Genomic DNA, 288,358 nt, shown 5'->3' with positions numbered 1-288,358 from the left:
AAAGTGAAAACACAACTAATGTCTATCAATGATCAATGGATAAAAAATGATATGTTTATATGCTGTTATATTATTCAGCTATAAAAAGGAATGAAATATTGGTACATGCTGTGACATGGACAAACCTTGAAAACATGCTGAGTGAAAGAAGCCAGACACCAAAGCCCACATATTGTATGATTCCATTTGTTTGAAATGTACAGAATAAGCAATTCCATAGTGACAGAAAGCTGATAAATTGTTACCTGGTGATAGAGTAAGGAGGAATTGGAATTGAGGTTGTCTGCTAGTAGGTATGAGATACTCGGGGAAGAGAGGAGTAGAAAAGATTTAGAATTAGTTGATTGGATGGTTATACAACACAGTGAATTCACTGAAAACCACTGGATCATAGACCTTAAAATGTTGAAGTTAATGTTTATGTGAATTACACCTCAATAATAAAATAAAGATTGTTTTTGTTTTTGTTTTTCTTTTTGAGATGAAGTCTTGCTCTATCACCCAGGCTGGAATGCAATGGCGTGATCTCAGCTCACTGCAACCTCCACCTCCCTGGTTAAAGCAATTCTCCAACCTCAGCCTCCAGAGTAGCTGGGACCACAGGGGCGCACCACCATGCCAGGCTAATTTTTTGTATTTTTAGTAGAGACAGGGTTTCACCATGTTGGCCAGGCTGGTCTTGAACTCTTGACCTCAGGTGATCTGCTTACCTCGGCCTCCCAAAGTGCTGGGATTACAGGCGTGAGCTATCACCCCTGGCCAAAAAAAGATATTTTTACAAAGAAGCTACAGAGCCCACTTCTGGATTCTGGTCCTCTGACCTCAGGCATCAGAGGCCAATCTAGAATCTCTCCTCACTACCCACTGAGTGTGGAGGCAGAAGGAAGTCAGTATCTAATTAGTTTAAGAGAAATGAAATTAAATCACAACATGAAATGAATTGATGAAATGCCTCCCCACTCAGAGGGAATATATCAACTGTAAAAATGAAACTCTTTTCTTCTCTAGGGATAGGAGGAAATTCTGCTTTTCTCAATTACTGTGTCAGCTGGTCCCTTCCTAAGGAAAGAAATTCAATCATCTACTTGTTTGGTCTCCAATTCAGTTGACAGAAAATTTTTTCTCTCCCCACTGAATGGACTGTTTTCAAACTTCTGCTGGTGATTAATTATTTCACTGCCATCTGAAAAAAGCCTAAAACTTGGTGGGGTAAATAAAATGTACTCTGAGACATCCTCAACAGACATTCTGCCAAGTAAGCTGCAATGGCAGAAGGAGGGATTTGAGGATTTTCTTTTTCTTTCTCACGAATACGGTAAGTCTCAGCTTTTCTAAAAAGCATTTTGTGATATCTCAAATCAGAATGAGCCTTTCTCTCTCTTTTTCACCTCTAGCCCTTTGTGCAAGTTAGCCTCTATTTCTGAAATATTTATATTCTTCTTTGCATAGATAGCTGTTTCTGATATTTATGCCTCAGCTTTTTACATCGCTTTCTCTAGGCAGCTAGGCAGAACACCTAGAACAGGAGGGAGACTTGGAGGGAGTTGCTATGGTTTGGATGTTTGTCCTCTCCAAAATTCACATGGAAATTTAATTGCCATTGTAACAGTAGTAAGAGCAGGGACATTTTAAATTTTAAGATGATGTCTCATTCTGTTGCTCAGGCTTAAGTGCAGTGGTGCAATTATAGCTCACTGCAGCCTTGAATTTGGGGGCTCCAATGGTTCTCCCACCTCAGCCTCTTAAGTAGCTTGAACTACAGGACTACAGGCATGTGCCACCAAGTCTGGCGAAGAGCTGGGACTTCTGAGAGGTGATTAGGCCATGTGGTGTCCTCCCTCATGGGTGGAATTAATGCTATTATAAAAGGACAAGTCAGCTCCCTTTTGTTCCCTCTTCACCCTTCCACCATGTGATGCCTTCTACCCTGTGATGATGCAGCAAGAAGGTCCTCACAAGATGCTGGCATCTTAATATCGGACTTCCCAGTCTCTAGAACTGTGAGGAAATACATTTCTCTTTTTTATACATTATCCAGTCTTAAGTATTCCATTATAGCAGCACTAAATGGAGTAAGACAAAGGTGGCTGATATTTTACCCTGCCCCAAACAAGATAATGACCTTGCATTAGTTTTCCATTTTGTATAACAAATTACCACACACTTAATGGCTTAAAACAACACTGATTTTTTACCTTACAGTTTCTATGCATCAGTAGTCTGGGAACAGCTACACTGCATCCTCAATTCAGGGTTTTCTAAGGTTGCAATCATGTATGTCAGCTGAGCTATGTGCTAATCTGGAGGTGGGGATCTGCTTCCAGCCTCATTTAAATTGTCAGTAGAGTTCAGGTCCTTGCTGCTGTAGGACTGAGGATCTCAGATCCTAATGGCTTCCCCTTTTCACAGGCAGTTCACAACACGGTTGTTTGTTTATTCAAGGCCAGCAAAAGGGTATCTTTGCTGCTTTGAGACTATGACTTTAGAGAAGGCTTAGTCCCTTTTTAAAAGGGCTCACTTGATTAGGTCAGGCACAGCCAGTATACTATCCTTTTGATTGACTCATAATCAACGGATTAGGGAATTTATATCTGAAAAGTCTTTTCACCTTTGCCATATAACCTATTCACAGGTCCTGCCCAAACTCAAGAGGAGAGGATTATACAGGGTATATACACCACGGCAACAACTTGGAGGCCATCTTAGAATTCTGTATTACAGACCCCTTGATTTACTTGGGGGACCACACATTCCCTCTCAGTCCATGAGATCTGAGTAGGGTTGATCCTAATCTCTGCCATTCCCTAACATATTTTCATAGAAAATCCAATAATTAGCTATTCTTTTTCAAGTATAAGGCAGATCATATCTGCCTACCCTAGAGCGAGCCCCAGAGACCACGTGGTACAGGCTAAAATGCACTTATTTTTGTGTCAGACAAGCCTGTGTTGAAGTCCCTTGATTCACCACTTATTTACTCTGTGACCTTATGCAAGTCATTTAATCTCTTTTTTCCCAAGTTCCATATGTACAAAAGTGTTGTTATGAATATTAAGCATACTGACTAAGTAAATGTTGAGCAACAACATCACAGCCCTTCTTATATTTGTAAAAAAACTAAAGTAAAAAAAGTTGTAATTTTAATTTCCATTTCTGCATATAAGGAGCTTGGAAGTCACTGCTCCATCCTAACAACAAGTAAAAAGATGAACAATCCAAAAAATCAACAACTTTTTTCAGATACATAACATAATTGAGTTCAAGGCAAATGACTGCCCTGAAAATTGAAAAGACAGACAAGCAGGTATAGAGAGTCACAACATACCAGAGCAGAAGCCTTCACAGGAACCAGTCCTGGAGTAAGAAAACTTGAACTCTAATCAGCAAAATTCTGGAGGCTAAGTGTGCATAAGTTTCACAGTTAAAAATTCCAGGGTACCCAGTATTAGAAGGGGCTCCCACACTTTTGTGAGTTTTACCTCCAGGAGTTCTTGCACTAAATATCAGAAAAATGCCCTCATGCTTCCAGCAGGGGAATAGGAAAAAGAAATCATTTTGAAATATGCCAGAACACTGTTCTTCTTAACAAAATATGTCCTCAGGAAAAACTAGTTAACCAAAGCTTCACCTGCTAGGACTTTATCAGAGTCTAACTGACCTCGGAGAAGGGAAATTTTCAGCTCTAACTCACTCTAGAATTTAATACAAGAGAAAGGAAATATCCAACTCTAGTCTAAGCTAGCAATCCTATCCATCCTAGGGACTTTGGGGACTCAGGGGGAAGGGTGGGAGGGGGGTGAAGGACAAATTTCAAAAATCACCACTAAAGAACTTTCACATACAACCAAACACCTCCTGTTCCCCCAAAACTATTGAAATAAAAAAAGAAAAACATAGCATATTAGTTGGTCAACCATGTACACTTTTTAGTGATTGTGAATGTAACCAAAAATTGTGGCGTTATGATGTTGAAAGGACAGGAGAAAGGATGTAAGTGAACCTCCTTTTTCACAACAGGAAGGTCGAGAGATGGCATCTAACTTGGACCTCTCAGGAGATATCGATAATAGTAATAAATGCTTTATTTAGGAAGTAAAAACCAGAAGAAACCATTGAATGAGTTGAAATGGTTGCTTTTGGCAAGCAGTTTGGTGTGGAGTAAGAAGCATGTTACTTTTGTTACAATTCTTTAGCATATTACAAGTCTGTAAACACTCTTCCCACATCACTTTGGGGAATGAAAACTGACATGAAGACCAAATTTAATTAATTAATTAATTAAAGATATGGCCTATAAAAAATAACATTGATTTTTCTCATAGCAATTCCAAACAATAAAATAGTTTCAAGGGGGAGCAGAAATGAAAGTAGCAAATCATATATGCAAAGGGCATTTAGTAATCATACATTTTCTTGCATGTTTTTGTAAGCAAATGCCACAAACTGTACTATGTTCAGCTGCATAATCACTAACTTGATTCTACCCATTTCTTTGTCAAGTACTAAGGATACTACGGTGAGCTTCTGGCTGTAAATTGTGTTTCCCTTGTGATTCTAAAGGTTTTCTTTTGGCTGCTATATTATTGAGCTTCAAGGGCACTACAGCAACTTTTTTCTCCTTCCTTTTATATATTTCCTTTCAGATTTTCTAGACTCTTACATAACCAAGACTGGGCAGTAGTTTATTTAAGCGCATGCATGTATACACACACAGGCATGCATTTAACTTTACATAATGCATTCTGGAGGGTGAGCTTTCATAGAAATATAGTCATCCCTCGGTATGGGTTCCAGGATGCTCGGGGATATCAAAATTCGCTGAGGTTCAAGTTCCATAGTCCACCCCAAAGAAACCGTGGTTATGATCAATTGACCCTTAGAAACAGGGGGTTCTGCATTCCTTGAATACTGTTTTCAATCCACTATTGGTTGAATCTGTGGATGCAGAACCTATGGAGGAGGTTCAACTGTATTTTATCTTATTTTCTTAGTCTACAGCAAAATGTGCTAGATGTTAAAAGAAGTAGAAGAAAATTAAGATGACTCAGTATGAAAAAAACAAATAAAAAAACTTAACTTCCTAGTCTAGAGGCAAGAGGCTCTAAAATAGGACCACAGAACACTTCCTCTCCCCCATCCACCTTACCACCACATTACTAGAAACCTATCTGCAGCAGTTTCTTATACTTAATTCACCTTGTCCAGCTATCAAGAAATTATAAGTTATACTAAAAGGCAAAAGGCAGTTTGAAGAGACAGAGAAAGCATCAGAACCAGATATTGCAGGAATGTTGGAACTATCAGTAAGTGAATTTAAACAACCATAATTCATATGATACGAGCTGTAATAGATAAAGTAGACAGCATGTAAGAACAGATGCTCAATACAAGCAGAGAGCTGGAAATTCTAAGGAAGGAACAAAAAGAAATGCTAGAGATAAACACTGTAATAGAAATGAAGAATGCCTTTGATGGGTGATATAGTTTGGATATGTGTCCCCTCCAAGTCTCATGAAGTGATCCCCAATGTTGGAGGCGGGGCCTAGTTGGAGGTGTTTGGTTCACAGAGTCTGATCTCTCATGAAGGATTTGGTGCCATCTTGATGGTGATGAGTGTGATCTCAATCTATTAGTTTATGCAAGAGCTGGTTGATTAAAAGAGCCTGGCATCTCTCTTGCTCCCTCTCTTACTGTGTAACACATCAGCTCCCCTTCTCTTCCACCGTGAGTGAAAGCTTCCTGAGGTTTCACCAGAGGCAGGTGCTGGCGCCGTGCTTCTTGTAGAGCTGGTAGAACCATGAGCCAAATAAGCCTTTTTTTTCCCTTATAGATTACCCAGTCTCAGGTATTCCTTTAAAGCAAAGCAGAATGGACTAACACAAGGGGATTTTTCGTAGACTCCACACGGTTAAGGAAAAATCTCTGAGCTTCAAGGTATCTCAAAAGAAACCTCAAAAACTGAAATGCATAAAGAACGAAGACTGAAAAATGAAGAACAGAATATCCAAGAATTGTGGGACAACTACAAAAGGTGTAACATGTGATGTATATTGGGAATACCAGAGGGGAAGAAAAAAAGCAAGAAGCAGAAGAAATATTTGAAAAAATAATGACTAAGAATTTCCCCAAATTAATGTCAGGCACCAAACCACAGATCCAGGAATCTCACAGAACTCCATGCAGTCCAACTGTTTTATATTGTTGTTTTACAAACAAACAAAAAATAAAACAAAAACAAAACAAAAAACTACACTTGGGCATATTATTTTCAAACTACAGAAAATCAAAGATAAAGGAAAAAAAATTCTGAAAGAACCCAGAAGGGAAAAGAAGTCTTACCTAAAGGGAAGAAAAGACAAGAATTACATGCCACTTCTTTGCAGAAGCATGCAAGCAAGAAGAGAGTAGAATGAAATAACGAAAGTGTTTAGAGAGAAAAAGACAATAACTTAAGTTTTACGAACTGCAAAATTGTCCTTTAAAAGTGAAGGAGAAATAAAGACTTCTCCAACAAACAAAAATTGAAGGAATTTTTTTTCCAGTAGACTTGCCTTACAAAAAACATTTAAAAAAAATTTTAGAGAGAAGGAAAGTAATATAGGCCAGAAACGCAGAGCTACATAAAGTAAGAAAGAACATCCAAGAAGAAATAAGTTAATATGAAATAAAAACTTTTATTTTTCTCTCATTCTTAATTGACAAATAGATGTTTGTTCAAAATAATAAGAGCAATAACATATTAAATTTTGTATGCTTATATTTATATCTTGTATGGCATATTCTTATGTAAGTATGTATATAATAAAACGAACAACAGTGGGGATATGAAGGACAGGAAAAGGGAATTAGTATTATTTTGTTATTATCATCTTATTCAAAAGTGGGTTGCATTACTCGTAAATGTATATTGCAAACTCTAGGGCAACCATGGGGAAAAAAAACCTAAGAAAGGAAATAAAACAGTTTTTAAGGAAAAAGAACAAGCAAAATTATATAAAGTGCTCAATTAAAACAACAACAGGCAGAAAAAAGGGTATAAGACAAAAATAGAAACAAAAAGCCAGAGCAACAAATAAACAGTAACAAATATGGTATATATTAATCCAAGTATATCAATAATCACTTTGAATGTCAATAGTCTAAATATGCCAATTAAAAGACAGAGATTGTCGAAGTAGATCAAAACATGCATCTCATATATATATATATGTAAGTATATATATAAGTATATATATATATGTAAGTATATATACATATATATATATATATATACTTACAAGAAACCCCCAGTGTCTATTTCTCCACTCTGCCCATATGTTCTTATCCTTTAGCTCCCATTTGTAAGTGAGAACATGCAGTACTCGGTTTTCTGTTTCAGCATTAGTTTGCTAAGGATAATGGCCTCCATCTCCATCCACGTTCCTGAAAAGGACATAATCTCATTCTTTTTTTATTGCTGCATAGTTCTCCATGGTGTAAATGTACCAGATTTTCTTTTTTAATTATTATACTTTAAGTTCTAGGGTATATGTGCACAATGTGCAGGTTTGTTACATAGGTATACATGTGCCATGTTGGTTTGCTGCACCCATCAACTCATCATTTACATCAGGTATTTCTCCTAATGCTATCCTTCCCCCAGCCCACCACACCCCAGCAGGCCCCAGTGTGTGATGTTCCCCACCCTGTGTCCAAGTGCTCTCATTGTTCAGTTTCCACCTATGAGTGAAAACATGCGGTGTGGCTGGTTTTCTGTCCTTGTGATAGTTTTCTGAGAATGATGGTTTCCAGCTTCATCTAGATCCCTGCAAAGGACATGAACTCATCCTTTTTTATGGCTGCATAGTATTCCATGGTGTATATGTGCCACATTTTCTTAATCCAGTCTATCATTGATGGACATTTGGGTTGGTTCCAAGTCTTTGCTATTGTGAATAGCGCCACCTTAAACATACACGTGCATGTATCTTTACAGTAGCATGATTTATAATCCTTGGGGTATATAACCAGCAATGGGATGGCTGGGTCAAATGGTATTTCTAGTTCTAGATCCTTGAGGAATTGCCACACTGTCTTCCACAATGGTTGAACTAATTTACACTCCCACCAACAGTGTAAAAGTGTTCCTACTTCTCCACATCCTCTCCAGCATCTGTTGTTTCCTGACTTTTTAATGATCACCATTCTAACTGGCGTGAGATGGTATCTCACTGTGGTTTTGATTTGCATTTCTCTGATGGCCAGGGATGATGAGCATTTTTTCATGTGTCTGTTGGCTGCATAAATGTCTTCTTTTGAGAAGTGTCTGTTCATATCCTTTGCCGACTTTTTGATGGGGTTGTTTTTTTCTTGTAAATTTGTTTAAGTTCTTTGTAGATTCTGGATATTAGCCCTTTGTCAGATGGGTAGATTGCAAAAATTTTCTCCCATTCTTTAGGTTGCCTGTTCACTTTGATGGTAGTTTCTTTTGCTGTGCAGAAGCTCTTTAGTTTAATTAGATCCCATTTGTCAATTTTGGCTTTTGTTGCCATTGCTTTGGTGTTTTAGTCATGAAGTCCTTCCCCATGCCTATGTCCTGAATGGTATTGCCTGGGTTTTCTTCTAGGGTTTTTATGGTTTTGGGTCTAACATGTAAGTCTTTAATCCATCTTGAATTAATTTTTGTATAAGGTGTAAGGAAGGGATCCAGTTTCAGCTTTCTACATATGACTAGCCAGTTATTCCTACACCATTTATTAAATACGGAATCCTTTCCCCATTTCTTGTTTTTGTCAGATTTGTCAAAGATCAGATGGTTGTAGATACATGGTGTTATCTCTGAGGGCTCTGTTCTGTTCCATTAGTCTATATCTCTGTTTTGGTACCAGTACCATGCTGTTTTGGTTACTGTAGCCTTGTAGTATAGTTTGAAGTCAGGTAGTGTGATGCCTCCAGCTTTGTTCTTTTGGCTTAGGATTGTCTTGGCAATGTGGGCTCTTTTTTGGTTCCATATGAACTTTAAAGTAGTTTTTTCCAATTCTGTGAAGAAAGTCATTGGTAGCTTGATGGGGATGGCATTAAATCTATAAATTACCTTGGGCAGTATGGCCATTTTCGCGATATTGATTCTTCCTATGCATGAGCATGGAATGTTCTTCCATTTGTTTGTGTCCTCTTTTATTTCATTGAGCAACGGTTTGTAGTTCTCCTTGAAGACATCCTTCACATCCCTTGTAAGATGGAGTCCTAGGTATTTTATTCTCTTTGTAGCAATTGTGAATGGGAGTCCACTCATGATTTGGCTCTCTGTTTGTCTGTTATTGGTGTATAGGAACGCTTTTGATTTGGGGGCACGTTGATTTTGTATCCTGAGACTTTCCTGAAGTTGCTTATCAGCTGAAGGAGATTTTGGGCTGAGAAAATGGGGTTTGGGGTCATCTGCAAACAGGGACAATTTGACTTCCTCTTTTGCTAATTGTATACCCTTTATTTCTTTCTCTTGCCTGATTGCCCTGGCCAGAACTTCCAACCCTATGTTAAATAGGAATGGTAAGAGAGGGCATCCTTGTCTTGTGACAGTTGTCAAAGGGAATGCTTCCAGTTTTTGCCCATTCAGTATGATACTGGCTGTGGGTTTGTCATAAATAGCTCTGATTATTTTGAGATACATTCCATCAATATCTAGTTTATTGAGAGTTTTTAGCATGAAGGGCTGTTGAATTTTGTCAAAGGCTCTGCATCTATTGAGATAATCATGTGGTTTTTGTCGCTGGTTTTGTTTATGTCATGGGTTACATTTATTGATTTGCATATGTTGAACCAGCCTTGCATCCCAGGGATGAAGCCAACTTGATCTTGGTGGATAAGCTTTTTGATGTGCTGCTGGATTCAGTTTGCCAGTATTTTAATGAGGAATTTCACATTGATGTTCATCAGGGATATTGGTCTAAAATTCTCTTTTTTTGTTGTGTCTCTGCAAGGTTTTGGTATCAGGATGATGCTGGCCTCATAAAATGAGTCAGGGAGGATTCCCTCTTTTTCTATTGATTGGAATAGTTTCAGAAGGAATGGTACCAGCTCCTCTTTGTACCTCTGATAGAATTTGGCTGTGAATCCATCTGGTCCTGGACTTTTTTTTGTTGGTAGGCTATTAATTATTGCCTCAATTTCAGAGCCTATTATTGGTCTATTCAGAGATTCAACTTCTTCCCAGTTTACTCTTGGGAGAATGTATGTGTCCGGGAATTTATCCATTTCGTCTAGATTTTCTAGTTTATTTGCATTGAGGTGTTTATAATATTCTCTGATGGTAGTTTGTATTTCTGTGGGATTGGTGGTGATATCCCCTTTATCATTTTTTATTGCATCTATTTGATTCTTCTCTCTTTTCTTCTTTATTAGCCTTGCTAGTGGTCTATCAACTTTGTTGATCTTTTCAAAATCCAGCTCCTGGATTCATTGATTTTTCAAAGGATTTTTTGTGTCTCTATCTCCTTCAGTTCTGCTCTGATCTTAGTTATTTCTTGCCTTCTGCTAGCTTTTGAATGTGTTTGCTCTTGCTTTTCTAGTTCTTTTCATTGCGATGTTAGGATGTTGATTTTAGATCTTTCTTGCTCTCTCTTGTGGGCATTTAGTGCTATAAATTTCCCTGTACACACTGCTTTAAATGTGTCCCAGATATTCTGGTACGTTGTGTCTTTGTTCTCATTGGTTTCAAAGAACATCTTTATTTCTGCCTTCATTTCATTATTTACCCAGTAGTCATTCAGGAGCAGGTTGCTCAATTTCCATTTAGTGTTGCGGTTTTGAGTGAGTTTCTTAATCCTGGGTTCTAATTTGATTGCACTGTGGTCTGAGAGACAGTTTGTTGTGATTTATGTTCTTTTACATTTGCTAAGGAGTGCTTTACTTCCAATTATATGGCCAATTTTAGAATAACAGCGATGTGGTGCTGAGAAGAATGTATATTCTGTTGATTTGGGGTGGAGAGTTCTGTAGATGTCTATTAGGTCCACTTAGTGCAGAGCTGAGTTCAAGTCCTGGGTATTCTTGTTAACCTTCTGTCCCCTTGATCTGTCTAATATTGACACTAGGGTGTTAACGTCTCCCATTATTATTGTGTGGGAGTCTAAGTCTCTTTGTAGGTCTCTAAGGACTTGCTTTATGAATCTGGGTACTCCTGTTTTGGGTGCATATATATTTAGGATAGTTAACTCTTCTTGTTGAATTCATCCCTTTACCATTATGTAATGGCCTTCTTTGTCTCTTTTGATCTTTGTTGGTTTAAAGTCTGTTTTATCAGAGACTAGGATTGCAACCCCTGCTTTTTTTTTTGCTTTCCATTTGCTTGGTAGATCTTCCTCCATCCCTTTATTTTGAGCCTATGTGTGTCTCTGCACGTGAGATGGGTCTCCTGAATACAGCACACTGATGGGTCTTGACTCTTTATCCAATTTGTCAGTCTGTGACTTTTAATTGGGGCATTTAGGCCACTTACATTTAAGGTTAATATTGTTATGTGTGAATTTGATCCCGTCATTATGATGTTAGCTGGTTATTTTGCCATTAATTGATGCAGTTTCTTCATGGCATTGATGGTATTTACAATTTGGCATGTTTTTGCAGTGGCTGGTACCAGTTGTTCCTTTCCATGTTCAGTGCTTCCTTCAGGAGCTCTTGTAAGGCAGGCCTGCTGGTGACAAAATCTCTCACAATTTGCTTGTCTGTGTAGGATTTTATTTCTCCTTCATTTATGAAGCTTAGTTTGGCTGGATATTAAATTCCGGGCTGAAAATTCTTTTCTTTAAGAATGTTGAATATTGGCCCCCACTCTCTTCTGGCTCATAGGGTTTCTGCTGAGAGATCCGCTGTTAGTCTGATGGGCTTTGCTTTGTGGGTAACCCGACCTTTCTCTCTGGCTGCCCTTAACATTTTTTCCTTCATTTCCACCTTGGTGAATCTGACAGTTATGTGTCTTGGGGTTGCTCTTCTCGAGGAGTATCTTTGTGGTGTTCTCTGTATTTCCTGAATTTGAATGTTGGCCTGTCTTGCTATATTGGGGAAGTTCTCCTGCATAATATCCTGAAGAGTGTTTTCCAACTTGGTTCCATTCTCCCCATCATTTTCAGGTACACCAATCAAACATAAATTTAGTCTTTTCACATAGTCCCATATTTCTTGGAGTCTGTGTTCGTTTCTTTTTACTCTTTTTTTCTCCAAACTTGTCTTCTCACTTTATTTCATTAATATGATCTTCAATCACTGATACCATTTCTCCCACTTGATCAAATCGGCTATTGAAGTTTGTGAATGTGTCACGAAGTTCTCATGCCATGGTTTTCAGCTCCATCAGGTCATTTAAGATCTTCTCTATGCTGTTTATTCTAGTTAGCCATTCGTCTTACCTTTTTTCAAGGTTTTTAGCTTCTTTGTGATGGTTAGAACATGCTCCATTAGCTCGGAGAAGTTTGTTACTCCCGACCTTCTGAAGCCTGCTTCTGTCAACTCATCAAAGTCATTCTCCATCCAGCTTTGTTCCATTGTTGGCGAGGAGCTGCGATGCTTTGGAGGAGAAGAGGCACTCTGGTTTTTAGAATTTCAGCTTTTCTTCTCTGGTTTCTCCCCATCTTTGTGTTTTTATCTACCTTTGGTCTTTGATGTTGGTGACCTACAGATGGGGTTTTGTTGTAGATGTCCTTTTTGTTGATGTTGATGCTATTCCTTTCTGTTTGCTAGTTTTCCCTCTAACAGTCAGGTCCCTTAGCTGCAGGTCTGTTGGAGTTTTCTCGAGGTCCACTCCAGACCCTGTTTGCCTGGGTATTACCAGCAGACACCACAGAACCACAAATATTGCAGAACAGTAAATATTGCTGCCTGATCCTTTCTCTGGAAGCTTCATCCAAGAGGGACACCCGTCTGTATGAGGTGTCTGTCGGCCCCTACTGGGAGGTGTCTCCTAGTTTAGCTACATGGGGGTGAAGGACCCACTTGAGGAGGCAGTCTGTCCGTGCTCAGAGCTCAGATGTCATGCTGAGAGAACCACTGCTCTCTTCAGAGCTGTCAGACAGGGACGTTTAAGTCTGCAGAAGTTTCTGCTGCCTTTTGTTCAGCTATGCACTGCCCACAGAGGTGGAGTCTATAGAGGCAGTAGGCCTTGCTGAGCTGTGGTGGACTCTGCCCAGTTTGAGCTTCCTGGCCACTTTGTTTACCTACTCAAGCCTCACCAATGGTGGACGCCCCTCCCCTGCCAGACTGCAGCCTCACAGGTCAATTTCAGACTGCTGCACTAGCAGTGAGCCAGGCTCAGTGGGCATGGGACCTGTCAAGGAGGCAGGGGAGAGAATCTCCTGGTCTGCCAGTTGCTAAGACCATGGGAAAAGTGCAGTATTTGGGTGGAAGTGTCCCATTTTTCCAGGTACAGTCTGTCCCAGGTTCCCTTGACTAGGAAAGGGAAATCCCCTGACCCCTTGCGCTTCCCAGGTGAGGTGATGCCCCACCCTGCTTCAGCTCACCCTCCATGGGCTGCACCCACTGTCCAACCAGTCCCAGTGAGATGAACCAGGTAGGTACCTCAGTTGCAAATTCAGAAATCACCCATCTTCTGCATCGATCACGCTGGGAGCTGCAGACCAGAGCTATTCCTATTTGGGCATCTTGGAATGGAAACCACTAGATTTTCTTTATCCAAACTGCCACTGATGGACACTTAGTTTGATCCAATGTTTTTGCTATTGTGAATAGTGTTGTAATATTCACAATATTACAACATTATTACAATGTTATAATATTCACTCTTCACTATTGTGAATAGTGTGAATAGTATTGTGAATGTTGCTATAAACATATGCATTTATGTGTCTTTATGGTAGAATGGCTTATATTCTTTTGGGTAAATTCCTTGTAATGGGGTTGCTGGGTTGAAGGATAGTTCCTTTTTTTAGGTCTTTGAGAAATTGCCACCCTGTTTTCCATAATGTTTGAACTAATTTCGACTCCTAACAACAGTGTATAATTGCTCCCTTTTCTCCACACTCACATCAGCATCTGTTATTTTATACTTTTAATAATAGTCATTCTGACTGATGTGAGATGGTATCTCATTGTGGTTTTTATTTGTTTTTCTCTAATGATCAGTGATATTAAGCTTTTCTTCATATGCTTGTTGGTCACATGTATATCTTCTTTTGAAAAGTGTCTGTTCATGTCCTTTGCCCACTTTTTACTGGAATTGTATGTCTTTTCTTATAAATGTGTTTAAGTTACTTATGGATGGTATATATTAAACCTTTGTCAGGTGCATAGTTTACAAATATTTTCTCCCATTCTGTAGGTTGTAAGCTTACTCTTTTGATAGTTTTTTTCTCTGCAGAAGCTCTTTAGTTTAATTAGATTCAACTTATCATTTTTTTGCTGTTGTGATTGCTTTTGACAACTTTGTCATGAAATCTTGGCTCATTCCTAAGTCCAGAATGGTATCGCTTAGGTTGTCTTCCAGGGTTTCTATAGGTTTGGGTTTTACATTTAAGTCTTTAATCCATCTTGAATTTATTTTTGCATATGGTATAAGGAAAGGATCCTGTTTCAATCTTCTATGTATGGCTAGCCAGTTATCCCAGCACCATTTATGGAATAGGGTGTCTTTGTTTGTGTCAGCTTTGTCAAAGATCAGACAGTTGTAGGTTTGTGGCTTTATTTCTGAGCTCTCTATTCTGTTGCATTGATCTATGTATCTGTTTCTGTGCCGGTACCATACTTTTTTTGGTTACTGTAGTCCTGTAGTATAGTTTGAAGTTGGATAGTGTGATGCCTTCAGCCTTTTCTTTTTTTTTTTTTTTCTTTTCTGCTTAGAATTGCTTTGGCTAAGTTGAGCTCTTTGTTGCTTTGGTTTTCAGTCATAAATTTTAAAATAGTTTTTATTTTAGTTCTGTGAAGAATGTCATTGGTAGTTTGATAGGAATAGCATTACACCTATAAATTGCTTTGGGCAGTATTACCATTTTAATTATATTGATTCTTCCAATCTATGAGCATGAAATGTTTTTCCATTTATTTGTGACATCTCTGATTTCTTTGTGCAGTGTTTTGTAATTCTCAATGTAAAGCTCTCTCACCTCCTTGGTTAGCTGTATTCTAATTTTTTTTCTTCTGTGGCAATTCTGAATGGGATTGTGTTTCTTTTTGACTCTCAGCTTTGCTGTTGTTGGTGTATAGGAAAGCTAGTGATTTTTCTACATTTATTTTGTATCCTGAATGTTTGCTGAAGTTGATTTTCTGCTAAAGGAAGTTTTGGCCTGAGACTATAAAGTTTTCTAGATGCAGAATCATGTTGTCTGCCAACTGGGATAGTTTGATTTCCTCTCTTCCTATTTTTATGCCCTTTATCTTTCTCTTTCCTATAAATTAATAATTTATAGCCTTCCAAAAAGAAAACTAGGCCAAGATAGGTTGACTGATGAATTCTAACAAACACTAAAGGAAGAAATTATACCAATTCTTTAGAAGCTCTTTCATAAGACAGAAGCAGAGGGAATTCTTTCTAACTAATTCTATGAGCCTAGCACCATCCTAATACCAAAACAAAAGAAATATATTTTACCAGAAAAAAAACTATAGACGATTAAGTTTCATAAGCATAGATGCAAAATTCCTAAACAAAATATTAGCATATTGAAACTCACAATGTATGAAAAGAGTTGAACACCACGAACAGGTGTGCAAGGCTGGTTCAACATTAGAAAATCAATGTAAGCCATCACATTAGTAAGCTAAAGAAGAAAAATCACGATTATATGTATAGATGCACAAAATGTACTTGATAAAATCCAAACCCGTTCATAATGAAAACATTCAGCAAACTAGGAATAAAAGGGAACTTCCTAACTTGGTAAAGAATATCTACAAAAAACCTAGAGCTAACATCATTATTAACAGGAAGAAATTAGAAGCTTTTTCCCTAAGGTTAGGAACAAGCAAAGGACATCCCCTCTCACTACTTGTTGTCAAGATTATACTGGAAGTCTTAGCTAACACAATGACAAGAAAAGGAAGTAAAAGGTATACTGATTGGGAAGAAATAAAACTGTCTTTGTTTGCAGGCGACATTATCATCTATGGAAAAATCTAAAAGAATCCACAACAACAAAAACTAAAACTAATAAGCAATTATAACAAGGTTTCAGGGTAAGGTTAATATGCAAAAGCAAATACCAGCAATGAAAAAGTGGAATTTGAAATTTAAAACATAAAAACATTTACATTTGCACAAAATATAAAATACTGCTGAGTGTGGTGGCCTATACCTGTAGTCTTAGCTACTTGGGAGGCTGAGATGGGAGGATCTCTTGGAGACGGAAGTTCAGGGTCACATTGCATTATAATGGCATCTGTGAATAACCCCTGCACTCCAACCTGGGCAACACAGTGAGATATCAACTCTCAAAAAACAACTAAATGCAAACAATGAAATACTTAGGTATAAATCTAGCAAGATAAGTACAAGAGCTATCTGAAAGAAATAAAAAAGAACTCAGTAATTGGAGATATATTTTATGTTAATAGAAAGTGTTACTGGAAAAAGGGTCTTGATCTAGATCCCAGGAGAATGTTCTTGGCTCTTGCACAGAAAAGCATTAACGATGAATCACAGAGCGCAGTAAAAGAAGCAAGTTTATTAGTAACTACTCCATTATAGAGTAGGGTATCCTTAGGAAGCAAGGAGAGGAACATGCCATTGTTAAGTTGTTCTTATATAGGGGTCTTGTCTATGTAAAGACTAAATTATGCTGTCCTTACGTGCAGGTGGGCTGACAGCATGACAAAACTTCTTATTCTATTGATTTAAATAAAATTACTTCTGATATTGTAGTGTGTGAGTACTTCAAATCATAACTATAATTATCTTGAAAACATATATTGTTCTGGGTATTGGGACATCTGGACTTTCTGTTGTTGTAAGAGTTTGTCCTTGGAGTTATTACCAAGCAGCTTCCTTAGCTGTAAACATCTTAACACCATGAGTTCTGACTGGCAAGCAATATGCCTTGTTAGTTTCAAGATGAAGTGAATTTTAAAGTGATGTCACTCTGGTTCTTCTAGGTTCATGCCTCCCTAACAAAAGGAAAATTAAATACACTCTAATTGTTAGTTCTTCCCAAACTGATCTATAGGTTTAGTAAAATCCTAGTCAAAATCCCGGAAGTTATTTTGTGGATATTGACTCTAAAGTTCAGATGTAGAGACAAAAGACACAGAATTATTAGCAAAATATTGAAGGAGAAGAACGAAATTTGAAGACTGACAGTATCTGTCTTCAAGATTCATTATAAAGCTAGAGTAAGCAAAACAGTGTGGTACTGGTGAAAGTATAGACACATAGATGAATAGAACAGAATAGAGATCCCAGAAACGGACCCACATAAATATAGTCAATCTATCTTTGAAAAAGAAGCAAAGGCAATACAATGTAGCTAATATAGTCTTTTCAACAGATGATGCTGTAACAACTGGACATCCACGTGCAAAACCATGACTCTACATATAGATGTTACACCATTCACATGAACTAACTCTGATGGATCACAAGCCTAAATGTAAAATGCAAAACTATAAAATTGCTAGAAAACAGAAGAAAATATTGATGATTTTGAGATTTATGATGACTTTTTGGATACAATATGAAAGGCATAAACCCTGAAAGAATTATTAAGCTGGTCTTCATTAAAAATAAAAATCTAAAGATGGCTGACTAGACTCATTTGGCACTTATTTTATCCAAAAGAAGAACCAAAATAGTAAATAGATAGTCACACTTCACATAGAGCATCTGAGAGAGAACACTGGAATTCAGCAGAGAAGTGACAGGAAACACCTAAGGCAAGGAAGGAGAAGGACATAAGGCAGCTGGCCTGGCTGGAATTGGCTGGCAGCCCAGAGAGAGCCCCTAGTGCAGGGAAAAGGTAAGTGACAGATTTCCAGTGGTCCACATTTTCACTATAAACTCTTGAAATCCTGCCATAAGAGGGTACCTCGACCCTTGCAGGCCCTGAGACTAATATAGGTATCTTCCTGAAATATTTATGATGATATTGCTCCAAGGAAGGAGATCACACTTGGTCCCAGATATACCCCAAGACCCAAGTATCCGGAGTACATTGGCATTTTCAGAGCCCCACCCCACCAGGATACATCCTGCCTTGGGGTCCAACAGCCCCTGCCTCACTACATCCCTGGAGCCCCCACTGACTTTCCCCCATGTTTGCCTAGAGGGCTGCAGCAGCATGATGCTGACTGGACTCAGTAGTTTGGCTGTTTCCCAACACTTTAGACCACACGATGTCAGAAACCCCAAACAACTGGCAGTGCAGTGGACTGGAAAGGCTGCACTCAGGACAAAAGGAGTTAAAGTACAGGCTCCCCAGAGCCTGAAAGCTACTTCTCTGGGGTGCTGAGACAGGCAATCCCACCCCCACCAGAAACAGGGCCACAGTACACTGGCATGTGCCCTAAGGGTGGGCTCTCCCTGCCCACCTCCATTGCTACCACCACTTCTGCCATCTAAGCATGTAGCCAGGTGGCCTGGAGATTGCTCTGTCCAGTACACCACCACCTGACTTGTGCACACCACTGGGGGACCTGAGAATACGACCACTTGGGCTGGCACCTCGCCACCTCAGTACCCAAGCACGCCACCCGGGAACCTGGGAATCACCACACACTGTCCATCACCTCAGGCACATGTGTTCACCACCAGAAGGCCAAAGAATAGGCCAAAAACATCTGCTACCAATGGAAAAGCTGAATTCTACCAAACTTATAAAGAAGAACTAACACCAATTATCCTGAAATTATTTCAAAAAAAATGAAGAGGAAAGAATTCTCCTTACATCTTTTTATGAGTCTAGTATTACCCTAACACCAAAACCAGACATGCATGCAACAAAAAAGGAAAACTATGGATCGATATCCCTGAAAAACCTAAATGTAAAAATCCTCAACATTAGTAAACCAAATTCAACTTCGCATAAAAAGATAACATACCATGATAAAGTGGTATTTATTTCAGAGATGCAAGGATGGTTCACGGTAAACAAATCAATAAATATGTTACATCGAATTAACAGAACAAAAATCAGTATTATATGATCATCTCCACCACTGCAGTAAAATCATTTGATAAAATTCAGTATCATTTCACAATAAAAACTCTGAACATAGCTCAACATAATAAAGACCATATATGATAAAACCACAGCTAACATCACAGTGAATGAGGAAAAGCTGAAAACTTGTTCTCTAAATACTGGAAGAACGTAAGGATGCCTACTTTCAGTACTCCTATTCAACAATGAAATGGAAGTCTTAGCCAGAGCAATCAGGCAAGAGAAGGAAATAAAGAGCATCCAAATTGGAAAATGGGGATGTCAAATCGTCTCTCTTTGCAGATGACATGATCTTATATTTAGAAAAACCTAAAGACATAACCACAAAACTCAGATCAGATAAGCAAATTCAGGATAGTTGCAGGATACATGATCAACATACAAAAATCAATAGTGTTTCTACATACAAATAATGATCTAGCTGAGATGGAAAACAAGGAGGAAATCCCATTTACACTAGCTACAAGAATAAAACACCTAGGACTAAATTTAACCAAGGAAGTGAAAGATCCCTATAAGAAAAACTACAAAACACTGATCAAAGAAACTGAAGAGATCACAGGCAAACAGAAAGACATCCCATGCTCATGAATAAGAAGACTTAATATTGTTAAAATTACCGTTCAATTCAAAGAAATCTACATATTCAGTGCCTTCCCTATCAAAATATCAGTGATGTTTTTCATAGAAATAGAAAAAGAACCAAGCTTGTTATTTGTATAAAACCAAAAAAGAGCCCAAATAGCCAAAGCAATCCTGAGCAAAAAGAACAATGCTAGAGGAATCACATTACCTGATTTCAAAATATATTATAAGACTATAGTAACCAAAATAGCATGGCGTTGGTATAGAAACAGACATGTAGTCCAATGTAACAGGATAGAGAATCCAGAAATAAATTCACAAATTCACAGCTATCTGTTTACCAAGATGCCAAGAACATACACTGAAAAAAGGATACCCTCTTCAATAAATGGTGCTGGGAAAACTAGATATCCATAGGCAGAAGAATGAAACTAGACCCCTATCTCTCACCATATGACAAAATCAATTCAAACTAAATTAAACACTTTAACACGAGATTCCAAACTATAAAACCACTTGAAAAAAAAAAACATAAGGGGGCCAGGCGTGGTGGCTCACACCTATAATCCCAGCACTTTGGGAGGCTGAGGTGGGTGGGTCACGAGGTCAGGAGATAGAGACCATCCTGGCTAACATGGTGAAACCCCATCTCTACCAAAAATACAAAAAATTAGCCAGGCATGGTGGCAGGCGCCTGTAGTCCCAGCTACTAGGGAGGCTGAGGCAGGAGAATGGGGTGAACCCGGGAGGCGGAGCTTGCAGTGAGCCGAGATCACGCCACTGCACTCCAGCCTCCTGGGCGACAGAGCAAGACTCCGTCTCAAAAAAAAAAAAAAAAACATAAGGGAAACACTCCAGGACACTGATCTAGGAAAAGATTTTATAGCTAAGACCTCAAAAGCACAGGCAACAAAACCAAAAATAGACAAACGGAAATATATTAAACTAAAAGGCTTCTGCACAATTAACAGAGTGCAGAAACCACCTGTTGAATGGGAGACAATATTTGCAAACTATTCATCTGACAAGGGACTAAATATGCAGAAAATATAAGGAATTCAAACAACAGCCAAAATACCCCATAAATTAGTTCATTATAAAGTGGGCAAATGGGCCAGGCATGGTGGTCCATGACTGTAACTCCAGCACTTTGGGAGGCCCAGGCAGATGGATTGCTTGAGCTCAGGAATTCAAGACCATCGTGGCCACCATGGCGAAACCCTGTCTCTACAAAAAAAAAAAAAAAAGCCAGGTGTGGTGGTATGAAACTGTAGTCTCACCTACTTGGGAGGCTGAGGTGAGAGCCTAGGAAATTGAAGCTGCACTGAGCCAAGATAGCATGACCACACTCTAGCCTGGGCAACAGAGTGAGACTCTGTCTAACAAAAAAAGTAGGCAAATGATCTGAATAGAAACCTCTCAAAGGAAAACATGCAAACGTCCAACAGGCACATGAAAAAAAATGCTTGACATCTCTAAACACTAGAAAATGTAAATCAAAACTGCAATGAAATATTATCTTACACCACTTAGAATGGCTAGTATCAAAAATACAAAAAAAAATTAGATGCTGGTGAGGATGTGGAGATTTGTTTGTAGAAATGTAAATTAATACAGCTATTATGGAAAACAATATGGAGATTTATAAAAAAAAAAAAACTAAAAATGGAACTACCAATAAGATTCAGCATTCCCACTACTGGGTATTTACCGAAGAAAATATCAGCATATCAAAAGCACACCTGTAACCCCATTTAATTGTAGCACTATTCACAATAGCAAAGAAATGGAATCAACCTGTTTCCATCAACAGGTGAATGGATAATGAAAATGTGACATATGTACACAATGGAATACTATTCAGCCATGCAAATAATAAAATCCTGTCATTTGCAGAAACATGGAGGAAACTGCAGATGATTATATTAAGTGAAATAAGCCAGGTACAAAAAGACAAATATTGCATATTCTCATTCATATGTGGGAGCTAAAACAGTTAATCTCATGGAGGTAGAGAGTAGAATGATTGTTCCCAGAGACTGGTAAGGGTGCGTGGCAGGAGGGGGCAAAAGAGAGGTTTGTTAATGTGTGCAAACATACAGTTAGATAGAAAGAATAATTTCTATTGGTTGATAGAGAGTAATGTGACTATAGTTAACAACGTGTTGTATATTTCAAAATAGCTAGAAGAGAGGTCTTGAAATGTTCCCAACACATAGAAACGATAAATGCTCAAGGTGATGGTTATCCTAAATATCTTGACTTGAGCATTATACATCTATGCATGTAACGAAATATCAAAAATACCCCAAACATATGTACAAATATTATGTATCAATTGAAAAATATGATGATGGAATTCAGATGATTTGTCTGATAAGGTAAGTCATTCATCTTTTTCTCCAAAATTGTCTTAACTACTATTTGCCCCTTTGCTTTGCTAAAAATATTTTTAAACCAGGTGAATTTACAGATTAATTTTGGGAGGCTTAAGAACCTAAAACTGTTCTAAAAAAATAAAGTGTTAAAAAAAAACTTAAATAAATGAAACATCTTACTAAAGCTTTGGTCTCGAAGGTTTTTAAGTGGGATTTTGGCACAGCGCCCCTGTGCACTATGCTATTCAACACGTTTACCAATGACTTTTATAAGATCCAGAAGGCTCTTCAAAAAAAAGTCTGAATTTATAAAGCTTTGAAACAGAGGAAACCCATTTGCCCTGGACATCCCAGAATATCCACGTCCCCAGACAATACAAGATGGCTATGTTCCTTACTGAAGTTATAAGTCAGCTTCTGTTTCTGTCTGGGTTTAGCCCCCTATACCAAAGACTCTGGCATCTTCAGTCATATCTGACAGATCTCAATGACCAGCACTCTGGTACAGAGATCTGCTACATTTCCAGAAGTGGCACTTACACACTACTCTGGGCTCAATGCAAATCTAATGATTGTGAACTGTGTGTTCACAATCTGTGTGCGTACCACACACATACACACGCACACCTCTTAGGGAAATGAGAGCAGTCTCTTAACCTTACAGGCAACTCTACTAGTCTCAACATGCAGCTTCAGTCACCTGAGCTATGTCAATTAAGGTCGCATAGATAGTAAGTTGTGGAACAAGAGATTTTTACCTTTTTTCACGCAGAGTAACATAATCACAGGAGTGATCTCCCTTAATGTTCACAGTCTCTGCCTACACTTCAGGGGTCTAAGTCCCACAGGAATCACTCGTCACCCATCCTGAGCTTGCTTACTTGCTAAATACTAATAAAAGGAAGAGAAGGCAGAACCAGAGATGAGTGGAAAACAGTGACTTCTGCACAACTGTTTTTCACACACAGGCAAACACACACACACATGCACACGCACACAAATTTCAACACCGCTGTGAAATAGTTGCCACTGTCATTACTTGTGTTAATAATACAAGTTCATTGTTATTGACAAGGCCACAGTAGATTTCTCCCAGGGGAGGCAGTGAAAGAGTGAGAAAATGCCTCTGCTATTTCTACTCCTCCCTATCTTAGTAAATTATACTACCTAGGTACCTGGTATCATGTACCCAATACTTGGGGATTACCATTGCCATCTACTTTATTCTTGCCTCCATATCCAATGCATTACCAAGTCCTATTTGCTCTACCTCTAAAATATATATCCCAAATCCATCCACTTCTCTTTATCTCTGCAGCTATAAGTCCAGTCTAAGTCATCATCATCTTTTGTCTAAATAATTGTAACGGTCTTCTAATTGCTCCTTGATATGCTTTGGCCGTGTCCCCACCCAAATCTCATCTTGCACTGTAGCTCCCATAATGCCCACGTGTTGCGGGAGGACCCCGTGAAAGATAATTGAATCACAGGGGCAGTTTCACTTATACTGTTCTTGTGGTAGCGAATAAGTCTCAGGAGATCTGATGATTTTATAAGGGGTTTCCCCTTTCGCTGGCTTTCGTTCTCTTTTGTCTGCTGTCATATAAGATGTGACTTCAGCCTTCCACCATGATTGGAAGGCCTCCCCAGCCGTGTGGAAATGTGAGTCCATTAAACCTCATTTTCTGTATAAATTACCCAGTGTTAGGTATGGCTTTATCAGCAGCATAAAAACAAACTAATACAGTAAATTTGTACTGGTAGAGTGTGACACTGCTGTAAACATACCTGAAAATGTGGAAGTGACTTCGGAACTGGGTAAAAGGGGGAGGTTGGAACAGTTTGGAGGGCTCAGAGGAAGACAGGAAAATGTGAGAAAGTTTGGACCTTCCTACAGACTTGTTGAATGGCTTTGACCAAAATGCTGATAATGATATAAATAATAAAATATATGCTAAGGTGGTCTCACATGAAGATGAGGAACTTGTTGGGAACTGGAGTAAAGGTGACTCTTGCTGTTCTAGCAAAGAATCTGGTAGCATTTTGCCCTTGCCTAGAGATTTGTGGAACTTCGAACTTGAGGGAGATGATTTAGGGTATCTATCTGGCAGAAGAAATTTCTAAGCAGCAAAGCATTCAAGAGGTGACTTGGGTGTTGTAAAAAGCGTTCAGTTTTAAAAGCAAAACAGTATAAACGTTCAGAAAATTTACAGCTGATGATACAATAGAAAAGAAAAACACATTTTCTGAGGAGAAATTCAAGCCGGCTGCAGAAATTTGCATAAGTAACGAGGAACCAAATGTTAATAGCCAAGACCATGGGGAAAATGTCTCCAGGGCATGTCAGAGACCTTTGTGGCAGCCCCTCTGATCACAGGCCTGGAGGCCTAAGTGGAAAACATGATTTCCTGGGCTGCGCCCAAGGCCCCCCTGCTGTGTGCAGCCTACGGACTTGGTGCCCTGCGTACCAGCTGCTCTGCCATGACTAAAAAAGGCCAAGGTACAGCTCGGGCTGTGGCTTCAGAGGGTACAAGCCCCAAGCCCTGGCAGCTTCCCAGTGGTGTTGAGCCTGTGGGTACACAGAAGTCAAGAATTGAGGTTTGGGAACTTCTGCCTAGCTTTTTGAGGATGTATGGAAATGCCTGGATGTCCAGGCATAAATTTGTTGTAGGGGTGGGGCCTACATGGAGAACTTTTGCTAGAGCAGTGTGGAAGGGAAATGTGGGGTTGAAGCCCCCACACAGAGTCCCCACTGGGGAACTCCTAGTGAAACTGTTAAAAGAGGGCCATCGTCCACCAGACCCCAGAATGGTAGATCCACCGACAGCTTGCACTTGCACCTAGAAAAGCCACAAACACTCAACACCAGCCCATGAAAGCAGCTGGGAGGGAGGCTGTACCCTGCAAAGCCAGAGGGATGAAGCTGCCCAAGGCTGTGGGAACCCACTTCTCGCATCAGCGTGACCTGGATGTGAGACATGGAGTCAAAGGAGATCACCTGGAACTTTACGATTTGACTGCCCCGCTGGATTTTAGATTTGCATGGGGCCTTCACCCCCTTCATTTTGGCCAATTTCTCCCATTTGCAATGGGTGTATTTATTCAGTGCCTGTACCCCCGTTGTATCTCAGAAGTAACTAATTTGCTTTTGATTTTAGAGGCTCATAGGCAGAAGGAACTTGCCTTGTCTCAGATGAGACTTTGGACTGTGGACTTACAAGCGAATGCTGAAATGAGTTAAGAGTTTGAGGGACTGTTGGGAAGGCATGATTGGTTTTCAAATGTGAGGACATGAGATTTGAGAGTGCCCAGGGGTGGAATGATATCGTTTGGCTGAGTCCCCACTCAAATCTCATCTTGAGTTGTAGCCGCCATAATGGCCACATGTTGTGGGAGGGACGCAGTGGAACATAATTGAATCATGGGGCAGTTTCCCCCATACTGTTCTCGTGGTAGGGAATAAGTCTCATGAGATCTGATGATTTTATAAGGGGTTTCCTCCTTTGGTTGGCCTTCATTCTCTCTTGCCTGCCGCCACAAAAGGCATGCCTTCTGCCTTCCGCCATGATTGTGAGGCCTCCCCAGCCATGTGGAAATGTGAGTCCATTAAACATTTTTTTTTAATAAATTATCCAGTCTCGGGTATTTCTTTTTCAGCAGTGTGAAAATAAACAAATACACTCCTTTGAGTTGCACTCCTGCTGGCTGCTCTACAGTCCAATTTCCACAGAGCGGCCAACGTTATCTTTCTAATGTTTAATCATATAATGTCTCTCTCTAGCTTAAAATCTTAAGCTGTATTACAGCTAAATTCAAAATTCTTGATGTTCCAGAAAGTCTCACCTCGATCTTGCCCCTGCCTGAATCTCCAAACTCATCTTGTCCTCTCTCCGCCTCATTCACCAACCATTCTAGGTACACTGGCCTATGTGAGCACGCTACATTTATTTCATCTTCAAAGCCTGTGCCCTGGTCGTTCCCTCTGCCTGAGGCATTTGTCCTCTTGATGTTTGCACACAAGCCTGATTCCTTTATGCCATTCAGGTCTTAGCTCAAATTCCACCTGCTCAGTAACAACTTTTCAAGTCATCTGATCTAAATTACTTCTACCCCTCTCCCAGTCCCCCACTAAGTCACCCTGTTTACATTCTTCATATCAATTTTTTTCTTTAATTATTTGTTTTTATGTTTATAATCTCTATGTGTATGAGAATATAAGCACCATCAAAGCAGGAACATTATTGATCTTGTTCAATTTCTTGTGCTCTTAATGTGGATGATTCTTTGGTATATATTAGATGTGCAACAAACATTTGTTAAATGGGCTATCCCGTTTTCAGATGAGGAAAGCAGCCTGGAGGGTAGAAATGTCCTTAGGCTATAAAGCTAGTAAACATCTTAGAAGCTGAGAAAATCTCCTCCAAACAAAGAATGATAATAGTAACCACTTCTCTAACAGTATGTGTCAGGCACTCTTATCATTTCATCTTCAAAATGATTCTAAGTGGTAGAGTATTGGGGGGGCAGGGGAAGTGTTAAAAAATTAGGATTGGTTTATTTCTTAGTTAATTGCAATCAGTCAGGTACGTCTCATCATGTAGCTCTGCCAGCTTCTTGGACCTCAGGATCTGGATTCTTTGCATCTGAATTGCATGCAAGGGAAGAGAAAAAGTCAAATAGCATCTTGTGACCTTTTGCAATCAGGCCACGCTCTTAAAGCTCAACAACGCAAAGAGAATGTGTACAGCATGTTCCTAATTTTTAAACGAAGTAGGCCCTCTCATATCATGGAAATAGAAGGGGAGGTGATCCACACATAAGTGGTTCATACTCCTCCACATTTCATTAGCCAGAACTCAGTTACTTGATCCTATATAAAGGCAAAAAAGGGCAGGGATATTTACTGCTTCCTGTGAAGCCAGGAGGAAGAGAAGATGCCCGTTGGTTCTTCTGATGAGACCCTTTGTCCCCTTGAGATGGCTATAGGTCCTCCTGACAGGATCATTGGTCCTCTTTAAGTTACTGTTGGTCCTCCTGATGAGATTCTTTTTCCTGGATGAGACTGTTGATTCTGGCATGCTCAATCAGTCATGACCACATGATGTATGGGAAGAAGTTTGTCTCAGGTAAGTAAAAAAAAAAAAAAAAATGAGGAGGAAAGAAGCTTGTTTCTTCATAAGCTTGCTTATTTAACAAACAAATGCTATTCTTTTTGTCTTTGGGTGTTTTCGGTTGTTTCCTGAACTCTTATGTGTCCTTCGAAACAGAGCTCTACAACTCTAGAGTTCTGTATCTGATTTCCCTATAAACCTTATCTGGTTTTTTTTTTTTTTTCCTGTACTCTTTCCTCTGCTTCCACCTCAAAAGTAAGCTCTTCAAGGAATTGGGCTTTACTATTTGAAGTGTGAAACCATGTAATTTTCAAATTTCGAAGATCTCATTAAAATACATATTTTAAATTTTGCATATTTTGGAATATTAACTTAAATAATAAAAGCTTAATCTCAGAAAATGGAGAATTTGAAAGGAAAGGAACAATTTTTAAATATTTAGAAAAGATCTAAAAACAGGCATTTTAACAATGTATGTGACATTGCAAGGGGAGAAAACAAACAAACAAACAAACACCAAAAACACATCCAGAGAAGGTTCAAGTAAATTGAACTATATAAAACTAAACTGGCCGGGTGCACTGGCTCACTCCTGTAATCCAGAACTTTGGGAGGCCGAGGCGGGTGGATCACCTGAGACCAGGAGTTCAAGACCAGCCTGGTCAATATGGTGAAACCCTGTCTCTACCAAAAATACAAAAATTAGCTGGGCATGGTGGTGGGCACCTGTAATCCCAGCTACTAGGAAGGCTGAGGCAGGAGAATCACTTGAACCTAGGAGGCGGAGGTTGCAGTGAGCCAAGATTAGGCCACTGCACTCCAGCCTGGGCAACAGAGCGAGACTCAGTCTCAGAAAAAAAATAAAATAAAATAAAAATAAAATAAAAAATAAAAAATACAAAGCTAAACTGTGAAAAATTGAATATCTTGACATATTTTCTTTTGAATATTAAAAAGATATTAATTTTTAAGGAGGTAATGTTTCTCTGTAGAGATTTCTTTTTATTTTTAAATTTTTCTTTGAAACTATTTCAAACTTACAAAAAGTTGCAAGACCAGGAAAGTATAAGCAAAACCATATTCCCTTTGTCCAGATTCACTTGTTTTTCTTTATTTTTATTTTTGGAGACAAGGTCTCACTCTGTCGCACAGGCTGGAGTGCAGTGGCATGCTCTCAGCTCACTGTAGCCTCAACCTCCTGGGCTTAAGTGATCCTCCCACCTCAGCCACCAAATAGCTGGGACCACAGGCATCACGCCCGACTAATTTTTTTTTTCTTTCAATTTTTTTTCTAGAGACAAGGTTTCAACATGTTTCCCAGGCTGGTCTTGAACTCCTGAACTCAAGTGATCTTCTCAGCTCGGCCTCACAAAGTGCTAGGATTACAGGCGTGAGCCACCACCCCTGACCCGGATTCACTTTTGTATTTTACATTTGACTGCATTTCCTTTAGCTCTTTATCTTTCTGAACCACTTGAAAGTCAGATGTATGTATCATTGCCCCTTTATGCTAAATATGTGTCTATTTCCGAAAAATAGGAACATGCCTATAGTGATTATATCTACATAGTACCATGGTATAGTAAAGAGCAAGAAACCAGAGTTTCATCATCTGCGGTAATACCTACTCTTACAAGCCTCATTGTATGTTAATTGTCTGTCTGTTTATTTTTCTTCTGCTAGACTTACTGCTCCTGAGGGCAAGGACCAAATCTGATACTTGTTGAAACCCTATGCCTAGCACATGGTAGGTGCCTGTGATTTTTTCCCCAAATATTGGCTAATTATGAAAACGTTGCAATTATCAATTGACAAAAATAAATATTTTGTTTTTATTAGCAATTTCTAGTTTAACTGCTTCACGATCAAAGATGGTTGTTTGTGATAGTTCTCCTTTTTGAAATTTATTGATGTTTTCTTATGACTAAATATATGTTTAATTTTTGCGAATGTGCCACGTGCAGTTTAAAAGAATACATATTCTCTATAGTCAGAGTTTAGAATGTGACATATATTAATAAATTCTACCTTGTTGATTATATTATATTGTTTAGATCTTCTCTCTCCTTGCTTATGTTTTGTCCACTTGATCTGTCTCCTATTGAGGGTGGAGTATTAAACTTTCCTTTTCTCACTGTCTTTCTGTTTCTGTCTCCCTGTGTCTTTTGTAGTTTTTACTCCATAAAGGTTATTATTTGGCAATAAAAATTCTTAAATGTTATGGTATCATTCTGCATTACAGACTTTAACATTAAGAATGTCCTTTTTGGCTGGGAGCAGTGGCTCACACCTGTAATCCCAGCACTTTGGGAGTCCAAGCCAGGTGGATCACCTGAAGTCAGGAGTTCGAGGCCAGTGTGGCCAATGTGGCGAAACCCCGTCTCTACTAAAAATACAAAAAATTAGCCAGGCGTGGTGGTGGGTGCCTATAATCCCAGCTACTCAGGAGGCTGAGGCAGGAGAATTGCTTGAACCCAGGAGGGGGAGGTTCCAGTGAGCCAAGATCATGCCACTGCACTCCTGCCTGGGTGACAGAGTGGGACTCTGTCTTGGAAAGAAAAAAAAAAAGAATGTCTTGTTGTCATATCCCTGCTTTGGGGCTTGAATTTCATTTTACTGATTCCAGGATACCCTGCTTTCTGTTTTCATTTTGTTAATTTCCATTCTTCCTGTTTTCATTGGCCTCGTATACCTTTCTCCCTCCTTTTATATTTAGCCTTTTGAATCAGTTTGCAGTGTAACTCTTGTATATACAAGCGTTGGGGTTTGTTCTCTGAGTGAAATTGAAAATTTTTTTTTTAAAAAAGCAGGTCATGAGGCCGGGCGCTGTGGCTCACACCTGTAATCCCAGCCCTCTGGGAGGCTGAGGCAGGTGGATCACCAGAGGTCAGGGGTTCGAGACCAGCCTGGCCAACATGGTGAAACCCCGTCTCTACTAAAAATACAAAAATTAGCCGGTCATGATGTGGCATGCCTGTAATCCCAGCTACTCGGGAGGCTGAGGCAGGAGAATCATTTGAACCTGGGAGGCAGAGTTTGCAGTGAGCCAAGATCACACCATGGCACTCCAGCCTGGGCGACAAGAGCGAAACTGCATCTCAAAAAAAAAAAAAAGAAAAAGACAGTTTTCTTGGATTATACTTTTCAGTAGTACTTTTGTTCTATTGATTATCTTTTTATAGGGACTGAAGTAATATGAATGGCATTGCTTTTTTATTTATCTCTTATTTCCATTGCTTTGTTATCCTTTTTGTTTTCCTAATCTCATTTTCATTTTATTTACTGTTTTCCTGCCTCTTAATATTCCCCAATGCCCCCTATTACATTTTACTAGGGATTGTTCTCATGTAGGAATTCTGTAATTTATTTTTCATTTCTAAAATAAGTTTGTATTTTTCTTCCATTTCTTTCCTGAGTTAAATCAAGTCTATTCCTTTCTTTGTTTACTTTTTACTGTCTTTAACTTTGGAGTTTCTGACTTGGAGTTTTTAAAAATATTACCAATTGTGTCTGCTTAATACTGTTTGGAGTATTATATTACATTAAAAGTTTTGGTTTGCTTCATGGTTGTTTTTCTGTGCTTGGGTCTACCTCAATTGATAAGTATTGAATTTAGTTTTCTAGTTTTTTCAAAACTCTATATAGATCTGCTAATCTTGTCATCATTCATTTTTGTGGTACTGGGATGTTTTACAAGATTCCTAGTTTACTGAGACACACTTCTGTCAGTAGAGAAAAGTCCACATACTTTGGTGGATTAGTTTGTTTTTGCCAGTGGGGCATGGTTGTTTGTCCTCTGATTTTATGGGTCTCTTATCATACATGATCCTAATTTTATCTCTCTTGCCTCTTTTCCACTTCACAGACTAATTCCAACAGGTGCTTCTGTCTTCCTATTTTAACCATTGTTCACTCCTAGATGCCATGAGTTTTATAAACTCCTCCTTTAAATTACATGGACTTTTTAGTCCTTTTCTTGTCATGTGAATTCTGATGTACCCAGACACTTTTTTTTTTTTTTTTTTCAGATGGAGTCTTGCTCTGCCTCCCAGGCTGGAGTGCAGTGGCCTGCTCTCAGCTGACTGCAACCTCTGCCTCCTGGGTTCAAGCGATTCTCCTGTCTCAGCCTCCCAAATAGCTGGGATTACAGGCGCACGCCACAACACTCAGCTACTTTTTTTATATATTTGGTAGAGAAGGAGTTTCACTATGTTGGCCAGGCTGGTCTCAAACTCCTGACCTCAAGTGATCCGCCTGCCTCGGCCTCCCAAAGTGCTGAGATTACAGGAGTGAACCACTGTGCCCAGCCTCCCAGACACTTTTTAAAAAGTATTTCCAGCTGGGCAAGGTGGCCTATGCCTATAATCCCAGCTGCGCCTGTAATCTCAGCAACACAGGAAACTGAGGTGGGAGGATCGCTTGAGGCCAAAAGTTTGAGACCAGCCTAGGCAACATAGCAAGACCCTGACTCTCAAAAATAATTAAAAATAGCTGGGCATGGTGGAGCACTCCTATAGTCTGAGCTACTCAAGAGGCTGAAGCAGGAGGATTGCTTGATCCCAGAAGTTCAAGGCTGCAATGAGCTATGATTGTACCATTACACTCCAGCCTGAGTGATAGAGCGAGACTCTGTCTCTTAAAAAAAAAAAAAGTATTTTTTAGACTAAGGTTAACCTCAATGACTTAGGACTTGTTGCTGTTTCTCCTTTTCTTTCTGCTTGAATTTTGAATAGGCTTGCTTTTTTCCTCCTTGTTGTTCTTTTGTGGTTTTGGAGGAAACATTGGGAGATGGAGACCTAGGTGGCCCTGGTTGTCCTAGAAGTCCCTAAAAGTGAATACCCTTTGAAGGTAAGGCTTCTTTTGTGCTATGGGACAGTTACACCTGTGAAAAGACAAGTTGTACTTTTATGGAGACCACCACTAAAATGTTTCAAAGGTCAAACAGACATTAATTATTTCAATTTATGGTAGGTCACACCACCATATGTAAGAAACTTTGAGAAACCTTTAGTATTTGACAATGTCATCCAGTTTTTTAAAACTCTAGCTATTTGTCCAAATTTGCCTCAGTCTTTTGGATACTTCCAGAAGCTTTACTTTGGGGTAATGACAGTATGAGTAATCCATGCTGCTGAGTCACATTCAATTAATGTAATTGTACAACTTAGGCTAAGTTTGCTGTTTTGTTTTGTTTTTAACTCCTGGTAATGTCAAATGATAAACAATTCACCTTAATTGTCAATTATTTGAGAAAAGATCCTTCAATCATATTAGTCATACTTGAAATATTACAGAATTTAAAATGCCTGCATTCTTTATAGGTGGAGCAGAATATTAATGAAAATGTTTGCTTTTCTTTTATGTAGCAAATAGCATGTTACTATCATCAAATATCAAACTAAATACATATAATTCTCTAATAACTGTGACTTTGATGGTCCAATGATGATGCGTATTATATGATCTGTTTGAAATCTTGTAGGTCACTGGGAGCAGATTAACCCCTCCCAAAATCAGTCAGATTAGAAATTCAAAGAAGAAGTACTATGTCTAATTTACATGTGATTATATTTTAAATGAATATTTTGAGCTCGAAGGTAAGACATAACTGACAATTGTATGTCTTTGAAAGTTCTGTATTTGATAGATCCCTAAAACAGGAACAAAGTAAATTAATTCAAGTTTCCCTCACTGTGAAAATTATGAAGAATTGGCCCTTTGGGAAATCACATTAACTTTTTCTCACCTAATTGATTATTCACTAAAGCCTCTTGCCTTTTAAAACTTGTTCAATGCAGTCAAATTTACAACATCTTTGACCCTAATGCTTGATTTCTACTAACTTTATACTTTCTAACGCATTATTTCTACTTGATGTAGTTATGCATAAGCAATCTCACACATTAAATCTCATTATCACTTTGAAACGACCCGTCATCAAGTTCTCAAACTCTAAAATACAAACCTCCTGTTTTCTCAGATCTCCTGCCCTCCTGCTTCTACTGAGTACCCTTTGATTCCCAGTCCCTTTACTATTCTCTCAGACCATCACCTTAGACTTCATTTGCCACCTCAAGCAGCCTGGACCCTTGAATTGGCTGTTACAGTAGTGCACCTGCTACTATCCCAAGATCCCTTGCCTCTTTGAACTGTAATTGTTGCATGCCATTTTCCACTGTGGTTAACCCCAGAGGGATTCTATTCTGACACCCAGACTTCCAAACTGGCTTCACTGTTAACTGGGACTGCCTAGCATCAGTTGAGCTGTCTTTTGTGTCTTTCTATGTTGTCTTCCTCCCACTTTCCACATCTTCTTTTCTATACCTTAGTTTTTTTCAAGCCTCCTAACCTAACTTTTACAACCTCACATATCACTATTCTCCTGAACTTCTGCTTCAATCCAATTGGGCTGTTTACTGATTCTAAAACGAACCCTGCGCTTTTCCATCCCTTTGCTTTGCTTCTTGCTATACCCTCAGCCAGCATTAGCCACTCCCATTGTCCTGTCAAAAGGCTGTACAGGCATACATCATTTTATTGCACTTTGTTTGATTGTACTTCACAGAAACTACATTTTTTTTTTTTTTTCACAAATTGAAGGTTCTGTGTCAGGCAAGTCTCTGGGAAGCATTTTTCAAACAGCATGTGCTCACTACATCCTATGTTACATTTTGGCAATTCTCACAATATTTCAAACTTGTTCATTATTATTATATCTGTGATGGTGATCTATGATTGGTGTTTTTGTTTGTTTGTTTTTTGCAACAGAGTCTCACTCTGTCGTCCAGGCTGGAGTGCATGGTGCGTTCTTAGCTCACCGCAACCTCTGCCTCCCGTGTTCAAGCGATTCTCTTGTCTCAGCCTCCCGAGTAGCTGGGATTACAAGCACACACTGCCACACCCGGCTAATTTTTTGTATTTTAGTAGAGACGGGGTTTTGCCGTGTTGCCCAGGCTGGTCTCAAACTCCTGAGCTCAGGCGATCCACCAGCCTCGACCTCCCAAAGTGCTGGGATTACAGGCGTGAGCCACCGCACTTGGCCTATAATTGGTGATCTTTGATGTGACTACTGTGATTGTTTTGCAGCAGGGCACCAACCACACCTATATAAAAGGATACAATGCATTGATAAATGTGTGTTCTAACTGCTCTACCAACCAGCATTTGTCCCTTCTCTCTCCCTCTCCTTGAGCCTATCTATTCTTGGAGACACAAAACTATTGAAGTGAAGCCATTTAGCAACCCTACAATGTCCTGTAAGTTTTCAAGTGAAAACAAGAGTCAAACATTTTTCACTTTATTTTTTTTCCTTCTAACTTTTATTTTAGGTTCGGGAGGATACATGTGCCGGTTTGTTACCTGGGTAAATTTTGTTTTGCTAGCGTTTGGTGCACAATTTCATCACCCAGGTAGCGAGCATAGTATCTGACGGTTAGTTTTTTGGTCCTCACCCTCTTCTAACCTTCCACCCTCAAGTAGGCCCGGTGACTGTGGTTCTCTTCTCTGTGTCCCCCTCTTTATGTTCCCTTCTTTGTGTCTACATGTACTCAATGTTTAGCCCCAACATGTACTCAGTGTTTACCATTGTGGTACTTGGTTTTTAGTTTCTGCATTAATTCACTTAGGATAGTGGCCTCCACCTCCATCCATGTTGCTACAAAGGATATGATTTTATTCTTTTTTTATGGCTATGCAGTATTCCATGAGGCATAATTTTCACATCTTCTTTATGCCATTGATGGGCACCTAGGTTGATTCCATGTCTTTGCTATTGTGAATAGTGCTGCAATGAACATATATGTGCATATGTCTTTATGGTAGAATGATTTCTATGTCTTTGGGTATATATCCAGTAATGAGATGGCTGGGTCTAATGGTAGTTCTGTTAAGTTTCTTGAGAAATCTCCAAAATGTTTTCCATAGTGGCTGAACTAATTTACATTCCCACCAGCAGTGTATAAGCATTCCCTTTTCTCTGCAGCCCTGCCAGCATCTGTTAGTATTTGACTGTTTTATAATAGCTATACTGACTGAGGTGATCAAAGCCATATCTCTCACTTTAAATGAAAAGCTAGAAATGATTAGGCTTAGTGAGGGAGATATATCAAAAGCCAAGACAGGCTGAAAGCTAGGCCTCTTCTACCAAATGGCAAGCTAAGTTGTCAATACAAAGGAAAGTTCTTGAAGGAAATTAAAAGAAATGTGATATAGTTTTAATACATGTCACTGCCAAATCTCATGTTGAATTGCAATCCCAGTGTTGGAGGTAGGGCCTGGTGGTAGGTGTTTGGGTCATGGGGGTGGATTCCTCATGGGTTGATGCTATGCTTCTCACCGTGAATGAGTTCTTGTGAGATCTGGTCATTTCGAAGTGTATGGGAACTCCCCACTCTTGCTCCTGCACTCACCGTGTGACATATGAGCTCCTGCTTCCCATTTTGCCATGAGTATAATCTCCCTGAGGCCTCTCCAGAAGACAAGCAAGTGCCAGTGCCATGCTTGTACAGCCTGCCAAACCACAAGACAATCAAATCTCTTTTCTTCGTAAATTACCTAATCTCAAGTATTTCCTTAGAGCAGTGCAAGAATGGCCTAATACAGAAAATTAGTACCAAGAGTGGGGCATTTTATAAAGATACCTGAAGATGTGGAAGCAGCTTTGGAACTGGGTAATAGGCAGAGGTTGGAAGAGTTTGGAGGGCTCAGAAGAGGACAGAAAGATGAAGGAAAGTTTGCAACTTCTTAGAGACTGCTTAAATGGTTTTGACTAAAATGGTAATAGTTATATGGATAGTGAAGTTCACACTGATGAGGCCTCAGATGGAAATGAAGAGCTTATTGGGAACTGAAGCAAAGGTCATGCATGTTAGGCCTCAGCAAAGAACTTGGCTGCATTCTATTAATGCCCTAGGGATCTGTGAAATTTTGAACTTCAGAGTCATGACTTAGGGGATATAGTGGAAGAAATTTCAAAGCAGCAAAGCATTCAAATGTGGCCTGGCTGCTTCCTACACTCAGATCCAAGAGCAAAGAAATGACATAGCGTTGGAATTTATGTTTAAACAGGAAGCAGATGTAAAAGTTTGGAAAATGTTCAGCCTATCCTTGCTACAAAGAAAGAAAAAACTTTTTGGGAGAGGTATTCAAGCAGGTTGTGGAGCAACTACTTGCTAAAGGTATTTGCATAACTGAAAGGAAGCCAAGTACTAATATCCAAGACAATGGGAAAAAGACCTCAGAGGTCTGTTTCAGATTTCAGAGATTTTCACAGCAGCCCCTCTTATCACAGGCTTAGAGGCCTAGTGGGGAAGAATGGATTTGTGGGCCAGGCCCGGTGTCCTGATGCCTTGCACAGCCTCAGGTCACTGTTTTCCACATCCAGGCCACTCCACCCCCAGCTGTGACTCAAAGGGGCCTAGGTACAGCTTGGACTGCCACTTTGGAGAATGCAAGCCTTTGTGGCTTCCAAGTAAGCTTAAGCCTGTGGGCATACAGAACACAAGAATGAAGGATGAGTGGCAGCCTCCACCTGGATTTCAGCAGCTGTATGAGAAAGCCTGAGTACCTAGGCAAAAGTCTGTTGCAGGGGTGGAGCCCCTACAGAGAACCTCTACTAGGGCAGTGCAGAGGGGAAATGTGGGGTCTGAGGCCCCACACAGAGTCCCCATGAGGGCACTGCCTCGTGAAGCTGTGAGAAGGGGACCACCATCCTTCAGACCCCAAAATGGTAGATCTGCCAGCAGCTTGCTCCCTGTGCCTAGAAAAGCTGCAGGCCCTCAACAACCTGTGATAACAGCCCTAGGGGCTGCTGAACTCTGCAAAGCCACAGGGGTGGAGCTAACTGAGGCCTTGGGAGCCCACCACTTGCAGCAACGTGCCCTGTATGTGAGACACGGAGTCAAAGGAGATCAGTTTGGAGCTTTAAGATTTAATGACTGCCCTGCTTGGTTTCAGAATGGCATGGGACCTGTAGACCCCTTCTTTTGGCTGATTTATCTATTTTGGAATGGGAATGTTTACCCAATGCCTATACTCTCATCATATCTCAGAAGTAAATAACTTGGTTTTTATTTTACAGGCCAATAGGTGGAAGGTACTTCCCTTGTCTCAGATGAGACTTTGGATTTTGGAATTCATGCTGGAATGAGTTAAGACTTTAGGAGACTATTGGCAGGGGATGACTGCATTTTGCATTGTGAGAAGGACGTGAGATTTGGGGGTGTAGGGGTTGAATATTACAGTTTGAATATATGTCCTGGCCAAATCTCATGTTGAATTGTAATCCCCAGTGTTGACTGTGGGGCCTGGTGGGAGGTTTTTGGGTCATGGAGGGGTAGATCCCTCCTGGTTTGATGCTGTCCTGATGATAGTGGGTGAGTTCTTGCAAGGTGTAGTCATTTAAAAGTGTGTGGCACTTTCCCTCCTCTCTCTCCTGCACTCACTATGTGATGTGCAGGCTCCCACTTTACCTTCCACTACAAGCTCCATTAGGATTCCCCAGAAGCTGAGCTGATGCCAGAGTCATACGTGTACAACCTACAAAACTATGAGCCAATTAAACCGCTTTTTAAATAAGTTACACAGTCTTAAATATTTTCTTATAGCAGTGTAAGAAGAGCCCAATACAAAAGCGAAACAGTTTTATTGTTAATGTGGAGAAACTTTTAGTAGTCCACGTAGATCAACCCAACATTTCCTTAAGTCAAAGCCTAATGTAGAGCAAAGCCCTAACTCTCTTCAATTCTATGAAGGCTGAGAAAAGTTAGAAGCTGCAAAAGAATAAATTGAAGCTAGCAGAGGTTGTTTTGTGAGATGTAAGGAAAGGTGTATTCATAACACAAAAGTGCAAGATGAAGAAGCAAATGCTGATGTAGAATCTACAGCAAGTTATCCAGGAGATTCAGCCAAAGTAACTGACGAAAGTGGCTAACCAACAGATTTTCAATGTAGATGAAACTGCCTTCAATTGGAAAAAGACTCCATCTGGAACTTTCATAGCCAGAGAGTAGAAGTCAGTGCCCAGCTTCAAAACTTCAAAAGCAGGCTGATTCTCTTGTTACGGGTTAATGCAGCTGGTGACTTTGACTTGAAGCCAATGCTCATTTACTATTCTGAAAATCCTAGATTCCTTAAGAATTATGCTTACTCTTTCTGTGTTCTAAAATTGAACAAAGCCAGGATGACAGCACATCTGTTTGTAACATCGTTTACTGAATATTTTAAGCCTACTCTTGAGACCAACTGCTCAGGGAAAAAGATTCCTTTGAAAATATTACTGCTCATTGGCAATGTACCTGTTTACTCAAAAGCTCTGATGGAGTTGTAAAAGAAGATTAAGGTTGTTTTCATGCTTGCTAATACAATATCAATTCTGTAGCCCAAGGATCAAGGAGTAATTTTGTCCTTTAAGTCTTACTATTTAAGTAATTCATTTTGTAAGGCTACAGCTGCCATGGATAGTGACTGCTCCGATCGATCTGGGCAAAGTTGGTTGAGAACCTTCTGGAAAGGATCCATCATACTTGATACTATTAAGAACACTCATGACACATGAGAGAATGCCAAAATATCAACATTAATAGGGGTTTGGAAAATGTTGATTCCAACCAGCATGGATGATTTTGTGGGGTTCAAGACTTAAATGGAGGAAGTAACTGAAGATGTGGTAGAAATAGCAAGAAATTTAGAAATAGGAATGGATCCTGAAGATGTGACTGAATTACTACAATCTCATGATCAAACTTGAATGGATGAGGTGTTGCTTCTCATGGATGAACAAAGAAAGTGGTTTTTTGAGATGGAATCTACTTTTAGTTTAGATGATGTGAACATTTTTGAAATGACAACTGAATTGGTCTGTTCTCACATTGCTATAAAGAAATACTGGAGACTGGGTAATTTATATGAAAAAGGTTTAATTGGCTTATGGTTCTGAAGGCTGTACGGGAAGCATAACAAAGGCATCTGCTTCTGGGGAGACCTCAGGAAGCTTACCATCATGGTGAAAGGTGAATGGGGAGCAGGCATCTCACATGGCAGGAGCAGGAGCCAGAGTAGAGGGAGGTACCATACACTTTTAACCAACCAGATCTCATAAGAACTCACTCACCATTTAAGACAGCTAAACCATTTATATGGAGAATCCACCCCCAAGACACAATCACCTCCCACCAGGCCTCACTTCCAACATTGGGCATTACAACTCCACATGAGATTTAGGTGACAACACATACCCAAACTGTATCATTCTGCCCCTGGCCACTCCTCACAAATCTCATGTTCTTCTCACATTTTAAAATCCCTTCCTAACAGTCCCCCCAAATCTTAACTCATTTTAGCATTAACTCAAAAGTCCAAAGTCTGATGTCTCATCAGAGACAAGGCAAATCTTTTCCACCTATGAGCCTGTAAAATAAATAAATAAATAAATAAATAAATAAGTGAGTTACTTCCAAGATACAATGGGGTTATGGGCATTGGGTAAACATTCCTGTTCCACAAGGAAGAAATCAGCCAAAAGAAATACGCTATAGGCCCCACACAAGTTCAAAACCCAGCAGGGCAGTCATTTAATGGTAAAGTTCAAAATTGATCTCCTTTGATGCCATGTCCAACATCCAGGGCACACTGCTGTGAGGGTTGGGCTCCCAAGGTCTTGGGCAGCTCCACCCATGTGGCTTTGCAGGGTTCAGCCCCTGCACTACTTTCATGAGCTGTCATTGAGTCCCTGTGGCTTTTCCAGGTACAGGGTACAAGCTGCCAGTGATTGTACCATTCTGAGGTCCAGAGGATGGTGGCCCTATTCTCAAAGCCCCACTAGGCAGTGACCCAGTGGGTACTCTGTGTGGGGCTTCCAACCTCACATTTCCCCTTTGCACTGCCATAGTAGAGGTTCTCTGTGAGGGCTCCGCCCCTGCAGCAGGTTTCTGCTTGGGCACCCAGGCTTTTTCACACATCCTCTGAAATCTAGGTGGAGGCTCCCAAGCTTCAACTCTTGTACTCTGTGCACCCACAGGCTTAACACCACATGGACGTCACCAAGGCTTATGGCTTACACCCTCTGGAGCTGTGACCTGAAGTGTACCTGGGCCCCTTTGAGTGGAGGCTAGAGCCCCAGTGGCTAGGATGCAGGTAGCAGTGTCTCCAGGCTGCACCCCTGGGCCTGGCCCACAAAACCATTCTTCCCTCCTAGACTTCTAGGCCTGTGATGGGAGGAGCTACTGTGACGGTTTCTGAAATACCTTTCAAGTATTTTCCCCATTGTCTTGGCTATCAGCACTTGGCTTCTTTTTAGTTACCCAAATCTTTCTAGCAAATGGTTGCTCTGCAGCTTGCTTGGATTCCTCTCCCCAAAAAAGCTTTTTTTTCTCTGCCATGTGGCCAGGCTTCACATTTTCCAAACTGTCAGGCTCTGCTTCTCTTTTAACGATAAACTTGAACTTCAAGTCATTTCTTTGCTCCTTTATCAGATTTAGGCTGTTAGAAGTAGCCAGAACACCTCTTGAGCACTTTCTGCTTAGAAATTTCTTCCACCAGATACCCTAAGTCATCACTCTGAAATTCATACTTCCACAGATCCCCAGGGCATGTACATAATGCAGCCAAGTTCTTAGCTAAGGCATAACAAATGTGATCTTTACTCCAGTTCCCAATAAGTTCATTTCCATCTGAAACCTTGGCAGCCTGAACTTCACTGTCCATATCACTATCAACATTTTAGTCACAAGCATTTAGCCAGTCTCTAAGAAGTTCCAAACTTTCCCTCATCTTCCTGTCTTCTTACGCACCCTCCAAACTATTCCAACCTCTGTCTGTTACCCAGTTCCAAAGCTGGTTCCACATTTTCTATTTTCTTTGTAGCAATGCCTCACTATTCAGTACCAATTTTTCTGTATTAGTCCATTCCCTCATTGCTCTAAAGAAATGCCTGAGACTGGGCAATTTATAAAGAAAGGTTTAGTTGGCTTAGGGTTCTGAAGGCTGTGGAGGAAGCATAACATAGGCATCTGCTTCTGTGGAGGTGGCATCTCACATGGTGGGAGCAGGAGCAAGGCAGAGGGGGGTGCCACATACTTTTAAACAACCAGATCTCATGAGAACTCACTATTGGCCAAGTGTGGTGGCTCACGCCTGTAATCCCAGCAATTTAGGAGGCCGAGGCAGGTGGACCACAAGGTCAGGAGTTTGAGATCAGCCTGGCCAATATGGTGAAACCCCATCTCTACTAAAAATACAAAAACTAGCCTGGCGTGGTGGTGGGTGCCTGAAGTCCCAGCTACTTGGGAGGCTGAGGCAGGAGAATTGCTTGAACACAGGAGGTGGAGGTTACAGTGAGTTGAGATCATGCCATTGCACTCCAGCCTGGGCTACAGAGCGAGACTCCATCTCAAAAAAAAAAAAAAAGAAAAAAAAAAGAACTCACTATTGCGAGGACAGCACCAAGAGGATGGTGCTAAACCATTCATGAGAAATTCACTCCCTTGATTGAGTCACCTTCTACCAGGCCCCACCTCCAACACTGGGCATTAAAACTCAATATGAGATTCGGGTGGAGACATATATCCAAACTATACCAACAATAAAGGATTTAGAATATTACAGTAACTTAGTTGATAAAGTGGCAACATGATTTAAGAGGATCTACTCCAATTTTGAAATTTCTATATGGGTATAATGCTATCAAAGAGCACTGCATACTACAGGTAAATCTGTCATAAAAGGGAGAGAATCTATGTGGGAAAGTTCATTGTTACTTTATTTTAAGACATTTCCACAGCCATCGCAACCTTCAGCAACCACCACCATGATCAGTCAGCAGCCATCATCACTGAGGCAAGACCTTCCACCAGCGAAAAGACCACAACTCACTGAGAGCTCAGATGGTCATCAGCATTTTTGGCAAGAAAGTATTTTTAATTAAGATATGCACATTTTTTGACATAATACTATTGCACACTTAACAGACTAGTGTGTAATGTTAACAAAACCTTCATATGTACTGAGAAACCAGAAAATTCATGGGACTCACTTTACATTACTGCTGTGTTTACTTTACTGCTGTGGTTTAGAATTGAACCTGCAGTAACTTCAAGGTATGCATTTAAGGTTCAGCTGAAATGCTCCCTTCTTCATTAAGCCTTACAGTCACTCCTCATTAAAAAAAAAACTTTGCATTTGTATAACACTTCATTTATCCTTCTTATACTTTTCATGTGGTATTTTGGTTATTGGATCTTATAGCTGATAATTATGCTTGTGTAGGGGAGTGAAAATGACTTCCCTCCACCCTTCTAGGTTCTTTAGGTGGGCTATGAATGAAATTGACCAGAAACAGATTAACATGAGAAAAATATATTTAGTTATGTATTTATGCATGGAGTCCACAAGATATGGGACTCCCAGAAGGGTCAGAAGATTGGCACTTATTAGCACCCTGAGCTACCTAAAAGAATAAGTGCTTGAGACTTCTGAGGGGTGCTGGCAATACAAGTTATGAGAGGGTAACAGGAGGAATCATATGGAAAATAAAGATGGTCTTATTATGCAGAGAAAACATCTCTCAAGTAATAAAAGTTGTCTAGGAGCATCCTTCAGAAGAAAAAGTGATGGTCTGTCTGGGGGTAGTGTCAAAGAGTTAACCTTTCAGGGTTGATAAAATTACCAGGGAGATGATTTATGATAATACAGATCCATTTTTAGGCAGATAAGGAAGTTCAAAGAAAGCCCCTCCCCGCATTAACTAAATATTCCTCAAGTGCCTTTGATCTAAAGTAATCAGCATACCAAAGTTGCATATTTTGGGGTGGCATTTCCTGAACTCCTTCATTTGCCGCAGTTACATTATCTTTCAACACTACTGAGAGCCCCTTGAGGGCAAGGATGATAATCCGATTTTTCTTTGTATCCTTAGCACCTAATTTAAGGTCTCACATGTTAGGTGTTTATTAATGAACAGAAAAATAGGAAATCATGATCATGTTAAAGGCTCCAAAGACTCTGACACTTAAACATGACCCATGAAAATCCCACTTATTCGCTTTTCACAGAAGAAGATACTGAGACTCAGATAAGTTGGATTTTCATGGGTCATGCTTAAGTGTCAGAGTGTTTGGTGCCAGTCTGTCTGATCCAGTCCTCTGTGACTTTTCTATGGCAGCACTGGTCTATGATTTCATTGTCTTCCCTTGAAGTCAAAGTCAAATTCCTCTTGCATTTGTCTATATTCCTCCTGTAGTTCTTTTCACCTTCCTTTTCAATTATTTAATTCCATAAGTAATACATACATTCTCCTCGTAAATATATATTTTATACATGTATGTGTATGTATATGTGTGTGTGTGTATATACATATATATACCCACCACCCTCAATGCCATTCTCAAAGGGGTAACAATTGCTACAGATTTGCTTTGGCATTAATCTTTCTAGAACATTTGTTATGTACTGAGATACTCAGAAAATGTGGTATTATGTGGGGCTTGGATTAACTTCTTTTACCAGACTGCATGCCTCTTGGTAACAGCAGCCATTTTTGTATAACTGGAGCCTAGCACAAAACCTGGGACAAGTGCCCACTAGACTGAGATGAATGAAAGAAATGTCCTCGAATCATAGAATTCCAATCAGCCTCTCTGCAAACTTTCTTTTATTAGCCTTCCTTATAAACACATGGATCTACTTACAACTTTGTGCAAACCAGAAACTGGAGCCCTCCTCTCTACCACTAGTTTCTTTACCTATTTATCTCTTTTAACTTTCTTCCTTTTTCTCTCTCTTTTTCATTCTCCTATACCTAATCCTTAGCTCTGCTAACCCACCTCTGCATACTCCACTTACTTTTAGGGGTGGGAGCTAGGAGTTGCTGCAAGGAATCAACTGACCCTTAACCAAAATATCCATGCATTTGACAGATATCCAGAAACTTGCCTGATATCGCAACAATACATGTGGTCCTATATTTGTATTACCCTAACATTTCGAGACACATTTGGATAATTTTTATTCCACATGCTAAGTTGTCCCACCTCTACTCACATTCTACAAGAGTCATTTATCCATTTATTGTCTCAATCACAGGGATATGATTTATAAAAACAATGAGACACATGATTAGATAACACTATATTAGTAAAAATAGTGGCAATAATTACACTCCAGGTGAGACAAATCTAAGAAAGAATTTTCCCTTCCCATATATGTTGTTTATAGAATAAGGAGTTTACCTGACTGAGTAACAAGGAAAATAGACAACTAAAATTACAGAGATGTACTTTCCATTCAAGTTGTCCAAGAGCTTCATAAATCTGGAGTTACCCAATACCCTAGAGCTGAGCAAGGCAAACTACAGCCCACAGGCCAAATCCACCACACTGCCTAGTTTTGTAAATAAAATTGTGTTGGAAGATCAAACACCCATTTCTTTCCACTATTGTCTATGGTTGCTTTCTTGCTCCAATTGGAGGCAGGGTTGCATAGAAGATGCAGAGATGGACTTATGGCTTGTAAAGCTTAAACTATTTGCTCTCTGGCCTTTTACAGATACTGTTTGCTGACCCCTGCCCTATAGATAGAGCAGCATGCAATGATAGTCAAGTAACGTTTCAAGAATGCAGATCAGAGGACTCCCTTCTGCCTAGCATAACTGAGCGATACCAGGTGCTTCATCTAGCTGGTTTCCTTATCTCTTTCTTCTAATTCATCATCCATGTCACTGTCAGAATAATCTTAGAAAAATAGTGGATAGGATTATTTCTTCTTGCCAAAACTCCTCTGATGACTTTCAAGACCTTTTATTATCACATTTCTATCCAAACTGATCCCTCTGATTCCCCAACACAATTTCCCTGATTCAGGAAAGTTAGTAATCCAAACATATCTTACATTTGCTCAAGCTGCTTTTCCTCTCAGAATGTCCATCTTGCACTCTATATGATATACCTAAATCTTACCCATTCTCTAAGATTCAGCTCCAGGATCCCACTTCTGTATGCCTCCACTTGGCAGCCCAGCCTACAGAAATCTCTCGATCCTGAAGATCATTCCTACAACATGTGGCTTCTATCAGCCTTACAGATTTCAATCAGTAGTTTTTCGTAGGTTGTTTCTCCCATTCTCCTTTACATTTATTTATTTATTTATTTATTTATTTATTTATTTATTTATTTATTTATTGTTGAGACGGAGTCTCGCTCTGTCGCCCAGGCTGAAGTGCAGTGGCCACCATCTCGGCTCACTGCAAGCTCCGCCTCCTGGGTTCACGCCATTCTCCTGCCTCAGCCTCCCGAGTAACTGGGACTACAGGTGCCCACCACAGTGCTCGGCTAATTTTTGTATTTTTAGTATAGACGGGGTTTCACCGTGTTAGTCAGGATGGTCTTGATCTCCTGACCTCGTGATCCACCCGCCTTGGCCTCCCAAAGTGCTGGGATTACAGGCGTGAGCCACCGCGCCCGGCCGACATTTATGTTTTAACTTGATACAAAATGTATCATACTATCTACTCTGCTATCATTGTTCTAGAGAAATGAAAGAAAGTGTCTATTTTCACTTAGATATATTTTAGTAAACAATAACTAGGTAGTATTTTTCTAGAAGATAACACATTGTGAGGAAAAGAGTCTTTCTTGTCAGCTTAGCCACTTCCTCCTGCCACTAAAAAAATTGACTTCCCCAGTGCATACTTAAGTCAGATTTGCTAAGAAGAAAAATCTCACTTTAATAAGAAGGAGATAGAATGAAGCATGAGCATTAACATTTCCAGAACTAAATTTACAGTAAGGAACATCAAACCAGTTGAGTACATTTTAAGGAAATAATGATTTTCTAGGTCTAAATATGACCAGAATATCTTGAAAAACAAATTGCTACCTAAATGTGCTGTCAGTACGATTCTATTTTTTCCTGACTTCCACAGTACTGTTTCTTAAGCCCAAGTTGAATATTTCACTATGGCAACATGAAGTCAATTGCCCATTATCAGATTGAAATGGAAAAACTTAACATATATATGGTACAGTAAGCAAAGTTATCACTGTAAGTGCTCAACAGCAAGATCTTTTGTTGACTCTTTGCTGATTCTAGTGCCTATGAAAAAATAACTTCTCAACTCAAGGCTAGTCCTGCCTTTCCATCACCTCTGCTATCTCATTAACTATAGGCCATCTTAACTCTGACCTTCCTTTAGCACATATCCCATGTATTGTATGCTAAAAATGTATTTGTTGTTTATCTGAAATTTAAATTTAACTGGAGGATCCTTATTTTACCTGACAAACATACCCTAAACTGATCACCTTGGCCAGGTCCCCATTGCTGAAAGTGGGAAACATGGTGAGTGGCTCTTTCCCTTTAGCCACGTCCCTAGCCAGAAATCTGGAAGACATACTAGGGACTTGAAGACATTCTGCCCATCACTAAGTCACCTCCATTCCATGTACTTGATATGACTAAACCATTAGCCCCTCTCTGTTTTCAATGCCACCACCCTAGGTTCAGCCCTTATCAACTTCTGCCTGGATCTTGCAGTAGCTTCCTGAGTGGTCTTCATGCTTCTCGTCTTGTCTCCTTTGCACTCATCTCTGTTTCCTGCCTGACTCTCCAGGCTTTTCTCTCACCATGCCTTCTCCACCTCCCTTGCGAATTGTTTTCTAGCCATTTCTAGTCTGAGCATGCCATCTTATTTATTATCTCTGCCTTGATTCCAGTGGCATAAAATAAACATCCCCTTCACACCTGCCTGAAACTACACTCCCATTTGGCTTCACCGGATCCCTTACCTTTTAAAATTCAACTTAAGGGTCTCTACCAGTAAAATCTGTTTCTTGTTACTCTCCACTCCTTCAGCCAATGGATGAGGCTTCAACATGCATCTTTTCTTATACACTGACATTTCTAAGAACACATTGAGTTGGCTTAGTGTTAATTTGTCAGAAGAAACCACAGTGCTAGAAGGCTTTACATCAGCACATGCTGTTTTGTCCATGTAACAAAGTTATCACTGCCAAAGTCAGAGTGTCCTTGGTATGGTTTGGCTCTGTGTGGGGACCCAAATCTCATCCCTAACTGTAATCCCCACGTTTCAAGGGAGGGAGGTGATTGGATCACGGGGGCAGTTCTCGTGATAGTGAGTGAGTTCTCAGGAGACCTAATGGTTTTATAAGTGAGAGTTGCTCCTTCACATGCTCACACTCTTTCCTGTCTTGCTGTGTAGAAGGTTCTTTCTTCCCCTTCTGCCATGATTGTAAGATTCCTGAGGCTTCCCCAGCCATGTGGAACTGTGAGTCAATTAAACCTCCTTCATTTATACGTTACCCAGTCTCAGATATTATTTATAGCAGTGTGAAAATGGACTAGTACAGTCCTTTTGCAAGAACTTGGTTCAGGAGCCAGGAAATAGCTTTGGGACAAAGGGCCAGACTAATTCAGCAGGAGAGATGGGATGGGAAATTAGGGGAAAGTTTCTATCACTGACATTTACTTTGGTTTTTGTTTTGTTTTATAGTTCTTTGCTAATGAATTAATGACTGTATATGTGTTTATTTACATTTGGGAACTCAGAACACCATTTGCGGAAAACTGATAAATCATGAAATTTGAGGTAGATACCAAACTCGTGTTAATAAATTAGCTGCTGGATGAAGAGTGTGGAAGATAAATCCATCTTCTTTTAGGGTATATGGTTATAAAAATTCTATAGACAGTTATATAAGGAAGAAGTAGGCCAATTTACAGAAGTCAAAGGAAAGTCAGCCCTAAGAATTTAAAAGCAGCTGCCTTTAGTTGGAAGCATGGCTTGCTTAAAAAAAAAAAAAAAAAAAAAAAGTCCTTGATGAAAACCGATTTATTTTGTATGTCCTGGACTAAGCACCTTTAAATGCTGGCTTCCCAAGACAACCTTTTAAGAATTAGGTTATAGGTGTATCCTCTATTCCCCATAATAAGGCTTGAGAAACATCTAAAAAGGTGGTTCTCCACCCAGGCTGCACATTAAAATCACAAAGGGAACGTTTGAAAAATATTGATTTCCTGGAAACCACCCCAGATATTCTAATTTAATTGGTCTGGGTGAGACCATAGGAATTGGCGTTTTTCATCCCACCCCCTACCCCTGGTGACACTTATGAGCAGTCAGGTGGCGATCTACTGATAGAATCCCTTAATTGACCTCTCCTATTGAGGCTTCACTGTTTACTTTATAAAGTGTACCCATTCCAATAAAAATCAAACTGGGATCCAAATGCTGAGCTGGACTGGTTGGATGTAGGAGCAACATGTGCTTCCGCTGCTGCTCCGCTTCAGTCAAGTCCCCAGGTACTGAGATCCTATAGCCCATGACCCAGATAGCTGATTGTTCTATGCTACACAGATATAGAACACACTGCTAATTCAATGTCAGTCTTGTAAGGGGAACTCAGAGAGAATGGTTTCCTGTAAGATGTGACCTTACACTTAATACTAAAGGTGTTGGCTCTTTTTAATCCTGAGAAGGATGCTTTTAGGAACAAATAGATTTGGAATCCAACCATACTGCTCTTATTCAAAAATTTAATACATTTCCAAAGGATAAATGGATTCCAGAGTATTAAATAATTACACTTGTATTTATTCCATTTCTAACCATGACTATGGGATTTACAGTAATATTAATTGCTGCCAACAAAATCATATCTATGTACATGTTTTCCCCTTCACCTTTTGTCAGCGGTGATAAGAACAAGTTCAAGTGAATGATTCTCTCAGCGTATCATTTGACATTACAAAGTGGCAGTCTGAGACATGAATCTGATCTCTTGGGATTTAACACCCAGTAAACTGAAAGCCCCGGGCCATGTAATATAGGAATATAGTGGAAAAAATGTCTCCATTTTTAGTGAAAATTATGAAGGAATTATGAGAGTTACTACTGATATTAAAACATTGCATGTGGGATGTAGTACATTTTATGATTTATAAATTGACCTATAAACAGCAGTAGGAAAAACAGTATTACAGAAGACATAAAACTGATAAATAAAAGCATCGGTATTTCCCAAACATAGGAGCTTCTTTATAGTTGCAGGAGATGATTCTTTCATTAACATTCCAATTCTTGTTGATTTTTTGCATAGTTTGGCATATCCAGGCCCTATGTCCTACTGCATTTTCCTGAAAATATGCTTCCTAAGAGTGGGAAAGAGTGAGCACACATTCAGTTGGCTCTTTCCCTTACTCTTGGGTCTCTAGATAAACAACAGAAATCTTCCACCCAAATGATAATTCTGTGGGCATCCCTTTAAATTCTGAAGCTCTTACCTAGTCCCATAATGGCTCCTTTCTTGCAACATGTGTGTATAGGGAGCTCAGGTGTTTAGAACATTTTTACTCTGGGGCCAACATCAGAAATTCCCTGTTACTCCCCCTCCTGTTGATAAATGGGCTTATCTCTGTGGACAGCAATTCAGGGCATCAGCATCCTATGGAATTGCTATAGGAAGCTACATTGGAGTGTGGAGGGAGGAGTTGGATGTCTGGGTAGAAAGACTTTCTTTACTTAAAGGTGGTCCCAGTAGGCATTTAAGGTTATTGCTAGTTACAGAACTAGCAATAGGTTATGGCTAGTAACAAAAATATATATTTGCGTATGTGTGTATATCTTGGTTTCTTTTATGTCTTTGTACTGTATATTTTTGTGTATACACACATACATACATATATATATGTTTGTGGATACACACACACACACACACACATATATATATATACATGGAGTGAGGATCCCTTCATTACACACCATAGGGTAGAGTTTTGTACGTATGCTGTTGCTTTAATTGCAGAGAAGAAATACTGCTAATGTCAGCCTGCATGATCTGCACCTAGGTGTTTTCCGGTAGGCAGGGAGCAGAATTGACGCACTGGGGTGGAAGCCTTTTCCTCATTTTTAGCATCTTAAGTGTGGTGACCACATTCAGAAGGGTAGTACTTGGCACTGCCAGGAGAGGAAAATTAGGATTCATCTGCTTCTCTTACCAGCCACTGTGAGAATGTTGAATTTTACATTTGGTCAATTAGACTTGTTAATATAATTCTGTCTGAAGTACTCAAAAGATATGTGCTCAAGGTAAAATCACCATCTGGGTTAGCATAATAGGTATTCCTAAATATCACGCCTACTAAACAGAGCATGATCTGGTCTTTCTGAGGGAGAACCAGAAACAGGAATTTCTCATGAGATGATGGTGGTTGTTTCTATATAATTTCTTGAAAATAATCTAACCTTCAAACACCACATAAACACACCTACAAATGCTTACAAATGTATAGGTTCTTTCACCATAGGTCCGTGGAATTACTACTTAATTCATCAGGCTCCGCAGATTTTCCCTTCAAGATATGTTAAGTCCTATTTTTTTTTCCATTTCATGCTTTGTACTACTACAATAACCTTTCATTTTATTAAAATGTAATTTAACATAATTATAACTTTATAGGACAAGTTGTTAGGACTAGTTACAGAAGAAGAATCAAACATGAATTTTTAAAATACAAGAATGCTTGGCTCATTTTGGATTAAAAACTGCATCTCCTGAGCTTGTTGACATTGCTGTAAAATTTCCTCTTTCATTCATTAGCATAACTCTCTGAGACGAATTTCTGTACTTTTTTTTGATATGTTTACTTTTGAATTGTGTTAAAATATACATAACTTAAAATTTACCATTGTAACCATTTTGAAGTGTACACTTCAGTGCTATTACTGCTGTGCAGCCATTACCACAATCTATCTTCACAACTTATTTTATCTTGTAAAACTGAAATTTTGTATTCATTAAACAATAGCTATGCGTTCCTCCCTCTCCCAGACCCTGGCTGCTATCACTCTACTTTCTGTCTCTCATGAATTTGACTACTCTAAGTGCCTTATATAAGTGGAATCTTAGGGTATTTATCCCATTGTGACCATCTTATTTCATTTAACATAACATCTTCACAGTTCATCTATGTTGTAACATGTCACAATTCTCTTGTCTTAATAACAATCCACTGTATGTATATCTCACATTTTATTTATTCATTTATCTATTGATGGGCATTTGGGTTGCTTCTACCTTTTGGTTAATGTGAATAATCCTGCTATGAGCATGGGTACCTACATATTTGTTCAAGTTCGTGTTTTCATTTCTTTTGGGGCTATACCCAAAAGTAGAATTGCTGGATCCTATAGTAATTCTATATTCAATTTTTTGAGGAACTATCATACTGTTTTACACAACAGTTGCACAGTTTTACATTCCCACCAGCAGCGCATAAGGGTTCTATTCTCTTCAATCTTAATACTTGTTATGTTCTGTTTTTCTTATGGTAGCCGTTCTAATGGGTATGAAGTGGTGCCTTATTGTGGTTTTGACTTGTATTTTCCTGAAAATGAGAGATGTTGGACAGCTTTTCATGTGCTTATTGGCCATTTGTATATCTCCATTAAAGAAATGTCTATTCGAGTCCTTTGCCTATTTTTGAAATGAATTGTATTTTGTTTGCTTACAGGAGTTCTCCATATATTCTTGATATTAACCTATTAATATATAATTTGCAAATATTTCCTCCATTTCACGCACTGTCTTTTCATTCCGTTGATAGTATCTTTTGGTGAACAACTACAATAGCCTTTTAATGTGTCCTACTAAACCCAGTCGTTGCTGCTCTCCCTTCTTTCCCCCTTTCCCCACTCTGCCTTGCGGTACTCCCCACTCCCTACCCCTATTCTCTCCCTACCCACTCCCTACCACCTTCTTTCTCCTTTCTCTACCCACCCTCCCTACCCCCTTGTGTCCCTCCTCTCTACCCACCCCACTTCCCCAAATGTGTAGAGTCATCCTCTACAAATTCCTTCTCTTCTCTTAAGGCTTGCTTCCTCCGTAGTCTTTCCTCTTGATTTGAAGGCTTGAAGTAGCCATAATAATAGGTGTTGGTATCAATCCACGAGCTTTAGTAGTTTACACAAGTACCATATTTGTATAGCTGTCAACTTTTTTTTTTTTTTTTTTCTGGGAAGAGGCATAAGCCCTGTTGGGCTGCTGGGTAAATCCATTGAGTAAAACAAGGCTATAATAGTTTGGCTCCCAACACTGCATGTACTCCAGGTCTTTATGCAGTACTTCCCTAGTGTAATACTTATTTTGCTACCACAGAGGATCTAAGAAGGTGGTGCAAGGAAACCTGAAGGCTCTCCATACTCTGGCTGTTGTGGAACTGTCTTTGAGTACAATATAATGGAAGAAACCTTGAAAGTGTAGTATGCCCGGGAGCTCCACTGAATTTTCCCCAGAGACAAATACGTAGAGAAGTGTGCTGAGTTATTACTTCTCATACAAATTGGCTAATTTAGACCACATGCCATGTAAGAAAACTGAAGTGGAAATTGTTCTCACTATGAAATTATGTGAGTGTTAATACAAGAGGCAGGAGAACTACTTTGGGGACACAATACATATAAGGAGAATGTTAAGGATCTCCCAGAAAGCACAGCAACCAATAAACATATGTATCATTCATTCTGATAGTACTTTTTTATTTTTTAGACAGAGTTTTTTGCTCTTGTTGCCCAGGCGAGAGTGCAGTGGCACAATCTAGACTCACTACAACCTCTGCTTCCCAGGTTCAAGCGATTCTCCCACCTCAGCCCCCTAAGTAGCTGGCATTACAGGGGCTTGCCACCATGCCTGGCTAATTTTTTTTTTTTTTTTTTTTTTTTTTTTTTTTTGTAGAGATGGGGTTTCATCATGTTGGCCAGGCTGGTCTTGAACTCCTGACCTCAGGTGACCCACCCGCCTTAGCCTCCCAAAGTGCTGGTATTATAGGCATGAGCCACCGCACCCGACCAGTAACTTTCTTATAAAATACACACACACACACACACACACACACACACACACACACACTCTTTTAATAAAAGGGCAAATAGAAAAGCACACAGAGGTGCCTTATGAATAAATTATTATCCACTTGTCCAGGTCTTTTGCTGTCACATTTATCGTGCACAGATTTTATAAAGTGGACAGTTTTTCACTCCAGAATGAGTTTTATTTTATTTTCCTGAATTATTAATTATACACTTTATTAGCCATATGTCAACTTCACGGACACATTTTTCACTAAAAGGAGAGTGGCTCTGGTGTGAAAGGAAAGCAGCTGTGGTCTCCCGGCAACAATTCCATTCCTCCCCTTTTGCCTCGGGAAGGTGCTCCATTTTCCTGCCATGATTTCTCACAAAGGGGACTGAATTTCTCCCACTTCCTTTTCAACAGAAATTGAGAAAACTCCTGCACTCAACAAAATGAGGCTGGGCATCCAGGGATTTGAAATACTGACTTTCCAGCAGGTGCTCATTTACCAGCAAGTGCTAGGCCTTGGCCTATGAGCCAGAGCATGCCTACTTTTGTATTCACTAACATTGTTTTCTTAGCACCTCTGGGAAAATCTCTTTCTGAAAATAACTTTTTGTATAACATGAAATATTTCCAGAAAGGCAAAATGTGTAAAGATTTGTTCTTTTATTCCCTCAAAAATGCTTTGCTTTTCCCGTGTTTTCCATCTTTTTTTCTTAACGACTTCATCTTGCTTGCTCTTTAATGAACGGATCATGCCATCATCAGGGATGGGAGTTTTATTTCACATGATCTGAGGTATGTACTCTTCCAAATGATCCTCATGTCATTGTAGTCATGGGAGTTGCAACTGCATTTTAGAATTAGTTTTTGGCAAGTGTTCCTGTAGGGTCTCAGTTGTATTTTCAAAAGCAAGGAAAAGTACCAAAAATCACGTTTAGGACACTATGTTCAATGCTCCAGGAAAGGCCTTTTACTATCCTCTTACCAAGTTGGTTTCCATTTTGTTTTGTTTTGAGACAGAGTTTCCCTCTTGTCGCCCAGGCTGGAGTACAACGGCGTGATCTCGGCTCACTGCAACCTCTGCCTCCCGGGTTCAAGCAATTCTCCTGCCTCAGCTTCCCGAGTAGCTGGGATTACAGGCATGCACCACCACGCCTGGCTAATTTTGTATTTTTAGTAGAGATAGGGTTTCTCCATGTTGGTCAGGCTGGTCTTGAACTCCTGACCTCAGGTGATCCACCCGCCTCGGCCTCCCAAAGTGCTGGGATTACAGGCGTGAGCCGCTGCACCCACCCCTTACCAAGTTCTTAAAACTAACTTATGGAACAGATGTAATAACTAGTGGGTACTTCTCTCCTAATGACCAAAGAAATCTAGACCTGTTAGATAAAAAATAATTTGCCTGAATTGTAAATGTAAAAACGTCCCTTTCAGATCCTTTTTGCTCAGGAGTGCTGAACATACTTCATCTGTAGGCCGTGAAAAGAAATCAAGCATGGAATTTCATGTTACTCACCAAGACAGGCACTACAGAGTCAAAATTAGAGTCAAAATCAGGGAGTCAAAACTGGTGGGTTATTGTGCAGATCCATGAGGGGCTCATAAAGAGTCTGAACTCAAATATTAATGAAGATTGCTTCCGGGTACGTGATTATGGATTTCTTTTCCTTTCACTTTTCTATCTTTCCTAAATTGTCCAAAATGAGCAAGTATTGTTTTCAGAGTTCTCTTAATCTGAGTTTCCGTCAGAATTCAGCGCCTGAGGCAAAGACTCACAGGAAGTGTTATTTTGGGAAGTGTGTGAGAGAATAGAAATGGAGGACTCGTGATAAGTTAAGGAAAGAAGAAAAGCCAATTCAATGATGCTTTCTTGATTTGGTTACCACTGTGGTCAAACAGGGACTCAGTCCCTGTGGACCCTCTGAGGAGACAATAGTGCACCACAGAGTTCTCTTCTAGAAAGATGGATGAAGGGAGCATTTACCTACCAGCTCCCACTGCCCCATTGGTTGCTGGTGCCTTATGTGGCTCTAGCTCCGTAGAAATTCTGTTTGAGCACATGCAAGTGCCAAGCCAGTTTCCACAGATGCTCCTACTGTGACAGAATCTACAAGCCCTAGGGCCAATCCCACAGATAGAAACAGGGTACTGAAAAGAGGAGCTGTATGGTCACCCCAAACAAATCTGTTTGTCATGGCAAAGGTTGAGATAAAATGTAGGCTTACAAAATGTGAGGCATAGGAGGATCCAGTAAAACAATGCAAAGATGATAAAGATTATTTTGTCCCAAAAATTTAAAATAGCATATTTTAGAGATATTTGATACATAAAGTGAAAACAACTTTTTTTTGTTTGAGAAGTATACACCTGTATAATGTTTTTACTATTACTATAACAAATCAGCAACAATAATTTAGGTTGTTTTAGTGTCTTAATAGAAGCACCCATTTAACCTTGAAGACATTATGCTAAGTGAAATAAGCCAGACACTAAAGGACAAAGACTGTAGGATTCCATTTTTATGAGGTATCTAGAGTAGTGAAATATGTAGACAGAAAGACACCATGGTTTAAGGGAGGGAAGAATGAGATGTTTTTGTTTAATAGTGATATGGTTTGGCTGTGATAGCACACAAAATCTCATCTTGAATGGAATCCCCATCATCCCTAAGTGCCAAGGGTGGGACCAAGTGGAGATAATTGCATCATGGGGGCCTTTTCCTCCATGCTGTTCTCATGATAGTGCAATAGTGAGTGAGTTCTCATGAGATTTGATGGTTTTATAAGCATCTGCCATTTCCCTTGCTTGCACTTACTCCATCCTACTGCCCTGTGAAGAAGGTGCCTGCTTCCCTTTTGCCTGCGACCATGATTGTATAAGTTTCCTGAGGCCTCACCAGCAATGCAGAACTGTGAGTCAATTAAACATCTTTCCTTTATAAACTACCCAGTGATATGGTTTGGCTGTGTCCCCACACAAATCTCATCTTGAATTGTAGCTCCCATAATTCCCACATGTTGTGGGAGGGACAGGTAATTGAATCATGGGGGCAGGTATTTCCTGTGCTATTCTCATGATATTGAATAAGTCTCTTGAGATCTGATAGTTTTATAAAGGGGAGATGCCCTGCACATACTCTTGCCTGCCACCATGTAAAATGTGCCTTTGCTTCTCCTTTGCCTTTCGCCATGATTGTGAGGCCTCCCCAGCCATGTGGAACTGTGAGTCCATTAAACTTCTTTCCTTTATAAATTACCCAGTCTTAGGTATATCTTTATTAGCAAGCGGGGTGAGAACAGACTAATACACCCACCCAATCTTGGGTATTGTTTCATAGCAGTGTGAGAACAGACTAATACAAATGGGTACAGAGTTTCAGTTTGGGATGATGAGAAAGTTCTGGAGATAAATGGTGGTGATGGTTGCACAATATAAATGTACTTAGTGCCACTGAACTGTACTCTTACAAATGGTTAAATGGTAAATATTATGTATATTTTACCACAATAAAAAAATAGCACCCATTTATGATGTCACAGGTCTTTCCATGAGAAGTCAGGGTACAACTTGGCTCAATTAGGTCCTCTGATTAGACTCTCATAAGGCCAAAATCAAGGTGTCAGCAGGCTCGTATTCCTTCCTGGGGACTCCAGGGATGAATCTGCTTCCAAGCTCATTTAGTTTGTTGGCTGAAATGAATTATTTGTGTTTGTAGGACTGTGGCCCTTTTTCATAGCTGGTTGTTAGCCAGTTGCTCCTAGAGATTATCTGTATCCCTTCACATGCATCCTATATGGGCCCCTCCATTAAAGGCAAGACTAGTTACGTTCTTCCCATGCTTTGGATCTCCCCAAGTCCTTCTGCTAGTGCATTTCCGACTTAAGCCGGAGAACGTTCTCTTTTTATTGGCTCATATTATTATATTGGGCCCTAGATAATCTCCCTAAGACTTCATGATTGTAATTATACCAGATAAGTCTCTTTTGCCAGCTGTATTAATTTCATAGGGCAATCATAACAAAGTACTAAAAGCTAGGCAGCTTAAAACAACAAAAATATATTCTCTCTCATGATTCTGGAGGTCAGAAGTATGACATCAAGTTGGTATCGGGCCATGTCCTCTCTGTTAGCTCTAGGATGGAGTCCTTTCTTGCCTTTTCTAGGTTCTGGTGTTTGCTGGCAATCCTTGGCATTCTTTGTCGTTTACTTGCATCACTCTGGTCATATGCCCATCTCCTCCCCTTGTGTCTGTCTCTGTGTCCAAGTTTCACTTTTTTTAAGGGTACCAGTCATCTTGGATTAGGGGTCACCTTGTTTTTACTTAATTACCTCTGTAAAGATCCAATTTCCAAATAAGGTCACATTTCTGAGGTACTGGCAGTAAGGGCTTCAAAATATCTTTTTGGGGAACATGATTCAACTCATAACACCAGGTAACAAAACACTTCTAGCATTTAGGGATAATGATGTGGACATCTTTTGTGGGGAAGGATACATTCTGCCTATCACACCTCTAAACTTTCTTTTGTGAACATCTGTTAGAATGATGGTCAGGCTCAGAGTGGTCACACTATTCTTGAAGTTTGTTAGCACTTTCTAAATATTTACTTTTTAATCCAGAATGAATTCATAAGAGGGATCAACATTATCCTTGTATAGCTGAGTAACCCAAGACTCATAATTGTAAAAGAAGTTTAAAATTACATATAATTATTTAGGAAATTATTGGAGACAAGAGTTAACATTTTCTGATTATGGTTATCAGTGATTACCCTGCAGAACCTCTTGGTTATGGGCTATATTACATATATGCATACTGTAAAAACTCCACCTAAAGGGCCTTATTTAGTGCTGTATTTGAAATATGGGGGTAAATGGCAACCTGTTTTCTCACTTTCAGAACTCTCTTCTTTTCACATAAGGATCTCTTTGAATTAAGAATCAAATTTTCCTCCAGGCCTTCAACATCCATTCTTATTTTTTTCCTTTTTATTCTTTTTCATATATCCCTTCATTTTTTATATGCTTATTTTACAAACATTTACTGGCCTTCTCTCTGCCAGATATATTCTAGATATTAGGGAATACAAAGACAAATCAGGCCTGGTCTCTGGTCTCAAGTGGCTCACGGTATAGTTATCCCTCTCCAACCCATTCTCCATACTGTTTTCCCAACTAGACCATCACCAATGAAAACTTGTTGTCTCCATCTTCCACCTTCTCCCAACCCTCAGTATAGTGCTAGGCCTAGTATGAGCTTGGATTTTTCCCATCCCATTGAATTTAATAATTTCAGTTGCTAAATCTTTAGGGCGGTTCTATTTTGGGAACCTTTAAATCCATAGACACCTTACACTTGGCCCATTTTTTCAGTGCTAGTTGCTGCTTTGGCAACCAGCTGAAGGCCTCATAACAACTCACTTTAGCCATAGCATATACCTCTGCTTTCTGGCAAGGGACTTGCCACTGCTTCAGGAACCTGCTTAGCTATTCAGTTATATTGCAAATGGGATTACTAGATAAATATAGGGTACCCAGTTAGATTTGTATTTCAGATAAGAAACAATTTTTTTAGTATATCTATTTTCCGAATATAGTATGAGACAAATTTATACTAAATAAATTTGTGGTTTATCTGAAATTCAAATTTAATTGAGTGTCTTCTATTTGTATTCTACAAATCTGGCAACCTTAATTGCAAAGCGGGAGATGTGAGTGACTTAACTAACACCCAATAGGTGCAACTTTTGAGCAATGGAGGAAGGAATCCAGTGAATATACTCACCTCTGTTGTCCTTTAGGGACCCAATTCTGAGACACATTGTTCATGGCTTCTAAGATCTTCCACAGAATTGAGTCTTGGTTTCCCGCAGCTATGATTAGCTATTAACAAAGTCCTGATTTGTTTTATCAGCTTTCCGAGTTTAACTCTTCCCAGTCCCCCACTCCAGTCCCTTGGGATCTCTATCTCCATGCCAACCCTTACCTCCACCTCTGCTTCTGAAGGATACCCAAACTAAGCACCCTTTCTTCCATTATTACACTGAAGTTCCAGATACTATGTCTGGTTTCATTGCAGAGATAGATTGAAGTTCTAATTTTGATAGAGTAGCAGACTCATTTGAATAATCACCTTGCATGGTTCTTTTCTGGCATTTAAGCATGTCTAGGCATGTTTGGTGAGCTGAAGGGATAGGCCTAAGAGAAGTCAATGGGAAAAGTAATTCCAGGAATATTGACATCTACGGTTCAGATATGCTAGATAAAATGTTTTGGAAGAAGTTGATGATGGGTTTAATATAGCATATTGCATATACATTTTTACCTTTCCTTTCTCTAAAATTACATTAAAATGCCAGATATAAAATTTATAATTCACTATTTTTAAATAATCCAGAATAGCACTGAAAATAAGAATGACAGCTTTTAGGAGATCATATATTTGAAGTAACTTATAAAATATAGAAAAACAGAAGGTGTCATATTGATTAATGAACTGGAGCAAGGGAAAACTCAAAGCAGCCACAGGAAAGGGGTTCCATAAGGAAGCAGATATTTCTTCTCACTCCCACACTTGAAATCAATAGAGTAGATGCTGCAGTAGTAATACTAGTAATACAGGCTTCTTGAGAAACAGGTGGACTAGTGGGACACCTACCTTTCTGCCATCTATCTACCTATTAGGCCGGCTATGAGATGTTTTCCCCAATAAATACTATTGATACAGTTGTCTATCAAGTACCTATTTAGGGGTGAGAAGGAAAGCTCTGGTATGACACCATCTAAAAACACAAAAATAATTGCAATTGGTTTGAAGAGCAAATCATTTTGTAAAGTATGCAATAACAGAGAAGAATCTATAACAGACCAACTGTATGATATTTGAGGTTGCTACGGTATTCCCCAGAAACATCTGAGGCCCAGAAGATACGAAGGGAAGAAGGAAGGGAAAAAGAAAGAGTAATCTGATATATTTACTGACATCCAAATCTAAATTTCTGCATAAAAAATACCATAATTTATTGTAAGCAAAATTAAAAGACAACTGCAAGGTTGGAGAAAGCATGAAACACAGGAAACACAGGGTTAACATTGCTAATCTGCATATTGCCCCAATAAATGTTATAAAATGACAATACAACAGGAAAAAGCAGGCAAATGATATTATAGTAGAATTTTCACCACATCTGTTTTTCTTCCCTGTAAGAGAAAAATGCTTTACCATCCTGGTGAGCTCAGACATGGCCATATGATTTGGTTGGGTCAATGAAGTATGTCACAAGCAGACACTTTAAGATTTATGTTTTGATTTGTTGTGTTCTGTTTACCTTCTTCTGCAGCAACCAGTGATATTCTGAATAGTATCTGCTCCCAACCAACCCAGGATTAAAATACAATGTGAGAATTAAACTTCTGTTTTAAACCACTGAAGTGTGGGTGTTGTTGATACTGTCTAAGTCCATTTGGGCTGCTGTAACAAAAATACTATAGATTGGGTAATTTATAAACAGCAGAAATTTATTGCTCAATAATCTGGAGGCTGAGAAATCCAAGATCAAAACACAGATTTGGTGTCTGGTCAGGGCTCTGTTCCTCATAGACAGCACCTTTATGTGTCCTCACATGGCAGAAGGAACAAACAGGCTCTCTTGGGCCTCTTTTATAAGGGCACTAATCCTGTTCATGAGAGCTTCTGCCCTCATGACCTAATGACCTCACAGATACCCCACCTCCCAACACCACTGGACTGGGAATTAAGTTTCAATGCATGACTTTTTGGGGAACACAAACATTCAGACCATAGCAGATACCATGGCTTAGCCTAACCTATCCTGACTCATACTGAAATCCACAGTAGACTATGGGTGTGGTTGCACCAAAATCTACAAATATTTGGCATTGATTTAAAGGTTGTGCTCTGGGAAATGAGAGCTGTCAGAAGCTAGAAAGTTGGTGAGACATAGCAAGTAATAGAGAACATTTCAGTATAAAACTGTGATCTACAATAGCCTGAAAGGCGGATCATGCACGTAATGAACATGTTGTTTTAGGGTAAGAGGCTTAGAAACGGAATGTTAGTTCCAGGTATTGGCAACTCTATATCTAAATTTCTCAGATTATTACAAAAAGATATGAGCTTGATAAGATAATCAGCTGATTTTTAAACATGAGTAGAAAAAATTAGAGTCTTAGAAATTGTGTACTTACAGGGCTGAAAGTTGAATTCAACCTTCTAACAGTGCGACATAAAATTGAGGAAGTTTTTGAACAATACAAGCAGATTTGATCTCAGACTTGCCTTTACCAAGGAAAAGAGGAACAATATGGTCTTGTTACCTATTGATAACATTGTTAAAATCTTTTAACCTATTATCTCAGTGCAAGTATCAAATTAAGGGTATAATTCTTACATGCATTATTGAAAATTATTGATAGATTAAAATGGAGTAGAGGTTAAATTAAGTGTATGACACTCTTCATTTGGGCAAAATGGCTCAGGAAAAAGAGATTGAAAGTATGGCTCTCCCAAACTGATGGACTCGAGTTACTGAAACTTTATTTGGCAGGGGGAAGGATCTAGAAAACAGGTGTAGATATTGTTAATAGCATATAGAGTTGATTGGAACGCAGTTGCTAAGAAACTGACTTAAGTTTTTGAAAAAAAAAAATATATGTACTGCCAAAGAGGCCATGAGCCTGGACTAAATAGTTTGTGACTGAAGCTTAACATTATACTTAGGAAAACAACCTCTCTTGGATGAGAAGCCGTACACAAAACTACTAGATTTCCATGGAAGGCAGTTTTACTGTACTAGCTTTATATATGACTTACAGCCTAATTGAAAAGGAAGAACATCCTGGATAGTGGAGACAAGAGCCACAGGCAAACAATGGACAAAGAAGCCACTTAAAGGAAAAGCAATCAGGGACGATTCCCAGGAAAGTTCTCTAAGCCTAAGGCAGGGGCCTCTCCAAACATCTGCCCCATGGGATTTCATTGTTGCTGTGGCCTGGTGGCTGCTATATGTCTCTTCTTCTGTTTTTGAAGAACAGAATTTAATGCAGTTTATCCTATGCCTATGTTACCTTGTACATTGGGAATGTTGATTTCTTATGTAGAAACTGCCAGGTATCACCCTGAGCATTCATAAATTTGACTTTGAGCGTGAAGCAATGATTGGATAGTAGTTGTTTCCTTTGGAGAAGGGGGTCAAGTGTCCAACATGGGGAGGGGAGAGAACTGTATTTGTTAACCAGATGGTTCAACTGTATTAGACCTGTATTATTGTTCCCTGGGATACAGTTCCCCTTCTTTCCAGAGGATCATATTCCCCAGCCAGTTTGAACTAGATGTGAACACATGGCCTGTTTTGGCCAATTAAATGTGAGCAAAAGTCACATACATCACTTCTAGGGAAAAGAATTATGAGTCAGTACATGCCTCATCAAATTCGATATTCCACCTGCTATGAGAATCATCAATGTTGTGGCTACCAAATAGTGGCAGCTCCATTAGCGGGAGCCCTGAAGTGAGGATAAGGAGGCTCTGAAACACAGCCCCTAGTTGACTTGTGGTGAACAGGTAGTGTGAGTGAGAAACCACCATTTGTTCTTAAAGACTACTGGGATTTGGGGAAAGGGGGTGTTTGTGTAGCATAACCTATTAGTCTGTTTTAACTGGAAGGTATAAATAATTAGAAGATTAAAGTATAAATGACTAGTGAACATATAAAAAAAGATAACTGATTAGAAATGTTCAGAAAAGCAGCACATATAACTTGGAAATTGTTCCTGACTACATTTAAGATATTCATAAAATATAATTTTGGAATTGGGGACTTGTCAGGAGACTGGAGTTTCTGCTTGACAAGATGGCAGCTACTACAGGGTTACATTAGGAAATAAATGTATAATTGTACCTAGGTCTCACATGTGCCACTGTGACAAGAATGGCTGAATGATTAGGTGAATCATATTCACTCCGACACGGAGCATTCTCTCTGCTAGCATCTTCCTTTTAGTCCTCAAACTGTTTCATCTCTTTACTCACAGAAGACATTGCCCTACTCCCTAAGGGATACAGCCCTAAATATAATCTACTCACGGTCTCTAGCTCAAAGTTAAAACTCTCAGGATAGTATGTAGTTGTCTTTATCTGGCCCAGATGTGGTCTCATTTTGTCTGACAACCTATGGTTAAAAGACAGGTTATCAACCCACACTCACACATGCCTAATATACAATGGTTGAATGAGGACCAAATAACTGCAATAAGTATCGTGGTGGTAGATTGTAATATCTGTTGACAATATTCCCTTTCACCCCTATTATTCAAAATGGTTAAAATGGTTAACTATGGACAGAGATATTTCTCCAACGTGCTGATTTTGGTTTTCAGCCATGTGCCTTGCTTTGGCTAATGACATGTGAGCAGATATAACTTATGCCATACAAGACTAGAGGCATTAAATGTGTTTGTATGACTTAGCCTTCACTCTAGGCCTCGTCTTGCATTTTGATAAGAGCATACTCCTGGTAGTTGCTGCTGTTTTACCCTGGGTCCCAGAAATAGACACGTGGAGCTGACCAAAATGCACCCCACAGCCTGAAACTGAACCCCACTGAGTCACAGCTGACTCACAAAACTATGAGAAATAAACACTTATTCTTATAAGCTACTGATGTGTGCAAGTTTTTAACCACAGTAAAAGTGAATACCATTCCCATTTAGAAAGAGGAAGAATGGGAGACACAGAATAGCCACTGACTGGGTTGTGATCATTTTGAAATCTCCCCGGGAAGCTGCTATGCAGGTGCTCTCTCTTTGGTGGAGGGAAATTCCTTGATTAAACTCTGATTCTGTCCTCTGAAGGAACTCCTTTGTTTATGATCGCCATGGCCCGTGGATCTACCCTCTGGGGAGCTGTACCTTGTTCATATTATTGTCTTTGGCCACTTCTGAAATGCATGTTGAAGAGCAAGCTCTCTTTAGATGCTACAGAGCCTTTGAAGTCAGCTTCCTAATCATGGGAGGTTGGAGGACCCAGGTTTATTTATGTCTAGAATAGTCCAAGGCACTTGAGTTTAGGCTTATGGTTCCTTTCACAGCACAGTTACCTCTAAATTTAGTCATCTGCTTGCATCCAGTTAGTTTTGTGAGCCAGTAACTAGAAGAAAAAATTTTTCTAGACATAATTCTCAAATGTTCCTTATTTCTTTGCCTCTTTACTCCCATACTTCTCAATTTGTGGTCAAAACTACTTAGAAGAAAACATGGCAAGGCCATCCCCTTAATTTGATATTTGCCTAGAGTCACTTTGAGTTTTATTGGGCATTTGAATCTTTAGTCCTGTTCTATACTGTCTCGTATCATTCATGTTACACAAGCAAATGGCTTTTCCAAATCTGCAAGGCCCCTGATTTCTGGATCATCTTTTGTCCTTTCATTTCTTCTCAGAAACTAACCACTTACTTCTTTGGTCATATTTCTCATATAATATCTTGCCAAACAGAGTCAATAGAACCTAACACATGCTACTAATACTTAATTTTCTACCCTCTTCCATTATAACACTACGTAGCCTTTCCATCTGCAATTAAGTTAATGCACTGATACTGTTACCAAGCGTTTTGCTATTGAATCAAATAGATCTCTAGCCATTTCACCTGTTCATTTCTCCTTGCCATAAAGCTTCCTGACCAGAAGTGATGCCACATATTTTTGTTCCTTTTGTCGCAGGATCACTCCATTTCTGTTACCATTGTTTGCATTAGGCAAAGTTAGGCTTTATAAAGAACCCCTTTTCAGCCGTGAGTATTAATTACAGTGTCTGAAGAGACAGGAGTGTGAAGAACCATTTAAGACAGTAATGCTCTGTATTAGTCAGGATTCTCTAGAGGGACAGAACTAATAGTATATATGTATATATGAAAGGGAGTTCATTATGGAGAATTAACTTACATGATCGTAAGGTGAAGTCCCACAATAGGCCGTCTGCAAGCTGAGGAGCAAGGAAGCCAGTAGTGGCTCAGTCCGAATCCCAAAGTCTCAAAAGTAGAGAAGCCAACAGTACAGCCTTCAGTCTGCGGCCGAAGGCCCAAGAGCACCTGGCAAACCACTGGTGTAAGTCCAAGAGTCCAGAAGCCAAAGGACTTGGAGTGTGATGTTTGAGGGCAGGAAGCATCCAGCACCACAAGAGAAAGATGAAGGCCAGAAGACTTAGCAAGTGTGCTCATTCCACCTCCTTCTGCCTGCTTTGTTCTAGCCGCGCTGGCAGCCCACCCAGATGGAGGACGAGTCTGCCTCTCCCAGTCTGCTGACTCAAATGTTAATCTCCTCTGGCAACACCCTCACAGACACACCCAGAAACGATGCTTTGCATCCTTCAATTAAGCTGAGACTTAATATACCAGCGCATGCTGTTATCCAGGTGAAAGTTATTTGGGTCTTCCCTATGGAGTGGATACTATGTTGAAAAAAGTAGATGAAACAGATTTCCTAATCAATTATTTTTATTCTCTTTTTTTTTTTTTTTTTTGAGACAGGGTCTCACTCTGTCACCCAGGCTGGAGTGCGGTGGTGCAATCTTGGCTTCTTGCGGCCTCAAACTCCTCAGCTCAAGCAATCCTCCTACCTCAGCCTCCCAAGTAGCTGAGACTACATGGCGGGGAGGGGGGTGGTGGTTTCCACAACCAGCTAATTTTATTTTTTGTAGAGAGAAGGTCTCACTCTGTTGCCCAGGCTGGCCCTGAACTCCTGTACTCATGCAATCCTCCTGCCTCGGCCTCCCAAAGTGCTGTGATTACAGGCGTGAGCCACTGTGCCTGTTCATTGTTTTTAGTTATTGTAATTAATAAAATAGGCTCTGATTTCATCTGATACCTAAAATGATCAAAGAACTGGGTAATGAATCACTGTTTGGACAGCCCGTTACTGTTACGAATAGATTGCTTATGATTGACCAGAATAACAGCTGAAAATTTAATGAATCTACTGCAATCTTGTCACTTCAGTCAGGCAGCATAAAGGCAGCCAGTGGAAATATCATCCTTGCTTTGTTCCAGTCTAAAGAATTCAGCAGTCAGCATGAGCTCCGCTGGTTAGAAATGCAGACACAGGACCCTTGGGGTAGAGACTTGCTCACTTGCTGCCAGAATGCCCCTCTGGATTAATTTCAGGCCCAGTGAAGTATATGATTTACTGATTAATAGAAAATATATCTTAACAAACACTCAGATCAAGGAGACCTGTTAAATGCTGCTTAGTTTTGAGAGTAGGAACTTACAGCACAAATGCATTATGAAAAATGAATGGTTTTAATGACAAGGACTTTTTCTCAGTATACATAGAGCTTAGTAGGGGGAACATTTTTCCAAATAGTAGAATACCGGCTCTCAGGATTAGGACTCTAATTTAGGGTATTCAGTTGCAAATGAGGAATTCATCATGTACCCAAAGAGAGAAACCACTCCAGATCTGTGTCATGTGGCTTTGATTTCAGGCAGTACTGTTTGGAGCAAGTTAATTCTACTAAAATAATTTAGGGAACATTGATATCCTTTGAGCACAAAGAAATGTGTCCACCTATGTGTGTTTACTATATGTTATTTTACTTAAAGGTGATAACTACAAAAAATGAAGAAAAGCAGAAGAAAAAAGGAAAGAAATGCCCCAGTTTCAACAAAAAGGTCTATAGTTTTTGTCACAGTTTGGATTCTCTGAGAAGGAAACTGAGGTGGAGAATCGTATGCAGGAAGTTTATTGGGGACTGGCCTCAGGATCAACGCCTGTGGGGTTATGAAGGAAGCAGGATTGAGCAAAATAAGTTATACTTGGTACATTCGTAGTGGAGTCCTCAGCCAACCCCACAAACAATTGTGGAGCTGAAATATCCCTTCAGGGTGGTCTCAAATTGAGGTAAAGATCTGGACCTTTATTACCCCTCCCACAACTACCCCCACTATCACTGGATACAGGCTGTCCCAGAGAAGGAGTTGTGATTTTGGGTAAGGCATCTTTCTCCAGCTGTGAACAATCCCTGGAAATGGACTTAGCTGACAGGAGTCAATCACCAACAGTCTCAACAGCTGAGGAAATGAGTGCTTCAGGCCTGGAACTGGGTAAGCCGGGTGGTGTATCATGGTGTCCACTACAGTTCTCTGCTACTAATAGCTATATGATTTATTGAGAATGTGTGTGTTGGTGGTGGGGGAATAGGAGAGGTGATAATGGAGGGGGAAGTTTATAGGGAAGGACTGGAGCCAGATATGAGACTTTTTCTCCTGTGACTCAAACGTCAGTTTCCTTATTGTTCAGCTTCTTTAACAGTAGATAAGGCCATACATGTCATCTGTTTAAAATAACTAACAGGATTCCCTGGACTTCAAAGCTGGGAGGAACCTTGAAGATGATCCAGTAAAAAAGGCCCAGAGATGTTAAATGCTTCATGTTAGTAGTGAGACCAAGGCTTTATATGCATGCTTGATGGGTGAGACATGACTGATGTCAAGAGTGGCTGACATTTAAATATTGTCATTTCAGAAGCCATCTACTCCTTATTTTATCCTAAAATAACTCCTAATTTTTTACAAGTGCTAGGAGGATACAGTGTGCTGAGCAGGGCTGGGATGGCAGGTGAGGACCACACTTAAGATTGTACAGGTGCACACAATTTCAGGAGGCGCCCAAAGGGTTGTTGGAAGCGCATGACCCTGAGATTAAGTGCCTCCTAAAGTTTTTACCTAGATTTCTAAAATGCTGTACCTTATTCCAGGCTCTGGTGCTCAGAAAATGGGCCTTTCCTCAGAAGAGATGAAATTCATTCTCGTTCAGCAGAGACTGGCTTAAAGTAAACCATGTAACCCAGTCTGTCTGTCTTAGTCTGTATATGCTGCTATAATAAAATACTTAAGACTGGGTAATTTACAAAGAACAGAAATGTATTTCTCACAGTTCTGGAGTCTGGGAATTCCAAAATCAAGGTGGTGGCAGGTTTGGTTATTCCATGAGGGCCGCCTTCTGCTCCCAAGATGGCACCTCATTGCTGTATCCACTGGAGGGAAGGAATGCCTGTCTCACATGGTAGAAAGTGGAAGAGCATGAACCCTCTCCTATAAGGACCTTAATCCTGTTCATGAAGGAGGAGCCCTTAATTTAAGACATAATTAGAGGTCTAATTACCTCCTAATGGCCCCACATCTTAATACTATCACATTGGCCATTAAGTTTTTTGTTTGTTTGTTTAGTTGTTTGGTTTTTTTGTTTGGTTGGTTTTCTTTTTTTTTGGAGACGGAGTCTCACTCTGTCACCCAGGCTGGAGTGCAGTGGTACGATCTCGGCTCACAGCAATCTCTGCCTCCCAGGTTCAAGCTATTCTCCTGCCTCAGCCTCCCGAGTAGCTGGGACTACAGGCATGTGCCACCACACCCAGCTAATTTTTTGTATTTTTAGTAGAGACAGGGTTTCACCATGTTAGCCAGGATGATCTCGATCTCCTGACCTCATGATCTGCTCGCCTCAGCCTCCCAAAGTGCTGGGATTACAGGCATGAGCCACTGCGCCTGGCCGGCCATTAAGTTTTAACACATTACTTTTGGAAGGGACATATTCAAACCACAGCAGAGGGCTTCTGCTGTGAGACTCCTGGAAAGGTTTCCTTACCGATAAAAAGGAGACACTAGAGGAGAAATTTCACTTTCTGTCTTTGGCCAGAGTCATATAAATATGTGATGGCTGGAACTGTTGCAGTCATCTTGCAGCCATGAAGGGCCAAACTAGATGATGAGTGCCGGATGGTGGCGAAGAAACCTGGTTCCTTGGTGTAGCACTGCTGAATGAACCAACCCTGGAACTCCCTGCTTTGGGATTTCTGGGAGGTGAGATAATACATTTTCACTGATTAAGACACTATTAATCAAATTTTCTGTTACTTGCAAAATGAACCCAACTTTTATAAGAGGGTCTTTTTCTAACATGAAACTGCCCCACCTCCTTGTAAGCATTTTGATTCCTTGAGCACACCTCTCTATCTCCATTAGAACTTCTCCATTATGCTAACAAATTTATTAACCTGGAAAGTGTTAGTTTTTGGCAATAGCTTGAGGTGATATGTGTTTCTCCACTTATTAGCTGTGGGACCTTGGACTAGTGACTTCACTGTTCTGGACTTTTTTTATTATTATTTTTTCATTTGTAATATTTCAATATTACTATTACTTATCTCAGAGGGTGATTGTGAGGCATATGGAAATAATATATGTAAAGTGTTTAACATAGTGTCTGGTACATAATAAGCATTCAATAGATGTTATGAATTATTCGCTTTTAATAGCTACTCATTCCCTCTGTGGAGTATTTACTTATTAGAGACATATAAAGGATCTTTTTATCTTTTGGTCACCAGGCATCCATTTACCGTATCAGGAAACAGCCATTTAAGACTCTATTCTTTCTCCATTCTTGGTTCATTTGGCTCAAGTGGCACCTCACTCCATAATTCAGTTGGCAGAATATATGACCTGGGACTCAACCATCAACTGTATCTCATTTGACCATATTATATGCCTGGCCATAATGATTATTCACATTTGGTCACACAGTGAAACAAATGCCAGTGAGATACAATGAGACTGTGTCTGGGGCATCCTGGGAAGTTATTTTCCTTCTGATTGGTTTCAAACGTAGGAAGATGTACAATCTGCAGCTGTTGCCACCACTTTGCTAACATATTGCTCCAGAGATAGAAACTAATAAGCAGAAGGCAGAACAAAGAAACTGGGTTCTGATGAGATTATTTGAACCCTGGATCTAGCCATACTCTAAGCCTGCCCTTCTCCTGGAATCTGTAGTTATGTGACCACCAGTGAATCCTGCTTTTGCTTAAGCCAGTTTAGGCTATTTTTCTTTCATTTATGACAAAGCAAATCTAAACTCACACAAGAGAAAACTTTCTTTAAAATATCCTAATTGTCACTTTTGAGTGAACTGTAATTTAGAGAACCCTCTTGCCTATGTGTCATAACGTAGCCTACTCCATGCTTTTTGTTCCCTACTCCTTGCAAGCGCCAGCACACACTTATACCATGAGGTGCTGCAGAAACTGAAGGGACTGTTTACTATAAATCTTCCTTGAGTAACTTGATAAGTTTTCTTAATCTACAGTTTTCTTGGTTTCATTTAGGTAGCATATGGATAACCTGCTTCATAGAGATGCCAGGATTAAATGAGATCATATATGTAAAGTATTATTCCTTCATGTTACTCTTATGTTGTTTACTCCTGTATCTTATGATGCTCAAAGGCACTCCAGGCCAGGCAGCACAGGTTTTATTCTTTAGCAGCCCAGTTCCAAGGGACCAGTTCCTCATGCATTTGAGGGTCTGGTTGTTGAGCATGCCTGGGAGGAGGAGAAACATGGGCTCTCTTCCAGGCAGCTCTTACAAAGGATAAAGAGCCAAAGAGCAGGGGCATAAGTGCAAATGAATGAAAAGGAGCCTGGTCTAGGCCTTGGAGAGTAGAGGAAGGTCGTGTGAGGTTGTAGGGAGAATAGGCAGTGAGCAGTCAGGGAAGGCTGACAGCATGTGGAATGGCAGAAGGAAGTAAGCAGAAGAGTCCAGCTGATGAGCAGAAGGTCGCAAGGACTGGAATGAGAAAGGAAGGAAAAAGATAGAGGAGTATATGAAGGAGTGAGCAAGCGCAGAGTAAAGGGTACCCACCTTCTCAGCTGCTTTCACAATGCATTGATTCCACACAGTCACCATTGATTTAAGGCTTGGTAGAAGACAAAAGGAAGGAGGAACTGCCCCTGAGGGTACAGAACTGGGCCTGACGAGCAATTAGCATAAACCCTTCTAACAGGATGATCATTAGTTCTTTTTGTAGTGTTTTTCTGTTGGTTACACACTTCCATTTAGATTGTTTCACTGGGTCCTTGCCACATCCATACAAAGAAAGCAGGACAGGGTTATGATGTACATTTTGCAAGTAAGGGAATGAAGGTTAACCTTTTCAAGGATTGCCTAGCTAATATCTGCTGCTCTTGAGTCTTAGTTTATCTTTCAGGTTTCTGAGATTGGCCTTCATTAAATTCCTATACATTTCTTAAGTTCCCTTTACTTCCTAAGTGGTGTATCTGACACTAGTCTCAATTTGATGCCAATGCATCCTCTTTTCTTGTGGCCAGAGCTATCCTTCGAATCATGCCATTCTTCTGCCCAACAATATCAGTTGTTTCCCATTGCCCACCACAATAAAGTCACAACTGTAACGCGGGACTCAAGGTCTTTGCTATTTACAGCCCGTTGACCTTTCCATCCTTCTTCCCCATCCTCCAGCCATGGAGGAGTATTCGCCAGTTCTTGAACGTGCCATGCCTGCCCTTTGGAACCTCTAAACCGTGGAAATGTTTTACTTGTTGCCAGGAACGTCACCTACTGTCGTCTTTGTCAAAAGTCCTACTTACTCGAGATCATCTTGAAAGTTTGTCTCAACTGGAAACTTCTCAAACGTCCGTAAGCAGGCTTGGTCCTTTCTCTGAGAGCCCCGCTCTTTTTGATTATTCTCTAATGTAGCATTTTGTATCCCTTGACTATCATTATATGTTTGGTACCTTAAGGTTTGGTCTTGTTTTGTTTATGTTTTTCACTGAACTGTGAACTCCTGCAGAGAGAAATCATATCTGCTTCAACTTTGTTTCTCATATCACTGACACAGCCTGGCACAAACCACATACCCCATGGATACTGAACTGAATTTCACATTCCTCTTAAGGCTACCCTCAATGCTCGTTATGTGGTCCAGTTCCTTGTACACACGTGGTAACAGGAGTGCTGGAAGAGGTATGCAAAATGCCACTCAAGATGGCCTTGTTTATCTCATTGAGTTCCTTAAGCATTCACTGTGCTTTAAGTCTCACAGACAATGAGTTAAGACACCTTCCTCACCAAGTGCAGCATTGATGTGAATTATTTCTCTCTGCACTGTCACAGATATTTCATTGTATATCCACCCAAAGTAAAGGCACCTAAAATATAACAAGTCTGTTTTGGCCTTAGGTCAAACATTTTTCTATATTTGTTAGAGACACAGTTCTTATTGATTGCTATTTAACGTTAGCAGTAATTTTAAAAAACTGACAACTTCTGGCCTACTCTGATAATTGCCACTTCCCTGACAGGCTTACAACAAGTGTGGAAGCAGCTGATAGGTGTCACAGGATGGACAGGCTAGTCTCACAGGTCATCATGAAAAGTAATTTGCCCTGATCCTTATAGGGACCAGGTCTAGGAGACTCTCGTACTTGAAGTTTATAAAACCAAGCAACTTCCTCATTGAACGAGGTAAAAATAAATATGACCCTCCCACTGCCACCATAGTAATTAATGTTAGGGAAAATCTGAGAAAATGGTGTGTCTAGATAGAGGACATGAATTGCGGGATCAGTTCCCCAGTACTCCTTGGAAGGCTTTTCTTAAGAATCACTATAAGGAGTCCAGATGGGCAAAAATTTGGCACTTTCTTCAGGGCTGTGAAGAGGAAGGTGATATGCTATCAGAGACCAAAAAGTTAGGTCTAGGAAAACCAGGGCAATGACAATGAATTGGTGACTTGGTAACCAATCATACGATTTTACCCAGAATCTTTGCTAGTAATAAACTCAAGACAGTAGGAGCTGTAATGTGAAGCCTTGCCTGTTAAGCAGAAAACCAGCTTCTACCTGCCTACTTTCCCCTGCCTCTGGTTGGCAATTTGCATAGACGGCTGACCATGGTAATGGAAGAGGAAAACGGCGAGGGCATCCCTCCAAGACTGCCAGTCACAGGATCTGGTCCAGCTGTAAGGGAACGTGTATCTAAACTAGTCTAGCCAGAAGCAAAACCTGAATCCTATATGAAGAATACTGGGAAGACTCTACGAGACATCTTGGACAGAGTAGAGTTGGTCCTTCTTATTCGTGGATTCCACATTCGTGGATCCAACTAACAACAGATTGAAAATATTAAGGGAAAAAAACAATTAAAAATAACAATACAATAATAAAACACAAATAAAATAATGCAGTATAATAACCATTTACACAGCATTTATATTGCATTAGGTATCAGAGGTAATCTAAAGTATACAGAAAAATGCGCTTAGGTTATGTGCAAGTACACCATTTTATATCAGGGACTTGAGCATTCTTGGATTTTGATATCCATGTAGTATCCTGGTACCAATTCCTCACAGGTATGGAGGGAGCCTCAGCACAAGCAGTTGTAAGTTATGTTGATTAAAAATAGGCAAACTGATGCAGAACCAAGGCTGTAGAAGGCAAAGGAGTACTGAAGTTCCCTTTTCTGTAATGCCTCGCACAGTTGTGAAGACCAGGAATGTTCATCCCTATGCATTATATGCCAATTTTGATGCTGTAGCCTTTTGTCAGGAAATGACCTTTGGCCCCAAGGCAAAGGGTCTGAAATTTCAGTGCTTTGGCCAATTCTTCCATTTGAAGAATTCTTGGCTTCCTATTCTTGTTAAGTCAGGCTCAGCATGATTTTGACCAATTTGTACTCTTAATTGAGAAATCACTGGTGGTTAGCTTGAACTCAGGGGATCCTGCCTGCTGGGCTGCTCTAGTCTTTGTGGTTAGTCAATCAGAAAGCAGAAACATCTAGAATGTCAGGCCACACAGTAATGTTCACTTTAATTGCCAAAATTGATAGCAGAAAGTTAAAGTTTCATTATAATGTTTTCCAGAAAGACTGACAAACCACAGGAGCTTTCATGCTGGTTTCGTAGCTTGCGATCTTTGTCAGAAGAAGCAGGTGGCATGCAGTTTAACACAAGCACGTCCCTTCTTAGCAAACACTTTCCCCTCTGCAAGGAGTAATTCACAGTTCAATTTACCCTGACCACACCTTACCCAAGCTAGTACAGTGGTATTTCATCAGAATTTTTTTGATCAGCACATAGGAAATTGGAATTATATGCATTTTACTTTGCAGTTCTAACGTACCTTTATCTTTTTCTGCTTTTGTTCACCAGTGTTCCCACTCCCTTGTTCAGGTCAGGTCTCAGAAAATCAGTATAGCAAGTTAAAAAACAATCCTTCAAATAAATCATAAAATATAATGACATGCAGTACAGTCAAGATGATATTAACACATACAGAAGAACTTGTCTATCTCTGCTTTTACACTGATGACTAGACCAACTGCATTTACAACTTTTTTTCTGTGCTGTTTTGAGGTTTTCTCATTCTTTACTCACTTAGAAAAACTCAGTTGAAGCACTTATCTTATTTTCTTTGTTGTTTTTGTGATGCCTTAAGAAAAAAAAATGTCTCTCTCTGCAGACTGATGGTCTGAGGGCTTTGCCCCAGCAGTCTTTAGATTGAGATATTTTAAATCTCACTCTGCCACAGTCTCCATAGGAGAGTCTCCCTCTTCCCATTACCCACAGATTTCTGCTATCTTGAACACTCCTTCACAGGAGGCAATGGCATAATTGAAGCTCTCTGAGTCTTAGTTTCCATTTCTGAAAGGAAGAGAATTACATGGTGATCTCCACGTCCCTGTGTCAATGAAACCAGCTCTGGCCTTTCTTAGCCAAATTGCAGCTTTTATTCCCTTTATGCATCACTGCTATTTCCTGGAAGAAGTAATTGGGGATCTGTATTACTTAATAACTGTATTTGTCAGAATATTACGGCAAGTTACTTCCTAAAGCATCCAGACCTTTTTTAAAAGCTCTAGTGCCTATACTCAGACATGTGTATACCAACTTGCACATCTTTCTTCTCCAGCCACTCCAGGGAAACGTATTTTTTTTCCCATGGGTCTCTTTATTGATTTTTTTTCCGTCCCTTTGTGTCTTTCAAAGCTGCATTTCACTTCCTGCTTTGGCTTTTTCTGATCTGACTCCTTGAATGTATCGCTATTTTTTGTTTTCTTTCTTGGGCATTTTCCCAGCTTCCACTTTCGGATGTTTCCCCTTTGTCAGTACCTTGTGCTCTTTTGTTGTTGCTGCTGCTGCTACTGCTGCGTTATTAAGAGCTGAGAGGAGAAAGTAGGTGAGTTGCTGAGTGATACGGCAGCCAACTTGTATTATTCCCAGAACGGTTTGTGTTTAATATTGTCCGTTTATGACCAGTCTCTGATGATGGCTCAGGCTCTGGGAAGTAGCCTCGGATGCACTACCAGTTTTTCTTCATCTTTTCTTTATTATGTGGTTTTTAACTTACTTGCTTGCTTTCTGTTTATATGACAATGGATTTTTGTGACCGTTTCTCTCTACTGCATTTCCACCAATAATTATTTTTCCTGTTTATGAATTATTTCCAATCAACCATTCTACAAGTTTCTCATAGAGGCCTCGATTTAAAACCTTGCTTGCTTTCTTTTACTGTCTGTGTAATCTTAGGCAAGCCACTTTCCCACAGTGGGCCTGTTTCTGTGTATAGATGATGATACTTATGTCATATTATTAATATGAGGCTTACATGAGTTTATATGTGTGAACATGTCTAGCATACTGCCTGACTTACAGTGGGGCTCAGTACAAGAATATTTCCTTCCCTCCTCCTCCTTCCTCCTCCTTTTTATTTGACACTGCATGAACAAGTACCAAGGGTTGTTTTAACAGTTCCAGAAAATGCTTCCATCTTTTGGGACAGGAAACTTTGTTTAAACAGGTTATTCTGGCATACTCGAAAAGGTTTTGAAAGCCACCTAAGTAAAACTAGATTCCATTCCCAGAATTCAATGTGTGTCACTGATTTCTGTGGGCACCCATGGGTCCATACTGTATTAGATGGATTTTGGTGGCTTCCCTAAACACGGTAAATTTCCATTAAATAATTATTTACCTTGAACTTTTCTCAGATACTTTGGATTCCTTTTCTCTATTCCTCATATACTGAAGTAAATGGCCATTATCCTTCCTCTCATGCCTTTTCAAGCAAACACCATCTGTCATAGTGTTTACTCTGCCAAAAAGTCACTCCAAATTTGGGCCTCAGCACCTGGACCATTCATCAACTCCAGTTCACAGTATTTCATGTTGCAAAATCACATGTATTCATTTCTCTATTCTCTTTTCTTCCAGAGTCAGCTTCAGCTTCTGAGGAATCCTCTCTGCTTTCCTTTGCTAGCTTTCCAAATACTTGGCTCCAATCCTTACTCATTGATTCCACTTTGCAGCCGTAACCACTTTTTCCAGGCATGTAGAATTGTCTACATTTCTCATCATCTTTATGGGTTCATGGTGCCTCCTTTTTGCCTAGAAAAAGCCAAACCTAATGTACTCTTCTGTGCTTTGTAAAATAGGGCGTGCAATTCTTTATAATTATCTGGCTGTCTTACCACCCCTAGTTCAAGACGATACGTGCTTCTTAAGACAGAATTGTTCAAATGATTCCAGTTCTCCCTTTAGGCCACCCTCTCTTCTTTTGTGTTTCATTTTCCATGTAGTTATGCAAATTTTACATGATGAGGGATAACTCCCATACATCACAGAAGATAGTGCTCAGACACCTACTGGGCATGAGAGATAGAAATACCGAGACTCAGAAACAGAAATTTCATGTGAAATTTTCCAAGCCTGACCTTCTACCTGAAGAAGCAATCCCATGTTGATAAGTGGTTTATCTCAGCTGTCCCCAAACTTTTTGGCCTCAGGGACAGGTTTCATGGACTTGGGTGGTTGGGGGCAGCGGGTGGTTTTTGGGTAATTCAAGCACATTACATTTATTGTACACTTTATTTCTATTATTATTACATTGTAATATATAATGGAATATTTATACAACTCCCCATAATGTAGAATCGGTGGGATCCCTGAGCTTGTTTTCCTGCAACTAGACAGTCTCATCTTGGGGCAAGTCCCACCCAAGTCCGTGAAACCTGTCCCTGAGGCCAAAAAGTTTGGGGACAGCTGAGATAAACCACTTACCAACATGGGATTGCTTCTTCAGATAGAAGGTCAGGCTTGGAAAATTTCGCATGAAATTTCTGTTTCTGAGTCTCAGTATTTCTATCTGTCATGCCCAGTAGGTGTCTGAGCACTATCTTCTGAGATGAATGGGGATTATCCCTCATAATGTAAACAGTGACAGATCGTCAGGTGTTAGATTCTCATAGGGAGCCCGCAACCTGGATCCCGTGGATGCGTAGTTCACAATAGGGTTCGTGCTCCTATGAGAATCTACTGCTGCCACTGATCTGACAGGAGGTGGAGCTCAGGTGGTAATGCCAGTGATGGGGAGAAGCTGTGAATACAGATGAAGCTTAGCTGGCCTACTGCTCACCTCCTGCTATACGGCCCAGTTCCTAACACGTCACAGACCAGTACTAGTACATGGCCCAGGGATTGGGGACCTCTGGTTTATCTGACCTCTAGAGATTTAGAAGTCATTATCTCATGAGGATTATCTTGGACTGTTCTAACTGCTGTAGAGTTTATTTGACTATCAGACCAAAATCTACTTTCTTATAACTTTTACCAAGTGAGCTAAAGTCCTAGTTAGTCCCTTTTGAACCACACAGTTCTTTTCCATATGATATCCCTTTCTAATAGTTGAGGACATTAGTATTTAATCTACTAAGTCATTTATCTTCTAAACAACCTCAGTTCTTTCATTTCCAAAGCTTCTAGACTCTTTACCATCCTGACCATTCACCTCTAGATGTAAGCTAGCATGCCAAAAAATGTGGCATTAAGAATCAAGTCCGGGCCAGGTGTGGTGGCTCATGCCTGTAATCTCAGCACTTTGGGAGGCCGAGGTGGGCGGATCACGAGGTCAGGAGATTGAGACCATCCTGGCCAACATGGTGAAACCCCATCTCTACTAAAAATACAAAAAAAAAAAAAATGAGCTGGGTGTGGTGGTGCACACCTTTAGTGCCAGCTACTCAGGAGGCTGAAGCAGGGGAATCACTTGAATCTGGGAGGTGGAGGTTGCAGTGAGCCACAATCACACTGCTGCACTCCAGCCTGGTGACAGAGCGAGACTCTGTCTAAAACAAACAAACGAAAAAGAACTAAGAATATTAGGGAAAGCCTGTTCCTCACAGAACAGAGACTATCATTTTACGTAGCATCCTTCTTCTGATATAATCTAAAATCATAATCACTATTCAGCAACTTTATCACACTGTTGACTCATTCTGAGCTTGCAGAAAACAGCAAACCCCCTTTTTAGAAAAAAACAAAACAAACAAAACTATTGGTTAGTGAAATCTCTTTAATCCTAAACATAGGCAGTGCTTGTGCTTGTTTTATTTCATTTTAGTCTAGATCTTGGGTTCACATTCAGCTACATTAATTTTCACCTTGCTAAATTTGCTACTCTGTCATTTTAGCCGTTGAGATAATTTTGGATTCTATCTCTTTTTTTATGTGAATCCAAAAATTCAAAAGAGTAACCTTCATAATGGGTTTTCATTTCGTGAAACAAATGCCATTTTTTGTATTTTTTTATTTACATCATTATTATATTCTGCTCACAGTATGTTGCCATCTGTCATACTTTATTTAACTTGAGAAGTCTGTTTAAAGACTGCTTACAGACCTACGGGATTAAACTCACTTTTGAAAGCTTAATGCTTATGCCTGAAAGTAAAGTCAGTCCTCCACTTATAAACAACATGCCACTATAGCCAAAACATATGAAAGGAGAGGAAGTGGCATTCATAAAATCAGAATTGATTTCTTTTCACAAATCAGATAAACATGTCACCCAAACAACTAATGTGCAAAGGAACGATTTCAGATTCTGGAGCCAGACCCAATTAATTTGAATTCCAGCCACCTCACTCCTTTGGTAAGTCACACTGGGCCATTTAATAATCTCTGTGATACTTCATCTAAAAGGTGTGGCCCTGGGTACTAGCTTCTCAAGATGATGAATAGAATTATGCGAGATAATAGATACAGAAGATCCTGGCCAAAATTCTTAGCATATAGTTGGTGCTCATTATGTGTTGTTGTAAGATGAACAGACTTCATCATTTCAAATTCATGGTTTCCTCACCACTTCCAGCAAGCCTTGAGATTCCCCTCTGTTTTGTTGATATTTATATTCCATATGCCGCAATGCAATTTCTTCTTAACTATGATGATCGACATGTTCCCTGAAAGCCTCTCTCTTTTATCCCCTGTGTCCTGGACTGCACACACGGTTCTACTTGAATTAAATAGAACAATACTTGATGACAGCAGACGCTGTGTAGAGTGCACTTCCAACCTACAGAGTATGGAGAGCCAATGTGACGGTGAAGACTTAGCTGATCTGAAGGAAAGGCAATTTGCTAGAGGAAATCCTGGTGAGGTTTGGCTTGACAATCTCCTAACCCATTTCTTTTCTCCCTAGTATACTTCAGGAAGGTGACTTTGGAAGAGAAGTTTACAGAGGCTTTGCTCAGGTCAGTGTTATTTGAAAATGTTTTGCTTCTGTCTCTCATGACTCACTTGTGATTTCATCTGTTCTCAGCTGATTGAAGAGAATGGCATGGCAGGAGGAGCCTCAGTGGCTGCTCCAAGCGTGAGCAATTACCCATCAATTTCACAAGGTCTTGGCTCCTGCTTGACCTCCCAATTGAGAATATACAGTCGTCAAGCTGTGTGCCCCTGTGCTTCCCTACTGCTCGGCTCCAGTGGGAAATCAGTGCAGCGTATGGGTAAGTTGTAAGGCCCTGGAATCAATCAAGGTGATCTAGATTTAAACTGATTGTCTTACCTCTGAACCCCCATTTCTTTGTCTGTAAAATGGGGATATTCGTGATACCACCACACCTGCCTTACAAGAGCGTCTGTATATCTGATACAGTGCAACTTTAAAAGCACGTAATCTTCTTTTTTTTTTTTAATTTTTTTAGTATGTATTGATCATTCTTGGGTGTTTCTCGGAAAGGGGGATTTGGCAGGGTCATAGGACAATAGTGGAGGGAAGGTCAGCAGATAAACATGTGAACAAAGGTCTCTGGTTTTCCTAGGCAGAGGGCCCTGCCGCCTTCTGCAGTGTTTGTGTCCCTGGGTACTTGAGATTACGGAGTGGTGATGACTCTTAAGGAGCATGCTGCCTTCAAGTATCTGTTTAACAAAGCACATCTTGCACTGCCCTTAATCCATTTAACCCTTAGTGGACACAGCACATGTTTCAGAGAGCACGGGGTTGGGGGTAAGGCTATAGATTAACAGCATCCCAAGGCAGAAGAATTTTTCTTAGTACAGAACAAAATGGAGTCTCCTATGTTTGCTTCTTTCTACACAGACACAGTAACAATCTGATCTCTCTTTCTTTTCCCCACATTTCCCCCTTTTCTATTCGACAAAACCGCCATCGTCATCATGGCCCGTTCTCAATGAGCTGTTGAATACACCTCCCAGACGGGGTGGTGGCCGGGCAGAGGGGCTCTTCACTTCCCAGACGGGGTGGCCGGGCAGAGGCGCCCCCCACCTCCCGGACGGGGACATCATCTTCTTTAAGTGCTAGACATTGCCATTTACAACAAGAAGCCTTCTTGCTTTGGGGACCTTTCCTTCCTGGACAGTGACTTGATTGTTTAACTCTGTGATAGCATCTGTACATGGTTCAGGTAAGTGGTTAGATATGACTTTGCTGCCCAGGTTTGTGTTGGCAGCCACATGGAAGCCACACTCTTGGGATAGTTTTGGTAGACTGCTTGGCAATATAACCACAAGGGTTAAACCCAGCTAGTTAGCAGGTTGACTCACAGCCCCCATCCTCATAGTTCTGGAGGTTCCAAATAGGAAGTCTAGTTATCATCAGCAAATGTATTTTTCGAGACATGGAATTAATGTGACGACTATCCTTAACTTTGTGTGCTGACTTGTTTCCTGGTTTCCTCATTCGATCTGTGCTGCATCTCAATGAATTAGTTGTAATAATTACATCAGCATCAAAGGCTTGCTGGGAAGATGAGATGAGGAAGCCCTTGCATAATCAATCACCTAGTGCTGTGCCATCCTCCAGGGGGGCAGAGATAACTGCACACAGATCTCCATCTCCTAGGGCTTGGCTGCAACTCTTGCTTAAATGCTTTTGTACTTTGAACACTGAAGAGAAACATTCTTTCCTAACTTAGAGCTGCTTTGTAGAAATACGTGTCGAAGTGTTAGTGATTTCATACAGTTCTAAATGAAATTGTTTAAGTTATTCTACGGTATCATCTGGTTACATGGTGTGTAAAGTGACACTGTGCTGTGACACCTCCCCAGCATTTCCTTCATTAACACGGTTGGGTGGACCCGACTGTCAGTGTGTGAGCCCGGACCACACTGGGCTAATTATTCTGACCATAAAATGCCAATTAGCGCCTGGTGTGGTAAATATCCTTTATTAGTTTTACTTTCTATGATTTTTTCAAAATATATACCCAGATATATTTCTGGATGAACTTAACATCACTTTGTCAAATTCAGGAAAAAATAAAGCACCTCAGTGAAGATTTTAAAAATGCAATTACCATAAAACATACATTAAATTCTGCAAACAAATCTCATTACAAGTATCAGATGTTCTGCCTGAGTAATGTGAGTATCTTTTCACTGGAGTCTGCTTTCCATATGCATTAGGAAATGTTTGTTATTTCTCCTTATAGGTTTAGAATAATTCTTGATATGTTTACTCCTGTGCATTTAATTTTTTCCTTTCATTAATGACTTGTTTCTATATATCTAATTTATTTCTACCCATTTGATTCAACTTAGTAGTTTTCATATTTTTTAATTTATTATTTACAATTTCTGGTTAGATAAAAATATTCTTTATGCATTTGCATAGCATCATGAAAATCAGGTGACTATTATACATTTAATAATAAAAAAGATTTCAAAAAGCACCTACCACATCCTCATACACGCTGCATACACATGGCCGTGTAGCACGAGTCAGGGAGCATTGTTTTTTGGGTAACTCCCTCTCCATATGAAAGGCAAAATACCTTGGAAATCTTTTGATTATAGAGAATGCCAGTAGTGCTTGCAAGAGGCTCAAACCACAGCAATTAGAGAAGTCCCTTGCAGTCACATAGCGGAAAATGTTTGTACTTTAGATAGCAAAGCAATATGTTATCAGGGGATGTGATTAGAATTAGAATTAGCATCATGTCTTTGTAACATAACCCCTTAACATGCTAGTTAATTTGCAGTTTATCAAAGTATTTTCAAGTGGAATCAATCTTGACCTACGTGACTACTTGATAAGGGAGGTGGTGTAATTATTCCATCTGCTGCATGGGCCTGTTGTGAAGATTTGAGAAGAAGATCCTCATGTGGTCATCGTGCAGTGCCTGACCTGGACAAAATACTCAATAAATCTTCACAATTGCAATTGTTCTCACTAGAAAATATCATTTTCCTCTTGAATATGTGAAAAATTAAAGCTGGAGAGGGAAGAGTAGTAAAGCAAATAAAAGACACATTTTTCTGCAGTTTTAGAATAAAATTATTTTGATTAGAGAAATTAGATATGCTCAAATTACTGGAGGAAGAGAGCAAAGATAGTTATGTGCCACATAAGGACATTTTGGCCAACTACAAACCACATGTAACACGGTGGTCCCATAAGTCTATAATGCTGTATTTTTACTCTACCTTTCCTGTGTTTATATATGTTTAGATACCCAAATATTTCTCATTGTATTACAGTTGCCTACAGTATTCAGTACAGTAATATGCTATAGCCCAGGAGTAATAGGCTATACCATACAGCCTAGGAATGTAGCAGGTTGTACCATCTATCCTGTAAGTATCCTCTCTGATGTTTGCATAATGATAAAATTGCCCAAGGACACAACTCTCAGAATGTATCCGTGTTGTTAAATGGGGCATTACTATATTTCAAGGAAGGCTGAGGATTTAGGGAGTCCCTACTCCCCTCCAACATACTCTTAAGACATCCATTATTGGAAGTCCCGAGACCACACTAAAACTCATCAGATAAATAGATACAAAGCCACTTAAATATGTCCATATTCACACCCACACTGCCTAACCACCCGACACCCCCACGAACTCCTCCAAATATGCTGCATACCCCAACAGTCAACTCAGGCTGAGAGGCCCCTCTGTTTATACCAAAACATGGGTAACCTTTAACAAATGTTTCCTTAAAACAGCCAGCATGCTATGCATTTTAAACTTTCTATTTTTTTTACTTAAAATGGAAATCTTTCCAGATCAATAGATTTATCTTGTACATTTTAAAATTCAACCTCTTAACTCATATAAAATTTATTGAGTGTAAATTGTGAAGTGCTGATTTAACAGTTTAATTTTTTCACAAACATCTAATTTTCCCAAAAGCGTTTGACCTTAGTATAATACTTGTTTCAACTCTGTTCATTCTTGAGCTAAAAGACCTTACAGTTTTAATTTGGTAGTTTTTCCATTTTAGTATCTAGTATGAGAAATACCTCATTAGTCTTTAATTTTATTTCATGAATGGATTGCCTAAAGTTGAACTTACCAGGTGTGACTGAGAGGTGACAGCGTGCTGGCAGCCCTTGCAGCCCTCGCTCCCTCTAGGCGCCTCCTCGGCCTTGGCGCCCACTCAGGCCACACTTGAGGAGCCCTTCAGCCTGCTGCTGCACTGTGGGAGCCACTTTCTAGGCTGGCCAAGGCCTGAGCTGGCTCCCTCAGCTTGTGGGGAGGTGTGGAGGGAGAGGCACCGACGGGAACCCGGGATGCGCGCGGTGCTTGCGGGCCAGTGCGTGTTCCGGGTGGGCGTGGGCTCGGCGGGTCCTGCACTCGCAGCAGCCGGCAGGCCCACAGGCCCCGGGCAGTGAGGGGCTTAGCACCTGAGCCAGCAGCTGCTGTGCTCGATTTCTCGCCAGGCCTTAGCTGCCTCCCAACGGGGCAGGGCTTGGGACCTGCAGCCTGCCATGCCTGAGTGCCCCCCCACCCGCCACCTCACCCTACCTTGGGCTCCTGCGCAGTCTGAGCCTCCCCGACGAGTGCTGCCCCCTGCTCCATGGCGCCCAGTCCCATCAACCACCCAAGGGCTGAGGAGTGCGGGCGAATGGAGCAGAACTGACAGGCAGCTCCACCTGTGGCCCGGTGCGGATCCACTGGGTGAAGCCAGCTGGGCTCCTGAGTCTAGTGGGGACTTGGAGAACCTTTATGTCTAGCTAAGGGATTGTGAATGCACCAATCAGCACTCTGTATCTAGCTCAAGGTTTGTAAATGCACCAACCAGCACTCTGTGTCTAGCTCAAGGTTTGTGAGTGCACCAATCGACACTCTGTATCTAGCTAATCTAGTGGGGACATGGAGAACTTTTGTGTCTAGCTCAGAGATTGTAAATGCACCAATCAGCACCCTGTCAAAATGGACCAATCAGCTCTCTGTAAAACAGACCAATCGGCTCTCTGTAAAATGGACCAATCAGCAGGATGTGGGTGGGGCCAGATAAGAGAATAAAAGCAGGCTGCTGGAGCCAGCAGTGGCAACCTGCTAGCGTCCACTTGTGTGGTGTGGGAGCTTTTTTCTTTTGCTCTTTGCAGTAAATCTTGCTACTGCTCACTCTTTGGGGCCACACTGCCTTTATGAGCTGTAACACTCACTGCGAAAGTCTGCAGCTTTGCTCCTGAAGCCAGCCAGACCATGAACCCACCAGGAGGAATGAGCAACTCCAGAGGCAATTCCAGAGGCGCAGTCTTAAGAGCTGTAACACTGACAGCGAAGGTCTGCAGCTTCACTCCTGAGCCAGTGATACCACGAACCCACCAGAAGGAAGAAACTCCGAACACATCCGAACATCGGAAGGAACAAACTCCAGACACGCCGCCTTAAAGAACTGTAACACTCAGCTCGAGGGTACGCGGCTTCATTCTTGAAGTCAGTGAGACCAAGAACCCACCAATTCTGGACACATGACTATTTATAGTTTATTTTAAATTAAATACAATCTTACTTCCCATCTCAAGCGCACAATAGGCAAAAGTGGCTAGTGGCTGCAATATGAGTAGCATGCATATAAAACATTCCTGTCATTACAGAAATCTCTCTTGGCCAGCAGTGCCCCAAAGTGTCACGGCTCTGGGATTTTTAATGCAGTTTTCGAAAACTGCCGGTGAGATAAAAACCATTATTTTACAGTATAAGATCTTGCCATACATATATATAGATATATCCTTTGATGCAAGGTTTGGTTATATCCCTCAGCAATGTTTTACAGGTATATTTATAAGGGTTCTACACAATTCTTGGTAAGTTGTTACTCAAAGAGCAGGTATTGTCTGATTTTTAGAGACAAGAGCATTTGAAAGTTAGAGAAATTCTGGGACTCAGTAGAAACACACACATGAGTTAGTTACTTTGCTCGGTATTTCTATTGGCATTTTGCTTTCGAATGTGTCACTTGCTGCCAAGATGTGCAAGCCAGAATCGAGTGGTGTTTTCTGGGTCAATCATCCAAGGCTACCCCCTACAAAACCAGCTTTAAGGCCCATCTGGCCTTAGGCAGCCTCCCTCACTCCTGACCTGAGGCCGCTAGGATCTCAGGTGGGCAGGGCTGGACTTCTTCATTAGTCCACATGTGGTGCATGCTCTGATTTTGCTCTACAACTTGCTCTCATTGCTGAGGAGGTCCCATTGGATGTACCTCCAAGGAGAGGTTCTTATGCTTCATATTTTAAAGTCTAAATCCTGATTCTGTGCAGACTATTTTTTTTTGTTTTTCAGAAAAGTGGATTTTTTGGAGAATTTTGGTGAGATGCAAGGATTAATATTCTGCCAAGACTGGCCCACAAATATCCTGTTTGCCAAGTGTAATATGAGTTCTTGGTTCTCATCCCTTGGTCTGTGTCAATAACTAAGTCTCCCTGATAACCTTTGCAATACCGCCATTTTACACCACAGGTTGTGGTGGCTAATTTCATACATTTTCTCACTAATTTATTGTTGTACATGTGCTTTAATATTGTTTGGTTCAGTAGTTGTTTTAAATATAATGATTCCAAATCCGGCGTTTAATTTGAGAGCAATCGCTACCTGATGCAGTGGATTCATGCCAGGGACTAGAAGGGCCCGTGTGCATTGTTCAGTCTCTGGTTTTAAAACTTCCTGACACTTTCAATATTTTCTTCATTCATGTTCTGGACAAATCTGCATTGGCTTATTGCTAAATTGTCTACCTTCTTTCTGTTGTGAAGGGGTATTTTTAAATTCGCATTGCTCACAGAGTGCTCATATTTGCCTTTTTTCTGTTTGATTTGCTGAACGATCTTCTGAGTTCTCAGAGATTTTCACTTGATGTTCTTGAGATTTCAGGAAGACAATTTTACCCTTTACATGGGATGCATTGCAATTTTTCAATCGTATAACCATATCTTCACAAACTTGGACAGGCATAGAGCAAGTCAGAACAAAGTCTTGTTTGGAGCTAGGTCTCTCGGTCGCACTACGCAACCCTTTCTTTAGACTTTGTTGTCGACCTTTGTTGTTGAGATCACAATGTCACGTGGTTGCCACTGGGAGAGTCCTTCCTTTGGGCACCCTATGGTTGCAAGGCAGCAACGTGAATCCAGAGGCATTAGTGACAATATCTCTTGGTTAAAAATAATTGTGACTGAACACTGGGAGTGAAGTTGAGCCTGTAAGGGGTTTATCCCTGGTACTTATGTTCCGGTAGGTAGCTGGGCCCTGAGTAAGAAAATGTACATTTAAGGCTGGGTGCGGTGGCTCATACCTGTAATCACAGCACTTTGGGAGGCCGAGGCGGGCGGATCACAAGGTCAGGAGACGGAGACCATTCTGGCTAACACGGTGAAACCCCGTCTCTACTAAAAGTACAAAAAATTAGCCAGGCGTGGTGGCGGGCGCCTGTAGTCCCAGCTACCTGGGAGGCTGAGGCAGGAGAATGGTGTGAACCCGGGAGGCAGAGTTTGCGGTGAGCCGAGATAGCACCACTGCACTCCAGCCTGGACGACAGAGACTATGTCTCAAAAAAAAAAAAAATATATATATATATATACACATATATATATACACACATATACATATATATGTATATGTGTATACACACATACACATATACATATATACAAATATACATATATATGTGTATATACACACATATATACATATATATGTGTATATACACACATATATACATATATGTGTGTATATATACATATATATGTATATATATATTTAAAGCTTTTAGTTAGATCTAGAAACAAGGCTGTAATCCTCCCTTATCTTTTTATGCCAGCTCCCTGTTTGTAAAGTGTTTGCATATTTGTTGTCTCACGTTGTCCTCACAATGTAAAGTCACTCACTGCAATATCTGATACAGTAGCAAACATTTGATAGAAGCTTCTGAATATTACTATTATTTCCCAACCCTTCCCCTCGCATTTCTCCCATCTCCACTTTCTTTCTTCCTTTTTTTTTTTTTTTTTGAGGCAGAGTCTTGCTCTGTTGCCCAGGCTGGGTTGCAGTGGCACTGTCTCGGCTCACTGCAAGCTCAGCCTCCCAGGTTCACGCCATTCTCCTGCCTCAGCCTCCCAAGTAGCTGGGACTACAGACGCCCACCACCATGCCCGGCTAATTTTTTTGTATTTTTAGTAGAGACGGGGTTTCACCGTGTTAGCCAGGATGGTCTCGGTCTCCTGACCTTGTGATCTGCCCGCCTCGGCCTCCCCACGTGCTGGGATTGCAGGCGTGAGCCACTGTGCCCGGCCCCCACCTCCTCTTTCTAAAGGTTTCTTTTTCTTCTTTTTCTCCTGTCTCCTCTTCTCCTGTCTCTTTCCTTCTCTTCTCTTAATGACAAAAATTTTTTGAGTAGTATTTTTCCTATTTATATATTTTAGTTTGTCATTGCTCATATTAGACAATATAGATGCAAGTTAATATTTCTTATTTTTCTCCCCAACTTTCAGTAATATTAAGAAGCTTGATGGACGCTGTTGAACATTTTGTATTGACAACGCTACCTCTGTGTTAGGTGCATGCCAGTGGAGCCTCCTCTCTTCTCCTGTATCCTCTCCCCTTCTTTTCTTTTCCCCCTCCCTTTCCTTCTTGTCTTCTCCTTTCCCTTTCTTTCTCCTTTTCTCCCTCTCCTCTTCCCTTCCCTTTCCTCTCCTCTGCTCCTGCTCCTTCTATTCTCTCTTAGCATCTCTCTCCCCTCTTTGCTTTTGTTCTCCTCCTCTGTCCTCTCCTCTTCTTCTTTGTCTTCTCCTCTCTCACCTCTCCTTCTCTCCAATACTCTCCTCTCCCCTCCCTTCCCTTTCTCTTTTCTCTCTTCTCCCTTCCCATCTTTCTCTACCCTTCCCCTCCCCTCCTCTCACTTTCCCTCTTTTCTTTCCCCGTTTTCTTTCCACTTTTACTTTTCTTTGCTCTTCCCTCTCCTTTTCTTTCTCCTCCTATTCCCTTCCCCGTTTACTTCCTTCCTTCCTTCATGGTGCATAAAATAGGCTTAGTGAGTGTTCCAAGTTAACTTGCATTAACATATTTTCTTTCTCATGATTTGAAAATAGGTAGTACTTGTTTATCCTGGATAAAAGATAGGCAAAACTAAATGGAGTAAAAGTTGTCTTTCCCACTTCACTCCATCTATACCCTCAACACTGCATACTCAGTATTGATGGCCTGACAGCCTCTGCTTCTGCATGATTTTCTACACTCAACGAAATAGATACTAGTGAATATACATTAGATATGCTTGAGTTGTTTATATAGAAATCTTTTTTTATAATTCAAGTTTTTCCTTCATGTGGGATATAATTGTTTATGTAGAGCAGAATGATAACTTTGATTTTATTTTTTTCTTCCAAATATATAGCTTGCCCATTATCATCTGAAACAACCATTTTTTTTTCTTGAACTCTGTAAACTCTGGAGCCCTTAACCACTCTCCACACAATTCTTTATTGTAGTTTATTATGCCCTTTTACAAGATAAGTCTCCCTTGTTACTCTCAATTTTTGTGATTAAAAACTATTTTCAGTACTTTATACTTTGTCTTTTCCTCACTGCTTGTTATTGTAAGCTTTGTTGAAGATCAGATGGTTGTAGGTGTGTGGCTTTATTTATGAGTTCTCTATCCTGTTCTGTTGTTCTATGTGTCTGTTTTTGTACCAGTATCATCCTGTTTTTGTTACTATAGCCTTGTAGTGTAGTTGGAAGCGGGGTAGTGCGATGCTTCCAACTTTGTTCTTTTGCTTAGGATTGCTTTGGCTATTTGGGGTCTTTTTTTGGTTCCATATGCATTTTAGAATGTTTTCTTCTAATTCTGTGAAAAATGTCATTGGTAGTTTGATAGGAATAGCATTGAATCTATAAATTGCTTTTTATGCAGTATTGACATTTTAGCAATATTGATTGTTCCTATTCATGAGCATGGAATGTATTTTTATTTGCTTGTTTCATCTCTGATTTCTTTCAGCAGTTTTTTGTAATTCTCAGTGTAGAGATCTTTCCCTTTCCTAGTTAGCTGTATTCCTAGGTATTTTGTTCTTTTTGTGACTATGGTGAATTGGATTGCATTCTTGATTTGGCTCTCAGCTTGGACTTTATTAATATATAGAAATTGTACTAATTTTGTGTATTGATTTTATATCCTAAAACTTTGCTCAAGTTGTTTAAAAGATCCAGGAGCCTTTGGGCAGAGACTATGGAGGTTTTCTAGGTATACAATCATACCATTTGGAAACAGAAATAGTTTGACATCTTCTTGCCCTATTTGGATGCCTTTTATGTCTTTCTCTTGCCTGATTGCTCTGGCTAGGATTCCCAGTACTTATATTGAGTAGAAGTGTTTAGGGTGGGCATCCTTCTCTTGTTCCAGTTCTTAAGAGGAGTGCTTCCAGCTTTTGCCAGTTCATTATGATGTTGGCTATGTGTTTGTCATAGATGGTTCTTATTATTTTGTGGTGTGTTCATTCGATGCCTAGTTTGTTGAGAGCTTTTAACATGAAGGGATGCTGGATATTATCAAAAGCCTTTTCTGCATCTATTGAGATAATCATGTCATTTTTGTTTTTAGTTTTTATGTGATGAGTCAGATTTATTGGTTTGTGTATTTGGACCAACCTTTAACATCTTTTCAAAGATAGGGTATCTGGAGGCTTTGGAGAGGATTATTGGTGTGTCTTTAAGGTAGTATACTGTGTTGCATTTGTTTGATTTCAGATTTTTCTTGATTATTATTTCTTGTTGTTTTTTACAAATTATAAATGAATACTTGCTTATCAAGTGTATTATGCAAGACATATCTAGAAAAACATTGCTATCTTATCCCTATCTCTAGTCTTGAATTCTAACTCTCCTGACTTAAACCAGATAAACAACCAGGAACATGTCCACAACTTTTTGCAGGTTGAAACAAATACATTGTTATTCACAGGTGTGCATATGTATTTCTCTTTCTCTCTATAGATATTGATACAAATATTGTATTAGTCCATTTTCACACTACTGATAAAGACATGCCCAAGACTGCAAAGAAAAAAAGGTTTAATGGACTTACAGTTCCACATGGCTGGTGAAGCCTCACAATCCTGGTGGAAGGCAAGGAGAGGAGCAAGTCACATCTTACGTAGATGGTGGCAGGCAAAGAGAGAGAACTTGTGCGGGGGAACTCCTCCTTATGAAACCATCAGATCTTGTGAGACTTACTCACTATCATGAAAACAGCAGAGGAAAGACTTGCCCCCATGATTCAATTACTTCCCACCAGGTCCCTCCCACAACACATGGGAATTCAAGATGAGATTTGGGAGGGGACACAGCCAAACCATATTATTCTGCCCCTGGCCCCTCCCAATCTCATGTCCTCACATTTCAAAACCAATCATGCCTTCCCAACAGTCCCCCAAAGTGTTAACTCATTTCAACATTAATTCAAAAGCCCACAGTCCAACATCTCATATGAGACAAGGCAAGTCCCTTCTGCCTATGAGCCTGTAAAATCAAAAGCAAGTTAGTTACTTCCTAGATACAATGGGGGTACAGGCATTGGGTAAATACAGCCATTCCAAATGGGATAAATTGGCCAAAACAAAGGGGCTACAGGCCCCATGCAAGTCTGAAATCCAGCGGGGCAGTCAAATCTTAAAGTTCCAAAATGATCTCCTTTGATTCCACATCTCACATCCAGGTCATGCTGATGTAAAAGGTGGATCCCATGGTCTTGGGCAGCTCTGCTCCTGTGGCTTTGCAGGGTACAGCCTTTCTCCCAGCTGCTTTCATGAGCTGGCAATTAGTGTCTGTGGCTTTTCCAGGTGCATAGTGCAAGCTGTCTGTGGATATACCATTCTGGGGTTTGGAGGATGGTGGCCCTCTTCTCACAACTCCACTAGGCAGTGCCCAGTGGGGACTCTGTGTGAGGGCTCTGACCCCACATTTCCCTTCTGCACTGCCCTAGCAGAGGTTCTCCATGAGAGCCCCACCCCTGCAGCAAACTTCTGCATACAGGTGTTTCTGTATATCTTCTGAAATCTAGGCAGTGGTTCTCAAACTTTAATTCTTGACTTCTGTGCACCCGCAGGTTTAATACCACATGGAAGCTACCAAGGCTTGGGGCTTGCACCCTCTGAAGCAACAGCCTGAGCTCTGTGTTGGCCCCTTTCGGCCATGACTGGAACAGCTGGGGAGCAGGGCACCAAGTCCCTAGACTGCACACTGCACAGGGACCTTGGGCCTGGCCCACAAAACCATTTTTTCCTCCTAGGCTTCTGGACCTGTGATGGGAGGGGCTGTCATGAAGACCTCTGACATGCCCTGGGAACATTTTCCCCACTGCCCCGGGGATTAACATTTGGCTTTTTGTTACTTATGCAAATTTCTGCGGCCAGCTTGAATTTCTCCTCAGAAAATGGGATTTTCTTTTCTATCACATTGTTAGGCTACAAATTTTCTGAACTTTTATGCTCTGCTTCCCTTTATAAAACTGAATGCCTTTAACAGCACCCAAATCACCTCTTGAATGCTTTGCTGCTTAGAAATTTCTTCTGCCAGATACCCTAAATCATCTCTGTCAACTTCGAATTTCTACAAATCTCTACAGCAGGGGCAAAATGCCACCAGTCTCTTTGCTTAAACAAACAATAGTCACTTTTGCTTCAGTTCCCAACAAATTCCTCATCTCCACCTGAGACCACCTCAGCCTGGACCTTATTGTTCATATCACTATGAGCGTTTTTTTCAGAACCGTTCAACAAGTCTCTAGGAAGTTCCAAACTTTCCCATATTTTCCTGTCTTCTTCTGAGCCCTCCAAACTTTTCCAACCTCTGACTGTTAACCCAGTTCCAAAGTTGCTTTTACATTTTTGGGTATCTTTTCAGCAGTGTCCCACTCTACTGGTACCAATTTACTTGATTAGTTCATTTTCATGCTGCTGATAAAGACATACCTCAGACTGTGAAGAAAAAGAGGTTTATTACACTTACAGTTCCGCATGGCTGGGGAGGCCTCACAATCATCGTAGAAGACAAGGAGAAGCAAGTCACATCTTACGTGGATGGTGTCAGGCAAAAAAATTAGAGGGTTTGTGCAGGGGAACACCTCTTTTTAAAACCATCAGATCTCATGAGACTTATTCACTATTATGAGAAAAGAACAGGAAAGACTTGCTCCATGATTCAATTACTTCCCACCAGTTCCCTCCCACAACATGTGGGAATCCAAGATGAAATGTGGGTGGGGACATAGCCAAACCATATCAGATATAGATCTAGATAGTTAAGATTTTATTTAAATAGCATTCTGCAATGTTTTTCTTCCTAACAGTACATGTTGGACATACCTTTTAATCAATAGGCTTAGATGCAATAATATTTTAAAATTCATCTTTTGAACTCATGTTTAAGGAAGTTTGATGTATGGCATGAAATGAGGCTTTACCTGGATTGATAATTTATAGAAATCCTATGTACCTGACATCACTGGAGTTACAGTTCTCCATAAATCAGCTATCATTTAATCCTTGTAGTGATACCACACTATTACTATTTGTTGATAAGATTAACAAATTTTTAAGTGCTTACCATGTACAAAGCACTGTTCTAGCTGTTGCAGACACAAAAGTGAAAAAAAAAACAGCTTATCCTTCTATTCTAGTAGGAAGAGACAGAAAATGAACAAGTAACCAAGAATGTCAGCATTTTAAAGAAAAAAGCAGTGTTGGTAAGGAATGGGAGGAGGAATCAGTCAAGGCTCTTGTTGGTAATGTGGTATTTTAGAAGGGACTTGGAGGAAGTGAGGGAGCAAGCCTGATGGCTCTCTGGAGGAACATTGAAGGCTGAGGGAGGATCTCCTGATAATTTCTTGCTTGGAGGAGTGTTCCCAGATTTTCAAGGAAGAGAGGAAATGGGAGAGCAGAGGGAGAAGTTAGCATTGTAGAGGGTGGAGTCAAAAGGGCAGGGGTGGGACAGATCAGAGAAGGCCTCTTATAGGGCAACGATTTTGCTTGGATTTTATTTTGAATGATATGAGCAGCTATTGAAACTTTTGAGCAAAGGATTGGTATAGTCTGTCTAATATTTTTAAAGGAAAACTCTGGTAGGTATATGGAAGATGGACTTGAACCTCATCATATTAGAAGAAACTGCCATCTGTGCAAAGCACATTTGAGACAGGGCTTACCTTTCTTTGTTCTTGTCTTCTGGGTTTTGGCCAGGCATTTCCTCATTTACAGGAAGGTCTTTAAGACTTTCAAGAGGAGTTGTAAAATGTATATTGCTTAGCTTGCTTAGTTGTCCAAAGCAGTAATGTTGAACTGAATTACCTTTTCTCCATTATCAAAATCAGTAGTTTCCAAATATGTTTTAATATAATGATTGCTGATACTAAGGGAAGCTTTCGGTTTTTGTATATGTCTTATTTGTCTACCCAACTTACTAAAGCAAGTTAACAGTAGTCATCTTTTTTGGTTAATTTTCTTCAGTTCTTTGGGTGTTTGGTAGTAACTATGTACATGAGGCATTACAAAACTACAGGCAAACTCCACATTCTATTTTCATAGTGAGTCAGAGAGCATGCTAAATGTTGGAAATAGGCCGCACCCATTTTTCTACATTTATCTTTTAGAGACAAGATGTTCAGTTCAAAGATCTAGGCCTTCTGTCATCATTGTAGGGTGAGGTTGGTACTGGTTTAGATACTATGGCCTTGGCAGACTCCTCACTTTTATACTCTCGGGAGCAAAGGCCCCAACCTTTTTGGCACCAGGGACTGGTTTTGTGGAAGATAATTTTTCCATGGACTGGGAATAAGGGGATGGTTTCAGGATGAAACTGTTCCAGTTCAGATCATCGAGCATTAGATTCTCTAGCTAGATTCTGATAAGATGTGCAGAACGTAGATCCCCAACACATGCAGTTCACAATAGTGTTCACACTCCTATGAGATTTTAATGCTGCCACTGATCTGACAGGAGGTGGAGCTCAGGTGGTAATGCTGGCTTCTTTGTCTCTCGCCTCCGGTTGTGCAGCCTAGTTCCTAACAGGCCATGGACTGGTACCGGTCCATGGCCTGGGGATTGGCGACCCTTGCTCTAGAGACCTTCAGGTCCTAAATGATAAGTAAATTATGTGGTTAATCCTAACCCATGACAAAGGAAAGAGGTTTCCAAGTAGGTAGTGCAAAGGTCAGGAATGGATGTATTACGTTGGATAGGGAATCCAAAGATGAGATGTTGTCATTATATCTGTGGTAATTTTTAGCACATATATTGCAGTATTTAACCTTCAAGATAAACCTGTGATGTGGAATCTTGATATTTTCTTGTCTGGAAAGGTAGCTGGTAATGAGGGTTATATGAGATCGTAGTGTACTGAGCCCCCTGACTGTCCTCGATGACAACAGTAGCCACATCATGCCAAAGCATGTTCTCAATTTAGTGACATATTTAACAAAACATATTTAACATATTTAATTATTAAATATGCAAACATATTTAACAAAACTAGTCATCTCTTCCATAAAATCTCCATTCAACCCTTTTTCATTAATCCATGTTATCTGTCTGGGCATAATATTAAAGAATATTCCCAGGCTTGTTTGATAACACATATTAATGGTAATGTGATGCCTCCAGATTTGTTCTTTTTGCTTAGTCTTGCTTTGGCTATGCAGGCTCTTTTTTGGTTCCATATGAATGTTAGGATTGTTTTTTTCTATTTCTGTGACTACTCAGCCATAAAAAGGAATTAATTAATGGTATTTGCAGCAACCTGGATGAGACTGGAGAATATTATTCTAAGTGAAGTAACTCAGGAATGGAATACCAAACATTGTATGTACTCAGGCACATGTAGGAGCTAAGCTATGGGGATGCAAAGGCATAATGAAAGACAAAATGGACTTTGGGAACTCAGGGGGAAAGGAAGGGAAGCAGGTGAGGGATAAGTCAACAAATTGGGTTCAGTTTATACTGCTTGGGTGATGGGTGCAACAAAATATCACAACCACCAAAGAATTTACTGATGTAACCAAACACCACCTGTTCCCCAATAACCTATGAAAATAAAAAAAATTTAAAAATAAATGAGAAGTAAGGAAATGGAATAACATTCCTCCTGTTGTTTTCTTTCTTTTCTTTTTCCTCTTTCTCTTCTTCCTGTTCTTCACCTTTTTCCTCTTTTCCTTCCCCTTCCTCGTCTGACTCCTCCTCGTCTTCCTCCCATTCTTCTTTAACTTCTTTCCCCTTTTCTTGGTCTTTTCAACAGTATTACTACTAAGTAATACTAACACCATGATGAGTAGTTTTATGACTCACTTTTAATTAAAACTGGAAGGAAGTTAATTATCACACTGTAATAGGTGGGATATGCTGGGACCTGTAGTGCCAAATGTTTGCTTTCTTAATGGTCTATATTTTGGAAGTTATTCTTGACTCTAATGAAGTACATACACGTGACAATGAAGCATAAGTTTTCCAACAAAAGATTCACTTTCAGCGCAGGAGCAACGTTGCTGCCATTTGAACTGTGATAGCCAAATGTGGACAACTGGTCAATGGAGGTTAGCCTCAGCAATTGGGAATGGGCTTTCGAAGTAGATCTAACTCATCCCCTGAAATGGGTTCATAATAGGTTGTGCCATCCACCTCCGGGTTCATTGGACAGATTTGCTGTTTTATTCATCGATGTCTGGAAATAATATAGATTTGTGCATAGTAATTATGTGTATGTATATATATTTATCTTTTTGTTATTTTCATCATGTTTTCTGATGGGTTATATCTTGTGGACAAAAAACATGCTCTTTTTTTTGCAAATTTCCTTTTTGTCCCACCATCTTACCTCTTGTCGCTAAAAATTTTTCAGAGCACTCTAGTTATACTATTACACTAATGGAGGTCTGAAATAATATTCAGTAGAGCATTGTGCGACCTAAAACATCTGGTAAGTGTTTTAAGTCATTAGCAATATTCAACTCTTTTCTCATAAGAGTTCTTAGTATTCAGAGAACCGAGCCCTAAAACCATGAATGAGAATGACTTTACCTCCTTCTTCTCCAGCTTCTTACAATGTTGTCTTCCTGACACATAAAAGCCAGAGAGTTTTTGGCATCAAAAAATCAAACACAATAATTCCTAGTAAGACTTCCTATAAGATATGAGTGCTCAATAGGAAAGAAAGTTAACAAATAGCAATCTATCCTTTTTGTTTCAATAGTTTTGGGGGAACAGGCGGTATTTGGTTGCATGGAAAAGTTCTTTAGTGACGATTTCTGAGATTTTGGTGCATCTGTCAACTGAGCAGTGTACACTGTACCCAATGTGTAGTCTTTTATCCTTTACCCCCCTCCCACCCTTCCCTTGTAGTATAGTTTGAAGTCAGATAATGTGATGCCTCCAGATTTGTTCTTTTTGCTTAATCTTGCATTGACTATAGGGGCTCTTTGGGGGTGCCATAGGAATTTTAGGATTGCTTTTTCTAGTTCTATGAAGAATGATGATGGTATTTTGATGGAAATTGCATCGCATCTATAGATTACTTTTGGCACTATGGTCATTTTCACAATATTGATTCTCCCCATCCATGAGCATGAGATGTGTTTCCATTTGTCTGTGATTTCTTTTAACAATGTTTTGTAGTTTCCCTGTAGAGCTCTTTCACCTCCTTGCATAGGTACATTCCTAAGTATTTTATTTTTTGCAACTGTTGAAAATGGGTTGACTTCTTAATTTGATTCTCGGCTTGGTCACTGTTGGTGTATAGCAGTGCTACTGATTTGTGTACATTCATATTGTATCATGAAACCTTACTGAATTCATTTATCAGATTTAGGAGCTTTTGGGATGAGTCTTTAGGGTTTTGTAGGTGTACAATCATATCACTGACAAACAGTAAGAGTGTGACTTCCATTTTTCCAGTTTGGACGCCCTTTATTTTTTTCTCTTGTCTAATTGCTCTGGATAGGACTTCCAGTACTAGGTTGAATATAAGTGTTGAAAGTGGACATTTGTGTCTTGTTTCAGTTCTCAGGGAATTGCTTTCAACTTTTCTCCACTTCAGTATAACGTTGGCTGTGGGTTTGTCGTAGACTGCTTTTATTACCTTGAAGTGTGTCTCTTCTAGGCCAGTTTTTGTGAGGGTTTTAATCACAAAGTGATGCTGAATTTTTTGAATGATTTTTCTAAGCTATTGAGATGATCATATAATTTTTGTTTTTAATTCTTTTTTTGAGATGTATCACATTTAATGACTTGTATATGTTAAATAATCGCTGTTATGAAACGCAGTTGATCTTTTTGATATGCTGCAGAGTTCAGTTAGCTTGTATTTTGTTGAGGAGTTTTTCATTTATCTTCATCAAAGATATTGGTCTATAGTTTTGTTTTATTGTTAGGTCCTTTCCTGGTTTAGTATTAGGGTGATACTGGCTTCATAGGATGATTTAGGGAGGATTCCTTCTTTTTCTATCTTTTGGAATAGTTTCAGTAAGATTGGTACCAGTACTTCTTGGAATGCCTGATAGAATTAAGCTGTGAAACCATCTGGTCCCGGAATTATTTGTTGGCAGTGTTTAATTACTCTTTTAATCTTGCTACATGTTATTAGCCTGCTTGGAGTTTCTGTTTCTTCCTGATTTAATCTAGAAAGGTTGTATATTCCCAGGAATGTATCCATCTCCTCTAGATTTTCTAGTTTGTTTGTATACAGATATTCATGGTGCCGGTAAATGAACTTTCGTACTTCTGTGGTAAGAGTTGTAATACCTCTCGTTTCATTTCTAATTGAACTTACTTGGATCTCTCTTTGCTTTGTTAATCTCACTCATGCTCTATCAATTTTGTTTCTCACTTCAAAGAAACAGCTTTTTCATTTATCTTTTGTATTTTTTTGTTTCAATTTCATCTAGTTCTGCTCCGATTTTTGTTATTTCTTTTCTTCAAATGGGCTCGAGTTTGGTTTGTTCTTGTTTCTCTAGTTACTTGAGGTGTAAACTTAGATTGTCTGTGCTCTTTCAGACTTTTTGATGTAGGCATTTAATGCTATGAACTTTGCTCTTAGCACTGCTTTTGCTGTATCACAGAGGTTTGATAAATTCTGTCACTATTATTCAGTTAAAATAATTTTTAAAATTTATATTGATTTCAATGTTGACCCAAGTATCATTCAAGAGCCGATTATTTAATTTCCATGTATCTGTATAGTTTGGAGTGTCGCTTTAGGAGTTAATTTTCAGTTTCATTCCACTGCGGCCTGAGAGGGTACCTGATATAATTTTGATTTTCTTAAACTTATTGAGACTGTTTTTTTGTGGCTTATCATATGGTCTATGTTGGAGAATGTTCCATGGGCTGATGAAAAGAATGTATATTCAGCAGTTATTGGGTAGAATGCTCTGTGAATATCTGTTAAATTCATTTGTTTTAGGTATAGTGTGTGTCCATTGTTTCTTTGTTGACTTCCTGTCTTCATGATCTGTCTAGGGCTCTCAGTGGAGTATTGAAGTCCCGCAATATTATTGTGTTGCCATCTATCTCATGTCTTAGGTCTAGTAATAATTGTTTTATGAATTTGAGAGCTCCAGTGTTAGCAGCATATATATTTAGGATTGTGATCATTTCCTTTTGGACTGACACTTTTGTCATTATATAACTTCCCTCTTTCTCTTTTTTAACTCTTGTTGCTTTAAAGTCTGTTTTGTCTGATATAAGAATAGCTACTCCTGCTCACTTTTGGTTTTCATTTGCATGGAATATTTTTTCTACCTTTTTACCTTAAATTTATGTGAGTCCTTATGTGTTATGTGAGTCTCTTGAAGACAGCAGATACTTGGTGGATTTTTATCCATTTTGCTATTCTGTATTTTTAAGCAAAGCATTTGGACCATTGACATTTAATGTTCATGTTGACATGTGAGGTCCTGTTGTATTCATTGTGCTAGTTGTTGCAGCTTTTACCCAAATTTTGATCTATTCTGTTAGCCTCACCAATGCTACCCAGCCTGCTTTCCAAGAGCTATATGAGAGTCTTAGGCCACAATCCAACACCAATTGTGAACCCTTTACATTACAGTTTGGGACACTCTTGAAGGAGGTGATGTACCCAGAGGAATTAACTCTAGTGAATAAGCTAGATTAGGAAGGTTTCTGGGGTCCTGGTTTGGACTCGTTCTGCTTGGAGTGAATATATGGTCAAAAATTTTTCTTGCACTGTTAACAAAATTGCTCATTCCACTGCCCAAGCCACTAGGGCACAACAGAAGTCCCTAGACTCCCTTGCTTTCATGGTCCTAGATGACCACATTGCTTTAGATTATCGCCTCACTGCACAGGGTGGTGTTTGTGCTGTTGCTAACACTTGCGGCTGTGCCTGAAGAAATATTCCAGCCAGGGTGAATTGGGAACATTTAAGGTATCAAATTAATCAAATCTCTGAAAGGGACACCTTCAGGAAGCCTCCTGGCTGGCCTTACTGGGTTAACTTTCCAATATCCGTATATTTTTAGCTGGCTTCCCCCAGGTATAGAATTTTTCTGCATTCTACCCTAAAAGTATTTATCTTCCTCATATTTGGAAGCAGTTGCCTCCTCTTTAAAATTGTTTTATCCTCTTTTAACAGATGTCTATAAGAGACCCCTACCGGGATAGTGTTGGCCTGATTCTTGAGACTTTAAACTCACTCTAGCAGGAAACCAAAAGCAACTTAACCCAAGAGACTTTTGTTCAAATTTAAGAGGTACCTGAGTGCCTCATAAGTAAATCATCATTTATTTGAAGTAAATGGCTCTAGTGCAGTTGGCTAGTGCCCTGCCACTGGGATCCATGTGTGGGACTAGATGGACCCAGAGCAGTTTGCTGGTGCTGTGATGAAAGGAAGTGCTGTCTGCTGCCATGTTTGAGCTAATTCTTCAAGATGGATCCTGAGTGGGTCACTAGGCCTAAATTTCAAATAAAGCAAAGTGGCCATTTGCTAACTAGGAGTCACAGAGGCACTCTGAGTTCCCTGAAAACCTACACTATTTAACATTGGGACTTTCAGGACTCCCCTAAACCAACCAATTAAAGGTCACTCACGTCCACCAATCCAGGGTCTGGTGTATCAACCAATCAGAACTAAGTTTTAAGTTTCAGTACTTCATTTGCATAAACAGGCTTGATTGGGAACCTGGGCAGGTTCTTCTTACTTAAATGTTACCATCCTAGCTTTTTTTTTTTTTTTTTTTTTTTTTTTGAGTTTTACCCTCATCTCCCAGGCTGGAGTGCAATGGGGGGATCTCGGCTCACTGCAGCCCCCACCTCCCAGATTCAAGGGATTCTCCTGCCTCTGCCTCCCAAGTAGCTGGGATTAATGGCACTGGCAACCACACCCAGCTAATTTTTGTGTGTTTAGTAGAGATGGGGTTTCCCCACATTGGTCTTGAACTCCTGTGCTCAGATGATGCATCTTCCTTGGATGCCCAAAATGCTAGGATTACAGGTGTGAGCTACCATGCCTGGCCCCTAGTCATTTAAAATTATGAAAAATACTTATCCAAGCAAACCTATGTTATGTCTACTAAAGGAAACTAAATAGTTTTGTGTCTATATCTGTGAAAACTTTATCCTAGCAATTATTTATTTATTTTTGTTTGGAATATATTCTTTTTTTGATGTATGTTTGTGGCTGGAAAACAGGAAAGATAATTTTGTCATTTTTTGTCTTTAATTCTTGCCCCATTTCCAACCAGTTCTCATCATTTTTTCAGATGATTCCAGAAGGATAACCACCTCCCTTTGTATACTCAATTAAATATTCAATAAATTAATATCCTGCATAAACAAAGTTGTTAAGTCACCAAGAGTTACTTCTAATTGTACAACTGGCCTATCACATCATGAATTTGTATGATCTGTCAGCTCAACATAAGTTTTACAGCCATTTGCTGCATTTAACGTGTCATATCAGCCACCAACTTGGTTTTCTTGGAAACTTTGAATTTGTAAACCACAATTACCTAGTGTTGATTATTATTATATAACTGTTAAGAATACCATTTAGGAACTCCTGTGGTAGATTCTCCACATTTTTCCTTCATATATCTTTTTATTAATATCTTTGAACTTCATTAGGCAATAAGCAGTAGAAGAATTTTATCAAAATTCTTTAAAAAAATAGAGTTAGATATGGACAGGCAATGAATTTGAGAGAAATGAACAATATAGGACTTGCTCATTATTATTGTGAATAAAGCCTGAGTTACATAATCCCTTCAATTTTGTGTGTGTGTGCTTTTCAGGGACATTATCTTATGTATGCATGGATATCTGTGAATATATGTATACATATGTATATTTTTAGAGAAATTTAACTTTTCAACGATTCTTCAATTATCGCTGGTTGTTTGGAGAAGGTTGTCATTCTTTTTAATCTGTCTTTTTTTCTTCCCAGTATAAACTATCTTGTAGTTGTCACATTTTACGTATTTCTGGGTTGAGAATCATTGTCTATATTTGTAGAATTGCATTCGGTATAGATAGCCTCATTCAGTATCATAATCAGTGATTTGCAAATTTTGGGAAGTCGGAATTCTTACAATGGATTGGTAGAGCTTTACTACCAGCGCCTTCAAGATTTTCATCCTCCAACTGCAGAACCAGGAAATTATCACTAATACAAATGGGAAAGAAAATATACATGCTGATAGTTACACAGGTTGTGAATAGTAAATTAGTATGTCATTTGTTTTAGGTATTCAATGTTGCATAGTCATATTATAATTACGTAGCTTCTTTGTTTCTTTATAGGTTCCCAAAGAGTCTACAAATGTTGTCTCCTTAATCCTTGCAACGAACCTGAGCCATTGATTCAGTAAAATACTCAGTGGCACATGTTTGTTGTGAGGGTCAAAAGAGATAATCTCTACAGGCCTCATGGACATTGCAAACCATGTAAGTCATCAGTTATGTAGCTACTGCTGCTTCTCCTTCACCTCCTTGTAGTGACACTGGTAGTAGAGTAATCATAGTGGTAGAGACTGTATTACTAGTACTTTGGTAAAAATGACAGCATGTTCAATAAACACCTTTTATTAGGTCAGAGATCAGAGGACAGGTAGCAGCAAGATGAATTTCTTCTTATTTTCTGTTTTTCTGAGGTTAATGTGGATGGTTTCTGTGAGGTTAACACTGCGTAGCAGTCTTAATGTTGTTCTATGATCACATGATTATCTGTGATTACTGTGATTATCTCTGCATTTCTGTTTTTTTCCATTTGCAAATGTATGTTCTACACATGTCCTCAATTGCTATGACAAATCAAAACTGTTCTGTGATTATATGATTATCTGTGATTACTGCGATTATCTGTGCATTTCTGTGTGTCTTTTTCCATTTGCAAATGTACGTTATATACATGTCCTCAATCACTGACAAATTGAAACTTTCGGATATCGTTTCTTTGGGAACAATTTGTTGTAGTTATGAAATGTGGAAATGCATATGAAAATCTGAACTACATATCTGCCAGGCATGTAGTCATTAAGCAAATTTTCCTGTTAGTACTACTGCAAGCAGTACTAGTACTATAACTAATGGTATCAGTCCTAGTAACACTGCTATTATATTAGTACTAAGAAGAGTATCATCAGTTATCACTCATAGGATTTCCTTGGTGGTTTTTCATATACATATTGTAATGTATTCTGCTTTATGATTCAATTTACATATTTTTCTAGAATACCCTGTGGATATCTATGCCCATAGAGAAAATTTATTTGCAGTGCAAGCATTGACGCCACTGCAAACACAGGTAAGGGGAAGTTAATGGTTGAAGACGACAGACTTGATTTTATTCATCCATGATTGCAAATTATGAAATATTATGTCCTTACCTTATCATTTACTTTAATTTGGCATAATTGTTGCATGTAAATGGTGAATGGGACATCCCCACCTGGTTCCTGATCTTAGGAGTCAAACATAAAAATGTTAACAATTAAGTCTTCCGTTAGCTGTGCGTTTTCATAGATGCCCTTCAAGCAATTGAGGATATACTCGATTCTATGCCTGATTTGCTGTTATTATTTTTAGATATGGATGTTAGATTTAGTCACATACTTCTCTGCATCAATTGAAATGATCTCTTTTTTTCCATTTTAATCTGTTAATATTGAAAATTGCCAGGCTTTGCCTGGGTTCCCATTCTCTGCACTGGAATCGATATTCTCTCTCTGAGAAGTTGGCAGGAGAATGGACGGCCTGTTCTAATGTGTCCCCTCTCTCACAGATCACTCTACAGTGTCTGAAAGACATGTTTTTCTGTATATATCTGGTTTTTCTTTGTTTTAGACAGCAGATAAATTTGGTCACTATTCCTTCATCTGATCTGGAAACAGTAATCTCCGATTACCAAATGGTAAGAGCCTGGAAATCCTTAGACATGTAGAGGCCTATGTACAAAAAGCTCAAAATTTTTACATATTGCCTATTCATTACCATCTTACCTCTGATATGGCTCATTATTTTTGAGACCATTCTAGTGAGATGTTTACGCCTATAGGATTTTTAAATAGTTTTCAGCAAAGCATTGCTCCACCTAATTCATCTAGTAAGGGCTTTAAGTTGTTAGCCATCCTGAAGTCTCCTCTTGGAAACGTTTGTATGTTTCGGAGATCTGAGTATACAGTTGGGCACTTCTACAAATTCGTCTTTCTTTTTGCTAAGATTCTTGTTTTTCTGTTATTTATTGATAGTTAATGCTGATGGTTTGTGAAGTAAGTACTTAGTGTAGTGTCTCTTTGTTCTCTCCCACCCTTACAAATCTAATGGTTTTAATATTTTAATGACTCTAGATAGACAGTGAAATCTCCATTTTTAATGCATTGCTGTATTAAAGAAATTCTCATTCCACATCATCACAGTCAGTAAGTTCCAAGCGAGTCACTTAGGAGAACTCTGCCTTCCCATCATAAATCTGAAAGTACCTGCTGCCAGCTGTTTCTGGATTGCTGTCTCATTCATCAGAATTATAAAGATTTTGGGACAATTTGTTGTAAAGAAAGATAGTTGATAGTGATGGTGAATTATAGGTAATAGAATTCCTGACAAACTTATCTCATAGATGGTTAAGTAGCTTGTAAATAGGAAATTTCATGGGTCATTTTTCTTCTTTAAATATGCCCTTTATGTTACATGAAACATAATATCTGCTGCATTGTTATGTCTGAGGATCCAGGTGAATTTTCACACGTGTTCTCACGAATCTTCATGACAAATCCATGTCAATGAGTGTGTAGTGGATTCATCATCATGTGTTTGTTGTGAGAATGTATGAGAAGATTCACAGAAAATTCCTAAGTACATTGATGTGGTGTAAGTGGGCATTTCAGAAATATAAGTTCTTGTTTTAGCTCTTGTCCTTTTACTTCTATTTACTTTTTTAATGAAATTTTATTTTTACGGAATAAGGCAATGAAATATAATGAGATATATAGTAGTCTCTGACTCCATGCCAACTGGTGTGTTTAGTGCTTGTCATTGCATGGTAAACAGCCTATCATCATCTTTGTGAGTTAAATCCCCTAGGGCCAGTGGAAGAAATAAATACTGGCAGAACTGGGTCAAAATAGGAATCGTTTTCCAGATGTTTGCCTTCGAAGCTTTTCTAGACCTTTAACAGTCCGATAAAATGGACATATTTCTTCTCTGCTCTGTATCTACAATTATATTTGCTTTGATGAAGAAAGGATATGAAACTTTGCTACATTTGTGTCAAGCTTAGTAGCGGGAAAATAGGTGAATGATCGCCTGGATATTGATAATTTCAGGTGGGAGTGAGAGTGAGGTTCCAGTTATGGCCAGGAGAACTGGATTGGGGTCAGGCATTTAGCAAATGTCATCTGTGCAAATCACTTTTGAGACAGAGCTTACGTTTCTTGGTTCTTGTCTCCTAGATTTTGGCCAGGCATTTCCTCACTTACAGGAAGGTGTTTGAGACTTTCAAGAGGAGCTGTAAAATATATTTTGTTTAGCTTGCTTAGTTGTCCGAAGCAGTAATGTTGGAATGAATTGCCTTTCCCATTATCAAAATCAGTAGTTTCCAAATATGTTTTAATATAATGATTGCTGGTACTAAGGGAAGCTTTTGGTTTTTGTATATGTCTTGTCCAACCAACTTACTAAAGCTAGTTAACAGTAATCATTTCGGATTAATTTTCTTCAGTTCTTTGGGTGTTTGATATTAACTACGTGCATGAGGCATTGCAAAACTAAAAGCAAACTCCACATTCCGTTTTGATAGTGAATCAGAGAGCATGCTAAATGTTGGAAATAGGCCTCACCCATTTGTCTATATTTGCCTTTTAGAGACAAGATGTTTACTTCAGGCAGGGCGTGGTGGCTCACGCCTGTAATCTCAAAACTTTGGGAGGCCAAGGGGGGCGAATCACCTGAGGTCAGGAGTTAAAGACCAGCCTGGCCTACATGGTGAAACCCTGTCTCTACTAAAAATACAAAAATTAGCTGGACATGGTGGCAGGAGCCTGTAATCCCAGCTACTCAGCAGCTGAGGAAGAAGAATTGCTTGAACCTGGGAAGCGGAGGTTGCAGTGAGCCGAGATCCTGCCATTGCACTCCAGCCTGGGCAACATAAGTGAAACTCCGTCTCAAAAAAAAAAAAAAAAGAAAAAACAAAACAAAACAAAAGACTAGGAAGGTATCATTTAAGAAAGAAGAATGAAATAAATTAATACATTTGAATATTGAATATATTTTCCTGAATAGTTGTTGCTTGAATACCTTTTCTTTCATTGTGTTAATGTTTTATAGTCCCTTAGAAATTTATGCTATAAGAAGATTCTATTTCGGTGTATTTCAAGGTTTTGTTAGAAGATCTAGAACTCCTTTTAGCATTTCTTGTAGTGCTGGCTTGGTAGTGGTGTATTCTCTTCAGCATTTGTCTGAAAAATTTTATCTCTCCTTCATTTATGAAGCTTACTTTTGTGGGATACAAAATCCTTGGCTGATAATTATTTTGTTTGAAAAGGCTAAAGATAGGACATCAATCCCTTCTGGCTTGTAAGGTTTCTGCTGAGAAATCTGCTGTTAATCTGATAGGTTTTCCTGTATAGGTTACCTGATGCTTTTGCCTCGCAGCTCTTAAGATTCTTTTGTCTTTAGATAATCTGTTGAGTATAGGCCTAGGTGATGATCACTTTGCAAAGAATTTCCCAGGTTTTGTTTTTTGTTTGTTTGTTTTTGAGCTTCTTGTATTTGGATGTTTAGCTCTCTGGGCAAAGCCAGGGAAGTTTTTCTCAATTATTCCCTCGAATTTTCCAAACTTAGATTTCTCTTCTTCCTCAAGAATACCAATTATTCTTAGGTTTGGCCATGTAACGTAATCCCAAATTTCTCGGAGGCCTTTTAAATTCATTTTTAATTTTTTTTTTCTTTGTCTATGTCTGATTTGATGAGTTTGAAATCCTTGTCTTCAAGCTCTGAAGTCCTTTCTTCTGCTTGCTGTAGTGTCTTGTTGACACTTTCCGGTGCATCTTGTATTCCTCTGTGTCTTTCATTTCTAGAGGTTGTGATAGTTTTTTTCTTTATGATATTTATTTCTCTGAAGATTTTTTCATTCATATCCTATATAATTTAATTTTTTTAAGTTGGTTTTTGCCTTTCTCTGGTATCTTCTTGGGTAGCTTAATAGTCAACCTTCTGAATTCTTTATCTGGCAATTTAGAGATTTCTTCTTGGTTTGGTTCTATTGCTGTGGTTCTGGTGTGGCATTTCGGGGTTGTTATAGAACCTTGTTTTGTCATATTTCCAGAATTACTTTTCTGACTCCTTCTCATTTAGGTAGACTATTTCAGTGGAAAGATTTGGAACTCAAGGACTGCTGTTCAGATTCATTTTTTCCATGGGGTGATCCCTTGATGAGGGGATCCCTCTCCCCCTTCCCCTAGGCGTGCAGCTTCCTGGGAGCCAGAATGCAGTGATTGTTGTTGTTGTTCTGGGTCTAGCCTCCCCGCGGGGTTACCAGTCTCCAGGCTGGTGCTGGGGAGTGTCTGCAAAGAGTCCCACGATGTGATCTCTCTTTAGATCTGCCAGCCATGAATACCAAAACCTGCTTTGGTGGAGGTGGCAGGGGAGTGAAGTAGACTCTTTGAGAGTCCTTGGTTGTAGATATGTTTAGTGTGCTGACTTTCTTGAATGCTGGTTATGCTAGCAGTGAAGTTGTCACATAGACAGACTCAGGGCCTGTGGTTAGCCAGATGTTGCAAGCAGTGGAATTAGTTGTTGTTTTCTTGTTTCTTGGAGTATGGTTATTTTGTTATGAATTGCTGTAGTGTTCTGAGTTGGTTGGTCTCCAGCCAGGAGGTGGTGCTATCAAGAGAGTACCAGTTGTGATAGTAGAAGGGGGATATAAGCTTGCCCTACATTGGCCAGGTTAAGTATTTGGGTTTCTCAGGCAATGGGCAGGGCCACAAAGCTTCCAAGAGTTTGTGTCTTTTGAGATTGGCTAGCAAGGTGAGTAGAGAAGTACTATCGGGTGTGGGTCAGTGGTCGTGGCCACCGTGGGGGAGCAGGAGGTAGTTCTCTGGCCAATGGGATTATTTTGCATCAGGGATTATGGTTGCCTCTGTTTTTAAGAAAGTAGGAGAATGCCGGTAGTGATAGACCTCTTCCTGCTCCCACGCAGTTGGCAAGGCCAATCTTGCTCCCACTGTTCCCCACTAACAGTGTTCAGTTTATCTCCAGGCAGCCTTCATGCAGGACTCAGACCTTGCTCCAGGCTATGAGCTTCCTGGCTGAAAAATCCAACATGGCTGGGCGTGGTGGCTCACACCTGTAATCCCAGTAGTTTGGGAGGCCTAGGCAGGTGGATCACATGAGGTCAGGAGTTCAAGACCAGCCTGGCCAACATGGTGAAACCCTGTCTCTATTAAAAATACAAAAATTAGCTGGGCGTGGTGGCACACACCTGTAATTCCAGCTACTTGGGAGGTTGAGGCAAGAGAATTGCTTGAACCTGGCAGGTGGAGGTCGCACTGAGTGGAGACTGTGCCACTGCACTCCAGCTTGGGCAACAGAGTGAGACTCCATCTTTTTTTAAAAAAAAAAAAAGGCCGGGTGTGGTGGCTCATGCCTGCTTGTAATCCCAGCACTTTGGGAGGCCGAGGCGGGCAGATCACGAGGTCAGAAGTTCAAGACCAGCCTGACCAACATGGCAAAACCCCGTCTCTACTGAAAATGCAAAAAAAAATTAGCTGGGCGTGGTGGCGCACACCTGTAATCCCAGCTATTCAGGAGGCTGATGCAGGAGAATTGCTTCAACCCAGGAGGTGGAGGTTGCAGCGAGCTGAGATCGTGCCACTGCACTCCAGCTGGGCAACAGAGAGAGACTCTGTCTCAAAAAAAAAAAAAAAAAAGAAAGAAAGAAAGAAAGAAAAAAGAAAGCAAACATGACTTTGAGGCTTCGTTCCTTAATTTTGGAGTTGGCATTTGCTCCTGAGCTCCCTTCTTCAGCAGTTCCACTCGCCCCCCAGATTCTGCTCAAGAGAGTTTATACCAGTTGAAATTATTACAAAGTTCACGTAGAAGCTTGTTTCACCCTGTGAATCCTACCTAATATCGCTGTCTGCCTCCCTCAAGGGCCCCTGCGAGATATAATCATGAATGTCTTCCTTGGGCTGGAGCTGGAGAATGACAGTCCCTACAGGGCTTTTCCCACTGCTGCTTCTGCTTTTATATTTCATGCTGAATCCATTTCAGCTCTAGGTAGGGTTAAATCCCTCTCCCATAAATTGAATTTTCAGGTTCACCAGTGGGGACGTGTGTTCAGAGGCAGGTTTTCCCTCTCTGACTTTTGGAGAACTCACAGGTTTTCCCCTGTCTTGCAGAATTTGCAGGGGTGCTCTACTTCTTTCAGAGGATCTGTAAATTCTTTTGGTTTTTCTGGTATGTTCCTGCAGTGGTTCTTGGAGCAAAAGTCCATGGTGTGAGTCTCCACACACTGTTCTGTCTGTCCAAGTGGGAGATGCCCATTAGCTCTGTCTCCTATCTGCCATCTTCCGGATCCTATATTTTTATTTATTTTAAAAATTGTTTTTAAGTTGTATTTTTAATTGGCTAACAATACTTATAAGCATTTATGGGGTACAATGTGAGGTTTCAATACATGTATGAATTGTGAAATTGATCCTTCATTTTTGAAGCATGAAATTTTTGTTTGGATATTATGATAGCTTTAGTATTTTTATGGATTTTAATTGTCCAAATGTACTTTCTGAATGTTTTTCAGTTAAGTCTTACCTGAACTTGGAGTTATTAAGTGCTTTTTTGGTACACATTTATTTTCAGTGTATAATGTGGAAATCCACATGAAAGCCTGAACTGCCTTGTCTGCCGGGTACGAAACCATTAAGTAAACTTTCTATTTGGTTATTACCATTACTATTTCTACCATAAACTACTACTATCAGTCCTGTTAACATTAGCACCATTTTTATTAGTAATAATGTTAGAAATACCAAAATTGTTAGAAATAGATAATCGCTGCTGTGAAGAAAATTCAGCACAGAGACAAAAGATCTCTCAGCAAGGCCATCTTTACTTTCTGCAGAAAGGGTGCTCAGTCGCAGATGGTACAATGGTGAGAGCACACTTGAACAAAGGAAAAGCGGACATATTTATCCCTTACACATTTGGGTTGTACTTACTGCTGTGTCCTGCATCCATTGGCTGGAGTGGGACCTCACAGTCTTAAACCAATACCCGATTTGCTAATAACCTGAAACTTTCCTAAATAGGTAAGTGCAAGGAAGAACAAAGAAGTTGCTTACAAAAGGTTTAAGGAAGCAATAACATTTCCAAATTAGGAAGGGGCATAGACTGTGAGCTGGAACGTGCATGTGAGCATGTCCAACAGTTACATAGGATAGGGCTTAACAAAGAGTTATTAGCACAAAGCAAGAAGGCTTGAAGACAGTTAGTCTTTAAAAGAAACTATTATTTCTAACACTTATAATTTATTCTTTAACAAGAAGGAAAACATTGAAGAGAAAACTTTTTACTTTCTACAAGTAAATAAGATAATAAATAAATGTTCATTTATTACCCTAAGGGTATGTTGAGTTATTTTTCATACGCATTTGAAGTCTATTCTACTTAATATCAATAACTTCACTTATTTTCTAGAAGACTTTGGATATTCATGCTGATAGGGATATTTTTTTGCAAGTGCAAACATTGAGGTCACTGTAAACACATGTGTGGGGAAGATAATGGCTATAAATGATGAAGTTTTTAGATTTCTCCATCAAAGATTCCAAATTATAAAACAGAACTTGTCATCTTATTCTATTGCTTTGAATTCAACCTCATTATTGCATAGAAACAGTGAGTGCAGGCATTTTTGTCTGGTTCCTGATCTCAGGAATAAAGCATCAAATCTTACACAATTAAGGAGGATGTTTGTTGTAGAAGCCCAGCTATTCCTCATTTGCTGATATTTTTCAGGTAAAGATGTTAGTCAATTACTATATTTCAATGCATTTGTTGAGATGATCATCAATTTCTCATTTCAGTCTGGTAATGCAGAAAATTGACAGGCTTTGCCTAGATTCCCTCTTCCTGCACTAGAGCCTACATTCTCTGTGCAGTCAGCGAGGACAACTGAGTGGTTCTCCTCATTTGTTTCCTCTCTCTCATGGACACTGTCATGCATTTCCTGATGTAAAATGCTTGAAAACCCTTTCCCTTATACTTTTCATCCAGTTTCCAATTTTCTGGTGGGAATTTGGTCCCAGTTCTGCCATCTAGTTTGGAAGGGATATTTCCCATTATCCAATTTTATGCAGGGAAATCCTGAGACACATAGAAGTTAAAGGATTCTCTAGTGTCTCAGGGCAAGTACATTTTTAAAAATAAAATATATTACTCTATTGGTTATTAACAAAATTAATAGCGACTCATATAACTTTTTAAATAAGGCAATGATTTATAATGAGATACTTAATAATCTCTCAGCACATGTCAGGTCGTGTCTTTCTGGGTGTGTTTAAAATATAAACACATTCAGAATATACAGTGATATGCCTAGAAACACACATAGGCCTCTCTTCAGGTTTTCAAATTGTAGTATGGTACTTTATTTTCAGATGAAAATTGGAACCTACTATTACCATTACTATACCACTTGCTTTTATTCTCCAGAATACTCCATGGATGTCCATACTGAGAGATGTGTTTGTGTGTGTGTGTGTGTGTGTGTGTGTGTGTGTGTCTTTATAAATGTCCATATATCCATATGTCCATCCGATCAAGCACAGGAATGCATTGAAGGCTTCTTAATTGTGAGCAATAATCTTCCCACATTTTTACAGGGATATTGCAATGTCTAATATAGATATTTGTCCTCCTTCTTTTCCTTTGAATTTGTCATGACTCTCTTTAAAATTTCGCTTTCTATTACTGATTGCATTGTAAGATTAACATATATCTATTAGTCATCTTTGCTAGAAGAAGGTTAGTCTGTGGAGTTTAGCACTCCATGTAGGTATTAATTCCAGGTGGTGAGGTAGTAAAACAATCATTTGTAGGTAATGGAGGCACTTTGGTTCCAGTTGATGAAGTCGGGTTTTGTCAGTTACCTGCACCCATTGGAAAACTAGAGAAATGTAATCTCTAATATGGACATCATCACAGTCAGGAACAAGGGGAAGCTTCTGTTCTGAAAAGGATTCCACCATACAATGAGTTTGGGAGGAATTTGCTTGCCAGTTCCTGGATTGTTCTACTATGTATCTGAAATAGCAAAATTACTGGGGCCATTTAGTTTAAAGAAATATAATTGAATAGCTATGGTGAATTATAATTACTAGAATTACTGAAAATCTTACGTCTGGTAGATCACTGCGTAGATTGTAAAGGGTCAATTAATGTGTCGTAAGTAATTTTTCTTAGGTATGTCTCATTATGTTGTGGTAATATGATGTATTTAGTTGTTGCTTTTCAGACTTTGAAAGAATCTCCTGTGTTTCCCCTCAAAACAAATCTGTCAGTAAGTTAGCAAAAGGTTCAGTGGCAGGGGTTTGCCATGAGGGCCAGATGAGAACATATACATAAAAGCCTCAAGTACATTGCCGACTATGTAAGTAAGGAACAAAGAAATGCAGCTTCTCCTTCCTGTTCTTTCCTATTACTTTTTTCATTTTATTCTTCCGCTTCCTGCTTTTCATCTTTCTTTACTTCCCCTTACCCGTCCTCCTGTATTTTCTCTAATTTCTCTTCTTCTCCTCCTCAACCTTGCACTATTATTTTTCTTTTCATTCTTTAGTATTATGACTAATATAAGTGCTACTACTACCACTTTGAGTAAGTTTATGACTCCTTTTCATTTCACATGTGGGAGCAAGTGAATTATCACTTGGTGTTACTATCTTGGGATATCCTGGGACATGCAAGAATAAATGGCTTCCTGCTTATTAGACTATTTTTCTGAATTCTGTCAACTCTAACAAAGATTAGGTGTACATGAGGCTTAATTAAATATCATCAGAAAGAAATTCATTTGCAGCACTTAGACAATGCTACTCCCATTAGAACCATGGCGAGCTTGTCAAACTCAGTCATCTTCAAAACCTAAGGATGACCAGTGGGGCAATGGGAGCTAATCTGCACAACTAGGAAAGAAGGCTCCCAAAACAGATCTAGCTTATCTCCTGCTATAGGTTCCTGAGAGGTTATATGATGCAGCCCTGCAGTTGTTCTGGAAAGATTTACTCTTTTCCTCATAGATGTCTGGAAAGAATCACATTTATGCCTAGCAGATAAATGTAGAATATATATGTGTATATCTTTGTATATTTATATTTTGCTTTCATTCTTTTCTGGCAGGTTATTGTTTGTGGATAAGAAATGTACTGTTTATTGAATATTTCCTTTTTGCCCTACCACCTACTTCTTGACACTATTCATTTTTACATCATTCTAGCTTTTTCTGATTATACCTAAAGAGTTATGGAAATAATTTTAAGTGAAACATCATGTAATCTACTTAAAGTAAGTGCTTTCAATCATTAGCAATTTTTAGCTCTCCTCCTATGTAGATTAATATTGTTCGGAGAACTGAACATAACTTAAGGGCTTTGCCTCCTTCTCATCTAGCCTCACAAATTATCTTCTTGAAGCATTAACATCTAGAGAACTCAATGTTGGAAAACCCCAAAACTTTAGCTTCTTTTAAAAATTTATAAATGAACTTACTTCTTTTCTTTTCATTTCAATTTTTATTTTAAATATAGGAAGTACTTGTGTGGGTTTGTTACATGGGTATATTGCATGCAGGTAGAGAACATAGTACCTGATATGGTTTGGCTCTGTGTCCCCACCCAAATCTCATCTTGTGGCTCCCATAATTCCCATGTGTTGGGGGAGGGACCTAGTGGGAGATAATTCAGTCATGGGGGTGGGTCTTTCCCATGCTGTTCTAGTGATAGTGAATAAGTCTTATGAGATCTGGCAGTTTTAAAAGCAGGAGTTTCCCTGCACAAGCTTTCTCTCTCTTTGCCTGCTGCCATCCATGTAAGATGTGACTTACTCCTCCTTGCCTTCTACCATGATTTTGAGGCCTTCCCAGCCACATGGAACTGTGAGTCCATTAAACCTATTTTTCTTCCCAGTCTTGGGTATGTCTTTATCAGCAGCATGAAAATGGACTGATACTGTACCCAATAGATAGTTTTTAAACCCACAACTCTTTTCTCCTGCCCTCTCTAGTAGTCCACAGTGTCTATTGTTCCCATGTTTATGTCCATGGATCCTCAATGTTTAATTTCCACTTATAAGTGAGAACGTGCAGTATTAGGTTTTCTGTTCCTACATCAGCTTGCTTAGGATCATAGCCTCCAGCTTCATCCATGTTGCTGTAAAGGACTTGATTTTATTCTTTTTTATCACTGTATAGTTTTCCATTGTATATATGCATCACATTTTCTTTATCCATTTCGATCATTGATGAGCACCTAGGTTGATTCCATGTCTTTGCTATTGTTAATAGCATGGTGGTGAATATGTGAGTGCACGTATTTTTTTTTTTTTGGCATAATGATCGTTTTCCTTTCAGTATATACCCAGTAATGGGATTGCTGGGTTGAATAGTAGCTGTTTTTTTGTGAAATCTCAAAACTGCTTTCTACAGTGGCTGAACTAATTTACATTCACACCAACAGTGTACAAGCATTCCCATTTCTCCACAGTCTCTCCAGCATGTGTTTTTTTTTTTTTTTTGGATAGGGAAAAAAGTTAACAATAATAATTGACCCTTTAATTTAATTTTATTTTTTTTATTTTTTTTATTTTTTATTTTTATTTTTTTGAGACGGAGTCTTGCTCTGTCGCCCAGGCTGGAGTGCAGTGGCGCGATCTCGGCTCACTGCAAGCTCCGCCTCCTGGGTTCACGCCATTCTCCTGCCTCAGCCTCCTGAGTAGCTGGGACTACAGGTGCCCACCACCACGCCTGGCTAATTTTTTGTATTTTTAGTAGAGGCGGGGTTTCACTGTGTTAGCCAGGATGGTCTCGATCTCCTGACCTCATGATCCGCCTGCCTCTGCCTCCCAAAGTGCTGTGATTACAGGTGTGAGCCACCACACCTGGCAACCCTTTAATTTTAAATGATACCTGGTTATTTAAAATTTAACCAAGGTTTAGTTTTCATATTATAATTGCTTTATTATTTTTGTTGATTTTTACTTTTCAATGTACTTTCTGCAAGTTTTCTTAAGGAATCGTGTCAGGATAAATTTGTTTGGTCTTTCTAGGTTAGCACTGCTCGTAATAACTCAAGGCTGCAATGTAAAGAAACATTACTTTCTAGAGAGTGGGGCTACTTTGCTTCCAGTAATGAAGTTGAACCTGGGCCGTCACCAGCACACAGTACAAAACTTGAGAACTCTAATCACCAAACATGGATGGCATCCTAGTTAGTAAGTAGCAAAGGGATGCTTCTGTTCTGAAAATAACTATATCACATAATGGATTTGGAAGTAATTGATGGCGATGGGCTTAGGTTGTCACATCTAAAACAGCAAAATTGTGGGACCATTTGGCTTAAAGAGATACAATTGAATAGTGATGGTGAATTACAACTAATAGATGGAATGAGTGAAAATAGTACCTCTGGTAGATCAGTAAGTAGATTGCAAATAGGAAATGAATGTGTCATAATACCCATGACAAATCTGTTTCAGTGAGTTAGTAAAAGATTCAGTTACAGAGGTTTGTCAGGAGGGTAAATGGGAAATTTCACCCAAAGTCCCCTAGTCCATTGACAGTTCAGTAAGAAGTAAGTAATGTAACTTTTTCTTCCTGTTGTGTTTTTTCTTTATTTATAGACAGTCCAGATATTTATTCCCATTTTAAAATACGAAAGCTTTATGAGTTTAATACCTAACTAGTAGTAACGTTAGAATTAGTTATTTTTCAACTTTTATTTTAGAATTACAACTAACAGAAGAAAGACTGAAAATAGTACATCTGATAAATTTGTAAGTGGATTGTAAAATGTAGTGGGTACATGTGCAGGTTTGTTACAGAGGTACATTGTGTGATGCTGAAGTCTGGAATATGAATGAAACTTGTCATTCACGTAGTGAGCATAGGACCCAGTAGGTAGTTTTTCAATGCTTACCCATTTCCCTCCCTCCCTCCTCTTGTATTCCCCAGTGTGTTTATCTCTATATGTATCCAATGTTGAGCTCCCACTTATAAACGAGAATACGTGGTACTTGTTTTCTGCTTCTGCATTATTTCGCTTAGGATAATGGTTTCCAGTGGCATCCATGTTGCCGTAAAGAACATGATTTTGTTCTCTTTGTAACGGGGTGGTATTCCATGGTGTCTGTCTACCTCATTTTCTTTATCCAGTCCACTGCTGATGGGGATATGCATTGATTCCATGTATTTGCTATTACGAATAGCACTGCGATGAACATATGGGTGAATGCATCTTTTTGGTAGAATGATTTATTTTCCTTTGAGTACTTACCCAATAATGGGATTGCTGAGTTAAATGGTAGTTCAAGTTTTAGTTCTCTGAGAAATCGCGAAACTGATCTCCACAGTGGCTGAAGTAATTTACATTCCCAACAAGAGTGTTTAAGTGTTCCCTTTTCTTCACAATCTCACTAACATCTGTTATTGTTTTTGACTTTTTAACAAAAGCCATTCTGACTGATGTGAGATGGTTTGTCATTGTAGTTTTGATTTGCATTCCTCTCACGATTAAGTGATGTTGAGCATTTTTTCATATATTTGTTGGCTGCTTGTATGTCTTCATTTGAGAAGTGTTTGTGTCCTTTGCCCACTTTTTAATGGGGTTTGTTTTTGGCTTGTTCCTCATAGATTCTGAATATTAGACCTTTGTAAGATGCATAGTTTGTGAATATTTTCTGCCATTCTGTAAGTTGTCTGCTTATTCCCTTGATAGTTTTTTCTTGCCTTGATGAAGCTCTGTAGTTTAATATGGTTCCACATGTCAATTTTTTTGTTGCAATTGCTTTTGAGGAATTAACCATAAACTCTTTGCCAAGTCTGAAATAAAGAAGGATATTTCCTAGGTTTTCTTTAAGGATTTTTACAGTTTGAGGTCTTACATTTAAGTCTTTAATCCATCTTGAGTCAATTTTTGTATATGGTGAAAGGTTGGGGTCCAGTTTCATCTGCATATGGCTAGCTAGCTATCCTCACACTATTTATTGAATAGGGATTCCTTTCTCCATTGCTTATTATTGTTGGCTTTGCCAAACATCAGATGGTTGTAGGTGTGTGGCTTTAGGTCTGGGTTCTCTAATCTGTTTCATTGGTCTGTGTCTTTTTTTGTACCAGTGCCATGCTGTTTTGGTTACTGTAGCCTTGTTGTGTAGTTTGAAGTCTGGTAGTATGATGCCTCCAACTTTTCTCTTTTTTATTAGGATTGCTTTGGTTTAATTGGAATCTTTTTTGGTCCATATGAATTTTAGAATAGCTTTTTCTAATTCTGTAAAAACTTGATATCATCCATTTATATTGAGGTAAACATTAGAAGCACATTCTCAAATTCCCTTTAAAATAATATTCACTGTTAATTGTAGATTGATAATGAATTTATTTAAGAAAAATCAGTAATACTATAATATAAATATTGTTTGGCAGGTCATATTTAAATTACCTGTTTCATGATCATTTTATTTGTATATGTCATTTGCCAGGATATTATGATATCTGCTTGTTATAACAGAAAAATACAACGTAAGTTCATTTTTAGAAATTTTAAACATTTAAAATGTTTTGCGTGCATTCTTATTTTGATATTCTTTGGTTAATGATTGATTGTTGATGTTATTAGGAGATTCTGATTTTTAAAATAGGAATTTAACATATATGTAAATGATACTTCATAGCTTTTTGCTGTACTAATATTGCTTTTGAGTTTGCTAACTTTCTATTTCAAATGTACTTTTGTGTATCACTTAACAAAGGGGATATGTTCTGAAAAATGTGTCCTTAGGTAGTTTTGTCATTGTGTGAACATCATAGAATGTACTTACACAAACCTAGATGATGTAACCTACCACACACCTAAACCGTATGGTATAGCCTATGGCACCTTGACTACAAACCTGTACAGCGTGTTACTGTACTGGATACTGTAGGCAAATATAACACAATTGTAAGTATATTTGTATCTAAACATAGAAAAGGTATAGTAAAATATAGTATGAAGTTAAAAAATAGTACACATCTATAGGGCATTTATCAGGAATGGAAGTTGTAGGACAGCAGGTGGCTCTGGGTGAGCCGGTAAGTCAGTGGTGAGAGAATGTGAAGACCTAGGACATTACTGTATACTGCTGTAGGCTTTATAAATACTTTACACTGAGGCTACACTAAATGTATTTTAAAATATTCTTCTTTCTTCAATAAATTAACCTTAGCTTACTGTAAATTTCTATAAACTTCTTAATTTTTTAAACTTTTTACTTTTTTCTAATAACCCTTAGCTTAAAACACAAAGTTGTTTTAAGCTTTATCTCCTTATTCCATAAGCTGTTTTCTTTTTGTTTTTTACTGTTTAAAAGTTGTTGTTAAAAACTAAGATACAGGCCGGGTGTGGTGGCTTATGCCTGTAATCCCAGAACTTTGGGAGGTCAAGGCAGGCGGATCACAAGGTCAAGAGATTGAGACCATCCTGGCCAACATGGTGAAACCCCATCTCTACTAAAAAAAAAAAAAAAAAAATTATCTGGGTGTGGTGGTGCATGCCTGTAGTCCCAGCTACTCAGGAGGCTGAGGCAGGAGACTCACTTGAACCCAGGAAGCAGAGATTGCAGAGAGCTGAGATTGCGCCACTGCACTCCAGCCTGGTGACAGAGTGAGACTCCATCTCAAAACAAAAACAAAAACAAAAAAGTAAGATACGCAGACACACACATTAACCTAGACCTATCTAGGGTCGGGAACATCAATGTCACTGTCTTCTACCTTCACATTTGCTCCACTTGTTCTTCAGAGGCAGTAACACACATGGTGTTGTCATCTCCCATGATAACAATGCCTTCCTCTGGAATATCTCCTGAAGAAACTGAGGCTGTTTTATAGTTAACTTTGGTTTTAAGAAGTACAAGGAGTACCTTCTAAAATGATAAATAGTATAGAAAATACATATTCCAGTAACATAGTCATTTATTATCATTATCAAATATTATATGCTATACATAATTTTATGTGCTATGTTATGACAACACCAAATCATATGAATTTTTCAGCTATACTATAATCTTATGGAACCACCCTTGTATATGCTCAAATAATAAAAAGTATGGTATAGAAAAATTTAATCCCATAACTTACTTGTTTATTGTCATCACATATTATGTACTGTATGTATTATATGTGCTACACTTTTTTTTTTTTTGAGGTGGAGTTTTGCTCTTGTTGCCCAGGCTGGAGTTCGATGGCGCAATCTCGGCTCACCACAACCTCTGCCTCCTGGGTTCAAGCGATTCTCCTGCCTCAGCCTCCCGAGTAGCTGGAATTACAGGCATGCACTACCACGCCCAGCTAATTTTGTATTTTTAGTAGAGACGGGGTTTCTCCATGTTGGTCAGGCTGGTCTCAAACTCCCAACCTCAGGTGATCCGCCCGTCTCGGCTTCCCAAAATGCTGGGATTACAGGCATGAGCCACCATGCCTAGCCCTGTGCTACACTTTTATATGAATGGTAGCACTGTAGGTTTGTTTACACCAGTATCACCACAAACACGTGAGTAATGTGTCACACTAGAATTTTAGGACAGCTACTATGTCACCAGGCAATGGGAATTTTTCAGCTCCATTTGAAACTTATGGGACCACCATTGTATATGCAGTCTGTCGTTGACCAAAACATTTTTATACGGGGCGGAACTGTCATTTCACATACTGTCTCCTTTCATATTCATTAAACGTTATTATTAAGAAGTATTAAAAATGTCAATACATATTTGTTATGATTGTTAAATTAGAAAATCTATTATATTTCCTGTCCAGTGTGTAATTATTCAGGAAATACTACTTTTTGCTGTTGCTGTTACTACTGCTACTCTTATGTTTATTAGTAACACAAAGAACACTTTTACTTACCACTTTTAACAGGATGGTATTCATAGAAATTGTAATGACTAAATAACCTGATAATATCACACAGGAAGATTTTTAAAAATACATTGAACTATTATGATTCAATGAATATTTTTAAATTCAGTGAATCTAGTACAACGAGTAGGTGTTTATAATGTAAAATTTAATTATCTCTCACAATAAACATGCTTCTCCACATCTCGCTTTAAACCAGTTCTAGATGCCCGGTGTTTACAATATAGCTCTATTTTTCATATGCCATTTGTCATCATATAGACAGACCAGTGTTCAATTGTATTTCCAGGATGTTGTAGTTTTTTCCAGTTTTTTGTACAGATTGAAATATATTCTGCTGATTGATATTCAATTTGTTCACCCTTTAGATCACTTCTTGCAAATCCATGCCAAAAGAGATCTAAATGCATTTTCATACAGTTGAAGCCTGGAAAACAAAAAGAAGACATTGGGAAGAGAGCAGATGTGAGTGGCTTCAGTTGACCGCTTTTGATTCTTTTCAATTCAAGATTCAGATTACATATTTTTAAAAACCAATTCATTCTGTTTTTTGAGCACAGTATCTCTTCTATTAATGTACTGTTGGAATGATTGCCTTCTGTGTAGTTAGCAAAGGTTGATCCCAGCTATTGCCAAAATGTGTATTATTCTGTCATCACTCTTGTTGGGTTTCACTATGTTAGTCCCACATTTGGAGGTGAGTTTGAAGTTACAAAAGAAGCAACATTCAGTTTGCATCACCCTGGGCCAAGTGTGCTTCCAGTTAATGAAGTTAGGTCTTATCTCTCTCCTAGGACCCAGACACCACGGGAACTTAACCACGAAAGATGGGCGGTTAGAAAGGATGGTTAGTCTTCACTAACATTCTGGAATTTTTGTGTATGTATGTGAGGAATTTCTGAATGGGAAATCTCTGTAGTTACAGTCACCTTACCATAATGGAAGTTCATGTTGTGATAATGTACTCACTTATGTGCCTGTCACTATTTTTGTTAAAAATTTTTAACACGTATTTTTCAAATATTTCTAACAACAGTTCTGGGATAGAAAATTAATAACAATTTCATGTAATGAGAAATGTTGTGAGTGATTTTGAACACTACTAGAATTTGATCAAAGGAACTCATAATGACAGGTAAGTGATCATTAAGTCAGTGTTAATGATCAGTATTAATGCTTAATTATGATTTTTATTAACATTAAAAATTATTGTTATACAGATAGAAAACTTTTGGCTGGGCGCGGTGGCTCACGCCTGTAATCCTAGCACTTTGGGAGGCCCAGGCGGGTGGATGACGAGGTCAGGAGATTGAGACCATCCTGGCTAACACAGTGAAACTCCGTCTCTACTGAAAATACAAAAAAATAGCCGGGCGTGGTGATGGGTGCCTGTAGTCCCAGCTACTTGGGAGGCTGAGACAGGAGAATGGCGTGAACCTGGGAGGCAGAGCTTGCAGTGAGCCAAGATGGAGCCACTGCACTCCAGCCTGGGCGACAGAGCGAGATTCCGTCTCAAAAAAAAAAAAGAAAGAAAAAAAGAAAACTTTTATAAGATTAAAGTGACTAGTTTAGGACACCAGAGAAAGTAACCATTGTTTTTCTTTTTTTCATACTGGATTTTTAATGATGCATATACTTTTATTTTACAGTAATTTGTGAATCTAAGATACACTTACCCCCAGACGAACACAGATTTCTGCATTCCCATATCTTTTTCATAATGAATTCCATGGTAACTTAATATTGAAATCTATTTTTTTGGTTTAAACAAACATGTATTCTGTCCCCATAATCGAAGCTAACATGTGCATTTCTGTGTGTGTCTTGAGCCTGTCATTTGGTAAAATACGGTATTAGACTCTGATTTTTATGTTTTATCAGTTCATGAATGTGAAAAATTTTCACCTGTCTAGATCAAAAAGCATTTGGTGTTTTATAATACAACACTGTAATTAAAGTGGTATACATTTGGATTAATGATATAAACTGAGGATGTAAACTGAGGATATAAATATTTTTCTACTATATACACGTTTTCCCATATGTCACAACAGTTTGCACTCTTTTCTAACAAAGTCTCTGTGAATTACTTGGACAATAACCCTGGATGTTCAAATTTTGACAATACCATTGAGGATGCAGTGTGGCAAATATTTTTCCTACTTTCTCTAAGGATTTCTCGAATTATATAACTTGTTGATATTTAGATGTTAAAAATAACATCGCTTTGTAAAATTTCCCTGAATGTAACATCTATGTTCTCAGTGTGCATTGGCAATGAGATAATCTGGGCAAAATGAAATCAAAGTCCTTCTTACAAAGTAGACATTTCACATCTCCTGATTTTGGTACATTTTGTTTTTGTCAAGAAATCCATGCTATGTTCTTCATGAATATCTAGAAAAGATATGATAAGAACTTTCTTAGCCTTTTTTGTTTATGTTGATAATGCTTTTATCTCCATTATTTTTGGTATTACTGGTAGTCAGGTATATAACTAGGTTTTTACTAAATGTGCTGCTGAGGCGAGCATGTGTAACTAGGTTTTCAAACCCAACTGCGTTCTCTACGAGTCCTCCTTATATTTTAGACTGTTCTTGTTAGATTATTACACTTACGGTTTTTACGAATTAGAGTTGAATAAAGCCTTATAGCATCAATTACTAACTGATTTAGAATGCAGTGAAAATGGGTTTTAGCAGGTAAGTGATCTAATTGTGTGATAATAAAATTGTTTTTACTTCTGTGTTGCCTTTTAGGTTCCCAAAGTACTATATCTCCTAGATATGTAATCATTCATCAAATGATGGTTATGACCATAACTACTGTGATGATGATTAATTTTACAAGTGTTTCTAGGGTGAAGTTTAATTTTCACCTTTTTGGAAATTTTGGGACATTTAAAGGCTAAATGACTTGCTAATATTCCATTCCAAGTGAACTTTTAATAAAGTCATGTTCTAATGAATTTTAATGAAAATTTTCAGTTCTTGGCATATCTAGTAAAATGGGAACAAATTCTTTAAAAACTATTGCTTTTTATAAATGTTATTCCACGTATCTTTTTTAATCTATCTATAACTACCTGGATCTTCACATAAAACAATCCTTGCCATGTGCCACGTAGACCTCAGGCAGCTGTGAGGATTTGAGGTAATAGAGGCAAGCAGTGAGATGGTAACAGTTAGTTCTCAGATGGACTTTGCTGAGGTTCACATCCTGTGGTTTTGTATGGTAGGTCTGAATGAGAAATAACTGTGTCACTAATGTATGTGTCTTTAGTAAAAATGGATGCTGTGATTACATAAACATTTATGTTTATATTGTCACTTCTTAAGTTTCAAAATTATTTTACACCTCTCCACTTAAAACTAGTAAAAATCATATAATATAAATTAAATAAGTTTATATAATTTTTTGAAGATTAAAGAGTTCACAAATTCAGTTCAGACACTCTATCTGAAAGGTTAAGAAGCATCAAATTGATGTTAATATTGGTTGTTTTTATTTTATTAATACCACAAATGATTATCATTTAAAAGATGGGAAATATTGGTGAGTGTGGAGTGTAGTGAATTGTTCATGACCCTTGATAATAATTAGTGATATAGTTTCCATTGTTTGAAAAAAGGAAATGTCTTTAGTAATTTTTTAAAAAATAATAGATATGGTATAATTTCATAGTAAGTAGAGAACCTAGGCAACATAAAGTATAGGCATACCTCAGAGATATTATGTGTTCAGTTTCAGCCCACCACAATGAGGTATATATCACAATAAGGCAAGTCACACAAATTCTTTGGTTTCCCAGTGCATATAAAACTTAGGTTTATGCTGTACTGTAGTCTATTAAATATGCAATAGCATTATGTCTAAAAAATACATGTCTAAATTTAATAATTCTGTATTGGTTAAAAAAAATGCTAAAGATCATCTAATCCTTCAGTGAGTCATCATCTTTTTACTGGTAGGGGTCTTGCCTCAATATCATTGGCTGTTGTTGGTAGGTGCTGAAGGTTGGGGTGGTTGGGGCAATTTCTGAAGTTGAAGTTTGCTGTATCAATTGATCTTGCCTTTACAAAAGATTTCACTGTAGCATGCAATGCTCTTGGGTAGCATTTTACCCACAGTTGAACTTTTTTGCCAGTTTGGAGTCAATCCTCTCCAACCCTGCTGTTGCATTTACAACTAAATTTATTTACTATTTTCAATTCTTTGTCGTCATTTCAACACTGTTCACAGCATTTTTACCAGGAGTAGATTTCATCTCAAGAAACCACTTTCTTTGCTCACTTGTTAAAGTTTTATCATGAAATTGTAGCAATTCAGGCACACCTTGAGGCTTCAATATTTCTTGTTCTCTTGCTATCTCCACCAAATCTGCAATTACTTCCTCCACTGAAGTCTTGAACGCCTCAGAGTCATCCCTGAGGGTTGGAATCAACTTCTCCGAAACACCTATTAATTTTGATATTTGACAGCCTCCTATAAATCATGTACATTCTTAAGGGAATCTAGAATGGTGAATCCCTTACAGAAGATTTTTAATTGACTTTGCCTAGATCCATCATAGCAATTATTATTTATGACAGCTATAGCTTTATGAAATGTATTTCTTAAATAATAAGCCTTGAAAATTAAAATCACTCCTTGATTCATGGGCTCCAAAATGGATATTGTGTTAGCAGACAGGAAAACATTTATCTCCTTGTATTTCTCCATCAGAGCTCTTTGATGACTAGGTGCATTGTCAATGAGCAAAAATATTTTGAAAGGAATCTTTTTGATTTTTAAGCAGTAGATCTCAATACTGGGTTTAAAGTAGTAAACCACGCTGTAAACAGATGTGCTGTCATCCAGGCTTTGCTGTTCCATTTATAGAGTGCAGGCAGAGAAGATTTAGCATAATTCTCAAGGGCCCTAGGATTTTTAGTATCATAAGTGATCTTTGGCTTCAACTTATAGTCATCAGCTGCATTAGCCCCTAACAAGAGAGTCATCGCCCTGTCCTTTAAAGCTTTGAGGCCAAGCAGTGTTATTTCCTCTCTAGCTACAAAAATCCTAGATGGCATGTTCTTCCATTAGAAGATGGTGTCATCTGGACTGAAAATCTCTTGTTTCATGTAGCCAACTTCATCTATGATCTTAACTAGATCTGGATAACTTGGCTATAGCTTCTATATCAACACTTAGTGCTTCTCCTTACATTTTTGTATGGCAATGGCTTCTTTCCTTAAACCTGACGAACCCACCTTTGCTAGCTTCAAACTTTTCTTCTGCAACTTCCTCACCTCTCTCAGCCTTGATAGAATTGAGGAGAGTCTTGCTTTGGATTAGTTTCTGGCCTAAGAGACTGTTGTGTCTGGTTTTATCTGTCCAGAGCACTCAAACTCTCCATATCAGCTATAAGACTTATTTATTTCCTTCTCCTTTGCATGTTCACTGGAGTAGAATTTTTAGTTTCCTTCGAAAACTTTTCCTTGCATCCACAACTTGGCTCACTGTCTGGTGCAAAAGGCCTAGCTTTTGGCCTATCTTGGGTTTTGACATATTTTCCTCACTAATCTTAATCAGTCTTTAATTTATAGTTAGGGATGTGTGACTCTTCCATTCACTTGAACGCTTAGAAGTCATTGTAGGGTTTTTAATTGGCCTAATTTCCATAGCTTTTTTTTTTTTTTTTTTTTTTTTGGTCTCAGGGAATAAGGAATCCTAAGGAGAGGGAAAAAGAAGGGAAATAGATGATTGTGGGGACAGTCAGGACACACATAACATTTAACAATTGTTTGCTGTCTTATATGGATGGGGTTTGTGGCACCCCCAAAAAAATTACAGTAGTAACATCCACGATCACTGATCACAGATCAGCATGGCAGATATGATAATAAAAACAATTTCAGTTCTTTAAACAAGGTCTGCGATCCTAATCAGCAGGAAGCATCTAGAATGGTCCTTACCCCTTTTCTCTCAAGATTGAGGAATGGACATAAAAAAGGGAGGGTTTGTAACAACTTTTCGGTAACAAAGTTGTGAGTTCTTTTACAGTTGCTATGGACCTCCACGTTGAAGGTCACATAACTTGAACATGATCAGATGAACTAAGCGTGCAGCCATGGGAGGGACCTAAGTGCTCAGACCAAGAAGTGGGGACTGAATTAGGAAGTGGACACTGCATGGCAGGACCCAGGATACCACCAGGTTGAGCCCTTGTGTCACCCCATGGCAGGATCCCGTCAGATCCTGCCTCCTAGCATCACCTCATTGCAAGAGCCAGTCAGATCACTCCTCATTACCCTCTGCTTATAAAATCCAACCCAACCCCCGTCAAGGAGAAAGATTTGAGGCTTTCCTCTTGTCTCCTTGCCAGTCAACTCGCAAACAGTCTCTTTTGTCAAAAGCCAGAACGAAGGTATTGGCTGCTCTGTAAGACGCTTGTGGAGTGTTCATAAGTGTTTGTTATGAATTACCTCTTTTGAGTTTATCCTAGGTACTATTTTAGGCCTGTATTTGAAACTGGATTCAATATCATGCAGATTAAAAAAATAAATGGTTTGTTGTAACAGGACCAACATTACTCCCTGGTAAGATCATTGGGATTTGGAATCCACTTAAACCCCAGAAAATTGAGAAGAATCTAGAACCTGAAGAGGAGCAATGGAATAGTGGGGTTTAGTATTCACTAATAATAGCAACGAGTACAGGATTAACCTCAGAAATTCCAGGACTTCTATGTTTTAAGTAGTGTCTACATTGGAAATTGCTGTGGCATTAAGAATTAGCCTTGACAGCCACAGTGATGAACGCTGTGATACACTACTCAGTGATGTGCTTATGATATTTTACGTAACTCAAGTAGTTTATACATGTTGCTCCACTCAAACTTCACAGCCAATCTGTGCTATCAAATTAATAATGATTTTTATATAATATAGGTGTTTTCTGGATCAAATGAAAAAATCCCCAAATATATATTATATAATCTAATTAAATCAACATTGAGTAAATGTTAATAATTATCCTTATTGCTACTGTATTTATTAATTAAATTGAGCAAATATAATTTACAGAAGGAATTCATTGCTGAGTGTAGAAACGTTTTGCAAGTCACCACAGAAAATTAATGGAATTGTTCTCTTTCTATGAAATGAATTTGTCTTAATTTTTCATAATAAATATTTTGCTGTCTAACCATAATTGGGGAACCTAGGAAAATATATTCAATATTCAAATGTATTAATTTATTTCATTCATCTTTCTTAAATGTTAGCTTCCTAGTCTTTTTTTTTTTTTGAGACGGAGTTTCACTCATGTCACCCAGGCTGGAGTGCAATGGTGCGATCTCGGCTCACTGCAACCTCTAGCTCCAGGTTTTAGGGATTCTCCTGCCTCAGCCTCCCGAGTAGCTGGGATTACAGGCACCCGCAACCATACTCAGCTAATGTTTGTTTTTTTAGTAGACACAGGGTTTCACCATATCGGCCACTCTCAAACTTCTGACCTCAGGTGGTCCACCCACCTCGGCCACCCAAAATGCTGGGATTATAGGTGTGAGCCACCACGCCTGGCCCTTAGTCGTTTAAAATTAAGAAAAATACTTATCCAAGCAAACCTGTGTTATGTCTAATAAAGGAAACCAAATAGTTTTGTGTCTATATGTGTGAAAACTTTATTTATCCTACCAATTTTTGATTGATTTCTGTTTTGAATACAATCTTATTTTTGCTGTATGATTGTGGCTGGAAAACAGGCAAAATAACTTTGTCATTTTTTGTCTTTTATTCTTGCCTCATTTCCTTAGCTGTCAACCAGTTTTCTTCATTTTTCAGATAATTCCATAAAGATAACAACCTCCCTCTGTATAATGAATTGCAGTATTTAATAAATAGCCTGCATAATCAGAGTTGTTAAGTCACCAAGAGTTACTTCTAATTGTAGAACTCGCCTATCACATCATGAGTTTTATGAACTGTCAGCTCAATATGGGTTTTCCAGCCATTTGCTTCATTTAACATGTCATTTCAGCCACCAGTTATTTTTGGAAACTGAATTTGTAAGCCACGATTACCTTGTGTTGATTATTATTATGTAACTGTTAAGAATACCATTTAGGAACTCCTGTGGTAGATTCTCCACATTTTTTTCTTTGTATAACTTTTTATTAATATCTTTGATCTGCATTAGAAAATAAGCATTAGAAGAATTTTATCATAGTTCTTTTAAAATAATATAAAGAGTGTTAGTTATGGACAGGCAATGAATTAGAAATGAACAATACAGGACTTACTATTAATGTGGATAAAGTCTGAGTTACATAATCCCTTCAATTTCGTGTATATGTGCTTTTGGGGACATTATCTTATTTCTGCATGGATATCTGTGAATATATGTATATACATGTGTATATTTTTAGGGAATTTTAACTTTTGAACAAGTCTTCACACAATTCTTGCTGGTGGTTTGAGGAAGGTTGTCATTCTTTTTAACCTGTCCTTTTTTCTTCCCACTTTATCTGTTAGTTGTCCCATTTTACATAATTGTGGGTGGGGAATCAGTGTCTATATATTTAGATTGAACTCAGTGCAGACAGCCTCATTCTGTATCATAATCTGTGATTTGCAAATTTTGAGAAGTCACAATTATAATGCATTGGTAGAGCTTTACTGCCAGCCCTTTCAAGATTTTCATCCTCCAACTGCAGCACCGGTAAATTATTACTAATAGAAATGAGAAAGAAAATATACATGCTGATAGCTACACAGGTCGTGAATAGTAAATTAGTATGTCATTTATTTTAGGTATTAAATGTTTCATAGTCATACTATAATTACGTAGCTTCTTTGTTTCTTTGTAGGTCCCAAAAGAGTCTACAAATGTTGTCTCCTTAATCCTTGCAACTTACCTGAGTCATTGATTCAGTAAAACATTCAATGGCACATGTTTGTTGTTAGGGTCAAAAGAGATAATCCATCTAAAGGCCTCATGGACATTGCAAACCATGTAAGTCATCAGTTATGTAGCTACTGCTGCTTTTCCTTCACCTCCTTGTAGTGATACTGGTAGTAGAGTAGTCGTACTAGTAGAGACTATATTACTGGTACTTTGGTAAAAATAAGAGCATGTTCAATAAACACCTTTTATTAGGTCAGATTGGAGGACATATAGCAGCAAGATGAATTTCTTCTTATTTTCTGTTTTTCTGAGGTTAATGTGGATGGTTTCTGTGAGGTTAACACTGCATAGCAGTCTTAATGTTGTTCTATGATCACATGATTATCTGTGATTACTATGCTTATCTGTATATTTCTGGTTTTTTTCCATTTCCAAATGTATGTTCTACACATGTCCTCAATCACCATGACAAATCGAAACATTAGGATACTGTCTCTTTGGTACTGATTTGTCGTGTGTATGAAATGTGGAAATCCATATGAAAATCTGAACTACATATCTGCCAGACATGTAATCATTCAGCAAATGTTCCTGTTAGTACTACTGCAAGCAGTACTAGTACTATAACTAATGGTATCAGTCCTAGTAACACTGCTATTATATTAGTACTAAGAAGCATATCATCAGTTATCACTCAAAGGATTTCATTGGTGGTTTTTCATATACATATTGTAATGTGTTCTGCTTTGTTCTGCTTTATTATTCATTTTACATATTTTTCTAGAATACCCTGTGGATATCTATGCCTGCAGAGATAATTTACTTGCAGTGCAAGCATTGAAGCCATTGCAAACACAGGTAAGGGGAAGTCAATGGTTGAAGATGACAGACTTTTGATTTTACTCATCCATGATTGCAAATTATAAAATATTATGTCCTTACCTGATTTCCTTACTTTAATTTGTTATAATTCTTGCACAGAAATGGTGAATAGGACATCCTCATCTGGTTCCTGATCTCAGGCTTCAAGCATAAGAACGTTAACAATTAAGTCTTAATTTAGCTGTGGTTTTTCATAGACGCCATTCAAGCAATTGAGGATATACTCTGTGCTATGCCTGATTTGCTGTTATTATGTTTCAGATATGGATGTTAGATTTAGTCACATATCTCCCTGCATCTAGTGAGATGATCTCTTTTTTCCATTTTAATCTGTTAATGTTGAAAATTGCAAGGCTTTGCCTAGGTTCCCATTCTCTGCACTGGAGTCGATATTTTCTCTCTGAGAAGTTGGCAGGAGAATGGATGGACTGTTCTAATGTGTCCCCTCTCTCACAGATCACTCTACAGTGTCTGAAAGACAAGCTTTTCTGTATATATCTGGTTTTTATGTTGTTTTAGACACCAGATAAATTTGTTCACTGTTCCTCCATCTGATCTGGAAACTGTAGTCTCCACTTACCAAATGGGGTAGGAGCCTGGAAATCCCTAGACATGTAGAGGCTTATGTACAAGAAGCTCGTAATTTTTACATATTATCTATTCCTTACCACCTTACCTCTGATATGGCTCATTATTTTTGAGACCATTCCAGTTGTATGATTACACGACTAGGATTTTAAAATAGTTTTCAGTAAAGCATTGCACCACCTAATTCATCTGGTAAGGGGTTTAAGTCCTTAGCAATCCTGAAGTCTCCTCTTGGAAGGGTTTGTATTTTCCAAGAACTGAGTATGCGGTTGGGCACTTCTACAAATCCATCTTTCTTTTTTGATAAAATTCTTATTTTTCTAATATTGATTGATGGTTAATGCTGACAGTTTGTGGAGGTATTTAGTGTAGTATCTCTTTGTTTTCTCCCAACCTTACAAATCTAGTGGGGTTTTTTGTTTTTGTTTTTTGTTTTTTTTTGAGATGGAGTCTCTCTCTATCACCCAGGCTGGAGTGCAGTAGCCCATCTCCGCTCACTGCAAGCTCCGCCTCATGGGTTCACACCATTCTCCTGCCACAGCCTCCTGTGTAGCTGGGACTACAGGCACCCGCCACCACGCCGGGCTAATTTTTTGTATTTTTTTTAGTAGAGACGGGGTTTCACCGTGTTAGCCAGGATGGTCTCGATCTCCTGACCTTGTGATCCACCCACCTCAGCCTCCCAAAGTGCTGGGATTACAGGCGTGAGCCACCGAGCCCAGCCAAATCTAGTGGTTTTAATGTTTTAATCAATCTAGATAGACAGTGATATCTCCATTTTTATTCATTGCTGTATTAAAGAAATTATCATTCCACATCATCACAGTCAGTATGTTCCAAGCGAGGCACTTAGGAGAACTCTGCCTTCCCATCATAAATCTGAAAGTACCTGCTGCCGGCTGTTCCTGTATTGCTCTCTCATGCATCAGAATTAACAAGATCTCGGGACCATTGGTGTAAAGAAAGACAGTTAATAGCGCTGGTGAATTATATGTAATAGAACTACCCACATACTTATAGATGGTTAAGTAGGTTGTAAATAGGAAATTTCATAGGTAATTTTTCTTCTCTAGATGTTGTGCCTTTTATGTTGCCATAAGCGTAATATCTCCTGTGTTATATTTGAGGATCCAAGCGTATCTTCACATGTCTTTTCATTAATCTTCATGACAAATCCGTGTCAGTATGTAAAAGATTGTGAGGATATATGAGAAGATTCACATAAAATTCCCAAGTACATTGATGTGGTGTAAGTGAGCATTTCAGAAATATAAATTATTGTTGTTGCTCTTGTCCTTTTATTTGTATTTACCTTGATTTTTTCACATAACTTATGAAATAAGGCAATGAAATATAAGGAGATATAGAGTAGTCTCTGACTCCATGCCAGCTGGTGTATTCAGTGCTTGTTCTTGCATGGTAAACAGCTTATCATCATCTGTGTGAGTTAAACAACCTAAGGCCAATGCAAGAAATAAATACGGGCATAACTGGGTCAAAATAGGAATCATTTTTCAGAAGTTTCCTCTCACAGCTTTTCCAGACCACTAAGGGTCCCAGATATTGAGCATATTTCTTCTCTGCTGCTCCATATCAACAATTACGTTTGTTTTGGTGAATAAAGGATATGAAACTTTGCTACCTTTGTGTCACGCTTTGTAGCAGAATAATAGATGAATGATCACGTAGGTATTGGTAATTTCACGGTTGGGAGTGAGTGCAAGGTTCCAATCATGGCCAGGAGAACTGGATTGGGGTCAGGTATCTCCCCACATACTGTCTTACAACCTCCCTCTGATTCAGATTATTTCAGGGAAAATCAGAGCACAAAAGGCCTGTAGGAAAATTCAAAAGTTACGAGTTAAAAGTGTAGTTTCCTCTCAAAGGGTGGATGAAGAAAATAAGTTTCTGTCTTTCACATCTCTAATGTACTTTAGCTTCACTTAGGAATTTTTGCAATTCTTGTCATTTTTATTCTATGTATTTGGAATGAAGGAATATATGGAGAAAAGAAGGATGTGGTGGGTGTATTGGAGGGTTTTTTGTGTAAACTTGAGGGAGATCAAACCACGTGAAATGCTATATATATAAAAAACTTCCATTTTTAGAAGTTAGAGAAGATAAAGATACTTCTTAAGAAAGGGAAACATGTCCAAGCTTATTCTCTCCTGCTCCTGTCAATCATCTAGGTAAACATGGAGAAGATTAGTGGGTCTCCACTTAAGGAGGGATGCAGTTTGGAGAGCAGTGGGATGAGCATTCTCTAGGACTTATGAATCAAATTATTCAGGCATCATGTTCTATTGAGGGGAATGATAAAACCTGCAGGGGAAAGTGGTGGGGCACAGGGCAGCGCTTCCACAATCAGCCATGCTGTGTACAGTGCCCTACTCAGAAAGGTGCCATTTATGTAGATTTTATGTCACTGGCTCCTTTCTGGGTGGAGTAAGGCTCACCATGTATATATTTGTGGTGGCCTTTGTACCCGTGTTGGGGTAGAGCTGCAAAAGCCTCAAGCTGCCTTCCCTGATAACAGGAGAACCTAGCTGGCCATATGGACCTCAGCCATCCTCATGATGATTTCAGTGGTGCATTCCTACCAATGTGAACACCTACAGGTTAAAGAAGAGAAAGATGAGATGAAGATCGTTCCTAATAGAGTAATAGAAAACGGTAACAAGCTTGTTCTCACCTGGTCCTGGCAATCACTGGGTAAACATAGAGCAAGTGAGAGGGTTCTCACTGAGGCAGGCATGACAGTTGGTGGGCAGTGGGCTGGACATTCTCTAGGACTTAATAATAAGTAAGTTCCAGATTCAGGCATCCTGCTGTGTTGAAAGGAGTGATAAAAGATGCAGGGGACAATGGTGGGGGATGGGGCGGCACCTTTACAATCAGCCATGCTGTGGGCAGTGCCTTACTCAGAAAGGTGCCAGTCACTTACACTACATGTCACTGTGTCCTTTCTGCGTAGAGTAAGGCTCACTGAGTACAAGTTTGTGGTGGCCTTCGGACAGGTAATAGGGTGGAGCTGCAGGAGTTGTCTTTAATAATGCCAGGAGATCCTAGCTGGCCACCTGAACCTCAGGCATCCTTAAGACGTGAACACCTGTAGAGAAGAGAGAGATAGAAGACGTGAAGTTACTTCCTAATAGAAGAACAGAAAATGGAACAAGTTTGTTCTCTCCTGCTCCTGGGTGTGATCTGGGCAAACACCGAGCAGGTGAGAGTACTTTTACTGAGTGAGATATGCAAATTGGAGGGCAGTGAGCTGGAAATTCTCTAGGAGTGATGAATAAATGAGATCAGGGTTCAGGCATTCTGTTGCGTTTAGGAGAGTGATGAAAGCTGCTGGGAGCGACCATGCGAGACTGGGCAGCACCTCCGTATTCAGCCATTATGTATGCAGTGCCTTTTCTAGAACAGTTCCAGTCACTTGGATTATATGTAACTGGTTCCTTTCTGGGTGGAGTAATATCACCAAACACAACTTTTGGCTGGCCTTTGGACTCCTGATGCAGTGGAGTGTCAGGGGCCTTTCAACTGCCTTCTCGAATGCCAGAAGATCCTAGTTGGTCACGTGGACCTCAGGCATCCTCAAGATGATTTCGATGGTGCACACCAAACAATATGAGCACTTATGTGTTAAGGAAGCAAAAGAGAAAAGATGAATATATGTTTTGTAGAAGAGGAGAAATCTGGAAAAAGTATGTTCACTACTGGTCTTGGTAATTATCTGGGTAAACAAAGCAGATGAGAGGGTACTCACTGAAGGAGGCATGCAAGTTGAAGGGCAATGAGCTGGGTATTCTTTGGGACTTATGAATAAGTTAAGTTCGGGGTTCAGGCACCATGCTGTGTTGAGGGGAGTGGTGAAAGCTGTAGGGTATAACTGTGCAAGATAGGGCAGTACCTCCACAATCAGCCATGCTGTGTGCAGTGCCCTGCCCAGAAATGTGCCAGTCACCCAGATTATATGTCACTAGTTCCTTTCCAGGTAGAGTAAGGCACACCAAGTATAAGTTTGTAGTGGCCTTTGGACCCATGATAGGGTAGAGTTGCAAGAGCCTTCAGGTACCTTCTCTGAGACCAGCAGATCTTAGTTGGCCATGTGGACCTCAGGCATCCTCAAGATAAGTTAAGTGGCTTGTCCCTAACAACATGAGCACCTACAGGTTATAGATCAGAAAGGCAAGATGAAGATAATTCCTACTAGAAAAATAGAAAATGGGAACAATCTTGCTCTCTTCTGGTCCTGGCAATCATCCAGATAAACGTAGAGTAGGTGAGAGATTCCTCACTTAGGGAGGCATGTACCTTGGAGGGCAGTGGGCTAGACATGATCCAGGACTGATGAATAAATAAGTTCAGGGTTCAGACATCATGCTGTGCTCAGAGGAGTGATGGAAGCTACAGGTGGAGAACACACAAGATGCGACAGCACCTCCACAATTAGCCATGTTGTGGGCAGTGCTCTACTCAAAAAGCTGTCAGTCACTTAGGTTACATGTGACTGACACCTCTTTGGGTGAAGGAAGGCTCACCAAGTACACTTTTGTGGTGGTCCTCAAGACTGGTGAGGGGGTAGACCTGCAAGCAACTTGAGCTGCCTTCATTGATCCCAGGAGAACCTTGGAAACCACCTGGAATTCAGGCATCATCCAGATGATCATTTCTAACAGTGTGAGCACCTACAGGTTAGAGAAGGCAATGACAGAAAAGATAGTTACTTCCTAAAAGGAGAAAACAGGAACAATCTTTTTCTTGTCTTGGCCATCATCCAGATGAACATAAATCAGAGAAGAAGGTCCTCACTGAGGCAGGCATGCCAAGTTGGAGGGCAATGGGCTGGAAATTCTCTAGGAATTAAGAATAAGTTCAGGGTTCAGGCATCCTGTTGTGTTGAGTGGGGTGATGAAAGCTGCAGTGCACGATGGTGGATGATGGGGCAGCACCTCTACAATCAGACATGCTGTGGGAAGTACCCTACTTGGAAAGGCATCAGTTGCTTAGATTACATGTAACTATTCCCTTTCTGAGTAGAGTAAGTCTTACCAAGTACAAGTTCATGGTGACCTTCGGACAGGTGATGCAGTGGAGTTGCTGGAGGCTTTAGTTGTCTTCAGTAATGCCAGGAGATCCTAGCTGGCCACCTGAACCTTAGGTGTTCTCAAGATGATTTCAATGATGCATTTCTAACAATGGAAATACCTATTTTTTAGAGAATAGAAAGATAGAAGAAATGAAGATACTTCCTAATAGAAGAACAGAAAACGAGCTTGTTCTCTCATGGTCCTGGCAACCATCTGGGCAAATATGGAGCAGTGAGTATGTCTCATTGAGTGAGACATGCGTCATGGAGGGCAGCGGACTAGACATTCTCCTGGACGGGGGTTGACCTTGCAAGATGGGCCAGCACCTCCGCTATCAGACATGCTGTGTGCAGTGTCCTACTTAGAAATGTGCCAGTTTCCTAGATTATACATCACTGGTTTCTTCCTTGGTAGTGTAAGGCTCAACAAGTATAAGTTTGTAGTGGCCTTTGGACCCATGATAGGGTGGAGTTTCAAGAGCCTTGAGGTACCTTTCCTGATACCAGGAGACCTTAGTTGGCCATGTGGACCTCAGGCATCCTCGAGATATTCTAAATCGTCTGTCCCTAACAACATGAACACATGCAGGTTATAGATGAGAAAGACAAGATGAAGATAATTCCTACTAGAAAAATAGAGAATGAGAACAATCTTGCTTTCTCCTGGTCTTGGCGATCACCCAGGTAAACATACAGCAGGTGAGGGGTTCCTCATTTAGGGAGGCATGTACATTGGAGGGCAGTGGGCTAGACATGATCCAGGACTGTTGAATAAATAAATTCAGGGTTCAGGCATCATGCTGTGCTCAGAGGAGTGATGGAAGCTACAGTGGGGAGAACATGCAAGATGGGACAGCACCCCCACAATTAGCCATGTTGTGGGCAGTGCCCTACTCCAAAAGGGGTCAGTCACTTAGATTAGATGTTTCCAGCTCCTTTCTGGGTAGAGCAAGATTCTCCAGGTACAATTTTGTGATGGCGTCCAGATTGGTGAGGAGACAGACCTGCAAGCACCTTCAACTGCCTTCATTGATCCCAGGAGAGATTTGGAAGCCACCTGGAACTCAGGGATCCTCAAGATGATTTTAATGATCCATTTCTAACAATGTGAGCACCTACAGGTTAGATAAGGTAATAATAGAAGAGATAAAGATACTTCCTAAAAGAAGAAGAGAAAACGGGAACAAGATTTTTTTTCTTCTCGTCTTGGCCATCATCCAGGTAAACATAAATCAAGTGAGAAGGTCTTCATTGAGGCAGGCATGCCAAGTTGGAGGGCAGTGGGCTGGAACTTCTCTAGGACTTAATAAATATGTTCAGGGCTCAGGCAGCCTGCTGTGTTGAGGGGAGTGATGAAAGCTGCAGTGCGTGATGGTGGGTGATGGGGCAGCACCTCCACTATCAGTCGTGCTGTGGGCAGTGCCCTATTCAGAAAAGTGCCAGTCACTTAGATTACATGTCACTGTTTCCTTTCTGAGTGGAGTAAGGCTTACCAAGTACAAGTGTGTGGTGGTCTTCAGACAGGCGATGAGTTGGAGTTGCTGGAGCCTTAAGTTGTCTTCAATGATGCCAGGAGATCCTAGCTGGCCACCTGAACCTCAGACATCCTCTAGATGATTTCAGTGGTTCGTTCCTAATAATGAGAATACCTATATGATAGAGAAGAGAAGGATAGAAGACGTGAAGATACTTCCTAATAGAAGAACAGAAAAACAAGCTTGTTCTCTCGTGGTCCTGGCAACCATCTGGGTAAACATGAAGCCAAGTGAGAGTGCTCTCGCTGAGGGAAACATACATGATGGAGGGCAGTGGGCTGGACATTCTCTAGGATGGGGATTCACATTGCACGATGGAGCAGCACCTCCCCATTCGTCCATAATATGTTCCAGAAAGGTGCCAGTCACTTAGGTTATATGTAACTAGTTCCTCTCTGAGTGGGCTAAGGCTTACCAAGTACAAGCATATAGTTGCCTGTAGACCCCTGATGTGGAGTTGCAAGGGCCTTGAGCTGCCTTCCCTGATGCCAGGAGATCCTATTTGGCCACATGGACCTCAGGCATCCTCAAGATAATTCTACTGGTGCATTCCTAATGATGTAGACTCCATCATGTTAAAGAAGAAAGTGATAGAAGAGATGAAGATACTTCCTAGTTGAAGAATAGAAAACGGGAACAAGCTTGTTTTCTCCTGGTATGGGCAATCATCCAGGTAAACATAGAGCAGGTGAGAGGGCACTGAGGGAGACATGCAAGTTGGGGGCTTGTGGGCTGGGCATTATTTTGAACTGATGAATAAATAAGTTCAGGATTCAGGCATCATACCGTGCTCAGAGGAGTGATGAAAGCTGCAGGGTATGAAAATGCAAGATGGGGCAGCACTTCCCCTTTCGACCATGCTGTGTTCAGGGCTATTCCCAGAAAGGTGTCTGATATGGTTTGGCTGTGTCCCCACCCAAATCTCATCTTGAATCATAGTTCCCATAATCCCCATGTGTCATGGGAGGGACCCGGTGGGAGGTAATTGAATCATGGGGGCGGTTACTCCCATGCTGCTGATCTCATGATAGTGAGTTCTCACAAGATCTGATGGTTGTATAAGGGGCTTTCACCCGCTTTGCTCAACACTTCTCATTCCTGCCGCCATGTAAAGAAGGACGTGTTTGCTTCCCCTTCTACCGTAATTGCAAGTTTCCTGAGGTTTCCCCAGCCATGCTGAACTGTGAGTCAATTAAACCTCTTTTTTTAATAGAAATTACCCAGTCTTTGGTATGTCTTTATTAGCAGCATGACAGTTGACTAATAGAGTGCCAGTAACTTAGATTACATGTAATTGGTTTTTTCTCTGGGTGGAATAAGAGTCACGAAGTACAAGTTTGTGGTGGCCCTCAGACTGGTGAGGGTATAGAGTTACAGGCACCTTGAGATGTCCTCATTGATCTCAGGAGATCCTTGGTGGTTACCTAGACCTCAGTCATCCTCAAAATAAGTTTCATGGTCGTTTGCTACAATGTGAACACCTACGGGATACAGAAGATAAAGATATTTCCCAAAAGAAGAAGTGAAATCAGGAACAAACTTGTTCTCTCCTGGTCCTGGAAATCATCCAGATAAACATAGAGCAAGTGAGAGGGTCCTCAGTGAGGCATACATGCAAGTTGGAGGGTAGTGGGCTTGGGCATTCTCTAGGACTAATGAATAAATAAGTTCAGGGTTCAGGCATCATGCTATGCTCAGAGGAGTGATGAAAGCTACAGGGAGAGAACATGCAAGATGGGGCAGCATCTCCACAATTAGCCATGCTGTGGGAAGTTCCCTACTCAGAAATGTGCCAGTCACTTAGATTACATGTCACTGGGTCCTTTCTGGGTAGAGTAAGTAAAAGTTTGTGATGGCCTTCAGACTGGTGATGGAAGTGGAACTGTAATCACTCTTGAATTGCCTTTCTTAGACCCAGCGGAGTCCTGAGAGCCATCTGGACCTAAGGTATCCTCAAGACCTTTAGACTCTAAGGGTAGCCAGTGGACCACTGGGGGTTAATCTCAACTGAAAGAAAATAATTTCCCTAAATGATCTTCTTCCTCTTCTAATAACAGAATTAGATGACCAATCCAGGTTTGGGGTTTTGCAGGAAAAATTTCCAGCTTTCCTTGTAGATATCTGGAAAAGATACGATAAGTTTTTGCCTAGCTATTATATTTGGGGATTTCACTGAAAATTGTTTTTTAATTTATAATCATCATGCTTTCTGAGCGATTTTTGTTTTGGACAACAATTGTACTAATTGTTGCTTACTTTTTTCTATTCACCTCACTTCTTGACACTAAGAACCATTGTAGTTGTTTAGTGGCATCTGTGACTTTAGTTTATTCAGAGAACTGAGCTCTAACATAATGATTTGAAAAACCTTCATATCCTCATCCTGGTTGGCTGTAAGCTTTCTGAGGTACTAATTTCTGGAGAAATTTGGAAATGAGAAAAGGGCAGTTTAACTGATGTTAAGAATTTCTGAAAGTGTTACACCTTAGCACTAAGGTAAGTAGATTGTAAATAGCAATGCATCTTGTGATCTTTAAATATATTTGGTAGAAATGTTGTGGTAATATGATTGCATTTGCATTTTTGCAAATGTTCAGTTTCCAAATTTATTTTTACATGCTGCCTCACTTAGTCATAACAAATTTGGGATATGCAATTATTAAGATTTGGGTCTGCACATGTTTTTTGCGATGATCAAATGAGAAAATATACATGAAATTCCACAGTAATTACCTCCCAATTGTGCATTCAGCATGTGTGACTTATAATTAATGTTGCTCCTACTACCAACACTACCATTAAAGCTACTACTACTATCACTACTACTATTAATACTACTAGCAATATGTTTGTTTGCACAAATAGCACTTTAAATGGTCACCTTTTAATAGGATAGAATTCCTGGTAATTGGATCAGCTGTAGAACTTGGTAATACCACAGACGACATAATTTTGCTAGTAAATGTATTTTTCTATTGATTTTTATGGGTATTTTAAAAATCTTCTGCAAATTGAGTGAAGTGAGGAAATAATTTTCGTAATTTTATAATATCCCATAGGAAACATGCTTCCTTAGAGCAGATTTTTAACCAATTCCATATGCTTAATGTTTAACACACAGCTTTATTTGTCATGTGGCAAGAATATATAGAGATTCATGTTCAACTGTAATTTCCAGGGTGTGGTGATTCATTTTTGTTTCATATACTTATTGAATATGTATTATCTTTATTTTTTAATTTGCTCATTCTGTATGACATTTTATGTATATCCCTTCTTAGATAGACATGTTTGTTTTCATTCAATTCAAATCTTGAAGTTCTAAGAAGACACACTGGGGAATGCAGAGGTTAATGGCTTCTAATAGTTCAGCTGCAATTTCAAATGATACTGCAGGGTTTCATCAGCTCATTCAGTTGCTTTGAACTCACAATCTCTTTGTCATACATGATGATACTCTTTGAATAATTGCTTTTTATGGTGACCGTACGGTTTGGTTTCTAGTATTCCAAAAATTCATTATCTCCTTTTATAAGGTCACTCTGTTGAATTTCACTAGTTGGGGAATGCATGTGATGTTGTGAATTCAAAGTTGTAAAATAAGCAACATTCTCTTTGCATCATGTGGAACAAGGTTGCTTCAAGTTGATATGTTTGAGTCTCCTAATCACCTAGCTCCCAGACACCCTAGCGTGAATGAAATTAATTTTCACTTAAATGCAGGGCTTCATTTGCTTGTGAGGAATTTGCCTATACAGCGATGGATGTAAGTGGTATGTGAATATAATCACTAGTGTGTCTGTCAGCATCTAGGTTACAAAAAAAATTAACATATATCTCTTTGCCTATATTAATACCAAATCTATCATATATAGATAGTAACAATTTTATAAGACCTGGTATATTGAAGATGAATTTAATCCTTGAATATGATATAAATACCCAGACTGGTAGATAAGTTAACATTAAGTCATTATTAATGCTTAATAATTACAGTTTTACTCAATTACAACTGATAATTTTCATACAGGTGGGAAGCATTGGTGAGAGTGTGGTTAAGAGACTTAACTGTGACCTCAGAGAAAGAATTTGGGATATTTTTTAAATTAGTTTTTAATTATAAATTTAGTTTTTCCTCACAATAACCGGTGAATCCAAGAGATATATACAGACAAATTTTTATATTCCATATATATTTTTAACAGCATTCACTCAATGGTACCTTAATATTTAAATCCAGTTTCTCATTTTAAACAAACATGTCTGTGTTGCTTAATTGTATGTGTCAACTTGGCTAAGCCATGATACCCAGTTTTGATCAAACACCAGTCATGCTGTTTTGAAGGTAAATTTTAGGTGAGATTAATATTTAAATAGGTAGTCTTCACATAAAGCAGATTATCATTTATAATATGGATGGGCCTCATCCAGTGAGTTGAAGGCCTTAAGAGGAAAAGACTGAGGTCCCCAAAGGAAGAAGGAATTCTACTACCAGGCTGCCTTTTGGACTTGAGTTGCCAAATCAAGCCTTCTATGATCTTCAGCCAGCCAACCTTTTCTGTAGAGATTGAACTTGCTAGCTCCAACAGTTTTGTGAGCCAGTTCCTTAGAATAAATCCCTTGTCTCTCTGAGTCTCTCTCTCTTTCTCTCCCCTCCCCTTTCTCTCACCTCTGTCCCTCTCTTTCTTTCCGCCTTCTCTCTTCATACACGCACCACTGATTGGTTCTGTTTTTCTGAAACCATAGTGTAATATCTACACTAAGTCACTATTAGAGAAGCTGATACGTGTAATATGCCTTCATTGTCCAACAAATGGGAACATTCACTGAGTTCTGCATAATATGAAAGATGTATACATATATATCATATAACAAATGTGAAAAAATTGACATCTTTCCTCATGAAATGCTTTTTCTAGTTTAAGTTTCACAATGTCACTACTTAGTGGGGTTTAATTTAGGGTTAGTGATATAAACTAGGGGTAGATATTTTTAACTATTTATGTGTTTTCCCATATATCATGGCAACACATAATTATTTCCTAGCAGACTTTTTGAGTGTTTTTGGGAAGTAACGCCATGACTTAATCCATTCTTGCTACTATAAACAAATACCATACACCAGGAAGTTTATAAACAGATATTTATTTCTTACAGTTCTGGAGGCCGGGAAGTGCAAGATCAAGACAACAGCAGATTCATTGTCTGTCAAGAGCCCATCTTCTTGCTGTAACTTCACATGGCAGAAGGGACAAGTCTGTTCTCTGGGGCTTCTTTTATAAGGGCACTAATCCTATTCATGCAGGGTCCACCTTTATGACCTAATAATTTGCCTAATAACTCCACCTCTTAATGCCATCACATTGGTTCTTAGGTTTCAACACACGAATTGTACGTAAAACGTAAAATTCAGACCATAGCACTCCGTGTGTTAATTATTTAACTTTGAATGATGCTTCTTATTCTTCCTTGTTGAGAATTTTCCTTGATAATCTATTTAATTTACATTTAGGCATTAAAAATATCATTGCTTTGTCAGATTTCCCTAAGTGTAACATTTGTCTTTCTGACTTTACTTTTGCAGTGAGGAAATGTGTGCACACTGAAAATTTTTACAGAATCAAAGTCAGTCATCTTTTGACGTGGGAGCATGACATAGTTTTTGTTTACTTCAGGAAAGTCATGCTATGTTCTTTATAGATATGTAGAATAGATGTTATAAATTTATTCCTAGCATCTCCTTTTCTTTTTATGTTAATTAAATTCACATCTCCATCATCTTTTCTGATTATTGCAGGTAGACAGGTAACATGCCTAGTTTTGCCAACTCACTTCCTTCTCAGCTTTCATTATTTTTTAGCTCATTTAGTTGGATGATTGCATTCAACGGTTTAATGAATTAGAATTAAATAAACTTTCTGAATACATTGACCTGTTAGGAACTGCTTTATCATGGAATAGCAAGTTAGGTGGATAGTACCTGAGTTCCTTTTCTCCTTTGCTTTGTTTTATTTTTATTTTGAAAGTTTTGCCTTTTTTAGTGAAGAATGCTTTACCTAAATTATCTATTAAAAAGTACATTCAAAATTATTTAATTTGATCAATGGTAAAGTAGGCATCACTGGCTAAAAATTAAAACACTGATAATTTCTTACTAATAACATTTCATGAATGAATTACATTCCCCTAAGTCCTTTTGAGGTTTTCTGTTACAGTGTAGGCTCGCTTTTATTCTGAGAACTGTGTGGTAAATCTGAAGATTTGGAGGACTTTGCTTTCTGCCCATCCTGTGTCAGCACTGTGTCCTCCTGAGTCATTGCCATTTGAAGACATTTTGGTAGAATGAAAGTGGAAGGAATTTCTCAGGCTAGATAAAAATAACCCAAAATATTAAAGTATTTTGGTTACATATTACTATTTTTGGATTATTTTTATCTAGTCTGAGAATGTCCTAAAAGAACTTTCTTATTGGTAGTCAAGTAAGGAGTTAACAAATAGGAAATTACCATATCTTAATTAAATGGGTTTAGGAACGTATATATATTGAATCTAGTGATGATAGTAATGTTCTTGCTTCTGTGTTGTTTTGCAGTCTCCCAATATATTTTTACATTACCTCATTTACTCCTCATAAAAAATCAGGGCTATAGAATTATTAATGTTTATTTAGTTCTTGGTTGTTCCTGATGTCTACCCATAACAGTGTCCAAGTTCTTGCCCAAAAGGTATATAACCATTCACCAAATGATGCTTGTTACTATTACAGCTACTCTATTAATACAGCCATAAGGGGTGCTACTATTATTAACTTTACAAGTATTGCTATGTTGAAGTTCAATTTTTACCTCCTAACAGGCAGGAAATGCTTGGATGTTCATAAAATAATATAAACAAATTGCCGACTGTTGATAAGATAAATTCTACTCTTAGGTTTACCTTTAATAAAAGCATATGATCTTGATTTTTAATGAAAATTTTCAATTTTTTACATGTTTAATAAAATGGGACTCCATTAATGATTAATTTAATATTTTTATAAAGATTGTCCATACCTGTTTTTATCCACTGTAACTATCTAGATTTTATTTAACAACTATAGTTTTGTCATGTTCCACCTAGACTACAGGCATGCTTGAGGACTTAGGTATTAAAGGCAAGTAATGGAATAGTGAGGGTTAGCTATCAGTAGATACAAGGACTTTGCCTACGCTCCCATTGTGTGGATTTGTATGGTCTTAATAGAAAATAACTGCCATTAACATGTATGCTTGGCTGGGTGCGGTGGCTCACGCCTGTAATCCCAGCACTTTGGGAGGCTGAGGCAAAGGGAGGACCAGTTGAGGCCAGGAGTTCGAGACTAGCCTGGCCAACATGGCAAAACCCCGTCTCTACTAAAAATACAAAAATTAGCCAGACGTGATGGCATACGCCTGTAATCCCAGCTACTTGGGAGGCTGAAGCAAGAGAACTGCTTGAACCCAGGAAGCAGTGGTTGCAGTGAGCCAAGATGGCACCACTGCACTCCAGCCTGGGTGACAGAGTGAGACTACATCTCAAAAAAAGAAAAAGTATGCTTTTAGTGGAAATGGATTGTGTGATTATGTAGACATTATGTGTCTTAATAACTTTTTAGGTTATAAAATTATTTTGTAAATTTCTTCAAACCTAATACATTCTGATATAAATTAAAAAATAAGTTTATATAAATCTACAGTTGACTCTTGAAGAACCCGAGTTTGAAATGCGTGGGTCCACTTACACGTCAATTTTCTTCCATGCCTGCCATCTTTAAGACAGCCAAGACCAACCCCTTCTCTTCCTCCTCCTCCTCAGCCTACCCAACATGAAGGTGATGAGGATGAAGACCTTTATGATGATACACTTCCACTTAATGAATAGTATATATTTACTTTTCTTACTTTATTGTAAGAATGCAGTATATACATATACAAAATATGTGTTAATCGACCTTTTATGTTATTAGTAAGGCTTCTGGTTAACAGTAGGCTATTAGCAGTTAAGTTTGCAGGGAATCAACAGTTATACACAGATTTTTGACTGTACAAGGAGTCAGTGCCCCTAACCCATGCTTTGATCAAGAGTGAACTGCATTTTTTTATTATTAGTCTACAGATTTTATCTAAGCACTCTACCTAAAAGATTAATAAGCATAAAGTCGATGTTAATATTGGATGTTAATTTTTTTTACTATTCTTTATATTAGCATGAACAAATTTTAATTATTGTTTTAAAGTGTGGAGCCATTGTTGTAGAACTAAGTGACTTGTTCATGATTTAAGAGAAATGAATGATGTAAATTCGTTTTCATAGCTTGAAAGCATGATTTTTTGTTTTAATTTTTTAAATGATGGGTATGCTGTTATCACACTGTAACTACTGAACCTAGACAACCTGTAGGGAAACCATCTACATTTCATATCCCTTCCTCAACATATGTAAACTTCTTGTTAAATTAATATTCTAAAATATTTTGCATGTTTGCATAAGAAGGTACTTCCCTGTGGGAAGCTAAAATGTGGTTTTGAGTATCCATGTGTTTTTAATTTCTCTAGAAATATCCTGTGCACATTTTTTAATCTGGTTTGATTTATGGATATGAAGTCATGGATATTCATCTAGAATAAACTATATATTGGCTTCATAATATGTATGAAATTCAACTTTTTTTGTTTTCGAGACATAGTCTCACTCTGTCACCCAGGCTGGAGTGCAGTGGCACCATCTCGGCTCACTGCAACCTCCACCTCCCGGGCTCAAGCAATTCTCCTGCCTCAGCCTCCCGAGTAGCTGGGACTACAGGCACACACCACCATGCCTGGCTAATTTTTTGTATTTTTAGTAGAGACGGGGTTTCACTGTGTTAGCCAGGATGGTCTCCATCTCCTGACGTCATGATCCACCCACCTCAGCCTCCCAAAGTTCTGGGATTGCAGGCGTAAGCCACCGTGCCTGGCCAAAATTCAACTTTTTAATCCATGTAGTATACATTTGGTTTTGTTATATGAAATAAGCATGCATATCTTTAAAAGTCATTGAGTATAATACATCGGCTCCCAGTTCTATTCAACACTTATCCATATGATTTCTTAAGCCACTATCACACTTAGTAATTACTATAAATTTTGGTAGTCATAGTAATTTCCCTCCCCTGAAAGAGTATTCTATATCTTCAATATTGTTTTAGTTTTCTCAGCAGTGTCTTTCAAATATCATTTTTGTAATCTTGAAAAAGTCCATCTAATCAAATTATTACCTTATTATTTTTGCTTTTGATATTATATTAAAAATTTTTGACCTAATATCACAATTTATTGTATATTTTCTGATAGAAATTGAATAATATTCCTTCTTACAGTTTGCACAATAATCCATTTTGAGCTTTTATGTATGGTGTGAATTAAAGAGATTCTTTTTTCCATACAGATATCTAATTTTTGCGACACACCATTTGTTGAAAAGTCTGTCTTATCTCTATTGAATGTTGTTGAAAACTTTATCAACGATTAATTGATCTAATTGGTTTGAATTTATGTTGGCCCTCTCTTTTCCATCTCATTGATCAATATGTTTGTTCTTACCAAAAAAACCCACATTGTCTGTAATCCTGTAGCCTCATAGAAAGTCTTTATAATAGTTTTTAGAATATGTAGTATAAATCATTTAACTTTGTTCTTTTTTGAAGTTGTTTAGATATTCTGTCTTTTGACTTTCTATATAACATTTTTATTTGTGTTCTTTTTCATATTTATTGTATATATTTGAGATATACAACATAATGTTTTTATATACATAGTGAAATGGTTACTGTAGTCAAGCACATGAACATGCCCGTCATCTTGCGTAGTTACCTTTTATGTATGTATGTGTTAAGAGCACCAAAAGTGTACTCTCAGCAAATTTCCAGTATACAGTACAATATTATAACTATAGTACTTATTTTGTATATTAGATCTCAAGACTTATCCATCCTACATATGTGCAAGTTTGCACCCTTTGACCTACATCTCCCGACTCTTCCTTCTGCCCCCCATTTCTGGTAACCACCATTTTATTCTGTGTCTATATATTTGACTTTTTAAAGATTCTACATATAAATTACATCTTGCAGTATTTTTCTGTAGGTGGCTTATTTCATATAGCATAATTTCCTCCAGGTTCATCCATATTTTTGCAAATGGCAGGATTTTTAAATATATAAACATACAATATTTAATTATATATTTATATACCACAACTTCTTTATTCATTCATCTGTAGATATACACTTTGTTTCTACATCTTGGCAATTTTGAATAATGCTGAAATGAACATGAAAAAACAGATACATCTACAAAATCCTGATTTGTCTTTCAGTGTGTACTCTGCAAAGGAATTGCCAGGTCGTATCTACATAACTTTTAAATTGAACCTTCCAATTTATTCTAAAAAAACTTTTTTGGGTTTTGATTGGGGTTCCGTTGAATCCCTTTATCAACTGAGGTGGGTGAGTTAACCTCTTAATTACATTGAGTCTTCTAATCCAAGAATATGATATGTATCTCCATTTATTTACTACTTTTTTTTCTTGGAATGTTTTGCAGTTTCTAGTTTATAAGTTTTCCATATTTTCATTTGATTTATTTATAAATATTTGTTATGCTATTGTTAATGAAACATTTATATATTTATTTATTTATTTATTTATTTTTGAGACGGAGTCTCACTCTGTCACCCAGGCTGGAGTGCGGTGGCTCCATCTCGGCTCACTGCAAGCTCCGCCTCCCAGGTTCATGCCATTCTCCTGCCTCAGCCTCCTGAGTAGCTGGGACTACAAGGCGCCCGCCACCAAGCCCGGCTAATTCTTTGTATTTTTAGTAGAGACAGGGTTCCACCATGTTAGCCAGGAGGGTCTCGAACTGCTGACTTCATGATCCGCCCGCCTTGGTCTCCCAAAGTGGCAGGATTACAGGCTTGAGCCACTGTGCCAGGCCGAAATATTTAATTTTATGTTTTAATTGTTGGTTGTAGTTATATAGACATGGAATTGATTTTTATTTAGTGAACTTACATCCTGCAACTCTGCTATATTCATTTGTTAGTTCTAGTAGTCTTAGAGTTATCTAAATACACGATCGTGTCATCTATAAATAGTTTTACTCCATTCTTCCAAACATGTATTATTTTATTTTTTCTTCTTCCTTTATTAACAACCCAGGAAATTTATCCAGGTGCAATGATAAATATCCTAAGTGCCAATGTTCTAGATTTGTTCTCAATCTTACATAGAAAGAGCCTTTCACTATTTAATATGTTGTTGGTTGTAGGTTTTTCATAGATATCCATAATTAGACTGAGTTAGTTTCCTTCTTTTCCAAGAGTTTATTTTTACCATTTAAGGATGTGCAACTTTGCCAACTGCTTTTTCAGCATCTGTTGAAATGATCATATTCTTTTTTCCTTTAATCTCTTAATATGGTACAATACATTGACTGATTTTAGAATGTTAAACCGATCTTGTGAATACAGAAATATCACTCCTATATATCTATTTCCTCTTCCTCCTTTTTGTGCTATTATAATTATACGAAATACATCTATATATACTTCAACCCCCAACAATGCATTGCTATAATGATTGTTTAATTTTATGTCTGTCAAAGAAGCTTAGAAAAGAAAAGAGAGCAAGTCTATGCTTACAAAGTTTGTTACATTAACCTGCTTACTCACCATTTCTGGTTATCTTTATTTGTTCCTTTGTGTTTGAGTTACCATACCATACCATATGGCGTAATTGACTTATTCCAATAGAACTTTGCCCTCACTCAACTTTTTGCTGTTATTTTCAAATATCTTTCTTTTCTGTATATTCTCCAAAATACAATACATATTGCTTTACACAATAGTTTTTTGTTTGTTTGTTTGTGTTTTGAGACAGTCTTGCCCTGTCACCCAGGCTGGACTATTGGACTATAGTGGCATGATCTCAGCTCACTGCAACGTCTGCCTCCTGGGTTCAAGCAGCTCTCCTGCCTCAGCCTCCTGAGTAGCTGGGATTACAGGTGTCCACCACCACACCCGGCTAATTTTTGTATTTTTAGTAGGGACAGGGTTTCACCATGTTGGCCAGGCTGGTCTTGAACTCCTAACCTCAAGTGATCCAACCACCTCGGCCTCCCAAAGTGCTGGGATTACAGGCATGAGCCACCACGCCCGGCCGTATACAATAGTTTTGTTTTGTTTTGTTTTTTTGAGACAGGGTCTTGCTCTGTCACCCAGGCCGGAGTACAATGCCACGATCTTGGCTCACTGCAACCTGCACCCCCCAGGTTCAAGCAATTCTCCTGCCTCAGCCTCCTGAGTATCTGGGATTACAGGTGCCTGCCACTGCGCCCAGCTAATTTATGTATTTTTAGTAGAGACGGCATTTCACTATCTTGGCCAGGCTGGTCTTGAACTCCTGACCTCGTGATCCACCTGCCTCAGCCTCCCAAAGTGCTGGGAATACAGGCATGAGCCACCACGCCCGGCTATACAATAGTTTTTAAGTCAGTTTAGAGTAGGAGAGTGTTGACAAAGAGTCAAACTCTAAAATACTTGAAGAGATTTATTCTGAGCCAAATATGAGTGACCATGGCCTGTGACAGCCTTCAGGAGGTCTGAGAACATGTGTCCAAGGTGGTGGGTGTGCAACTTGGTTTTATACATTTTAGGGAGGCAAGAGACATCAATCAAATACACTTGATAAATACATTGGTTTGGTTCAGAAATGCAAGACATTTTGAAGTGGGAGGCTTCCAGGCTATAGGTAAATTTAAACATTATCTGGTTGACAGTTGGTTGAGTTTGTCTAAAGGTCTGGTATTAACAGAAAGGAAATGTTCAGGTTAAGATAAGATTGTGGAGGCCAAGGTTTTTTGAAGTCTCGTAGTAGCTGCCCTTAGAGACAAGAGATAACAAGTGTACCCTATTCAGACCTTTAAAAAGTGCTAGACTCTCAGTTAATCTCTTCAGGATTGGGAGGGCCAGGAAGAAAAAGATCTAGCTATGTTAATAGAGATCCTTTACAGATGGAAATTTTCACCCACAAAGTTAGGACAGCTTTGCAGGGCCATTTCAAAATATGGGGGAGAAAACAAATGTTTTGAGGTAAAATCTTTTGATTTTCTTAATCACATAATGTTATGCCAGAGTCAGATTGGAAAGAAAGTCACAGTATATAGGGTTAAATGAAATCCATCTGATGAGAATTTATCGTTTACAGAGCATGACTCCCCAGACACCTTAGATAGAAATTTGGGCAAGATAAAACAAAATCAGAGCTTAGTCCTCAGGAGAGAAGAAATACGTATTTATACTGTCTTTTAATGTTACAAAATTGCCTTTATCATGGCTGTTTGTTTTTTCATGTGGATTTGAATTAGCACATGGTATCACTTTCTTTTCATTTTCAAAAACTGCCTTTATTAAGTATCTTGTCAGCTTGGTTCACTAGCAACAAATTCAGTTTGTTTTAGTTGGAAATGCCTTAATTTTGCCTTCATTTTTACCCCTGGGTTTATGATTCTTGGTTAACAGTTTTGTTGTTGCTGTTGTTTTTTCTATCAGTGCTGTAATAGGTAATCTTATTTCTTTCTGGCCTCCTTTGCTTCTGATGAAAAGTCAGATCTTATTCTTAGAGTTTCTTTTAGGCATGACAAGTCATTTTTCTCTTGCTGTTTTCATGATTTTCTTTTTGTTGTTGTATTTCAGCGTTTTTGCTATGATTACTTGGTATGCATCTCTTTGCATTTATGTTACTTAGAGTTTGTTGAATTTTTAGATGTTTAAAATTATGCTTTTAATCAAATTTAGAACATGTTCAAGTATTTCTTTGAATTTTTTCTGCTCTGTTCTGTGTATCCTCTTCTTGATTTCCTGTTAAACATGTGTTGGTATGGTAAATGGTGTCTTGTGCTTGTCTGAAGCCCTGTTGAATTTTCTTCATTTTTTTCTTGTTTTTCTTATTAAAAAACTTCCTCTTTCTTCAAGTTTGTGATTTTTTTTGTCTGCCAGTTGAAATCTGCTGTTAACCTTTTCTGGCGAAATTTATATTTCAGTCTCTGTCAGTTTCAATTCCAGAATGTTATTTGGCTCTTTTTAATAATTTCTCTTTCATTATCGATATTCTCTATTGCCATGAAAGCTTCCTTTACATCATTAATTATGGTTTTCTGTTTTTCCTTTGGACATATTTGTAATGGTTGCCTTGAAGTATTATCTTTTAAATCTGACATCTGGGCTCTCTCATAGTTTCTGTTCCCTCATTTTATTCTTGTGGATATGTCAAACTTTCTGTTTCTTTGCATGTCATGAATTTTTTTTTCTTGAAAACTCAAAAATTGAGGTAATAGATTCATTAACTCTGGAGATTTACTCCCTGTATCTTGTTTTTGTCCTTGTTTAATTGTTTAGTGACTTGCTTGAACTATTGTAAGTCTTCTTCTTCCTTAATGTGACTCTTCTGATGTTTCTTCTCAGAGGATGCAGACTTTTGAGTACACAAAGGTACCATGGGATAACAGTAGCTTTAGCAGAGATGTGTTTGTCAATTTCCCTGATTTCTCAGTTAAGCTGTCTGTCTCATTTGGTGTCACAGCAAATTGTTAGATTTTATTAATTGCCAGCTGTTTGTTCTGTAGTTTTTGGTATTTTCTTTCTAAATTTTTCATTTTTAATTTTCATGGGTAGGTAGTAGATGTATGTATTTATGGAGTATGTGAGATATTTTGATACAGGCATGAAATGTATAATAATCACATCATGAAAAATGAGTTATCTATCTCCTGAAGCATTTATCCTTTTTATTACAAAGAATTCTAATATACTGTTTTAGTTAATTAAAATGTATAATTGAATTGTTTTGACTATAGTTATATTGTGCTATCAATATTAGGTATAATTTCTTCTTCTTATTTTTGTACCCATCAACCATCCCCACCAACTAAAAGAACCCTAAAAAACTTAGCAGCCTCTGGTAATGAACCTTCTATTCACTGTCTTCATGCGTTCAATTGTTTAGGTTTTTACATCTGACAGTAAGTGAAAAGATGTGATGTTTGTTTTTCCATCCCTGGTTGATTTCACTTAACATAATGACCTCAAGTTTTGTCCATGTTGTTGCAAATGACAGAGTCTCATTGTTTTATGGCTCTTCTATGTACTTCATTATGTATCAGTATAACATTTTCTTTATCCATTCATCTGTTGATGGACATGGTTTTAGTGTGTTTTCATGCTGCTGAAAGAGGTTTTCATGTTGTTTTAGTCTGTTTTCATGCTGCTGAAAGAAAGAGATTTAACTGACTTACAGTTCCACATGGCTGGGAAAGCCTCACAATCATGGTGGAAGGCAGAGGAGCAAGTCTTGTCTTACATGGATGGCAGCAGTCAAAGAGGGAGAGCTTGTGCAGGGGAACTCCTCTTTTTAAAACCATGGATCTCATGAGACTTATTCACTACCATGAGAATAGCACGGGAAAGACTTGCCCTCATTTCAGTTATCTCCCACCAGATCCCTCCCACAACATGTGGGAATTCAAGATGAGATTTGGGTGGGGAGTGGGGACACAGCCGGACACAGCCAAACCATACCATTCTGCCCCTGGCCCCTCCCAAATCTAATGCCCTCGCATCTTAAATCCAATCATGGCTTCCCAACAGTCCCCCAGAGTTTTAACTCATTTCAGCATTAACTCAAAAGTCCACAGTCGAAAGTCTTATCTGAGACAAGGCAAGTCCCTTCCACCTATGAGCCTGTAAAATCAAAAGCAGGTTAGTTACTTCCTAGATATAGTGGGGATTTAGGCATTGGGTAAATAATGCCATTCCAAATGGGAGAAATTGGTCAAAACTTTTATAAATAAAGTTTCGGTGCCACAAAAGAAATAGCACATGAATATAAAATTTTCTTTTTAATTCTCAGCAAGGCAATGTACTTCTATAGAAGGGTGCACCCTTACAGATGGAGCAATGGTGAACACACACTTGGACAAAGGAAGGGAAGGGGTTCTTATCCCTGATGCATGTGGCCCCTGCTGCTCTGTTGTTCCCTTATTGGCTTGGGTTAGACAGCACAGGCTAAACTAATTCCAATTGGCTAATTTAAAGAGAGTGACTGAGTGAGTGGTTTGGGGAGTCAGGGTGGAGCAGGTAAGGGTGAAGCAGGTAATTGGAGTGAGTCAGGATGGAGCAGGTGATCAAAAAAGGTTGCTTTACGAGGAAGTTAAGTTTAAAAGTAGAAGGCAAAGAACTGAACATTCTGACATATCGCTGCTTTGAAGAGAAATGTAGACCTCATATCTAACAATTCCCTCCTCTTGCATTTTCCTTACAGCTTTCTCTTCAAACTTCTTTAACATGTCTTGGCTTAGTTGTTCTGCTTGATTTTCCAAAAGAAGCTTCTCTGGATAAGGTGGAGGATAATTAAGGGAGGTTTTAGTAAGTGCTGTTTCTATGAGCCTCTGCACCAACCCACAGATGCATGGTATGACACAGCACCCAACAAGAATAAGTACACCCATTACGGCTGTGAGGGAAGTAAGAATTGAGGCTGTTATTCCTTTTCATTTACTAAACCACTTTTCTAGCCATCCTGTAAAGGAGTCATTTACCCCTGACTTGCTGGCTAACTCATTGGATAGAGCAGTCAGACCTTGCAATGCCTTTGTTATACTTCCATCAGGGGTGATGTTGTTTGGGATGAAGGTACAACATTGAGTTTTAATCATGATGCAAACTCCTCCTCTTTCTGCTAATATCATGTCAAAGGCTATCCTATTTTCCCAAGCCATCTGGCCAGTAGCCCCTAATGGCTCAGCTATTCCTTTAACAGCATCTCTAGTGTAGTTAATAAATCACTGTTGGTTGTAGTAGATGTAGTTTATCCAATCTACATTTTTATTAGTTGTCACCCACCAAAATATTGACTCAAATCCTGCAGCTATTTGATTTCGGGCTTTAAGTTGATCTGGTATTCCCCTTGGGACTCCAATTGCGTTATATAGACATGAGAGTCAAAAGACCCATAAGGGACTTCCCTCGCTTTATAATGTCTTATTTTTCCTTCCTCTGGTTGATGAAATGCCAGGGTGAAAGGGATAGCCAATTGGACTAAAGAACAAGTGCCACTCCACTTATTCAGCAGAGTGTCCAGTAAAGGTCCACCACAATACCACCACACATCCGCTCAGGGATGAACAAGGGCTGACTGATTGATAAGCTCTTGAAAATTCTTAAGCTCACTGCATCCCTTCAGGTCTCCAAGTAACACTAAGCTTCCTCCCTGTCATGAGAGACATGAAGTGAACTTAATGTTGGGAGACTGAAGCTGGATGGCCCTCTGGGGCTAACCCACAGGGTGCCAGGTTTCGGGATATAGCAGAGAGAGAGCGTGGCACCACTTGTTACTCCAGGCTGTAGAATCCTGGAAAAGAGCTACTATGCAGCCCATGCCTGGTCAACTGGAAGACCACCCTAGTGGAAAGCGGACAATCTGGGCGTCTGGCCTGCCATGTGCACAAGCATAACAATTGCTTTTGTTTAACGTGTGGATGGAATATTTGATCCATTCCAACCAGGCATTTGCATCTTGGTATCCTGTCTTAATTGCCAAAGTTTGTTTTAAGTCTTTAACTTCTACGACAGCTATCTTGTTCTTGTGGTTAGATGGAGGAGGAGCAATTATCCCATTGTGAGAGGTTTTGGAAGAAGGCTTAGAGGAAGGTGGAGGTGGCGGGGGATCGAAGAAATGCATTTCAAAGAATCTAATAGGGTCTGTCCCTGAAACCTCAGCCCCCATACCATAAAACCGGCTTAAAGAAGGGAAGAAAAGGAGAAGAACTTTGAGGATTCGAGATAATAACCTGTATAGGATTGCACTGGTTTAGCTGACAGTTTGGGGGCTGAGGGGGTGCTGTCCCTCTAGTAAAATGAATGTATGGTTTTAGGAAATTACCAAAACCGATTGGGGCATTCTATCCCTGCTATTTAGTGGTCTACAGAATGTTGGACCAACTATTGCATAAAAGCTCTGCACTGGAGGGACAAGACTCCTGGTTGACCCTGGAGTCTTAATGAAAATCTCCCCAGATTAAATGGTCCCAATTCACTAATGCCCACCTGCCTCGGCCTCCCAAAGTGCTAGGATTACAGGCGTGAGCCACCGCACCCGGCCTTATAGACATTTTTTAACCTTTTATAATTTTTGTTAAAGAGCAGGATGGTGATTTAAGAAAAACCTGTTGTGCTTTTATTTTGATGTCCAGTTCACAGAAAGACTGGATGATACCCTTTTAACAATATGTTTACACACAGAATTTCTTTTACAATTAACATTTTAAAACTTGCTTAAACCTTTAAGCCAAATTTCTTAACCTTTTAATGTAGGTAAAAAATCCACATTCTTATGCCGCTTTATAATCCTGTTACCAAAAGTATATTTTACTTTCCTTGCACACCTTGCACATAAACTGTTTCTTCAATAGTTTTACATTCAGGAGGCCTAATTACTTTCAAATTATACAATATTTCTTTCATAAATTCCCTTTTATAACTTTTTTTCCACGACTTTCAGTCTTCAACATACCTCAACCTTCTGACTTGTTGCAAACATCCCTTTCTTTAAACAACCAGTTAATTTATTTTAGGACAAGAATTTACGATACAACATTCTTTTTATATAAATTCTTCCCCTCCCCCCACTTTTTTTTTTTCTATTCTTCTCCAGAGCAAACTTCCTTCATGTCTGTGGGCTAGACTGCCTAAGGCCGCAAGATTAGAAGTTAGGATAATACATGTTACACTGTTAACTTTTAGCAAACTTTACTTTTGTTGAAAACCTTGTAAGTTTGGGATTTCAATTATCCTTTGCTATTAATAAGACCTTGTTTAGTCCAAATTAACTTAGAATTGGTATAGATGGTTCCTTCCTGGTTGTGTAAATACTTAAAGCTTGGCTGAGTGCAAACAGCTGGCCCGTTTGAGCAGACCAATTATTAGGCAATTTTCCTAACGCTGCTTCTACAAGAGTTTCCCTATCAATTACTGAATACCCATTGTGCCTTTTTTCCTCAATCACCCAGGAGGAACAATCTATTGTCCTGTCCTAAAGGGAGTTCCTCCTAGGTATGGTCTGGACCTTTCTATAGTAATTAATTAAGATTTAGATCCCCTGTTAGGAAACCTGCTGGGTTAAGGGAATTTTTAGTGGTTAATGTTGAATCATCTTTTTTTTAACAGAATCTCCTCATACTTCCTTCTGTTGGCAAAGCAGTTATCGCTACAGATTGAATGTATTTGGGCCATCCACAGATTACTGGGTTAAGGATTTTTGATTAGGAAGGCTATGGGTTGTCAGTGGCCTCAGTGCTCTTGGGCTATGCCCTTGTTTATGCTGACAACAAGGTGGTATTGGAGTGTTATAGGGTCACGGAGAAGACCTTCAATTATCAATTATAGGTTTTAAATTTACCCTGGCTTTTAAAGGAATGGGGTACACTGTTTTCTCTTTATGACTTCTCTTCCTTTCTCTCTTTGACTTTCTGTCTCTTTCTGACTCCTTCTCTCTCTCTCTCTCTCTCTCTCTCTCTGTGCTTTCCCTCTCCCTCCCTCCTCTCTACTGGTCTTTCCTTGCCTCTGCCAGCCACGTATGCTGCTGTTCTCCCCTCTCCTTCACCTTTCCCTAGAGGAGGGACCGGCAGGAGTGGAACTACTCTTCCTTCCCCTAAGAAGAAAGAAAAGTGGGGGTTTATGTGAGGTTCAACCCTTGAAATTAGCGGAAGTCTCAACCCCTCAAACCAGGGGTGTCTTGCCTTGCCTCCCCTGGAAGTCTCAACCCCTCAAACCAGGGGTATCTTGCCTTGCCTGCCCTGGAAGGCTCGACCCCTCAAACCAGGGGTGTCTTGCCTTGCCTGCTCTGGAAGGCTCGACCCCTCAAACCAGGGGTGTCTTGCCTTGCCTGTCCTGGAAGCTTGACCTGTTTCCCCCCTTTTCCCCTCTGAAGGTCATTTGCACACTTCCCACTCACAGAGAGGACCCATTCACTCCATCCAGCAGCAGGACTTGTCACCATCCACACGAACAACACTGCAAGCAGAGTTGTTTGTGATCATTCACGCACACACACATTCAGCCCTCCAGAATCTGACCACCAAGGAACTACTTTACTGGCTCCAGCGGCTTCTCCTTCTTTGGTCTCTGCACAGTCATCGCCGCAGTATGTGAGGATCCTTTACCCTAGGTTGCTGGCCAGTTTCTTTTCACGTTGCTGAGAGCTCGGGTTATTTCCCGCACTGGGTGAGTCCTGATTTCTCACCCCTGAGGCTGCCATAAGGAGGCGGGGCATGCCTTCTCACGAGAGAGAACCAGAGACTGCCCCCAGAGGGGAATGTAATCATGGATAAGCCCCTAAATTGTTATAAAGTTTCGCTGCTGCAAAAGAAACAGCACACCAATATGAAGTTTCCTTTTTAATTCTCAGCAAGGCAATGTACTTCTATAGAAGCGTGCACCCTTACAGATGGAGCGATGGCGAGCACACATTTGGACAAAGGAGGGGGAGGAGTTCTTATCCCTGACACATGTGGCCCCTGCTGCTGTGTCATTTCCCTGTTAGCTAGGGTTAGACCACACAGGCTACACTAATTCTGATTGGCTAATTTAAAGAGAGGGACAGGGTGAGTGGTTTGGCGGGAGTCAGGGTGGAGCAGGTGATCAAAAAATGTTTCTTTATGAGGAAGTTAAGTTTAAAAGTAGAAGGCAAAGAATTGAACATACTGACATATTGATTCTTTGAAGAGAAATTTAGAACTCATATCTAATAAAATAAAGGAGTTACAGGGCCCATGCAAGTCTGAAATCCAGTGGACCAGTCAAATCTTAAAGCTCCAAAATGATCTCCTTCAACTCCATGTCTAATATCTAGGTCACGCTGATGAAAGAGGTGTTCCCATGGTCTTGGGCAGCTCTGCTCCTGTGGCTTTGCAGCTTACAGCCTTCTTTCCAGCTGCTTTCACAGGCTGGTATTAACTGTCTGCAGCCTTTCCAGGTGCACAGTGCAAGCTGTCAGTGGCTATATCGTTATGGACCTGGAGTATGGTGGCCCTCTTCTCACAGCTCCATTAGGCAGTTCCCCAGTCCAGACTCTGTGTGGGTGCTCCAACCCCACATTTCCCTTCTGCACTGCCCAGCAGAGTTCCTCTATGAGACCCCTGCCCCTTCAGCAAACTTCTGCCTAGATATTCAGGCATTTCCATACATCTTCTGAAATCTAGGCAGAGGTTCCCAAACCTCAATTCTTGACTTTTGTGCACTCGCAGGCTTAACACCACATGAAAGCTGCCAAGACTTGAGGCTTGCAGCCTCTCAAGCCACAGCCTGAGCTCTATATTGGCCCCTTTTAGTCATGGTTGGAGCAGCTGAGACTTAGGGCACCAAGTCCCTAGGCTGCACATAGCATGGGGACTCTTGACCTGGCCCACAAAAACCACTTTTTATTCCTAGACCTCTAGGCCTGTGATGGCGGAGGGGGCAAGGAACTGCCCTGAAGATCTCTGAAATGTCCTAGAGACATTTTCCCCATTGTCTTGGGGATTAACATTCAGCCCCTTGTTACTTATGCAAATTTCTGCATCCGGCTTGGCTTGAATTTCTCCTCAGAAAAATGGGATTTTCTTTTCTATCACATTGTCAGGCTGCAAATTTTCTGTACTTCTGTGCTCTGCTTCCCTTATAAAACTGTATGCTTTTTACAGCACCCGTAACAGCACCCAAGTCACCTCGTGAATGCTTTGCTGCTTAGAAATGTCTTCTGCAAGATACCCTAAATAATCTTTTTCAAGCTTAAAGTTCCACAAATCTCTAGGGCAGGGACAAAATGCCATCAGTCTCTTTGCTAAAACATAACACAAGTCTCCTTTGCTCCAGTTCTCAACAAGTTCCTCATCTCTGAGACCGCCTCAGCCTGGACTATCAGTATTTTTGTCAAAGCCATTCAACAAGTCTCTAGGAAGTTCCAAACTTTCCCACATTTTCCTTTCTTCTGAGCCCTCCAAACTGTTCCAACCTCTCCCTGTTACCCAGGTCTAAAGTCACTTCCACATTTTTGGGTATGTTTTCAGCAATGCTCTGCTCTACTGGTGCCAATTTACTGTATTAGTCTGTTTTCACACTGCTGAAAAAGACATACCTGAGACTTGGAAAGTTTACAGAAGAAAGAGGTTTAATTGACCTACAGTTCCACGTGGCTGGGGAAGCTTCATAGTCATGGTGGAAGGCATGGAGGAGGAAATCACATCTTACATGAATGGCGGCAGGCAAAGAGAGAGAGCTTGGTAGGGAACTCCTTTTTTTAAAGCCATCAGATCTCATGAGACTTATTCACTATCATTAGAAGAACATGGGAAAGACTTGGCCCCATGATTCAATTACCTCCCACTGGGTTCCACCCACAACACGTGGGAATTCAAGATGAAACTTGTGTGGGGACACAGCCAAACTATATCAGACATTTAGGTTGCTTCCAAATCTTGACTAATTTGAACAGTGCCACAACAAACATGGGAGTTCCGATAGATCTTTGATATATTATATTCCCTTCTTTGGGGCATATACCCAGGGGTAGGATTGACAGATCATAAGGTAGCTCTATTTTTAGTTTTCTAAGGACCCTCCAGACAGTTCTTCATAATGGTTGTATTAATTTACATTCTTATCAACAGTATATGAGGGTTCATTTTCTTCATATCCTCATCAGCATTTTTATTGACTGCCTTTTGGATATAAGCCGTTTTAACTGAGGTGAGAGGATATCTCACATGGCTCAGATTTGCATTTCTCTGAAGATCAGTGATTCTGAGTGCCTTTTCATATACCTGTTTCTCATTTGTATGCCTACTTTTGATAAATGTCTTTTTAAATCTTTTGTCCATTTAGATCTTTTCCTATAGAATTGTTTGAGCTCCTTATATATTCTGGTTATTAATCCCTTGTCAAATTGGTGGTTTATAAATATTTTCCCTGATTCGGAGGGTTGCATCATCACTTTGTTGAATGTTTTCTTCACTGTGCAGAAGCTTTCTAACTTTATGTAATCTCACTTGTCCAGTTTTTTCTTTGGTTTTCTATGCTTGGGAGTTATGACTTAGAAATTTTTGCCTACATCAATGTCCTAGAGAGTTTCCCCAATGTTTTCTTCTAGTAGACTCATAGTTTGAGATCTTAAATTTAAGTCTGTAATAAATTTTGATTTGATTTTTGTATATGGTAAGAGATTGGTTCTAGCCTCATTCTTCTGCATATAGATCCAGTTTTCCCAGCACTATTTATTGAAGACACTGTTCTTTTTTCAAGGTATGTTCTTGGCAACTTTGTTAAAAATGAGTTCACTGAGGGTGGGTGGATTTGTTTCTGGGTTGTTCATTTGCCATTGGTCTATTTGTCTATTTTTATGCCACTGCCATGCAGTTTTGATTACTATAGCTCTGTAGTATAATTTGAAGTGAGGTAATATGATTTTTCCAGTTTTGTTCTTTTGCGTAAGACAGCTTTGACCTTTCTGGGGCTTTTGTGATTCCATATAAATTTTAGAATTGGTTTTTCAATTGTTGTGCAGAATTTCACTGGTATTTTGATACAGATTGCATTGAATCTGTAGATTGCTTTCGGTAGTATCAACATTTTAACACTATTAATTATTCTAATCCATGAACATGGAATATTTGTCTTTTTTTATGTCCTCTTCAATTTCTTTTATCAGTGATTTATAGTTTTCATTATGAAGATCTCTCACTTTTTGGGTTAATTCCTAGGCATATCATATTTCATGTGGCTATTGTAAACGTGATTACTTTCTTATTTCTTTTTCAGATTCTTCACTGTTGGCATATAGAAATGCTACTGATTTTTGTATGTTGATCTTGTATCTGGCAACTTTACTGAATTTATTTAACAGTTGTAGTAGTTTTTCTTTTAGAGTTTTTAGGTTTTTCCAAATACAAAATCATACACTTTCTAACAAGGATAATTTGACTTGTTCCCTTTCAATTTAAATGCCCATTATATCTTTCTCTTGTCTCATTGCTCTAGTCACCACTTCCAGTACTATGTGGAATAACAGTCATGAAAGTTGGCATCTTTGTCATGTTCCAGGTCTTAGAGGAAAGCCTTTCAATTTTCCCATTCAGTGTACTACTAATAGGGAGCCTGTCATATATGGCTTTTATTATTTTGATGTATATTCCTCCTATGTCCACTTTTTAGTGTGTGAAGGGATGTTGAATTTTATTAAATGCTTTTTCAACATTAATTGGAATGATCATATGGTTTTTGTCCTTCATTCTCTTGATATAATCTATGACATTGATTTGCATCTTTGGAACCATCCTTACATCCCTGGGACAAATCTCAATTGGTTGTGATGAATGATCTTTGTAATGTATTTTTTAATTTGGTGTGCTGGTATTTTGTTGAGGATCTTTGCATAAATATTTATTAAAGATACTGGCCTGTAGTATTCTTTTTTTTTTATGTGTCTTTGGCTTTTTTATCAGGATAATTCTTACTTCATAGAATAAGTTCAGAGATATTTTTTCTTCTATTGTTTTGACTAGATTATGTAGGATTGATATCAGTTCTTCTTTAAAGCTTTGGTAGAATTCAGCAGTTAAGCCATTGGGTCCCAGGCTTTCATTTACTGGGAGACTTTTTATGATGGCTTCAATTTCATTACTTGCTATTTGTCTATTCAGGTTTTGGATTTCTTCCTGTTTTAGTCTTGGTAGGTTTTATGTGTCTAGGAATTTATCCATTTCCTCTAGATTTTCCAATTTATTAACACATAGTTGCTCATGGTAGCCACTAATTATCTTTTGAATTTCTGCAGTGTCAGTTGCAATGGCTCTTTTTTTATGTCTGATTGTATTTACTTGGACCTTCTCTCTTTTTTTCTTAGTCTGGCTAAAAGTTTGTTAACGTTGTTTAACTTCTCAAAAAACCAACTTTTCATTTATCTTTCATATTGTATTTTTCCATTTCCATTTTATTTATTTATGCTTTGATATTATTTCCTTTTTTTAACTGATTTTGAGTTTTGTTTGTTCTTACTTTTCTAATTCTTTAAGGTGCATTGTCAGTTTTTTTGTTTAAAGTTTTTGTTCTTTTTCAACATACGCTCTTATATCTATAAAATTCCCTTTTACTACTGTTTTCATTGAATACCATAGGATTTGCTATGTCGTGTCTCTATATACAGTTTTCAGTTTTTTTTCTTAATCTCTTCATTGACTCACTGGTCATTCAGGTGTATATTATTTAATTTCTATGTATTTGTATAGCTTCAAAAACTTCTCTTTTCATTTTTAGTTTTATTCTATTGTGTTCAGAGAAGATGATTGATATTGTTTTAATTATCAGGATTGCTTTCAGATTTGTTTTATGACCTAACATATGATCTGTCCTTGAGAATGATCATTGTGTTGAGGAAATGAATGTGTATTCTGCAGTCATTGGGTAAAATGTTCTGTAAATATCTACTAGGCCCATTTGTTCTATAGTGCAGATAAAGTCTGATGTTTCTTTGTTGAGATTCTGTTTGTGAGATCTCTCCATTTCTGAAAGTTTGGTTTGAAGTCTCCAGCTATTTTTGTATTGTGGTCTATCTCTCTCTTTATCTCTAATAATATTTGGCTTATATAGCTATGTGCTCCAGGGCCAGGTAAATATACATTCAAAGAGAAATGGATCCCAAGTCCAATATTACTGTATTTTTTGCAGACTCATAGAGACACAGCCTTGGTGGCCTTTTATATGATCTGCAATAATTCTTTGGATAACCAGCCAGAGACTCTTGTTATCATCCCTTTCTTTCTCCCGAACAGAGTCAGTCTCTCTCTCTCTCTCTGCTGAGTCACTTGGAACTGAGGATGCAGTGACACAAGTACTCCTGTGTTTCCCTCTACTGGGACTTCACTGGGTTAGAACTGAATCCAGCACAGCACTGGATCTTGCCCAAGGTCCATTGACTTATGTTTACTCAAGGCCCTATGGCTCTCAAATCAGCAGGTGGCAAAGCCAGCCATGTTGGTGTCCTTCCCTTTAGGACAGTGAGTTCTCCCAGGCCCTGGGCAGGTCCAGAGATGCTGTCTGGGAACCAGGGTTTAGAGTCAAAAACTTAGAAATTTGCCTGATGTTCTACTCTGCTACAGCTACACTGGCAAGCAAAGCACAATATGAAGTCCTTCCTACTCTTCTCTCCCCTTTTCACAAGCAGAGGAACCTGTCCCTGTGGGAGCCACCACCACCGGCCCATGGGGGAATTCTGCTGGGCCATCTCTCGTGTTCAGTTAAAACCTAAGGGCTCATCGGTGAGCTTGTGTGAATTCTGCCAGGTCTGAGACTCACCCTTCAGAGAAGTGGGCTCTCTTCTGGCCCAGGGCACGTCCAGGAATGCTGTCCAAGAGCTTAGTCCTCAACCTGGGGACCCCAAGGGCCTGCTTATTGCTCTACACCACTGTAGCCAAGCTGGAACCTGAGGTGAAAGACAAAGTCCCCTTTACTTTTCCCTCTGCTTTTCTAAAACAAAAGGAGTCTTTCCCTGTAGCCACCATAGCTGGGAATATACTGAGTCACACTTAGAGTCAGCAAGTCTCAGAGCCCATTGTCCAATGCATACTCCCGAGGTATCACTGCTGCTTATGTAGGGCCCAAGGGCTCTTTAGTCAGCAGGTGATGAATCCTGCCAGTACTGGGTCATTCCTTTTTGGCCCAAAATGTGTTTAGAAATGTCATCTGGGAGCTAGGTCCTAAAATGGGGGCCTCATGACTCTGCCTGGTGCCCTATCTTACTGTGCCTGAGCTGGTATCCAAGATGCAAGACATAGTTCTCTTTACCCTTTTCCTTCCTCCCATTAAGCAGAAAGAAGGAGACACTTTCACTGCTGTGAGTTGCACTGCCTGGAGTTGAGGGAGGATTGGTGTAAGCACTGCTTTAGCTGCCCTGGCTAGTGTCTCCCTCGGTTACTTGCCTCCCCAGTCCTAGTCCTCTGGCTCTAAGTCCATCCCAGCACTAGGAGTTGTCCAGGAATTGCAGTCTCTGCATCCTAGACTGCCCTTCAAGTGTACATAGGACCCCAGAGCACTTTGGTCTGCAGTGGCAAGGCTTGCCAAGAAACTCGAGTTTGGACCAATGGGAGGGGCAATTCCCCTCTGGCTAGGTCTGGTCCAAATGTTGCTTCTTTATGTGGTCAGTGGCTGAGCCCTGCACAGCTTTGCTCTCTGCTGTGATAGGGTAGCACTCATTTCAATGCTAGATCCCCTCAGTCACTACACTGTCCCTCCTCCAAATCCACAGACCCTCCAGACTGCAGGGCTGCTGCCAAGGGCAAGGAGGAGGGGGGGCATCATTGATTCAAGACAGTCTCTCTGACCCTCTTCAATGCCTTTTTTTAATTATATAAAGTAAAAACTAGGTACTGTGATTGTGATTGCTCATAGTTGCTCAGGTTCTTGTGACAGTCCTTTTTTGTGTGCAGATAGTTGTTAAAACTTGGTGTTTCTGAAGGGTTACAAAGAGTGTAAGGTTCTATTTCACCATCTTGCTCTGCTATCCACTCTTGTTTTTGACCATGCCCTAGAGAGTAAATTTGCAAAGCTGCTTATTGTCACCATCCCAGAATTGAAAATTTCTCACTACTTTTGATTATCTGGGATTCTGTTCATTTACCTGAGCTGTTACTTCTGGAGTTCAACATTAACCTAACTTTCTCTAATTCTCTAGGTTTCTACAGAGAGTATGAAAATACATGTTTGAACATGGTGATATTAAAAGAATGTCATGTTGATTTATTGTGTTATGAGTGCTAATTTTTTTGCCATGTCTCAGAAGTCAGACAGCACTGTCTTGTTTAATACTGTCTGAAATCTGACACATAGGTCATTATGTTGGTATACAATTTGAGGCTAGCTCTTTCACTGTTGTGCGTGTAGTCATCGTAAGCATAGATTCTTTAGGGACTTTATTGTGAAAGATGTTTAGCCATATTAAAAGGTAATGACTCATCATCAGAGAGCATTCTAACATCCAGCTCCTGCTGAGTATTTGGGCTCTAGTTGGGAGCCTGATATGGTTTGCCTCTTTGTCCCCACCCAAATCTCATCTAGAATTACAGACCCCATGAGTTAGGGGAGGGGCCAGGTGAGAGGTGATTGAAACATGGGTGTGGACTTCCCCCTTGCTGTTCTCATAATAGTGAGTTCTCATGAGATCTGGTTGTATCAGAGTTTGTGGCACTTGCCCCCCTCACTCTCTCTCTTCCTCCCACCATGTGAAAAAATGCTTGATTCCTGTTCTTCTTTTGCCCTGCTTGTAAGTTTTCTAAGGCCTCCCAGACAGGCTTCCTGTTAAGCCTGGGGAACTGTGAGTCAATCAAAACTCTTCGATTCATAAATTACACAGTCTCAGGTAGTTCTTTATAGCAGTGTGAAAATGGATTAATATAGAGCCAATCTTGTTATTAATATGAATTCTTAGATGTTAAGCTATTTTCTATGTTTTCCATCAAATTTGTCTATTATAATTCATTGTATTTGCGATATCAGCTGCCTCACCTTATTTCTGCAAAAATGGTAATGTAGTAAAAGTAGTCCTATTTAATATTACTATTTCATGACTTTTGTTAATAGAAAATTTGAAAACTTATGTAAATAGACGAAGCGCCTGACCTTATATAAGCAATATATAATTATGTATGCTGCTTTTGTTCTTATTAAGTTAATATTCATTCATGTATACATATGAGGTTATATTAGTCAGGGTTCTCTAGAGGGACAGAACTAACAGGAAGGATATATATAAATATAAAGGGGAGTTTATTAAGTATTACATAACATGATAGTGAGGTCCCACAATAGGCTGTCTGTAAGCTGAGGAGCAAGGAGAGCCAGTCTGTGTCCCAAAACCGAAGAACTTAGAGTTGGATGTTCGAGGGCAGGAAGCGTCCGGCGTGGGAGAAAGATGCAGGCTGGGAGGCTAGGCCGGTCTCTCGTTTTCACATTTTTCTGCCTGCCTTGTATTCGCTGGCAGCTGATTAGATTGTCCCCACCAGATGAAGGGTGGATCTGCCTTCCCCAGCCCACTGACTCAAATGTTAGTCTCTTTTGACAATACTCTCACAGATACGCCTGGGATCAATACTTCGTATCTTTAATCTAATCAAGTTGACACTCAGTATTAACCATCACAGAGGTGAACTTGAAATTGGTGTGATTAGATACCATTTGGTATATCACCAAAAAAAGGCCTTGCCCAAGTATTTTTTTTCACTTTTCTTTTCTTTTTTTTTTTTTTTTTTTTTTTTTTGTGAGACAGAGTCATGCTCTGTCACCCAGGCTGGAGCACAGTGGTGCGATCTTGGCTCACTGCAACCTCTGCCTACCCAGGTTCAAACGATTCTCCTGCCTCAGCCTCCCGAGTAGCTAGGATTACAGGCATGCACCACCATGCCCGGCAGATTTTTTGTATTATTAGTAGAGATGGGGTTTTTCCATGTTGGCCAGGCTGGTCTCAACCTCAGGTGATCTGCCCACTTTGGCCTTCCATAGTGCAGGGATTACAGGTGTGAGCCGCCGCGTCCAGCCCACATTTTTTAATGTATTTCCTCTCTTAAATATTTTGTTAGAAAAAATAAAAGATAATTGTTATTGCTAAAATAGATACAGAGAAAGTGATAATTTTGTGTTACCATTCCCCTTCTGAGTATACTTCCAGCCGCGCTTCCAGGTATGCATTAGGAGCAACCAGTTATATGGGTACCCACATTCTCCTGTTGCTCAAGCAGACATGTACTTTTTGTTACTATGCATTTTCATGTACTGTAGTCTTATGTAGACACATGGGGAATTTGTTTTCACTTTTATTCACCTTAGGAAAACAAGGTTATAGTGTGTATATATATATATATATGTGTGTGTGTGTGTATATATATATGTGTGTGTATATATATGTACATATATGTATATTATTCAGTAAATTGCTTTTCTACTCAAAAACTTTATGTATATCCTTCCAGCTCAAATTTTGTGTCTCATGTAAACTAATATTTAACTTTCTTATTCCCTCAAATACATAATTATCCACCCCCACCAAAAAAAAATTCTTTATAAATTTGCTCCTTTGGCCCATCTTTTAAAATTATTTTTGCTCTTATGACAAAGCCCCTTTATTCCTTAGTGATGGTATAAGATTTTTTACATATTACTTTAGTCTTGAGGTCAGCTTGATTAATTTTACCATCTTATCTTGGCTCATAACCTGCAGTAACGTTTTGCCAAATACCAGTAGTAAATTAAAATTTTTTTATCCACCTATATTCTTGACCTAAAATTGTAAAGTATTTTCAGGCAAATGAACATTTTTTACAGTGTTGAATCTTCCAATACATGATTATGGGTATATGTCCAGTGATCCTTTATTTTATATTATACTATAAAGTTTTAAATTCACTTAATATGCTTGCTAAAGTATTTTTTACAATGTTAGTGATTGCTAACTTACCTTTTAAGTTTTCTGTTGTCCGTCAGTTTTTGTTTTTTGCAATTGTGTGTTCTACTTGATTATCTTTAGACTACATAGAAACTATTTTTTTAAGCTATGTCTTTTTTGCATACATTTCTAAATTGTTGGCTTCCATTTATTTTAAGTTATATTATTTTGAATTGTCTCTAAGGATAATAGTATTTTTATTATAGGGTCCCTTGAAATAATATCACCAAATATTTACTACATCCAACAGATTGCTTATGGATCCTCATTTCATGCCTCACCTCCCAGTCCTTGTATTTGAGGCCAAGGTTGTTCATTTCTGCTTCAGTGGGAACTTACATTAAAACTTCTTTGACGTGCCTTGATGTCATTTGTCTTAATACTGATTATTAACCATAGATTTAAATGAGAGTGCTGACCATGCCCCAATGTAATGATAGGTAAGTGCTGGCAACCCCAAATGTGTTACTTGATCCTGGATTCTGGTGTTCTGATAGTATTAATATGTATATGCTGGTTAAAAAATAATAAAAACATTTTTACATTTTTGGCACATTTGATGCATTAGATAAATGGGGAATATGAATATATACCGTGAGTAGTAAATAATTCTGGTAGGGATTAAGTGAGACAAAATAAAAGTCTAGAGGGCAACGGCTGACCCTTGGAAAGCAATGCAAATATAGGAATTCTTATTTTTTTTTTCTATTTTAAGTCCTATTGTCTTTGCTACTATCAGGTAAATATATTCTCCTTTTTACATATGGAGTATCATCTTATTTAAATGACCTGCATATTCATGCTTTGATTTTCAAATGTTGAGCTCCTGTAAGGAATTGTGTGGATGTGTTATAAATTAAGAGTATATGTGTTGATTATTTCTAATTAACATCAACTTTGTTCAGCAACATCTCATTATAAATGCTTGAATTGTACTGTTTAAATAATTTTAGTTTTAAAATTTCACTTAGGGTGTATTCATTTTATAAAGATTCCTGGAGCTACACACGTGCTCTGTGTACTTTTCTGTGTGTATGTTATGCCTCGACAGAAATAAAACAAACACCCCACAACAAAACAGTCATCACCTGGGTTTAGCAGACCAGATACCAGTTCTTACTCTTTATTATCCCAGAGTTACTTTTTTCAGCCCTATATAAGTAGCAACTAACAATAATTTTGCTTTCTCCAATTTACTACAGTATTATATTTGTATTTAGTAATGATTATAGCTAAATTATAAAATTTAGAAAACTCAGCCACTTTACAATATATAGTCTGCCCATCCCCCACATGGATATATAGCAGGTTATAAAGACTTTTTCTTTATTGGTAAATATTTCTTGCTTTTTTAAAATAAATATTGAAATAGTTGATTCTTATGTTTTAATAATTTTATATAACTTGTTTCTCTTGTCAGTATAAGTAAACCTTAATTAAACAAGTATAACCACTGTCATTAGTTATTGTTATTATTAGCTTTAATGCAGAATATGTGTATTATCTTCTTTTGCATATGAATAAATCTCACAGCTTTTACAGGATCAATTACTTGTTTAAAATCCTAAAGCAAATCATTAGCCTAGCTTCCTTCTTACCTAAGAAATGTATATTTTCTAATAAAAGCTATAATTAGTGTTTTTTACCCTAACTAGTCAAATTAAGTAAAAATATATTAAAAATAAATTAATGACTTCCTCCACAAATGTTTGCTTCCATATCTTTGTTTTAACCAATGTTAAGTGTCTGTCCCCTCTATTTTCACATTCTTCTTCATGCTTAAACATATATACAAATCTAGAACATTGCACAGGTTAGGGACCAAGTAGGTATGTATGGAATCAATGATATACACATATGTACATATATATATTCTGATAGATATATAGATAACCAGGATTCTTGACATCAATGCTTTTCTTTATTTTTTTAACTAGCAAAACAGTATCACAGTATACATATCATGTAGCAAATTGGTAGTTGAATAGAGGTATTAATCTAAGGATTCTAGAAGAATTACTCAAAGTACTTACATGCTGTTAGGTAGGTATATGTCTTCTAAATAGGAAATCAATATAGTATGAAAGAATGTGTTTTGTCAAGAATGGAAAGAATACTGTGATGATATAGTTATGTGTTTCTCTGTGGCTCTTGAGTTTCTCTAAGTATTTTCATATACGTTGACTTGTTTATACCTCATGACAATGCCGAGGTGTAGAATTACAAGTAGAATGCACAGCTCAAATATCTTGTAATGAATTAATAGGATAATGCACATGCTGCAAGTACTCCATCTATCATGTAAATAAGCATCAAATGGGTGTAAATTATTATGATAATTAGAGATATTAATATCAGGTATTTTTCCCCAGGATAGAAAATTAGAGGCTTTTATTCGTTAGATCACTTATTAAGCATTCCATATCAAGAGGGTACTCTAAGTAACTCTTGAGGTTTTAAGTGAATTTTATTTATTTTCTAATAATACACATAACACTTTTTCAACCTTATAGGTGATACAAGGTAACTATATATGGTGAAAAATGAAAAACTAATCTTCTCCCACAAATTATTCAATTCTCATTAATTTTTAAGCAATGTTACCTGCTTCATTGATAGAACTTAATAGCATATTAAACTTCAGTGAAAGTTGCTCCTGGATATTTTCAGAATGGAGTTGTTTGCTAGTCACATTAAAACTACATCATGTTTTATCTCTTAGGAATACCCCAATATCATTTCATTAGGGGTGTTTCTCTCTCTCCTCCTTCCCTTCCACTCTCTCCCCCCCTTACCCTTCCTCCCACCCACCATGGTTTATCTTTTAAAATTAAGCTCTGTTTTGTAGGTATGATGATCTTGTCCGTTTTTGTGTGTCTGTGTGTGTTGTTATTTTTTCCTTGATCATTCCAAAGGATCTTTAACAGAAGAGTATACTTCTTTAAGGTGAGATTACATCTGTTCTATTACATTGAAAACCTTCCTGTAATATGCTCCTTTTGCTCATATTTTTTCAGCTTTTTGAGGTATAATTGACAAAAAAATTGTATATATTGAAGGTATACAACTTGATATTTGAATATATGTAGACATTGCGATACATTTACTGAAAACAAGCTAACACATAACCTCACATAGTTCTGATTTTGTGTGTATGTGGTGAGAGTATTAAGATTTACTATGTTAGCAAATTTCAAGTATGCAATACAGTATTAACTGTAATTACAGTGCTGTACATTAGATCTCCAGAATTTATTCATCTTACAACTGAAAGTTTCTACCCTTTGACGAACATCCCCACTTTTTCCTCCTTACCTTCAGACTCTGGTAACCACCATTTTACTCTCACCTTCTATGATGTTAACTGTTTAAGGATCCACATCATAAGTGAGATTATACAGTACTTGTCTTTCTGTGTCTAGCTTTTTTAGTTAGCATAATGTACTCCAGTTTCAACCATGTTGTTGTAAATGGCAATATTTTTTTCCTTATAATGGCTGAGTTGCATTCCATTAGCTAGCTAGCTAGATAATGTTGTTTTCATATCTTAGCTGTTAGGAATAATGCTGCAATGAACATGGGGGTGCAGATATCACTTCAGGATAATGATTTTATTTCCAATAAATATGTACCCAGAAGTGGGATTGCTGGACATAGGTAATTCTATTTTTATTTTTTGATACATCTACATGTTCTTTTCTATAGTGGCTGTACCAATTTTTATTCCCACCAATATTGTAAAATGATTCACTTGACACCCTCACCAACACATATCGTTTCTCTTTTTGATAATAGCCATCTGAGCATGTATAAGGTGATATCTCATTGTGGGTTTAGTCTTCATTTCCCTCATGATTCATGATGTTGAGCATCTTTTCACTTATCTTTTTAGCCACCTGAATGCCTCCTTTGGAAAATTGTCTCTGCAGATTCTTTGCCCATTGTTTAATCTGTTTGTTTTTTGTGCTATTGTGTTATATAAGTTCATTATATATTTTGGATATCAACTCATTATCAGATATATGGTTTGCGATTATTCCAGTTTGTCTTTTCAATGAGCGGATTGTCTCCTTTGCTGTGCAGAAGCTTTGCAGTTTGACGTAATCTCACTTTTTTACTTTTACTTTTATTGCTTGTGCTTTTAGGGTCATTCTAAAAAAAATCATTGCCAAGAACCATGTAAAAGAATTTTTTTCTATGTTTTATTCCAGCAGCAGTTTTAAGGTATTTTGTCTTATGTTTAAGTATTTAATCCATTTTGAATTGATGTTTGTGCGTGGTATAAGATAAGAGTTCATTTTAATTCTTTAGCATGTGGCTATTCAGTTCTCACAACACCATTATTAAAGAGTGTATTCACTCCTCCTTATGTATTCTTGGTGCCCTTGTCAATGATTAGTTTACTTTGTATACGTGGGTTTATTTCTGCGATCTCTTCTGTTCCACTGGTCTATGTGTCTATTTTTATGATAGTACAATACTGTTTTTATTTGTAGCATTGTAATGTAGTTTAAGAAATGTGATATACGAAGGGTTTGTTCTTCTTACTCAAAATTGCATTGGCTATTCAGGGCCTTTGTGTTTCCATACAAATTTTAGGATTTTTTAATTTTTATGAAAAATATCATTGGAATTTTGGTAAGGATGGCATTGTATCTGTGGATCGCTTTGTATAGTATGGACATATTAACAATATTCTTTAGTTTTTATTTCTGGGTACATAGTAGGTGTATATATTTGTGGGGTACATAGCATGTTCTGATACAGGCATGCGATGTGAAATAAGCAAATGATGGAGAGTAAGGTAGCAATCCCCTCAAGAATTTATGCTTTGATTTACAAACAATTCAATTATACTCTTAAAGTTATTTTAAAATGTGGAATTAAGTTATTGACTATACTCACCCTATTGTGCCATCAGATCATAGGTCTTATTTATTCTATTTTTTGTACTCGATAACTATCCCCAACTCCTGCCCCAGACCCTACTATTCTTCCCAGCCTCTAGTAACCAGATTTCTACTCTCTATGTCCATGAATGCAATTCGTTTGATTTGTAGATCACACAAATAAGTAAGAACATGCAATGTTGCCTTTTTTTGTCTAGATTATTTTACTTATGTAATTGTCTCCAGCCATGCATGACAGCCAAACAGCTAATATCACACTGAATGGGGAAAAACTGAAAGCCTTTCCTCTAATATCTGGAACATGACAAGCATGCCCACTTTCACCACTGTTTTTCAACATAGTACTGGAAGTCCTAGCTAGAGGAATAAGACAAGAGAAAGAAATAAGGGGCATTCAAGTTGGAAAAGAAGTCAAATTATCCTTGTTTGTAGGTGATATCATCTTATATTTGAAAAAACCTGAAGACTCCTCCAAACAACTGTTAGGACTGATAAACAAATTCAGTAAAGTAGCCAGATACGAGATCAACATACAAAAACCAATAGCATTTTTATATGCCAACGGTGAGCAATGTGAAAGGAAATAAAGTAATTCCATTCATAATAACAACAAATAAAATTAAATACCTAGGAATTAATTAAACCAAAGAAATGAAAGATGTCCTCAATAAAAACTATTAGAAATTGATGAAATAAATTGAAGTTGCCAGGAAAAATGGGAAAATATTCCACGTTCATGGATTAGAAGAATCAGTATTGTTAAAATATCCATACTGCACAAAACAATCTACAGTTAAATACAATCCCTCTCAAAGTACCAATGCACTCCTCAGAGAAATAGAAAAATCAATTCTAAAATTTATATGGAACCACAAAAGACCCAGAATAGTGAAAGCTATCCCAAGCAAGAAGAACAAAACTGGCAGAATCACATTACCTGACTTCAAACCACACTACAGAGCAATAGCAACAGAACAGCACGGTACCTGCATAAACAGACACATAGACCAGTAAAACAGAATATAAAACCCAGAAACAAATCCACACACCTACAATGAACTCATTTTCAACAAAGGTGCCAAGAACATACACTGGAGAAAAGATGGTCTCTTCAATAAATGGTTCAGGGAAAACTGGATATCCATATGCAGAAGAATGAAAAAAGACACTTGTCTTTCACCGCATGCAAAAATAAAATCAAAATGGATTAAAGACTTAAATCTAAGACCTCAAACTATGAAACTACAAGAAAACATTGAAAAACTCTCCGTTACATTGGTCATGGCAAAAATTTCTTGAGTCATATCCCACAAGCACAGGTAACCATAGCAAAGATGGACAAATAGGATCAAATCAAGTTAAAAAGCTTCTGCATACCAAAGGATAAACTCAAGAAAATGTAGAGAAAACCCACAGAACGGGTGAATATATTTGCAAATTACCCATCTGACAAGGGATTAATAACCAGAATATATAAAGAGCTCAAACAACCCTGCAGGAAAAGATCTAATAATCTCATCAAAAATGGGCAAAAGATTTGAATAGACATTTCTCAAAAGAAGACATACAAATAGGAATACGAAAAGGTGCACAATATCATTGATGATCAGAGAAATGCAAATCAAAAGTACAATGAAATATCATCTCACCCCAGTTAAAATGGCTTATATTCAAAAGACAGGCTATAACAAATCCTGGCAAGGATATGGAGAAAACGGAACCTTTGTATATTGTAAGTGGGAATGTAAATTAGTACAACTATGGAGAACATTTTGTGGGTTCCTCAAAAAGCTAGAAATAGAGCCACCATATGATCCGGCAATCCCACTGCTGGGTATGTATACCAAAAAAAAGAAACTAGTATATTGAAGAGATATCTCCACTCCTGTGTTTGTTGCAGCACTGTTTACAATAGCTAACATTTGGAAAGCAACCCAAATGTCCAACAGATAAATGGATAAAGAAAATGTGGTAATCATACACTAGGGAGTGCTATTCAGCCATAAAAAATAATGAGATCCTGTTATTTGCAACAACATAGGTGGAACTTGAAGTCATTACTCTAAGTGAAATAAGCCAGGCACATAAAGACAAACATTGCTTGTTCTTGCTTATTTGTGGGATCTGAAAATCAAAACAATTTAACTCATGGAGATAGAGAGTAGAAGGATGGTTACCAGAGGCTGGGAAAGGTAGTAGGGTGTGGGAAGAGAGGTGGGGATGGTTAATAAGTACAAAAAAAAGTAGTTGGGAAGAACGAATAAAACCTATTTGACAGCACAAAAGGGTCACCATAGTCAATAATAATATAATTGCACATTTAAAAAATAACACAAAGGCTATAATTGAATTGTTTGTAACATGAGATAAAGGCTTGAGGAAATGGATTCCCCATTTACATGATGTGATTATTACCCGTTCATGCCTGTATCAAATCATCTTGTGTACCCCATAAATATATACTCCTACTGTGTACTCACAAAAGTTAAGATAAAAGTTAAAAAATAGAGAAACCCTAGCCTACACCATAGTCATGAAGGTTAATACCAACGCCTTTTTCTAAGACTGTTATAGTTTCAGCTCTAACATTTAAGTTTTAAATGCATTTTCAGTTAATTTTTATATATGGTGTGACATAGGGTCCAATTTTTCTTTTATATGTTGATATGGAATTTTGTCAGCATAATATGTTTGAAAGAATATCTTTTTCCTCATTAAATTTTTATACTACCTTTTAAAATATCAATTGATTACCAATGTAGGGCTTTCTTTCTGGACACTCAATTCTATCTCATTGATAGATCAATGAATATCTCTCTGCAGCACCACACTGTCTTGGTTACTATAGCTTTTTAGTGAATTTTGTAACCAGAAAGTCTGTCTTCTATATTTCTTATTCAAGGTTGTTTTGGTTATTCTTCATCCCTTGTACTTCCATATGTATTTTAAGACCATCTGTTCATTTTTTAATACAAGCAGTTGGAATTTTGATAGAGATTGCATTGAATCTGTAAATTAATTTGGGAAGTAGTATATCTTAACATTATTACATTTTCTGATCCATGAACAGGAGAGGTCTTTTTTGCCTTTAGGTCTTCTTCAATTTTTTTCAGTGATGCTTTGGAATTTTTAGTCAATAAATCTTGTACTTGTTTTTCATATTTATTCCTATGTATTTCATTCTTTTTTAATGTGATTATGATTGAATTGTATATCCTTAAATTCACTTTGGATTGTTCATTGCAACCATAAGGAAATAAAATTTATTTTTGTATATTGATATTTTTGTATCCAGCAACTCTGCAGAATTCACTTATTAATTCTAATAAAGTTTGTGGATTTTGATGAATTCACAATTATTTCATTCATGAACAGATACAGTTGTACTTATTATTTAACAACGTAGACCCTTTTTATTTATTCATTTTGCCTGATCATCCTAGCTAGAACTACCTGTAAAATGTTTAATAGAAATGATTAAAGTGAATATCTTTGCTTTGCTATTGATACTCGAGGGAAAGCATTCAGTCTTCAACAATTATGTATGATGTTAGTTGTGGGTTTTTTATATATGGCCCTTATCAGGTTTAGTAAGTTTTACTCTATTCTTAGTTTTGGGGGCATTTTTATCATGAAAGAGTGGTAGGTTTTGTCTAGTGTTTTTGTGTGTGTGTGTGTGTGTTGAGAAATGAATTGTCTTTCTCATTTCTTCTGTTGATATGTTGTATTATATTTGTTTTATTTTCAGATGTTAAACCATCTTTGCATTCCTGGAAAAAAATCCCACTTGGTCCTAGTGTGTAATCTTGTTTGTATATTGCTTGATTCAGTTTGGTAGATATTGTTTTGTGTGGCACAAGAAAGTGAGCCCACTAAAAGTGAGCCCACTAAATCACACAACAAATCATCCTAATGAATATATGCTATAATTTCCTCCCCATAATATAAATGAGGAAGCTCCTTTGCTTCATGGATTATTTTCTGGTCTAACCCCACTCTCCACCCACCTAACACTAACTCCTACCCAAATCTAACATCCCCCTACCCTAAGTTTTATTCCTGTATTTTTCCTCTCTGCTCTGCAGTTGAGCCCTTGGGTACCAAGTTTGATGGGTTTTGGTAGCTAACTCTTCCAGGGCTATCCTGGAAGCCATCCAAAAACCAAACTCACTAGAGACTTTTGGTGTAAAAATTGAACAATTTAATAGTCACCAATTTTTCTGTAAAATCTCAAAGTATAATTTTGGTAGACACATGAGTCTTAGTTCAGGCTACTATAATAAAGTACCGTAGACTGGGTGGCTTATAAACAACAATAGTTTATTTCTTATGCCTCCGGAGGATGGAAGTCTGAGATCATGATGCTGGCATGATCTGATTTTGTTAAGGGCCCTTTTCTGTGTTGCAGACTGCCAAATTCTTGAATTCTCATGGCAGAAAGAGCTACCTAGTTTTCTGACTTACTAAAAGGGCACTAATCTTATTCATGAAGGTTTCACCTTCATTACCTAATTACCTCCCAAAGTTCCCACCTCCAAAAACCATCAAATTGGGGTTATGATTTCAATATATAGATTTTGGGGAGGTACACAAACATTCAGACAATAACAGATAAAGCATGCTAAATCATTAAGCATGTATACACACAGGTTTTATTTTTATGCCATTCTTATCTCTTCTTCCACCGAAACCAGATGGTGAAGAATCACTATTCAGCAAATATTTTTGGTCTTAAGAATATTATCATGGATATCTCATAAATATTTTTGCTTAATGATGGAAAACTCAACTTTCAATTCTTTATGGATTGCATTGGAGTGTATCATTTCAAATGAGATTCTAATCTGACAGTTTTTCCCAAATATCTAATGAACAAAACAAAATATAATGGGCCAGGCGCGGTGGCTCACACCTGTAATCCCAGCACTTTGGGAGGCCGAGGTGGGTGGATCACGAGGTCAGGAGATCGAGACCATCCTGGCTAACATGGTGAAACCCCATCTCTACTAAAAAATACAAAAAATTAGCCAGGCGTGGTGGTGGGCGCCTGTAGTCCCAGCTACTCGGGAGGCTGAGGCAGGAGAATGGCGTGAACCCGGGAGGTGGAGTTTGCAGTGAGCTGAGATCGCGCCACTGCACTCCAGCCTGGGTGACAGAGCAAGACTCTGTCTCAAAAAAAAAAAAAAAATATATATATATATATATATATATATATATATATATATAATGAACCAATTTCATTTTATTGATGTCTGTCAATTTTTGAGCTCAAAACACATTATTATAATTATTGCAATTGATCACAAATTCAATTCTTTGTATAGTGAATACCCTTTCTATAATTTCTTTTTTAGGTTTACCTTGATTACTCTCAGAAGAACATTATCACAAATGGAGTTTTAATAATAATTTACCAAATTCTCAAAACCTTTTAATAGGGCTTTCAAGTTTCTTATATATAGAAAATATATGCAAATGTTTAAAATTTAACAGCTTTATAATATCAGATTTTCATTTTCTGTGGCATGGGTTGGTATTTGTTTAAGCTCTTCAGTATTCTTCAAACCTTCTGTTTATAATTAATCTTTATAGTGTACACAATTTTCAAATAAGAGTTATGAATATATATTAAAAAGGGGATCTTAAAATACTCATTCCGCAATATGCCTCTTTTCAAATTTAAAAGTGAATAATGGATATCCATGTAGCTTAATTTATTTTAGGATTTTACATTCCTACTTAACACTAAGTCATGGTTATCCTCCTTTTCAATATGATTCTATTGTGTTATATCTTTAAATTCATTTTTTGTTGCCTATGCAAAATGCATTAGTTTGCATTGCCTGGGTGTTTAATTATATTTTGCTTTACAACCATGACTGTGCTCAACACTATTAGATGATTAATTCTGTTTAAGAATTCTTTGTCAATTCTTGTATAATACTCGTTGTTGTAATTAATGTAGGATCAATATCTATAGTAGTAAATATGCCCCATTACCTTTTTTTTAGTTCTCAAGTAATATTGTCTATATTATCTCACCTAAGAGTTACATACTTTTCCAGTTGAAATTTAAATATATTTTTAAAATTCCTAATAAGGTAACATTACATTTTTATTTTTAATTTAACTGTTGTGAAAAATCAAAGATTTTTTGAGAAAATGTAACAAATTTTGATATTGACATTCCCTAAGCCAGATAATGTACATACATGGTTTTGTGAACTACTTTTACTTGTTTAGAAAAAGTTTATCGTTTTTTGTATAGAACTTGAGTAATTCTTAATAAATATCGTTCTAAATTTTCAAATGTTGTGAATTACAAATTCATACTAAATTTGGTTAACTTTTCAAAATAATTAATGGTGGTGTAATACTGATGAAATAATAATTTGTCTAGTTTTATTTTCAGTCTGCCCAACTTGCTTAAGGCTGTTTTAGAGGAGAAGGGGAGATTCATGGGTTGTATGCTTTGCTAATATCATTCATGTGTTTGCACTGCAAAATTAACATTAGTCCTCACTTTACACAGTCACAACGGGTAGTTATTAAAACCGAGGGAGATAATAGACTTGATTTGCATCTAGGCTTTCCTCCCCACCCCTCATACTCTGCCTGCTAGAACCCTGCTGTGAACTCTGGGCCCTCGGTTAGTCTCTTTAGAGAGGAACTTTTGCCAGATTCTCCAGATTTCCATAGTCAGTCACCTGAAACCACAGCACGTGAGAGATATTTAGGTCTCCAGCCACCTTAGCCTCTCTGCTGTTCCTCAGACACCCCCGTTACAGTCTCCCTCAGATTTTCGAAATGACTGCTTGCTCTTTCTGAAGAGTCTTCCTCCCAGCTATCAGTTGGGTTGACTCTTAAAACTCAAGGATCTTTGGTCCAATGTCACCTACTCAATCATGCCTACTATGACCTCTCCAATTAATACAGCATTCTCATCTTTGTCTTTAGCTTTCCCAATCTCCCACCTTGCTTTACTCACTTGCTTCTTTATCTCATATCACATAGCACATTCTAGCATGGTTTTTCATGTATTCATTATGTTTTCTGTAGAGTGAACAGTCGTCTAGGCTTGCTTGGAAGTAAGGGGTGGAGGGGTTTCCCAGGTTGTGGAACTTTTCAGTTTTAAAACCAGAGAAGTCCCATGCAAACTGGGATGAGTTGTCTTAACTTGTTTCCTTGTCTTTCTCCTCCCAGCAGAATGAAACCATCATGACTGGAGATCTCTGGTTTGTTCAGTGATTTATCCCACACATAAACAGTGCCTCACACATAGGCAGTTAATATTTTTTTTCTGAATGATGGAAGGAAGAAATAAAGAATAAGAATTACAGTGCTTACATCTTTGTAGCTAGGCATGTAACTTCTAAATGGGTCTGCTGTATGATATTTTTGGAGAACAGAATCAAATTTACTAAAATAATATAATTACTTAGGTTTCTGAGTCACTTTTTAGTTCACAAACATATGATTTACCCCCTATCCTGCCTCATTTAATTCTAGTAGCAGTCCTGCAGCATAGAATGAATATCTATGGCATCAGATGTTTTTGAGGGTAAAGAGAGGTTATTCCCATTAAGGCATTTCCACACTCTGTGACACCTGAGTAAACGTTCAGTGAATGTTTCTAACTACATTATGATTCTATCATTATTGTTCTTTTATTATGACGAGACAGTCATTGCCTTCTTTTTCGGAATGGGAAGTTTGAGACTTAGAGAAGATTAGTGACTTGTTTCAAGTCAGAAAACAAGTGAGTAGCTGGTGCTAATGTTTTTAAAGATTTTCTTTGTCAATTTGTTCAATACAATGTCAGTTTCTCTTAGTGTAACCAGAGAAAGATTTCTAAGCTGTATACGTAGATATGTCCATATTTTAGTTTTAAAATACAAAAAATATAATTCCTAATTGTGCATTGTTATGTGAAAAGATGTGTATAATAATTTATTATGTGTCTATACAAATGTATTGGCACCTGTGATCCTTGAGACAAACTTCTAAATTAGCAATAATGGGAGAATCTCTTCCATAAGATTGATGTGATGATTAAGACAATTACCAGATAAAAGCACTCAGCACATTGTCTGACTCATTGTCACTCTCAGTCAATTCTAGTTGTATTGGTTTTATTACTATTAATACTATTACCATTTCTCAGAATAGGGATTTTTATTGCCTGGGAAATTTGAAGCTGGGAGGAGTAAACTTCGTAGATGATGAATGACTTTTCTGTGTTTAAATAAATACATAAACATAGATGTATACTGACATAGTGTTTAGAATTCCATTTTACAAAGCTGGATCTTATAATATGCATTCTGCAATTTGATTTTCTCACATAGCAATACATTATAGATATCTATAGAGTTTATATTCATATGTTTATATTCACGGTTTATATTCATGTGTCTTGAAATCCACAGATGAATGTTAATACAAGTTCTGATTTCCAATTTTTCCTCTCTCTGATGTCAAAATTATTTAATATTATTGGTGCTATTAGTTGTGTTCCTGAGATCTACAGAAACTTACCAGAGAGCATTACATGATATCTTAATTATTATAGCTTGAAACTACAATTTAGACTCTTTTCTTGCGGAAGTCTTTCTTTTATTCCTTTCTTTTATTCCTTTCTTTTATTCCTTAAATACTTTCATCTCATTATGCTTTGAGATCAGTGTTAGTTTCTTAAATTTACCTAAATATCTCATTGGGGTTTCTAGCATGTCAATACTACAAAGAATTTGAATAAAATCATTTTTGCAACAGGGCTTTCTCTTCCACCAACATGTGCATAACTCCAAATATGTGTACTGTTTCATAATTCTCCACATAGTTTTTACTCCTTTTCTGTATTGAATGTTACCTAATCAATTTGTGCATGAGATTTATACAATTTTTATGGTAAGTAGAATTGAGTAAAAATTGATTTTTTGACTATCACTGCCTATCATAAATTTCTTAAGTTATTTATATGTATTTTCTGTCTCAACCTAATGACTCTCTTATTTCCCAAAGACTTTTTAGTTTTCTCAAAATGATTAATACCTGATTTCAATGTATGGAGATGTAAAAATGAAACCACTTAACATTTTGTTATCATCAGTTAATTGCTTTTTATTGCAGACCAAAACCAGCCAGTCAGCACTACTCCAGGCTGTTTTAGGGAGTATGTCCTTCCCTTCTCATTGACACGTGGTCCTTTAGACCTATGATGTTCGTGCATATTCAGGTATGTGAGTGCCGCATGAGGAGTTCGAATAGACTATATTGCCATTTTATCCATGAGTTTCTTAGCATTTACTGCACGTCTAAACATATCTTCTGTTATCAAGAACAGTAATTTAATAATGTGAGTAAATTTTATTAAGAATCCTTACGGGTTGATGGGGGCAGCAAACCTCCGTGGCATGTGTATACCTGTGTAACAAACCTGCACGTTCTGCACATGTATCCCAGAAATTAAAGTATAATGAAAGAAAAAATAAGAAAAATTGCTTACCCAAATTCTTACATGTTGTTTGACAAGTGAGTTGTTTTGAATAGGAAAACAGTATGATATGTTTTGAAATTTGAAATTACTTGAATTGGAATCTTATGATATAAGGTATTGATTAGGATTTTATCTTTGTTTTCATTTACCAAGGTATCTTCATATATTTGTCTCAATCAATCATAAACTAAAAACAACAGTTAACTTCTCCAAGTCAAAAGTTTCCTTGTTTGAGGAGACTCCTAATCTGTCTTGTTTGAGGTCAAATAGCAGTACATTGGCAATATTTATCTTTTCCTGGGAAAAAATATAATTTGTGTGCGAATTTTTTGAATACTTATTTAAAATTAATCCCTAGGTATATTATAGTAGTTCTTGTTTGGTTAATATGTTTCTATTGAATTTCATGTCATGGAATGCAAAATTGGTTCAATACATGTCCTATGGTTTGAATATGCTTTGTTGAGCACCACCAAGTCTCCTATTGAGATTTGATGCCAAATGTTGGAGGTGGGGCCTGGTGGGAGATGTTTGGATCCCAGGGACAGAACCCTCAAGAATGGCTTGGTGCTGTTCTCAAGGGAGTGAGTGAGCGGTCACTATAGGTTTCCATGAGAAATGGTCGCTGAAAACAGCCAGACACTTCCTCCTCTCTCACCAGATATAGTTGCCAGCAGCAAGCTTTTTGTAGAACCCACAGAGCCATGAGCCAAATGAACTTTTCTTTATAAATTACCCAGCCTCAGATATTCCTTTATGGTAATACAAATGTACTAATACAATACACGAATCAATAAATGTGATGCATCACATTAACAAAATGAAAGCAAAAAAATATATAATCATCTCAATAGATGAGGAAAAATCATCGGACAAAACTCAACATACTTTTATGATAACACTCAGCAAATAAAGGTCATATATCACAAGCCGACAACTAACATCATATTCAATTGTGAAAAGTTGAAAGCTTTTTTTAAGATTAGGAGAAAGACAAGAATGCCCACCGGTTACAGTAGATAGCTAGCCAGGCATAAGTGAGGCAGGTGAGAGGTCCCTCCTACACCCACCAGGAATGTCACAGGACCGTAAAGTGATGGTTCCGCACTTATCACACTGCTCTGTAAAAAATGATAATTGGCAGTCAGTACCAGGGGAAGGCAATTTCCTCATGGTCTACAGTTGTCACACTAAAGTGATAATTGATCACAGGCACCAGGGAAAGGCAGTTTCTCAAACAGATAAAAACACTTGAAACTGGTAATCAGTTTTCAATAAAATCTCAGAAATTCGGTGAGTGAGCTTGAGCATGCACATTAAGAGGTAAAATGACAAAGTATAATCTTCCAGGGTCATTCCACTGGAAAAGGGAAGAAAGCCTCAAGTGGGCATGCATACAACTTCCTAAACACCCTGCACATGCTCGCCTCCCAAGAGTAAAGAGGGCACCGCACATGCGGCGGCTCACCCTTAGAGAAGAACGAAGGGAAGGGGATGTAAGACACCGGAAGTCAGCCAGCATATAATGCCCTAGGATAAGGTTAAATGGGGCGGTTGACCTCAAAAGTGCACTCTTGGGTCTCTTTCAAGTGTACTTTCCTTTCTTTTCTGCTCTGAAGCTTTTTAGTAAACTTCGACTCCTGCTCTGAAACTTGCCTTGGTCTCTTTTTCTGACTTATGCTGCTCAGTTAAATTATCTCTTCTGAGGAGGCAAGAATTCAGGTTGCTGCAGACCGGTTGGCAATTCAGATATTTGTGGTCCCCTAACACACTGTCACCACATCTATTCAACACAGTAATGGAAGTCCTAGCCAAAAAAATTAGGCAAGGAAAAGAAAAGGCATCCATTGGAAAAGAGGCAAAAATGTCTCTGCCTGCAGGAGAATGATCTTGTATATGCAAAACCTAAAGTTTCCACAAAACATGGTAAGAACTAACTAACAACTTCAGAAAATTTGCAGGATATGAAATCAACGTACAAAAATCAGTAGTGTCTCTACACACTAACAACTGATCATCTGAAAAAGAAATCAAGAACACAATCCCATTTATAATAGCATCAAGAAAAAAATAAAATGCTTAGAAAAAATTAATCAAGGAGATGAAAATATGTAAACTGAAAAGTATAACACCTTGATGAAAGAAAATGAAGATGAAACAAATAAGTGAAAAGAGGTTTCATGCTTATAGAAGAATTAATATTACAATGTCCATACCTATGTAAAGAGACCAAATCTATGCCTCATTGACATTCCTGAGAGAAAATGAGAGAGAATCTAAGACAGGGAGAAAAAGTAAGCAGCTTGAAAACATATTTCAGGATATCGTCCTTGAAAATTTCCCCAATCTTGCTAGAGAGGTCAACATTCAAATTCAGGAAATGAAGAAAAACTTTGTAAAATCCTACACAAGAAGACCACCCCCAAGACACATAGTCATCACATTCTCCAAGATCAAAAAAATAAAAAATATTAAAGATAGGTAGAGAGAAGGGGCAGGTCACCTAGAAAAAGAATTGTATCAGTCAAACAGCTGACCTTTCAGCAGAAACCCTACAAGCCAGAACAGAATTAAGGCCTATACTCAGCATTCTTAAAGAAATGAGTTTCCAACCAAGAATTTCATATCCAGCCAAACTAAGCCTCATAAGCAAAGGAGAAGTAAGATCCTTTTCAGACAAGCAAATACTAAGGGATTTCATTACCACCATACTGGCCTTAAAAAGGTCCTGAAAGGAGCGTTAACATGTAAAAAAAAAAAAAGACTGTTACCAACCACTACAAAAACACACTTAAGTATGTAGAGTAGTGACATTGTATGGCAACCACAAAGACAAGTCTACATAATAACCAGCTAACAATATTATGACAGAAACAAATCTGCCCACATCTATACTAACCTTGAATGTCAATGGGCTAAATGCTCCAATTAAAAAGCACAGTATGGCAAGTTGGATAAAGAAGCAAGACCAAACAGTATGTTATCTTCATGAGGCTCCTGATGCAATGAGAGATGCAATGACTTGCATAGGCTCAAACTAAAAGGATAGAGAAAAATGTACCAAGAAAATGCAAAACAGTAAAAAGCAGGGGTTGCTATTATAATTTCAGACAAAAGAGACTTCAACACAGCAAAGATTACAAAAGAGAATGAAGAGTATTACCTAATGGTAAAGAGCTCAATTCAACAAGAAGGCTTAACTATCTTAGATACAGATGCACCCAACACAGGAGCACCCAGATTGATAAAACAACTTCTCAGAGACCTACAAAAACACTTAGATAACCACACAGTAATGGTGGGAGGCTTCAGCAACCCAGTGACACATTAGATACGTAATCAACGCAGAAAACTAACAAAGATATTCTGGATGTGAACTCAACATTTTACCAAATGGGCCTCATAGACATCTACAGAACACTATACCCAACAGAACAGAATAGACATTCCTCTCATCTTCACATGGCACATACTGTAAAATTCAACACATTATCAGACATAAACCAAACTTCAGATAATTTCAAAAAATAGAAATTATACCATCTGCATTCTCATATCAGAGCACAATAAAAATAGAATCAATACTAAGAAAATTGCTCAAAACTGTATGGTTACATGGAAATTAAACAACCTGCTCCCAAATGATTTTTGGGTAAATAATGAAACGAAGGAGGAAATCAAGAAATTCTTTGAAACTCATGAGAACAAAGATACAACATACCAGAATCTCTGGGACACAGCCAAGGCAATGTTAAGAGGGAAGCTTATAGCACTAAACGCCTACATATAAAGTTAGAAAAAACTCAAATTAACAACATAACATCACAACTAGAAGAACTAGAGAAATGAGAGCAAACTATTCCCAAAGCTAGCAAAGGATGAGAAATAACAAAAATCAAAGCTGAACTAAAGGAAACTGAGATGTGGAAAACCATACAAAAGATCAAGGAATCGAGAAGTTGATTATTTTAAAAACTAATAATAAAGTAGATACATCACTAGCTAGACATATAGAAAAATAGAGAATATTCAAATAAACACTATCAGAAATGAAAAAGGGGACATTAACCCTTACCCCATAGAAATACAAAAAGTCCTCAGATACTATTATGAACACCTCTATGCACACAAACCAGAAAACCTAGAATAAATGGATAAATTTATGGGCACATAAAACCTCCCGAAATTGAACCAGGAAGAAACTGAATCCCTAAACAGACCAATAATGAGCTCTGAAATTCAATCAGTAATAAAAAGCCTGTCAACCAAAAAAAAAAAAAAAAAAAAAACAGGACCAGACGGATTCACAGCTGAATTCTACCATATGCATAAAGAAGAGCTGGTAACATTCCTACTGAAATTATTCCAAAAAAAAATTGAGGAGGAGGAACTCCTTCCTAACTCATTCTTTGAGGACTGCATCATCCTGATACAAAAACCTAGCAGAGACACAGAAAAAAAAAAAAAAGAAACCCACACACTTCAGGCCAATATCCTTATCCTTGATTAACAGATGTAAAAATTTTTAATAAAATACTAGAAAAGTGAATCCAGTAGCACATCAAAAAGCTAATCAACCATGTTCAAGTAGATGTTATCCATGGGGTGCAAGGTTGGGTCACCACACACAAATCAATACATGTGATTTATCACATAAATAGAGCTGAAAACAAAACCTTATGATTATCTGAATAGATGCAGAAAAGGCTTTCAAATAAATGAAACATTCCTTCATGTTAAAAAAAAAGAAACCTCAATAAACTAGGCACTGAAGGAACATACTTCAACATAATAAAAGCTATCTATGACAAACCCATGGCCAAAATCACACTGAATGGGCAAAAGGTAGAGAAGCATTCCCCTCAAAAACTGGAACAAGACAAGGATGCCCTCTCTCACCACTCCTATTCAACATAGGACTGGAAATCCGGGCCAGATCAATCAGGCAAGGGAAATTAAAGGCATCCAGATAGGAAGAGAAGAAGTAAAAATATCTCTGTTTACAAATAACATGTGTATTAGTCTGTTATTGTACTGCTAATAAGACATACTCAAGACTGGGTAATGTATAAAGGAAAGTGGTTTAATTGACTCACAGTTCCACATGGCTGGAGCGGCCTCACAATCATGGCAGAAGGCAAAGAAGGAGCAAAGTCACATCTTACATGGTGGCAGGCAAGAGAGCTTGTACAGGTGAACTCCAACTTATAAAACCATCAGATCTTGTGAGATTTATTTACTACCACGAGAACAGTATGGGGGAAACCAACCCCATCATTCAGTTGTCTCCACCTGGCCCCACCCTTGACATGTGGAGACTATTACAATTCAAGGTGAGATTTGGGTAGGGACACGGCCAAACCCTATCAATATAATTCTTTTCCTAGAAAATCCCATGGTCTCTGCCCAAAAGCTCCTTGATATGATAAACAACATTGATGAAGTTTCAAGATACAAAACAAATATACAAAAATGAGTAGCATTTCTATACACCAACAACATGCAAGCTGAGAGCCAAATCAAGAACATGATCCCATTCACAATAGCTACAAAAATAGTAAAATACCTAGGAAAATATTACATGCTCATGGAATAAGAAGACTCAATATTTTTTAAATGGTCATACTTCCCAAAGCAACGTATAGATTCAATGCTATTGCTATCAAAGTACCAATGGCATTCTTCATAGAATTAGAAAAAACTAGCCTAAAATTTCAATGGAACCCAAAAATATCCTGAATAAGTCAAGGCAATTCTAAGCAAAGATAAAGCTGGAGGTATCACATTGCCCAACTTCAAACTATACTACAAGGCTAGTTTGTAGCATCTCAGTCTCCCTAAGCCTTTGGATCCCTTCCTCTACATTAAACCAAGGGAGATCAGGTATTTCCAGCTCGCTCACAGGGGGCCGTCTTTTGATCCATATTTTAGCTAACTGAGCAAATAAACTGTTAGGACCTTTTTTAACTCTCTAAGCTACAACATTAAATGCAGAATACCTTCAAAGTGGGCCCAGTCAATGAATTCAGCCTGATCCAACTTTATGTTTCTTCTGCCATTATCTCAGATACTTAATATCCATTCCCATGCCTGTTCCCCAGATTTCTGATTATATACATTAGAAAACTCAAGCAGTTCTTTTGGAGTATAGTACACTTCCTCCTGGGTCATACTCTGAACCTCACCTCTAGAGGCTTGTCGGGACTTTAGTCTAGCTATAGGTCTTTAAAAAAACAGGGGGGTTGGGGGTGGGTCCTGAGCAGAATCAACATTCTCTTGCCTGGCAATTGCCTCAGGGGAGGCCATCACTGTTGCCTCAGGCAGTGCATGGTTAATCTCCTCAGACAAAGGTGGAAAGGCTGATGGCAGCCTTGGTTGGGGAGGGGATTTTTTTCACCACTGAGGGTGTGGAAGCTGTTTTCTCTGGTGAAAATGGCTCATCAGAATTTAGGAGTTCAGTGCCCCCAGACTCATCAGGGTCCTTTCACATATCCTCATTCCAAATATCAGGGTCTCCTTCTTTGCCAATCAATGCCCCTCAGTTTAACAGTAGACACCTGGCGAGGCTGTGCATGCACCTTTCGTTGAAGGTCAGCCACTCACATGACAAGAGCTTGTGTCTGATTTTCCACAATTTCAGCCCTTTCTCTACAGGAGATAAGACTCTCACTCAGGGCAATCTTAGAAGATTTGAGGCTCATTTACATTTTAGTAGATATTATAAGTAAACTAGAGATGACTTAAAGCAGAATATAGTCTTTTGGAGCTAAGACATAGAATCCCTGAGTTCATCATTTTCTTTCATCACTCTGTCTAGTGAACTTAGGAGCAACCAACCAACTTCATTTTATTCCTTGGTTCTCCACATATGGTCAAAGGTATTATGTGTAGAGTCACTAAATTCCTTGCCTCTCACGAGCGGCGAATCAGGAGTATCAAATGCATTTATTTTGCATAACTCTTTAAACAGTTTATGCCATGGACTATCAGTGCTCTGCATACAATTAAAAGTAGAGTCCTTAGCATTTTTGGGTCTAATCATATTAAGCAGCCAACTCCGGAAACCCCAAAACCAACTAAAGAACTCCATCCTTAAAATTCTGTTCCTCTAGAACCACTCCCAGTACCAAAATCTGTATTACTCAGGGCTCTCTAGAGGGATGGGACTAATAAGAGAGAAGTGTATACGGAAGAGAGTTCATTAAGAAGTATTGACTCGCACGGTCACAAGGTGTAGTCCCACAATAGGCCATCTGCAAGCTGAGGAGCAAGAAAGCCAGTTTAAGTCCCCAAATCTCAAAAGTAGGGAAGCCAAGAATGCAGCCTTTGGTCTGTGGCCAAAGGCCCAAGACCCCGTGGCAAACCACCTGTGTAGGTTTAAAAGTCCAAAAGCTGAAGAACTTGGAGTCCAGTGTTTGAGAGCAGAAAGCATCCAGCACGGGAAAAAGATGGAGGCCAGAAAACTCAGGCCAGTCTAGGCCTTCCATTGTCCTCTGCCTGCTTTTATCCTAGCCATGCTGGTAGCTGATTAGATGGTGCCCACCTGGATTCAGAGTGGGTCTACCTCTCCCAGTCCACTGATTCAAATGTTAATCTCCTTTGGCAACACCCTCACAGACACACCCGGGAACAATAATTTGCATCCTTCAATCAAGTTGACACTCAATATTAAACATCACAGTGTGCATGCCCAAAGGAAATGCAATAAATATGTTGAAAAGATATATACACTCTCATGTTTATTGTAGCATTATTCACAATAGCTAGCCAAGGTATAGAGTCAACCTAAGGGTTAAGTGTCTAACAACCAATGAATGAATAAAGAAAATGTGATGTCTATCTGTCTATCTATCTACACACACACACACACACACACACACACACACACATCAGAATATAGTCAGCTTTTTGTACCTGCAATTCAACCAACTGTAACCAACAGATCAAAAATATTTGACAAAAAAACAATAAAATATAATACCAATAAAGAGCAATACAGTAGAACAATTACTTACATAGCATTTACATTTTAGTACATATTATAAGTAAACTAGAGATGACTTAAAGTATACAGGAGGATGTGTGTAGGTTATATGCAAATACTATATCTTGTTATATAAGGGATTTGAGCAGTCTCGTATTTTGGTATTTGCAGGGGTCCTGAAACCTATCCCCTGCAGATACGGAGAGACAACTATACTATTCAGCCTTTAAAAAAGAAGGAAATTCTGTTATTTGTGACAACATGGAAGAACAAGGAGGACATGATAATATGTGAAATAACCCAGGCACATGAAAATAAACACTACATGATCTCACTTATATGTGGAATCTAAAAAGTTCAACTCATAGAACCAGAGTAGAATGTGGTGCCAAGGGGGTAGGGGTGAAGTTAGAATTTGGAGCTATTTGTCATCACAAGGTATAAAGTGACAGTTACACGAGATAAGTTCTGAAAAATTACTACATAACATAGTAATTATAGTTAATTATCATAAATTGTTTACAACGATGGGGCCCATACAAAGTGCCACTAGTGATGCTGGAAGTGCTGCCAAGAGGCAGAAATATGTTGTGACATTACAAGAAAATATTGAATGGTTTGGTATGTACCATAGACTGAGGTCTGCGGTTGTGGTTGCCCACCATTTGAAAATTAATGAATCCAGCTTAAGGATCATTGTAAAGAAATAAAAGAAAATTCATGAAGCCTTCACTGCATCTATGCCAGCAGGCACTTACACATGCAAAAAAACCCTTACACTTTTTGTGAAATACCTTTTTATCTCATTGAAAATGCAGTTTTTATGTGGATGCAGGATTGCTATAACAAAGGCATATCTATAAACTCTAATATAACTTAAGAAAAAGTGAAGTCATTATAAGACAAGTTAAAGCAAAACGAAGGTGGAGGATATAAAGCTACACAATTTAATGAAAGCAAAGGATGGTTTGATGATTTTAGAAAGGTTTGGCTTTAAAAATGTCAAGATAATAGAACGGCTTCTGTCAACCAAAAGGTAGCAGATGAGTTCCCAGATGCCATTAGGAAAATCACTGAGGAGAAAATATATCTGCCGGGGCAGGTTTTTAGTGCAAAGGCAAGTGCCCTATTCTGGAAAAAAAATGCCACAAATCACATTTAATAGTATGAAAGAGAAGCAAGCAACAGGATTTAAGGCAGGAAGGGATATGCTAACTCTACTGTTTTGTGCAAATACAGTTGGGTTTGTGATCAGGACTGCCTTTATTTATAAAGCTACTAACCCCTGAGACTTGAAAGGAAAAGATAAACATGAGCCGCCAGTCTTTTGGTTGTGAAACAAGAAGGCCTGGACAATGAGTATCCTTTTTCTGGGTTGGTTCCATTGAAGCTTTGTCCCTGAAATCAGGAAATACTTTGCCAGTAGAAACTGTTTTTAAAGTCGTGTTGATATTGGGCAATGCCCCTAGCCACTCAAAATCCCATAATTTCAACATCAAAGATGTCAAAGTGTTCTACTTTCTCCCAAACACAAAGTCTCTAATTCAGCCTCTATATCAAGGGGTCATAAGGACCTTTAAGGCTCATTACACATTTTACCGTATGGAAAAGATTGTCAACACTATTGAAGAGAACCCTGATAGACAGAACATCATGAACATCTGGAAGTATTAAGTCATTGAAGACACCATCCTTATAGAAAAAGCCATGAAAGCCATCAACCCTGAAACATAAGTTTCTGCTGGAGAAAACTGTGTCCAAATGTTATATATGACTTCACAGGATTTATGACAGAGCCAATCAAGGATATCATGAAAGAGATTGTGGATATGGCAAAAAAAAAAAAAAAAGGTGGCAAGTGAAGGATTTCAAGATATGTGCCTTGGAGAAATCAAAGAGCTAATAGGCACTCTACCTGAAAATGAACAGAAGACAACTTAATGTAGATGAGTGCTTCTGAACCAGCACCAGATGATGAGGAAGAAGACATAGAAGAAGCAATGCCACAAAACAAGTTGACACTAGACAAGCTGGTAGAAGGGTTGGGATTATTCAAGACTGTTTTCCACTTGTTACATAACATGGACCCATCTATGATATAAGCACTAAAACTAAAGCAAATGGTGGAAGAATGGATGCCATATAGAAACATTTCTAGAGAAATGAAAAAGCAAAATAAACAGAAATTACAATGTATTTCTGTCAAGTTATTCCTAGTGTGCTTGCCTCTCTGGCCTCCCCCTCCCTCTCATCCACCTCTTCTGCCTCTGCCAACCTTGAGACAGCAAGACCAACTCCCCCTGCTTATTCCTCCTCCTCCGCCCAAAGTGAAGATGATGAGGATGCAGACTTTCATGATGATCCACTACAACTTACTGAGCAGTATATATTTCTCTCCCTTATGATTTTCTTAATAACATTTGTTTATTGTAAAAATGCTGTATATAATACATATAACACACAAAATATGTGTTAATTGACTGTTTATGTTATTGATAAAGATTCTGGTCAACAGTAAGCTGTTAGTAATTAAGTTTTGCCGAAGTCAAAAGTTATATGCAGGTTTTTGATTGCATGGAGGTTGGGCACTTCTAACCCCTGTGTTCAAGTGTCATTTGTACTTAAAAATTGCTAAGAGGTTAGATTTTAAATGTCCTCAACACACACACAAAAGTATGTAGGTCTATGAGTATTTAATTACTTTGATTTAATCATTTCACAATAGATACACATATCAATACATGTTGTACATCATAAATATATAGTTCTTACTTGTCAGTTATACCTGAAGCTGAAAAAATTACCATTCACTATCCTTATCATTTAAATGTGATGTAAATTTAATGCAAATATGTAAATGTGAATTGAATTTAAAAAGGAATAGAAAAGATGATCTCAGAATTTTTTAAATTGTATAAATTTGGCATTGGGAATTTTTTTTATAAAAGAATAAGAACAGTAAAATATGTTACCTCATTTACTCCTTTACTGATGTTCTTCCTTTCTTTATGGTGACCTGAATTTCTGACCTACATTATCTTCATTATATCTGCATAACTTCTTTTAAGATATCTTGCAAGAGAGGTCTATTGGAATCAAATTCTTTCAATATTCATTTTTGAATAAAGTATTTATTTTTCACTTTTGAAATATAATTTATCTGAGTACAGACTGCTAGGTTTGTGGGAGGGAGACTCTTTAAACACTAAATATTTCACTCCTATTTTTCTTGTTTATATGGTTTCTGATGAGAAGTCCAATCTAATTCTTTTTCTTGCTCCTCTGTAGGTAAGGCATTTTAATCTCTAATTTCTTTTAATTATAAATTTAATACATAGTAATTTAATCTAGAGAAATAGTGCAAAGATTTTTTAGAGAGGAAATTTAATGATATTTATTGCTTTTCCCTTCCACTTTCACAGCTAGGTAGATGTTTTTCCATTGGCTTTTCCAACCTTAAAGAGATATGTAAGCATGCATCATTTTAATAAATACTGGAACACATTATATGTAACATTATAGAAATTGCTTTCTTTCTTAACAGCATTGATGAGTGAGGACCTTTTCCTTATGTTTATTTTTCAATTGTTTTTAAAGTAATGTTTCATTCATTGATAATACTCTCAAGTGAATGTTCACTTGAGAAATGTTCCTGAGAATATCTCATTCAAACAAGAGTTTTTCAGCTCTCAGTTTTGTTCATGTTTGTAATTTGTTGTGGCTTAACAAAATTTTCTTTATCGTAGCTGAAGAGATTATGTGAAGGTAAAGGATCCATGTACACACGCCTCTGTCTGGTCCCATAGTTTTCCCCCTTGAGAAAACTGTAGACTCATGATTGTCCTTTTACACAGCAATGTATATATATATATATATATGTGTGTGTATATATATACATGTTATATATATAAAAACATATATATATATGTTGTTAATTATATTGAGAAAAACTGGAATATCTTATGCACATTGCTCTGCAAATCGCTTTTCTCTTTCACAATAAAGAATGTCAAAAGTTGTATTTTTGCATTATCGTGTTTTAAGGTTTAACCCTTCATCTATCATGAAATGTGTTTTGTGGGTAGGTACAATGTGAGAATCTCATTTTATTTTATATTCGCTTTCCTATTTTCCCCATAGGATTTTTCTGTTAAGCTTGTCCTTCATATCTTTCCTCTAGTTATTAAACCAATAGCTATTGGGTCTTTTTTGTGTTTTTGGGTTTTTTTTTTTTTTTTATACAGAGTCTTGCTCTGTTGCCCAGGCTGGAGTGCAGTGGCGTGATCTCGACTCACTGCAAGCTCCGCCTCCTGGGTTGACGCCGTTCTCTTGTCTCAGCCTCCCGAGTAGCTGGGACTACAGGCGCCTGCCACCACTCCCGGCTAATGCTTTTTTTGTATTTTTTAGTAGAGACGGGGTTTCACCGTGTTAGCCAGGATGGTCTCAATCTCCCGACCTTGTGATCCACCCACCTCGGCCTCCCAAAGTGCTGGGATTACAGGTGTGAGTCACTGCACCCGGGCAATAGGTATTGTTTTAGTGACTGTAATTGTATGCTTTCATTTAGACTTAGTAATGAAACATTCTGCTCATAACCCTCCCATTTCTTACATGATACCTTTTATTAAAATATGTATACTGTTTGGCTAATTTCACTTATTTATTCTGGCAAATAAACTTTAATATGAATTTGGTATACTGCAAAATGAGACATTTAAATTATATTATAACTATAATAAATGTTCAAATGTTAGCATTTTGCAATATTGATTCTTCTCATCCAGAGCCATAAATATATTTGTAGGTAATGAAGCCTGTTATTTACCTGTTGGAGGAGTTTGTATTTTCCTTATATAGATCCAAAAATGTTTATAATACATTTATTTCTCGGTATTACAATTTTCCCCCTTTTTTGTACATAGGTTACTTTTCCATTGTCTTTTCTGATTACTACTTATGTATAGGAAATCAAATAATCTTGTTGTATACTTGTTTTTTCCCGTTCTTACCTTTTTAAACAATCTTACCAGTTACATCATTTATTTTTTCTTCTCTAGGATTTTCCAAGTGATTAATTATATAATCTATGTTTTGAAGCACAAACATTAAAATCATCCCACATTTTCAAGTTGTCATAAGAAATACTTCCTGGACATTGCACTACAGACCAAGTCCAACCGAATGCTGCATTGATTGCTTTTGTTTTAATCTACCCTTATCCAGCCTAGCCTGTTAGAAGTAGCTTATTTCCCACTGCTCTGGGACCTAGTTAGCTCTTCTGTGAATTTTACTCTAGGATCATCCAAAGCTGCTCCAGCCCTGAAACATGAGTTCACTAGAAACATTTTGCTATAAATAATGACAATTATAATACTAATTTTTGTTATTAAAACAAATTATTCAAATAATTTATACCTGATGTTTGGTTAAGAAGTTTAAAAAATGAGTATGATTGATACAAATGGATTTGTCAAATAAGTCATGTTGTACTTATTTAAACATATATTTTCCTATGTGTCTTTTCAGTTGACAAAGATTTCCATCTCTTTTCTTTAATTTGACCCTCTCTGAAGTAACAGTACAGTTCCTGGGTCTGTTAAGAAGATTTGAGGATATAATTCAAGTTTAGTACAGTTTCTGATTTTAACACATGGTAAATGTTTATCTTTATAATTATTTTTCTTATGTTTACGGTTGCTTTCAATAACGCCCAGGGCCGGCATTATATCCTGTTTATAGACAGAGAAAATTGATGATATGTTACACTAAGTGACTTGGTTAGCACTGCACAGCATTTGCTTTTATTTTTTAAATGTTATTTTGTCTGTTAATTTTATTTCATTGAAAATGACGCCAGCTCATTGAAGTGAAACATTTCAAAGATGGGTGAAGGAAAATGGCATGATTCACTCCACATTATCCATATTTCCTCTTGCCTTAAGCAATGCTAACAGCATGGGGCAAATACTTCCCCGCCACATTCTATGAGCAATTTCTTACAGATTAATCGAATATATATAATAAGGTATTTTTGGTTACTGATTGTACAAAAAAGTACCAGTAATTTGGGATTTTCTTTTTTTTTTTTCAGTAACTTCTTTTATTTATTTATTTATTGTTATACTTTAAGTTTTAGGGTACATGTGCACATTGTGCAGGTTAGTTACATAGGTATACATGTGCCATGCTGGTGCGCTGCACCCACTAACTCGTCATCTAGCATTAGGTATATCTCCCAATGCTATCCTTCCCCCCTCCCCCCACCCCGCCACAGTTCCCAGAGTGTGATATTCCCCTTCCTGTGTCCATTGAAAATGACGCCAGCTCATTGAAGTGAAACATTTCAAAGATGGGTGAAGGAAAATGGCATGATTCACTCCACATTATCCATATTTCCTCTTGCCTTAAGCAATGCTAACAGCATGGGGCAAATACTTCCCCGCCACATTCTATGAGCAATTTCTTACAGATTAATCGAATATATATAATAAGGTATTTTTGGTTACTGATTGTACAAAAAAGTACCAGTAATTTGGGATTTTCTTTTTTTTTTTCAGTAACTTCTTTTATTTATTTATTTATTGTTATACTTTAAGTTTTAGGGTACATGTGCACATTGTGCAGGTTAGTTACATAGGTATACATGTGCCATGCTGGTGCGCTGCACCCACTAACTCGTCATCTAGCATTAGGTATATCTCCCAATGCTATCCTTCCCCCCTCCCCCCACCCCGCCACAGTTCCCAGAGTGTGATATTCCCCTTCCTGTGTCCATGTGATCTCATGGTTCAATTCCCACCTATGAGTGAGAATATGCGGTGTTTGGTTTTTTGTTCTTGCGATAGTTTACTGAGAATGATGATTTCCAATTTCATCCATGTCCCTACAAAGGACATGAACTCATCATTTTTTATGGCTGCATAGTATTCCATGGTGTATATGTGCCACATTTTCTTGATCCAGTCTATCATTGCTGGACATTTGGGTTGGTTCCAAGTCTTTGCTATTGTGAATAATGCCGCAATAAACATACGTGTGCATGTGTTCTTTATAGCAGCATGATTTATAGTCCTTTGGGTATATACCCAGTAGTGGGATGGCTGGGTCAAATGGTATTTCTAGTTCTAGATCCCTGAGGAATTGCCACACTGACTTCCACAATGGTTGAACTAGTTTACAGTCCCACCAACGGTGTAAAAGTGTTCCTATTTCTCCACATCCTCTCCAGCACCTGTTGTTTCCTGACTTTTTAATGATTGCCATTCTAACTGGTGTGAGATGGTATCTCATTGTGGTTTTGATTTGCATTTCTCTGATGGCCAGTGATGGTGAGCATTTTTTCATGTGTTTTTTGGCTGCATAAATGTCTTCTTTTGAGAAGTGTCTGTTCATGTCCTTTGCCCACTTTTTGATGGGGTTGTTTGTTTTTTTCTTGTAAATTTGTTTGAGTTCATTGTAGATTCGGGATATTAGCCCTTTGTCAGATAAGGAGGTTGCGAAAATTTTCTCCCATTTTGTAGGTTGCCTGTTCACTCTGATGGTAGTTTCTTTTGCTGTGCAGAAGCTCTTTAGTTTAATTAGATCCCATTTGTCAATTTTGTCTTTTGTTGCCATTGCTTTTGGTGTTTTAGACATGAAGTCCTTGCCCATGCCTATGTCCTGAATGGTAATGCCTAGATTTTCTTCTAGGGTTTTTATGGTTTTAGGTCTAACGTTTAAGTCTTTAATCCATCTTGAATTGATTTTTGTATAAGGTGTAAGGAAGGGATCCAGTTTCAGCTTTCTACATATGGCTAGCCAGTTTTCCCAGCACCATTTATTAAATAGGGAATCCTTTCCCCATTGCTTGTTTTTCTCAGGTTTGTCAAAGATCAGATAGTTGTAGATATGCGGTGTTATTTCTGAGGGCTCTGTTCTGTTCCATTGATCTATATCTCTGTTTTGGTAGCAGTACCATGCTGTTTTGGTTACTGTAGCCTTGTAGTATAGTTTGAAATCAGGTAGTGTGATGCCTCCAGCTTTGTTCTTTTGGCTTAGGATTGACTTGGCGATGCGGGCTCTTTTTTGGTTCCATATGAACTTTAAAGTAGTTTTTTCCAATTCTGTGAAGAAAGGCATTGGTAGCTTGATGGGGATGGCTTTGAATCTGTAAATTACCTTGGGCAGTATGGCCATTTTCACGATATTGAGTCTTCCCACCCATGAGCATGGAATGTTCTTCCATTTGTTTGTATCCTCTTTTATTTCCTTGAGCAGTGGTTTGTAGTTCTCCTTGAAGAGGTCCTTCACATCCCTTGTAAGTTGGATTCCTGGGTATTTTATTCTCTTTGAAGCAATTGTGAATGGGAGTTCACTCATGATTTGGCTCTCTGTTTGTCTGTTGTTGGTGTATAAGAATGCTTGTGATTTTGGTACATTGATTTTGTATCCTGAGACTTTGCTAAAGTTGCTTATCAGCTTAAGGAGATTTTGGGCTGAGACAATGGGGTTTTCTAGATATACAATCATGCCGTCTGCAAACAGGGATAATTTGACTTCCTCTTTTCCTAATTGAATACCCTTTATCTCCTTCTCCTGCCTAATTGCCCTGGCCAGAACTTCCAACACTATGTTGAATAGGAGTGGTGAGAGAGGGCATCCCTGTCTTGTGCCAGTTTTCAAAGGGAATGCTTCCAGTTTTTGCCCATTCAGTATGATATTGGCTGTGGGTTTGTCATAGATAGCTCTTATTATTTTGAAATACGTCCCATCAATACCTAATTTATTGAGAGTTTTTAGCATGAAGGGTTGTTGAATTTTGTCAAAGGCTTTTTCTGCATCTATTGAGATAATCATGTGGTTTTTGCCTTTGGCTCTGTTTATATGCTGGATTACATTCATTGAATTGCATATATTGAACCAGCCTTGCATCCCAGGGATGAAGCCCACTTGATCATGGTGGATAAGCTTTTTGATGTGCTGCTGGATTCGTTTTGCCAGTATTTTATTGAGGATTTTTGCATCAATGTTCATCAAGGATATTGGTCTAAAATTCTCTTTTTTGGTTGTGTCTCTGCCCGGCTTTGGTATCAGAATGATGCTGGCCTCATAAAATGAGTTAGGGAGGATTCCTTCTTTTTCTATTGATTGGAATAGTTTCAGAAGGAATGGTACCAGTTCCTCCTTGTACCTCTGGTAGAATTCAGCTGTGAATCCATCTGGTCCTGGACTCTTTTTGGTGGGTAAGCTATTGATTATTGCCACAATTTCAGATCCTGTTATTGGTCTATTCAGAGATTCAACTTCTTCCTGGTTTAGTCTTGGGAGATTGTATGTGTCGAGGAATTTATCCATTTCTTCTAGATTTTCTAGTTTATTTGCGTAGAGGTGTTTGTAGTATTCTCTGATGGTAGTTTGTATTTCTGTGGGATCGATGGTGATATCCCCTTTATCATTTTTTATTGCGTCTGTTTGATTCTTCTCTCTTTTTTTCTTTATTAGTCTTGCTAGCGGTCTATCAATTTTGTTGATCCTTTCAAAAAACCAGCTCCTGGATTCATTGATTTTTTGAAGGGTTTTTTGTGTCTCTATTTCCTTCAGTTCTGCTCTGATTTTAGTTATTTCTTGCCTTCTGCTAGCTTTTGAATGTGTTTGCTCTTGCTTTTCTAGTTCTTTTAATTGTGATGTTAGGGTGTCAATTTTCGATCTTTCCTGCTTTCTCTTGTGGGCATTTAGTGCTATAAATTTCCCTCTACACACTGCTTTGAATGCATCCCAGAGATTCTGGTATGTTGTGTCTTTGTTCTCACTGGTTTCAAAGAACATCTTTATTTCTGCCTTCATTTCGTTATGTACCCAGTAGTCATTCAGGAGCAGGTTGTTCAGTTTCCACGTAGTTGAGCGGTTTTGAGTGAGTTTCTTAATCCTGAATTCTAGTTTGATTGCACTGTGGTCTGAGAGACAGTTTGTTATAATTTCTGATCTTTTACATTTGCTGAGGAGAGCTTTACTTCCAAGTATGTGGTCAATTTTGGAATAGGTGTGGTGTGGTGCTGAAAAAAATGTATATTCTGTTGATTTGGGGTGCAGAGTTCTGTAGATGTCTATTAGGTCCGCTTGGTGCAGAGCTGAGTTCAATTCCTGGGTATCCTTGTTGACTTTCTGTCTCCTTGATCTGTCTAATGTTGACAATGGGGTGTTAAAGTCTCCCATTATTAATGTGTGGGAGTCTAAGTCTCTTTGTATGTCACTCAGGACTTGCTTTTTGAATCTGGGTGCTCCTGTATTGGGTGCATATATATTTAGGATAGTTAGCTCTTCTTGTTGAATTGATCCTTTTACCATTATGTAATGGCCTTCTTTGTCTCTTTTGATGTTTGTTGGTTTAAAGTCTGTTTTATCAGAGACTAGGATTGCAACCCCTGCCTTTTTTTGTTTTCCATTTGCTTGGTAGATCTTCCTCCATCCTTTTATTTTGAGCCTATGTGTGTCTCTGCCCATGAGATGGGTTTCCTGAATACAGCACACTGATGGGTCTTGACTGTTTATCCAATTTGCCAGTCTGTGTCTTTTAATTGGAGCATTTAGTCCATTTACATTTAAAGTTAATATTGTTATGTGTGAATTTGATCCTGTCATTATGATGTTAGCTGGTTATTTTGCTCATTAGTTGATGCAGTTTCTTCCTAGTCTCGATGGTCTTTACGTTTTGGCATGATTTTGCAGCGGCTCGTACCGGTTGTTCCTTTCCATGTTTAGCATTTCCTTTGGGAGCTCTTTTAGGGCAGGCCTGGTGGTGACAAAATCTTTCAGCATTTGCTTGTCTGTAAAGTATTTTATTTCTCCTTCACTTATGAAGCTTAGTTTGGCTGGATATGAAATTCTGGGTTGAAAATTCTTTCTTTAAGAATGTTGAATATTGGCCCCCACTCTCTTCCGGCTTGCAGGGTTTCTGCCGAGAGATCCGCTGTTAGTCTGGTGGGCTTCCCTTTGAGGGTAACCCGACCTTTCTCTCTGGCTGCCCTTAACATTTTTTCCTTCATTTCAACTTTGGTGAATCTGACAATTATGTGTCTTGGAGTTTTTATTCTCGAGGAGTATCTTTGTGGCGTTCTCTGTATTTCCTGAATCTGAACGTTGGCCTGCCTTGCTAGATTGGGGAAGTTCTCCTGGATAATATCCTGCAGAGTGTTTTCCAACTTGGTTCCATTCTCCCCATCACTTTCAGGTACACCAATCAGACGTAGATTTGGTCTTTTCACATAGTCCCATATTTCTTGGAGGCTTTGCTCATTTCTTTTTATTCTTTTTTCTCTAAACTTCCCTTCTCGCTTCATTTCATTCATTTCATCTTCCATTGCTGATACCCTTTCGTCCAGTTGATCGCATCGGCTCCTGAGGCTTCTGCATTCTTCACGTAGTTCTCGAGCCTTGGTTTTCAGCTCCATCAGCTCCTTTAAGCACTTCTCTGTATTGGTTATTCTAGTTATACATTCTTCTAAATTTTTTTCAAAGTTTTCAACTTCTTTGCCTTTGGTTTGAATGTCCTCCCGTAGCTCAGAGTAATTTGATCATCTGAAGCCTTGTTCTCTCAGCTGGTCAAAGTCATTCTCCATCCAGCTTTGTTCCGTTGCTGGTGAGGAACTGCGTTCCTTTGGAGGAGGAGAGGCACTCTGCTTTTTAGAGTTTCCAGTTTTTCTGCTCTGTTTTTTCCCCATCTTTGTGGTTTTATCTACTTTTGGTCTTTGATGATGGTGATGTACAGATGGGTTTTTGGTGTGGATGTCCTTTCTGTTTTGTTAGCTTTCCTTCTAACAGACAGGACCCTCAGCTGCAGGTCTGTTGGAATACCCTGCCATGTGAGGTGTCAGTGTGCCCCTGCTGGGGGGTGCCTCCCAGTTAGGCTGCTCGGGGGTCAGGGGTCAGGGACCCACTTGAGGCGGCAGTCTGCCCGTTCTCAGATCTCCAGCTGCATGCTGGGAGAACCACTGCTCTCTTCAAAGCTGTCAGACAGGGACATTTAAGTCTGCAGAGGTTACTGCTGTCTTTTTGTCTGTGCCCTGCCCCCAGAGGTGGAGCCTACAGAGACAGGCAGGCCTCCTTGAGCTGTGGTGGGCTCCACCCTGTTTGAGCTTCCTGGCTGCTTTGTTTACCTAAGCAAGCCTGGGCAATGGTGGGCGCCCCTCCCCCAGCCTCGCTGCCACCTTGCAGTTTGATCTCAGACTGCTGTGCTAGCAATCAGCAAGACTCTGTGGGCGTAGGACCCTCCGAGCCAGGTGCGGGATATAATCTCGTGGTGCGCCGTTTTTTAAGCCCGTGGGAAAAGCGCAGTATTCGGGTGGGAGTGACCCGATTTTCCAGGTGCGTCCATCACCGCTTTCTTTGACTCGGAAAGGGAACTCCCTGACCCCTTGCGCTTCCCAAGTGAGGCAATGCCTCGCCCTGCTTGGGCTCACGCACAGTGCGCGCACCCACTGACCTGCACCCACTGTCTGGCACTCCCTAGTGAGACGAACCCCATACCTCAGATGGAAATGCAGAAATCACCCGTCTTCTGCGTCGCTCACGCTGGGAGGTGTAGACCCGAGCTGTTCCTATTCGGCCATCTTGTCTCCTCCCCCCTGATTGATTTTCTAATATGATCTAGCCTTGCATAGATGGAATAAACCATACTTGTCATGATGTAATATTATTTTTATATTTTGTTGGATGCTATTTGCTAATATTTTTTGAGGGTTTTTGTATCTAAGTTCAGGAGAGTTATTAGTTTTAATATTTTTTTTGTTCTCTTTGCATAGTTTTGATAACAGGGACTAGATTCATAGAATAAGTTGGAAAGTGTTCTCACATAGTCTATTTTTTGGAAGAGATTATGTAGAACTGGTGTTAAATTTTTAAGTGGTTGGTAAAATTTTTAGTGATCCTCTCTGGGCTTGGAGATTTCTTTTACAGAATCATTTTGGTTGCGTATTCAATTTCTCTAATGATTATAAAAGTATTTAGATTATCTATTTCATCTTAGTCGAATTTTATTAGTTTGTGTGTGGTCCATTTCTTCTAAGTTGTCAAATGTATGAGTGTAAATTGTTCGTAGTATTCTCTTATTATTACTGTAATACCTTTAGTGATGACCCTCATTTTATTTCTGATATTAGTGAGTTGTGTCTTCTCTCTTTTGAATGTGGTGAGGCTTGATAAACGTTTGTCAGCTGAACTGGTTTCTTGAAGAATCAACTTTTTCTTTCAGTGACTTTCTCTATTGTTTTCCTATTTTTAGTAACCTTGATACATTTTACTATCTTCATTATTTACTTCTTTATTTGAGTCTGTTATGTTCTTTTTCTAGTTCTTGAAGTAGAACCAGATTAGAACTTAGATTCTGTATATTTGAGATCTTTCCTTTTTTGTAGTGTAAGCACTTAATGCTATCAGTATCACTCTTCTCACTGCTTTATCTGTGTCCCACATATTTTGTAGTGTTGTGTTTTCATTTTTGTTCAGTTTCTGGTATTTTTTAAAAATTACCTTTGAGACTTCCTCTTTGATCCATGGATTTATTTAAGGGTGTTGCTTAATTTCTACATATTTAGGGATGATTTTCCTGTTATCATTTTGTTATAGGTTTTTAATTTGATTCTATTGTGAACAGAGTATATATTATGTACAATTTTATTTTTTTAATGTGTTGAGGTTTATTTTATGACCCAAGATATTGTCCATCTTAATGAATGTTCCATGATCTGTTTTCTATATATGTCAATTATATCCTGTTGGTAAGTTATATTTTTATAAATTAGTTTTCTGTCACTTCATCTTATTGATCTGTTTTCTCTTTGTCATCAATTTCTAGATTATATTTTAGCTATTTGAAAGTGAATTATATCTTTATTTTTAAGGAACTGAGATTAAAAAATAAAGCCACAAATCGATTCATCATAATCAGTAAATTCATTCTAATTTCGTTTCATTTCATTGCTGCAAATATTAAAATGTTTCTAGGAAGTATTCACATATTTCAATATTGAAGCTTTTTATTCCAGATATGTGTATTTACCTTTTTTGAAGCCTGGTTTCAAAATCTTCTTTAAATTTAAGTTGGTTATTTTATATGGTACCTGACCAAGTCTTTATAAATATGTTATTAATAGATGTTTCATATGTTTCCTGTCTATTGTGGATACATCCTAAATCTGCCTGACTTTTTAAAACCTTTAATGTTTTTATGTAGGCGAAGTCCTAAATTTTCTGCTTTCTTCCCTCTCTCCAATATAGTGGGATATGTTATGTGTTCTCATAATTTTTTTTGTGAGGGAAACTGACTTGGATTGTCCCCACCATTGAACTGCAAAAGTAAAATTAAAACTTTGTATCTTTTCTTTCTCATGTCTCCTTTTAGATTATGAAAGTGTTTTTGCAGTTACTGCTTCATTCAGTCTTAATGGCATAAAGATATTAATGGTTTATTATGCCATTTAGAGAAGATTTTGTATGTCGAGTATTTTGGTTTTGTCCATTATTGTACCATTTCTCAATAATTGAATAGTTTTGTTCAACAATCCCTCCAATCTCACCCACTCTTACATTAACTATGTTGAGAATGCCCTCACTATGTTGCATATCCTTCTGCATAAAGATCTTGCTTGAATAAATGCATATTGACCTCTTTGTTACTTATAGGGAATGGTTTCAATGCCAAAAATGGCATCATGATATATAGAGTTTCTAAAATTGGCCTTTGTCACATAAAACTGTGCAGCAAAGATCTTCCAGACTTTTAAGGTTTTATATTTTAAAATTTGAGCTTTCAACTCATATGAAATGCATATGGGTAAACAGCATGAAGTAAATACGCAAGATATTTCTTGCATGTAGAAGTTATCCAACATCGAAAGCTTTCTGCCTGTATTTAATCTAATTCCACATTGTTCTTAAATGTGGCTTTCAAATTTCATTCATTAAATGGTGAGTATTCTTGATTATTACTATTTTTGAAGAATCTTTTAAATATCCAAAGTAATTTCTGTCATATAAGAAATGATATAAAATTCTTTTATATAAGAAATAATTGATAATTCAAATTAAATTATCAAATTCCCTCAAGAACTTCAATTTGGATTTTAAATGTAATTTCCTTACTTTTGCAGCTATGTGTATCTTTATCCTAGTTGAGCATCACTGGTAACATTTAATTTTTCTTTTGTATCCCTCAGGATATAAACATTTCTTAGCCAAGAAAGCAAGGTCAAGAAAAATCTTTATAGTATGATTTCTAGGTATTTTTCAGATTTTTTCTGTTTTGAATATATTCATTTACCATTATGTTTTATTGCCAAAGATCACTTGTGAAGCTACTGATTTTTACGTAGTTTGTTTCTGTTAGCCTATCTTATTGAACCGTTCTACAGGTTCTCATAGATCGGAAATTCCTAAATTTTCTGGATAATAATATAATTTATGTTTACTGCCTAACAAATTGAAAGCAATAAAAAGATTCTATTGTCATAATCAGCCAGCAATTTAATTAGCTGAGGGGGAAAGGCTGACAGCCATCCTTGAGTTTGGCTCTGTGCTTCTTTGCCCTCGATTGCCTCCCTCTTTGTTTTAAGTCTTTCTCTTTCCATCTCTGCACTGGAAACTGGTTGCTTAAGGAATCATGTTGAAGGTACTATGTTGTTAATTCAACCAGACTGATTATGCTGTCAAAGAATTTCAAATTCAGTAATGACGTCTGGGGATAAAGAATGCTATTTAATACTGGAATGTGAGACCTAGCTAACAAGCAGTTATTAGGGTGGTATATTCTAAGTAGGAATTCACCATTCCATCTATCATGTTAGACATAATGTGAAATGCCATGATGATAAACTTCATCTGTTTATGTCATTTTATATTGTGCAAAAGTGTTTTCACATATGTTGTCCCTTTTGAGTTTCACGAAAAATCTTTAAGAGAGAAATATATAACCTATTTCATGAGGTAATCATAAGGATTTTTGTGAGAAAGTCTGGTAGTCCACACCAAGTTACACAACAATGAATAAACACTCATTAAATATTCCATTAGTATTGTAATCATCTTGATTATCAATACTAAATGCGTGAAACTGGCCAAGTGCAGTGGCCCATGCCTGTAATCCCAACACTTTAGGAGGCTGAGGTGGGAGGATTGCTTGAGGTCAGAAGGCCAGGACCAGCCTAAGAAACATAGCAAGACTCAAGAAGACGTTTATGCAGCCAACAGATACATGAAAAAATGCTCATCATCACTGGCCATCAGAGAAATGCAAATCAAAACCACAATGAGATACCATCTCATACCAGTTAGAATGGCGATCATTAAAAAGTCTGGAAACAACAGGTGCTGGAGAAGATGTGGACAAATAGGAACACTTTTACACTGTTGGTGGGACTGTAAACTAGTTCAACCATTGTGGAAGACAGTGTGGCAATTCCTCAAAGATCTAAAACTAGAAATACCATTTGACCCAGCCGTCCCATTACTGGGTATATACCCAAAGGATTATAAATCATGCTGCTATAAAGACACATGCACACATATGTTTATTGTGGCACTATTCACAATAGCGAAGTCTTGGAACCAACCCAAATGTCCATCACTGATAGACTGGATTAAGAAAATGTGGCACATATACACCATGGAATACTATGCAGCCATAAAAAGGATGAGTTCATATCCTTTTTAGGGACATGGATGAAGCTGGAAACCATCATTCTCAGCAAACTATTGCAAGGACAGAAAAACCAAACACCACATGTCCTCACTCACAGGTGGGAATTGAACAATGAGAACACTTGGACACAGGAAGGGGAACATCACACACCGGGGCCTGTTGTGGGGTGGGGGGAAGGGGGAGGGATAGCATTAGGAGATATAACTAATGCTAAATGACAAGTTAATGGGTGCAGCACACCAACATGGCACATGTATACATATGTAACAAACCTGCACATTGTGCACATGTACCCTAGAACTTAAAGTATAATGATAATAAGAAGAAACATAGCAAGACTCCATCTCTACACAAAATAAAAACAAATTAGCAGAATGTGGTGCTGCGTGCCTTTAGTCCCAGCTACTTGGGAGGTGGAGGTGGGAGGTTCACTTGAGCTCAGGATTTCGAGTGTGCAGTGAGCTAAAATCACACCACTGCACTCTAGCCTGGGTAACAGAGACCCTGTCTCTAAACATTAAATAGGTAAATAAGTAATAGTAAAGACATGAATTGTTATCGCTTTAAATTATTTGTACAGATGTATTTTAACATCACTTTCTCACATCCCTCGTATTTAATATAATTACCTTGTACATAGCACTCATTCTTCTAAGTTAGGTTCATGTATGTGTACACAATTATTTAAATCACTTATAAAAATTCCTACATAATAATATGTCATTTCTTTTACATATATTCTGGAAACTTATTGATATATCTGTTCCTAACCATATAAATCTTGTTTCTGTTGCCAAGATATTCTTGGTTTGGTCAACTTAAAAAATCTATATCAAAATTACATGTTTTTCAAAAAACTAATTCCACAAGGCTTGTAATAAAAATTACAGTATCATTTTGAACCACTCTCTCTAACCCCGATCCTTCTTCTCTAGATGAAGCCACTTTTCCATTGTTTCTTTGGGAATTTGTATCCATGTTTTAGAGAAATATGCTTATACTATTACTTATTGATTTTTAAGTTCTAAACGGCCACTATTGGCTTTTGCTACTATGGAAGAAGATAAGTTTCTCTCTCTCTCTCTCTCTCTCTCTCTCTGTTTCTCTCTCTTTCTCTTTCTCTCTCTCCCTCTCTCTCCCCTCTCTCTCTCTCTCCCCTCTCTCTCTCTCTCACACACACACACACGCACACACACACACAGCACCACCATCACCACAAAAACAACCCTCACTACATGTCCTTTTTCTCATCTCATCCAGCCAATATAACATGTTTATATATCATCAAGCCAATATATCATCCAGCCAATATAATATGTTTTCGTTAGGACAATAGTAAGTGAGTGGTTAATCTATTAGAGAAATGCAAACATTGTTCAAATCGAAACCGAGTAATATACTTTGATTATATTTCCTTTTTTACAGGGCTTGGACTTGTTTTCTCCCTCGCAGTTAACAACTGTCTTGTTATAGTTTTGTATGTATCTATCACTAATTTATCCCATACTCTCAACAGAGACATAAATCTCCTCACAATACTTTCAGAAATATCGATCCATCTTTCATTTGAAACTTGTTCTGGGAAACATCAGTTCTGGAGTTCTTTGTCACCGTACTCTAACCTCGTATGCTGCTCTCTGGGCTTATTGCCCATGGGAGAATATGAGCGTGTGTGGTTTATGGTGTCCTAACTGCTTCCTGTATGGACATTTAGCAAGTATTCTTGTGTTTCGCCCTACCTTCACCTTCATTGTCACAAGTACCTGATATTTCCAATTCCTTGGGAATTTTTATATTTAAGGCCTTCCAAACCAACCTGCTTCTGGGATTCCCCATTGCTAGGTTTGCACAGGGCTTTCTCCCTCTGCTCAATCATTTCCTGGTCACTTATCAACATTTCTATGTCCAAAATGTTATTCCTAAGCCTTCTCTTCCTTTATCTTGCAAGTATATACTTTTTAAAATTCTCATTGTTGCCTTTTGTTCCAGTTAAGTAGGGAATTATGACAAAGGTGTGTGATCTATCTAATGTGTATAACCTGAAGAATTTTTTTTATATTTTAAATATATTTAAAAGAAGAATATATTTTATATTTTAAAATATAAAACCTTAAAAGTCTGGAAGTATTGTTTATTTAAGAGAGTTGTTGAGGTTACATAGAGAAGTCACCACTTATTTTTTCAGTCTTTTTCTGTCTGCCCTGTCTGCTGAAGAAACTAAAATAGTATATGTTCTGGTTGATTTTCTTATTTTATAATGTATATATAATATATATATTGTATATAATATATATATAATATATATTATATATATATAAAACCATTTCAAAATGATTAGGCTAGGGATAAAATAACATCGTAAACATTAAGTACTATAACATACCTATGAGGAATACGACAGTATTTTTGAGAATACGTACCCCTGATAACAACTCAACCCTTATCTTTTATACCTGAGACACTCATTCTTTTTTCTAGAGTCTGGTCTTTCAGGTCAACTATTGACAAGAGAGTTTGCTGCCTGATCCTGCTCAGTTATCCATGCAGTCACTTGAAACGCAAACACAGTTATATTTATTGTTTTATGTATAATAAAAATTGATAGTATTTATTGCACTTCAGATTCAGAGAATTAGAATAGTCATAATTCTTTGTGTATGACATGCTCTCAATATCAGTCCATGACTGCTTTTATTTAATTATTTAGTTAGTTGTTTTAAATAATTAAGACATACTCACAAGCCTATAACTGAAAACAAAATCTAGGAAAGCAAGAGTAATAATAATAATAATATAATTACATATAAGCAATCTTCTGCTTTTATTTAATTATTTAATTAGTTGTTTTAAATAATTAAGAAACACTCACAAGACTATCACTGAAAACAAAATCTAGGACATCAATAAAAACACTCAAAAGCCTATCACTAAAACCAAAAGCTAGGACAGCAATAGTAATAATAATAATAACACTATAATAATTATTATTATTATATATAAGCAATCTTATATATATTCCCTATTGTCCATGTATAAAGAGTTTTTCTTGTTTTTTCTTATGAGGGAAATCAACGGGCCATATTTTATACAAGAGTTCAGCTTTAGGAGATTATGTTAAACCATTTCCCAAACTAACTCCACTGGCTTACACCGCCACCAAGCAGTGGGTAAAATGTTGTGCATTCACATCTTGGCCAACACTAGGTGTCATCAGTCTTTTATATTTGTGGCAATAAGATAGAGTTAGACTGTAACCTATCTTGATATGCTCTTAGTGGTCTTGATTTGCATTTCTCTGATCACTAATGATGTGGAATATCTTCATAATTTTCTTGTTATTAATACTAAGTGTGTTATTTTGTTCTCACACTGCTATAAAGAACTACCTGAGACTGGGTAACTTCTGAAGAAAAAAGGTTTAATGGAGTCACAGTTGCACATGCTGTACAGGAGCCCTAACTGGAGAGGCCTCGGGAAACTTACAATCATGGTGGAAGACAAAGGGGAAGCAAACACATATTCACATGGCCAGGAGGAGACAGAGAGAGTAAAGGGGGGAAGTGCTACACACTTTCAAACAACCAGATCTCATGAGAACTCACCCATTATCATGAGAACAGCAAGGGGGAAATCTACCTCCGTAATCCAATCACTTCCCACCAGGCCCCTCCCACAACATTGGAGATTAGAATTCAACATGAGATTTGGCTAGGAGCACAAAGACAAATCATATCACTAAGAGCAAATATTTCACATTAAAAATATATTTACTGTAGCTTTTTGGCAAATATATTTGTAAGTCAGTTTTCTTCTATTTCTAGCTTTTAAGAGTATTATTAGGAATGAATCTTTAATTTGATTAGGTGTCTTTATTGTGAGAATTCTGTTCTAATTTCCTACCTTGCCTGGGCTTACAGCCATGTTCCTGTCCTGCTTGCTATTGTAAAAACTCAAGGCTTTAGGTTAGTGAGTCTAGCATGGGCCCTCCCATCACCCACTGTTCATTTCCATTTACCCTCTGGTAATTTCTCCTTTATGAATTTCTATCCCTACTTTATTATGAGCTCAGCTCTACATTGAAAAAAGTTTTATTTTATCTCATATTTCTAAGTTTATCAGAGATGGGTAGCTGTTTTAGGTCATCTACACCACTGGTTCTCAAACTTTAATGTGGATAGAAATCACCTGGAGATCTTGTTTAAAATTCAGATTATTATTAAGCGTATCTGAAATAGAACCAAAGATTCTAGATTTCTAACAAGTTCTCAGGGGATACCTCTGCTGCTAATCCCTGAACCACACTTTGAGTAGCAAGTGCCTACCTTGACCATTATAGTGCTGGAAACAAGATTCCAAAATCATTTTTCAGCTTTGGACTCTAAAGAAAATAGTTTATAGGGATTTTTCAGCCAAATTCATCCAGGGTTGCCCTGGAAGCAACATGAAACCCAAAATTCACTGAACAAATTCTGGTATAAAAATTGCAGTTTACAAGTTAGAGCTTAATTTTAACAAATAAGAGGGTTTATTCAAAGCTCTTACCTCCCGGAGTTTTGACCAGTAGTTTTCAAACGGGAAGCTAACGTGTTGTAAGTAAATGTGTATTGGGCATGAGATTGAATTTTTGATATGTAAATGACCTACAGTGCTCTGATGTTGCAATTTGCTGAAATATGGTGATACGTGTTGGCTAATCTGAGCTCCATAACAAATATGGGAGGCAGAGGTAATAACACCCTTTCTCTACAAAGGGTTTTGTGTGAGGGTTGGATGGGATGATGCTTGTAAAAGCATTTAGTCACTGTTTGAAATGGAAGCAATCAATCAGGAAAGGTTATTTTTTGTTTCTCTTTCTTTTTTTGTTATTACTTTCACTATGTCCATGTGTTCCTTTTTTTCCAATCATAAAACTTGAACCTTGCCAGAGGCTAAGTGACGTGTATGATGTGACATGTATGATCTTAATCTCAGGCCAAGAGTGGCCTAGATTTGCTTTTCTTATCAAATTGTTTTCTCTACAACGTTTTATGACAGAAGCGATGCTCCCTCATCCTAATTATCCAAATAGTGCAAAAGTAGATAAAGAATAATTGTACAATCTCCCCCTATATTGCTTCATTCTCATTTCCTTGACAGGATTCTCAAAAATGCTGACAGCATTTACATAAACATCTGTGTGGTTTTTTTGGGGGGGGGCTCAAGCAAATATTTATCAACACACATATATTTAAGTCAGGATCATTTCCTGCGTTGTTGCTTTTTATAAACAATGAGATCTACAAAAATAGATTGTTTTACGACTTCCCATCAGCACATTGCAATACATCATGGGCATCTTATAGGTCAATAGATTTCCTTCGTTTTTTTTTTTTGTTGTTGTTGTTGTTGTTAATATTCTCCTGTAATTCCCATGAATGATATTTTGTTCTATGCTGTGAAGTTAGGGTTACATTTTTTAAATGTGCAAATCTCTAATTTTTCCTGGTTCACAATTTCATTTCAGTGAGATTTCTGTCAATTTTGGAGCCAATACCAGGTTTAAAAAAATAATACATCATTACAGTGTCATTTAGAATCTGACATGACAAATGCTCCTTATGGATTTCCTATTGTACTATATTTCTTTAATAATGAAACCTTTTTATTTTTAAGGAAAACGTAAGAACATTTATCAAGGTGAGGAAGTTCTTTTCTATTGTTGGTCTGCTGGGAGTTTTTATCATGAATAAGTATTGGATTTTGCTAATTGCTTTTATTGATACGATCTTAGGATTTTTCTTCTTTAGCTGTTGATGTGATAGAGTAATTAATTGATTTTTGAATGTTCCTCTGTGGTTATTTACTTAGCACTCTTTACTTTCTCATGCCTTGCCATTTTGCTTCATCTGTTCCCTAAATAAAAATCTTGGATCACTAAAAAAAACAAAAACAAAAAAAGTCACATTTGATGATTTGATGTGATATGCTATGGTTTGATTTGTTTCAAAGAAATCCAAAAATAGGATCACTGGAAGGGTAGTAGATGGAGTATAAAAGAAATATTTAATCATGAGTTGACTATCATTACAGCTGGATGGTGGGTAAACTATTAACTATTTTCACATGTGTTTGAAATTGTCCATATAAAAAAATTAAAACATGTAGATTCGGCTTCTGTGTTCCACTTTTTAAAAAAAATGTCACTTTGGAGTTTCTAATGAGCAAAACTGTAAATGAATTTGAGAAAAACTGACATCTTCACAATAACCAGTCTTCTAGAATGAAGGGAACACGTGCCAATATTCAAGCCTTCTTTAATACCTTTCAGGAAATGATTGTAGAACAAGCACTTTATATATTTCTAGAATAACTTGACCATTTTATTCTAGATATTTTATCCTTATCCTTGTTGTCAATGGATTGTTTTTCAACTGATTAATACTAGTGTAGTGTAAAAAAACTAACAATTTTTACATACTTCTTTTTGCTGAATGCCCGTCTTACTTTTCCTATCTTAATACTTACCAGGTACTTTTAGGTATGTAATCCTATTAACTGTGTTAATTATGGAACATTGAAACCAAGGTTAAAAATAGAAGTATTAAGTATTGACCAGTGGCATGCGCTGCCAAATAGAACAAATCAAGTAGAGCATTTTTTTTTCTATGCCCCCTACTTGGCTTGTACCCGGCGATCTCATCTTTTAGACGTGGGACATCCAACTGTACTATGGGATCCGGTCCCTTAGGTAGAAAGCGTAAAGAGAAAGGCTGAACCAGAGATGCAATAACAGCCATAGAAAACTCAAATTCATTACTGACCTTGGGATACGAAAATCATGATTTATGATTGGAGGCTAAGAAATGTATGCAAACTTAGCCAGCAGGCAGATTTATTCATAGAATCAAAATCTGGTATGTAAGCTTCTATATTCTAAATAGGATGCCAATATCTTATCTATGAATGAGTTTTCTTGGGCATAGATTCAAAAGTTCTGATAATATAATCTCTTTCTGTTTGTTTCTAGAATTAAACTTTACAAAAAAATATTTTTACTTACATTGCTTCATTTGATCCTCAAGATAAATCTCTTGAAAGAAGAGAAATAAAAGTATTTATTTGGTAGGAATGTAATGAAGCTCAATGAAATAAAGCACAGGAAATGGTTCAGCAAAATGTCTGATACATTAGTAAACACTCAGTATACATTGGTTACTGTTATTATTGTTATTGTTACTAATATTTTGCCTTATCATATGCTTGCAAAAGGTGAGGAAACTTCAGATTTGAGAATGTTTAGTGATTTTTTCAAGACCCACACAATGTGAGCAGCGCAAATTAAAGAATTGTTTGTTGTTGTTTTTCTTTGTGTGTGTGTGTGTTTGAGATGGGGTCTCACTCTGTTGCCCAGGCTGGAGTGTAGTAGCATAATCACAGCTCACAACAGCCTTGACCTCCTGGGCTCAAGTGATCCTTCTACCTCAGCCTCCCAAGTAGCTGGGACTATGGGCATGCACCACCATGGCTGCCTTTTTTTTGGTTGTTGTTAGAGATGGGCTTTCCCTATGTTGTTCAGTCTGGTCTCAAACTCCTGGGCTCAAGGGATCCTCCTGCCTTTGCCTCCCAAAATGTTGGTATTACAGGCATGAGCCACCACACCTGGTTGAAGTTATTTTTATTTAGATGTTTTCATCAGTATTTTAAAATATCAAAACAATATTTTGTCATGATAGATAGGGAAATAATGCAAAGTTGAATTTTAAGAGTTTCTAATTTTCCTTTTTTCATTCTTATCTTCCTCCTAATCAGCAGCAAATGCCTGATGCATATTTTCTGTGCACAACCAAACATGTATAAGTGCACAAACACATATATGACAGAGTTGGTGGTTTTCATTTGTTTAAAACTTGAATTATTCTATTTACATTTTTTTCTGTGCTTTGCCCAATACGGATAGATGTATGTTGTCTGCCCTTTTCCTAATACAGACAGATATACCTTTCTCCATCAAAATTCATGGTTTATGATTTAATGTTTAATCCTTTAGTTAACATGGAAAGTATTTAGTACAATATGGAAAGTAACTGAAGAACTTGTGTATTTTCCACACATGTTCGTGTTGGTTGGTATCATTCGAGTTGATAATTCTGTTCCATTTAATATTCATTCAATTTTTCGAGGCATATCCATGGTTTAAACTATCATGATTTCACTAAAATAATGCCATATTCTATGACATAGCCTTCTTGAAGCTTTTCTTTAAAACCCTCAACAATTTATTTATGCAGATGAATTTTAACATAATCTATTTGATTTCTCCCCTCCCCAAGGAATTTTAATGTAATTTATAATATTTAATCATCCCAGTAAAGATCATAATAATATATTCATTTATTTGGATTGCTTTTTATAGCCCTCATAAAATATTTATTGTATTAGTCCATTCTCACACTGCTATAAAGAACTGCCTGAGACTGGGTAATTTATGAAGAAAAGAGTTTTAATTGACTCACAGTTCTGCACGGCTGGGGAAGCTTCAGGAAACTTACAATCATGGCGGTAGGCAAAGGAGAAGCAAGTACCTTCCTCACAAGGTGGCAGGAGAGAGAGAGGGAGCAGGTGAAACTGCCAGTGTTGAACCATCAGATCTCCTGAGAATTCTCTCACTCATGGGAACAGCATGGGGGAAACCACCTCCATGATCCAATCACCTCCCACCAGGTCTCTCCCCAACACCTGGGGATTACAATTTGAGATGATATTTGGGTGGGGACACTGAGCTACACCCTATCATTTGCATTTTTTTCATAGATTCTCCAAAATTATTCCTAGCTTTTTCTCTGAGATATTATACATTTTGTTTCCATTATGAGTTGGTTCATTACCTAATAACCATTTTGAAATACATACTGCTAACCATTGGGAATTTTAATATTTCTATTTAGCTAGTAATGTATTATCATTTGATTCCAGGTTTATGATAATTTACACGTTTAATAACTCATGAATGTAAACTGAGGTCCTAAAACACTCATTATCCCTGTGCACTTCACATGCCCATATATAAGAAATTATCCAATAGCCTTGCTCTTGGATACAAGTCTCTTAGCTATCCCTCAACATTTATTATTTCAATAAGAAATGTTTACCCTTATTTAATATCCAGGAAATCTGTGTCCTCATTTGCATGGTTAGATGGATTTTGATTTTGCTCTCTGCTGTTCCAGAGTTCCTTGGACAGCTTCCTGAAAACCAGCTCACTCTATGTATACATTTATAGACACTACAAATACACACACACACACACACACACACACACACATATATATATAGTGAAAGAGAGACTGAATTATTGATTGATTGATTTTTGAGGAATTGACTCATGATTGTTCGGGCTAACAAGGCCAAGTCTAAATTATTTAGAACAGGCTAGCAGGCCGGGCACTCAGGAAAGAGTTATTGCAGTCTTGAGTTCAAAATTTGCAGGACAGGAGAGGCAAGCTACAAATTCGGGCAGGATTTCTCTATTGCAGTCTTGAAGTAGATTTGATTCTTCTTCAGGAAACTGAAGTCTTCGCTCTTAAGGCAGTCAAGTGATTGGATGAGGCCCACCCACATTATGGATAGTAATTGGCACTACTCAAAATCGACTCATTTAAATGTTAATCACATGTAAAATAATACCTTCACAGCAACATTTAGACTGGAGTTTGACCAAACAACCGGGCACCATATCCTAGCCAAGCTGACATGTCCAATTAAACATTATCCATAACAAGGAAGGATTTCCCAAGCCACCTAAACCATGGCAAGGCAGATGTAGAGGTGTTGAATAATAATTCAACATACTCGTAGTAAAGAACTGTGTTTTGTTACACATGGAGCAAAATTTTGTCATAATAAAAAGGATTATGTTTTTCAACCATTTTTCGGTCACCTAAGTGTTTTTCCTTTTGTTGACTTACTCGATCCTCGGGAAAATCTGTGAAGCAGATGTAATCATATTCTTTGCACCAGGGTTTTTTTTGGTCAGAATTTAATGGAATACTATACATGGAAGCAGCTAGCAAGCTGCTGAGCATGTAAATAGGCACACAGTGAAAGTTAATGTTTATCTCGTTTTCATTATTATTGATGCTAAGAGATTTTTTTTCTATCTTCATACACAAAAAAATTTGAATGTGATGTATATTTAAGTGATGAGACAAAGTCCAAAACAACCATTCTATATTTGCTTCAAATAAAAATTCTTAAATATTTTTATATACAAAAATAATACTTATACTAGATAGTTGAAAAAAAGGCAGATAGGTAAAGAAAATTTATTAATCTCCCCCTTCAAGGTGAATACAAAACTCACTAATGTTTTCTTATTAAAAAACTGCAACTCAGTAGTGTAGGTTAGTCTTACCATTAAGGAGTACTCAGAGTACTTAACTTCTGGCAGGTTTATAAGTATATATTTAAAAGAATTCACCATATTATAAATTATCCAAATACAAGCCAAATATAAAATTTTCTTTGTAATAGCATGTACCCTCCTTCTCTGAGTTTTTATATTTGCAAGAATTTTTACATGTATTAGCTCATTTGATCAGCAGGAGTATAATCCATAATACATGCCTTGGGTTCATTCTTAAGATTAAATAAACTAATCCAGGTTTAGGCATTTAGAATATGGATACGATCATTCAGTAAACTCCATTCTTATTAGTCTTTTTTATTCTGAAAGCTCATATTTTTAACTCCTTCAGATACATAACAATATGATTGGTTTGGAAAATTTACATGAGGAGTTAAAGTCACAAAACGATAAAATGGCCTGTGTTTGCTCTAAATGTTTTTAAAACATATTTTCTTTACTTTTTAATTATAAATTACAATATTTGGTCATAAAAAGTAAAAAATGTATCCTCCTACAACTCCCCATTTCTGTTGCCCTAACTTAATGTTAAATGTACAAACAGCATACTTCCACAATTTTCTGTGCTAGAAAAAATGCATAATCAACCTGCCGACAATTAGAGAAGGGAATGTGTGACTGTGGCTTGTTTCTGCGGAAGTGCTATTGTGCTATTTATTTGTGCTATTTATGCATAAGCTGCATTTCTCACCTAATTATACATAATAGTTCTGTCAATCTGTTTTTTCAGGGATTAATATTCTAAAATTATTACTCTGACAATGCAAAATGCAATTGTGAAGTGAAAATTTAATTTTTATAAATCTGCAAATGCTGAATTTTTCCAACATCGTTTGAGCCATCAGTTTATGTCTGTGGTTTGGAATAAATACTAAATTGCTTTATTATGATTTTGTGTTTAGTATCTATTATGAGAACTGTCCCTCATTGCTGTTTTTAATAGAGGTTGGCATTGCATATTGAAGTTCATGTACACTTCCAAATGAAGTTTAATATCAGTTTGTTTTGATGGTCCAAAAATACATCACATTGGTATTTAATTAACGTAAATATATAAGTGAATTTGAGGAAATGTATCAACTCTTATGTAGTGAGTTATTTCTTTTTTCACAATTTATTTTCTTGTTTTGCATAGGTTCAATTTAAACCCCGCAAAAATTCTGTAAAGTGCTTTAAATTTTGATATGCTTCACATTTTAAATTCCTATCTCTTCAAGTCATTATATGACATGGAACTTAGGTCATGTCAAACCTTGGGAAATCAATCTATCAATCTTTGTAAAACTGGTTGTTCTCAAAGTTATAACTGCTAACTAAGCTTTATAATTTTGGGTTTTCTCCCACTTCCTCCCTCTATCACTCTTTGATCCATATTCTATTTCATAAGCTGTTAAAGCAGAACTTGGGCAAAACTACAAACAGATTTTGAAGGGCTGGTTCTGAAAACTGTATTTTCTGTACCAGCTCTACTCCTCCCAGAATAAGGCAGTGATAAATCTTTGTGAATAATTCTTATGCTGGAGAGCCTGCATTTTATTAGTAAGTATTTCTATCTAAGATCATGAGAGTTTATCCACATGGTTATGCCTTCTTTGATCTCTCCATGGAAAATGTAGTTGTGTTTGCCCTCAAAGGAAAGAAATATTTGATACATTTTTTCTTTCTAATGTGAATTAACTTTCCCATGATATGTTCAAACTAATTATTATTTTTATACTGGGAAGCTATTAATTGTAAGATATGCCTTTTCCGTATCCCTATATAATTAGAATTTCTCATATGGCTCATTGGCTTTTGATTTATTTTCCTGAGTTTGAGGTTTCTATGCAATTAAGCCTATCATCTATACATGTCCTATGTTATGTTTCCACATTGACGAAGTCATAGTCCACCTTCATCACCAGCCATCCCCTACCCACTACAGCCCCAGCATACACGGTATTAATAGCCTGAATATATCCTTCCATATATATAATATATGAGATTTACTATTAAAATGTAACTATATTCACAATATTCTCCAGAGTATTTCTTATAATCTCAATAGCTCACTATACACTGTGAATATTCTTATAGGGATTTAGGTTGTTACGGTTTTAGTTTTGAAATTCAACTCTTTAGCACACGCAAAAAGCATTTTCACATATGCAGGGAATGAAGTTTTAACATTTTTTTCCTGCAGTTATAAACTTTGCCCACAGCATTTGAACTGCTGATTCTGCTTCCTTGTTTTTTCTCAGTTCTTAAGCTGATGCCGCAATTGTTTTAATTATTTTAGCTTTAGAATAAAGTTTGAAGACAAATATCCCTCTACAATTTTTGGAGATTTTCCTTTAGTTCTTTACCATTTTTTGGTTATTGTTTTGATGAAACGTAATATCATTTTTTTAATATTAAAAAGGTAACTTTGGAATATTTAATATAATTAACTTCCTTACAGTACCAGATCTGCTAGGATAATGAATATATATTGATTCACTGTAGTTGATTTTTATATTCACAACAATTGGGAAGTTTTTAATTTTTTTTATTTTTGGGGGGAAGTTTTTAAAAGAAATTCTGACTAATCCTTGCCAATCTGATTCCTAGTTGAAATAACTAGGAATATTTTTAAAAATAACAATGAGAACACATGGACACAGGAAGGGGAACATCACACACCGGGGACTGTCGTGGGGTGGGGGAGGGGGGAGGGAAAGCGTTAGGAGATATACCTAATGTAAATGACGAGTTAATGGGTGCAGCACACCAACATGGCACATGTATACATATGTAACAAACCTGCGCATTGTGCACATGTACCCTAAAACTTAAAATATAATAATAATAATAATAATAATAAAGTACCCACAGTCAATAACACTCAGTACAAAAAAAAAAGAAATATTTTTAAAAACATTTTCTCCTCTGAGTAGATTTTTAACCAATTTTTCTAAAACTAAATATTGTTGGTACATAAAAAAGCTACTATTTTATTATCTTGCTTTCCATCTGCTCACTAAGACATGAGTTTCCATCATTCTTTACTAGATTCTTTTGGATTACCTGCATTAATCATCATATTTTATAAGACTCGATCCACTGAAACATTAAACATCCTTATAGTCGATAAAGCCTCCATGTTTTTGTACAGAGAAGGTCAGCAAAAATGTCTTCATTTTGGGGTTTTCTTCTCTTCACACTGTCCATCACTATCTCGTGGTACTCTGCAGTACACAGATCCATGCCCTCAGGTAAACTTGCAGAGTAAATTTGCTGCCATTTCTCCACAGTCCCACAAGTCACTCACATTCACAAGGGCCTTTTAGAAATGGAACAATACAGCTTAAAATCAGCTAGAAGGACAGCGTATTCAAATTACTTATATTGTAGCAGGTAACAATATAGATTCTAAGTAAAAAAAAAAAAAAAAAAACAAGCATTTGTAAATGTCTTTTGTTAGCCACTGAATCAAATGTTTGAGTAATGTATTTGCTTGTGTTTCCATTTTGAGTTTTCACTTTAAAAAGTAAAAAGAGGTTGTTTCTGTTTTTGTTCTTTCCAGTGTGGCTGACTAGAGGTGTTGGATGCCAGATCTCCTCAGAAAGAAGATTAAAGTTACAGGTCATGGCTAGAGGAGAAACCTGAGGGAAGAGTGCTGAAACCTGTCGGAGAACCCATAGGAAGAAGCTGGGCTGCAGAAATGGAAGGCAGCAGGATTCTGGCAGAGACTGATCACTGAGCAGCTTGTAGTCCCATAGAAAAGGTAGGTGGGGGTACATCTTTGCTCCCCTCAGCCTTGCAACAGACTGCTGACTGCTGAATGGTCAGAGAGCATTTCTGCCCCCGGAAGTCCGATCAATGCTGTCAGTGGCCATTTCACCTGACATCCAGCTTGTGCAGGTGCACTCGCACACCCCATAAACCCAAACTGACGTGGCGGTGAGTGGCATATTGTTTGTGCACCCATTGTGGGTTACTACTCTGCTGGGAGAATCCCAGCCCTCGTGTCACCGCATCACCAGATTCCCAGCAAACATACACGATAACCCACTCTGACTGGCCTATGCATGACGTACTGTAGAATCCCCAGAGATACAGCCCTCAACACAGGCTGCTTCTAGGGGAAGGGGGAGCATACCAAAGTGTCACATGAGACAAAGGAAACCCAGGCTTGGTGTGGATCTCTGATGGAGGGGCGCATTGTTCCACTTCATCAGATAGGCAGTACCAGAGGCCAGTAGCAGAGGTAGAGAGGGGTTCACCTCCCGCTCCTCCTGACCACTGCTGTAGATGCACCTAAGGCTTTTCTCACTGGGGGCCTGGATGTGCACTTGGAGATAGCGTTCCAGCTCTATTTGCAGGGGCTGCATCCCCACTAAAAGGATGTCCACAACCTGCACTTGTACGAAGGGTGGGACTCATCTACCCCTCCTACACAGAGCAGCGTGGGCCCTGCAATGGAACATGGAACAGCTGCAGAGCTTTCTGTTTGGGGATAGGAGAAGAGATTCTGCCCCAAGGCCGTTTCAGTAGTAGCTACAAGATGGGTATTTCCTGTGGACCTCAGTCACATTGCACCTGGAGATACAGGACAGTGTAACTGAACTGAAGGTTGGAGCCATGTAATAGAGACATGATAGGGGAACGAATTGCACTGCATTCCTGCCTGCCCAGGAGGAGGAACTGGTGCAGCCCCCACCTCACCCACTTCAGGCCTCAGCATATCCCCCACATGACATCCCCCTGTCACACCCATCAGGGGGGTGCTTCCACTCTTCATTGAAATTACTCAAGAGTGAACCAAGTCTTACTGTTAAACACCACCTATTGGACTGGAGATTGAACTGCAATACACACACACACACACACAACAAAAAACCAAAACCTTTTGAAAGAAAGGCATAGTGCTAGGGTTTGAGCTAATTAAGCTACCTGAGACCTCCACACTCCCAGCCCCACAGTAGATAGTGTTGGCTTGTATGTCCACATGAATACAACAAGCAGCATTTGAGAAAACCACCACACAAAAGGTATCTATACCAAGGAATCTATACAAAGATGTGGCCTCATGAAAACACCCAGAAGCAAAGTCAGTTAATCATATACAGCATACACTCCATCGACACCCTCAAGAGAGAAAAGAATAAACAATAAAAAGTCCCATTAAAACTGCAGCGATTTCAAAAATAAGAAACAACTACTCCAGATGAGAGGGAATCAGTGCAATAAATCCAACAGTACCAAAAGAGTGTTTTTGACATTGCCAAAGGATCTGAACAGCACCGTAGCAATGGATCCCAACCAAACTGACAATTCTGAAACAAATGGGCAATAATTTAAAATATGAATTGTCCTAAATATATATGCACCCAAGACAGGAGCACCCATATTCATTTAAAAATTCTTAGACACATTTGAAGAGACTTAAATAACTACACAATAATATTGGGAGACTTCAATATACTACTGACAGTATTAGACAAATCATCAAGGCAGAAAACCAGCAAAGATATTTGGGATTTGAAATCAACACTTGACCAAATGAAACAAACAGAAATATACAGAACTCTTCTTGCAAAAACAACAGAATATATGTTCTTCGTCTCTGCACATGGCACATACTCTAAAATTGACCACACAATTGATAATAACACAATTGTCAGCAAATTTTAAAAATATCAAAATCATACCAACCACAGTGCAATAAAAATAGAAATCAAAAGTAAGAAGAGAGCTCAAAGCCATACAATTGCATGGAAATTAAACAACCAGCTCCTGAATGACTTTTGGGTAAACCGTAAAATTAAGGCAGACATCAAGAAATTCTTTGAAAACAAAGATACAACATACCAGAATCTCTAGGACGCAGCTCACGCAATGTTAAGAGGAAAGTTTATACTGCTAAATCCCCCATCAAAAAGTTAGAAAGATCTCAAATTAACAACCTAACATCACACATAGAAGGACTAGAATGATGAGATCAAGCCAACCTGAAAGCTAGCATAATAAAATAAATTACCAACATCAGAGCTGAACTGAATGAAATTGAGACACAAAAATCATACAAAAGATCAGTGAAACTAGCAGTTAGCTATTTAAAAAAATAAACAAGATTAACAGGCCACTAGCTGGACTAATAGAGAAAAAAAGAGGGAAAATAAAAACAAACACAATCAGAAATGAAAAAGACCGATGACCCCACAGAAATACAAACATCCCTCAGAGACTGTTACAAATAACTCTATGCACAAAAACTAGAACATCTACAAGAATTGGATAAATTCCTGGAAACATACAACCTCCCAAGATTGAACCAGGAAGAAATTGAAACTCTGAACAGACCAGTAATGAGTTCTGAAACGGAATCTGTAATAAAAAGCCTACCAAGCAGAAAAAGCTCAGGACCAAATGGATTCATAGCTGGCTTCTACCTCATGCATAAGGGAGAGCTGGTACCACTTGTACTGAAACTATTCCCAAAAAATCAAGAAGGAAGGACTTCTACCTAGCTCATTCTTTGAGGCCAGCATCATTCTGGTACCAAAACCTGGTAAAGACATAACAGTAAGAGAAAACATCAGGCCAACAACTTTCATGAATATAGATGCAAAAATCTTCAAAAAATTTTACGGAAACAAATCCAGCACCACATCAAAAAGATAACTGATGATGAACAAGTATGCTTTATCCCTGAGATGTAAAGTTGGTTCAACATACACAAATCAATAAATATGATTCATCACATGAACAGAACTAAAAACAAAAACCATATGACTATTTCAATAAATGCTGAAAAGGCTTCTGATAAAATCCAGCATTCCTTCATGTGAAAAACCATCAACAAACTAGTCATTGAAGGAAAATACCTCAGAACAATAAGAGCCATTTATGACAAACTCACAGTGAATATTATACTGTATGGGCAAAAGCTGGAAGCATTCCTCTTGCGTATGGCCACAAGGCAAGCAGGTCCACTCTCACCATTCCTATTTAACATAGTACTGGGAGTCCTAGTCAGATCAATCAGGCAAGAGAAAGTAATATAAGGCATGCAAATATGAAGAAAGGAAGTCAAACTATCTGTTTGCAGACTTTATGCTTTTATATGTAGAAAACTCAGTGGTCTCTGCCCAAAAGCTCCTAGATCTGATAAAGAACCTCAGCAAAGTTTCAGTATTAAAAAATCAGGCCGGGCAAGGTGGCTCATGCCTATAATCCCTGCACTTTGGGAGGCTGAAGCAGGTGGATCACTTGAGGTTAGGAGTTCCAGACCAGCCTGGCTAATATGGCAAAACCCCATCTCTTCTAAAAATACAAAAACTAGCCAGGCATGGTAGCGTGCACCTGTAGTCCCAGCTACTTGGGAGGTTGAGGCAGGAGAATCACTTGAACCTGAGGAGGTGGAGGTTGCAGTGAGCCAAGATCACTCCACTGCACTCCAGCCTGGGCAACAGAGTAAGACTCTGTCAAAAAAAAAATCAATGTACAAAATAAGTCTCATTTTTATAAATCAACAATGTCCAAGCTCAGTACCAGATAAAGAACACAAACCCATTCACTATAGCCACAAATAAAATAAAATACTTAGGAATACAGCTAATAAGAGAGTTGAAGGATCCCAACAACAAAAATTGCAAAACACTGTGGAAGGAAGTCAAACATTACACAAACAAATAAAAAATAACTACAAGCTCATGGATAAGTAGAATCAATATTGTTAAAATGGCCATACTGCCAAATGCAAGTTACAGATTCAATGCTGTTCTTATCAAAATACCAACAACATTTTTCACAGAATTAGAAGAAACTATTCTAAACTTCAGATGGAACCAAAAAAAGAGCCCATATAGCCAAAGCAATTCTAAGCACGAAGAACAAAGCTGGAGGCATCATATTTCCTAATTTCAAACTATACTACAAGGCTACAGTAATAAAAACAGCATGGAACTGGTACAAATCAGACACATAGACCAATGGAACAGAATAGAGCACCCAGATATAAAGCTATACACCTACAACCACCTTATTTTTGACGCAGTTGACAAAAACAAGCAAAGGTGAAAGAAATTTATATTCAATAAATGGTGCTGGGATAACTGGTGAGCCATATATGTAAGATTTAATATGGACCCCTTCTTTACACCATATACAAAAATCAACTCAAGATGGATTAAATAATTAAATATCAAACCTAAAACTATAAAAACCCCTGAATAAAACCTAGGCAAAACCATTCTGGACATAGTTTTCAGCAAAGACTTCATGATGAAGATACTGGAAGCAATTGTAACAAAACGAAAAATTGACAAATAAGACCTAAGTAAAACAAAGAGCTTCCACACAGCAAAAGAAACTATCAAGAGAGTAAACAGACAACCCAGAGAATGGGAGAAAATATTTGCAAAATATGCATCTGACAAAGGTCTAATATAAAGAATCTATAAGTAACTTAAAGACTTAACAAGCAAAAAACTAACAACCCCATTAAAAATTGGGCAAAGGACATGTACAGACATTTCTCAAAAGAAGACATATATGTGGCCAACAAATACATGGAAACATACTCAATATCCCTAATCATTAGAGTAATGCAAATCAAAACCAAAGTAAGATACCATTTCATACCAGTCAGAATGGCTATTTTTAAAATGTCAAAAAATAACATATGCTGGTATGGTAGTGGAGAAGAGGGGATATTTATACACCGCTAGTGGGAATGTAAATTCGTTCAGCCACCGTGGAAAGCCGTCTGGAGATTTCTGAAAGAACTTAAAACAGAAGTACTATTTGACCCAGCAATCCCGTTATTGGAGATACACTCATAGGAATATAAATTGTTCTCCCATGAAGACACATGCATGTGTATGTTCATTGCAGCAGTATTCATGATCGAAAAGACATGGAATCAACCTAGATTCCCATCAATGGTAGACTGGATAAAGAAAATATGATACATATAAATGATGAAATACTATGCAGCCATAAAAATGAATGAGATTGTTTCCTTTGCTGCAATGTGGATGGAGCTGGAGGCCATTATTCTAAGTGAATTAATGGAGAAGCAAAAATCTAAATACTGCACGTTCTCACTTGTAAGTAAGTGCTAAACTTTGAATACACACGGACACAAAGAGAGATGAGAATAATAGATACTATGGCCTACTTGAAGGTGGAGGGTGGGAGGAGGATGAAGATCAAAAAACTACCTATTGAGTACCATGCTTATTACCTGGTGACATAATAATACGTACTCCAAATCCCCATGACAGATAATGTACCTATAAAACAAACCTGCACCTGTACCCTTGAAACTAAAATAAAGGTTTAAAGAAAACATGATTTGTAAAGAAGCTCAATTGAATCAAGGAGAAAGTTGAAAATCGACACAAACAAATAAAAAAAAGAATTCAGGATATGAAAGACTAGATATATATATTTATTTAAAACCAAACAAAAAAAACAGAGCTTCTAGTAATGAAAATTTACTGATAGAATTTCAAACTACAGTTGAAAACTTCAACAATAGGCTAGATCAACTAGAATAAACAATTTTAGACATACAGAGCTGTCTTTCAGATTAACTGAGTCAGATGAAAATAAAGAAAAAATAATTTAAAAATGAACAAAGCCTTCAAGAAATATGGGATTATGTAAATGGACCAAACCTATGGCTTACAGGTGTTTCTGGTGGAAAAGAAGAAAAAGAGATTTGGAAAATGTTTCTGAGGGAATAATTCAGAAAGATTTCCCTGATCTTGCTAGAGAGGTAGCCATTCATATAAAAGAAATTCAGAGAACAGCTGCGAGATACTATAAAATATGAACATCACCAAGGCATATAGTCAACAGACTTCTCAGCAAAGACGTTACAAGCCAGAAAAGGTTGGGGGCTTATTTTTAGTCTCCATATAGGAAAAAAAAATGTCAGCCAAAAATGTTATATCCTACCAAAATAAGCTTCATAAATGAAGGAGAAATGAAGTATTTCCCACACAAGCAAATGCTAAGGGAATTCTTCACCACTAGACTGGCCCTACAAGAGATGCTCAAAGGATTTCTAAAAATGGAAACAAAGGGACAACACTCACCATCATAAAAGCACATAGATCCTGTAAAGCAAATACACAACTCACAGATCCTGTAAAGCAATTACACAATTGAGAATCTGATGCATTGAGCTAACAGCACTATGACAGAAAAAAAATTAACATATCAATATTAACCTTGAAAATAAATGGCCTAAATGTTCCACTTTAAAGATATAGACTGGCAAATTGGATTAAGGGAAAAAAAGACTCAACCATCTGCTGCCTAAAATAGACCCACCTAATGTCTAAAGACACCTACCAACTCCAAGTAAAGGGGTGGAAAAAGGTATATCATAAAAATAGAAAATGAAAGCAAGCAGGAATGCCCATTTTTATATCAGATAAAACAGACTTAAACCAACAACAGTAAAGAAAGACAAAGAAGGGTATTATATAATTATAAAGGGTTTAATACAACAAGAAGATTTAACTATCCTAAATATATATGTACCCAACACCATACCACTCAGATTCATAAAAATACTGCTACTCAACCTTAGAAAAGAGATTTACAGCAATACAATAATAGTGGAGAATTTCAACACCCCACTGACAACATTAGACTGATCACTGCAGCAAAAATTCAATGAAGAAACTCTGCACCTAAACTGGATTCCAGACCAAATGGATCTAATAGACATTTAAAAAATACTCTACCCAACAATTGCAGAATATACATTTTTCTTATCTGCAAACAGGATATTATTCAAAATCAATCATATAGTTTGCCATAAAGTAAGTGTCAATAAATTTTATAAAATCAAATTTATATCAAGTATCTTCTTGGATCACAGTGGAATAAAGTTTGAAATCAATGCCAAGAGGAACTCACAAAAGTACACAGAAATACATGAAAACTAAATGATTTGCTCCTGATTCACTTTTGGGTAAACAACAAAGTTAAAGCAGAAATTAAAAAAAAAAATTGAATCATGAAAATAGAGACACAGCACACCAAAACTGCTGGAATACAGCGAAGCCATGCTGAGAGAAAAGAGTATAGTGTTAAATGTCTATATAAAATGATTGGGCCTGGCACGGTGGCTCACGCCTGTTATCCCAGCACTTTGGGAGACCAAGGCGGGTAGATCACTTGAGGCCAGGAGCTCGAGACTAGCCTGGCCAACATGGTGAAACGCTGTCTCTAATAAAAATACAAAAATTAGCCAGCCCTGGTGGTGCACACCTATAATTCCAGCTACTCACTGGGATTTCAGTGACTGAGGCATGAGAATCACTTGAACCTGGGAGGCAGAGGTAACAACTATTAGAGCAGAACTAAATGAAGTAGAGACAGAAAAATGATACAAAAGATCAAGGTAATGAAAAGTTAGTTATTTAATAGGATAAAAATTAATAGATAGCTAGTTAGATTAACCAAGAATAAAGGAGAAAAGTTTCAAATAAGCACAATCAGAAATGGTAAAGGTGACGTTACAACTGATACCACAGGAACAAAAAAGATATTTGGACTGTTATGAGCATTTCTATGCACATAAACTCATAAAGCTAGAGGAAATTGACACATTTCTGGAAACATACAACCTCCCAAGATTGAACCAAGAAGATATAGAAATCCTGAAAGTAACAATAACAAGTAATGAAATTGAATCAGTAATAAAATATCTCTCAACAAAAAACAAAAAGCCCAAAACCAGATGGATTCACAGCTGAATTCTACCAGATGTACAAAGAAGAGCTCATACCAATCTTACTGAAAATATTCCAAAAAAAATGAGGAAGAATGATTCCTCTCTAACTCATTCTACAAAACAAGTATCACACTGATATGAAAATCAGGCAAGGACAAAATGAAAAAAAGAAAACTACAGGTCAATATTCCTGATGAACTTAGATGCAAAAATCCTGAAGAAAATACTAGCAAATCAAATCCAGTGGCATATCAAAAAGGTAACTTATCATGATCAACTAGGTTTTTTTTCCCCCCCAGGGATGCAAAGGTGGTTCAACATATGCAAATGAACACGTTATTGACCACATAAACAAAATTAAAAACAAAAAACAATATGATTATCTCAATAGATGCAGAAAAAGTATTTGATAAAATTCAACATCCCTTGCTGATAAAAAATCTTTGACAAACTAGGTATCAAAGAAACATACCTCAAAATAATAAAAGCAATATATGACAAACCCACGGCCAACATCATACTGAAGAGCGAAAAGTTGAAAACATTTCCCTTAAAGACTAGAACAAGACAGGGATGGCCACTCTCACCACTCCTATTCAATATAGTACTGGAAGTCCTAGCCAGAACAATCAGGCAAGACAACAAAATAAAAGCATCCAAATTGGAAAAGAGGAAGCCAAATTATCTGTTTATAACATGATCTTATACCTGGAAAATTATAAAAACTCCTCCAAAAGATTCGTAGATTTCATAAGCAACTTCAGTAAAGTTTCAGGATACAGTATCAATGTACACAAATCAGTAGCATTTCTATACACCAACAACAATTGAGAATCAAATCAAGAACATCATCCCATTTACAATAGCTAAAAAATAATTAAAATACCTAGGAATACGTTTAACCAAGGAGGTGAAAGATCTCTACAAGGAGAACTACAAAACACTGATGAAAGAAATCACAGATGACATAGTATAGTAAAACCATACTATGCTCATGGACTGGAAGAATCAACATCATAAAAATGACCATACTCCCCAAAGCAATCTACAGATTGAGCACAACTGCTATCAAATTACTAATATCATTTTTCACAGTATTAGAAAAACAACAATGTTAAAGTTTACCTGGAACCAAAAAAGAGCTTGAATAGCCATAGCAATCTTAAGCAAAAAGAACAAAGCCAGAGACATAGCATTACCTGACATAAATTATATTACAAGACTATAGTAACCAAAACAACATCATACCGGTACAAAAATAGACACATAGGCCAATGGAGCAGAATAGAGAACACAGAAATAAAGCCACACACATAAAACCACCTGATCTTTCACAAGGTCGACAAAAATAAACAATGGGGATAGGACACCCTATTCAATAGATTGTGCTGGAAAAAATTGGCTAGGCATATGCAGAAGATTGAAACCGGGCCCCTATCACTCACCATATACAAAAATCAAGTCAATATTGATTAAAGACTTAAATGTAACACCTGAAACTATAAAATTCTAGAAGAAAATCTAGAAAAAACTTCTCCTGGACATGGGCCTAGGCAAATAATATATAACTAAGACCTCAAAAGCAAATGCAACAAAACAAAAATAGGCAAATGAGACTTAACTAAAAGGATTCTGCACAGCAAAAGAAATAATCAACAGAATAAACAGATAATCTACAGAATGGGAGAAAATATTTGCAAATTATATATCTGACCAAGGACTAATATTCAGAATATTCAAAGAGCTCACACAACTCAACAGGAAAAAAATATTTAAAAATGGGCAAAAGGGGCCGGCTGCGGTGGCTCATGCCTGCAATCCCAGCACTTTGGGAGGCTGAGGTGGGCGGATAATCTGAGGTCAGGAGTTCGAGACCAGCCTGACCAAAATGGCGAAACCCCGTCTCTACTAAAAATACAAAATTAGCTGGGGGTGGTGGCGCATGCCTGTAATCCCAGCTACTCCGGAAGCTGAGGCAGGAGAATCACTTGAACCTGGGATGTAGAGGTTGCAATGAGCCGAGGTTGCGCCATTGCACTCCATCCCGGGAAACAAGAGCAAAACTCCATCTCAAAAAAAAAAAAAAAAAAAAAAGTGGGTACAAGTCATGAAGAGGCATTTCTCCAAGAAGACATGCAAGTGGCAAACAAACACATGAAAAAAATGCTCAACATCACTTGTCATCAGAAAAAATGCAGATTAAAACTACAATTAAATACCATCTTACACCTGACAGAATAGGCTATTTTTAAAAATACAACTAATAACAGATGTTAGTGAGGATGTGGAGAAATGAGAACTCTTATACATTGTTGGTGGGAATATAAATTGGTACAACCTCTATGGGAAGCAGTGTGGAGATTTCACAGAGAACCAAAAATAATGCTACCATTGGCCATAGAAATCCCACTACTTGGTATCTACCTTAAGGAAAACAAATCATTTCATCAAAAAGACACCTGCAGTCATATGTTTAGCAACAGTGTTACAGCACTATTCACGATAGCAAAGTCAGGGTATTAACTTAAGTGTCCATCAGTAGCTGATTGGATAAAGTAAATGTAGTATATATATTCCATGGAATACTATGTAGCCATAAAAAAGAATGAAATCATTCTTTACAGCAACATGGATGGAGCTGGAGGCCATTAGCCTAAGAGAAATAACTCAGAAACAGAAAACCAAAAGCTGCGTGTTCTCTCTTAGAAGTGGGAGCTAAACAATAGATACACATGCACTTAAAGATGAAGATAAGAAACACTGGGGATTCCAAAAGGGGGAAGAGTGGGAAGGGGTAAGAGTTGGAACATTACCCATTGGATACAATGTTCACTCTTTCAGTGAAGTGTGCACTAGTAACCCAAACCTCACCATTATGCAATATATCAAGGTAACAAACATGCACATGTACCCCCTAAATCTAAACTTATAAAAAAGTAAAAAGAAGACAACTTTGTCATTTGCAACAACATGGATGAAAATGGAACAACAACATGGATGAAACTGGAGGACATTACGTTACGTGATATAAGCCAGGCAGAGAAAGAACTCATTAATATGTGAAATATAAAATGGTTGAACTCATGGAAGTAGAGAGTAAAAATGGTGCTTTCCAGGGGCTGTGTCAGTAGCAGGGGAGGGTGTTGGGAGCATTGTTGTTCAAAAGATACAAAATTTCAGGTAGACAGAAGAAATAAATCCAAGAGATATCGTATAGTACAACATGGTGACTGTAGTTAATGTATTGTATTCTCGAAAAACGTTAAGAGAGTCGGTTTTGTGTTCTCACCACAAAAATGACAACGATGTGAGGCTATGCATATGTTAATTAGCTCGATTTAGCCATTTCATAATGTATATATATTTCAAAACATTATGTTTTACATAAATACAATTTTATCTGTCAATTTAAAATAAATAAATAAATATGTTTACATGTGTTGATTCATTAAATCCTGAAACCACAGGATATAGGTGAAAATAGGATCTAAGGTACAGATTTGTTATTAAGATTGAAATAATCTGTGTAAATTCAATCAATATACTGCCTGAAAAACAAGTGATCGGGAAATGTTAATAATTATCCATGCTATTATTAATACTAGTAATCTGTTTCATTTTCTCCTTTGTACAGAAAAGAGAACTTGAGATGGGAGAGGTTCTTGTTTCAAATATCAAGAAGCCCAAGTTATTTAGGAACGAGGTTTTTAACCTAATTTGTTAAAAATTATAAAGATATAAACTGAAGAAGTTAATAATTTCTCACATCTTCTCTGTTCCACAGTCTTAATATTTAAAAGGTATACACATGTCATCCTGGATATAGCAAAACTCAATGTTATAATTATGGTATCTGTTTCCAAACACATCAAATACTTTTTTTCAAGTACATGTCAAGTGCATCGTTATGGAAATTTTAATATTTCATCATGTCTCTGGAAATGTGTTAAAGTCTTAGTCAGTTGCCTGCAAGACTAAATGAATGATAATATTTAAAATACAAAAGACATGAAGGGAAATAAGGAATATTTATATTATTAAGTAATAACATGTATTATAAAGCAATAATAAAAGAATACAGCACTGACACAGAAATTGGCAGCTGAAATGATCGTATTGCTTTAAACCGGGTTTAGCAAATTTATTAATGTATTTTGCATTGTCCCAAGATAATTTTTGATAAATTTGTTTCTGGATACTTCATAAGCATTATTTCTATTGTGACTAAACCTATTTTTATTGTATTTTCTAATTTCTTCTTGCTGTTATATGGGGAAGTTATTGATTTCTGTATATTTTATTTCTGCCTACACATCTAACTAAACTATCTTACTAGTTCTCATAACTTTTCAGTTTATTCTAGAATGTTGATCATGTTATCTGTGTCAGGCATGCACTGCAACATTAAAACCAAGCTACAGGCTGGGTAAATGCTATATGTTGTCCTTGCCCTCTCCTTCCTGACTGCTCCCTAAGTCTTTCTGACATGAGTTATTTACCCTTGTATTTACTATTGTATCCCTGTAGGTGTGGTTAATATTTACAATTAGTTGACTTTCATGAAAGCAGTTTATGCCACATAATATGGGTGGGCCTAATCTAAGCAGTGGAAGGTCTGACAATGCTTGGATTTGAAGCTTATCCCATCGTAGCCACTTTCTAGCTGTATGACCTGGGCAAATTATTTAACTCTCAGTGCCTCAGTTTGTTCATCTATGAAATGGGAATCATAGTAGTAATGAAGATGGAGTGAGTTCACAGACATAAGCCATTTTGAACAGTACCTGCCATGTAGAAAGTACTAAACACATAATAATGATAACATTTAAGGTTGCAATATAATACTGATGATTGAATTTGTCTTGTATCCAGATTAGACATATGATCACATCTTGGTGGTTAAGTGGATATATTCTAAACAGGATGCCAACATTTAACAATAAATGTGCTTTGTTAATGATATGACCTACTATAGACTTGTATTTGCATCCATGTTGATTATCAGTGAAATTATTTTTACATGTTTTTTTCAACTGAGTCTCATGAGAAATTTGTGAGTTTGATGTAATAATAGGGTTCTCATAAGGACTAAATGATATAATTCATATAAAAGTCTAATAACAATTACTACAAATGGTTTTATTATCTCATTTTTATGGATGTGATCATAAAAGCTTTAAAACCTTAGATAGTTTCTTTCAGTTGGCATAACACTTGACTCCCTATGTTCTTTTATCTTGTTAAATTACAAAAGTTGTTTTCCTCCTTAATTTTCGTTTATTCACAAATGCAATATTTGCCATTGTATCCAGTGGAATAAGGCAAATAAACATAAAGAAGTTTCTAATTCTTCTCATTCTCCATTCTATTTCCATCCCCCTGAGATGGTGGATGGAAACACCTCGGTGTATATCCTTGCACTAGTTTCTTTCCTTCTCCAGCTCAAACAAATAGATACATACCTATAAACACATATGCAAGCTTTTCATTACCATTGTGTGTTTTACAAATTTTTTATCCTAAATATATTATTATGCGACCTCTTTTGTCTTGTAACAAAATATTTTAGGACATCCTTCTAAATCAGTGATTGTCAACTAGGAGAGATTTCCCCCACCCACAATATTTGGCAATATCTGGAGATGTTTTTGGTTGCCGTAACAGGAGCAGGGGGTGGGGCGCTACTGGCATTTATTGGATAGAGGTCAGGGATGCTGTTGAATATTCTATAATGCGCAGGATAGCCATCCTCCCAGCCAACAAAGAATTATCCCATCCAAAATATCAATAGTGCCAAGGTTGAGAAACCCTGTTCTGGATCAATAGCGCTACAGCTATTTATATACATAGTTATGCAATATTCCATAATAATGGCAAACCAGAATTTACTCAATTCTACTAGTGATGAATTGAATTAGTGGTTTCTAGTGTTTTCTACCACAAATAATGTGGCAATACACACTCTTTTCCTTACATCTTCCTATACTGATGCTTTTCTTTCCCTTGGATACATTGCCCAAAGTGAGATTGCTGGGTCAATTTTTAAGGGTTTAATAGATATTTTTGTATAATTTTTCAATTTTTGCTGGTAATTCACATCACGCCACTAATAAATAAGAATGCCATTTCTTCAGTATTCTTTCTAGGAACTAGATGTTACAAATCTTTTGTAATTTTAGCCAGTCGTATGAGAAAAACTTCAGGCCTCATTGTTATTTTAATGTGCTTTTCCCTAATTTAGTTAAGTTTGAGCAGCATTTTAAATATTTAGATATTTGAAATATAAAAATATCCAAGTATTAAACTATTTGGATATCTCCTATTAATCCCTATTACTATCTTTTGCAGATTTTTTCTATAGTTGTTTTTTTTTTTTTTTTTTCTGGAGACAGTGTCTTGCTGTTGTCCAAGATGGAGTGCAGTGGCGTGACCACAGTTCACTGAAGCCTTGAACTCTCAGCTCAAATGATCCTCCCACCTCAGCCTCCAACATATGTAGGCCAACAGGTGTGAGCCACCACACTTGGCATTTTCGTATTGCATTTTAAAGCAATTTGTACATGCGGTTACAACATTTTGTCTGTCACAAGTGTTGCAAATATTTTTCTCATCTGTGATTTGACTTTTTCACTGGTTATATGTCTTTCCATTTAATACATTTTTATTTTAAAAAATATGTTCTTATAATTTTTAATTTATTACATCTTGCATTCTTCCTTGCTTAGGAAGATTTATTAAAAATATATATATTTATTAAAAATATATATATAGTAAATTTTTGCTAATCTTTATTATTTTATTTTTTACCCTTATATCCTAAATCTATCTGAAATTTATTTTTTATCTGATGGAAGATAAATGTCTAAATTAGTTTTCTACCTGATAAGAATTATTTCTGCACCATTAATTAATAAATTATTATTTCCTCACTGAAGCAAAATTGGTTCCTATTTATCTTTGAGGCTTTTGTTTTAGATTTTCAATTCTGTTTTTGTCATCTATTTTCTATTTCTATGTTAGTACCATAGTATTATTTTAGTGTAACTTTTTATATCTGGTTAGGCAAATCTCTCTTCACTATTCTTTTTCACAAAGGATTTAGCTATTCTTGCACAATTATTCTTTTCTATAAACATTAAAATCATTTTATCCAGTTCCAAACATAAATCTATATCTGTAAGTGTCCTGACAGAAAACAAATGACACATTCCCCTAGATAATTAGGGAGGGTTTAATAAAGGAACGGGTGTAGGTTATATAAGGGGTACTGAAAAGGGGTGGTGACACACCTTCAAGCTAGCTACAGCAGGGAGCCATGGTAACCAGTGGATCTGAAAGTTGAAGGGAAGGCAGAGGTTACTTGAGTCCTAAGACAGGGTTACCAACAGGACTTGGAGTTTTCTGTAGAAGGCCACAACCAGCCCTTGGCACTCAGCTGGGAGGAAGCCAGAGAAATGAATGCCCTAAGGTCACTCCTTTCCTACTTCTAGAACTCCTGCCAGTGCCTCCTTATTGGCCAAACCCAACTGGGAAGCAGAGATAAAGAGAGGGCATGTATGCAGTCCATATAGATCAGCTTCCTGGGGTACAGAGCAGGATGGAGAAGGGAGGGGTGCATCTAGAGCAGGGGTCTTCAACCCTCAGGTCATAGACCAGTACCAGTCTGTGGCCTGGTAGCAACTGGGCCGCACAGCAGGAGATGAGCAGCCAAAACAGTGAGCATGACCGCCTGAGCTCCGCCTCCTGTCAGATTAGCGGAGGCATTAGACTCTCATAAAAGCCAGAACCCTATTGCGAACGGCACATGCAAAGGATCTAGGTTTCATGCTCCTTAGGAGAATCTAACTAATGCCTGATGATCTGAGGTTGAACAATTTCATCCTAAAACTATGCCCCCAATCAGTGGAAAAATTGTCTTCCACTAAACAGGTCCCTGGTGCCAAAAAGTTTGGGGACTGCTGATCTAGGGAATCAGATGGAACAGATCCAGCTCATAACCTACTGGAGTTCTGATACAGAACTTCATTTTATTATGTATTCATTTTGTGAGAACTGAGCTTTTGTCAGTGTAAAGACTCTGAGGTGGGATGGGACTTAGCAAATTTGAAGAACGCGAAGAAAACTAGTGAACTGGAGCACAGGGGTGAAGCCAAGAGTGGGAGGGATGAGGTAGGCAGTGACAGGTCATGTACAGCTTCATCAATCATGGTTAGGAGCCTGAGATTTATTCCATGTACCCTGGTGTACCATTGGGGAACTTCAGCAGCACAGTGATTTGAGCTCAGCTACATTTTTGTTTAGGTTTGCCACTAAAATGTGTTATAGTATTTGAGCTAATGCATATTTTCTAACATATGTTTTCAAATCGCACCAACTTATATTCACTCTAAAGAATGTATGATTCGGGACATGGATGAAGCTGGAAACCATCATTCTCAGCAAACTATCGCAAGGACAAATAAAACAAACACCGCGTGTTCTCCCTCATAGGTGGGAATTGAATAATGAGAACACTTGGACACAGGAAGGGGAACATCACACACCGGGGCCTGTTGTGGGGTGGGGGGAGGGGGGAGGGATAGCATTAGGAGATATACCTAATGTAAATGATGAGTTAATGGGTGCAGCACACCAACATGGCACATGTATATATATGTAACAAACCTGCACGTTGTGCACATGTACCCTAAAACTTAAAGTATAAAAAAAAAAGTATGATTCTGTCCATGTCAGTGTATCCCTGATATCCTTCAGTGTATTATTTGAAAATTGAAAATTGTTGCTAATTCATTGAAATAAGTAAATAAAGTGAAGTAAGTAAATATAGTGTCTTAGTCTGTTTGTGCCACTGAAACAGAATACCTGAGACTGGGTGCTTTATAAAGGACAGAGTTTATTTGCTCGCAGTTCTGGAAACTGGTAAGTCTAAGGTAAAGGTGCTGGCTGGGTCTGTTGTCTGATAACTGCTGCATTCTTCAGAGAGGTAGAACTCTATATCCTCACATGGTGGGAAAAGGGCACTTTTCCTGGGTCCAGCACTGCCTGAAGCCTCTTTTTTATAAGGGCTTTAATCCCAGCAATAAGTACAAAGCCCTCATGGCCTAACCACCTCCTAAAGTCTCTTCTTTTTAATACTATCACATTGGCAACACCTGAATTTTGGAGAGAACGCATTCAAACAATAGCATAAAGGTGTCTTTTTGTCTTGATTGCATGGCTTTAAGTAATGGTAATACTGCTGCATATTTATTCGTATTGGTCATATGAATTTAATTTGGAGGGATGAGTCTGCTCCTATCCTTTTTTCATATTTCCATTAGGATGCACAGCGAATGCCATGGTATGCCATCCACATTCCCCTTTCAAGACCAAGGCACTTTTTCTCCCAGCTGTCAAGAGTGTTGGTATCCAATGATTGTTAGTTGAATCCCTGACAAAGATCACGTCTCCTTCTCCCCTTCCCCACCCCCACCTGTGACTAATGCCTGGTCAATGCAGGGGTAAAATCTTGGTTGATATGGTTTGGCAATTCAAATCTCAGCTCAAATTGCAATCCCCATGTGTCTAGGGAGGGACCAGGTGGGAGGTGATTGGATCATGGGGGCGGTTTCCCTCATGCTGTTCTCGTGATAGTGAGTGAGTTCCCACGACATCTGATGGTTTTATAAGGGGCTCTTCCCCCTTCACTCCTCACTCTTCTTTCTCCTGCTGCCTTGTGAACCAGGTGCTTGCTTCCCCTTCGCCTTCTACCGTGATTGTGAGTTTCCTGAGGCCTCCCCAGCCATGTTGAACTGTGAGTCAATTAAACCTTTTTCCTTTGTAAATTTCCCAGTCTCAGGTAGTATCTGTATAGCAGTGTGAAAACAGACGAATACTTTGGACCTCTGCCTTAAAGAGCGACCTCTCTGAAGGGTCATCCCAGCTCGAAAGCTCTCCTGGGAGGGGAGGGAGGCAATAGAATTCCTCCCTCTGTCTCTTCCTGCTTTCCTCACGCCCTACATGCATTGATCTCCAGAGCACTTTCCAAGGAAATTGGTTACTTAAAATTTTCCTACTCAGTCTGTTTCCTGGCAAACTCAATCTGGAACAAGATGTTAGTAATTTAGCATTTAATCAGTAATAGGTTTTTCTATTTACCCTTGTATCTAGCATGTTTAAAACCATTTTCCTGGTCTGTTATTGGTCATTTTTGTTAGTAGCAGTTTTTTTTTTTTTTTCTTAAAGGAAACTTATATCTTAACTTCAGGGACCATTAATAATCTCTCCAATTTATATATCCTTTCATATACCTAAAGCTTGTTCTGTTTAGCACCCCCAATATTCGTTTCTCTGTACAATGCTACTTTATTTATGAAATAGTGATTTCTTATTTAGTCAAAAATAGTGTTTTTTTATAATAATTAAGTTTCTATCATCGGATCTTTCAACAATCATTCTCTCCTAGTCTTTTTAATGGTCTTATGTTTTAAAAGTTCACACTTTAACCCATGTGAAATATATATGGGTGTGTGAGATGAAGCAAACGTGTAACTTTACGCCCCTCCCCCAAATATATTCAACTTATCCAACAAGTTATCAGCCATCAGTCCTCCTCCATTGTTCTCTCTGTCTGTCCTTAAGCCAACACTACAATATTTTAATTATTTCAACTTTACCTCACCAATTTAGTATCTGGTATGGTAAACATGCCCTCATTTCTCTTAATTTTTTTACTTTTCTCCTGAATACTTCATCTATTTATTCGTGCAGATGGATTATAACATCAGTTTGTAAAAAAAACTCTATGTCATATTTGGATTTTAATGTAATTACCTTAATTATAAATTAATTACAGAAAAATTAGTAACTTTATAATGCTGAATCATCCTACCCAGAAACAGATAGAACAGATGGTGAAGTGTGTGTGTATATGTGTGTGTGTGTGTGTGTGTATATATATATATTTGTGTATGTATGTATGTATATATATCTGTATATAGGTATTAATATATTCCTCAAGAAAGGTTTTTAGATTTATTCATACGAGCCTTGAACAGATGATGTATTTTGGTCATATATTTTCTATTTTATATTTTTTTCTCTGGTTTGTGAGTGGGGAGTTTTCTTACTTGGTTATGTGATTGTCAACAGTTACTTAATCCTACTTGCCCCAATTTCTGCATCTGTAGAAGGGGAAATAACAATGGCCCTTTTCTGATGAGTCTGTTGTGAGTGTTAAATAACACATGTAAGGCCCATAGCACATCCTCAACACATTTTAAGTGCATGATACATGGATGTTACTATCTATAAAACACATATTCCCCAGAAATTTCATTTAGCTGTGCACTTCTTTTAATGTCCATTAATATTAGCCATCAGTAATCATTCACCAAGTGTTTACTGACACCACTCTCCTAACTCCTGGAAACCTGCTTTGCATTTTGTGGCAGCCACTAGGCCAGGTGCTGGGCAAAAAGTGGTGAATGAAACAGATACAGTCCCTGCCCTAATGGGCCTTCCAGTATGTGGAGACAGACAGAACGATCAAGGATACACTGTTAGATGTCTGATTATAGACTGCTAAATGATTAGTAGGGGGAAAAGGCATATTACGAAATAATACCTATGGGGACCCAATTCGGGCAGGTGGTAGGGCCAGGCAGTAATAACGTTTTATCTAAGATTGGACATATAAATTGCTGTTCAAGGCAGAGTATTCAAGGCAGAGTAAATGGCATGCCTGAAACCTCTAAGGCAGGAAAAATACTCCTTTATAGATACGTGCATCATGGAAAGGCAGTGTTATGTAATACAATGAACATAGGTTTTTGGATCACACAGGACTTGAATCCCAACTGCCTGCCACTTACTCTGGACCCTAGGCAAGTTGACTCCCGTGGGCCCGGGTTTCCTTATTGTAAAGTGAGCTCAGTAACTGCCAATCTTACTGGCGGTAGTGAGGATTGCATAAGATAATGCATACAGTGCATTAGTATCACAAAACTTAGTACAGAGGATACACAAAACAAATGTTATCTTTTATTATTGATAAACATTATTCCACTCTCTAAGGACTGTATTTGGCTTTCATTTTGCTTTGATAGTTCCTCACGACATCTATGGCTCCCTCAGTGAATGTTGTTCAAGGCAGAAAAAAATTACTTGTCTTTCTCTTAGTTAAAAAAAAAAAAAAGCTTACTATAGTCATAACAGTGGCTGTTGATTGCCTGCTGTGTGCCAAAACCCTAGTATGTATGTATGTATGTATGTGTGTATTTTTTGAGACAGGAGTTTCACTCTTGTTGCCCAGGCTGGAGTGCAGTGGTACAATCTCAGCTCACTGCAACCTGCGCCTCCTGGGTTCAAACGATTCTCCTGCCTCAGCCTCCTGAGTAACCGGCCTAGTAGTTATTTTTACACATTGACTCCTTACAACACATCCATAAGGTAGGCATCAAAATCCACAGTTTAAAGATATGAAAGCCAATATTTAGAGCAGTTAGTTACACACATACCCAAAACTATACCATTAGTAAATGACTGATTCATGATTTTGAAAGGGGACACGGGGCTTTCTTCTTCATAAATTTGCATTTCATCTTAACTATACCCAATACTCACATTTGATCCTGCGTCTAACATTCCACTCCAGGTTACCTATGCTGCTCCTGTCTCTTGTTTTTGCCTTCACTTCCCCTTTTGGAATTATGGCTTAGCACCATTTTATTATATTCTGCCTTGGCTTCACATGACAGTGATTCTGGTTCTCCGTCTAAGCTATACAGTCTCAGTTTGACTTGGATAAACACCCCTTCAGCCTTGACTCAGTTTAAGAATCCTTCTATCTTAGGGCAAACCTTTGAGAATCTTCCCACAGGACTTGCCCCAACCCAGTGGGAAGAAACCAGTGTCTACTGTAATTTACTTTGACCCTTACATGAACAAAGAACACATTTGGGTCCAAAGATTAATGTAAGTTACAGCTCCAAGCACTCTGTAATGTGTTCATTTATGTAAACTATTTCAAATTTAAAGCAAGGACCTTGGTTTTTAGCAAACTAAAGTCATGGCAATTTAAATAGTTCATGTAGATTATCAGTAAACCAAAAAAATGCTCAGACTTGCCAGCGTCGAAATTAAATAGCTGATTATTCAAGACAAACATCTTTCTTCCGCTGTCTGGTGGCTTTATGGGTAGAGGAAACCCAGGTGACATTTTCAATCCAAAATTTCTTTTGAGGCATTCCAGTCATTTAGAAATGCCCTCCTAAAAATTAAAGAAGGAAGAAGAGGCTTTTCAGACAGATTAAGCAGAATGCCAAAAGTGAAATCTTCAGTCTAAATTCCAGTCTCATCTTTGCAAAAAGCAATAGCTTCTTTGTAGAGCAGACATCCTAATTATGTCCACTAATTTCCACACAGGCCGTAATGAGAACAAATGATTCACAGCTAGCAGAACTTTGAGTGAATTAAAATCATGGTTTCTAGCAAGGGAAGCTATTCAGTGAAATTGTTTTATTTCTTTTAGTAATAGAGTTCACTGAAATATTGTAGAAAAGATCACTATGTAAAAAATACAGAAAGCAACTTTGGGGACTATGGAAGAGAGTGTCCCCACTTTCCAGGGCCCCTCTTCAATGAGGTGGCCGATGAGGGCTTCTACTGAGCACAATTTAGAAACTATTAACTTAAGTGAGTTCAAAATATGTTTTCATAATTTAAAAAAAGAAAGTAAAATCTATCAACAAAGTAAACTTTTCCTGGAAATATGAGGCAACTTTCCACTTTATCTGAGATTCTTTTTCCATGTTCACAGCTTGAAGCTCCTCTTCAGCCATTTATCTCCTTTAGACAAACTCCTATCGCCAGTGGCAATTAAGCTCACTGTAGTTCACAGTAACAGCCTAAGTCGAACTGGACAAATAAAACTAGCTCATGTCTTATTCATTCCCACATATTAACCTTAGAATTTTTAACTGGCATTCTTCATAGTGAAGCAGACAGTGGCTGACCTTGTGCAAAGATTCATGATTTCTTGTAGGAAAGCGTTTGAAATGGGAAGCAACTCCACTGAGCAGCCAGTTCAGGATCCAGGGCAAAACTGCCATTTCACTCATTTATCCACTGTATTTACAAACCTTTTATACAAAAGTCAGTAGTGCTGATTTGAAAGTAATTCTGCAGCTGGATGTTTTTAATGGCTAGAAGGGCCATTTGACTGCTACGCTAGACTTGGGAATAATTTAAGCTGGGTAATAGATGGTCACATTTTGTGTGACAAACAACTTGGGCGGGGAGAACCTGGTGCAAACAGTGATAGAAACGCATTGCTAGTAGTTACTGTATTTTAGTAGATGGTTTAATTTACTTGAGTTCAGCTAGATTTACATCATCCGCATTCATTAGGCTCAGGCCATCTGAATGAATTTCCTTAAGCATCAATAAAACAAGGTCTATGCAGCTGAACTTTCTAGAGATATCAGTATTTACTAAGAAATCACTGCTTATATTTGCCTGTGTCACAGGGAGCTCATTTAAAAACTGTGTTCTATTTGAAACATTCACTAGCTGCTGTTTCTAACAAATGATAGTTTGGCAATAGACTGAGTAGTTTTGTTAGAGACCTGAAAGAGTTCCTACGGCTTCTTAACCAACAGGAAATGACTTAGGCGGTGGGGAGACCCTGCTCAGAGAATTAGTTCTTTAAGAGGCATGAGCATTTTACTTGACAGATCTTTTTATGGCTATATAAAAATGTACATTATCTGACATCAGTACAGCTGAAGAACTTTTTAACTGAAGGTAGTAAAAAGAACAGTTAATGGTCTGCTCTATAAATTTGTTTCAAGGAGAAAAGAAGTTATGATTAAAATAAGACTCTGTGAGTACACACACACACACACACACACACACACACACACACACACACAGAGTTTATATTACCAACTGTCCATCAGGGGAAAAATACTTCAAAAAGATAAGCAATCTGGTCTTCCGATGACAGCTCTTCTGGTGAACTACTAATGAAAAATAATGACTGAGGATTTCTTTGTACAAAATAACCATGTTTGTAAAGCTGGGCAAATTATCCTATTTTCCAAAACCACATTCACATACAAACACACACATACACATACACACAGTTATGTGTCAACTGATGGCAAGATACATTCTGAGAAATGTGTCTGTAGGTGATTTCATCATTGTACAAAGATCATAGAGTGTGATTACACAGACCTACATGGTATAGCCTACTACACACCTTGGCTGTATAGTATAGCCAATGCACCTAGGCTATAAACCTGTACAGCATGTTTCTGTATGGAATACTGTAGGCAATTGTAACTCAATGGTAAGCGTTTTTGCTTCAAAACATATGTAAGCCTAGAAGAGGTACAGAAAAAATATGTTATAGAAGATAAAATATGGTACACCTGCAGAGGACACTTGAATGGATCTTGCAGGACTGAAAGTTGCTCTGGGTGAGTCTGTGAGTGAGTGGCAAGTGACAGTGAAGGCCTAGTGTAGACTTTATAAACACTGTACACTTAACACTGTTTATATTAAAAATTCCCTTCTTCATTAATAAATTAACCTTAGCATACTGTAACTATTTTACTTTATAACCTTTTAATGTTATTTAAGATTTTGACTGTTTTGTAATAACACTTAGCTTAAAACACAAACATATATGAATGTACAAAAATGTTTTCTTTATATTTTTATTCTATAAGCATTTTCTATTTAAAATATTTTTATATCTTACATTTTTGTTTCAAAAACGAAGACACAAATATACCTATTAGCCTGAGCCTATGTAGAGTCAGGATCATCAGCGTCACTGTCTTCCAACTCCACATGCTGTCTCACTGGAAGGTCTTCGGGGCCAATAACATGCATGGACCTGTCATCTCCTATGATAACGGTGCCTTCTTCAGGAACAATTCCTGAAGGACCGGCCTGTGGCTGTTTTACAATTAACTTTCATTTCTTTAAGTAGAAGCACATTCTAAAACAAGGATAAAAAGTATAGTATAGTAAATATGTAAACCAGTAATATAGTTATTCATTATTATCAAGTATTACATACTATACATAATTGTATGTGCTATGCTATGACATCATTAGATCACAGAAATTTTTAGTGCTATTATAATGTTATAGAACCATCATCATATATGCAATCTGTCATTGACCCAAATATTGTTATGGGGCACAACACTGTATATAAAACTATGTATATATACATACACACACACACACACACACACACATACACTCATCTATAGCTATATACATATAACTGTAACTAGTTACATATATCATGTGTATTATATAGAGAGAGTTATAATTATCCATGCTCTGTGTTCTAACAATTTACACTCAGTAAGTTAATTATAATCATCACTATATTATTTATTTTGCTGACCACTGGTGGACATCCATACATCTACCTGTGTGGGTATGCATGCACATATGTTTGTGTTTCTCTGAATAATGGTAAACAAATGCAGATAGTTGTAATCATTAGACACGGTGATATGGTTTGGCTGTGTCCCCACCCAAATCTCATCTTGAATTGTAGCTCTCATGACCCCCATGTGTTGTGGGAGGGGCCCAGTGAGAGGCAATTGAATCATGGGGACAGGTCTTTCCTGTGCTGTTCTCGTGATAGTGAATAAGTCTCAGGAGACCTGATGGTTTTATAAAGAGGAGTTCCCCTGCACATTGTCTCTCTTGCCTGCTGCCATGTAAGACATCCCTTTGCTCTTCCTTCATCTTCTGCCGTGATTGTGAGACCTCCCCAGCCATGTGGAACTGTGAGTTCATTAAAACTCTTTCCTTTATAAATTACCCAGTCTCGGGTATGTCTTTATTAGCAGCACGAGAACAGACCAATACACACAGTTTAGAGAAAAGCATTAACTCTTGGAAAGGTGTCACTAAGGTGACATAAGTTGCTTTTCATAATGTGCAAAATTATTTCTATTTTACTTCACCCAGCCTAATTAAATCTTCTCCCTCTTGTGGTACTAGAAGTAGTGTCAATAGCATCTCCTACCTGGAGCTCTAGAGCATTAAGCTAAGGGGAGTAGCCAAGTTGAGAGTGCAGAGGCCTGAATGAGATCTGACAAGTGAAGGAATTGCATGCTTTGAGTAGGCAAATTAAGAAAACCTTAAGATAGGCTTGAAGGAGTGCAGTATAAAGCAAAGGGCTTCAAGTCCTGAGAGTATCAGGGGAAAAAATAAGTCAAAATGGATGAGGATGAGGGCATAACAATCTGGAAGAATATTGGTAATAAGATGCCTTTAACCTTGGATCAGTTTTCCTTTTCCTTCAGCAGGTGGAAGTGTGGGTAGTTTTCAACAGTGCCTTAATTGACCCTGACTGTATCTACCACCTTTGATAATGGAAAGTTGTCTGCATTAGGCTTCCTTGCTTTTATATTATAACCAAAGAATCTATGCAAAGATGCCCAACTATGGAAGAGACTCAACATATTTAGCAATTATTGGGTATGACCTCCTAGGATTTGCTTCTGAAGAATCACATCAAGTGGTCCAGAATAGAGCCTTTAAATGCTTTTTTGAAATCCCCAAAGTAGAAGGGCAAGATGGCTAACTAGACACAGTCAGGAGGAGCATCTGTCACTGAGGGACAGAGACATCGGGGAGACTGGTGCACTCCTAGTGGATCTTCAGAAGGAAGGCAATGAGAGTGGACAGAGGGAAGACACACATGCTGAGCTGAAGGGGGAGGAAGCTGGAAACCTTGCACAGGGCTACTGTGTACCAGGATTCCTTCCTGGCCCCAAATGACTCCTGGGGAAGGGGTGAGTTACACAGGAAAGGAGCAACCTGCTCTCGCCAAAGGCCTCTGGAATCCTGGCAAAAGGAGATCCCACAACCACCACAGACATTTGAGTAGGCAGGGAGAGCTGCTTAGAGAAGAGGTAGGGGCAGAACTCCAGCCGGCACACAGCCCAGAGAGGTTAGTGCAGGAGTGTCTGTAGTAGAGCATGGCCAGGGACACTGATCCCCCTGGGCTTGACTTGCTCTTATAGATTTCAGCCTTAAGGAATGGTCAGACCTGAATACTGCAGGGCAGTCTTGCTGATGAGATGGGGCCAATCAGACCTGAGCACCCCTTGGTCTGCTTGCCACTCCAGGGGCCCCAGCCTGTTCATGCAGGCTTGGATGCCAGGGGGGATACCTCCTAGGAGACTGAATCATAGCGCCTACTCTGGTGAGCTGTGCCTGACTGGCAGACAGCTCCAGCAGAGCGACCCCCACATACATGTACTAGCCTGCCCATGCCTGCCCTACTGAAGCCTCCCCTGAACCACTTTGCCTGCATATGCTCTCCCACAGCCACCTCCCACATCACTTCGCCAGTGCGTTTGCACACAGGCAGACTAGACTCTCTCCTTCCCTGCCAGCACGCATGCGCATGTGCACGCTGGTTTGCCACTGCTGCCAGCATGAGTGCACCTCAACTCCCCTTTCCCCACCACACTGCTATTGCCTTTGAGTGTTGGAGGGAACAGGACCCACAGGTACCCTGTTCCTGCACCGATACTGCCGTGGGTACAAAACTAGGCACAGGAAACAGCAGACTTGCCCCCGGCCTGAGCAGCCATCATCACCCAGGTGAACGTGCACAGAGGGTGCACACAGTCCTGTGCCCACCAGTGCACTGCCCCCATGCTAACACCACCACCAGCATGAAAACATGCATAGTTGCCAGCATGGTCCCCCTTCCCCCTAGAGCCAGGCTCCCCCTGCTACTGCTGCAAATGCCCACATAGAGGCTGCCAGCCTGGCACGCACTAGCATCCTGCCACTGCTGACAAACGGGCACCCCACTGCACTGCTACTGCCACTGCTGCTGACATGTGCAAACAAGAATGTATCCTTCTGTCACTCCCCTACCAAGTGCTTTGGCTGGCACCACCCACTTGAAGTGTTGTGATCAGTGGTCCGCAAACACCTTGACTCCTCAAGCACAGTAGGTTCTTAACATCGAGGACCCAGAGAACAAAGCCAGGGCCCAAAACAAGTTCCCCATAGATAGAGCGTGCAGTCTAGGAGTCCTGAGCTGAGCCTTGCCCCCCTAAAAACTTCCAGAAATGAAGCCAGTCAACTAAACCCACCTTATAACACACTCAGACTCCCAAGGTCATCAAATAGAATTACAAAGAAAAAACATCCAAATGAGAGCAACTTCAAAGATTGAAAGAACATCAGTCCACAAAGATGAGAAAGAACCAGCGCAAGAATTCTGACACCTCAAAAAGCCAGAGTGCCTTCTTTCCTCCAAACAATGACACTAGTTCTCCAGCAAGAGTTCTTAACCAGGCTGAGATATCTGAACTGACAGAAATAGAATTCAGAAAATAGATAAGAACAAAGATCATCAAGATTCAGGAGAAGGTTGAAACCCAATCTAAGGAAGATAAGAATCACAATAAAATGATACAATAACTGGCAGACAAAATAGCCAGTATAGAAAAGAATGTAACTGCCCTGATAGAAACACACTACAAGAATTTTAAAATGTGATCACAAATATTAACAATAGAATAGATCAAACTGGGGAAAGAATCTTAGAACTTAAAGACTGGCTTTCTGAAATAAGACAGTCAGACAAGAATAAAAAATAGAGAATGAAAAGGAATGAACAAAATCTCTGAGAAATATGAGATTATGTAAAGAAAGCAAACCTATGACTCATTGATGTCCCTGAAAGAGATGGGGAGAATGGAAGCAACTTGGAAAACATTTCAGAATATCATCTTTGACAACTTCCACAACCTAGCTAGAGAGGCCAATATTCAAATTCAGGAAATGCAGAGAACCTTTGCGAGATACTTTACAAGAAGATGATCCCCAAGACACAGAATCGTCAGATTCTCCAAGGTAAAAATGAAAGAAGAAAATGTTGAAGACATCTAGAGAGAAAGGAGACGTCACCTAAAAAAGGAAACCCATTGGACTAACAGCAGACCTCTCAGCAGAAACCCTGTAAGCCAGAAGAGATTGGAGGCCTGTGTCCAGCATTCTTAAAGAAAAGGAATTCCAGCCAAGAATTTTATGTCTGCCCAAACTAAGCTTCAAAAGCAAAGAAATAAGAGCCTTAACAGACAAGAAAATGCTGAGAGAATTAATTACCACCAGACCTGCCTTACAGGAGCTCCTCAAAGAAGCACTAAATATGGAAAGGAAAGACCATTACCAGCCACTACAAAAGCACACTTAAGTACACAGAACAGTGACACTATAAAGCAATCACAAAAACAAGTCTGCATAATAACTATCAAGCCATATGATGACAGGATCAAATTCACAGATATTAATATTAACTTTGAATGTAAATGGGCTAAATGCCCCCAATTAAAAAGCACAGAGTGACAATCTGGATAAAGAAGCAAGGCTCAGCATACCATTGGGCCTTGCTTCTTCATCCAGATTGTCACTCTGTGCCTTTTCTCACCCATCTCACATGCAATTACACTCATAGGCTCAAAATAAAGGCATGGAGAAAAATCTACCAAGAAAACAGAAAACAAAAAAGCAGGAGTTGCAATCTTAATTTCATATGAAAAAGACTTGAAACCAACAAAGATCAAAGAAGACAAATAATGTTATTACACAATGGTAAAGGGTTCAATTTAACAAGAAGACATAACTATCCTAAATATATATGCACCTGGATCACCCATATTGATAAAGCAAGTTCTTAGAGACCTTCAAAGAGACTTGGACTCCCACACAATAATAGTGGGAGTCTTCCACACATGACAGACAGTATTAGAGAGATCATCAAGGCAGAAAACAAAGATATTCAGGACTGGAACTCAACACTGGATTAAATGGACCTGATAGACATCTACAGGTCTCTCCACTCCAAAACAACTGAAGACACATTCTTCTCATTGCCACATGGCGAATACTCTAAAATAGACTAAATAATCGGACATAAAACAATCCTCAGCAAATGAAAAAGACCCAAAAATCTACCAACCACTCTCTGAGACCACAATGCAATAAAAATAGAAATCAAGACGAAGAAAGTAGCTCAAAATCACATAATTACATGGAAGTTAAACAACCTGCTCCTGAATGACTTTTGGGTAAATAATGAAATTAAGGCAGAAATCAAGTTCTTTGAAAATAATAAGAACAAAGATACAACATACCAGAATCTTTCATCCACAGCTAAGTCAGTGTTAAAAAGGAAATTTATACCACTAGACACCCACATGAAAATGTAAGAAAGATCTCAAATTAACAAGCTAACATTCCAACTAAAAACACTAGAAAAGCAAGAGCAAACCAACCCCAAAGCTAGCAAGAGAAAATGACCAAAATCAGAGCTGAACTGAGGGAGATTAAGACATGAAAAATCATTCAAAAGGTCAACAAATCAGGAGTTTGTGTTTTGAATAAATTAATAAGATAGACAGCTAGCTAGACTAATAAAGAAGAAAAGAGAAAAAATCTAAATAAACACAATCAGAAGCAACAAGGAGGATATTACCACTGATCCCACCAAAATACAAATAACCATCAAAAACTACTATGAACACTGCTATGCACACTAACTAGAAAACCTAGAAGAAAGGGATAAATTCCTGAACAGTACACACACCCTCCCAAGAATGAACCAAGGTGAATTTGAATCCCTGAACATACCAATAACAAGCTTCAAAATTGAATCTGTAATAAATAGCCTATCAACCAAAGACGCCCAAATTCTACCAGATGTACAAAGAAGAGTTAGAACTGTTCCTGTGAAACATTCCAAATAATTGAGGCAGAGGGACTCCTCCCCATCTCGTTTTATGAGGCCAGCATTATCCTGACACCAAAATCTAGCAGACACACACACACACAAAAAGAAAATTTCAGGTCAATATCTTTGATGAGCACTGATGCAAAAATCCTCACCAAAATGCTAGCAAACTGAATCCAGCAGCACGTTAAAAAGCTAATCCACCACAATCAAGTAGGCGTTATCCCTGGGATCCAAGTTTGATTCAACATATGCAAACCAATAAATGTGATTCATCACATAAGCAGAACTAAAGACAAAAACTACATGATTATCTCAATAGATTCACAAAAGTTTTTTTAATAAAATTCAACATTCGTTCATGTTAAAAACTCTCAATAAACTAGGTATTGAAGAAATATATGTCAATATAATAAGAGCCATAGATGACAAACCCACAGCCGGCTTCTTACTGAATGTGGAAAAGTTGGAAGCATTACTTGTGATAACCAGCACAAGATAAAGATGCCCTCCCTCACCATGCCTATTCAAGATAATATTGAAAGTCCTTGCCAGAGTATTCAGATAAGAGAAGGAAAGAAAGGACATCCAAATAGGAAGAGAGGATGTCAAATTTTCCCTGTTTGCAGATGACATGATTTGATATCTAGAAATATCCATAGTCTCAGAACAAAAGCTTCTTAAGCTGATAAACAACTTCAGTAGTTTCAGGATACAAAATCAACGTAGAAAAATCTCTAGCATTCCCATATACCAACAACAGCCAAGCCAAGAGCAAAATGACGAATGCAATCACATTCACAATTGCCACAAAAAGAATAAAATACCTAGGAATACAGCTAACCAGGGAGGTAAATGATCTCTACAATAACAATTACAAAATACTGCTCAAGGAAATCGGAGATGACACAAACAAATGGAAAAGCATTTCATGCTCGTGGATAGGAAGAATCAATATAGTTAAAATGGCCATACTTCCCAAAACAATTTACAGATTCAATGCTATTCCTATTAAATTACCAATGACATTCTTCATAGAACTAGAAAAAAACTATTTTAAAATTCATATGGAATGCAAAATGATCCCAAATAGCTAAGGCAATCCTAAGCAAAAAGAACAAAGCTGGAGGCATCCCATTACCCAACTTCAAATTATATTACAGGGCTATAGTAACCAAAACAGCATGGTACAGGTACAAAAACAGACACACAGACCAATGGAACAGAAGAGAGAGCCCAGAAATAAGGCCATACGCCTACAACCATCTGATCTTTGACAAAGCTGACAAAAACACGCAATGGGGAAAAGACTCCCTATTCAATAAATAATGCCAGGATAACGGGCTAGCCATATGCAGAGATTGAACCTGGACCCCTTCCTTACAACATACACAAAAATAAACTCGAGATGGATTAAGGACTTAAATGTAAAACCCAAAACTATAAAAACCCTGGAGGACAACCTAGGCAATACCATTCTGGACATAGGAACTGACAAAGATTTCATGACAAAGACAGCAAAAGAAATTGCAACAAAAGCAAAAATTGACAAATGGGATCTAATTAAACTAAAGAGCTTCTGCACAGCAAAAGAAACTATCAACAGAGTAAATAGAAAACCTACAGAATGGGAGAATTGTTTTTCAAACTATTCATCTGACAAAAGTCGAATATGCAGCATTGTAAGATACTTAAACAGATATGCAGAAAAAAAGCATTAAAAAGTGGGCAAAGGACATGAACACTTTTCAAAAGAAGACATGTGTGGCCAAGAAGCATATGAAAAAAGCTCAATATCACTCATTGTTAGAGAAATACAAATCAAAACCACACTGAGATATCATCTCACACCAGTCAGAATGGCCATTATTAAAAAGTTAAAAAATAACAGATGCCGGTGATGTTGCGGAGAAAGAGAACACTTATACACTGTTTCTAGGAGTGTAAATTAGTTCAACCATTGTGGAAAGTAGTGTGGTGATTCCTCAAACAGCTAAAAACCGAATTGCCATTTGACCCAGCAATTCCATTACTGGGTATATAATCAAAGGAAGTAAATCATTCTACCATAAAGACACATGCATGTGAATGTTCATTGCAGCACTATTCACAATAACAAAGACATGACAGATTAGACAAAGAAAACATGGTACATATATATCATGGAATATTATGCAACCATATAAAAGAACAAGATTATGTCTTTTGTGACAACATGCATGGAGCTGGAGGCTATCATCCTAAGCAAACTAATGCGGAAACAGAGTATCAAACACTGCATGTTCTCACTTATAAATGGGAGCTAAATGATGAGAACACATGGACACATAGAGAGGAACAAGGCACACTGGGGCCTACTGGAGAGTGAAGAGTGGGAGGAGGCAGAGGATCAGAAAAAAAAAATCTGTTGGGTACTAGGGTTAATACCTGGGTGACGAAATAATCTGTACAATAAATCCCCATGATGCAAGTTTACCTATATAACAAACCTTTATGTGTACCCCTGAACCTAAAATCAAAGTTTTATTAAATAAGAAAATCCTCAAAGTCTTATAATATTGAAACTATCTCTACATCTCTACTCTGTGTTATTTTAGAAACAACATATCCCAAGTATTAAAGCTTTACAACATACCTCCCAAGTTAATTTTCAGGGTCCCAGGGAGAGAAGAGTGTATTCAGAACTAAGGTCGAGAAATTACAAATTTTTTTGATAAACAACTGACTTAACTGGCCATGCAATCAAACATTTTGTCCCGAGAAATTAAGCATATTTCAGAAAATGCTTTCATATAATCTTAAATATGTTTTTGTAAGGACAGTTTATGATGTTCTCCCCTAAGGATGCATTCCTCAGAACATATCTCCATCGTTAACTAACACATGACTATATGTGTGTGTGTGATATATACCACACACACACAGAGAGAGAGAGAGAGAGAGAGACAGCCTCCACGTGCATGCAAGAGAGATTGGTATGTTCAAAAACTTTTAGAAGTGATTAAACTTAACCATTTGAGGAAAAGTAGCAAGTCTAAAATTAAATTATCTTTGGAAACTCCTTAAGTTGCCTCCAAAAGTACAGTTCAGAACGTCTTTCAGTAATTCCAGCATAGCTAGTTTTTCCTTCAGTGTTGATGTGGATTGTTTCTTCATTTGGTCATCAGATAAATTAATTGGCTTGTCTTTAAGGCCTATATTAGTAGTCAGGGTTCTCCAGATAAAACTAATAGGATGGTGAGAGAGACAGAGGCAGAGAGAGAGAGAGAGAGATTGTGATTCATTGTAATGAATTGGCTTATGCAATTATAGAGGCTGACAAGTCCCAAGAGCTGTGATCAGCAATCTGGGGACCCAAGAAAACCAATGATGTAGATTCAGTTGGAGTCTAATGGCCTGAGAAACAGGAAAGTTGGTGAATGGTTAAGTTCCAGTCTGAATGCCAGCAAGCTCGAGATCCAGAAAAAGCTAATAATGTTTTAGATCAAGTTTGGAGGCATGACACAAAGATGTCCCAGCTCAAGGCAGGAGAAACTCCCTCTCACTCAAGGAAGGGTTGGCCTTTTATTTTAGTCAGGCCTTTAACTGATTGCACGAGGACCACCCACATTAGGAGGGGCCATCAACCTAGCCATTCAAATGTTAATCTCATCCAAACCACCCTAACAGGCACACTCAAAATAGTGTTGGACCAAATACCTGGGCACCCAACGGCCCAGTGAAGTTGACCCATAAAATTAACTATTGCAGGGACGATGTTGAGTAAAAATGAAGAATCTTTTAAACTCTTGAATCACACTCTGCACAGAGAGATACTCGTGTTTCAAAAGTCACAGCACTAAGATTCCGAAAATATTCGACTCAGGTGCACCATCTACTGAGTTCATTCTGGGGACATAGGCTTGCAAAGTTTACTTATGAAGTAAAATGTCATGAAGATTTACCCTCATCATTTTAATTATTCTTGTTTTCTTCTGTTCACTCTTTCATTCCCTCTCCCTCTCCTCCTCCCCCTGTCACCCACCATCCCTCCCTCTTTCTCTCTTCCCAGCCCACGTGTTTACAATTTAAGTTAAATGCACATATGGTACATCCTTGCTATGTATGCTTCTCCCATTTCTTGCTATTGCAACAGGATGTTGAATGGATCTTTTCTGTACGACTTTAGAACTTTTGGTTAATGGTTAATGCTCCAAATCTGAGGACATTGGGTAATAAATAACTCCACCTTCTAAAGAGTATTTGCTAGACACATTCCCATAAGGCTTACCAAAGTGTGGCTAACAGGTCTTGCAAGCCTGCTCATTGCTACCAGCCTGTAGAGAGAGAAGACTAGAAATTTCTGAATTCATTAAATTAGGTGCATTCATTTAAGTGGGGGAGAATTCATAGCAGGAAGAGGTAGGCCCGTTGGTGCGGGGGTATGGTTTTACACTTTTCCTTCCTCGATCCTCAGCCCAGGAAAAGGGCTCTAAGACAAACACTTAGAACCGTTGGGGCTGTCTGCAACTGGGGAGGCTTATATATGATTCCCTGGCTGGATGTTTGCTAAGCTACAAAAAGCATCACCCCTTGCCCCCACGTTGACATCAGAGTGAAACATAATAGAATAATTCTCGGGAAACTTGATACGTGTCTTTAAAAATGTGAACATAGACACTTGTGTTTGCTTCTCACCTGAATGTTGTTTGGCACTGCTTGTAGTGGCAGGATGAAAAGAGTGTCAGTGGGGCAGCCTTCACTTTTCCTACTTGGCATTTCAAGAATTTGGAGTATTCTTCCCAAACTAGTAGATGCCATAGAAGGGAGCCAGGCTTGAGCCATCTTGCTTCTTATCACAGTCTTCTACGGAAATGGGACCCGGGATATGGTGTCATGGGGAAGAACTGAGTGGGTTCACAATGTTTTTGCCAGAGTATACTTTGCTCACATTTTAAGGAACCATGTAGTGCTGAAGACCCTACAGTCAATTTTCTGAACAGTCTATAAATGTTTCCAAAAAGGAACTGGCATTTGGGTCACTAGCCACACAAGGAACTTACAGCTAAATAAACAGTCATTCCTCCTTTCTCTCAACCACCTCTCTCAACCTGATCCTGGGGAAAACTGGAAAATAACAAATGAAAAGCAAATAACTCAGGCTACTTCTCCATCTCAATTTCAGGTGCCTAAGCCACAGGTCAGGCCTGAACTTGGAGAGGGGGATGAGTGCAGGAAATAGAAGTTTTGTATTGGAAGTGAGATTGAAGTTTTGATTTGGACTGGGATGGACATTCAAATCCCTGAAAACGTGTCATGAGGCTTTTTGTAGGTGTAACTATGTAGGAAAAAACAATTCTATGGAAGCTATGCTTTCAGTGGTAGCGCAGGGAGATCTATAAAAGCAGGGTAGGGAATAGTGCTGGGAGAAGAATGAAGTCATTTCCTATTTGTGCCTTACCAATTTCAGTCCATTCAATAAACTGGTATCAGTTTTGTAGTAAGGTCTGAAGTATATCAGGGGATGGGAGAGGTTTGTGAGAGAAACTGACTGTAGTCTGTCACTCTGATTTACTGGGGGAACATTATTCAGAGTCAGAATCCATTTCTGCCAGTCTGGAGAGTAGCCTTCATCATTTAGATCTACTTTTAGGGAAATTATTTTCCAGCCTCTTTGAAAAACCATTATCCAAAGTTTAGATTACTTTTGGGGAACATTATTGGATTACAGTCTTTGAACAATGGCTATGACACATGGTCTGAGATTTGCTGTGAGTTGATGGAATGCCTGTGAGGTCCCACCATTGAGACCATTCATTCCATCCAAGCAAACAGCCCCTTAGAGTCTAAAGCAGAATACTTTAGTGCCCTTGGAGGCTTTCAGGTGAGGAACAAGAGATCTGGAGGACATAGTGCTGGTTGGTGGGTCAGAGTACAGAGCTGGGTTCAGCCTCCAGAAAAAGCAGCCTAGGTCAGGCTCTGCATTCTTTTAGGTCCTCAGCAGGTGTGGATTATGGTAAAGCTCCAAATGCAATAAGAAAAATGAATTATTTATCTGGAAAAGAAGTGGAAATGAAGCCATCTGGACTCTGCAAGCAAGGGTGTAAAGGAAATGTTTTGGTTTAATATTGATACATCTTAAACAAGACACAGCCATGATTGCCAGATTAGGGCAACTAGGACAGCAGGACTGGGGAATATGGGCTCTTAGGGAAGTACCAGAAATGGTCAAGATTGACTCAGGTGTAATCCCAGTTGCACCTGCAGATATCAGCTGATGAGGGCTTGAGAGAGATGGAGCTGAATAGCCATGGGGTTTCTGTCTGAGTGCATTATCCACCACTCTCACTCTCTCATCTTCTTACTCCCTCTTCCACAGGCAAGCAAAAGTGACCTAAGATGATGTGGAAGTTCTTAAGAAACGCCTGGACCTGGAAAGCCTAGTCCGTTTTCCTGCGTTTCTCTAGGAAGAGAGATGCTGCAGTAGGCTTTGTGTGAGTAGGTGTTTTTTTCTCTTTTTGAGGGAAGAGGCTAAATTTTCTATGTGAGTTGTCATTCTGTGTTAACAGGCACAGTGTCCTTAAGGGATTGAGGCAATCCATCAACTGGCTAAATACAGCAGGGGTTGGGAACCCTTCATCACCATGGGATTTTGTGGCACTCCCACTGTCCCCCATCCAAACCCATAACTTTGAAAATCATAAAACTGGGGGGAACATTTTGGACTTTGGCATGATGTAGAATGGCATCTCAAGCTGATCTTATCCAGCTCTTAATGTGAAAGAGAACCTTAGTTGGTATGGGAGGTGTATATAATATTATTATTTGCAAAATCATTCTTTCAAATAGAATACTTAAAAATGCTTTTTCATCATTTGCATAGGGGAGGATTGAGAGTAACTATTTCCAAGTCTTTCACAGGAATGAGAACTAATCCGGTACTCTTGTGATAATTACAGTAAAATGATCTGATTTCATGCTGGTGCTGGATGATACTTTTCACTTGCCTGAGATCAGCCTGTCATTGATTTCCATATGAAAAAAGAATATGAAACACATAATTCATATACATGTTTGGCACACCGTTAAGTATATGGTTAATACGTATTGAATTAAATTCAGTTGGAATTTAGAAGTTATTACATGACCAATAGTATATAATTCACAGAGGCATGTGACATAAATTAAGCATTTATGTGTGGAAATGTGGTTCATTGCTTGTGGTTATCACACATATAATCAATATAGATAGATACGGATACGGTGAGAAATTATGTGACATCTGTTGTCAGTGTTTTTGGTTTGGTTTGGCCAAGAAGGCATTTGTGGGACTATTTATTTCTTAGGAGGGGCCTAAAATTCAAGTTTTCTGCCTGAAGGTGACCAGTGATCTTCAGAGACATTTATCTTTGGCAGGAAACCAGCAAGCTTCCATTCAGACATTCATACTTCTTTCAGATCTTTCTTTATCTTCCTTCTTACACGTCATCCAAGGAATCACTATGATTGTCCTTCCAAGTGCCAGCTGATATTTTCAGCTTCCTGTCTCTTTGCCCAAGGGAAAAAATGCTGATTTCCTCTTTGCTATTTGGCAAATGTCAAAAGAAAAAGACTGGCTACGCTATGTATTCCTTTCAGCAGCATGAATGGACATCCTGTATTTTTTCTCCAAAGAAGATTTAACTAGCTAAAACTTAATTAGCCTAAACTCAAAGAGTTTTTCCTATTATTTCTCTATTGCTTCTCCTTCATTTGTTCCTTTCTGTTTGAAGAATTCCAATCCTATGTACTTAAGAATTTCACGGCCTTTACATCTTTGCATATTGTGTTTCTATCTCTTAAACCTTTTCTCTGGGTTTCAGGAGAAATTTTTAAATTCTTCTGTTTTACAGATTTCGTTTTCTGCAATAATCTGTCTACTGTTCATTGCCTTGATGGTACTGGTTTTTTTTCATTCTGTAATTGCATATTTTATGTAAAAGCCATCTTGCGTGATTTCTCGTTGCTTTGTTTTAATCTATAAAATGTTCTCTTAAAACTCTTGGAGAATACAAATTATAATTTTTCTAATGTTTCCTTCAGTTCCATAGATTAAGTCTATTTCAGTGGTAGAAGTCTACCCTTATTCCTTGAACTAGTCTTTTTCTTCTGGACTACTGAATCTTTTCATATTGTTGAATATTTCATATTGGTGAATTGTTCTGTTTTCACATCCTAACCATGCAGTTGCTACTGAGTTCTGCTAGTTAGTACACATAATTTATTTTTGAAAAGAAAAGTGAAAGTTTGACATTTTTAAAGTTTTGTTTTGCTAGATTGAGGATCAAGTTAGTTGTAAATAAACATGGAGAGGATTCCTGCAGATAGTGCTGCGCGCAGCAGTTTCTCTCCACGTTTTTGGTGGTAGCTTAAAGTTAGCTTGAAGACTGACCTCTTTGAAAATTGTCATTGCTGCCTATTATGACCTGTTACAGCACTGGCCTCTCTCTTTTTAGCACATCGCTCCTGCTAGGGGTATTACGTAGGTGAGTGAATACTCCAGTTGTCACTTAGTGGTCTGGTGTTGGAGTAGTTCTCAGATCATTGTATTGTCCCCTTCCCCCACTGACCCATAGGTCCAGGGTCTTACTTACATTCACTTCCACAAGGGTCATAAGAATTCGAAGAGGGTCTGCTCAGGGATCCCGTCTATTTACCTCTCATCTGGGTTTTTCATTCTTATGTGGAAGAACAACAGAATAATATAGCCCTAGACCTTCTCCTATCCATACCACACCTTTCAGAATGTTGCGATTCTTGCCTGTTGATGGGATCCTTCTGTTTTCCAGTAATAGTTTAAATTTTTATTTTTATATTTATGTGATTATTTTAATTAACAGGAGTGCTCAGTGCAGCATTGCTCTTTTATAGTGAACAGTCAAAAACTAGCAAAAAGTTAAATAATTTGTATCCACTAAATACGAGACCATTCAAATTAATGTAAATCCACACTTGTTTCTAAGTGAAGAAAAAGTTACATTTATTGGAGAGCATGATAACCATTTTATAAAATTAAATTACATGTAAGCAGAGAAAGAAAGATCTTGCTGTCCGTTGAAGTCATTCTAGCATTTAGGATTTGAAAAAAAAAAATGTGTTTATCTGCCATCCCAAGTCCTGTGGGAAGTCTAGTATTTCCCCAATATTTTTGTGAATTCCTGACAATTTATATTCTCATGATCACTTCTGATTCAAAATCTGTGCTTGTTTTTAATTCTTGTGCTTCTCTTCCTCTTCCTGAAACTTGGTCACTATTCCTTTATTTCATTTTCCCAAACCATTTCTTTATTCATTCAACAAATATTGAATGAATTAAAAAAATTACTTTGTTAATGGTTGGGTCTTTATGTTCATTCTAAGATAGTTTATTGTTGTTAAGGAGGAGTTTCCCACTCTCATGGAGATTACATTTTCAACCAAGGCATTTGTAGATATGTTGCTGATGACTTGAGTGAATTCAGGGGCAGCTATTTAACACCCTTGTTCTTGAAATTCCTCTGCCTATTCTTTCACAAAGAATTCCTTACAGCCCCCTTCCCTTGAAGGTGCCACCTTCCTACCAGCCTGCTCAACTTTCAATTTCTTCACTTTATCTCTCATCGAATCCCTGTCCTTTATTTATTTTTTTTCCCAGAATAGTTTTTTTATTTCATTTCCTTCCTCTAATCACATGCATGGGACCTCATCATTCTCATCCTCAAGTACTTATTAAGGCATTTACCTAATCAGATACAGTCTGTTTCCTAAAAAGAACTCTCTCTAGTATTAGCTGTTAAAGTAATTCACTTTACTACTTCACTGCATGTTTTTGTAAGTCTAGAGAAATATATAAATTGTGACATCCAAATGGATGATATCATCTCAGGGCTCTGGGATTAGGGGTGATTTTCTTCCTTACTTCATTATTCATAATCTGAATTTTCTATTTTCCAATATAAACTTATATTACAAAAAACATCTTTAAAAGCAAACAAGAAACCTTACTAAAACCCTCAATCTTTTCAGCTTATGTAATTAAAAACAGAATATAGTTGATCTCAACTTATCATTTCAGGTTCTCAAACTTTTCTGACAAGCATCTTATTTGTAAATCAAATAAGTTTCCTGAAAAGGGGACTGTAGTATATATTTTAAAACTAATTTCAACAACATTATTTAAAATAAGCACACCATTTGGGTATATACATATTACTAGCCAAAGAAAGGGTAGATTAAAACATGAAAGTGTTTTAATTTCGGGGGATGAATAGGGATTTACTTTAAATCTTTCTGTATGGTTTAAATTTTTATCATCAGATGTATGTATTACTTTTATTTTAAAAGTTGAAAAGATAGAGGGCAGAAAAATGGGGGTTGAATAGAGGGCAGAGAAATGGGGGTTGAAAAGATGGAAATCAAACTTGAAAAGAAATGCATACACCAAATATAAAGCTTCTCTAGAGCCTTTCCATTTATTTTCTGTTAGAAAACATCCTTCATAGGTGATTTTGAGGAAAATCCTGGTTGACTGTGTTACAAAGTAGTACTTTACCCGACCTCGATTAATCACACTATAGTAAAAAAGAGAGTCTGCTACTGACAGACAAGACGAGCTGGATTTCCTAAGCCGACTAAGAATCCCTAAGCCTAGCTGGGAAGGTGACCACATCCACCTTTAGACACCGGGCTTGCAACTTAGCTCACACCCGACCAATCAGGTAGTAAAGAGAGCTCACTAAAATGCTAATTAGGCAAAACCAGGAGGTAAAGAAAGAGCCAATCATTTATCGCCTGAGAGCACAGCGGGAGGGACAATGATCAGGATATAAACCCAGGCATTCTAGCCAGCAACGGCTACCTTCTTTGGGTCCCCTCCGTTTGTAATGGAGCTCTGTTTTCACCCTATTAAATCTTGCAGCTGCACACTCTTCTGGTCCATGTTTGTTACTGCTTGGGCTGAGCTTTCGCTTGCTGTCCACCACTACTGTTTGCTGCTGTTGCAGTTGCAGACCCGCCGCTGACTTCCATCCCTCCAGATACGGCAGGGTGTCCGCTGTGCTCCTGATCCAGAGAGGCATCCATTGCCACTCCTGATTGGGCTAAAGGCTCGCCATTGTTCCTGCACGGCTAAGTGCCTGGATTCATCCTAATTGAGCCGAACACTAGTCACTGGGTTCCACGGTTCTCTTCTGTGACCCACGGCTTCTAACAGAGCTGTAACACTCACTGCGTGGCCCAAGATTCCATTCCTTGGAATCCGTGAGGCTAAGAACCTCAGGTCAGAGAACATGAGGCTTGCCACCATCTTGGAAGAGGCCTGCCGCCATCTTGGAAGCAGCCCGCCACCATCTTGTAGGTGGCCCGCCACCATCTTGGGAGCTCTGGGAGCAAGGACCCCCACAGTAACACTACTAAGTAGTTACATGACCTTAAGCAAGTCATTTCATCTAATACATATTTTGCGATCTTCAAAATGAGGGATTTGGACTATGTTGTGAATTATAAATCCCAAGTCCAACATTTTTATGACTCCATTTAAAATTAAAACATCTAGAATAAAAGATGAAGCAGGATAAGTGTCAGTGGATAAAGATGCAAATAGCTGGTTCTGTAAGTAGAAAACAAGGGTCCATTCCACTGAGAAAAAAAATTGTTAAACGCCTATACCTGCTTTGACAACCTTGTAACATACAGAGCACAGAACTGACACTATCTTAATTCTTCATTGCCAAGCATTTTCTATATAGATTGTGATTTTTTTTTCCTATGGCAAAAAGTGATCTCATTTTATAGAATGTGTAAGCTATTTGGTTTCCAACCAACTGTGCTGAGTGCATCTACTCTGTAGAGAGAAGGATGCTGGAACCTAGATGTATAAAGCACTGATCTATAAAGCACTTTATAGGTGCTTTATAGGATACTGGAACCTAGATGTATAAAGCACTCTGGGCTAATCCCTGGTAATGACTGACCCAAAGGTGCCTCAAGGAAATGTCAGGCACTTTGCAAAGCCACACTTCATCCTTCAGATCAATTTGAAAAATACTACATTGCTTTAATTCTTGAAACAATGTCCCTAGCAAGATGAAAGAGTGCTACTTCTCTAAGTGCGTGGATTTGGCAATAAAATATCTGGCCCTTCTTGTACCCAAATTAAAACTAACGTTTTTATAGTCCTATCACTTTTATGAACATAACGCAAGACAACTTCCTCTGCTTCAGTACAAGGATACGGAACTCGAATCTGTAATATAAATGAGGCTTTAGGAATCTGGTTTCAATAAAATTCTATTCTTCTTATTGAAAATTACAAAGTACCCCCAAAACAGTGGAGGTGACAGTTTTATAAAAATGAGTACTTACCATTCTGGCCAACTGAATTCAAAAGGTTTCCCCCTGTCCAAGAAAGAGGAGCAAACTCTTAAGAGAAAGGATTACAGTATTTATCGGGTCCAGGTTTGTTGCTGTCATTTCACTCTTAGTTCCTTAAGCCAGGTTTCCCCTATTGCCTCTTCCATATGACACTCACTGTGAGTTCTTCAGGCGATTTTCAAATGTCTACTAAATTTATTGTTCCAAGTATGCTCGAAGGATATAAATCATAATGCCCTCATTCTGTCATATTTATTTCAATGTATATTGGTGTGTAGGCTTATTTTATTATTAAAAAAGATATCACCCTTTTTGCTCTGTCTAATCTAAACAATCTTTAACTGTGTCAAGCAAGGAATTAATTAGTTTTATATTTCTCATGTTAATTTCTCTGGCTTTGCCAGTTAGTTCCAATGGAGGTTTGTTTTATTAGCTTAATAACACTTTTTTTCCTTCTGTGCTAGTAAGATTTTTCATAAAAAATTTAAGGATTTCATATGGGGCTGAATAAATAGAAAATAATTGAATGACAAGGCTGATATATGGGCCTCTCCAGGTACCCAGCTGTTGTAACCCCATCAAGTCTGTAAGGAGTACTGGCTCTGTCCCGCGTGTGCCATGGCATCTTGGCAATGGACAGATCTGGTATCAAGACAGTCATCTCTGCATGAGCACAGAAGGGTAGGAGGAGAATGCAGGCAAGTGGACTATTTATTTAAAGGCAAAATTTCAAGGGGCTGACCTACCACATCAGGGACAATGACCAATGTGTTCTACAGAGAGAAACGAAGCAGAGGAACAACTATTCCCAAAGGTTAGATGCCATCCATTGAACTCCATTAAGCAATCAAATACCCCAGATGACTCAGAGTCACACTGTTTCTTATGTTGGGACAACTTGCACTCCACCCACCTCATCCATTAATGCCTCAGCCCCTCAGCAAGGAAGGTCTCCAATCTGAGAGGATATGTAATTATAAGGAGAATGCTAATTGAGAGAGGGCTAACTTGAGGAGGGCTCTAGTAGGCTCAATTTTAGTTATTATTCTTCAGGGAAGAAAACATTAGGCAAGGAGAGCTCTGGAAGTAGCAGCCAGGGGAACACTTGTGACTGAGGAGTTTAAGGGATGTTCTTTAAGATCCACAACATCTTAAAGGGACTGCAAAGGACTAAAGGAAACAGATGTGATGGCACAAGTCCTGGAGGTGCTACAGTGGCCTATTACTTTTTGTCCTTTTTTTTTTTTTCCTTTTTAAAAATTGTGGTAAAATAAGCTAACATAAAATTTACCATCTTAACCATTTTTAAGTGAATAGTTTAGTGATGTTAAGTAAATTCATAGTGCCACGATCCATCCACAGAACTCTTTTCATCTTCCCAAACTGAATCTCTGTACTCATTAAACACTAACTTCCCCACCCCCCTCCCCCCAGCCCCTGGCACTCACCATTCTGCTTTCTCTCACTATGAGTTTGATGACTCCAGGAACCTCAAATAAGTAGAATCACACAGTATTTGTGTCTTTGTTGCTGGCTTCTTTCACTTAGCATGATGTCCTCAGGGTTCATCCATGTTGTAGCATGTAGCATGTGCCATAATTTCCTTTTTTTTTTTTTTTTTGAGACAGAGTCTTGCCCCTGTTGCCCAAGCTGGAGTGCAATGGCGTGATCTGGGCTCACTGCAACCTCTGCCTCCTGAGTTCAAGCAATTCTCCTGCCTCAGCTTCCTGGGTAGCTGGGATTACAAGTGCGTGCCACCACGCCTGGCTAATTTTTTGTATTTTTAGTAGAGACGGGGTTTCATGGTGTTGGCCAGGCTGGTCTTGAACTCCTGACCTCGTGATCTGCCTGCCTCAGCCTCCCAAAGTGCTGGGATTACAGGTGTGAGCCACCATGCCCAGCCAATTTCCTTTTTTAAAAGACTGAATAATAATATTCCATCGTATGGATATACCACTTTTCATTTGCCCTTTCCTTGGTTGATGGATACTTGGGATACAATGGACTGTTTCTGAATTAAAACCAGATTGTTCCTGGACACTATCTAGAACTAAGTTGCCAAGAGTGTGTATTATAGAAAAGTTCCTGGGACACCAGCAAGGTCCTATTCACAACAGTTCAGCTTTCTGAGAAAATAACCAAAATGACAAAAAAAACTACGCAGCATAATTGAATTGCTGTTTGGTGGGAAGAAGGAAACAGCACCTATTTAGTACATTTGCTTGGTTGCTTGTGGTTTTGATAATACTTTTTTACTAGAGTGATAATCACAAGTTTAAATAAAATTCGGAAAGCACCGAATCTCTCTTAAAACACATTTAATGATTTCATATTTCTGTCCAATGAACTAAATTTCTTAGTATTGTGTGAAAGTTCACCTTGTAAAGATGTATAAAATCCTGTAGGTTTTTGATGCATTATGGATGTAAAGTGGTGCTTTTTTAAGAGCAAAATGCATATTTCATACTTTCCAAAACAGTTTATGTTTTAAAAGATAACATTCATTTGTCTTAAAAAGATCTTTTAGAAGCTTTGGGAATGTAAAAAAGCATTCATGACAGGCTAGTACACGGGTTTTCGACTTGCTGTTATGTCACGATCTGATATCTGATGCCCTTTCTTAATCCTCTTCTAATTTTCTCTGTCATCTATATTTTTCACTCTCCTTTCAAAGTCAATTTTCCCCTTTTCTATTCTTCCTTCCTTACATATTTCTTAGCCTTGCCCATGCCTCAGCCTGCTGTATACTGCTGTTTGTCTTCATAAACATCATTCAACCCTGCTGATGGCTCTGAGGGAAAGAGCAGATGTGGGTGGAATGTGACAGCCAGCTAAAAGATCCTTAGACTCCCTCACCAGTACAAATGAATACTTGAAAATTGCCCTAAAACATGTTAGCTTACAATGAATTATTAGAGACAAATAACATACAGATGGAATGTTCTTGCTAATCGAAGGAAATTTGAAATAGTTATTTTGTTTTTAAGAAGATTAATTGCTGGTTTGGCTCTTTAAGGCATTTACCATACTAAATAATGCAAACAGTTAGTGGTGATATAAATTCCCCCCTATTATGGATAAATGTCTGAAAAGGCAAATGTTTTCAGTAAGACTTTTCCAAGGGTTCTTTTCTCACTTGAGCCTCATAGATGTTTTTATTTCTTCATAGTCTTAAGTGTAGTCCATATTTAAATTTGGCTCATTTCAAATCCATGCTGGTATTAATGTGAACATGAACGTAAATAACATAACAACATTTTCCCACGCTTTCAATAGCTGTTGACTTTGGTTACTGCCAAATAGATTTGGTTATATTCATCAAACCCTAAGTCACCAAAACACTAGTTGCTCAGATGAAAGAACGGGTTGCCACTGGTTATACGAAGCCATGGTTTAATAACTCTTTCTTTCTGTCTCTCTCCCTCCCTCTCTCTTTAACTTTTACCCCCTTTTTGCACTCTCTGTCTCTCCTCTCTTTCTGTGCTTCTCTCTTTCGGTTTCTCTCTCTCCCTCCCTACATACAAACACACACACACAGACACACAAAGACACACACAGACACCCACACACGCAGACACACACACATACGCACAAGACACATGCAGACACACACGCACATACACACACACACACACGCAGACACACGCAGACACACACCCAGAGACACAGACACACACATGCACACAGGCACACACACGGACACACACACACACGCACACAGACACACACAAACACGTATGCACACAGACACACACGCACATACAGACACACACACAGACACCCCCCACACACACGCACACAGACACATACACACAGACACACACACACGCACACACACACAGACACACATGCACACACGCAGACACACACATACGCACACAGACATACAGACACGCACATACACACACGCAGACACACAGAGACACACAGACACACACGCACACAGACACACACAGACACACGCACACAGACACACAAACACGTATGCACACAGACACACACGCACATACACACAGACACATGCAGACACACAAAGACACACACAGACACACACACACAGACACCCACACATGCAGACACACACATACAGACACACACACGCAGACACACACACACACGCACATACACACACAGACACACATACACACACAGACACACACGCAGACACACACACACACAGACACACACACACACAGTGCTTCTTTCCACTTAAGCTGGGCAATCTTAAGCAAATGCATTCCTCTCTCTTTCCCTGACTTTCTCTCTCTATAAAAAGAAGTTAGACTAAATGATCTTTAAGACCCTTTCTGGCTCAAACATGCTTTGCTTTAAAGTCTATGAATAAACATGACACCAATATCCACATTGCTACTTCCCTTTTAAAATGACCTATACTCTGGGAAAGAGAGTTTGATGAATGTTGTAAAAAATCACTTCCTGGAAATGAGATGAGCTGTTTTCATAATGAATATGATCTCATGCACGTAGCTTTTAAAGAAGCATTTTACTTGCTTGGTTTCTAAATTGCAGATTATCATGGCATTAAGAAAATTAATGGTTAACATTTATAGCCGTTTACAAAATCCACTCCACATTGATAAGTTCTGAAGCATAGCCTAGTGACTTTCCCGAAAAGGTTACTGTTTCCTTTGTACAGCTGAAAACCTTAAAGGTGAATTACTAGTGAATTGATATATAGTACTATAGCCAATGTATTTAAATTTAAATTTGTCCTATGTCAGTATGTACTGAACACACCATAAAGCTAGCTGCAAGTGTTTCATTTACTTTTAAAAAGTGGCATATAATAGTATTTCTGAGAGAAATAAGTTTATTTAATTGATTGATGATTCTCATCTCTTTAAAATAAAGTGCATCTAAATATGTATTTATCTTACTGAGCCCAAACCAATGAAAAAGCATGCTTATTACTTGCTACATCAAGTATCACCCATAGCTTCATAAGCAGACTGAGATTAATGGTAGGGGTACCTGTAACCAAGGTATTAAACTATTGATTTGGGAAGACACATAACGCTTCTGATTTTATCTTCAAAATATCTCTGAGCATCAGCAACGGTAAGCAAATAAAATGTGATGTGATATGGATTGTGCTAAGTTATTTCCTCCTCAAACTTCCATTCATCAGAGAAACTGGAAAGGATGGACAGCTCCAGACGCTGGAAAGGAGAATCACCTTAATGGTGGATGTCTCTTACTTTGTTGTCTTCATAGGGCATCACTGCCCAGGAAGGAAAACATACTGTGAACCGAGTTGGTCCCATGAGTCTGAGGCAACACAATAGATGTCTGGCTGGCCTCTCTTATAAGTCATAATATTGCTCTTGACTTTTCAAATAGAATGCCTACATAAGCATTCTGAAAATGCACCCTTGTGTTGTGCGATTTGGGCTTGTGGGAAAATCTCGATGTATGTAATCTAACTGGGCTTAGTTTTAAATAATAGAGAAAGTCTTCTGTATTTATTTACCTTTCTTTCTTTTCTCTTTCCTCTCTTACATAGTCAGATATTAAATGTTGAAAAAGAAACAAGAATGTGTAAAATTTATGACTTGGTAGCTGAAATCAAAAGAAGGGATAAAAGAAGAAAGGGAAAAGAAGTTTGGTGCCAAAGTGATCTAGGTGTGCACTACAATTGCTGATCATGATGTTCTACATATCTACTAAGCATATGGCCAGAAAATTGTCTCCAAGAGTCCTAGCAGCCATTAGGAAAAAAAGAGGTTCTATGTGCTGCAAAATCCACAATGTCCATGAAGTAGAAATATATTAATTATGCAATGGATATGTAATCATTCTTTGTAGAGAGAAAGGCCAGGAATTTTTCCCGGGCATCCATGTACACAGTAGTATTGGTCATCTAATGACTAAAGTCTCGAACACTGTCTCTACATGTAACAATGAGTTACAGTGGGTTTTTATTTACCGTGGCCCTTTTGTTGGGACAGGCACTCACTTTGTTGCCCAGGCTGGAGTGCAGTGGCACCATCGTAGCTCACTGTCGCTTCTACCTCCCAGGCTCAATTGATCCTCCCACCTCAGCTTCCCAAGTAGCTGGGACTGTAGATGCATGCCACTATGCCCAGTGCCTGAGTAATTTTTTCTTTTCTTTCTTTTTCTTTTTTTTAGAGATAAGATCTCACTTTGTTGTCCAGACTGGTCTCAAACTCCTGGACTCAAGTAATCCTCCTGTCTTGGCCTCTCAAAGTGCTGGTATTACAGGCCTGAGCCACAGCAGCTGGCCACCATGACTCTTAATAGAGGTTAAAGGTGTCGTATCATTCCAAAGCATAATTTGGGAAAAGACATTCTGCTGGATGGGCAGGATGATTACATCTATGTGCCTAGCTATCTGCTGACATACTCAAATCCAGGGATGTATTGGAAGAGTGGAGGGACCATGTCTGCTCTTAGAAATTCTTCCACATAAGGAGATGTTCATTTCAACTCAGCTTTTGACCAGAATTGAGTGGCAAAGAACTTGGGATTTTGTCTCATAAATAGTTAGAGCCCTGCTGCTTTATGTTGCAGTTGAATGTATATACAACCAGATCTGCATGATTTTACCAAGAGTAGAGCTGGGAAAAGTGTAAATATCATTTTCTTGAAGTCGAGAAATGATGAGATAAAGACAGTTGAAATATATTATGAAATGAAAAGTACTAATTAGATTAATTGAATACTTGTCAGGCATTGTTCAAAGTACTTTGTATGCATGATCTCATTTACTCATCATATCAACCATTATTATACCCATTTTCCACATGAGGATACTGAATATCCGGGAAGTTAAGAAACTTGCCCAATAACCTACAAGTTGGAAGTGATGAAGCCAGGATTTAAAACCTGGCTACAGATTCCACATTCTTAACTACTATAATATATCGCCTCCTTGTGAGAGTGCTCCCCTCACTACTCCAAAATGATACCTCTAAAAGGAGCAGAGGGCCACCAGACAGCAGATAATTTCACAAAAACAGCTTGGCTATGATGCAGATTGGATTATCCAAGTAGAACAATGTGGGTACTCCCCAGATTTTGGCCTGGCAGTCAGAGGGAAGAGATCTGCAGTTGAAATCAGGCTTTCTGGCTTTGAGTCCTTTGAATACAACCTTTGATAAGTTTCTACTCCTCTTTGGCTCGGTTTCCCCAACTGTGCAATGAGAGTTTTGAACTAGAATCTAGAGCGTCTTCACCAGGGGCACATAGTAATGTCACCTGGGTAACTTTCAAAGTGATACGGAAGGGAAGTCCTGGGAAGGGAAGAGCATGGTCCCTTTAAATGATACGGAAGTGGGGGAGGGAAGTGCTGGGTAGAGGAGGGCATGCCCTTTGCCTAGGGCTCCGCCCCCACGTACCTAGGTGAGGACAGGGGTTTCTTGCCTAAATGTTGCATTTCCCAAGACCACCCTGGCCTGCCACACCCCCATCCTGTGCCTGTAAAAACCTGGAGACTGGCCGGGCGCAGTGGCTCACGCTTGTAATCCCAGCACTTTGGGAGCCCAAGGCAGGCGGATCACGAGGTCAGGAGATTGAGACCATCCTGGCAAACATGGTGAAACCCCGTCTCTACTAAAAATACAAAAATTAGCTGGGCGTGGTGGCGCACGCCTGAAATCCCAGCTACTCGGGAGGCTGAGGCACGAGAATCGCTTGAACCTGGGAGGTGGAGGTTGCAGTGAGCCGAGATCGCACCACTGCACTCCAGCCTGGCGACAGAGCGAGACTCCGTCTCAAACAAAACAAAAGAAAACAAAACAAAAACAAACGAACAGAAAAACCGGAGAGGACCCTAGCAGACAGATACAGAGGCAGCTGGACGTCTAGAGGAGCACATCAGCGGAGGAACACACAGGCGGCTGGACAGCAAGCCACCGATTGGAAGAAGCAGAATGATGTGGAGTTTGTCTGGGTAAGTCAGAGGAAAGCCCAGGTCGCTGAGTAGCCAGACTCCACTCCATCCCCTTCTGACTTACCCTGAGCTACCTCCACTCAATAAAACCTCGTACTCATTCTCCAAGCCCAGGTGTGATCCAATTCTTCCAGTACACCAAGGCAAGAGCCCGGGGTACAGAAAGCCCTCTGTCCTTGCTACAAGAAAGAGGGCCTAATTGAGCTAGTTAGCACAAACCACCTATAGATGGCAAAACGAAAAGAGCACCCTGTAACACATACCCACTGGCGCTTCAGGAGCTGTAAACATTCACCCCTAGACACTGAGGTGGGGTCGGAACCCCACAGCCTGCCCATCTGCGTGCTCCCCTAGAGGTTTGAGAAGCGGGGCACTGAAAAAGCGAGCCACACCCCCATCACGTGCCCTTTGAGGGGGACAAGGGAATTTTTCCCGTTTCCAAAGCACATATGCTCAGGCCCTCCTCCAGACTTACTGAGCTCCCATTGTGAGCTAGATGCTGTGGAGGACATTGGGATAAGTTTTAAAAGACGAGTTTCTCCTTTGCAAAGGCCATTATGGTTTGATGCACAAATAAATAATTCTGCCTATGTAGAGGTTTTTGTTGGGCTAAAAGCTAGAGGTACTTGTATGAATGTAGCTCTGTGTATAAAAGCAGGAACAACATTATTACTCTTTCATGGTGAAGGACACTTGAAAAGGGGCCATGGGGGAAAGCTGAGAAGCAACAGCTAAACCAAGCCTATAAGGACTCAGGAAAGCTGCTGAAGTGAGCGAACCCCGAGCACTGGCTACTGAAGTGAGGAAGGCATGAATAGCAGTAGGGAGTTTGAGAGCAGACCTAGGCATGTTAGGAATCCCAATAAAGCAATGAGGAATGAGGACAAGCACACTGGCTTTTTTTTTTTTTTTTTTTTTTTTTTGCTACTGGTACTGACTAGAACACTCAGATTCGCCATTTACCAGCTGTGTCACAGAGGGCATATTTATTTGATTTCCCTGAGCTTCAGTTTCTGTGATTGGAATATGGAGACAAACAGTACACTAGAGTCATGGGGGTTTTATTTGGATTTTGTCCTGTTCTTACTTTTTCTTTAAAATTTATTGCATCCTTTCTACTTGCCAGGCACTGTTCTAAGGGCTTTATGAGTGTTATCTCATTTCATCTTCACCAGACCCCAAGGAACAGGTCCAAGACACCGAGCGGTCAGTCTCAATCCACTTAGTTTAATTCCAGAGGCTACACTCAGTCTCTGAGGGAAGGTGGGTGCTCAGGAATTACTTGTTTCCCTATCCTTTCTTTCTGCTTAGCATGGGCAACTGTTCCAAATGGACAGAAGCTACTAAATTGCTTCTTTACAAGCTAAGTCCATTAAATTCTCTCCATTATGAAAATGGCTTCTCTCGTTCCAGAAAGTGCTTTTTACAAGATTCATTAAACTCCCTTTCCCGTGTTCATGTCATTTTATGAGGATAGCAGAAATATAGCTATTAGTGCCATGGGTTGTCATAGACTTGTAGAACACCAGTGTTTGAGCACTAAAGGCCCTTGGAAATCCTCTAGTTTACTCCTCTCATTTTACACATGGGGAAACTGAGGCTCTGAGTAGGTAAGTGATTTAACCATGAAAACCCACCAAGCTTGTGACTGTTCTCTGACTCCTAAGTCTATCCCCTTTCCACTTTATCACTCACTAACACCAATCAGAAATCTTGTGAGCATGTATACCATTGGTGATTCATTCATTCATTCAACAGATATTACTGGAGCATTTACTATATGCCAGGCACTGTGCAAAGTCCTGGACTGAAAGAAATAGGCAGGAGGTTGTGGTCGGCTTAGACAACACATCTTCACTATTACTGGAAGAGGGTGGGAGATAGAGGAGAGCAACGAAAACCCTGTACATCAGCAATTCTTGACTTTGGCTACTTACTAAAATTGCCTCAGGATCAGTTTAAAATGCCAATGCAAAAAAATATCTACAGACCCATCCTACACAAGTTGAATAAGAATCTGTGCCTAGGGTCTGGGCATCTGTGGTTCCCCCTGTGATTTTAATGTGACCCTAGAGTTGGTGACCACTACTCCAAGCGTGTGGTCTTCTAAAATAGATGAGAAGTGTACGGAAAGGATGGTCCTTACGCTAAGACTTAGCAGGAAATTGCTGTTGTAAGTTAACAAAAGCCTGGCCGGAGAGGCAATGGCTCTGGGAACAACCAAAATATATTAAACTGAAGCTCATATCCTGGCATATTCATGAGTTGGTCAAGCCACACTGCAAGATATTGGGCGATTTCTCATTACTTACATTGAGATGTGAAAAAATTGTGAATCACTTGTTGAATGCCAAGCACTCTACTAGGCACTTCGACATATATGAGTGAATGTAAGTAACCCTTAAACCACTGTGCAGTAGGTGCAATTATTATGCTCAATTTCCAGTTGAGGAAACTGAGAACCGAGAGGGCAAACTTGCTCCAGATCACAGAGGATGTGGCAGAACCAAGATTGGGACAAATGTTTTCTAACTTCAAGACTCTTTTCCACCATGTCATATTGCAAAGAAGGCATTTTCTAAAACAAACATGATATGCTATTGGATCATGTGCGATTTAAATTGTACACAGCCATTGTGATCATCAATCTTATGTTAGGCTGGTCTTTTCTTGCCCTGATCCTTTTCTCCCTCATCATGCCTGCCTGCTTGCTGTATGTCTTCCTGCTGTTGCAGCCACAGGTGCAATCACGAAAGACACAAAAAAGGAAGACACTTGCCATTCAACCCTCTCTTTTCCCGGAGGAATGAATATGTCATACCTTTGACTTTGAAATCACTTCCTGTAATGAGTTTTGCCAAAGAATAGGCACAAAGAATTGTGTCTTATTCTTAGCACATATTCTCAGCATGCCTTTTAATGACTCCCATGGAACCAGTTCTATGCATGCTGTGTTTCTGTCTATACTGAGCATTAGCAAGCACAAACAAACATTTCTCTACAATGGTTTGAAATTAACAAGACAATGTTGGATACATTTCTGCTCTATTGTTGCTGAAAACTAAAATATGTATTTACTTTCCTCTGAAGTAACCAAAAATTTCTGTCTACACTGTGCCTGTCTGTTTTGGCTGCATTTAAGGAAAGCACACCAGTTGACATACTGTGTAGATTTCAGCCCTGGCCTGCAAGTATTTTCATCTGCTTCTTGGAGGTGGTAGGGAGAGTGATGGAAGTATTTTTACTTCATCTGTTGGCAGCCCATTCACACGTCCAACGTGCTCATAAAAAGTCTCTGCAATGAAAAGCCAGCATAGGGTGTCAGAAGAAATAAAAGGCAAACCAAATTTAATCTGGGGATTTTTATGGGTACGGCGAGGGAAAAGTAAATGTCACAGTGCTGCCTGCAAGATGCTACCACTTGCATGCCAGCTTCCCTTTCCAGTGTGGCTTATCAACGAAGTTCAGTAGCCACTGAATGAGAAGCTTTTTGGAATAAAAACATGTTCACACACACAGTGGCTCCGCAGACGTTCATGCCCAAAGGAAGACAGGCTGCATCGTGCAACATCCGAAGTTTATGCATAGTATTGACACTGGGGAGCAGTGGCATATGTGATGTCTGCCATATCCCCTGAAGTCTTTCGTGCTCAGGCAGGGGGTGGGGTTGGTATGACGGAATCATAATCATAAAAAAAACTCATTAGAACACACAACCACTATTGTTTAATGCTACTCTCTGGCAGAAGGATGAGGCCTTTGTGCTCCAGTTGCCAGGGTAAATTAGATAGTGAAATCGAACTTCCAAACCTCTCACTAAAGAGGTAAGAGATCATTAGTGTCTCACAAAATAATGTTGAGTTTTCTCTCACTTTCCTAGTGACAGTTCAGGCCTGGTTTTCATATTCTGTCCAGAGACTTTAAACATCATCAAGTACGTTGGCTTTTATAAATGTTGCGTGGATAGACGTGCTTTTTTTAAAGTGCTTGGTAAGACCATAACAAGTGTTCTATGCAGATTGCCAAAAACCCTTCCCAGAAAATTGAAAAAACTTGGTTCCTTTGTTCCAGAACCTTACAGTGTGATCTGTGACTGTCCTGAAGCTCTGCGTCATGACAGTGTTGCCTTCAAATACTCTGGGTTACTATCTGGGCTGCTGCAGGACATTCAGTAAGAGGATGCTCTCAGGCACTTGGAGGAGAACAACACTATGTTTCTTCTACAATGAGCATCTCCCTTGGCTGTACATCTCCGTAAGTGAGTTGAAAATGGGAACAGCAAAAGCTCTGTGCCACATGAAGCCTGCTGGACCTTGCATATCAGACAAACCAGCGCTCTGACGGGCACGTGGTGTTTTGCCTCTGCTCTTGCTCCCAGTAGCATGGCTGCTTGGGCTCTTGACACTGCCAAAATTTTGGGGGGACATAAAAGGTTGCCAGGGCGGGGCTGAGCGCCATGATAAGAGAGGAGAGAAATATATCAATGAAGGGAATTTTTCTTTTTTTTTCCCCTCATAACTCCAAACTAAAAATAAACCACAAAACATTACAACCACCACAAATACGAACCAGCATGGGGGAAAACACTCACAAGAATGTGCACATGCACATACACACAAGCTCACTGATAGGGTGGTTGTGAACATGGCATGAATTGATACATGCAAAGCACTCAGAATATTGTATGGCAGAAATTAAGTGCTATATAATTGTTTGTTATTATTATTTGCATTAAGATGGGCATATGTCCATGTTGGATCAATCAAAAGAATAAAACACCCCATAGTTGCCCAATATATTTCCTTCATATTCAAGTCTTAACAAGAATGGATCAAGCTGTAAGAGGACTCATCTTTGCATATTAAAATTAATACAGGAAGAAAAAAGAAAGAATGAGAGCAATTAGGACGATGCTAACTAACCACAGAAAGCAAACAGAGGCCGGGTGTGGTGGCTCATGCCTGTAATCCCAGTACTTTGGGATGCCGAGGTGGGCGGATCACCTGAGGTCAGGAGTTCCAGACCAGCCTGACCTCAAGTCAGATGAAACCTGGTGAAATCCAGTCTCTACTAAAAAAGAAACCCATCTCTACTAAAAATAAAACAAAACAAAACAAAACCGTCTCTACTAAAAAAAATACAAAAATTAACTGGGTGTGGTGGTGGGCACCTATAATCCCAGCTACTCAGGAGGCTGAGGCAGGAGAATTGCTTAAACCCAGGAGGTGGAGGTTGCAGTGACCAGAGATCATGCCACTGCACTCCAGCCTGGGTGACAGAGCGAGACTCCATCTCAAAAAAGAAAGAAGAAAAAAAAAGGAAAGATAAAGAAGGCAAAGAAAAAAAATAGTGGTATTTAATGGTATCCTAAGCAGAACCCAGAAGAAAAACACATATCACTTGGTTGGATAAGATCACCAAAGATACTTCAGAAAATCTTTTCAGAACCATCCCCCTACACACATACATGCACATCTTGAATATTAGGAGTCTTTTAAACAGCTATGTGATTACAAAGGTGAAATGTTCTCAGGCTTATGTTAATAGAAACCAAATGCTGAAATTATTTTCCTGCCTGCTTACCTTCTGCCTGAGGTCAGAGCACCCCCGCTTTGTGTAGTATGGTGGTCAGGCTCTCCATATTTATTTAGCACAACTTAGACTGAACTACCCCTGTTCAACATCTGGATGCAGGAGAGGCTGTCCATAGCTGTGATTTGTGAATGGCTGATATCCACCAGGGTGCTTCTCACGCATAAGCCTAATTCATCGTCCTGTTCAATTTTCTTTTCAAGTTATCATGCGTGAGACATATTTAGAATCCTGGAATGTGAGAGCCAGAAAGAGTCTTTGAGATCAACTTGTCCAACCTCCTCATTTTACACTCACAACTGATAACTGCATTCCAATTTGTCACCAACATCGCTTCTGGCATAATTAGGGCTGCTAGCACTGGGAAAATGGGAACTGCTCCTCTTCCCCACATTCTCAGAAAGGCCAAGGTCACAGCCACCCCTCCCCCAGGCAGCCTCACACACAGTTTTCACTGTTTCCTTTCTGCTGCTGTGTGAGGCAGCTTATAAGCAACAGCTTTTTGTTGCTGAGGGAAGAACAAAACCCTGGCCTCCCAGCAGTGGAAAGATTTATAAGAGCTCAAAGAAGGTCAAAAGGCTAAATTACCCTGTGACTTGTATGTAATCGGCATCTTCTAGCGTGCTACAGGATGAGGCTGATTACATGGAAGGCAAAGGTGAAGAAAAAAGAGCATAAATAATCAAAGGAAATGAAGCTTGAACTGGTTATAGTCCTCATCTTTTTTTTCAGTCTTCACACAGCTTTCTGCTGAATATTTTTTTCTAAGAGCATTTAGAAAGAACAAACCTTAAAGATTCTTCCCTGATTTATCTAAAAGTAGAAATAAAAAATGACTTATTATATGGGGTTTTCTTTATTTTTAAGAGAGTCAAGAAAAAAATATGCTCATAAATTGGAAGAAATGGTCCAGAATCAAAAGGCGTAATTACTGAGGAGTCACTTCCATTTGGAGGAATCAACGAAGCCTTCAGGGAAGAAATGTAACTTTCCCATTTCTTTTTCCCCTTTCCTGTTTCATTCTTTATTGCTTTTTTACAGGGATGACTGAGAGGATGTGGTAATATTTAGTTAAAACTGAGATAAGCATATCTTTACTTCTCTCTCTTTCTCACTGTCTCTGTCTTTGTCTCTGTCTCTGTCTCTCTCTGTTTCTCTCCCTCTCTCTCATACATCCATGCATATAAATCTCAAGTGTCCATTATATTCTGGGAACTTTCTGTCTCTAGTTAACCCTAGGTTAGCACTCAGCACACTGTATTTCAAGTGCTAACTAGGTGACAGTAAGCTCCATGAGAGCAGAAACATCATCTATTTTATTTACCACTATTTGCTCGTCACCAGACGTAGTGCCCAGCATGGAGGAGGTGCCCAGTAAATACCAGTTGCATACATGAATGATTTTGGCACCAGTTCTTTGGACAACTTCATGGCTGTGATTTAAAACCAAACAAAGAAGAATATATTCCTAGGTAGTGTTTTTCCACACCCCCCTGACCTTTACAAGGATCATCACTTTATCTGCCTTGTCTACGCAGAATTCCAGAGCTTAGCGAGATATAGGCACTTGAATGTTGGTTTAGCGACATAATGAATACATCATAGAAATCATTTAATAAAGAAATCATAACAGACCCAGAGTTTTTAGGAAGACCACTTTCAGTGTAACATACACAAGCCCTGTTAAGTAACAAAGTTGAGAAGAAAACAAATTTAAGTTATAACCAAATTATAATTATCTACTTGAATGCTTTCCAACTACTGCTGTGTGTAAGACATGACTGACATCCAAATTATATTGACCTTCCCTCTAAAAGTAATCTCAGCCTTACAATAATTTCACATGTTGCAGAGCTTCTAACCATGTAGCATTTATATATTCATACAGTCATCACCTACATGCCCATACTAAATAACAGATACCAGGTAATGTTCATGATATAAAGGAACTGTTAGCACATTCATGAATTAGGGCATTTGTAGGTAATTCTCATGGAAGCATAGCTTTTTTTTTTTTTTTTTGAAGCAAGACATTTATCTACAAAAGCCTTCAGTGCATATTTAGAAGCAAAAATATTATGTTTCTCATAGGTACTTTGGAATTCCACACAGATGGGGATATGGATTTAGTAAATGCTTTTTATGATGAGACTTTATTAATTATACAAAGCCTTAGTCAAATATATGTGAGAATCCTGTATGATAGAAATATACAAGATTCTAGAAGGATTTGACCTCTCCCTTTTTCTCATCTTATAAAGATACGTGATAATAGGTTCTCTAATTCTTTGGTTTTCTTTCTCATTCAGACTTCCATATGCCTGGTTTCAGCTGCTCCAGCTACTGTTCTGACTTAATTTTGCTTCTCACTTCTGTTTTCTCCCTACCCTAGTTTAATATCCAAGGCACTACAACAATTTTATCTAAATACAAATTTGATCATGTCACTACCCAGCTCAAACTCACATTGCCTTCAGTCTCCTTAGAGTGACATTTAAGGCCCTTCACAATATGCTTGCAGCCTACCATATCAGTCTCAGCCTTGCTGTTCTCCCTTTACATCCTATGCTGTAGTTACACCAGATGTCTGGTGCACAGGTCTCTGTTTTTGAGTCTGATGTTCTCTTTTCCACCTTTTCAGCCAACACAATTCTACTCATCCTTGTATGTCTAGTGTGAGTGCTTTTTTTTTTTTTATTTTGGACAGAGTTTCACTTTGTTGCCCAGGCTGGAGTGCAGTGGCACGGTCTCGGCTCGCTGCAACCTCTGCCTCCTGGGTTCAAGCAATTCGCGTGCCTCAGCCTCCCGCATAGCTGGGATTACAGGCACCTGCCACTATGCCTGGCTGATTTTTTTTTTTTTTTTTTTTTTGTATTTATAGTAGAGGTGGGGTTTCACCATGTTGCCCAGGCTGGTCTCAAACTCCCGAGCTCAGGCAATCAGCCTATCTCTGCATCCCACAGCGCTAGGCTTATAGGCGTGAGCCACTGCGCCTGGCCTTGAGTGCACTTTTGCTAGGTCTTCCTACCTAGAGTGAGTTAGTGGCTGCGGCCTCTGCCTTCTCAAGGCAGTTGGTGGGTGCATCCTTCTTTCATGGCATTTACCACTCTGCATTAGCATTCGTTTTATGCATGACTTTCTGCACCACTTGATTGTGATCTCCTTGAGGATTAGAGCCAGAGTTTTGCATAGTGTTTAATAAATGTTTGTTACATGAATGAATGAATGAGTTAATGAGTTAATTATTTCCCCCGGCTATGGACCTTAGTCGGCATTCAAAACAGTCCTTCCCCATTTGGGAATCTCTTTATTTCCATATAGTATTATAATGAGGCCTCTTAAGTTTACCAGAGGTCTGGGAAAAGGAAATGTAATAAATGGGAAAGTATTTTTAAGTTGGCATGTGTGGGCATTAGCTTAAACCTTTTAAAGACAGACGTTACACTCCAGAAAACATTATGAATGAGAATGCTGAAAAAAAAAAGTTTGTTGCATAATAGCTAGGAGTGAAAAGTTCTTTTCTTTGTTCCTGGGAGCAATAAAGTGATAACCCATATTTCAGTCTCCTTCCCACACTTTCTCTTGTCAGTGTTTACCATATGAAAAAAAAATCAAGTTATTTTATCCAGACTTATGGTCACCTCCAAAAAAATGAGAAGGAATATATTTTCCTATTAATTGTGCTTGATTTTATAATTTTATGAAGATCAGGTGAGATTTACAAGTATCTCGGGGCAGCATGGTTTAAAAACAAAGTTACCGGCTGTAGGTAAAAAGTGTGTAATTAACAAAACTGGAAATTTCTTCATCTAAAATTTAATTCACAGGTTCAATTTGGTATTATTTGAATGATGGCACAATTTTTAAAGAAGAATTGTGCATTTTTATATCACAGCTAGTCTTAGGACCATTTTTGTTCAATGTATATGACAGATTTGGAGAGACTTTGATCTCATTACTACTTATAGAAAAAATAGCCTTTGGCAATATAAGATTGTTATGTTTTAAAAAAAGTCACACTGCAGTTTTTAATTTACCAGTTCTAAGGATAACTAAAAATAAACGTAAGGAATTCTTGATTTGTGGTTTTAAGAATTAACTCAGAGAGTTATGTACTTATTCACCAAATCAGCTTTTAAAGTTTATTTCCATAATCATTACTTGGTTTGATCGTTTGTAGCAATCATGAATGAAATTCAGTAACATTAAGGTTATTAGGGAAAGAAACAAAATAAAACAAAACAAAACAAATAATGCCAGAAGTTTTATAAGTCACAAGCTAGCTCTCCACTGTGATTCAGCAACTTTTAGCAATTGAATCTAAATCCAATTCAAAGCTTTCTGAATCTGTAGCCATCAGACAAGCCCCAGAGCTCGATGAAAGAGGCTTCTGGTGCCTGAGTCCACCCTTCCATGCTTGAAGTAACAAAGCAGCCAGCCCAGCGGTATAGCTTACCTCTCCTCCGGGCTCAAGGCCTCTGCACTACTTGGCACTATTGGGATTTTGTCAGATTAAGGAATCAATGGACAATGTGCTGAGTGCTTTTATTTAAACATAAATACATAAATAAATGTAAGCCCTAACCGTGGAGCCCAACATACAGTCTGAACTGCCTAAGTCACACCAGTGCTTACACAGCCCTTCAATAACTGATGTGTTTTCAGGTCAAAAAGACCAAACCCGTAAATCAAGGCAATGCTGTCCCTATGACTTATTTGCATTCTGAGTGAGACACACGGTTTTAGGTCTTATGAAAACAGAAGACTGATATGCAATCCAGTGGCTCAGGGTTCCAAACATGCCAGCTTCAAAGGCAGCTGTGAGGTTTGCCTGTGAGCTCCTCCTATGTGTATGACAAATGCTAGTTAGAAATCTTTGCGTGGGCATTGGGGGAGTCTTTGCTTGTACAATAATGTCCTAATGTGACCTTTTTCATTGACTATTTAAGGAGTTTTACTATGAGTGATTAAGAAAACTTATCCAGATGCCATTTAATAGAAATTCTCAAAGCCTTTTGAAACAATTTTACCTATAATGAAGCAATAGAATGAAACCAAAATATCCATCCTGTGAATCAGGATTCCATCATTTCTACACCTGCTGTAATGTATTGCGTCAACTTTTCCAAGTTCTCTTCCCCTCAAAATGCTCCTTTTTCTTTATGTTCTTAAATGAAGAAAACTCTGCTCCCTTCTTCGTCCTTCACTTTCGAGGCTGCTCTGCTGAGTAAAATCTGGCCCCACTTGAAGTTATTCTTGTGGCCACAGCATAGGTGACAGAGGTAAATGGAGAGTTTTTAAAAGTACACAATTTCTTTCTTACAAAGCCTCCTCAAATAATGCAAGCCATTTTTTACCTGCCCTAGAAAAACTAAATTGCTCTTCTTACATTGCAAAATCATCCAGCTACTCTCAACAGCTCTACACTATTGAGATAACAACAGACTTTGCACAGAACAGAAAAGCTGCATTGCCCCCCACTGCTGCTGCTTTAGCATGGATGCTTTTACTTTTCTTAAACACACACACAGACATACGCAGTCTGAATTAGCTAAAAAGGTGAGTAAAACATGAATAAAGAGCACTTAAGGAGAAAGCGTATTTAAAGAGTGTTTAAAGGAGAAACATCCACACTTCCATTTAGTTCAATACCTCGTCTGAGAGGACAATGTGATAAAACACATATAGTCAGAAAAACGAGAGAATGTGGGGTGTTCATAAGGTAATGGTCCTATTAGAAATAGATCTGCCTTAGGCAAGAGGAATTTGTGGCAGGTTAATTGAGTCACAGGTGTCATAGACCTAGGAAGGGTTACATAAATTGTGAGGCCGAGTGAAAATTAAAAATGTGGAGGCCCTTGTTCAAAAGCTATTCATAATTTCAAGAACCATCAGAGGAGCAGAGCATTAAATCAAATGTGAGATCCTTCTAAGCTTGAGACTCTGCACAACTGCACAGATTGTATGCCCCTGAAGTTGGCTCCGCACATATCTAAGGCCTAGATGGCCTACGTGAATCTTGTGCAAGGCTGAAATTCTTCGTCAGGTGGCCTCAGGTTTCTCATCTAATAACCAAACCCGTTCAAGGTTCTCTCCCTTACTCTAAACTAGTTCAGTCATTTGGAAGACAGTGTGGTGATTCCTCAGGGATCTAGAACTAGAAATACCATTTCACTCAGCCATCTCATTACTGGGTATATACCCAAAGGATTATAAATCATGCTGCTATAAAGACACATGCACACGTATGTTTATTGCAGCACTATTCACAATAGCAAAGACTTGGAACCAACCCAAATGTCCAACAATGATAGACTGGATTAAGAAAATGTGGCACATATACACAATGGAATACTATGCAGCCGTAAAAAAGGATGAGTTCATGTCCTTTGCTGGGACAAGGATGAAGCTAGAAACCATCATTCTGAGCAAACTGTCACAAGGACAGAAAACCAAACACCACATGTTCTCACTCATAGATGGGAATTGAACAATGAGAACACTTGGACACAGGGTGGGGAACACCGAGGCCTGTTGTGGGGTGGGGGGAGGGGGGAGGGATAGCATTAGGAGATATACCTAATGTAAATGACGAGTTAACGGGTGCAGCACACCAACATGGCACATGTATACATATGTAACAAACCTGCATGTTGTGCACATGTACCCTAGAACTTAAAGTATAATAATAAAATAAAATAAAATAAATAAAAGATTCTCTCCCTTAAGAATCCATGAAGAACATAGTCCTTTTTCAAAATCCATTTGCCTTATGCCTTTCCCTTAGAGAATACTAATATTATTATGCTTAGAATCTGCTGATTATAAAAAATGGACATGTTACTAAATATGACTTTCTAAAAGATCAATCTTATTCAAACAACTCAATAGCAAAACAACAAATAATCCAATTTAAAAATTGGCAAAAGACCCGAATACACATTTCTTAAAAAGAAGACATACAAATGGCCAACAAGTATATGAAAAAAATGTGTAGTATCACTAATCATCAGGGAAATGTAAATCAAAACCACAATGAGTTATCACCTTACTCCAGTTAGACTGGCTATTAACAAACAGAGAAAATAACAGTTGCTGGTGAAGGTGCAGAGAAAGGGGAACACTTGTGCTCTGTTGGTGGAAATGTAAAATGGTGCAGCCAATATGGAAAATAACATGGACAGTCCTCCAAAAACTAAAAATCAAACTACCATATGATCTAGCAATGTCATTACTGGGTATATAGCCAAAGGAAAGGAAATCAGTATATTGAAGATATATCTGCGATATATCAGCCCATGTTCATTGCAACACTATTCACAATAGCCAATATAGGGAATCGACCTAAGAGGCCATCTGTAGATGAATGGATTAAGAAAATGTGGTATATACACAGTGGAATACTATTCAGCCATAAAACAGAATAAAATCCTGTCATTTGCAGCAATATGGACGAACCTGAAGGACATCATGTTAAGTGAAAACACCCAGCACAGAAAGATAAATACTGCATGATTTCACTTTTATGTTGAATCTAGAAACATTGATCTCATAGAATTAGAGAGTAAAATAGTGGTTACCAGAGATTGGGGAGGGTAGGTGAAATTGGGGCTGGAAAAGATCGCATGAGAGGTAAATGATATAGTCAGACAGGAAGAATAAATTCTGGTGCTTTATTAGACAGTAAGGGGACTATAGCTAATAACAATTCAGTATATATTTCAAGAGAGGCAGAAGAGAGGATTTTGAATGTCATCACTACAAAGAAATTAATGTTTAAACTGATGGATATGCAATCTGTCCTGATTCGATCATTATACAATGTATACATGTGTTGAAACAGCAAGCTCTACCCCATAAATATGTACAATTATTGTCTGTCAATTATAAATAGAAAAGAATGAAGGAAAGAAGAAAAAAAGAAAAGCTGCTATTAAAAAGCAATAGTTCTGTTTATGCTGATATGGAAAGATCTTTGAGATGTAATGTTAAATAAGAACAAAAAGATGCATAAAGAAAAGAGAAAAAAAAATCAATCTGTCCTCCCAGCTTGTGGATAGCCTGTGGTTGAACACAGAAGCAGGGTTTCCTCTATCTTCTCTTCATTTCCCTAATCGCAGGGGTTCATTTTTTTATCCCTGAATTACCATAGCAACTTCCTAGAACTCAGTCTCCTCTCTGCCCAAATGTTCAGATCGCTCTTTCAGCCAGACAACTCAATGCGTCTCTGTTGATCCAGTGAAACTCAGTGATGGAGTGGACAGGACGTGGGTAAAAACTCAGTCATAACTCGTTTCAAATTATCCCTTTGGCACCTTTTATTGTACAACAAATATATGTTATTTTTTAAGTATTAACTCACTGATACTCACAACCACACTGTGAGTTATATATAATCATTGTCCCTTTGTTTCAGATGAGAAAACTGAGCCCTGGAGAAGTTAAATGACTGGCTCAGTGTCACACAGCTTGTAAGTGGCAGAGCTGGGTTTCAAACGGGGCATGCTGGCTCCAGAGTGCCTGCTCTTGAACACCCATCTGTGCTGATCCTAGCTAAACTGGCCACTCCCTATAGTCACTGGGTCAGTGGAGCAAGCCCTAAAACTCCCTAAACCTCAGTTCCCTCCTTCTAACACAGACATAACAATCTCAAGTGGTGAGGACAAGGAATATCAATAGAAATGCATGTGACATTTTTCTAAGACCGCATACAAATATTAGTAGTTTTATAACTTTTGTTTTGCTTGGAGAACCTTCCATTATTTTTGGACTCAAGTCCAAGTTCCCTTTTCTGGCTCTCAGAACCATGAAAAGGTAAGTTCAGCCAGTAGTATTCTTGTCACTGTTGTATGCATGCATATTCCTGTCTTTACATTTTCAAGCTTGCTGACTCCCCAAGCCTTTCTCAATTCAAGGCTGTTTCAGTGTCCTGCTTGCTCCGCACAGCCTTCTTAGATCATGCCAGTCTGGTCCATATTGATCTTTTTCTTTTCTGATCCTGACCTCCCATATCTTCTTCAAGAATTAGTAGCTCATCTTGCCAATTTGGTTATAAATTCTTTAACAGCAGGCATCATGTCTTATTTCAAGTGTGTATGTTGTTTCCCCAACATACAGGAGGTCCTTGAGGAAGATTCAGTGGCTAGTGAGATTTCCATTTTCGCCCAGCATCTTGCCCCAGGGCTGGGCCCACACACAGCCTGCAGGAACACTTGTGGATTTGTTTTAGATGTGCGCAGCATCTGCTTGAATGTTCAGCACACAGTGAGCACTGCATAAACTGTATTTTTAGAGGCAATCTGTTACCACATAAGGATTACCAGAAATTACTCATACTCTTTGTGTAAGTAGATTTATACAATTATAATATCTAAGAGCTGAAATAAGAATGAGGGAAATAAAATCATGGAGGCCTTTTTTAAGCAAAAACGAATGTTAGAACTTCTGGTCAAAATGTGTCTCTGATACTGGTGTGTCAGAGAACAGGTGTGAAGTTTGTTGAAAATAACTTATTAGTAATAATGTGTCAAGTTTGAGAATGATTTACTATTTTCAATGAATTAAAGTGGATTCCAGTTTTCTCCAATGGCTTCATTTTTATTCAACTGTTTTATTGAGTGGGAAGGCTAAATCTAACTACTTTATCTGACAAAAACACAAACAAAACAAACCAAAACAAAAAACTGGGGCTCAGAGAAGGGAAGGACCTGGTCCAGTGTCACACAGAGAATTCGCAGAAGCATGGAGGCTAAATCTCGTTTTTATCAGATCCTCCTCGGGTCAGCAAATAAGAAAGAATCAGTGTGATTTGAGAAGAGCAAAACAGAGCCCAGTAAAATTTTAAATCTTATTCAAATAGCAAAAATATTTGCCTCCTAGTTAGAGATCATGACTTAGGAAGGATTTCTCTTGGACAAGCACAGTAAGAGGAGATTGTGAAACTCCCTATTTCTTAGCCCTCTGTTATAAATCATTTGAGAAAGTATATATTTACCCTTCTTTTTCTAAGACTTTACTTTGTCTTTGTACAAATACCCATCTTTGTATATTTGATTTTGCCCTACAGAGAAACTCAGAAAGTATGATTGAAAAACAAGCTACATCAATACAGACAGAGCTTCTCCTCATTTTAGTCTGTAAGAACAGGAAAATTAGCTTATTTTTAAAATTTCAGAACAATTGAGCCCTTTGCATAGTAGAACTGAACAATTTTCTGATGAATTCGAGCAAAGCAAAATCTGAATAAATTCAGTTTAAAACTAATGAATTATTTCAACAAACGCCTACCCTAACTTAACACAGATTATTACTTAAAATCTATTTGCTTTTCAGAAATCAACTTAGTCAATAAAATATATTTTGTTCAAAAATTTCAAGTTAAATATTTGAAATGTAATCATATTATAAGTCTTTAATATTCCAATGACATCCTTTTAAATTTATTTTTAAGATGGTGGGGTTTGGACAAGGATAACCTACACTGCCTCGTTAATAACCTTCTGTAACATGACAGAAAAAAAACACGCAGCCAACTGTTGCTGGATTTTCCTTTCATTCGCGAATGCTTTTAATAAACCCCTCAGAAACCTCTGGAAAGCAGAGAAATGTTTTGAATGGATACGTTTTTTCCTCTTTTCTACTCTTACACTAGAACATATCGGCTGAATATTATAATATTGAGGGCTTTATTTCTTTGTTTCCAGTTAAAATCTATATGAGCAGATGGAGACACATCAGTCCAGAAATAAAACTATGGCTGAAGTTTATGGTCGTGAAGAGGCCAAACACCTCTAGTCAGCTAAGAGCTTTGCTCACTGGAATGAATCATTGAATTTCTGAAGCTCAACTGAGTTGTCCAAGGGTCTGTCAGTATCCCGGATAAGAAACTTGGCAGTGTTGGCTAAAAGGGAGAGGTGATAAAACATTAAATGAAAAAACAAATGCTATTTTCCCTGAAATGTGATAATGTGGTCTACCTAGATAGATTCATAGTTTACTTTGTTTAATTGTCACAGAGGATAACTAAATTCACTTATCAACAAAAAAAGACAACTCCTTGAAAAATAGATAAATGGAAAATCCATCACAATCCCCCCCCTCAAAAAAAAAAGGTAGTAGGGTTTTGTGATTTACAAAGAAATGAGGAAAATGGTTTAAAAATTTTTTTAAGTCAAGCTTGGAAAGAGAGATTAACCCAAGATAAATTGTGCATTTGAATCCTTCAGAAAAAAATCAGAATAGGGCTATATCCAAAGTAGACAACTGAAAAGACAAGTATAAGAGATTTTCAGGCTTAAATAATAATTGTCTCAATCCCTATTTTGTCTTCTGTGTAGCAACCATTTCCAAAGTAGCCTACAATCACAGAGAACCAAAGTTGAATGTGTCCACTGAGTTCATCTGGTCCAACACTGTTCCCAGATGAGGGAGCTGAGGCCCAATGAGAACCACAACTTATCCTCACAGTTTTATAGCCACACTAAGGTCAGAACCTCAGATCCTAGGACTCTTCACTGTGAAATACCACTTGTACGCTCTTATTTTGTATAAATTGAACTGTACATAACAATCTTGTTTTGACAGAAATATGATTTACTATGGTTTTAACTCAAATAATTTCTCTCTGCAAGGCATAAGAAACAAATCAATCAAATATACAGAGCCATAATAAAAACTAAATGATAAGCTCTGGAAGAATTTATCATTCAAGCTCATCAGAGACTGCATTTTCTCTTAACTCAGAACGTCCCAATTCCAAAAGCCAATAACAAGACAATCTCACAGCTCTGCAGTAAAGCTACTTTTAACTCTAGAA

This window comes from Gorilla gorilla, chromosome X (assembly GCF_029281585.2).
Source record: "Gorilla gorilla gorilla isolate KB3781 chromosome X, NHGRI_mGorGor1-v2.1_pri, whole genome shotgun sequence".
NCBI classification, from domain to species: Eukaryota; Metazoa; Chordata; class Mammalia; order Primates; family Hominidae; genus Gorilla; species Gorilla gorilla.
The sequence above is the reverse complement of the archived record's forward strand: the minus strand, read 5'-3'. Positions refer to the sequence as shown.